The 288,358-nt window shown below is 39.7% G+C and overlaps 5 protein-coding genes and 1 long non-coding RNA gene across 7 annotated transcripts; 3 read left to right on the top strand and 3 right to left on the bottom strand.

The window, feature by feature from the left end:
* Positions 1 to 5,205: 5,205 nt before the first annotated feature.
* On the top strand, positions 5,206 to 72,904 carry LOC119722968 (zinc finger MYM-type protein 3-like). Its single transcript, XM_038193398.1, is given in 22 exon segments — positions 5,206 to 5,468; positions 12,313 to 13,589; positions 14,313 to 14,405; positions 16,750 to 16,881; positions 18,605 to 18,788; positions 25,981 to 26,054; positions 39,430 to 39,690; positions 40,509 to 40,736; positions 41,323 to 41,568; positions 47,387 to 47,599; positions 50,476 to 50,784; positions 51,336 to 51,435; positions 52,824 to 53,004; positions 55,537 to 55,718; positions 57,202 to 57,261; positions 58,793 to 59,014; positions 62,844 to 63,158; positions 63,419 to 63,559; positions 67,151 to 67,918; positions 68,080 to 68,215; positions 69,628 to 69,743; positions 69,746 to 72,904. Coding segments are annotated over 21 exon segments (5,283 nt in total). The 5' UTR covers positions 5,206 to 5,468; positions 12,313 to 12,341; the 3' UTR covers positions 69,820 to 72,904.
* Positions 70,988 to 71,533, bottom strand: LOC119723238. The gene has a single exon (XM_038193802.1). It carries the CDS (start codon positions 71,531 to 71,533, stop codon positions 70,988 to 70,990), a length of 546 nt encoding a protein of 181 aa, XP_038049730.1.
* Positions 72,905 to 85,895: 12,991 nt separating the features above from the next.
* On the bottom strand, positions 85,896 to 88,430 carry LOC119722967 (headcase protein homolog). The gene has a single exon (XM_038193397.1). It carries the CDS (start codon positions 88,090 to 88,092, stop codon positions 86,434 to 86,436), a length of 1,659 nt encoding a protein of 552 aa, XP_038049325.1. The 5' UTR covers positions 88,093 to 88,430; the 3' UTR covers positions 85,896 to 86,433.
* Positions 88,431 to 151,486: 63,056 nt separating this feature from the next.
* Positions 151,487 to 238,663, top strand: LOC119722966 (SET domain-containing protein 4-like). The gene is made up of 13 exons (XM_038193396.1): positions 151,487 to 151,535; positions 161,901 to 161,989; positions 175,241 to 175,649; positions 179,294 to 179,468; positions 181,330 to 181,507; positions 181,949 to 182,069; positions 195,479 to 195,596; positions 217,695 to 217,889; positions 218,487 to 218,624; positions 232,050 to 232,649; positions 235,050 to 235,296; positions 237,531 to 237,666; positions 237,924 to 238,663. The coding sequence occupies exons 3-8, from the start codon at positions 175,254 to 175,256 to the stop codon at positions 217,724 to 217,726; spliced, it is 1,020 nt and encodes a 339-aa protein (XP_038049324.1). The 5' UTR covers positions 151,487 to 151,535; positions 161,901 to 161,989; positions 175,241 to 175,253; the 3' UTR covers positions 217,727 to 217,889; positions 218,487 to 218,624; positions 232,050 to 232,649; positions 235,050 to 235,296; positions 237,531 to 237,666; positions 237,924 to 238,663.
* Positions 170,182 to 172,883, top strand: LOC119723237. Its single transcript, XM_038193801.1, has 2 exons — positions 170,182 to 172,079; positions 172,796 to 172,883. Exons 1-2 carry the CDS (start codon positions 170,182 to 170,184, stop codon positions 172,881 to 172,883), a joined length of 1,986 nt encoding a protein of 661 aa, XP_038049729.1.
* Positions 238,664 to 244,960: 6,297 nt separating the features above from the next.
* LOC119722964 lies at positions 244,961 to 280,969 on the bottom strand. 2 transcript variants are annotated; one of them, XR_005270504.1, is made up of 18 exons: positions 280,641 to 280,969; positions 279,357 to 279,608; positions 270,776 to 270,876; positions 270,521 to 270,658; positions 266,897 to 267,032; positions 266,556 to 266,612; positions 263,776 to 263,911; positions 263,438 to 263,494; positions 260,651 to 260,786; positions 260,309 to 260,365; positions 257,522 to 257,657; positions 257,186 to 257,242; positions 253,027 to 253,162; positions 252,688 to 252,744; positions 249,898 to 250,033; positions 249,559 to 249,615; positions 245,983 to 246,118; positions 244,961 to 245,696 (listed from the first exon to the last, which is right to left on the bottom strand). It is a non-coding gene; the product is annotated as an uncharacterized LOC119722964 (long non-coding RNA). The 2 variants fall into 2 exon arrangements; XR_005270503.1 differs by lacking the exon at positions 270,776 to 270,876 and having other exon boundaries at positions 280,641 to 280,964.
* Between the last annotated feature and the right edge of the window lie 7,389 nt (positions 280,970 to 288,358).

Here is a 288,358-nt window from a genome sequence, read left to right as displayed (position 1 = left end):
TGTGCGTGTTCGGAAGGGGCAGTTGAGAACTGCAGCTCGTGCAAATAACGCAAATTATTCAATGGTGTGAACGCACACTCGCAAGTTAAACGCACAAAATGTCGTCACCCCCCCCCCCCCCCCCGGGACTGATATTTTCCCCTACTGGACAATATAGTATCGTCCTACAACTGTAGCCCTGGCGTAGTTGTAGGGCGATACCATATTGTATTAGAGTTGCTCAGTCGACCGCCTACATACAGTGCAGTGATGGTTGCTCAGTTGACTACAAAATGCATGTGCCCGTGCCCGTGTATGCCACTCACGTACGAAGACATGGTGTGCAGTGCTATCGCCCTACAATGTGCCCGTCCTTTTTTTCATTGTTGCGTCAAATTAAGCACGCGCGCTCTTGCTCAAACATGACGTAAACAATTGAAAAGAACAGCAGTGCGCGCGGGTTCTAGGCTATATTCTGGCGCGTTTGCCTCCGAAAATACTGCTTTTTTGCAGCTTTTTCGAGAACCCCTAGTCCAAACCACTTCAAACTTGGCACTGCACATTCGGTTGTCCCGAGCAACGCACCCGCCGATTTTCAACTCCATACGGTGCCCGGTTCTGGAGATAATCGGCGGACAGACAGACAGACAGACGGACAGACGGACAGACAGACAGAGATTCCTTGAATTGTAGTATAGACTAGTGCAGTGCCCGTCTAAAATGTGCATGTTCGGGAAACGCAAATTGCTTTGCCGCTGATATAGGTTGCATACTTGCAGAGTTTTGGAGAACTGCTCGTGCAAACAACGCACGCGATTCAATGGTGTTATTTTCACAGGTTGAACGCACACTTACGTCAAAATGTTTGCCAAGTTTGAAGTTCGACCACCTACAATGGTCGCTCAGTCGACTGCAAAAATAATGTGCCCGTGTACATACGAAAACATGGCATGCACATGCGCGTGCCCGTCCTTTTTGCATTGTTTGCGTCATATTGAGCACGCGCGCTTTAGCTTAAACATGACGTAAACAATTGAAAAGAATGGCAGTGTGTGCGGGTGTTATGTTCTAAGCTATATACTGCCACGTTTGCCTCAGAAAATACTGCTTTTTGCAGCTTTTTCGAGAACCGCTGGTCCAAACAACTTCAAACTTTGCACTGCACATTCTGTTGTCCCGAAAAATATACCCGCTGATTTTCAACTTCATGCGGTGCCCGGTTCTGGAGATAATCGACGGACAGACAGACAGACAGAGATTCCTGGAATTATAGTAAGACTAGTGCAGTGCCCGTCTAAAATGTGCATGTTCGGGAAACGCAAATTGCTTTGCCGCTGGTATAGGTTGCATACTTGCAGAGTTTTGGAGAACTGCTCGTGCAAACAACGCACGCGATTCAATGGTGTTGTTTTCACAGGTTGAACGCACACTTACGTCCAAATTTTTGCCAAGTTTGAAGTTCGACCACCTACAATGGTCGCTCAGTCGACTGCAAAAATAATGTGCCCGTGTACATACGAAAACATGGTATGCAGTGCTATTCACCCATTGATCCATTATTCATAAATACCTCAGACAGTTTAGCTATTCCTATTGGTCGAGAGCCCGTTACGTGGCCGGTATTAAACGGATGATAAAGACATGGCTAGCTGGTCTTAAACACTTTTCCAGTGTCACAATAAAATGTGGACTCCTAAAAATCCAGTGCCTCTTACCGTTTCATTGGTTGAACGTTCACAATCCTCACGTAGGCATGCGCAACACTACAAGCGAGTCAGAATTTTATAGTTCTAAATTCAAAACGCAACGCCCCAGGTGCGTTCTGCGTGACATCGCGCAGAACATGTTACGCGCGCGTCAATCTCCATAAAAGGGTTGTTAACATCTTACTCGCCAGCTGAACACTCCATTATTTTGCTAGAGGGATGTTTCAAAAAGCATGAAGCGAACTTGTTGACAAAATCGGGATTTTTTGAACGAATTATTTGAAATTTTTTTACGGATAAGGTATTTATGAATGGGAATAAATATGTGCTCGGTCGGTATTTATCACTCGTTTAATACCGCTTAGAGTCTGGGTGCTGATAATTACCCTCGCCTCCGGCTCGGGTAATTATCAGCACCCAGACTCTAAGCGGTATTAAACGAGTGATAAAAACCTCCGGAGCACACATTTATTCCCTTAGTATTCACCCATACTGGACAGTGTATCGCCCTACAGTGCACGTGCGCGTGCCCGTCCTTTTTGCATTGTTTGCGTCATATTGAGCACGCGCGCTTTAGCTTAAACATGACGTAAACAATTGAAAAGAACGGCAGTGCGTGCGGGTGTTATGTTCTAAGCTATATACTGCCACGTTTGCCTCAGAAAATACTGCTGTTTGCAGCATTTTCGAGAACCGCTGGTCCAAACAACTTCAAACTTTGCACTGCACATTCTGTTGTCCCGAAAAATATACCCGCCGATTTTCAACTTCATACGGTGCCCGGTTCTGGAGATAATCGACGGACAGACAGACAGACAGAGATTCCTGGAATTATAGTAAGACTAGTGCAGGGCCAGTCGAAAATGTGCGTGTTCGGAAGGGGCAGTTGAGAACTGCAGCTCGTGCAAACAACGCACATTATTCAATGGTGTGAACGCACACTCGCAAGTTAAACTCACAAAATGTCGCCTCCCCCCTGGCACTGATATTTACCCCTACTGGACAATATGGTATCGCCCTACAACTGTAGGGCGTAGTTGTAGGGCGATACAATATTGTATTAGAGTTGCTCAGTCGACCGCCTATACATACAGTGTAGTGATGGTTGCTCAGTTGAGTACAAAATGCATGTGCCCGTGCATGCCACTCATGTATATGTACGTACGAAGACATGGTGTGCAGTGCTATCGCCCTACAATGTGCCCGTCATTTTTGCAGGGCCCGTCAAAAAATGCACCTGTTCGTTAGGGGCAATTTCAAAATGCTCATATCATGCAAACAACGCACACGATTCAATTGTGTTGTTTTCACAGGTTAAACTCACACTCATAGGTTGAGCGCACTTTGTACATGTCGCCAGGCTATCCCCGGCACTGATATTCACCCATACGCCCGTGCAGCTACTCACCTACGTGAGTAAGGTTGCTCAATCCACCGCCTACAAAAGTGGTTCAATCGACTGCAAAATGCATGTGCCCGTGCAGTCATCACGTACGGAAACATAATTATGGTATGCAGTGCTATTCACCCATACTGTACAATGGTATCGACTGCCTACATACAGTGCAGTGATGGTTGCTCAGTTGACGACAAAATGCATGTGCCCGTGCCCGTGCATGCCACTCACATACGAAGTCATGGTGTGCAGTGCTATCGCCCTACAATGTGCCCGTCCTTTTTCCATATCAAGCACGCGCGCTCTTGCTCAAACATGACGTAAACAATTGAAAAGAACATCAGTGCGCGGAGTTCTAGGCTATATTCTGGCGCGTTTGCCTCAGAAAATGCTGCTTTTTTGCAGGGCCAGTCGAAAATGTGCGTGTTCGGAAGGGGCAGTTGAGAACCGCAGCTCGTGCAAATAACGCACATTATTCAATGGTGTGAACGCACACTTGCAAGTTAAACGCACAAAATGTCGTCAACCCCCGGCACTGATATTTACCCCTACTGGACAATATGGTATCGCCCTACAACTGTAGGGCGTAGTTGTAGGGCGATACCATATTGTATTAGAGTTGCTCAGTCGACCGCCTACATACAGTGCAGTGATGGTTGCTCAGTTGACTACAAAATGCATGTGCCCGTGCCCGTGCCCGTGCATGCCACTCACGTACGAAGACATGGTGTGCAGTGCTATCGCCCTACAATGTTCCCGTCCTTTTTGCATTGTTGCGTCATATTGAGCAGGCGCGCTCTTGCTCAAACATGACGTAAACAATTGAAAAGAACAGCAGTGCGTGGTGTTCTAGGCTATATTCTGGCGCGCTAGGCTTCAGAAAATACTGCTTTTTTGCAGCTTTTTCGACAACCGCTCGTCCAAATCACTTCAAACTCGGCACTGCACATTCTGCTATCCGGAGCAATGCACCCGCCGATTTTCAACTCCATACGGTGCCCGGTTCTGGAGATAATCGGCGGACAGACAGACAGACAGACAGACGGACAGACAGACAGAGATTCCTTGAATTGTAGTATAGATATAACATGGTTTTTCGTTGCAGTATGCAACCTCAAAAAACATTTTTTTTTGAAAAACATGTCCAGTTCACCAAAAGAATCGTATTGCTCAACTTCACTAATTCTGTTCGTTTACAATACAGTGCAGCTATAAATACAGTAGTTTGTGTACAACATTCTTTTGTACAGGAGGCATCTTTATTGTCCATAAATATTTCTCTAGTTCGGCATCATTGAGCTAACGCGCCGTGCAACCATCTCTTCGTGTGTAGCTAGCTCGTTTGGGCGATGTTCGCGCGTGCGTACTACACACGTGCGACAGTTCCACGATTGCTTTGTAAAGCGCATGCGTAGTAGAATGTCGCACGGGTAACCCGTTAGTCTGGTTCCCAGACCAAAAGATTCTGACTATTCCTGTTCGCTCGTACCCCCCGCCCTGCAAACAGGACGCTGGGATACTCTGATGAATTCACGCTCTGATTGGTTGGATTTTGCGTGACCAGTGACCTGCGCGTCATCAAGGTCATGACTCTACATGGTTTGAAACGGCCGTTAAGACTGATTCATTACTCTTTTATTTAGTTTAGAGATGTTTTTTCTCGTTGAAAAAGCGTAATAACGTAGGAAATTCTGTAAAACTTATCTGTGTTGTAAATTTACAATTCCCGCTACTACTCACTCAGGCTCCGTTACGAATCACGAACGGTCGGATTGCATTATGCGACGTTCAAAAATTGTGTCCACATGGTCCGCAATGAAACAGAATCACATCCGGTATGGAATGCGCGCAATTCTATCGAAAGTTTCGGATAGCATTTGAGCACATTGTCTAAATGCGGTCTTGAACAGCTGCAGCCAGATGCTTTATACATAGGTCATAGGCCACTTCCTTGACAAGATTCTGTGAAGCTCATCAGAGTATCCCAGCGTCCTGTTTGCAGGGCGGGGGGTAGGGTACGGGTACGGGACACCCTGGGGACGAGGTTGATGCTGTTTTTACCACAGACACCGCATACAAAAAAAACGATACACAGGCACCAGACTATTCCTCATTTGCATACGTTTTCAAAAATCTTGCGCATGTAAATGCGCGTACTGCTCGACTCTCTGGGGACGAGGTTGGTCCAGAGGACAATGGAGGGGGACGGGGGAAACCGTCTACATATATAAACCTTCACGAGGAGCGCATGCGCGCGCGTGCAGAAGTCTTTTGAAACGTGCGCATTTCATGCATTTGGCCATTTGGCCATTTGGCCGGCTGCGCAAATAGTTGTTTGACTGTCGAGACTGTTTGAGGCCCTGGGACTGGGTTTCGTGCTTCGATTGGTAAGTTTTTACTTAGTTAAACTAGCAAGAAGAACTTAGTTTTCTAACACCATGTTTGTTTAATTATAAATGTGATGCCATGGCCAGTATTACAGTAACTGGTAATATTTTGAATGAAATAAATGAATTTGTGGCGAGAAACAATCATTTAAAGAACGTATTTTTCCACCCATGTTTTCACGAGCTGTGGATATTTCACCGTGAACCGGTCCCGGATTGTTTTCAGTATTGTACCGGCATGGCACTGAACATGCGCAGTGACTATTTTTTTCGGATTTTGAAATTTTTATTGGAAAGATTCCCATTCCATATCTGGCCATCACTAGTCGATGTACTCCTAGGCCTAGTCCGAGTAACTTGGACCCAACTTATCGCCTTTTTTAACATTTGGACATGGTCTGGCGATAGTAAGGTCCAAGCTAATACCGAGACCTAGACAACACAGTCCCAAAAACCAACATTTTCCAACAAAAAACATCAGATTTCACCTTCAAAACGGCCTCCAAAGTACTAGATATGTCACCTGAGGTACAAGTAGACATAGATAATTAAGATGGTTGTACTTAAGTTTACTTACGATCCGGAAAAAAGTGAAATTTTCCGTTCAATTCTGAAGACCCCCTCTGCCTAGGTTGTCGTTGTTGTGCTCACGTTCAAAACTGCATGATAATGGCGTCTGACCTCGACCTCATGCAAATGTCGTGACGGCGCGCTTGCGCATAATGCACTGCATGCACGGCAGATTCCCCTGTGCCGCGCCGACGACTGTTTCCTGATGTAGAGCGCCAGCCATGCGCCTGGCTAGCCAGCGCGACTCCTAGGCGTACCGCGAACTTACACAGCACTCTACATCAGGAAACAGTCGTCGGCGCGGCGCAGGGGAATCTGCCGTTGCATTATGCGCAAGCATAATTTCACTTTTTTCCGGATCGTAAGTAAACTTAAGTACAACCATCTTAATTATCTATGTCTACTTGTACCTCAGGTGACATATCTAGTACTTTGGAGGCCGTTTTGAAGGTGAAATCTGATGTTTTTTGTTGGAAAATGTTGGTTTTTGGGACTGTGTTGTCTAAGTCTCGGTATTAGCTTGGACCTTACTATCGCCAGACCATGTCCAAATGTTAAAAAAGGCGATAAGTTGGGTCCAAGTTACTCGGACTATCCTAGGCCTAGACCTAGCTTGAGTAACTCCAGCTGACATGCTCATAATTCATTCACATATAACGCTGGAGACATCCTGTTCGTTAGAATGTGGTAGCAAGAGACCCTAAAAAAATGGCCTCTCAAAAATTGTCAATTTTCACCTCTAACATGTCTAATAATCCTACTCCTAGAACTATTTACATACCTCATACATTCAGCAGTCATTCACGAAGCCTAAAGATCGACTTGAAACAGACCACCAAAAAAAACAAATGCGAAAAATGTTGATGATTTCGGTGGCTTGTCCGTAAAAAAAACGCCAGTTCCAACGGCTGTCGTCCATTTTGTTTTGTTAATTATGTAAATGTATGCATCTCGTGATGACATCGAAAAAATCTGCGTGCGCGATGTATGTGGGTACCGCGCCGCTTTCAGGCGCCGCAAGTGAGTTCAACTTTGGTCTGGTGCGTTGTCGCGGTAAGCAAGACAATGAGAATGCTTTCCTCGACAACGCACCAGACGAAAATTGAACTCACTTGCGGCGCCTGAAAGCGGTGTGGTACCCACATACATCGCGCACGCAGATTTTTTCAGCTGGAGTTACTCAAGCTAATGTAGATCCTACTCCTAGAAGTATGATGATGCTCCGCGGAGCATCATAGTTCTAGGAGTATGTAGACCCATGAACGTGGCTTGTTGTAAACTACGCCATGCTCTTGTACTATTTCGAACCTAGCGGAATCGTCCTTCCGTGACAAAAACTGAACACAACTTTACCGTGTGATAGTACTCACATATCAATGACAATATTATAATCAAGCTTTCTAGGAGTTACATGTTGAAATCTGCTTTTATGCCAAATCTTGCATTTGAACGAAATTCGAGGTAAAATCTGGCCCAGGAATTCCCAAGATCTCGACGTCCTGCAACCTCCTCCTGATGCATGTGATTTATTGGACTCACACCAACCTCATCCCTAGTGCTTACTTTATTTCCAAACTCGTTTCCATTATACGAAGCAGGAAGTGGAGACGAGGTTGGACTTTCCCCAACTGACGCATGCGCATTGTATTATACCGGCTTATTTCGTATGATTCGACCGCTGTTTCCTGTCGCAGCTAAAATAGACATTGTTTTAGACAAGTTTCCAGTCCTTTCCTCTCTCACCGCACGCAGGCGCACTGCTCGCCGCGACGCCAAAATAAGAGGAAATCTTATTTTTATTTTTCTGAACAAAGAACAAGGACCTACATGTACTTTACACCTTTGAACATTTAGTTCTTGTGCTTAAATTTATTCACAAAATAAATAAATAATAACACAAACAGGTGGATCTGGCTTTCAATTAAGTGAATTCATCAGATAAGAATATTCTTGTCTTTTCACTTTAGTATCCCAATTTTATTATAATTCAGTTAAAAAATGCAGTCATTACACTTTTCACCTCTTGTGTCATTTTATTGGCAAAATTTATTCGTTGCTCTTCATGCTCTAGCTAATACCTGCTACTAAAATCAGAAACAAATAAATAAATAAAAATGCCAGGCATGGAAAAGATCCTTGCTGATCTTGTTGGTGAACTGGGATATCAATTAAGTTCACCACAAAGAAATCCAGAGGTCTTCTTATGGACAGAAAGGATGTAGAAGCCGTCCTCCCCACAGGATCTAGGATGCGACATGAAACAGCCGTCAATCTGTCCAAGCAACAACCATAATCGTGTGCGTCACATGAAGCAGACGGGTAGCTCGGAGGGCTCCAATCATTTGGAACGCAAGTTACCCTGGGTACTTGTCCAGTTAACGTTAAATCTAGTTTCTACACGTTCGTATTTGTCTTCATTTTCTGTGAATTTTTTCTAAATGACACATCCTGAATATGCATGAAGGCAAATATAGAATTCTAGGTAAGTACTGAACCTGCATACGAAATAATGTATGGCGGATCGATTTCGCTAGGTTCGAAGTGACACAAGAGCGTGGCGTTGTATACAACGCCACGTTCACGGGTCTAAGAACTATGATGCTCCGCAGAGTGGAGCCTCATAGACACAGAGCCCCGCAAAATTGTTTGCAGCACAAAAAAACAATTAACTTAAGTACAAAAACGTCCATCAAAACAGAGACATTTCCCACAGAACCGGGTAATCCTTACTTTTAGGACCCCGTTCCTATATAGGAATGGAAAGACTCACCAAAACAGTTGACTAAATGACACTCAAAATTGACATTCTGATATTTCTTGACACATCTGAACAATTGGCAATGACACCTTTTTGAATATCAGCAGGGTTAATTTTGTGGAAAGAGGGCAGGGCTTTGATTTATAAGGGAAATTAAGGGGTAACAGGCGACGATGACAACCAGAAAAAAGAGTCAAAAACCAGAGTCAAAAACTAAGATGGTAAACGTGAAAGCTCGATGCAATGAAAGCTCGATGCTGATTGGCTGATAACAAATAAACATCTTATTTATTTTTTTTAGCAGCCAATCAGCATGGGGCTTACATTATGTAGGGCTTTCACTCGTGTTGTGAGAAGTACAACATGCACATCTGACTGCAAAAAAAGGTAGGAAAGTCAATTTTCTTTGAAAGTGCTTTCAAAATTACAACTAACATGAGTTTATATGAAGAAAAAAGACTGCTTTAGCCTGCAAAAGTCACTTTGGTAATGGACAGTCATCTGCAAAAGTAAGTTTTGAACAGAACTCGTAAAAAAATAGAGGTGTCCTAAAGATAAGGATTACCCAGAACTGCTGCACAGTTTGCCCCTAAACTTCGTACAATACCTCATGACATGGCTCGATCGATGATTTTCGGTTCGCTCGATCGGAGTGCGCCGCGGGGGGTACAGACAGTACTTGCACTTGTACACATACTATCATGCATACTATCATTCCGCTTGTACCGTACCCCCCGCGGCGCGCTCCGAGCAAACTGAAAATCATCGATCGATCATAATCTCTGCGTGCACGTTTCAAGTGTCAAGTAGCTCAGTGCGGAAAGGGCATATTATTCATCGTTTTGGCCTAAAAACTGACAGAATCCAGTGATGTTTGTTAGGCGCAACTAACGTGAGGTATTGTACTAATAGTTCAGGGGCAAACTGTGCAGCGGTTCTGTGGGAAATGTCTCTGTTTTGATGTGCGTTTTTGTACAAGTACTTCATTGGTGTTTCGTTCTGCAAACAATTTTGCGGGGTTCTGTGTCTATGAGGCTCTGCTCACGCGGAGCATCATAAGTCTAGGAGTGTAGTCGATGTTGATACCCTGAGGCTAGCCCAGGTTAGACGACGTCTTCATCATGTTCATTGCATTACGACTGATGTCCAGCCAGGGGCTAGTATTCTCAAAACTCAAACTTAAGAGATTAGCCTACTTAAGCCAGACTTTAATCTTAGCACCCTGCTAACTTGAGTGGGGCGCTTAATTTGGTATTCTGCTTCTGCTCATATACTGGCTGGACTCTATAACGAGTATGATAGCCAGGCCAGAAACACCAGGGCGAACCCCTTCTCTTAGCGATAAGTGTTACTGGGTTCTTTACGTGCATTATAGTTCTTTATTTATACAACACACGGGAGCTACGTCTTTACGTCCCATCTGAAGGACGAAGCAAGAATGGTTAAGTGCCTTGCTTAAGGGCACAAGTGTTTGCGCCCGGGCTCGAACCCATGTCACTGTTGCCTCTGAAACACCAGAGCATGAGTCCGGTGCTCTTAACCGCTAGGCCACAACACTCCACTATTCACGAAAGATCTAAGCACAATTCTGGACACAAGGAATATGTAAACTAAATTTCAGCTTCCTATGTCAGGTAAAAATGTGCAAAAAATGTGTTATAATATTTTTCGCTGTGGCAGGAGAGATTCATACCCTGGACTCCGTTACGTGTACATAACGGAGTCCAACCTGGGCCACCCTGAGGCCTGAGTCAGTGAGTGAGAGTAGGGAGTCCGGCGAATTTCAGTTTTTAAAGAAAGAAATCTCATGTTTTGTTAGCTTGAGTAACTCCAGCTCTAATGCTTATTGCATTAGAGCTGGAGGCACAACTACATTACAAGAAATGTGACACTTTTACATGTTATTTCGTGAAATAGATTTTTTATCATGTTTATCGTTTTTCATAAACGCACGTAATAGTGGCCGTGTGCCAGATATGGGGATACGTCGGTTCGTGAAACACTAAATTCACACTTTTCAAGTCGATTCTCCTTGGTGACGTCCTAGCACTTGTGAAGCGGCGTATCGTAAAAAGTCACTTCATGGTGAACGATTTCAGAATTTTAGAGATACACCGCAGAGTCTAATTAGTGTTTTTAGTTAATTAGAACTCAGATCAGAAGAAAAGTTTGTAAGGATGAGCATTTTGATGAAATAAGAACGTTTAAATGACAAAAACTAAATTTGGCCAAAAATCGAGATACGCCAGTTTGTGGTGCGACCGGTGAAATGTTCCACATGATTTTAGTTTTACCGTGCATGGCTATTAAAACTGCATTCATAAATACCTAAGACAGTTTATGCATTCCTATTGGTCTAGAGCCCGTCACGTGGCCGGTCTTAAACGGATGATAAAGACATGGCTAGCTGGTCCAGTGTCACATGAAATTTGGACTCCCATGAAATCCGGTGCCGTTTAACGTTTCATCGGTTGAACGTTCACATTCCTCACGTATGCATGCGCAATACTACCAGTGAATTAGTATTTCATGGTCCGAAATTCACACTACACCAGCCCAGCTGCGTTTTGCGCGACATCCCGCAGTACGTGCGATGCGTATGCCAATGTCCTTATAAGGTAACGAGTTGTGAAGGGGCATTCCATATTATAGTAAGAGGGGTGTTTCGCAAAACATGAAGTAAAACTGGTGAACAAAATGGTTGGCAATGTCTAGTTTTTGACTGGGTTTGATTTTTGGACCGAAAAGATTTGTTTTTTTGACCGAAAAGGTATTTATGAATGGGATCTGGATGGGTGATAATTACCCATCCAGACTCCCACCGGTCTTAAACAGAGTGTTATAATACCTCCCAAACACACATTTATTCCTTTATTAAAAATGTCCCAAGGGCTCAATGAAGTGGACTGGAAAGCGTTTCTTTAGATTTAGAGTAACAAGAAATAAACAAAGACTTTATAATGGACTCAGCTCACTGGACTTATAATCAAAACGAAACCAAACAAAAGATGTTCACCAAAGTAAAATATTCCTGTACTTGAAATCCATACTTGGACTCGTAATGCTGCATCTCAATTGTTCATAAAAAAATCATTTGGATGTGATACATCTGTACTTTCCAAATGCCCCTCAATCTTAACAGTAGTTAGTCAGTGTTGTAGTACTCGGTACTTGTACTCGAGTACTGTTTTTAGAGTACTCGTACTCGACTACTCGTACTTTCAACATGTTGAAATTGTACTCAAAATTGTATCACTTCATTAGGAAGCCCAAGGTCAGCATTTTAGCTGATAATATTTGTGCTAGAGCATCTTCATTGGACACATTTTCAAATTCTCCTTGTCACAACTTTTGATTTAATGACGTTATGATCCTGAAACCTCGCAAAGTCATTTGCGACTAGATATTTCAGTCAACAAATCTTAAAAGTGAACTGATCAGTTTGAATGATGGCATGGTTGTGAGAGAGTTCTGCCACTCTTTCACAATCTTAATAGATTATTTCTTGTTTTTTAGTTGCAGTGTCAAACCATGTGTCTTCCTCAATGGAGTCTTCAGAGCCAACTGCATTAGGGACGTCTGGGGAGCAGGACACTGATTTGACTACAAAAGTGGAAATGTCTGGGAAAGACTGTGTACCTATGGATGAAGGGGCAACATTGCCACCATCTGAGATTGAAGGAACTCTTTTAAAAGAGTGTGTGGAACAAGGAGGGCATATTATGAGTACACAAGAATCAGTACCAATAAACGTTGAAGGTAGCCCTGCCATTGTAAAGGAAATGGATATTCGTGCTGTCGAAACTGAAGAATCTATTGGCATGGTGAAACAAAGTGAAAAACTAGCAGAAAGTGAGCCACATGCAATATCGTATTCGGTCATATCAGAAGATAATCACGATCAAGAAAGCCAAAAAAGTTGCCAGAATGAGTTAACATCAGCTGTTTTTGAAGACTTGAGAGATGGGTTTCAATTTCAAGAGAATGATGGAAGCCTGTGCATTCAAGATGTTAATAACACTGACAACAAAGAGAGTGTAGAGTCTGAACACATAAATACCAATGAGGAAATTCAAGGCAATGATTCAACCACTAAAATGTCCAAGATCAACCATCAAGATGTTCAAGGTGACAACCATGAAGCAGATGATAGTTTAGGGTTGTTGCCGTCTACATGCACCTTAGATAAGATAAATGAAAGTCAGTTAACAAGGGACATTGTGTGGTCAAGCACTGTTAGAATGACTGATGAAGAATGTAATACTGATGGTAATCTTCCCCAAAATGCAAATGACGTTGAACAAGAAATAGACGGCACACAGGATAAAAACAAAAAAAGTGTGCCCCCAAAAGAACTAACAAAAGATGACATAAAAATTGCAAGTAAATCTGAAGAACTTGAAGAGAAAATGGAGACTTCTTTGGAAAATGTTGATCACAATGATACAGAAATAGAGAGAATTGAAGAGAAAAATGAGATTGGCGTAGGAATTACTCAATCTTTTGATGAAGGTGATGATGAAGGTGACAAATCTGGAGAGAACTTTAAGCTTGCAACACATGAAGCATCTGATGATAGTGAGAGTGGAACAAGTAAAGAACTAGCTGTGGATGATGTTTCTGGTTGTCATGATGTGGTCGCAAAGTCACCTATCTCAGAAGTGTCAGAGGAAGGCAAAATCACTTCCAAGGCTAGTTTAGCAGAGAAACGTGGCAAGATATCATCTAAAGGATTCAGCTTGGGTAACATAGTATCTCGACTACTCAAATTTCAGGTGGAATCCAAACAAGAGGTAAGATTTTTAATAATGTCTCTTATAGTAGGTCAATGAGAAACAAGACGTGAATGTGAATTATCTTGGTAAAGGGCAAAACTCTTCAATCATTAAGATGTATGTTTATCACCACTATACATGTACTATATGGACAAAAGTGTGTGTGTTCATGAGTTTATTTCGGGTGTTCATGACTTAATCAGCGAGGTGATGAAGGTGCCTCCCCTGCTAAGTGGGCAAAGCGGCAAAGCTGCCTCCCCCACGAAGAAGGCAAAGCAAAGCCTTGTCAAAGCCTTGTCCTTCATATTTGTACAAGATACGAGATCTTTACAGAAGAGACCAGTTTAACAGACTATATGTATTGGCCTACTCGCGGTTTGAAAGTTGATGACAACTGATAGGCCACGACAGCCTGTTAATAACTTGATCTGCACGAAAGTTAGAGAAATTTAAGAACACAGTTAAAAAAAAAAGAAGTGAAAACCACAAAATTGCTAAAGAATTTAAAAGAGCTGAATGTTGATGTCAAAAAATTAAATGTGGGACCTAGTTCCTTGAAGTCCACTTGAATATATATGCGAGGTGAGCTTCAAAATTACCAGTGACTATTCAAAGAATGCAGTGTTCACCTGAAACAGTCAGTGGGCCTCTTAAGAGCAGAATACCTTGTAATTTAAAACAATAAAAGTTAATAAATGGATATTTAATGCATTATTTTTTGTACCTTTTGAATGACAATAGGAAGGGGATGTCAGTGAGTTAAAGGAAACAGGGGAATCTGTTCCAGAAAAGACTCAGTCTAAGCGTAGTGAGCAGAAACAACAGGGCAAACAGGTGAGCAAGTGATAGGAAGAAAGAAGTGTGTGTAAAATCATGCGTGTGTTTGGACAATTTTAGACACTCACTTTTACCATGAATATCCAGAATTAGCTAACGTTTTAGCCAGAGTAAGAAAAATACTCCTCCCCTATATTTAGCTCCTCAAACTTTTTGTCACAAATCTTAGAAAATTTGCTTAGTTGCGTTCGGAAATGTTAAATCTGCTCAGTTTCTGTAACAGAAAAGCAGATGGCCACTTTTGAACCACCGTCACAAATCTTAGAAAATTTGCTTAGTTGCGTTCGGAAATGTTAAATCTGCTCAGTTTCTGTAACAGAAAAGCAGATGGCCACTTTTGAACCACCGTGACAAAATGTTCAATCTGCTTTTCTGGTAGCAGAAAAGCAGATGTCCCTTTTTGAACCACCAGTGAAGGGCAAAAAGTAAAACCTGCTTTTCTGACAGCAGAAAAGCAGAAAAGTAGACAAATGCACTTTAGCAAAACGTTCAATCTGCTTTTTGGTACCAGAAAAGTAGAAAAGACAAAGTGCGCTGGGCAGTAATGACTCATGAAAAAAGTTTTGCTATCTTTTTACACTTTTTGTGTGTGAGTATTTCAATGGTGGTTTCTTTTGGATTGGCCAGACAAAACTTCGAGGTAAGCGGAGGTACCAATGCGGGCATTTTGAGTCCAGGTATTCACGTACATAACATCCTATTCGTTTGACGGGAATGAAGCATGACTTTGAGTTTGGAGCTATCCAACTTAAAGCTAACTGTAGTTTACTGCACATGTACCACATGTGATTGACATGTACCGAACCGTAAGTCACAGCTTTTGAAGAGCTCTGATCACGGTGCATACTGTGCAAGGGAATACAATGTATGTCATCTCGTAATCAATTTGCACTAGTGCTGCAGCTGAACCGCCGAACCGAACTAAAAATAGCCGAACTTGGCCTTCTGAACCGAACCGAACCAAGAGTTCGGCAAGTATTTGTTGATAGCGCTAGGAATGCTAAAGCTTGCAAATGAAAAGGCAAAATTAAAGCGCACGGATGATTGAATTGACCGTATTGACAAGTCACCGCATTCAGTTAAGGAGAATACACGAGAAAGTGTGGATTCGTAATTTTTGCGCCTAGTGAATTCATAAATTAAGAATCCACACTTGCGAGTGTATTCTTCGACTTAAACCATTGCGTCAAAAGAAGTATTGGCATTAACAGTGAGTGGAGATGAAAAGACTTGGGATAAATGTTGCAACCTGACACCACTTCCGCGATTGTGTACAAAGTCTATGGAGAGTCAAGAATTTTTTTTAAGTATTTCCTAACAAAATTGGAAATATTTCTCAGTCCCAGATTCATGTCTATCATCATTTTTGCAATGAATGCCCTTCATTGAGATGATATATGGAGAAAAAAAGTGGCGTCAGGTTGCAACATTTGTCCCGGCTCCTTCCGTCGACAAACTGATAGTTCAGACGATGATTTCTTTCTGACTCGAAGTAGGTTTTGCAGTGACTGCGGAGAATCTGACAGGGAAGATGCATTGGTAATTTCGGAAGGAAATTTTCACGCATACGGTCCTATTAAGCTCATTATAGAGAACAATTGTCTGACGTGTTCAAAGTGTGGAAGATTCTTCGTTCCGAATCCACACTTTGTGACCAGTGTAACAGATTCGTAGTTCCGAATCCACACTTTTAACAATAGTGTGACGTCATAGCATGGTTTAATCTTCATTATTTGTGATGTTCTAGCTAGGCATACAATAGGATATCGGGTTGATACGCTTTGAAAAAATTGACGCACCTGCAATTCTCTCAATGAAAGGCTTGCTCTTTGGCCAGCGCGGCCGATTAAATATCTATGGCCCTGCCGTTTTCCAGCGTGATGTAGTTGGACCAAACCATTTGTGGTGAAGGGTGTGCTTTCCTCGGCACAATTTACCAGCATTTTCACCATGTCAAAATTACAAATAATATTTTTATGGAGTCAGAAACCATTCCCTTGTTCAGAATAAGTTCTTAATTGTCGCAATATATATTTTTTCGTAAAGAATTTATACGAAAAACGATGTAGTCTCCCAAAAGAGGGTGGAGCGCCCCTTTACAAAATTAGTGGATCCGTCCACAGAATGAGAATTTGATGAAAGTCGGAATCGAAAAGTTTTTTTTTTTTTTTATTGCAGCTATTTGTCAGCTTGTTGCAAAAAAATTGAACCGAACTTTGAGGATCAGTTGCTGCACTAATATGCAGACGCGCATACAGCACAACCACGAGCGACCTTCGAGTAATATTTTGTTGGTGAATGAATAATAGTTTCTGTGACTAATGTTTCATTGTACATGTAGATGAGAGCAGCAGCCCATGCAGCAATGATGATGTATAATGATGACGACTATAATGAAGAGGAGGAGGAAGAAGCCACTAAAGAGGATGACGTCCCTCAGCAACCTCAAGAAAGTCAATCAAAGGACATGACTGTATGTGTTCACAAATAACATCTTAATTTATTTTTCAAACAAGTTCCATTTAAGACTTAATTGGGCTTTTGTTCTTGCCATACTCCTTACATAGACTTACCCCTTGCTCTTGTAGTGCTTGTCTGTTGGATATGCCAATGCACTCCAGCAGAATTCTATTGGAGGATGTGTATCCAGAGGGATTCGGAGGGCCCTGAGGATCTCACCACTGAACACAGTCATAATACTTTGGTCTGTTTGGTACAATTGGGATGCCATGCCCCCCAAAAATTGCCTTTTGGCAAATGCTTTAGTTACGAAATGCTGTCATAAATTAAGCATCTGCATGCATTGTTGAGTGGTCAGGTACAACCCAACCACTGTTTAGAATTGTTCTGATAAATCTTCTTTGTTTGGTTCTTTCTTTCTTTTTTCCGGACAATAATTCTCCGCCGGTTTTCTCCTAAACGGTTTATGATATGAACTTGTAACTTTCAACATATATTGACCCTCATCCCAAGTGGTGTATATTATTCTGACGTCATGATGACGTCATCAGATGTGAAATTACAAGCCATTTTAGCTGAAAAAGTGACCAACTACTTCCATCTATAACTCTTGAACTAAATAATCAATGATGTTTGTATTCTGTAATCAGACAGACCATTCATTAATTGATAAAACTTTTTTTGACGCATACGAAGCTTAACCTTTACTTCCAGGTCTAGCCTGAAATAGAAACAAAGCAAAATTTATTCCGAACGGTTTACGGGATGATGATGATAAAACCTAGTGTGAACTTGTACCATGTTACAAAGATGTTATAAATTTTGTAATGTCATGACGTCGTCAAGTATCAAATTACAACCGATTTAAGGGCACAATTTGACTAAATAGTTTGAGGGATATCTCTTGAAATAAATAGACTATTGTGTTCATTTTTTCGTGAGGTTGTAGACAGTGCCTTGAGCAACATTTCTTATTCCCGGGCACAAAACCACTTCACCTTCACCTCCGGTGTTACCGAAAGTGCAACAGAAATTGAATCTAACTCGAAAACGGAAGCATTTTACTACAGACAAATACAGTATGAAAGTGCCAAGTGAGGTATGCCAAACACAAAAAAAACATACTTTGGACGTCATCCCCGAAAGGACGCCCTCTAGCGGCACATCAAAAAGAGTTTAACCTTTTCAAACTTTAAAACCCTCTATGAAAATTTTACCAAATTGCCCCTATATATTCTGTGAACAACCACAAATGAATTTGCAAGGTTTCATAATCATGACGTCATCAAACCAAAAGTTTCTGTAGGGAGAATTTGACAATGACCATATTGTGTTTAATTTAATTCCATCATTTGATCTCTGTCTCATGACTTTGTTTGTAGCCCAGATAATGACATCTGTTACACTTAATGTTGACCTTTTGCTTCTAAATACTGTGACGTCATCAAACCGGAAGTTGGGTGTTATTATTACATACACTTATAATTTCCATATTTCCATGTGTTATGTTTACTTCATGATAAAGGGGTATCCTCCTTGAACTAAGTTAGTATTCGCACCCCTATTTTGACTGATGACGTCATCAAACCGGAAATAACTTGTACGTGTACCTAAAATGTATACTGAAATGTATCATACACTAAAATAATCCCTCGCTGCACAGTTGTGTTTTCACCTGTAAAAGTATGAAATACATGTACTCTGAGTTAATTGAAACTATTTATTTGTAACATTAGGACTATGCCAGCAACACCATGGATGAACTGCTAGGTCTCTACGGATATGATCAACTGAAGAAGAATGAGTGTGATGGTCTTCAGCTTAGTAGCAGTCTGTCACAGAGCAAGATTCCAATCACAGGCAGTGTCACTGGTCTAAAACAAAACCAGAAACAGAATCAAACTCCCAAGCCATCTCAAGGTAATGATACCACAGTTTTATATAGGGATCAAACATGAAGTTTGAGGTTTTGTGCAACTTTTGCCGGAGCAGTACTCAGTTGCAGCCCGCAGTCTTAAATAACCTAATATTCGGTCAAACGCAGTTTCAAACTAGAGCTAATGTGCTTCCTGAAGCACAGATATCAGCCTAAATTGCTGTTTTAACGGTTTGTCTGAATACTAACTCGCACTGACCACAAGGTGACCATTGCTACATGTGGCTGAGATCGGCAAAAGAATGTAAGAGAAACAACTATGAACATTTGACATTAAGCCCGCCAAAACATTACATAAAATAGCCGCCAAGACAATACATGAAACAGTAGTTAATGCCTGTAGATTAATCCGCATAAACCATCAAAAATTAATCACAGCAATAGTGTAATTTATTGGCCTCCGTACTTTTAATCCGCGGCGGAGTATCTGGCCGAATACGCAGCTACCCAACCTCGTCCCCAGGGTGTCGAGCAGTACGCGCCCACCACTACCTGCTCTCTCACCCTGGTATTGGATCATTTGCATGTGCAAGATTTTTGAACACGTATGCAAATGAGGAATAGTCTGGTGCCTGCCTGTGCATTACATTAGCGTTTGTTTTTGTATGCGGTGTCTGGGGTAAAAACAGAACCAATTCACGCTGTGAGTTACGAAAACATGATTGTTTTTTAAGTTAAAATGTAATCTTATCCCGCCAAAATAGGCAGTATCACATTTCATATTAATATGAGCAATTTGGAAAGGAAAGGAGTATTTTTGAGAAGGCGTGGACGTTTTAAATTACAATGATTGTAAAAACACGTACTGCACGTTGAAAATAACAACACCAAGTACACGGTATAAATCCATTACTAGCCGATTGCAGCATCGAATCAGGATAAAGGAAGAAAGTTTGCTATCCAGGGCTTACTATTGGAAATGCGGTTGGAAATAAAGTAAGCACTGGGGACGATGTTGGCGGCTACCTTTACGCAGGTGGCACTGTCGCTAAAACAAACCGAAAGAATGCAGTATCCACACGCCACTTCAGCGGTTGTGTACAAAGTATATGGAGAGTGTGGCACTGTGCGTGCAATTGCCTGTCAACAACGTGGTCGGCCGCGCCCGCATGGATGACATCGTTGTTGAATGCCACACAACATCTGCAGTATCGTGCGCGGTCCCTTCCCAGAATTCCTATGTTTTTATATTGTTTTTACGTATGTTTAAAAAATGATAAACTTGAAATAACTCGACAACCAAATATGTCAGGAATATGAAATTTGAGAATTACAGATAAAAAAATACACTGAACAGGGCTGCAAAAATTTAGAATGTAAAACCGCTTTTTAATTTTTTTTCATAAAATGACCCCTACTGACCAGTAGTTGACCACTGGCCAAATTCTGTGAACAACTTTTGTGAGGCTAGGTCCAATGATATAACTGACCAAGTTTTACATTAATTGGGTCAAGACTCTGGGAGAAGAAGCATTTTGTAAATATTCATTAAATGACCACTACTGACCATTGGATGACCATTGGCCGGATTTTACGAACATGGCTAGGTAGGGCATATGTCAAGGTTTAATTTGAAATCGGCTAACTAGTTTAGGAGTTGCGGCAATTTCTTCATTGGTCACGTGACCATTTGCCCGAAGAAAGAAAGAAATAGGACGATCACAGTATATCAGCGTGCTTCGCACAGCTGATATAATAATAGGGTACTAAATTATTTTAAAATGGGCCACATGACAAATGGGAATGGTAAATTGTCTTAGAGAGACAGTAAATTGTCTTTAGAGAGAGTTTTTGGTTGTTGAGAATATTTTTGTTTAAAATAATATACATTGTAAAAACATTTGTTCAAATCTTGGTAAAAAAAAGAGAGAGTTATTACTGGTTGATTCCGTTTTTTTGCTAACTCATGAATTTTCAAAGTACATTTTCTACAAGTAAATCATTTTTCTTGGAAAGTAGACAAACCAAGCTTTCAGAAACAGTTTTCGCTTTTCTTCTACTGCACTTGGATTTGTTTTTATCCAGAAGTGAATTTTCGAGAAACAGAAGAAAACTTTTCCTCTATTTTGTGATGGAAGTTTGAGTTCCCCTCTGTTACAGTTCTTAAGCCCGGTTCATACTTCACGCGAAAGCGAAAGCGAAGCGAAATTCGTGACGTCAACAATACATTTGAAGCGCGTCTACCATTGTTGACGACATGAATTTCGCTTCGCACATGCTTTCACGTGAAGCATGAACCGGGCTTCAAGCTTCAAAGATTTTCTTTTTGGTTGACTATGAAGTCTCATGCCGTCCCTATCCATCACTATAGATTTTTAAACCAAAAGATGAAACATCACAGTCTTGCACCATTTTGAAAAAGCGACGTTGCCATTTCCTGTCTGTCACAAAAAAAATATGAAAAAGTTGTGTAATTTTTGCATGAAAAGATCTCTTTGGTTCAAACTTGAACTCCTATCTTTTATCAATATCAAGGTGACTTCACCTAGAAAGTAAAATAAAAAATTCTTTTGATGTATAGTTGATTTGATATTTCATCTCAAACTCTGTCCCGTCTGTCACATTTTACCCATTTGTTAAGCATTTTTGTCCCGTCTGTCACATTTTTTTCAGTCACCTCTAGGTTAAAAAAGTTGAACATAACATGTTTTGTAGATTCTTCTGGTTTTTAATATACTACATGTCCTTAAAAATAATAAACGCTTGTGCCTACATTTATTCAGCATCTAAAAATGTCACATTTTACCCATTTGTTATCTTTTTGTTCCGTCCGTCATATTTTTTCGATCACCTGTTAAAAAAAAGTTGATCATACATTTTTTTAAGACTCTTCTGGTTTTTAATATACTACATGTCCTCCTTAAAAATAAAAATGCTTGTTCCCACATTTATTCAGCATATAAAAATGTCACGTCACGACTGTCACAACATAAATGAGCCTGGTGTTTCCAGTTCTGTTTTGAATTACAAAGTAAAGTGTTCACTGATTATTGACATAAAAGTGATTAAAGGGAATGTACATCATTGGCTTTTGCTGTAATTTTCAGAAATGAACTATTTGGGGGGTTAGTTTAATAGATCAAATATTGTTGCACTGACATGTTTGACGTTTTGTGTTCGAAAATGCTGGAAAAACCAAGAAAAACAAAAATATTCAAGTAGTCTGGTTCCCTGACTCCACTAAAGATGAAATGGATAAAAAATACCGGAAAATTGTAAGGTAAGGGAACCAGTTAGCTGGCCTGTACCTGTTTATGAACATGGAACCAATAGCTAGCAAAACAAAATTTAGACTAAAAAAAATGGTAAATTTGGAACAGTAATTGAAAAATAGTTAGGTTTTTCCAACGGTGGTCGGCCGACCAGCGTTGGAAATGTATACAAATATACCATTTTCTTGAAAATGGCTTCACACCAGGTGCCATAATTTTACAGGATGCTTTAGCATGTCATTTACCAACATCTAGTAAGGTATTTCGTAACAACTTGGTAGTTTTATTTTTCGATATTGGCAAATGTTGTATTTTCCCTTTAACTTTAAAAGAAAAAATTAACGTTAAGTTTTCCAAAGGAACAGATAGCTTTTTCCAAAGAAAGTCATTTTCATGCTGATTTCACTTTGTCACCTTACAGCCACTGAATCCTCTAGTTTCATAAACTGTTTTTTAATTTGAAATATAGTGTTGACTCTGACTTTATACATAACTTACATGTACATGTAGATGGTTACACCTTACATACTGGTTGTGGCAGGCCTTAAAAAAAACAGGTAGTGTAAATCTGTCACGCCGGAATTGGCCTACTATAAAAGTGATTTTTTTTTATCCTCAACACTGTGACTAGAAAATTCACCATTTTGTAGACTTCAAGAAGTTTCAAGTGAAATTTATCCTTGATTCCTTTTGCGAGAGTCACATCAGCTGACGCCACCTGCCGTTTTTGGGGTTCACGGCTTAATACGTCCCCTGTGCAAACAAGGAATCGTTCACTCTACCTTCTCTGGTGATTATTAATCATCATATTACTGATGACCCAAGATCTACTTTTTGCTTTTATATACCTGACTTACCTGTGAAGAAATCATGCATGGCATATTGACGTGCATACGTACGCTAACTACATGTACTTGTATGGCATATTTCTGCTTTTGTGGGAATTTGGAATGGCCAAATAACCGAATATTAGAATATTCGAATGGAAGGTCGAATTTTCGAATAGTTTATTATTCGAATTGACTCGGGCCCTACTTGAAGACAATAATCATTATATCAATTGCCATTTAAGCTGCCATTTTGGATATCTAAATTTCCCCGAAAATGCCGAGTGGCGTCATGCAATTTTATGATCAGGCCATACAAAAAAATGGTGTGTTTACGGTAACCCGACCGACCTGGAATTTTTTCGGCCAAATTGCCGACCTCAAACATTTTATTGCCATTTTGAAGGTTGATAATTGAAAAATTTCAAACATTTCAAGTACTATTAATTATTTGCCAATAACAAAACCATTTTCCACACTTGAATCTGACCATGATTTGACACAAACATACCTGTGTTAAACATGCGAAAATCGCGACGATCTCAAAACTTGATTTCTCAAACTACGAAGTACGGTTATTTTTGCACAAACGCATCAGGGTGAACCGGTACGCCTAGCTGGCCGACGGACGGCATGATTCTCCCCACGTACAAACGTGCGTACTGCGTATCGGCCCGATACGCATGAATTGCGGCCAGCCCGATACGCCGTCAGAAACGCCGATCACATTTTTTTTTGCCCCTGATACGCACAATATAATTATCATACACGCCATTAAAATGTACAATTCGATCGTTACATACGCCATTATTTCATCTTGACATGCAAAATCTTGACCAAAATCCTGTTTTTCTGATGCATGTGTGATCAAATGCACATGATGACGTGTTCTGTCAACCACCAGCAGCACCCAGCTAACATACAGCATGGTACACTGGTTCCCTTCCCCAGCTAACGGAATCAATGCTATGATGAAGGACCGGAACCAGTGACTACCGCCTCTCTCCGGTCCATACATCGTATCATTCCATACAGCGTGATGATGTAGTGGGCCGAAGTTGGATCGTAAAAATATTACCAAACAAACATCGCTGGAGAAAGAGAATGTCTGCGAATTAATTCACAGAACGTGATCTTTACTTTCTGTGTATGTGTTTTCCATTAAAATGACGGGATTGCAAAGCTCGAACTTGTGGCGAAACATCGTAGCGTGTTTCTGCAGTAGTGCAAGATTTTCGGCCACGTGGGCAGTGAGCACGGCGCGATGTTCGGCCAACCAGGCGGAATGTTGGCGGTGCCAGCGGCCGTGATGTATGTTAAGCATAAAGTGGAATCACCGACCTCAAATATATTTTTAATTAGGTGAGACAAGTTTTAATCACTTTTGATAGCCAGTCTTGATAATTTTCGTGGCGCAAATGAAAATAATCCAGGCACAAAATAAACATGACTCCTTGCTCTATGATTACTACGAATGATGCTGCATTATAAATCAGCACCCCCAAAAAATTGGCGAAATAATTTTCCGACCTACTGACGCTATTTTGAAAGGCATGTAATCGGAAGCAAAAGTTATTTTTTTCTCCACCTTAATTTCTTAATTTGAAACTTACATGTAAATGTAATTCATACTTTTCTAGTTAGGAAGCAGTGAAACACAGGTTGTGAAATGTTAATTTTTTTTTAAGTTACCAATTTTTATTTTTTCTTTAATTACAAAAAAAATAGTGACCTACAAGATCTCCTCTGAATTTCAAGGACAAATCTTAAGATAAAGACCCCCAGATTTGCTCTAAAATACACCAGAGAGCTTCTAAAGTTCAAACATTTTCGGGTTGTTGAATCACAGCAAATCTTCCCCCACATGTTTGAAAAAATCCTGGGGAGAACCCTGGGCCGACAATACGAATTAATTTGGATTGAAATGTACCGATTGAATATCTTCAATGCTTGAATAGTGGTTTTGTACAATTTTTTTTGCGAAAGAACACGCATGGGCATGCAGAACTAAAATGAAAAATAAAAATTACAAAAATAAAATTATTTCCCTACCTACCTACCTGGATTTTTTTCAGGCCGTTACCGTAAACACACCATTTTTATGCCCCGCGGCGAAGCCGAAGGGGCATACTGTTTCCGCCTTGTCCTTCCGTGGGTGGGTGGGTGGGTGTGAGTTTGTCTTACATTCCCTATGTGGACTTGTGAACAAGAGATGTCCACATAATGCAGGTTGTGTTAACGTTATGTGGACTAAGCCGTGTCCACATAAGGTTTTGCCCTTTCTGGAAAACAGGTTTAGAGGCATTTTTGGGTTAGGTTTATCCGTAGCAGAATTAAGAGAAACACTATAGGGAATCATAGAAAAAAAATTGGGTTAAAAGAGTTTTCACAGTTTAAGTAAACTTATTTTTTGTACCGAGTTTTCTTAACTACACGAAAACAAAGGAATGTCCACACAAGGTATGTAACGTAAACCGGTGTGTGTGTGTCCGGACAAATCTTGTCAGCGCGATAACTTGAGAAATACTTTACATATGAACTTCAAATTTGGTTTGTGTATTGTTCTTGGTAATCCTAAGAACCCTTTTGCATTTGGGGCCGAAAGGTCAAGGGTCAAGGTCACAGTGACTAAAACAAAAGAAATTTTGTCAGCGCGATAACTTGAGAAATACTTTACATATGAACTTCAAATTTGGTTTGTGTATTGTTCTTGGTAATCCTAAGAAGCCTATTGCATTTGGGGCTGAAGGGTCAAGGTCACAGTGGCTAAAACAAAAGAAATTTTGTCAGCGCGATAACTTGAGAAATTCTTTACATGTGAACTTCAAATTTGGTTTGTGGATCATTCTTGGTAATCCAAATAGGCCTATCGCATTGGGGGTCGAAAGGTCAAGGGTCAAGGTCACAGTGGCTAAAACAATAAGAATCTTGTATTTATTCTGAGATCATAGGGATTAGGGATTAATTCATATAAAACCTACAGAAGACACTAATGCTGTAAATGAACGTTCCATGTGACCAAGGTACATGTAAGTTGATGTTAAAAGAGTGACGTTATGTCATGGGAACAGTCAGGGTTGCGGGGCATTTGTGTTTGTAAACACACCTGACTTGTTTTGTTCTTTTTTTTAATCCAGAGGATACTGGTTTGGTCATTTCTAATGTTACATCTATGGCACCTTCTCAAGACATTGTGGATGACACATTCCAGGTAAGCTGTGCTTAAAGCTACAGTCCATCATTTGTAATTTGTGCATTTTGTTCGTTTGAAGCAACAAAAGAGTTCAAAATCTAATGAAAGATACTAAGCAACTAACCTGATGAAGTTTCAGCTAATCTTCAGCTGTACATTCCGAGAAAAACAGCATTCTAAGATCTCAATTTCAAATCTAAAGTTACTGAATCATGTTTTGAATTGTTTTGAATTGCAGCTATACGCGACGTCGCGCACTGATCCGACGAATTACAACAACCGCGCGCGCGTGTGCGTCGTTCCAATACTTGTGCGCGCTGCGCTGAATAACAAAACGAACTACTAATTTGAATTTTCCTACGGTGCTTCTTAAGAATCACCGTTGGAAATACCTTCTTTCGTTGATTACTTCAAAATGACAGCTTCCCAGAAAGAATAATTTCACAGGGAGTTTAGTTCCCTTACTATCTTTCAACCAAGTTTGTTTTTCAACAATAATCACGCCAGTTACTTTTCGGATGGCTGCAAATGATGGACTATAGCTTTAAATTGAAATATAGTTGTTAAGTACTAATTGAAACCAAAAGGAATCTGCTGTATAAATGGGTGTTACAATCACAGTGAACATACATGTACAGTCCACTCTCATTAACCCTTACCCTACTAGACCCTCCAACGCATGCCAATATGTGCCTCAAGAAAATCTCCTATGTTTTTTGCATGGCCCTCCAATATCTGCCATGTCATTTCAAGGGTAACTGGACAGGCACTCCAATACATGCCACAGAGAACAATGAGAGTCCTCTGATAACAAAGTGAGTGCCCCCAGCTGGTCAGTATCAGGCACCCTCCAGGGCCTCCAACTCCTGCCAATTGGAGCCTTCACTGTTACATGTAAGACAAACTATCTGCCAATAAACTGCAGCTGGAGGGCATTGGCATAACCAACTGACATGCAGTAAACTACCCTCAGAGAGTAAGGGTTAATATGACCTCAGCTAGGTTAATATTTCAGTTAGGACCAGCATATTTCTCTAGTCCCAAGCTAAGCATGCACATTCCTATTTGGTTTAAATAGGACACCTGTGGGTTTACGTGGTTCTAGACAACAGCTCCAAACGAAGGGTCGTGGTGGTAACTGCATTGTTCGGAAGGCCAAACATTGAGGGAAATATAAATAAATAAGGAAAAATAAAAATTAGAAAATTTCTAAAAACATATCAACTATTGGATAGTCTTTCAGCTCTGATCCTGTGGTGGCTTTTGTTTTTTTAGGCTGTCCCAGTCAGTTGCCGTGTCACGCGTAGCTGCTCCATTTTCTTGTCCAGACAAATGACAGCAACGCGAGGCCAGCGAACGATGGCCGCAAGAAGGGCTTCAGAAAATTCGCAATTTTCATGGCAAACCACAACCAATCCAAACAAACAAAGCTGTCTCAGGTAGTTAAAGACCTACTAAATACATCTATCGAGATATTTTTTTTCTCCAAAAAATGATTTTGATGAATTTTGACGATATTATTTCACGGACAAATTGACTAAAAAATGTGCCATGAAATTTCCGTTTTTTCCCCGACAACGAAGAAAGTCTCCCAAATGTTAATGTACTCAAAGGAAAGAATGAACCTTCATCTACAAAAAATCTTGTGAACGTGATGTCGTTAATATCTTAAGAATTCGATGTTCACCTAATGTTTCCAACAACTTCCATTTTTCAGAATGCGAAAAGATTGTCGCCATTGCATGCATCGTAAGAGCATAGAGCATAGAACGCAAACATGGTATGACCTTGTGACCTCATACGCGCCGCCCGCCCACTGATTGGTCGAGCTTGAGATGGCCAGCTTAATATTCATGTCATTCATTGCACGTTCGCACGTGCTGTTCAAGCCGTTGGCCTACTTACGTTCGTTTACAAGCGTACATATGATTGCAAATCATGAAATCTCGCAAAAGTCTTCATTTTTCAACCGGCGATTTGGACCAAACATTAGAAGTCTCCTGCACGTGTTTCACATGAAAAAGAAGCGTATACTTTCCTCTATCTACTGAGCCTTGCCATTTCTTTTGGCCGTTTTTAAGAATCAAATGTACACCTAAAAACTATCGGCCCTCGCTTTTGTTGATATAAAATATGATTTTGTTTGACAAGCCGTAATAACACTTTATATTTGTCCAAAGCAGTTATTTTTGGTATCAAAATAAAGCACACGATTTCAACTTTCCAATTATTGATCCAATTTGGCCAAACAGTGCACGTATCCAAGTACTTTCCGTGTTTTTCTGTAGTCTCAAATAAATCTCGTAAAATCTTGCGTACGCTTTTGGGCCATGCGTGCTTGACCTCGGGACAAGAAACTGAGGTCAAACAGGGCTGTGTGCGTGACACGGCCACTGACTGGTCCTGGAAAAAAAGAAATCCTGTCATTATTTTTTGAGGGGGGGATATGAGATGTGCTTGGAGCATAAGTCTCTTTTTATGAATGAATGTAATGAATGAACAATTTCTTGAATGAAAGATGGAGCAACACACACAGACTTCGCTACATGTACGTTCAATGAAAGCGCAATGTACGTTTCAAAGAAAGCGCAATAAAAAAGCTATGATTTCTCATCGTGGGGAAAACTCTTGTCCGATCTACCGTAAAGCGTACACTTAACTTTGTTTACGAAAGCCCCCCAATACACCTGCATCATTTGCGTGGCTGTACATGTCGGCGCATGATACGCATACCCGCGGTTCCACACTGGTTCCGTACAGAGTTGGGTTGAAACACGTGCTTTCCCCCACGCACTGCATTCATCGATCTAAAAACACCCTTTTAAAAGAATCTGAACGGCCATTTAAAACCGCGCTCGGAACATTTGTTTCATTCATGTTTTTGTACGATTGGTCCATTGATTATTCATCGGTACCGACGTGCAAAGGGAAAGGACTCGCATGAATCATACGATGAGCCGTCCAGATAAAAATTGAGACAAGAAAATACTCCAAAAGAAAGCGTAATATCAAGCCATGATTTCTCATCGTGGGAAAAAACCCCGTACGATCACGTTACAAAAGCCCCCCTACGTCCGTCCTGCTGGGTCCACAAGCACACGTCGTTACACATGCTTTTCCCATGCACTGCATGGATCGAGCTGATTGGCCATCTAAAATGGTGCTCAAAACATTTCCCATTCATGTTTTAGTGTGATTGGTCCGTTCGTTATGAAGGTCGCGGCACCGAAAACTTCATACTACAGCCTCCACAATTGCGCATGCCTAACATGTGATGATTATTAGAATGACCAATTACGTGAGGAGTGCGATTATTTTTATAGGAGTCAGATTTTCACATGACACCGGCGAAGCACGAAGGAGTCGCTGGTGGCCGGTATAAATTGCATGAGCTTTTAATATTAAATCGCTCACAATGGATACCAACTGAAAAGCATACGTTCGCTAGGATCGTCGTGTGGTCGGCCTAGCCTAGGCCTCAGGCATCGGTCGACGATCTGCATTATATTTAGAGGACCTTGTCATGTCAATGACTTACAAATTCGAACAATACAATACCACAAAAAGTCAGCTTTTCATTTTTAATAATCTGTAAGTCTAATTATGTGAAACTGATTAACTGGTGGGCACACGCTGTATAAGACGGACCAGTCAAAAACCTGGCGGACCAGTCAAAAATCTAGCCAACTGGTCCGGCTGGATAGTCAAAATAAAAGTGCGTGACACGGCCACTGACTGATCCTGGAAAAAAAGAAATCCTGTCATTATTTTTTGAGGGGGGGATATGAGATGTGCTTGGAGCATAAGTCTCTTTTTATGAATGAATGTAATGAATGAACAATTTCTTGAATGAAAGATGGAGCAACACACACAGACTTCGCTACATGTACGTTCATTTTATTTCATTTATACTTCTGTCTGTATGGACAGGTTTGCCCTTAACTTTTTTTTTGACTATCCAGCCGGACCAGTTGGCTAGAATTTTGACTGGAATTTTGACTGCCAGCCACCAGCAACTCCTTCGTGCTTCGCCGGTGTCATGTGAAAATCTGACTCCTATAAAAATAATCGCACTCCTCACGTAATTGGTCATTCTAATAATCATCACATGTTAGGCATGCGCAATTGTGGAGGCTGTAGTATGAAGTTTTCGGTGCCGCGACCTTCATAACGAACGGACCAATCATACTAAAACATGAATGGGAAATGTTTTGAGCACCATTTTAGATGGCCAATCAGCTCGATCCATGCAGCGCGTGGGAAAAAGCACGTGTCACGACGTGTGCTTGTGGACCCAGCAGGACGGCGTAGGGGGCAGGGGGCTTCTGTAATGTGTGATCGTACGGGTTTTTTTCCCATGATGAGAAATCATGGCTTGATATTACGCTTTCTTTTGGAGTATTTTCTTGTCTCAATTTTTATCTGGACGGCTCATCGTATGATTCATGCGAGTCCCTTCCCTTTGCACGTCGGTACCGATGAATAATCAACGGACCAATCGTACAAAAACATGAATGAAACAAATGTTCCGAGCGCGGTTTTAAATGGCCGTTCAGATTCTTTTAAAAGGGTGTTTTTAGATCGATGAATGCAGTGCGTGGGGGAAAGCACGTGTTTCAACCCAACTCTGTACGGAACCAGTGTGGAACCGCGGGTATGCGTATCATGCGCCGACATGTACAGCCACGCAAATGATGCAGGTGTATTCGGGGGCTTTCGTAAACAAAGTTAAGTGTACGCTTTACGGTAGATCGGACAAGAGTTTTCCCCATGATGAGAAATCATAGCTTTTTTATTGCGCTTTCTTTGAAATATTTTTCTCTCTCAATTTCCCTGCATCGGACGGCTCAGCATCGCATGTGAATCCAGGCGAGTCCCTTCCCTTTGCACGTGCACCTCGCACCCATATAGCACGGAATCTTGCTCCATGACTGAAGCCTGTAAGTTTTGGCAGTCATAGATATGATTGACACGTTTTTTCTTGTTGCTGATATTCTTGAGAACTATGCTTTGGCAAAAATTACGCATGATGCTGTAGATTTCAAATGTCTCAAACAATCACATTGTTTGAACTTACCGTGAACACACTTTACACTCAAAGAAAACCGCAAACACGGCGGCGTTAGCTGAACTTCAAAGGCCTTTGTGGTATTCCAGCTGCTGAAATATCAGGTTTTCTAGTCGAGCTTAACAATTGCGTCTTATCTGTCAACAGTAATTGACAATGTAGACATGAAAGTGGATGCCTGGAACCACAAAGAATGGAATCAAACACGTCAAAGAGGTTGTTTGTCTTTCTGTTTGAATTAAAGGCTTTTGCGAAGATTCTGAACACTAAGGATGAATACCGCGGTATTGAAATTCCATACCGAGTTCACGGTTGCATAGAGCATTTTTGATCTGTTGTGCCCTTGCCGATTTTTTCGGCTGGCCAGCAAGACCACTTGGACTAGGTGTTCAGCTGGTCCGCCGGCAATTCAACTGGCATTTGGCCAGCGGACCACCGCTAAGGTCGAACCCTGCCATACAGAAACACAAGAATCTATTTTACAGTGAACAATTGTTTTTTACAATTTAAGAAAAACCAACAAATTTTTGAAACATTCTTAGAATTTAAATAAAATAATAAATTATTCCTAAATTTTTTAATGATTTGAACTAAGTGGTGATTCAACTCGACTTGATGTCCTAATGAGCAGACTTGAGTAAAATGACCTGACTCGAATTGAGTTCCTCATCAGCGGTACAGATGGGGCATGGGCATGAAGGCCTCCCATTAAATTAGTTAATTCCCCCCCCCCCCCCCCGGACTGGAAATTTGGCAAATGGAGAAATTAATGGCATTCTTATGTGTCAGTCCTATCTCTAAGTTACTGTGGTATAGACCGGTCAACGTGGCTACATAGCCATGGTTCCATATTCTCTGGACTTTTGTCACGTTCAAAATCCCGGTTGAATCCCTTCCACTTATAGTCCCGAAATTTAATAAGTACCGTACCGTACTGTTTGATCATACAAGTTTATCCAAGAACTTCCATGGGCATCTATAGCTAGGATCTGTCACTCCAAAGAAGTTCGAGGGAAAATGGAGCACATACGAATGTGTTTTGTTGAAATTTTTCGAAAGTCCAGAGTTATGAACAGAGCGTGGCTTTGTATATAACAACGTTTACGGGTCTACCATGGCTAATGATTAAAAAAACAACCGAATCCCAACCCTGTTTAAATATCAGTGACTCAAATGGACTGGAGCATTACACACGTTCTTAACCTTAGTTTTCTTGACTCGCCGTTTGTGTCACAATATTCCGTTACTCATAACAACTCACTCGAAAGAACATCTGCGAATGTCAGTACATCAATGGCCACTGCTTGTCCTCAACCTGTATTAAGAAAATGCAAAGCAGAAAAAAGTTGGCCTAATTAAGCTTATTTTTCTGTATACTTTATTTATAAAGGAAATATTCCCATACATTGTATCTGGCCATCACTTGTCACCCCTGTGCACAAACCATATGAGACTGGTCTAAAAATGTCTAAGTGTTTTTTCAGTGAATACTTCAACATTTTCCCTGCTAAATTTGACTTTTTAGGACATATCACTTTTTGATGGCTGATAGGTCACTGAAGGGAAAAATTAGTGATGGCCAGATATGGGAATCTTTCCTCTATAAAAATCAACAAAGCAAAATTTAAAAAAGCATTTGCGTAATTGTTTTGTGTGTGTGTGAAATGTCCAGTGGGGGCAATGGGCGAGGGGTAAGATTAATTTATGGGGGTATTAAGGGCCCCCACCCACGCCCCTCCCCCTTGGCAACGCCACTGGCAACAGCCACACTGTGCCAACGTAGCGCTAACGTCTATGCACGACCCTATGGCATGGCGCGTTGCATGCCTGTTTTATATTACACAGAACGAGAGTAAAATTATGTTTGCTACCGGGTAACTCACCCTCAACAGTATTGAGGGACGGAGGACCATTCTTCACCCTGAAACTGGACACTTCCGTTGGTTAATTTGCAGACTATCAGTTTGAGGCCCCTAAAAATCTCCTCGAAGTCGACAATGAAGTGTACGAAACCAAAAAATATACGCTGCCTTTTAGCACTGCCGCTAGCACAACACGAGCTTAAAAATGGCCGATTCAACCACGAATGTAATGCGCAGATCACACCCCACAACTACAGTGCAGCAAGAAATGAATATTCCTGATTCTTATATTATTATTCATTTTCTCTCATGAAGCCCCTTCCTAAATTATATATAATTACGTATCTTGTCCACCAACAATATCATGCACGCGTGCAACCGTATTTCGCGTTGGAAGCAGCGGTGACGCGATGTCACGCACTGAACTGATGAATAATAGCAACCAAGTGTGTGTTGTGTCAACGCTTGCCCGCACTCATTCACGGCTTTGCGAATTTCAACGGAAATTTCCAAAAATGCGTCTTTCAAAATGACAACATGCCAGAAAGAATAATTTCACAGGGAGTATACCATTACCATTTTTAAACCAATTATGTTTTTTCAACAATAATTTCGTCAGTTACTCTTTTGATAGCTGCAAATGATGTACTCTACCTTTAGGGAGATATTGTTTTCTGAAGAATTGCAAAATCAAATTTAAATAAACGAGTGGGTGTGGCCAGGCAATGCAGCCATGGTTTGTTACACCAGCACATGCCCATCGGAGCCGCACTAACGTGGTGTTTTCCCGAGATTTTTTTACATCTGGTCATATTCTCAATTGACCTATCGCTGTTTGCGAGTTAGCCACGCCCATAGACACATTTTGTACGTTAAGTTTTGTATTTCTCAGATTTTGTGCGTTCCGCATCCATATAATTGAACAATATTTCACAAGCTGCTTTGACACAATTCTACTGCGATAGGTTCATTGATTCAAGGCTTCAAGGTAAACATTTACGACCTCAGGATATACAACATTTTTCTTTTGCTTAATTTGAAGGATACAAAACATGTTATTTGGTAAAATACTTAGACCATAGCTCACAAGTCAAGTTTGGTTTGTCCTGGGGAAAAAACTTCATGCCATCGATGTTTTGGCAAACCCACTAACGTTAAGCAGATCTTGCGATGTAACGGCGACTTAGTAAAGTTAAAATGACGCCATAAAGATAATATCAAATGTCGCAATATATTTTTTCCACTTTTGAAAGTTGAACAAAGAAACTGACTGGAGTGGGGAAAGGGTGTTTTAAAATTATGCTTTTTAAGTGTTATTGTAAGTTTTAATTTTAAAGGTGGAGAGAAAGGTTGATAGTTTATGCCAAGTGTTTTGTGTTTGATTATTAGATATTTATGTGTTTACACTTGTACCAAAAATGGCGGACAACTGTCATGTGAGTAATCGTAATGCGAGTAACCAGCCTTTTCCTTTCTATCATCTCCATACATGTATATCTTTTTTTTTGTCCACATTGATACTTCAGTAGGGTAGTCATTCTGTTCAAGTACTCATTCAGTTATTGCATTTTCACTCTATTAGGAAATTACTACATTGAAACAAAGACAGTTTTTGGCATGTCCTCTTTGGGTAATGCGAGTAACCACATATTTCCAAAGAGTGCCATGTTCAAATGAGGGAATAGACAACTTAAATAGAGCCTAAAGTTGACCCCTGGTGGCATGCTTCTGGACCCCTCGAATGGGAAAATTAGCGTGTAAAGTCAAAAGTTTTTAAATTTATTTTTGGCATGTTGATTTCTTAAGAAAATCATCCTCGGTAAAGGCCTTTGTAAAATTGTTACAAGCATCTCAATTTATGGAAACTGAAAAATGGCATGACGTGAAAGAGAAAAAGTGTGCCAAAAATTGACCTCTCACTTCTGAAAATCTCAAATACATGTGGACTAGTAGAACTCGGAGCACTCATACAACGATGAAAATTTATGAAATAATTTTGTGGTGGACATTGGGTAAAAACTGAAACTAAAATGGGAGACATTTTTTTTAACAAACAAATCTAAAATGACCGTTGATATGGAATGTATTCAAGCAAGCCCGACTAAATCTAGAATCCATCGGATGTAGGTGGGTAAATCCTTGCATCGTTATCATTTTTGTTCTCACGCAAGTACCCGATGTGAAAACTAACGTGATCAAACAAGGAGACCTAGGTACAAAAATCCAGATGTGAAAAGTCGTAAGTAAAATTTGTTTTTACCCATCTCCAACTGATTTCACATTATTTTTTAGAAAGTCACGAACTCGCGATCTAAATTGAGTTTTTTGACATTTTACAACTTACAACATTTGTTGAAATTAGAAATCTGAGAAGATTGGAACTGAAAAGGGACCTGTTTGCTTTAATGACAAACACAATCAGCACTTATTGTCACAAAGCCCTTCATTGCTCAAGAAAAGTCCCGACAAGACAGATCGCAGTGTGTGTGCATGTGTTTCTTATTGAAGCGCGGTGTGCATGTGTTGCTTTCCGAAGCACATGCAGGGAATTTTTTAGTTCGCCAGCGATTCCGATACGATGTCAGTATCTCTCAACGCTGTTATCTATTATTACGGTATATTTTTTTGTATAAAAAAAGACAATGCCTATACTTTTATGCCCCATGGCGAAGCCAAAGGGGCATACTGTTCCCGCCTTGTCCTTCCGTGGGTGGGTGGATGTGTGTGTGTGAGTATGTAAACACCGGCAATCGTGGACGTACCGGTAGGACAAAAGAATGTGGGCGCAAACAATACGTCCACGATTGACCGAACGTCCACGATCTCAAATCGTGTACAAAACCAATGAGAGCTGTCGCTAAAAAGTTAGTACAAAGGAAAGAGGATTAGGGACAATGGGGCGTCCACGATTGCCAGCATTTACACACGTGGGTGGGTGGGTGTGTGTGTCCAGACAAATCTTGTCAGCGTGATAACTTGAGAAATACTTACATATGAACTTCAAATTTGGTTTGTGGATTGTTCTTGGTAATCCTAAGAAGCCTATTGCATTTGGGGCCGAAATGTCGAGGGTCAAGGTCACAGTGGCTAAAACAATAGAAATCTTGTATTTATTCTGAGATCATAGGGATTAATTCATATAAAACCTACAGAAAACACTAATGATGTCAATGAACGTTCCATGTGACCAAAGTACATGTACATGTAAGTTGATGTTAAAAGAGTGGTGTTAGGTCATGGGAACAGTCACGGTTGTGGGGCATTTGTGTTTGTAAACACCTGACTTGTTTTTGTATGAGAAATTACAGTGCCTGCTTCAAATTGTGTTGTACCGTGTTGAAATTGCAATCACTGATGTATTTTCTGTCGGATGCCAAACGTCACAATTTGTCTTGTCGCCGATCTGCTGACGGTTTTGTTAAAGCTTGCTTGGGATGGATTTTTATTTAAGCCAAAACTATCTAGAGCTGGCAAGATGCTGTATACCGGTATAAACATTTGAAACATAACATTAGGGCTGTCAGGGACAAGTTTTTACAGGTCAACATGCACTTGCTGTATACAAGTACGTGTGTAAATATATGCAAATTAGGTTTTTCGTAGACATGCTATCTTTAAAAAGTCATAACTTAAAAACTTTAAGAGCGCCCATCCTAATTTTTTTTAAAGATTGTTGCTAACATCATAAACTAACATTTGGAAAAAATTATGAAATTTAAAGCATACTGATTTTCGTAATTCAAGGTCAAAGGTCATTTCGTTACGCATTTTCTCTGCACTTCATGCTACAATTTTGTTTTTATTTTATGAAAATGGAGGCCATTCAAAGAGCTTTAATATGATGTACATGATGTACAACTTGGCTTTGTAGGCACTATAGATTTTGAGATACAAGTATTTAAAGTCCGGATGTCATGCTAATTAGTCAAAAGTTCGTTGACCCATATCTCAAAAACTAACGAGCCAATTTACAAAAAATCAGTTCTGGGGGTTTCTCATATAGGCCAATCATCACACCAAATACCGTTTCAATCTGTGAGGGTCGGGTCCAAAATCGTGTTGTATTGACACGGAATGACCCGCTAGCATTACACACGTGTCACCGCGACATCAAATTGCGAAGTAGCAGGCCTGGCGAAGTAGTTATCGCGTAGCGAATTTGTAAAAGCAACTGAGGTTTCTTTTGAAAAATCAGTGAATGTAAGTAAGAAAACAAATAAATACAAGCATTTTTTACGCAAAAGGGTTGTTGAGAGGTATTTTGTGTAGACAGAAATGACAATAAGATTTTTATTTATTCAAAACTTCAATCATTAATTTTTTTAATTTTTTTTTGGAATTGCCGATAACATTTTTAGGGTCGCGGCCTAAAAATAGGGTCGGTCGGGTAACCGTAAGCAGAATTTTTTTTTGGGGGGGGGGGGCCTTACACAATTTCTCGGTAAATAATTAAGGGCAAAAAAAGTGCAAATTATGCATGCAAAAAAGGGGAGAAACCTTTCATAGTCATTAACTACAGTTTAGCTGCGAGTTGCAATGTAATTTTTAATTTTACTAAGATTAAATATATTTACACTGATTTCAAATTTGAGTTCAATGTAAAATTTGTTCTACTCGTACTTAATATTGATTAACAAAAAAAATAATGACAAAATAAAGCATGGAGGAAGGATCGGAATAGGCATAGGCATAGTGCACACCAGAAACCATCTCTTTCCAAAATAAAATGAAAAAAATGGAGATCGAAATTGAAACATCAAAAGACAAAATGCGTACCTTAATAAAAACGCAAACCTTACAAAAAGAAAAGAATGATCGTTGATTTAAACTAAGTGAGGTGCAACAAGGTTTCATTTATCAGACATCCAACTTCAGATCCTGAGCTTGATGATTACGACGACACATAAGATGATTATGACGACACACATGATGAGGCAGAGCCATCAGCAAATGATCCAGACTCTACAACCAGCGACAGTGATTTCTAAATTCTAATGGAAAACCTTTTTTATTACTATTGCCAGTGTCTCCCTTTCGTAGTTTGAAAATCATTTATTTAACAAGACTTGTTACAAAGTTGTCATTAAATGAGCCTTACATGTTACAGTATACAAATATTAAGTGGATCAGCGTGGAATGGGAGGAATATTATCGCAAGGTAAAATCTGGACGTTTCCATTTCACGAGACGAAGCCGAGTGAACTGGAAAAGTCCAGATTTTACCGAGCGATAATATTCCTCCCATTTCACAATTTAAAGCCACTCAATATTTGTTTTATATAATTGACATATAGATCCTTGTCATTTGATATATTTGAACTTTTATTTCAATAGGAAATTGGTGAAAAATGTATTTCTCTTTTCCAAACCACCCCTTCACGAAAATGTTTGAACCCAACATTTTGGAACAATTGGAACAATATGCGCTACGCGCAACGCTGAACGTGCACACCAGCATGCATTTGCACACAAATACCGCATCATGATCCTAACTGTTGAATAGTATTTCCCATTCCCCATGGGCGAATGGGACTTTTTGAACCCCGGCGTGAATGGCAGTAATAAATAATGACACGTGATGTGAGTTCCACCAATCAAATGACAAGGATCTGTATGTCGGTTATATAATCAAAAATATCCAGTGGGCTAGTTAAAAAATCCTGCGGGCTAGTAAAACACTTGGTTAACTTGCCCGGTGGGCTAGTGAAAGAAAGCTCAAGGTCGAGGCCTGCTTGCATTATTTTTTCTTGTGGAAGGCCAAGATAAAATTCCAACGTGCATGTTTCTTGGTGTGATAATCATAATGACTGTAAGAAATCATTCAGTCAAAAAATATAGCAGGAGAAAAGGCAACCCCGTGTAAAATGCCTTTAGAAAAAGGGTCGCGGCGGGGTCCAGAAGCTCAAAGACAAAATTGTGTACTTTCAGGCTCTGTAAGATATGAAAGTTTGCATGGCAGTAGTGTAAACTAGTGAGGGTTTGTAGTAACAATCTCTTTTGAGAAGATGTGTGGTCCTGAAAAGAACAGGTTGGTGGTGAAACTCGATGTTCCGATCAGTATGCTCTGATTGTCTTTATGAAGTCATCGTCTTCATGAACACAGTCAGAGCATACTGATCAGAACGTTGAGTTTCACTACCAATCGGTTCTTTTCAGAACCACACATCTTCTCATAAGAGATTCTTCCACATAGTGTTACTGTAAACCTTCACTAATATACAACTTCTTTGTTGTCATTGGGAAAAAGTTTTGAATATTGGGTAAGTTTACATGTATGCTAAAGAGGAAAGAAGTACATTTAGTCCAACTACATGCAGTATGAAGATCACAGCACTCAGAATGTTTAAAGGATACAAAAAAGTGTAACGTGAATAACCTTGGAATCGCTTATATAGGCTACATGGTCATGATTTGGTGATTTTGTGATCGTGATATTGATAGCAAACTTCTGTGATTTGTGTAGGAGGCGTCTGAAAAGAAGACTACCTACTGTGCTGAGTGCAGTCTTGTTGTGGATGACACAATCATGTTAGTTGCTTCAAATCAAAGCTTCTGTTCTCAAGTCTGTCTTGACAATCACCAAGGTCGACAGACATTAGTGTGTGACTACTGCTGTGGTATGATCACTCAAGCAGCAACACAGAAGTTTGTGAGGGAGACACAAGAAGGACAGAAGCAGTTCTGTTCTCAACCCTGCTCTGAAGAGTTTTCCAAGAGAGTTAGGGTAAGAACTGAAATCATCCACAGTGGCGTAGCACGGTCATTTTGATTGGGGGGGGGTACACATTTTTCAAAAGGGCACTTGCACATTTGTGGTAAAATGTAAGCACGTTATTTTCCCAGACACTAGGTCTCCGTAAAATCAAAAAGCGAGGGGGGGGGGATGGTACCATCTGTCGGTGGGGGCGCTGCATTATTCACACTAACGGACAATATATGAGGCTATTCAGGGTGATATACGCATCAAATTAAAAACAAAAGGAACCCGAACGGCAGCTGCCACAACAAGGGCACCAATTCTTTTTGAAAAAGGGAACTTGTTCAGTAAAAAAAAAAAGGGGGGGCACTCCTACAAAACCATTGGGGGGGGGGGGGAGTAAGCGCTGGGCAAAAAGGGCATTTCAATGGGAAAAGAGCAGTCTTAAGAAAATATTTGGGGGTTGTTCTTTTATATTGCCATATTTAAACGTGGCATTGATAATGATGAAAACAATACAGCTTTTAAATTTAGTTTCTTTCAAAATTAAATATTTAATTTTATGTTGAAATAACTTTTAAGAGAACAAAAATAAAGTCCTTATTTCTATTTACTGACATATCTATTAGTTATATTTGTGCATATTATCTAACATTGGCATTTTTGTAAACGTATTCCACTAAAAGGTCATTTTCTTAGTCAAATACTGATCGGGGAGTTTTTATGCTATCATATTTAACAGCATATGATTTCATGCACAATAGCATTACTCCTAAATTTGTTAGGTCATCCAATACTCTTGTGCAATTACGTGTTCTTGAATCCACTTTTTTTGTCATTTTTAGAACTGTAACACTTGTGGTAAAGAGATCTCCAAGGCCTCTGAGGGTATTCTTGCTCCAGTTGGTTCAGGAGGCAAGTTTGTTGACTTCTGTAAGCAAGAATGTGTCGACAACTATGGAAAGAAGCCTTCAGTTGGTCAGCAGGTTGCAGGCAAACAGGATGGTGGTCAGCCCAAGTATTGGGCTCAAGACACATTCTTCATTTGTGCCATCTGCAGTAACTATGCCAAGGTACGGTATATGAAATGATCACAGCGCCTTCATAAAAAGTTATTGGTTATCATCAGAATTCAGAATAAGAAAACTTTTCCAAATTTGATATTGGCATTTTTCGGGGGGGGGAATGATTCATACATAATAATTGATCAATGTAACACAATCAATAAGCTAAAAATATTCAACCCATAATTGATCAAACACTCTGGATGGGTGGACATTATGGTTAGGCATACTCAGGGGTGGCACTTATGTTTGGAAGTAATCCCTTTAGCACATCCAAGCCTTATTGTCATCAAATTAGCTTTTAGTTTAGTTGTTCACTAAAAGACAATTTTATGCTGGTCTCAAAAGTCCTACCTCATGTCCGCTTTGTACTATTTCACTATTTCTGTTTAAATTAACATAATCCAACAGCAAAGTGTTAGTCTGATGAATCCAACTAATTATTACGGTTGCAACAAAAGGTGTTGCTCACAACGCAATCAGTAAAGTCCAATAGAAATAACCCACTGTTTGTGTTTTGTTATGTACAATACATTATGTCTGTTCACAGAGGTTAAGAACTTAATACTTGAAATTTAACTTTGTTTGTTTGTAGGCCAAGCATGTGATCAGTCTACAGGGCAAACTGAATGGGCTATGCTCCACTGACTGCTTCACAAAGTTCAAAGAAAAGAACCAGTTAGCATTCTCACTTTGCAGCCAATGTAGTGCTCTCTGCTCAAATCCGAAGATGATGAGAAGTATTGAGATAGAGGGCAAAATACACCGCTTTTGTAGCATGAGGTGTTTCAAGATGAAACTCAAACGTTCCATGAGCACAATAACGTGTGCTGCCTGCAAGGTACCATTACTCTTATATTTGTTTCGTTCTCATACATTTACATTATAATTTTTCTCTGGTATACATGAGCATGTAACTGATTTCTTTATGGCCTACTGGGTACTTGTAACTTGAATCGACTTACATGTATGCAGGCATGCAACTTTTCCCCAGAGCCACTGATTTCTCATTTTTTTACTTCTCATGAATGCCATGACAAATTGAAAAATACTGTACAAAGTTTGTGTTGTTTTGAATTTTTCCATTTTCCCCCTAAATTCCCATTTGCATGCCTGTGTACGTCATGGTCATGATATTCCCTAAACAAAGGAGTCATTTATCTTTATTGGCAATTCCAAGCAAATGCATCAAATTAAAGGGGAAAACATGACCTTTCATATGAGTGGTGTGCCAGTCAAATGGAATATGTCCACATAAAAAGTGTGGGTTTTTTATAAATTAAAAGTACGGTGGTTGTATTTTAGGTAGTCATTTTCTTTGGCAACTTATTTTTACGTGCAAAATGCAAGTGTTATTGTGAGGTTTTGTTTTAAAGGCAGAGAGATAGGTTCATATACATGTAGGTTGTTGCTGTTTCACTGTAAGGAGACTACTGAGTTAAAAGAGAGACGGCCCTTGGCACGTCCTTTCTGTGTACTGCAAGTAAGGACATTTCCAAAGAGTACCATTTTCAAATGAGTCAACATTTCAAATGTTGAATGTTTCTAAATAAATGTTGTCACTATTAGACTATCAGCTTCGTTCCAAAAATTATGGCATCTAGAGTTGGAAAATGTGTGATAGCTTTGCAGTTTGAGTGGTGGCAGTTTTTTGGGTGTTATCACTTTTCATTTGTTTTCTTTCAAAATGGCCGCCAATATGCTTGTTACCGAATGAATTATATGCAGTAACAAATATGTTTTGGCCACCATTTTTTTGTAAAAAAGTGATAGCACCCAAAAAGCTGCCACCGCCGCACTGCTATCACATATTTTCCAACTACAGGGGTGTATACCGTGCCAAAAATCACAATGAGCATTATTCTCCTCATTTGATACCGACCAAACCCCAGGCTGATGGCCTATATCTATACCATGGCAGTAACAACAACGTTTTTATGCCCCGCCGGCGAAGCCGAAGGGGCATACTGTTTCCGCCTTGTCCGTCCATGTGTGTGCGTGTGCATGTGTGTGAGTTTGTCTTACATTCACTATGTGGACTTGTGAACAAAAGATGTCCACATAATGCAGGTTGTGTTGACGTTATGTGGACTAAGCTGTGTCCACATAACGTTTCACCCTCTCTGGAAAACAGGTTTAGAGGCATTTTGGGGTTAGGTTTATCCATAGTAGAATGAAGAGAAACACTATAGGGAATCATAGAAAAAAAATTGGGTTGAAAGAGTTTTCACAGTTTAAGTAAAGTTATTTTTTGTACCGAGTTTTCTTAACTACACGAAAACAAAGGAATGTCCACACAGCGTATGTAAAACAAACGTGTATGTGTGTTTGTGTGCCTATTGCAGTACTATGTATGAGTTGTGCGTGCTTGCCTGTGTGCGTGTGCATTTGGTTCCACAGGGATATCTGGATTGTATGTCCATGTATACCTTGATACAATGAAGGTAGCTTGCTAGTATAACTTATAGAAAATGAATAAGTTTGGACCCCATAAGACAAAGGCCAGGATTAAAACAATAGGATTTTATTTATTTGATTTTGATTTTTTTTTTTTTTTTTACCAAACCAGTATACATGTGCAAATGTAATCACTCACTAAAATATTAGGTGGCCTGTTCACTGTTTAAACATGTTTTTGTATTTATCAGTGTGGCTTCTCCACCCTTTTTTTTTTTGGACAGTCATATTTTTAATTGAAACAACAGAAAAAGTTTTCTCAACAAACACATGTACATGTAACACTAAAACTTGAGACTTGCACCAAAGTACATGAACATGTATATGCAGCTCCGTGGGTTGTTCTTAGGATTTTGAGTCACTTTTGGACCCCATAGGCCAACTGTTCTCATTATTAAAAACCAAAGAAATGATGTCATGATGATAACTCAAGCTTATTCAAATAACCATATTTCCATGTAGGCCTTGTAAATGCTCAAAGGATTATGCTCAAAGGATTTGCCCTTGAGAAATGTCTTGCTTAAGACTGAAAATATGCAGTCAGTTTGCTTAAATCACATACAATGACTTCCAAACAGAAAAGCAAAAAACAACTAGAGGTTGTGGTTGGGTACAACCACAAAGCTGTTCCCAGTTTTGATTGTCTATTGGACCGTAAACAGAATGATTTAGGTCTAATGAATTTTTTAAAAAAATGTAATAATAAAATTTAAATCATTACTTTCAAAATTGCACTTCCGGTACAACCGGAAGTAGGGGTCACATGATCTCGACATTCGAGGAGGGCCATTTTCAGTCCAATATGAGTAGATGTGCAAAGAACTGTAATCATAACTTATTGTATTGTGGAGATATGGCGAACACAATATTGCCTCATTAAATATTCATGACGTCATAACATGAGAATAATAAACTGCACAGTAATAATAACGCAATATAATTATCTATAATATAGCTTTGTATTAATGTGAAGTTTCAACCCAATCAGATAAATAATTTATGAGATATGATATACCGGTAGGGGTTTAAAATTACCACTTACGTTAAAACCAGAAGGGAAGGTCACGTGACCTTGACATATCAATTTTCATCTATAACACTTCCCTTTCTGTATACCTACCAAATTTGAGATCAATCATTCAAATAGTTCAATAGTTATCAGGCTGTAAAAATTGAGTCTATCAATACACAAATTTGCTATGTACTTGTGAAAATAACCATTTTTGAAGATTCTGTTAGAAATCTGCCAAAAAAATCCATTCTGTCAAATTTTCTGTCAAACTTGTTTTTTACGAAAAATTCTGCCAAATTTAGCCGAAATTCGGCCAAAACGGTCGCCCTGTTTGTCGGTCTGCTCCCTCACGACCTCGTGCGTGTGTGGTGTATTGGAAGCGGGTGATGCTGAATCTGGTCAATGTATACATGCACACACTTGCGGCTTGCATTGGTTGAGTCGGCATTTTTTACTTTCTCTGCCGCAACTTGCGCAAGGGTATTTTTTGCCGACGCCGCGTCAACTGTGTGAACAATTTAACAAGCTGGAAACTTGGCACTGTTGAGGCAAATGTTTACGCTATCATTTAATGGGCAATTCAAGATTATATCTGTACGAATTGATTTGTTAGCAATTTTTGAAAAAGGAAAGGTCTTTTCAACGGAACTTCCGGTCTGATGACGTCATACGCCTAAAACTTCGCACACGTCTAAAGTGGGTCAAGGTCATAATATACACCAATATTTAGGCGATTCTGACAAACTTCGCAACAGACATCTATTCAAAATACATTTTTGAAAATGTGCATCCTGTCGCTAGAGGGCGCTCGAAGATTGCATGACGTTATCGGTAGATGATTTGAAGAATACTATCAGCCAAGAGACTAACACCGTTGAAAGCAAGTTCATATCTATTACCACTTTTAAAAAATAAGCCACTTCCAGTTTTGGCCTTTTTCGACCGGAAGCAAGGGTCACGTGATTGCACGCACACTGAATGAAATAAAGATCTCAACCTACTCTACCACTTGCCGGCAACAGAATGCTGCGGACGCGTATGGTTGATTTCTTATGCATTTTTAAATATTAAAAGTGTCACAATTTAATTGTCTATAAATAAACACCGGATGACGTCATCATGATGTCATCATTACACAATGTTGTTTGAATTAGAGTCTTTGCTTGGACAAAGAGTGGTGTAAATGAATTACTGGCAAAGAGTCGAAAATGCCCTTTGAAAATTTCTGTGTACAAAATCTATGGGAAATATTAAATATTCAAAATTCTATAATAAATCGCGTGATGACGTCAGCATGACGAAAAGTTTCGGCATACATCTTCAGATGATGGTTAATGACTACGCCAAGTTTAAAGTTGATCGGATTTAAAATAATTCCCAAATTGGCTTGTAGAATAAAAACGTGTACAGAACCTATGGGGAAAGTGGGGGGGGGGGGGGGGAATCAATTACTCAATTTTTACCTATAACACATCCCGGTCTACCTACATACCGAGTTACAACCCAAATCGGACTTACAGTTCTATAGATATAGGACTTCAAATTATGCACGTTTGTGATGACGTCACGTGACCCATGGTAATGTCATGATGACGTCACTCTTCGGCATACAACTCTGCCATAGGGACTATGCCTGTAGTAACTTTGAATGATGTATGACAAAGATTAATGCCAAAAGTGGCACTGAGAAAAAACGTGTACAAAGTCTATGGGATTTAGGCGACAAAAAGAAGAAGAAGAAGAGGAAAGAAAAAAAAATGAGAACAAAAAGAAAGGCTTTTTTGCAAATTTGTGAAAAAGCCAACTAGATGTGGTTGTAACTGAACAACCACAGAGCTGTTCCCAACTTGTTTTTGATTGTCTATTGGACAGTAGAAAATAGTGTAATGATTTTTTCAAAAATCTCTAACTTTTAAATTGAAATTGTAATCTTACATAATTGCACTTCCGGCAAAAATGGAAGTAAGGGTCACATGACCTTGACATACACATTTTCACTTTAAAACTTCCCTGTCTATATACTTAACAAGTTTGAGATCAATCGGTCAAATAGTTTTAAAGTTAAAGGACTATTAAGATTGCCTCATTATATATTCATGACGTCATAACATGAAAACATTAAGCTGATAATAATGCAACATATTTATCCTTTAATGTTGCTCAATGCTATTATAAGGTGTCAACCCAATCGAATTTATAATTCATTAGATATGCTAATTAGGGTATAAAATCAACACTTCCGGTAAGACCAAAAGTAGGGGTCACATGACCTCGACATACCAATTTTCATCTATAACACTTCCCTGTCTATATACCTGCCAGGTTTGAGATCAATCAGTCAAATACTTCTATAGTTATAAGACTGTGAAGATTGCCTCATTAAATATTCATGACGTCATAACATGACAATAATTAAGTGCACAGTAATATTAATGCAATATATTTATCTGTCAATATAGCTTTCTATTAATGTGAAGTTTCAACCCAATCAGATAAATAATTCATGAGATATGATATAGGGGTCCAAAATTACCACTTCCGGTAAAACCGGAAGTGAACGTCACGTGACCTTTAGATATCAATTTTCATCTATAACACTTCCCTGACTATATGCATACCAATTTTCAGACCAATCGGTCCAATTGTTTGATATTTATTAGACTGTAAAAAACGAACATTCAAATCGATGTCACATGACCCATAATGACGTCATGATGATGAAAAGTTTTGGCATACATCTTCAGATGACTATGCTGAGTTTAAAGTTGATCGGTTTTAAAATAATTCTCAAAGTGGCTTGTAGAATTAAAACGTGTACAAACCCTATGGGAAAAAGTGGAAAAAGAAAAAGAAGAAAAAGAAAAAAAAGGGAAAAGAAAAACTTAAGGAAACAAAAGCTGTTCCCAATTGAAATTAGGAACAGCTAAAAAGGGGAAAAAAAAACTTAAACAAAAAAGTAGCTGTTCCCAATTGAAATTGGGAACAGCTAAAAATTCATTATGGGATCATAGGCATCAATACATTACATATATAACCTAAAGAAAACAATAACGATGTCAATGAACGTTCCATGTGACCCAGGTAAGTTGATGTTAATAGAGTGGTGTTATGTCATGGAAATAGGCATGGTTGCGGGGCATTTGGGTTTTTTAACACTACTTTTCTTGTTTTAACTGTTTTCACTTTTCAGAAGCCTAATTGGGCACAGAGTATGATAGAGGAATGGAATGGAACAGAACTTGTGCGTTTCTTTTGTTCAACTGCATGTCTCAGCAAAAGAGATACCATCCCCTTTACATCTTCCCAGAATGCTGTGCCAACCAGTAAGCCCTTGATACAGCAACCTGCTGTCAAGACTCAGCCTCCATTTCTAAAACTGCAGAAGCCTCAACAAACACAACAGGTAACACTAAGCCAGTTCAGTATTCAAGTTGTGCACTTATAGTACTTCAAGGTTTGACAGTTTACACTTAAAGGGAATGTACAACATTTGCTTTAGCTGCAATTTTCAGAAATAAATGGGTTTGGAGGATTAGTGTGTTATTGCAAATATTGTTACACTGACTTGTTTCACGTCTCGGGTTCGTATATGCTTGAAAAACCAAGAAAGCCAATCATATTCTTGTAGTCTGGTTCCCTGACCCCACTTAAGATGAAACGGAGCAATTTATGGACTTTGGGGAATTGTAAGATCATAGAATCAGTCTAGCAGGCTTGTAGTCTTCACAGGTGTGTAATCAATTGCAAAGAAAATGCAGACGAACTAAATATGAAAAATTAGGAGCACTTTTTGAAAAAAAAAAAGTTTTCTCCAACGCTGGTCGGCCGACCAGCGTTGGAAAAATACAGTTTTTCTTGAAAATGCCAGCATACCAGGAGCCACAACTTTACAGGATGCTTGAGACTGTCATTCCCTAACAATCCAGTAAGATATTTCGTGATAACTTTGATCATTTCGTTTTTTGATGTTTGCAAATGTTGTATCTTCCCTTTAAAGATAAACAGAGCAGATAAATTCTCACATGTCTTTTGGGCAATTTTAATCGAACCTGTAATAACAAGATTTTCCATGCAGGTAAAAATGAGAAAGAAATATACTTTGCTCAAAATTTGGCAAACTCAAGATAATGGAAAACATGTGACCTATTTCAGAACTAGAGAATTACTTCAGTTTTGTTGGTAACCTGTATTATTTTGCACAAATACAGGTATGGATACCAATGTTTGGGCCTGTGGTGATAAAAAAAAAAGAGGTCAAGTTAAATATTAAATTTTACCAAAAGTGCACAGTATCTTGGTATTTATCCCAAAATGATATTATTCATGTCCAGTTGAGTCTAAAAAAATCAGATCAAGCATAACGACTAGAGGACAAGAGATCCACTTTTGTAGGTATTTTCACACTCGTGTGAATGTGTTTGTTTTTTTGCTTGTAAAAGACACCTAATAATACCATTATGTAATCGTCTACACCTAATTTTGCATGTGTTTGTGAGCAGAAAAATGGGTTTCAAGAAAAGCACATCAACACAAGTATCATCCAAATCATGGGTTTTCCATGTAAAGTATTTCCTAAAACAGTAAAATACATGGAGTCACAAAGTATAGTTAGAGACAATACATGTACCAAGAAACAGCATCTGCTGCATCATCTAGGCATATGTATCGTCATCCAGTTATCTACAACATCCGGTACGTAATGATAGTATCCAAAATACTTTGATAAGGGCGTACCTTTTTCAATTTTATGGTGAAAATTGACACTGTACTAATGAGGTCAGTATGGGGTCAAACCGCTCTCTTATACGGTAGATGGTCATTTGCCAGCAAATGTTCATATATACAAAGTCATGTTTTGTGCAGGGGACACAACAAAATAAAATGTTCGACAACTTTTAAAAATGTTTCCCCAATGTGGAAAATACGCAAAATCAAAGTCAGACCTCACATACATGTAAGTCTGGCGCTTTCAACTGAGAACAGTTGAAAATAGTGAGGGAAAAAAACAACTGGCATTTTCCATTGAAATGGTCGCTTAACATAATACTGTTGTTTTCTCTTGTTCCATTTATTTTTTTTATGTATGATCAATATTTTATTTGACAGCGTAATAATCATAATAGAATACATCAAACTTCTGCACGTGCTTTCATGGTTGCCAGAAAAAAAACATTGTTAGTAGAATGTGTATGGTCCCTTGTCAAAAGATTTATCGTCAAATTATCAGGGGTGAGATTTGTCCGGATTTTTCTGGAATTCCGGAATTTCTGTGAGACGATCCAGTGCTGTACTCGGTGTGTGTGTGTGTGGTGTCAGTTAATTCTGTTCACTGTGTACTGCGATAACTGCATGGTTCCTGCCGCGCCTGCAAAGGGCCAAAGAAGGCTAGGCATGATGGAAATGCGGTAACTAGGCTGTGGATGCATGGCCGTGGTGCGGTCAGATTAGACATCGTAAAAATGCCAAGAAAACACCAGTGGAGAAAAAACATTTTTGCAAGTAAATTCACAGAACTTGGTCTATCTTGTCTGTGAATGTATTTTCCGTGTTCACGAATTTAGTTCGAGGTCGTATCGTAAAAACGAGGTTCGACACCCGCCACACACATGCATCACGCACGCTATACCGTACAATGTACGGACAGTATTGGACAGTTTCCCGTCTTGACTAACGTTGTGCATAATATGTGCACGACCTGAATTTTCCATTATTTTTAAGAATTATCGACCGTAAATACTTAAACAATAATTAAGGTAAGCTTTAATCACTTTTTGTGGCTATTTGTTGTATAGCCTCTCGTAGTGCCATGGCAATAGTTATGGCTGAAATTCACATACATTTGTACCACATTCAATCAGCACACAAAAAATTGGCCCAAAAACAAAACAAAATCCGACCCACTGACCCTATTAAGGGTTCTGTTGCAATAAATGTTACATATCCCAAAGTAAGAACAGCTCTATTGGTGGCTTAGTTCCCCAAGCTCCTTCCTTTTAAAAAGCCAATAAAGACACCGCAAATCTTACTTAGGGTCGCTTTGGCCGCGGACGCGTGGATTTTTCGTTTTCCTCAAATCTCACCCCTGAATTATCATCAGTGTTAACAAAAAGTTTGGTCAAACACTCCTAAATTGTTTTGTTGTATACTTACTAGTTAAAGTTGGTGCACAGGGTGGTCACTAGCAACTATCCTAGAAACATAATCTGTGTATCTCAACCAATAATCTGGGCACCAAAAAGTCAAGAACAAAAAGCTTAAAGTTGTCTTTTCTTCCAACAGACCTCACAAGGTAGCAGTACACGTCCAACTTCAGCCAGTGGTAACAAGTGTGACCATTGTTCCAAGCAGCAACGTCCTCAATATCATCTGACTATGTCAGATAATAGCATTCGTAACTTCTGCACCTATGGCTGTGTGATTGCATTTCAAGCCCAGTTCAATGTGCCGCCTGTCACTCTACCACAGGAGACTTTACAGCTAACATGTAGTCAATGCCTCCAAGGGTTCTCCAACAAACCACTGCCTTTGGAATTTAAAGGTGTTGTCAATGTTTTCTGTGCACAAAATTGCTTGGACGAATTTAAGAGGGTATGTAATTAATTTTTTTTTATTGGCAATTGGGCACACTTGCCAAAAACAACCCCCGTTTTTGTTTTTATTTATATATTTGGTTCTTTTCTACTTTATTTCCTCCATAAAATTTGTACATGTTTTTATTCTGCACCCCACTTTTTGCACTTAATCCAATCATTTCAATTACAATGTTTAAACATGCATACACTTACAAGTCAAGATATGCCATAATGACATTTTCTTGTATCACGTGACATTAATTTAAAGGTGCATTTTGAGGGTCTCTTAAAAAGAGTTACTAGGCAGTTTATGTTGAAACTTTGTACGTCGAGATACATACATGTAGAGATACGTACGTAAAAAAGTTTTAAAAAAAGGATGACAGGACGGCATCAAAGTTAAGGTCTGATAGTTGTGAAAATTTGTGGTTACATGAATTCATTGAAAGATCAAGACATTCAGTGTAGGGTAATCTTAGTCTCCATTAATATGTTTCGGTCATTTTTTTTTGGTTCTATTTGTGTAAAATTGTCAATTTAACTAAATATTTCCACTGTTGTGCCCAGGTAAACTCTGTTGTTGTTGAGTGTGATTATTGCCATCTAGAGAAGATTCTACAGGAGTGCATTTACTTCTCAGGCCAGGCACGCAGCTTTTGTAGTGAAGGTTAGTCCCAGTCTTCAATTTAGCACAGATAAGGCACAGTTATACCTTATAACACTCAACCTATTGAAATCCACACTCTAAATTTGTTTTAAGTTTTATAGGGTTCAGACACCCAAACTCATTTTTTCTGGCAACCAATTTAACTTTGCACCAAGGCTTCAACAAATAAACTATTAGTTGATCAGCCTACTTTTTTGGCACAATTCTGAATGCTATAGGTATAGTAAAGTGACGCTTATTGACAACAGGTACATGCTACATGTCGACTGCACATTTAATCAATACATGCTGCACAGACCCCAGGACCGAGAAGGGGCACTGTCGCGAAGATTTTATGAGAGAGATCAATGCCACAAATGTCCTGGTGTCAATGATCCTAGACCAGTTACCTGCAATGATGTACATCATAGTTTTGATTTCTCATACAAAGTACTGGAACTGGTTTAATGTCAGTCAACAAATATTGAAGTGTCCCAGCTGAAATCATGCCACTGCAATCAACACCCCACTCATTGCAAAAGAAAAACCTAAAACCACTTGACCAGGGAAGCTGATGGGCTGGAGGGTCATTCTACATGTATGCCAACTATCCTACATTTTTGAGAAGTTGTCAGGTAACTGTCTCAGATTTGAATGAAAGGTTTTTTTAAAATAAATTTGTTTGGTTCTCATGAACGTGAATTTTAGCAGCCAACTCAAATTCAAGATGTGACCCCCTGAAATATGTGTTCCCACCTGTTTTTCACTTTTTCTATTGTTTGTTGCATTTTTGTCTTGTTTTTCTTACGACAAGTAATTTTTTGACAGACTAACATGGCACAAAGCATTCGTGGACTGTTTTTAGAAATAAGTCGTACTGGTCTAGATAATGGACTCTATGCACATATGCCCCCTCAAAGATTACTAAGACAAATTGCGGAGGGACGGCCATGAGGAAATCTTTAATGCATTGCCTTTGGAGCCTGATGCTCGGACAAAGATGCCAGTGTGCACAAATGGTGTGTTCCAGTGTGCGCAGATGGTGTGTCTCAGTGAGCGCATATGGTGTGTCCTGGTGTGCATGGATGGTGTGTCCCTCCCACTTGAGCTCCCCCTATGTTCATGCACGGAGACAATGTACACAAGTTGGGAGTGAAACGGCTTGTTTGATTGAGTGTGATATTACATTTACATGTACAGGTATTATGAAGATTCAATTTCAGGAATGAATCTTTTATATCACTCTTGATTGACATTGTTGCAAATGAATTATCTTGGAATGTGGCCAAGCAGAAGTATATGACTAAAGTATAAACCTGCAGGTATATCATGAGGATCAAAACTGGCATTCTGAGACCTCACTTTCACAGTTAAATCTAATCATAATCAATTATTTTGCTTGGTTTCAGGGTGCAAGTTACTATACAAACAACAGTTTGCACAGCGATTAGGGCTGCGCTGCACTGTGTGTGATTATTGTGCACAGACCTGTCGTAGTAGAGTGGAACGTATGTATGGTAACCACAAGAAGAAATTCTGCAGTATGGCCTGCAAGTCCCAGTATGATAAATGGCTGAGCAAGGGAGCAAAGTAAGACATCTCTTATCCAAATAACATTGAGACTAATTAAAATTTAATACCGGTATGATAAGCATCGTTTGTAATAGAAATAAAGTTTCTATGAACTCTATTTCTCTGTACATGTTTATAGCAATTATGTTTTAATGATCTACAAGTTGGAGGCTGTCAGGTTATTAATCTCCTACAATTTCCTGTGTATGCTATCAGCCTGACACATTACCTCACAAAAACTATCCATTGTCATCTATTCAATGGGGCACCCGTTGTTTGTTTTCAACATTTTTGTCTTGTTCAAACTCACCGCTTTTGCTATTAGGTAAACTTCACAAAAATTTCAGTACAGGGTGAGTTGGAATGATCTGGACCCAAATTATAGAAAACTTTAAAAATATGCAGTGTTGGAGGTCTCGAGGCCGGCCTCGGCCTTGAGGCCGGCCTCGAGGCTGATTTTCTCGGCCTCGGCCTTGGCCTCGGAGTGCAAGGCCTTGGCCTTGGCCTCGGAGCCTTCCGGCCTCGACGAATTGGTCGAGGCCGGCTCGAGGTCGCCAACTTTGATGTGTTTTCTATTTCAATTAATTTTATTTTTTTACTGTATTAAACCTTCGAGGATCTGCCACAGTGGGTTCCGTGAAACTAAAGCAGATACGCACGAATGAACGAACTGGTAATGCGTTGCATTGAACGTACTCACGTATCATATGCGGGGACAACATCGCATCCGGGATCAGAACAGCCAGTCACAGGGCACCTCGATTATTTATGCTGAGTAGGACATGTAACTGCCGCCGGGTCAGTATTACATTCTGCATACACAGTACAGTCCATAGACCAAGGGCTGTTGGATGTTCTACCCGGCATTAATAATCGAGGCGCCCTGTGACATGTGATTGGCTGTTCTGAATGATACTCGGATGCGATTTTGTCCCCACATAATTTATGATACGGCCATAGCGCAGGCGCTGCACGTATGTACGTTACTGAACTGGGTTATTTTTTTTGTACACACCCGGAGTTGCACCAAAACAATCTCTTTTTATCTTGTTCCACTTGATTCTTTTCTCTTTTTGCATGGATCCTCTGCTCATTGAGGATAAATCTACAGTCATAGGTGACTTTTTCTTTGTAATTTGAACGGAAATTGAAACATTGGCCCAAAAAAACCAAAAAACAACAAAAAAATGCCATCTAAGTCATGGGCTTCTTTCCAGTGCTCCTGGCAAATCTCCCTGGTCACGCCAATGACGTCATTAGCCAGTAACACTGGAAAGTTCAAGCTACACTCGTACGTCCATGAACGAGAGAACGTCACAAATGCAGTGAGCATTAGCCAAAGCGATAATGGCAGGGAACCAACCCGTTCTTCGCATGCATGCGTGCTCGTGCAATGCAAAGCCTGTCTATCCTGCACTTCAGCTTTCCACATGCGTGCATGATATCACTCAGTTCCTCAACATTCTCAGATCATCCGATTTTGGATGCAATGGCCACGAAGAATGTGAAGATCATGGCAAGAGGAAACACATGGCAAGCTGCACATTTTGTAAGCCAGGCACTCCAAAACTCAGTGAATTCAAATAAAAAGATTTTAAAAATCCAACAAAATATTAGCTTTGTTTGAGTGATTTATCTTTTATTACATGTTTTAATAGCTGGCCTCAGCCTTGGCCTTGACCTCAGAGGTTGTGGCTTCGACCTCGGCCTCAGCCTTGCGGTTGTGGCCTCGGCCTCGGAGGTTTTGGCCTTGGCCTCGTAGTTTGTGGCCTCGACTACAATACTGAAAATATGTAGCAATTATCATAACAAGTGCAAATGAGATACGTTATAGGCTGGTATTTGGACATAATTGATGAAAATTTCATGTATATCCATTGTACCATTTTGAAGAAAAGCGCTAGCAAAGAACACACACTATAAAACACTTTGACCATGGTACCATGGTTCAACAAATTTATTGAAACGCATACTGATGTGAAGCAGTTTAATAAATAAAAACCTAGTCATGGTGACTGACTCACTTGAAGTTATTGACACATTTAGAAAAGGCAAAACCAATTGTGTGTGCAGACTGGAAAATGAGCCACTTCAATGAAATGGCATTACTCCTCAACAAAGCCACTAATTTGAAAATTCGAAATTTAGAAGACAAGGTAATAACCATTCATATGAAACACTCGGTTTTGTTTTCTCAATATACTCTTTTTGCCACAAACAAAATGGTGAACTTGGGTCCAGATCATTCTGACTCACCCTGAAGTGTCAGTAAATGAGTTTTTAATTAAAAAAAAAAATGTTGTGCAGACCCCATAAAGATGTAAAACAAAAACAAAGGATATAAAGAATGCAAGCATAGTTCTATCATAATTTTGACCCCATTAGTCTAAAGACCATCAGAATGGCCCACAAACTGTTTTCAACATTAGTGATTGTGTCTTATTTGGACAATAAATAAATTCCTTAAGCAAATTCATCATTGGCTAATAAGTTTTTTTTGTACTATGTATTTTAGTATGCTAACAGGTTTGTCATCATGTTACATTGCAGATGTGATGGGTGTAAGTGTACTGGACGTAAGCTCGAAGAGAGCTTTGTATGGCGTGGTGAAATGAAGAGAGTTTGCAACCAGCACTGCCTCCTGTTGTTCTATACACAACAGAATATCCCAAATATGAACACACAAACACAGTCAACAATACCTGCCATTCAGCTCACTCAAGTTGCACCAAGTAAGTTTTTCCAGTAAATCATAAGAAATTAAACTGTTAGGTGTTGTAGGCATTCACATTATATCCTCCTCCTTTGCTTATATTGGATTTGAGCTTTGTCTGAGTAATGTTGGTTGTACTTCGTCTTTATCTTCAAGACTCGCCTTATTATCCCTTGTAATACGGTTTGCACAACCCTTTGCAGAAAATGGTACATTCCTTCATTCAGAAAAATGCATATGACCCCTAGCCTGAAGTGTATAAATCACCCATGAAACCACATGTTTCTCAGTATGGCTTCCATTGTATGTATACTGTCAGTACCTAGCTACACCGAGTTTGATTGTCTCTGCAAAACATCACTTCAATGTGTCATCAATATCAACCGAGAAAGGGAAAGTAGCAAGCTGAAGATGTGCCTTTCCCCTAAGAGACCTTCATCCGCGTTATCCTCGCTTTAGTTTGAACAAGTGCATAATTCTAAGCTCTAGTCCTGTCCAGGGCAAGTAATGCTACCTGAGGAAGATTAGGAATGCGTGCCTCCTCAACCAATTTCTGACACTGGTACAGGCGAGTCTTCTTCAGCAGGTGTAAAACTTGTCTTCAACCTCAGCAGGCTTAACACTGCAAGAAGGATCTTTACAAGCTACATCTATGATTTGAAGTATGCTGCTATAACAGCTCACACATCTGCAGCCTTGCACTACAACCTTGACATCATCTCCACTGCATATCAACGTGCGTGCTTCATAGTTAATAAGCAAAAGACTATAGTCTTGTGCCAGATGTCCTCTCACAATCCAACTACTGCTCCACCCATCACATTTAATGGCAATTTACTGGTATCTGTTGACAACTTCTCATACATGTACTTGGATCCTCCCTGTTTGCCACGTGTGATCTTGGCAGTAAGATCTAGAATAGAATTGAGTAAAAAGGCTACCATTCTTTTTGCTGTCTCAGTGTCCATGTTTTCTTCAACCGAGGTTTGACAGTCGCCACCATGATTAGGGTATACCAGGCTATGTGCATCTCCAAATTACTGTACGGATGAGACAGAGACCCTTGACTTTGGGCTTTAATCTTATCAATGGACGCACAGACAAAGTGACTTCCTCCAGAAGTGTAGGGAATAGAACAACATCATTTCTGTTGTAACGACGGACAAATGTAACTACCTGTCGTATAGCTGGAATTATATGTGTGTCTTGAGTACCTCGGATTCTCTTCAGCTTTCCACCCATCTTTGAATCCACCTTAGCCAATACATATCTTAGAAAGGCCACAAAGCACCATCTATTTATTACACACAGAATCCATAGCCTTGAATTTAACGTAACTCAGTTTCAGGCTTCTACACACTTTAAAAAGGGTGAAAGGGGTCAACAGCTACCGTGCATGTATTCTGTCATATTTAAATTGCATAAAAGGGTAAACACGCATGGCAGCTGCTATTATTTAATGTCCTTAGAGTAATGTGTTCTATTGATTGTTTTTTTGACAGAAACTACCACTCCTGTTATTACTAATGTGGTTTCACTAGCTCCTGGACAACAGCAGTCAAGTAAGCTTACTTATTACAACAGCTATTACATGTACATTCACAAGAAAACATTGTATGCACTGAAATTTGAACATGAGTTGATGTTGGATACAGGAAATTTTAGTTGGAGTTGTAGTCAAGTCCTGGCCAATCAATCACACGTCATCCAGTCTGAAGTCAAAGGAAAATCCGTTCAACTGAACTAGGGCATACATAGTCATCCCTTTGTCATTGTTCATCCTCCGTGACCTTACTTGAGATTTCCTTTGTGATATGACTTGTGATTGACTTGACTATAACCCTGATTTGAATTGTCTAATTATTGACCGTTAATTGAATTGTCAAATTCAAAGTCAATGGAAGGGTTGGTCAGCTTACAATACTGAGGAAAACTTACTAACAGATATTGACTGTTACTAGTGGTGCAGTGAAATAAGTCTCCTTTCACTGACAGGTTGATTGGATGATCATCAATCACTCTTTTTTTCTGTGTGATTTCTTCTTTGTTGTTTGTTGTTTTTGGAGTAATCAGGCTTAATCCCAAGCACTGTTGTCACAAAATCACAACATTGTCCCAACTATTTATTTATTTGTTTTTGGTCTTGACGATTGTTCTCTGCAACTTTTCTTGTAAATGGTGGAGTAAACTTAAAACTTGAAACAAACATCATTTGTGCATATTACTGTCACATGTTAAAATACAAGTCTGTTTTTGCTCAAAAAAACGACCATCTTCTGTCATTTAAAAACAAATAAACAAGCGCGTTCATAAATTATTGTTTCATTATTGTTTTATTTCTCTCAACATAAAATCATTAAATGTTCTTTAAAAAACATGTTAAAACAAAGGAGAAAAAACACATATAGACATCAAAATAGCTAAGAGATTACAAATATGAGGAAAGTATGTGAACAACAACTGTAATAATAACATCAAACATCAAAAGTCTAGGGATTAAAAGTGGAGAAAGAGCAAGTAAACCATTGTCCTCCCCAGCTGGTATCAAGAAGAACTTTTGACAGCTGTTTTAAAGGATTTACGAGGGCAACAATAAAATTAAGTTTTATTTATATCCAATGTCATAATCAAGGAGATGTGTAATCATTCTATCTTGTTAAATTCATATGTCTTCCATTGGGTAGTAAGAGTTGCCCAACTACCCAATGTCTGGCTTCTTGTGTTGGCACCACACCAAATATGGGCTGTGTGGGATCTAGTCTCTCAGTCCATTTTCAATATGTGCAATACACATGCAGGTGTCTCTCAATGTCCCAAGTATTTCCATAGGCCAGTCTTCAGTGAAGGACAAAACCCAGTAAAAAAAAGTCCAACTTTGCAAAAGGATGTTTCAGCTGTTGTTTCAAAATTGATGTTGGAGAAAGTTGCTGAACCGCCCTTTATACTGAAAGCACACTTACAGTCAAATGTATAACTTCAAAATACTAACCAATTCTTCTACATTTCTTTAGTATATGAAAAACTGTTGTAGAACACACATTTACAATGTCCATTTAATAACTGTACCGTTTTATTTTTATTTTTCTGTTTCAGATGTCTCTACTCAAAATGTGCCCTCCAATATTGTAAAAAAATGTCACAAACAAACTCAGATAACCACTGCACCTCCAAAAGTATTGCGTCCTCCACCCCCTCCAGTGCCCTTGCCTCCTGCTCCTAAGATGGTGAAGAACAAGATGACCCTTGTTAAACCATTCACTCAAACTAAATCTGTCTCCTGCAGGCCCCTTACATCTACCAAGGAAACCATGACTGGTAAGTATTGTGATGAGTGTTTCAACATTCCAAGGTAATGTTATTTTATTTTTTTTATACAATGCCTACAGCCATTTTTTTTTTAATTACTTGGATTACAGATCCACAGCTGAAAAAATTCGGAAATAAAAAAAAGTATATAAAAATCGTGGGCCAAAATTCCACAAGGTTTTGATTCACATTTTAAACGGCAATCCCAGTGTCTAGCCCAAAAAATTAGACAAAGGAATCACCATACATTTTCTACGTACTGCCTTGATCCATGCTCGTTGTTCGTGCACTGGTTTCCGTCACCAAAAATATCTTAAGCAGAAGGCGAACAGATGGAAACCAGCTGCACTAGAGAGTAGGCCACAATCGACCGATCAATGCTGATCAAATGTTTGTCTACAGATTTTGATGGATTTTAATGTAACTTGGATGGAGTGATCCTTGAGTGGGGTTCATCACAAATCTTCCAAAATGGAAGGTCAAGGGTCTTTTGAGGTCATTGTTTGAGGTAGACCGGGATGTGTTATAGGTAAAAATTGAGGTGACGTCATAATATCATTGTGTGATTTTGTATGAATTTTTTAACTATAAAGCCGTATCTCAAGGACTGAACATGCTAAATTCAAAATTCTTCTTGTAATAGGCTTGTAAGGTCATACATATTTGCACAAAAATATGAACAAATGTGTGATGTCATCATGATGTCATAAGAAATCTAAATATATGTTTTAAAGGTAATTTTCTTTTTGCAGATAAATGTTAAAAAAATTGAAATTTGTCTGGCGCCTCATGTTGTCAATACAGAAATTTTCTTACAGGTATTTCTTTCTATATGCAGAAAAGCCTGTGGTCTGTTCAATGAACAGACATAGTTCTAGTGTGGTGTTTTTTTACTGCTCGCTACCCAACCCAGGGACCAACAAAATGTGTTATCTAAGTTTAATAGAAAAAAAAAGGCCTAAATAAATCCCTCTCATTGGATCAGTGGATCGTTGATCACCTGTCATTGAATTATTTGTCCCAAAGCACGGTGGGGCAGCACCTCAAAAAAAAGAAGTTCTATTCCATGGTAAACAAGTTTCATTGCACGGTCACACTTTTGGCGATTCTGATTCCTTTTCTAAATTGCTATTTTTCTAGCAATACAAAATTATTCACTTTGGAATGAGACATTGACTGAAAATGCTCATGTTTAGTTATTTGGTGATTGGGCACAACCTGATCACCATTTTAGAAATGTTCGAATAATTCTTCTTTATTTATTTCTGTCTTTTTTGTTGTTTTTTGGACAATAATTCTCGGCGGGTTTTCTTCTCAACCGTTTATGGTATAAACTTGTAAGTTGTAGCTTTGAACCAACACCATCCCTGATCCAATTGATCCTGATGATGTCATCTCTTGAAAGGGCGCCCTCCAGCGGCACATCCAAAACAATTGAACTTGTTGGAATTTAATCATGTCATCAGACCAGAAGTTATTGTAGAGAGAACTTGAAAATGATCAGCTTTCTTTGTTTGTAAATTAAATTCCGTTGATCCGTGTTTAATGACCGTGTTCATAGCACAAATGATATCCAGTATAATGTTGACCTTGGGCTTCCAAAAGCTGTGATGTCATCAAAACGGAAGTAAGGTGTTATTAAATAATGAAAAGTTTGCGGAAGCTACCACCTTAGACTGATGGGTCTCCTATACCCTAGGTCCTCCCTCTACTGACACTGCAACCCTACTGTTCCACTACAGTGGGCACCTAGCTTGTTCTAGGATCCTGTCTACTTGGCATCCTCACAGGATGCAACTTCTCACTTCATTGACTTCGCCTTTTGCTACTTAAGTATTCACTTACTTAGAGTTTAGGCACTCTCCTGAAGACGGTCAGAGCATACTGACTGGAGACGGTCAAGTTTATACCTCTGGTTCTTTTCAGAACCATTCTCTTAGTTGAGAAATTATTCGCACATGGTGTTTCCGCAAACCTTTCATTATTTATAGATGTGCCGATTAAAAAACTAACGGAAATTTCCAAAAAAGTGTCGCTTGACTCATCTTTGGAAATTTCCTTCTTTCATTGTTTCCTTCAAATGACAGCATGCTAGAAAGAATAAGTTCACAGGGAGTTAAGTGCCATTACCATCGTTTTTTTTTCATCAATAATTTTGTCAGTTTTGTCAGTCAGTTGTAACTAGACTCATGTTTGTGGCCAAACACATGGCTGTTTCTGCATTTTGTTAATGTATAATGTACAAGTGAGTTAAAGACTGATAGTTACATGTATTACACATCGCAACGTACATGTAGGTACATACATGTACCAAGTTACAACACAATCGGACCTATAGTTCTGTTGATATAAGCCTTAGAAAAATGAACCTTTAATATGTTCATAAGGTCACTACAATTTTCATCTATAACACATCCCAGTCTAGGTACATACCAATTTTCAACCCAATCGGACCTGTCGTTCTGTAGATATAGGCCTTTAAAAATATGCACATTTAAAATGACGTCACATGCCATGTGATGACGTCACATGTCATGTGATGATGACATCACGATGTCACTTCAATTTTCATCTATAACACATCCCAGTCTAGGTATATACCAATTTTCAACCTAATCGGACCTGTTGTTCAGTAGATATAGGCCTTTAAAAATATGCACTTTTAACATGACGTCACATGTCATGTGATGACGTCACATGTCATGTGATGCATCTATAATGCACCCCGGTTTAGGTACATACCAACTTTCAACCCAATTGAACCTCTAGTTCTGGAGATATAGGCCTTTAAAATATGCATGTATAATGTGACGTCATGTGACTTGTGATGAAGTCATGATGACGTCAATGTTCGGCACACAGCGGCAGGTGCTGGTCTATTTAAAGTGTGCGCCACATATAAAGGCAATCGAAATCATTTTAGTGCCCCGAAGTGCCATGCACGATGAAAATGTAAACATATGCTCTGGGGAATGGCTGAAAAAGAAGAAGAAAAAAGAAAACTAGAGCTACGTCTGTTCGATGAACGGAACATAGGGCTTTTTCGCAGTATGATTTTTTAATAAATTTACTGCATGTTGTTTATGAGTACTTGTAATGAGGGATTTAACCAATAAAATTCCTCGATGTACTTGGCGTTTGGGGGAATTACTGTAGTTCTGAAGAGAAATGGCTCGTTGTGACGTGATCTTAATGTTTACCTTCTTTCAAGCTAACCAAATCTAATCCTTGTTTTCTGTGTATTATATTTCAGAATATGATCTTTAAGATTATTTGTACACCTACTACACATATCATTACATCATAGAACGTGATTTAAGTATTGACCTATATAAAAACTATAAAACCTATCATACTGGTATCCTGATGTTGACAAATATGACAAAGATGAGTGCCAAAAGTGGCGTGTAGAAAAATTGTGTACAAAGTCTATGGCATTTTTCCTGACAAAAAGAAGAAATTAAAAAAAAAAATCAGAACAAAAACAAAGGCTTTTTCACAAATTTGCAAAAAATGCCCCCCCCCCAAAAAAAAATCTAAACCGAAACAGCCCAAAAGAGCATTTTTGTTTTTGTTCAATCAATCAGCAATCAGAAATTGGAACCCAGAGTCATAGTGTCAGAAATTTGTTGATTTTCCAAAATTAGCCTGAAGGACCTGATGACTCTTGTTTTCAGTTTTGCAGGACCCAGATAAGAACAGTTCTAAGGCAATGTATGTTATAGTTTAGTGCACATTAGGAGAATACCCAGGCCTATTTGAGGTATTCGTGAAAAGTAATAATAAATGTTTTCATCAAATTTATGTGTCACAATTCATTGTCTGTTTATGCCAACAGATGAGCAGCATCCACTGATAATTCCAGTTCCTGTCCCCATATTTGTGCCTGTGCCAATGCACATGTACACAACCCCTGTGCCACATCCTGTTAGTTTGCCTGTACCTGTGCCTGTTCCTGTGTTTATACCTGTTGCCTATAACAATGCTGACCGTCTGCTGGCATCTATCAAAGAAATCAGTGAGAGGATTCCATCAGATCCATTAGAGGCAGAAATGCTGATGTTAGCAGATGCCATTGCAGGAGATGAGAGAAGTAAAGGTGGTCAGGAATCCAAACTAGTACCACTGGAAGCAAACAGCCTGCAAGCACTAGGTATAAATGAGAGTTCGTCACTTTGGTGTTATTTCAAGTGAAAGCCATTACTCAGTATGTGTCTGTTTCTATCTGTGAAAGAAACAAACGCATGGGGAAAAGTAGTTTTATAAAAATACAGCTGAATGCCATTGAATTCTGTTGTGAATAATGCATGTATAACTCGGTTGTGAACACCGATAGGGGGAACTACAGAGGTGTTGGAAAGGTCCTCACTCTTTCCTTTTAAAGTAACCTTGTAGCCTTGTTTTTCTCTGCAGGTGAAGGCGATGAGTTGGGAAGTCTGTCTTTGGAAGATACAGAGGATTCTGTACCTTCTCAGTTTGTAACTGACAATATCCTCAAGATGGCTGCTGATATTGCTGAGGTTCTTGAAGAAGACCCAAGCAATGACTTAGAAGGTCAGAATAAGATAATGTTTAATGTTATCACCACACCATGGAGTTCTGTATGTGACAAACGTGGTGTCTTAAAGATTAAACCATTGCTATGACATCACACTATTGTTAAAAGTGTGGATGCGGAACTACGAATCTGTTACACTGGTCACAAAGTGTCGATTCGGAACTACGATTCTCCGCCGTCGCTGCAAAAACAACTTTGAGTCCGAAAGAAATTGTCGTCTGAACTATCCATGTTGACGTAAGGAACCTACACAAAAAATTACTTGGTTGTACGGGTGCGGCGATACACATGCTAAACACACCACAATGCTTGATCACGTATAAGAGCCTCGAAAAACTCGCTTGTAAATTACCCTAAATGGCCACGACTCAACACGAGATATGCAAGTCTTTTCATCTCCACTCACTGGACTTTTAATGTTAATGACAATACTTCTTTTGACGCAATGGTGTAACAGGGGTGTGAAATCTCCGCTATTTACCGGATTTCAGCTTTTTGTTCAGCGTGTCACATTTTGTTTTCCGCTTTTTTTCCTACCGATGGTCCAGATTTTCCCCTGCTTTTTCCCCTGCGCATAAGCATCGATTTTATTTCCCTTTATTTTATTTCTCGTCGCCGCCGAATGCACGCGAAAAACACAGGCGATCTGCTCTCTACACGTAGCTGTAGTGGTGCGTGCAAGCGAGTTTTCAATGTACAATCACCTATGTACATGTACGTGTACTGTACAAGTGCCATATATGATACCAGGGTTACGATGCGATGTGCATGCATTTTTCAGCTCGAAGCCGCGTGTGTACAATGTGTTGTACACTACATGTAAAAGCATCCGGGGAACCAACAGTCATTGCGCTGTGATTGGCTGCAGATAAATATGAATATTCACACATGCGCCATGAAGTGCGTTAGGACTCTTTGCAGCCGTTCCTGTGTCTGTGTAAGTAGTGACACACAATGATCCCCACAATAACTCGCTGTAAACATCGAAAAGATCACTTTGCACACGTCTTGTTGAAAATAGAAAGCCTTGAAATAAGACTAGTAAACTGTCACCGCGCCGATAGAGGGCTTCATGCGGGGCAAAGTTCATGTGTGCATTGAATGTGTGCATTGCATGCATCATGTGTTCCACTGCATGCTGCTAACGTACGTTAGTGTGTCGTTTCGGACGTATTTTCCAACAACTTTTGACGTGGACATTATAAATTCTGCAAGATGTCAGTGCAACACAAATGCATAATTGTCCAAAGAGGTTTGGAGTTTGATACCGACATTGACAAGACCGATCCTCAAGTTACAAATCCATGGAAATGGATTTGGATGGAACACACCAACATGAAGTTTAACTTATTAAGAGCTACATTCATTGTAGATTTAAAGGAGGTTTATTTTTGTGAGGCGGGGCTTTGGTAGACTCGCACTACAAACCTCAATTTCAACACAGTTTTCACATACAAGTTGGCCATTTATGCAGTTTCAAGCCAATATGAAGGAAAAGTTCACTTAAAAACATGCATAAATTGCAACACATTTTCGACCAATAGTTGGCCCAGGAGGCTGTAAATGCACCACAGAGCATCTACATTTCAACATTTTCCCAGAGCCCTTGGGCGGGCCCCAGACCCCACACCGTAAGGGCTTCGTGCTCACAGGTTCCGGTATTTATAGGTTCAGCTATTTTCAGCTATTTTTTTTTAGAGCTCCACTCACACCCCTGTTTAAATCGAAGAATACACTCGCAAGTGTGGATTCTTAATTTATTAATCCACACCTTCTCGTGTATTCTCCTTAACTGAACATTTCATAAATTCTTATATTAGCTGTTAAGTTATCTTGATCTTCTAGGTTAACAAGGCTTAGGTAAAGAGAAATGAAACAATTTACCCTCGGAAATTTATACTGTAATGAGACAACATTGTGCATCACCCACTTTATCAGGAATAACTGCTTTGATCAACTGATCAATGGATGAATGCACATATGTGTAAGAAACTCGTTTAACTTATAGGGTTTAAATTATGGGATACCACCATTGAAGCCCTTTTCTTCCCTGGTTTTGTTTCCCTTTAATTTGGTTCTATTGAAATTGCAAACCCTTTAATTCCAATTTTGGGTACTGAGATTTATATGTACCAACCTGCCCGCTGTCCCTATTATTGGTCTTTGTTCCATTTACCCCACACCCCTGATAAGAAAACTACAGAGCTGCTTTGCAGATGAACACAAATACACGCAAGCTGCAGCTGCCAGATTTGCATAAGCATCTATTTATTTATTTATTTATTTATTTATTTATTTATTTATTTTTTTTTTACTTATTTATTTATGTATTTATTTATTACATTTCTTTACCCAGGGTGTGCCCAAACAGTTCAAAACTGGTTTCCATTGGGGCCCTGCATACAATAAAAAACTACATACATGTATACAAATGCAATACATTACAAGTACAATACAATGCAATACAATACAATACAATACACTACAATGGGATAAAAGCATCATTGGATTAATGCATAATAAATTGTTAAGCAAATACAATATATTGTAAAACTAATATAACTACAGTAAACTCTGGCCTTTATAAGCCGCCATTTCGCCTATGTCGGCGTGTTACTTTTAGTCCCATTTCCTCAAAACCACACAAATTCCTTTGTATAAGTCGGCATCATGCTCTGCGGTTTGCAAGAAGTGTCGAGTGAAAAGTCCCACACACTAACTGACATCTGTTTATCAATGGCACGGCCCATGATTGATGCATCGGCCAGCACATGTACACTAATCGCACGTGTACACTGTTTCATACACAGTCTGTACATTGTGTGCATTGTTCGCTTACACGAAGTACATGTCCATTCCGTACCATCAATACCAGTACCCCCTCTCGACTGCATGCATGCGCTCTGTGCATTTTGGGGGTCCCATTATTGTACCAGTACCATGCACACATTTAATTCGAGACTGTACACGTACGTACGTGCAGAATGTACACTACATGTACATGGACGTACAGTATGCAAGCGATCTGTATATCATACCACTGTTAACGCTAGCCGGCCGCGCCATCCTTGCTTCGTACGTACGTACATATACATGCATGACTTTCTGTGATCAATTCCACAGCCTGTTTGTGATGATAAACATTGAGGATACATTTGCTGGAATCAACCATGGATGTAGACATAAGCCAGGGTTAATCAAAGCCTTTGAAATTAAGCCATGAATCTTGTTTGCATGATCCAGATACAGATGCGCATTGGCCATTAATTCAATCTATTTTTTTCACTCTGTGATTCAATTTGTGTATTTGTGTAAGTCGGCAAAATGACAACTTGCAGCAGAAGCCGACATTCGCGTAAGTCGTCACAAATTCTCTGGTCCCGAGAGTGCCGTCTTAGCCGGAGTTTACTGTACATGTACAGTGTGAAACAACATGGTTAACAGGTTTTACTGTATGGTGAATTCAGTGTACACAAATAATTTGGATCTGATCTTATGAACACATACACAGAGAAAAGCCGCTTTATATATTGTTAAACAGTGATGTTTTATTTGTTTTCTTGGGACGGGCCTACTTTTGCATACAGATGATCTGAATTCACTTCAAGCTGTAGAAGAAGCAAAAATTGATTTGCCAACAAGAAGTACTCGTTCCAAATCAAGTAAAACAGCAGCTAGACGTGGACGCAGCCGTGGAAGCAAGCGCACTTGTGTTGAAGAAACTTCAGATACAGTAGAACCCCTGCCACAAGTGAAACGTAGCAAAGAAGAATCCCGTAATACTATTGGAGTTAATGCTTATCGTTACTTTGCCTTAAAGAAGAAACAAACTTTGACAGGAAAGGAGTTGAAGAGCTTTACATGGAGCCCCAACCTGTTGGAAGTAAGCTCAGAGGAACTGTCATACATTCTATGTTTGATGTGCAAAGAAGGAGAGCAGCCGGATGGAAAGAAATATTCGGCAGATATTCTACATCTCATCTTCCTGTCAATACAGCATCATCTCTCTGATAATGGGCGTCCTGAAAATGTCTTCACTGATCAGTTTTACCGTCGGTTTACTGATCTCCTGCATGACGAGATCAAAGAGTGGGTGGTTGATCAACATCCTGTTACTAATGTTATCTTGAACACATGCATCAATGAGGAGACATTGTGGAATGCCAAACAGCTTGGAGCTCATTCCCCTTACATCCTGCTGAGCACAATGATTTACTTCAATACCAAGCATTTCCAGCTCAAAACTCTTGCAAATCATAAGGCATTGGCATTCTGTCGTATCCAGAAACAAATCCGTAAAGTGGGTGCAACTCGATCAATGTTCCTGAGATACTATCCAGCAGACCGAAAAAAAGGTGTGTATGTCATTTACGCTGACAGTAATTAAAATACTCTGTTATGACTCGGTAACCATTATAGTGACCTTTTGAGGAAGTTGTCTGTTTTCTTTTGATATGTATAATGGGTTAAATTAAGTTGTCTAGATGCTGTCTTATAACTATTGTTTGTTTATTAGCACTGATAGAGCCAGCCGGAAAGAGGAAACGGGATCGGGATCCTGATGTAGAATGTACTCGACTGGAACAGCCTGAAAATACAGATAACCCTCTGCGGTGCCCTGTTAGGCTCTATGAATTCTACCTTTCAAAATGGTAAGAGTGTATATTTTACAATCATAAATTTATTGAAAATGTCTTACTGATAAAGAGGGAATCAAACATTTGTTTGTGAAACAGACGCACGGACAATTGCATAGGCTTCATCCCATTTGATGTGGATGCACCAAATAATATTGCTACGTAGTCGTTAACCTGACTGTCCACAAAATCTTAGTTAAATTGAAGGCCTGTGAAGCAAAAAAGACCAAAGCATATCTTGATCATACATTTCCTTTGGGATTGAGGATTGATATCCATTACAGCCGGTTTTTAAACAGTTTGTATTGTGACTGTAAGTGGGTGTATTTTCATTCAGTTATAGGAGTTGTGTCTTAATGTACACTTTTACAAACCTTGTTCAAGGGTGTTTTGTACAGTACATGTATCATGAAACTGATATGATATGATATGCCAAAAACCGAAATGTTTAAACTGTATATGAACATTTCATTTTGCTCTGTTCAAATACCATGCATAATTAAACTACCAGTGATTTGTGTTCACACGCGTAAAACGTTGTGCCGTTGCAGCAACATTTGGGGTTTTTTTTATCTTTCCTTACATCTGTAGTTCACCATGAGAAATTTTATTCCATCTAATTCTAATATTGTTTTTGAATATGCACTTGTATTCAGAATATTTGCACAGAAGACGTGTCCAAAAGTGTTGTGTGCAAGGGGTTAGCACTCTAGTACTGTAATACACATGTACAGTAACTTTATTGTTCTCACCAATAATAGCAGATAGAATACTGTCAGTTCACTGGGCTTGTGATCCCTTGCGCTATCAACTCCAGTACAAACTCCATATGCAATATCAGTGTTGTATTCGAGACCGGATAGACCGAGACCTGAAGTTGTGAGACCGAGACCGAGACCGACCTCTTCAAGGTGGACCGAGACCGAAATGGTCCGAGACCGAGACGGCAGATAATAAATAACAATAATCTAAATAAACACAAGACACTAATTACGGCTGAACAGTCTGTCCTTGAGATGATGATGTTGATGGGGATGTGAAAGAGGTAATTGAAAGCTAGGAGTCACTTGTACCTGCTTTTGTCATGCTAGTGCTCTTCATGTTTGATTCATACATTAAATTACAACATGGCAACAAAATTTGTTATTGTCACAATCAATTAAAAAAATTGGAAACAACCTAATTTAAAAAAGGGCAAAACATAATTTGAAGAAATCCATATATCGTTGCCACTTTTTTTAAAAATATTTTTTAAATTATTTTTTAACTATATACTTTAAAGTCTAAATCTGCTGAAGAAACTCTATCTTAGGAGTACGACAATTTTTACTAATTTTTTGCAATGTTGAAACTTGACAAAAGTAAACCCATGGTTTGTTGAGTACTTAGTATGAATTAAAGCCATACGTGTTGATTTTGTTTTATAGCCCCGACTCGGTGAGAAGCCACAATGAATTATTCTACCTTGTACCAGAGCGGTCCTGTGTCCCAGACAGTCCAGTGTGGTATTCAAGTGCACCGTTGGCAGAGCATGACATGAATAAGATATAACCCGCATGCTGATGGTGATGGATGTTCATGATTCATGGGCTGAAATGAATGAGGATGGAGATTACTAACAGGTATGAGATCCTAATGACAGATGTCATGCAGTGACAAGGAACAGCAGTAGAAGAGAATGTACATGTATTTCATGCTTTATTGACAAAAGTTGATTGTTATGTAAATAGTTTCTCTCCATGTGTTGCAGATAATTATCCACTGGTAGATTAGCTAGTTACCCACAATAAATATGTTTAACAAATCTTTGCAAACCATGTGAATTTTGGAAAGTGTTCTGAAGTGCATAAAGTGGAAAAATATATTAGTCCTGGGAGAACAGTGAATTTTCAAGTCAAGTAATTTTGAAGAAACAAAATTTCAAGTACATGTAATCAAGTACTCACGAATAGGTAATTAAATTCTCCCAAAAAAGGGAGAAAATGACAATTGCATGTGAGTCTATGTATGCATCCCAAGTAACAAAATATAAATAGTATCTAAGTCGCAATAAGTTCTTGCAGTTTTTAGGCTTTCTTACGGTGCAAGCTTTGGTTGCTTTTTGGTCAAAAAATAGAAAATCTGTTGAGAGTGGAATGCATCGCAGAGCCTGTCTAAATGTCAGCCAGAGCATTCAGCGAACTGAATCTTGCAGTGCTTAACAATATATCACAGTGCTTAAATATATCTTTTTCTAGACAAATCTATTCAAAACAATGAATGAAAGGTTTGCGGAAACACCATGTGCAAAAAAATTCTCAACTAAGAGAATGGTTCTGAAAAGAACCAGAGGTATAAACTCGACGTTCCGGTCAGTATGCTCTGACCGTCTTCAGGAGAGTGCCTAAACTCTAAGAAAGTAAACACGTAAGTAGCAAAAGCTAAATCGATGAAGTGTGAAGTTGCATCCTGTGTGGATGCCAAGTAGCTGGGATCCTAGTGCAAGCTTGGCGTGCCCACTGAAGTGGAACAGTAGGGCTGCAGTCTCAGTAGAGGGAGGACCTAGGGTAAAAGAGACCCATTAGTCTTAGGTGATAGCAGACAACTTAGGGTATAGGAGACCCATCAGTCTTGAGGAGTGGGAGCCAGATGTCGTTGAGGTGAAATCCGATGTCTTGCGGAACTGTGTTGTGCTTGCGGATCTCGATTGCTTCTCGTCTTGGATGCGTCTTGGATGCCAGAACTGGATCGGGGCGGTGAGTTCAGCCGCATCCCAATCAACTTTGTGGTCGTTGATGTGGGAATGTTTTACAATGGCCGATTTGTCAAAATCTCCTCGTCAACCACGTGCTCGGTGTTCCTTGAGCCTAGTGGGATGGTTCCAACCAGTTTCCCCGATGTAGACTTTGCTGTACTCACATGGAATGTGGTAGACTCCATGGAGGAGAAGTCCTGCTGGTCCTTGTGAGTGTGGAGGGTGCCTTGGAGCTTGTTGCCAGATGAGTGGTACACCGTGACACCGGCTTGTCGGAGGATGCGTTGGAGATGATGAGAGGCTGGACCTATGTACGGAAGAGTGACTGAGGGAGATGAGGAGACCCGTTGGTCAGGTTTGCTGATCTTGATGCGGTTGGGTTTGTAGCCGTTCCGTTGTAGTGACGCCTGGATGTGCTTGAGTTCACGCTTGAGGTTGTCTTGGTCGCAGACATCAAAGGCTCTCTGTACTAGGGTCCGGTTGACCAATGACTTGATGCTAGGGTGATGGAATGACCTTTGGTGGAGATAGCGGTCGGTGTGGGTTGGTTTCCTGTAGACGCTGTGTCCCAGGGTGCCATCCGCAAACCTTTCATTCATTAGTATCTCCACCATGCAAAGCTTCAAATCTTACTTGCTTATTCAAAACAAGTAGGAACTAGAAGCTAAATGTATTGTAAATGTTAACTTTGATTCCGTGTAACGTACAGAATCCATTTTTAAAATCAAAATCTTTCACAAACAATGAGGACATGAGGTACATGTAGTCTAGGAATATTGATGTATGGAACTCTCCCATAACTTTGCTGAAGGAATCAATGTTAACAAATGCAGTTTATGTTAATGCTTCGTGTCCTCAAAAACACAGCAGAACAACTGGTTTTTGTATAACTGTAAGTAAATTGTAATAGGGGTGTTTAATGGGTGTTTATATTGTCCCCTCCCCCTCTTAGTGGATGTCTGTTCCCCCCCCCCCACCCACCCCTCCTTTTAAATCTTAATTTGAAAAAGATTTTACTGCATTATTGAAATGATACCTTTAATTTGCCTTCAGGGCCCCTTTAAAAAATTAATGCACCCATAGGCGTCCCCCCCCCCCCCTCCACAAAAACTCTTTTAAAGGATGTTTGTGTGGATGTGTTATCCTTTTAAATGCTCTTTCCAATTTTGTAACATGCGGGCCAAGCAGCGTCTTATAGACCTACGGTACGTATACACACATACGGCTGGACTCACATGTACAAATATGTAGGTATGCGTAGGCCACAAAATGTCTCAGCCGCATCCAATGTTAACAACAAGGGGTTTTTTTTGGTTTTGTTTTTCCGTCTTCTCTTGGGAACGGTAAGACATAAGGTTAGTTTCCTTTCGACCAGACCTTTGAAATAGGATAAGTAAATAATCCAAAACATACAATCTTCTGGGATTTCAGGCCGTAATACCCCTTTAATTAAAACAACCAAAATAAAAAACTTTGAAAATATCTGCTGAGTGCATCAGATCTCTTAAGAAGTGCGTATCAATGGATACAAGAAATTCAAATGTGATCAACCAACATCTAGTTATTGGGATTTTTTTTTTACAGTTCCGTGGATACTTAATTTTTCCAAGTATGATATTGTTTATAAGTGTAAAAGCATTTGTAATTGTTATTGATCTTCTATGTATAGTATGCTTAGAATAAAACAAAAGGTGCTTTGTTGATGTACGGTAGGATTGTTGTAAGGATACAAAAATAATGTAGCCTGATATTACAACTGTTATTTCCACATTGTGTAACCTTGGTGATCAATATCTTGTGAATACATCTTGGTCTATGTCCAACAGTCAGCTGTATTAAATTGTAAAGTTTGAAGTTAACTCAATTCAGTACGTTCCAACTGCCCTTGTAGACTTATCCTATGTATACAAATTGAAAGGATTTGGCTACAAATTAAACATACTGTCATAATGTAGAACGGCTTCAACAGACATAGAAGTCAAAGTAATTGGTACACCATGACAACTTGCTGTGTGTAGTAAATTTATGTGTGTCACCATTTGTAGGCTTTCTAGGCTAATTTTAGGTGTGCTTTTTCCATTTAACAGACAGATATTTACACGATTGATTAAATCAAGTCTAAATAGTGTTTATGATCCAATATGTAGGTACATGTAGTGCTAACTTAGTTGTAGTTGTTCATTAACTATTCATTAATGATTCAATATGTTTTGTTTTACATTGTGCATAACACTGTTGTTTTCATGTATTTAATTGTTAGTCATAATTTTCAACAGATGCTGTCTCTCCGAATTGGCAGAAAATCTTTGGTTCATTAAGTTATTTACTTAGACCCTTTCATATTTCCAGTTTGATCTAAATCTCTCACTTTGTTCCATGCGTAATGTGTTTAATTGTCAGTACCCCGGTGGCGCAGGGGGGGGGGGGGGGGCTCATCCCCCCCCCCCAAGAAGTTGTCAAATTGTTGGTTTTTTTTTTTTTAACTGGTTTTTTTTTAGTCCCACGATTTGACCTTGGTGATATGGATGTGGCCCATTTTCGAGTAGTGAAATAGGGGTGTAAGTGGCGCCACCAACGTCAAAATAGTCTTTCCCCCCCCCACCCCCCCCCCCCCCCCCCCCCCCCCCCCCACCCCCGAAAAAAAAATCCAAATTTTTTTTTATGCTGCCAAAAATTTTGGGCAACGTTTTTTGAAAATAAATTGAGTTCCCCCCCAAGCCCAATCCTGGGTGTGCCACTGTACTACCCGAGTCGATAATACTAGCTAATAGCCATAAAGTTTGCAGATTTATTAAAAGTGCATCTTGTCAGTTTTCTCTTTTGGTTTTACTCACTGTTTGATACATTTGTGCCATTTCTCAGATTTGATTGTTTGTATCATGACTTGAGGGGTGGAGATAGTCATTGTGTGCCACCTGCCCTCAGTGCTGTAGGAGTTATCGGGTGACAGATTAGACAGGGTAAATCCTTTTTTAAAGAAATGCTGTGGTGCATCATGAGAACACACAAAAGATTTTAACTTCGTTCTCCAACCCAACCGGTATGTCACACAGAAAAGATATTATTTTGCTTTTACCCATTCTCGCTTGTGCCAGTGTAGTTTTATCAGACCTTCAAATGCATAAATTTAAAATTTGCCAAATTATGGTAACCCCGGAAGAAAGGATCATCCGACTCCATTTCTTTGGCAAAAAAAAATCGTTAAAGAATTTTGTTTGATTTTAAAATGTAAACACATGTATAAATTACTTCACAAGTTATGAATGACAGAAATTACCTTGAATAAATGTGATGAGATCCCAGATTTCTTCCATGTACATGATGTAGAAGAAAAGACACAAAGTATCAGCTCCCCCCCCCCCCAAAAAAAACGATCTAAAAAATGATTCAAGCATTCACAGAAGTATAACAACACAGGTTTTGATTTGATGACATTAAGCAGGGTTCGAAATTGGCGGTAGCCCGCATGCCAAATGCTAGTCAAAACAGCAGCGGGCTAGTCAAACTATTAAGTAGCCCGGCTGGCGAGTCCAAAAATTATTGGGATACGGCAAAGATGAAAGGGCAGGAATAAATAAATCATTAAATTCAGAAAGCAAGCCTGTATTAATTTGTGTATAGTTTTATCAACTGTTCAAAAGGGTTACATTATCAGATCTCTTTAGTAACAACACTGACAACTCAGAATAGATAAGAAATCACTTGGAAATGGGTAAAAACGAATTTTTCTTACACTACCTATTTTCGTTCCAAGGTCGCCCGTATGGATCGCGTCTGTTTTCACATCGCATACATGTACTTGCGTGAGAACGAAAATGATATCGACGCAAAAATTTACCTGCGTACATCCAATGGATTCTAGATTTATTAAGGATCGTTTGGATCACGTTTTAATACAGTTTTATAAACGAACACATTAGATTTATTTGTAAATGAAAATAAATCCTTCAAATTTATTCATAAAAATTTTCCGTTCCCAAAACCATTTGAGTCTCTTGTGTAAGGTTTTTTTACCCAATGACCGCCACAAAATTATTTCAAAAATTGTCATGCTTTAACGAGTGATCGAGTTCCACGATGTGAGAGGTCAAATTTTGACACGATATTTTTCCTTCACGTCATGCGAATTTTTAGTTTTCATAAAATTCCGAGGGTAATTTTATTAAGAAATCAATACAATGTATACCAAAACTAATTTCAAAAACTCTGACTTTTACGCATTAATTTTCCTTTTCGGGGGCTTTGCCCCTGAAGCGCACCACCAGGGGTCAACTTTCAGGCTGTAAACACGTTTTATATGTATGCACATTGTTGTTTATGAGACATTCTATAAAATAAAAAAAAATGCGGGCTAGCGAAAATGCCTGCGGGCTAGTTAAGAGCCTGTTTCAGTAGCCCTGGGGCCATATTCATGAAACCTTACTAACTTAACAGCCAACTAGGCCTTAGTAGGATACTAAAATGCCTAGTAGTCTACTATGGAGTTGACAACTAAATTGTAATTCATGAAACCTTACTAAGAACCTTAAAGTAGTTACATACTAGAGGATTTTAGTCGCATACCTGAATAACTGGAATTGGGTTCTCTTGGGTGGAATGGGCATGTATGGAATGTGATGACAACAGATACAATAGTGTGACAGGTGTATTAGGCTAATCCATGTCGAGCACTTGTGTGGATTAGCAAAATATATATATATATGGTACAGTGTACTGCACATAAGTGGATCAACATCAAATTCTCCAGCAATTGCATATAAAGCTATCAGACATGGCTACAAAAGGGGCAAGGAAGGCAAATTATTCTCAAGAAGAGAATCTCTTTATGGCAGTTAACAAGTATGAGGAATTAAAAAATATTATTCATGCTAAGCATAAGGATGCAAACACTAATAAAAAGAAAGATGCATGGGTAGCTATTCTCTTCTCAGCCAACACCTTGCCCGATTTCCATTTCCCACAGGTTGAAGGATCAATGGATGATTTCACAATTAGATTATCCAAATTAAACTAGAACGAGTCAAAAGAATGCCCGTCAAGTATGAGAAAGTAAAAAAGGCAACCTGAGGGGGGGAAACCACCTAAGGAGCCAAGTCCGACACGACAAAATAATGATAAACTAGTCACTTAGAGCCCTGGATCAACACTAACTTTAGTAAGAAACTTGGAATATAACTAATGCTAGTAATGTTTCATGAATACCATTAGTTACCAATTAGGCTTAGTAAGCAACTACATGCCTTTTTAGTAACCAACTAGGCTTAGTAAGGTTTCATGAATACGGCCCCTGCTGGATAGTGAACAAAAAGTTAAGGTCGAACCCTGCATTAAGCCTTTAGTATATTATAGTCTAAATATTTGAATAATTTCTTAGATCTTGGAAACAAAGCTTGAACTGTCATGTTCTATTTCATTAGTGCACTTTGTGTAACACTGGAAACCATTCATGTCATATGACTTGTTGCCCAAGGTATGGTGAGTAGGTGTAGATCCGAGTACATGTATTTTGTCAAGCTTCGACTTCAGATCACTGGTAATTTGGATTTGTTTTAGGTTTAGATTTCAGGCTACTTTTTGCATTTTAAATCATCTCACTTGCCACTTCTGTTAACTTTGAAATGGAGGTCAAGGAAATTTGCCAAGGCCCCAAATCAGTGGCATATTTAGTGAGGGGGCTGGCCATTTCCCCATTTTTTTTTTAAGAAATGAAAGTGCCATCACCTCATAGAAATGCAAACACTCCATTTAAAAAATAAAATAAAATCCCTTATTGCCCAATACAGCGCATCCCAAAATACCCAAAACAATTTTTTTTTGCAAGGCTCTGGCGTTGCCGCGAAATCACGTACCACCATTATTTTTATATCATTTTAAAGCTTGGCATCTTAACTTCATCCCTGGTATGTATTGGTTTGATTTTCGAAGGGTTTTGAAATTATTAAGGGAATAAATGTGTGCTCCGGAGGTTTTTATCACTCTGTTTAATACCACTTAGAGTCTGGGTGCTGATAATTACCCGAGCCGGAGGCGAGGGTAATTATCAGCACCCAGACTCTAAGTGGTATTAAACAGAGTGATAAATACCGACCGAGCACACATTTATTCCCATTCATAAATACCTTTTCGGTAAAAAAAGATCAAACAATTCGTTCAAAAAATCCTGATTTTGTTCAGCAAGTTCACTTCATGCTTTTTGAAACATCCCTGTAGCAAAATAATGGAATGTTAAGCTGGCGAGTAAGATGTAAACAACCCTTTTATGGAGATTGACGCGCGCGTAGCATGTTCTGCGCGACATGGACTCGATGTTGCGCAGAACGCACCTGGGGCGTTGCGTTTTGAATTTGAACTATAAAATTCTGACTCGCTGGTAGTGTTGCGCATGCCTACGTGAGGACTGTGAACGTTCAACCAATAAAACGGTAAGAGGCACTGGATTTTTAGGAGTCCACATTTTATTGTGACACTGGAAAAGTGTTTAAGACCAGCTAGCCATGTCTTTATCATCCGTTTAAAACCGGCCACGTGACGGGCTCTCGACCAATAGGAATAGCTAAACTGAGGTATTTATGAATTGAGTTTAATAAAGGCATGTCAAAAACAAACTCAACCAATTGCAAGGAAAATCAATTGTGCATTTGTTTCTAATGTGAAAATGTTTCATCATGTTCATGATGTGACGATCGCATTGCCTGTTACTTTCTGTTTCCTTTTCTTTTAGATTAAATAAATAACACCTTAAATAAATTAACAATATTGTTCTTCGTTTCAATTTAAATGTGTTTTTAATATAAATTAACTGTTTTTTTAGGTATTGGGCTATGAGCCCAACATCTTTTGTTATTGTAGGAATTTAGTTTCCATATTTTTATTCTCGCCATATTCGTTTCCAGAACTGTTTGTCAACATGATCAACTTCAATTTGAATACATGAATACACAACCTACTGAAGATGTGCAAAAAGGTAATGATGACATGATGACGCCATCCTGTATTAAATTACAAGCAATTAAAAAATGTCTAGATTTAATCTTTCAAAATCAATATAAAATCAACTGTGAGAGACCTGAACTTGATTTTTGTGGGAACTGATTGAATAATCAAGGACCTTCATTTTATCTTGTGTGTGCCAAATCACGTGACCCTTCCGGTCCAAACCAGAAGTGTCATATACATGTACTTGGAAAGTGGAAAGAGATGTAAACTTGCTTTTAACAATGTTTTCTCTGGCTAGGTTGTACTTTAGTAAAAAAAAAAAGTACCGGTAACGTCATTAAACGTTACAGTGCCCTATATATAGCAGCAGGTTGAAAAATGTTTCTGATGAATATATTGACGTGTGTGCGAAGTTTACTGAAATCACTTTATAATTGATGTAAGATATAATCAGCTTCATGCTAAGAACAAAGTGAGGGGGAGAAAGATTGATGACGTCAACCGACAGGAAGTTACAATGAAAAAAACTTTAAACCTTAGAAACAAAAGCTGAAAAATAAACTGCGAGAGATATAATCCAGATGTTTTAGTCAAATGGCACAGTTAACATAGCTCTCGAGCTTTCTGGTAATAACATCATGATGACGTCATCAAGTATCAGGTTACAAGCAGCCAAATATTTCTAGATTTAATCTTTGAAAATCAATATAAAATCAACAAATCATAAATTCAACTTTTTTCTTGCCATCAAACTGAACATAGCCCAACACAGTGTGTTTGTTCCAACAAACTCTAGTTTTTGTTATTTCAACAGCTTGTTGCCTCGAGTTTGCATCTGATATACCACATCAAGTTTCCTTGAAATCGATTGAGGTTGTTTTTGACATGGCTTTATTAAAACACGAATAACTTTCAAACTCTTTTAAATATCAAACCAATACCATGAATACTCACCAGTGATAAATTTAAGATTACAAGCTTTAAAATGGTTTATAAAAGTAATGGCGGTACAAGTTTTCTTGCCGACCCTAGAGTCTCACAAAAACAAAAGTTGCGGGTATTTTGGGATGTGCTGTAGTGTTGAATAACGTAACTGTTAAATCTTTTTAATATTTGTTTCATTGGGTGGGGTTGTGGAGCGAGAAGAGCCAAAAAAAAGGTAAAAATCAGCTCATGGTCCATATAATATATTTGAAAACATTTGGGACTGCGTTTTATGACTTCCCATAGGCTTTCAAAAAGTCCAACTTTAAAAACAAGCTGAGCATACTTTCGTATCTGTAGTTTTAGTTTACCTAACAAAGAAAAATGGTGGTGGATTATTATAAAAATCACGGCACAGGAGAGAATCAACAAACAACTCTACTCGCATATGACCCGAGCTGGGAATTGAACCCGGGCCACTGCAGTAAGAGGTAAGTGTTTTAAGCACTGCGCCAACCATGCCACCCTACATAAACCTGTCTGAAGCAATCAGAAAATGAAAGCCTACATTAATTTGACAGACACACCTTGCATTTCTAATCATTACAAAATATTTACATTTATTCACAGTAGAAATTTTATTACCACCTCAGTTACACTTCACATGGACATAAACACACTGAAACACACAATCTAGAGCTTTGCTGATAAAGTAGTTTGTGCACATCCTGGTAAAATACAGATCCTTAGATACATTTTGTGGTCATGAATTATATTGTTCAATTACATACACGTCAATTTTTGTTGCAAAATATACAAAAAAGAGAGGGCATGTACCTTGCGTAACTAATAGTAGTCACTATTTGGTTTTAGGTACAATAATCCACCAATACCTAAGCAAATATAAATGTAAACAGTACATCATGTACAATGAACTTAAACTCCACTTGCACTTTTGCAAAGTTCCTCAACAGAATGTTCACATTATATGAAATCCGAAAATCATTCACTGTCAGAAAATATCCAAAACTATCAACAGAGAACCTGCAGCCCTAATGTTGCATGGTTAATAAGCCAGTTCCATATCTCGATGAAGTAGTCCAGGTCAAAGGTCATTTGGAATAAAAATGATGATGTGATGTTACACGAATGCCCATTCTGCTCATCATTAACACGCCAGCGTCGTTCACCCGTTTCTCTGCGTGTTAATGCGCCTTCGATTAGCATTCCATTATCTCAAATGAGTTGTGACCCATATCATTGTGCACATGCACAGTTGAAATACTGAACTGGCTTAGTGTAGTCGCACAATGCGAGAATAAAATCAGTCTTAGGAAAAACCTGTCGAAAACTTCATACTCGGACTCTTTGACCATACAAGCAATTGATTGGTGCACAGGAAATATTCAGTAACTTTATAGTTTTAAAATAAAATGTCTTGTGGAAGTATGTTTTCCCAAAAAAATCCTGTTTTAAAAAAGGACAAAAAGGGCGAAATGATAATCCTATTTATACACACAATTTTATTAATCACATGCTTTGAGGAAAAAAATATTCATATTGAATATAACAGTATGTCAATATCAATGATGGCAAAGCATATGTTTACAAACTTTAACTTGTACATCAACTCCAAGTTCAGTTTCTTTCATGACTTTAATATGACATAGGCCTCTGACACATAACTTGTTCAGTTTGAAACATCAGGCAGCTTTAATTTTTAGATGTTAATTTCAGGTCAATCCAGTCAAAAAGCAATTTGCAGCAGTTTTATTCATTTCCATGACTTTAATAACTTGAAACCTTAAACAATTAATGACATTTGCAGTTTTTAATCAGGAAACATCAAATGCACAAGTACCTCTTCTATCACTATCAAAATAGTGAACCAATCTTTAAATGTGTAGACCAAATGCTGTACTCATCTGATGACAATTAACAATGTTGATTGCTGTGATGTGGGATGCCAATTTTAACACTATCAGTGGTGCATAGCACCAAAGCTGAAGCGGGGTGGGGGGGGGGGTGCTATGTGCCCTGAGGGGGTTAAAAACAACATATCCCACATTGCAGCAGTCGACAATTGTTTTTGTTATATCGGGCCACTGTGTCAAAAAGATAAATGGTTGTAACTTACTCTAGAAGAAATAAATTATATCACTACAATGAAACGTTGGATAAGTGCAGGCTTTCCTGCCAGACATGAGACTGAGCGGCTGAAGTTCTCAGTCGTGAGCACATGGGCAGGTTCTACACGCAATACGTGCATTAACATGCAGCGCATATGGAACCCAGTGTATCAATGCATTTTCACAGACTGGACATGTGGCCATTCTACACCCAAGGAAATTATAGTATCCAAGTACATGATAAAACGATTAAAACTATTATAATTTCAGTACGTACTTATGTAAGGTCTGCAAAAGTTAGTTGGAAACAACTTAATGTGAATAAATTAATGAATGGAAAGACGTAAACTAAGCCTTCATGTGGTACACCGGTACACCGTATAGCCCGCTTTCATTTTGCTCCATTGATATGAATGAGCATGACACTAACTGGTGTTTTTCACCAAATTAGAAGTGTTGTAAAGACAAAAGAGGCATCAGGCTTTTAAAAAAAAACTACAACAGCAGAATTCAAGAAAGCATGAAATATACATGTTACAGTTCTTTTTATTCCACTTACATGTATTTTTACAGACTGGGTCACAATTAATATTCTATTTAAGCCAGTCAGTGAAATTTTTAACTTGCATAATGTCAATTTACTACATGCCATCACTTCCAAACCCTTTCATCACTTTATGATCACTTAACACAATTTAAAGATGCAACTCATACACTTGGATACTTTTCAACGGTCTTCTACTTCAGATGTGTGTGTAATCATGTATGCATGCTGTATAATATACAAATATTGACTGATTAGAGTGGTGTGGTAAAACTAATTTCCTGAGGTGATCCATAGATTGCTGTGTTTTCTCCAGGCGTAGCCGAGGGAAATGGAGGCATCTTGTTTCACATGTCTAGGACACCACAAATTGAAGCAGTCAATGTTTGTTTTAAAACACCTCATCCTCAGATTCTGCTGAGTTTCAGAGACAACTGATTAATTTATCAAAAATCCAACGAAAATATACTTCTATTCCAATGTGAAGTTTGTTGGAAATTTTCAAACATAATGTTTTAACTCAACTCTGTGGGTGATGTGCATGCAGCAGGAACATGTGTGTGATTTAGAATAATGGCAATGCATGCCATGCAAAAGAGACCATGAAATTTGATAATCATGTAAGTGCCACACTGTTTCCACCACTTTGACCCATCAGAATCAATGATTCAAGTTTGCTTGAAGTTCAAATATACAAATACATGTTTATATGTACAACCCCTGAATACATCCCAGTCATCTGATTGATGCTTCATTGATGGCGTCATTAAATAATTGGTCCCAGCCCACAACCCGGCCGCACTGCAAAAATAGAAGTTCTATTCCACGGTCACACGACTAGTGGCTTGATCTGACCAATCAGATAATGAGGATTTATTCAAGTGTTGAATAAAACAAACTAACACAATTGTTCACATTCGTGCAATGGAAAGAATATTTTAATTCGGTGGCGGAAGGAACATTCCATACGTCACCTCATGAAACAATTCTTACCATTGCACTCATAAACATTCAAGTTGTATAATGTAGAGGTACTATAGCATGACCTCGTACATGTAACTCAATTAAAAACTAGTTCTCAATAATAATTGAGGGAAAATATTTATTGAAATAGTAACAAGCAAACTTGAAGACTGTAATATGATACATGAACTTTTACTGAGACCATTCACGCAGTAGATGCCCAACACAGGTCTTGGTTCAAGACTCAAGTGGATTGCATCGATCTGTTGCCAAGCCCAATTGTCCTTTCTCATACTTGTACAAAAATGGTGTACTCCGTCAACATCAAGGAATATATTCGAGAGACATAAGTTTCAAGTTATCATTAGCCTTGGAAATATTTCTGCAGACAATGTTACCAATAAGCAACTAATAGAATTTAAATGTATCGGGGTGCAAGGTCAAACAATAAATGTGCCATGTTTCAGCAGTTTCACAAGTAAGTTTTGAGAAATTCTCCTTGCAAATGAAAGCCACCTTTCTGTATGTTACTAATATGTAAACACTAGGAGTGTGCATTGGAACCAGGCAACCGGGTATCCGACAATGTCAGGAATCGGGGTCAGATAATGGATCGGGTACCCATATGAACCAACTTTACTTCTCAGATAATGAAAAAGAAAGGATATGAATGCCATTTGTGGAGATTTTTCAAAACGAAAACCGGGATATGGAAAACTAAAACAGATTTAACGTTTATGTGCATTTTAACATGCAACAGATGACACTCGTGAAAGTTGCAGGTTACACCATAAAGCAATAAAGCTCTTTACATAACTTCTGGGATGTTGATTTTGGGGTCTGGTTTCGTTTACGGGTACCCATGTTTTACTTCAACAGTCTACACTGTCGCAAGCCTAATTGGATTCATGTACGTACATGTAAATGTGTGCAGGTGTGAGGCCTGTAACAATGTACACATACATGTATTGGCACATGAAAACACAGTTTTGGACCTGTCTCTCAAAACTTAAAGCATGGTGCAATAGAGTGTGTAAGTTGACCGCAAAAACCTGCGACATTTTAAGAGAATACAGCACATCTGGTCACTGCCGCATGTGTAACATCCTATTTTTTTGCATTTATTGTACGTCCTGACTGGGCTCATCCAATCAAGGGCAATAAATGGGTATTTTGAAAGAAAAGAAAGCATTACAATATGGCAAATTGATGACTATTATAAAATTAAAATTGTTGACCTCAAATTCAGTTTAATCGATCACGCAGATACATGTAATTGGGTAAATTCAAACATGGGAGTCCGTGACTAGACTAGCTCATGTATGGTACTAAGACGTTCACAGAAAAAGTAAACGTGGACTGGCTAGACTTACACGCTCTGTTGGTCCAACTACAAAGTCGCAGCACGACGCCTAGTTGCAGTGCCACAACTAGTCACCAAGCAACAACTAGAAGACTCTTTTAAACATAAGGGTCACGCCGACCAAAAGTTGTCACTAGTGATGGCTAGTAGACTCACACTCGTCATAGAGTGCTACCAATTACACATGGCAATTCCATGAAAAAGTGGACATGGCTGAAAAATGGAAAAATTTTGAAATTTTCACAACTGCAAGCAAGTGTTATTGTGATCTTTGTTTTTAAGACATAGAGAAAGGTTAATATTTTATGAGATTGGGACTAGGGCCTATTTGTTTGATTATTAGTTTCTTATGTTTTAACTTGTACCAAGATGGTGGGCAAACTGTAACATGAGTTATCATAACCTAAGTTACCAGCATATATCCCTCTAGAGATTTTAGGATTGATTAATTTTTAATTATTGAAATTGACTTACAGTAAAACCTTAAACAAAATTCATAAATACCTAAGACCGTTTACGCATTCCTATTGGTTGAGAGTCCGTCACGTGGCCAGTCTTAAACGGATGATAAAGACATGACTAGCTGGTCTTAAACACTTTTCCAGTGTCACATGAAATTTGGACTCCCATGAAATCCGGTGCCTTTTACGTTTCATTGGTTGAACGTTCAAATTCCCCACGTATGCATGCACAATACTACCAGTGAAACATTATTTTCATATTCTGATATTCACACTACACCAGCCCAGCTGCGTTTTGCGCGACATCGCGCAGTACGTGCGACCATGGAGGTGGAATGCGCGACACGCACGCAATTGTGGAGGGGCATTCCATATTATAGTCAGAGGGGTGTTTCGTAAAACATGAAGTAAAATTGTTGAACAAAATGGTTCACAACGTCTAGTTTTTGACTTCTTTTGATATTGGACAGAAAAGATTTGTTTTTTGTTCGCCTCGGGTAATTATCACCCATCCAGACTCACACTCACAGTACACACCGGTTTTAAACAGAGTGTTATAATACCTCCGAAACACACATTTATCCCCTTAATATGACATCAGTGCATAGTATGAGGAAACTTTAAAATGCAGGGTATTCACATTTTCCCAGTGGCCATTGTTACACGATTTTCAAATGCTATCGTTACAGCATGGCAGTCGACCATATTCAACGTCAGCATCTTTGGCTGTTGAAAACTATTAAACGAAAAAAAGAAGAAAAAACGTGCGCAGCATGAGTTCGATCCTGGAAAATTTAACGTTGTTGTTGAATGTTTAACTAATCGAGCAACCGAAGCACTCTGGTTGGACAGGCAGTTATACATGTGATACATGTAGATTCACACTGGTGTTTTGCTAGTCCAAGTAACTAGGACTCTACGGATCGCAATTTAACATTTGGACATGGTCGCCCGACAGTAGAGTCCGAGATCGATGGCCCTATTGCGGTTACTAATAATTTTTTTGGACCATTTTCACTCGTACCCCTAATCAAAATCGTCAGATTTCACCCCCAAAACAGTCTTCAAACTGCCTTATGCGCCCCTGTAGGCTTCAGTGGGAAGTGAAAATACAAATGGTGGTGGTTAGTTTTACATACCTTTGGGAATAAAAGAGAAATTTCACCTTCAAATCGGGAAACATCCTTGTCACACATGCCTTGTTTGAGGCTGCCATTTTGAATTCACGAAAAATAGACTTGCGCATGGCTCTGGCTACACAGTTTCCTGGCGGGCATCACAGGGCACTGCCCTGTGATTGGTCAGGTGACCAATCAAAGTGCCCTGTGATTGGTCTATCTGATGCTTACCAGGAAACAGTGTAGCCAGAGCCATGCACAAATCAACTTTTCGTGAACTCAAAATGGCAGCCTCAAACGAGGCGTTTGTGACAAGGAGGTTTCCCGAATTGAAAGTGAAATTTCTCTTTTCTGCCCAAAGGTATGTAAACCTAACCACCACCATTTGTACTTTCACTTCCCACTGAAGCCTACAGGGGCGTACATTCCGTACAAGGCATGTTGAAGACTGTTTTGGTGGTGAAATATGACGATTTTGATTGGGGGTACGAGAGAAAATGGTCAAAGAAAATTATTAGTAACCGCAATAGGGCCATCGATCTCGGACTCTACCATCGCCTGACCATGTCAAAATGTTAAAAAAGCGATCCATATAGTCCAAGTTACTCAGACTAGTGTTTTGCAATGCCATAATGATAGCACAACTTTGAAACGCTACGCTATGCTGCAACGATAGCCACTACATGTAAATTAAATTGTTTGCCATGTCCTTTTCTTGTAACACGAGTTACCAATAAAATACTTATTGCCAAACCAACCGATGTTTATTTTGTTGGCTCTTTTTTGTAGTTTAGTGACTTCATTTCAACAGAGCTTCTGTGAGAAAAATCCACGCTAAATGCTTTGACTTTATAGAATAACAGCACCCCCGCTAAATGTTATGCAAATTACCATGGAATTGCCCACGTGACTTATGTGATCAGCGAGTCTGGATATCTACCAAAAGACAATACAGCTCGGAGGCATGCATGCTTGTCTACTTTTATGTCTGGTAATAATCTATTTCATATGGCCAACGATATATACCTGCATCATATGAAAATTTCAGACAATAATTCTTATCAACACGTGTTCACTTCCTGACAAAGAACCTCATAACTACTTAATGGTTTCACAAAATGAAAATCTGGAATACCGCAATGTGGGCATGGTATGTTCTGAGAGTAGTCACTAAAGAAATGAGTGCCACGAGTGGGGTCCGTAACTGGTTTTCCACACTGTTTGCAGCTTACACGCCCTGGACAACAAGGAGAAGCAGCAAAGATGTCATAGGAGTAGACTGTGCCAAGTTGGTGGTGGCTCCCATCCCAACGGGAGTTACAGATGCGACATACAATATGTTTGACTCCCTCCAGGCACTGCATGCATACCGCACCAAGGTATTGCACCCGACCATTCAGGACCAAGCGCAAGTTTACATCACTGTAGTTGAGAGGTGTTAAGTAGAATGTTCCATCAATTAGAGGGTAGCAATCAAAGACTGGCAAGCGGTTTTGACACATGGAACAGATCATGGTCGCAACTCCGTGCGCTGCAAGAGCACCAAGTACAAACCCTCTCACTTCATCACCATCTGGTCCCTGGTCACTATCCATCCTTATGTGATACGGGTTGCACTTTTGTGGAGGCAACAGTTTGACAAAAATTGAAAGATCCACGCGGTGTACAAATGGCACATTATGGCTTACATCAAATTTGCTTTGCCCTTTGTTTTGACAGTGTGTTTGCAGCAAATATAGACTATTGCTATTTTGTCCTAACTTTTCATTGTTTTTATTTTGTCCAGTACTTTCTTGAGACTGAGAATGATGTTGCCCTGGTAACAAACCCAAACCACCACCATGTCCACTTGGTGAATTTAGAATGTTATCACCTCCATCAGAGCAACTACTGTATTGTCTTGGTGGCGGCCATTCAAATTCATCATTCTTGTTCCCTTCAGATTGGCGCTTGCATCGCACATGCTGTTGGCTTGCATTTACTCCTTGTTGATGACTTGAAGACAATGAATGTGCACAACTGTGTGGTGACTGAGTAGGTGAAGAAACAGTGTCTGATTTCACCACTGGGCTATGTGGTGGGGTATGGTTTTCATTGGAAGAGGCCGATGCATGACGGTGACGACCATGCCCACTTGCTGTACTTCCTGAATGTGAGTTGCCAGGAAGAGTGGTGGCTTTACCAATGCTTGGTTTGTCACTAGATTTTTTACGTCTCCGCTGTTTACGAAGATTGCCCTCTTCACTTTCATTGACCACACGCTTTGGAGGAATCCAGTCAAGATCTTTTCGTAAATGGCCTTTTGCACATTGGCAAGAGCATGCTTTCCATGCTAAGTCGTACCCCTTTTTAGTCCATAGATTTTGACGCCTCTGTTTTTCAGACCAGCTGCGGGCCCGTCCAGATGACCGCAAATACGTTAGCACCTCTTCTTCCCATGTAAGAAAGCATGATTTGTGCATGAACTCACCGTGTGTACAGTCAGCATTGTTGCACACGACTTTTTCCACATCGTCTGGGTCCAGAACATTCACCATTTTGCCTACAGTACAACCAAATGGAACACAGCAAGGTAACAGACTACCGACAGAGTTTTCATCAGTACTGCCCTCTGCTTCTTGTTTTACATTTTCTCCTTCAGCATCGCTCCCATCATCAGCTACTTCAGCACGAAACCGTTCCGCCTTCAATTTTGCTCTCTCCTCCTTTGTAAACGGCATGATGCCATGAAACGTTTTCGCCTTTTTTCAGTAACTTTTAAATACACATTCAGCTTTTGTTGTCAACAGATAATAGTACTGAATTGCTCTTAATTCAAATTATCACGCAGTGGAGTGTGGTTTTCCACCCCTTTCGATTTTTGGCTGTAAACGTCCGGCCGTCGTTACGCGTTAAACGCACTCGTCAGCTAGCTCGGTACCTAGACCTGGCGTGGCACGGTGGCACGTACGTGGTGGGTCCATTCACGGACATGTACGTACGTACGTAGCGCATATTCCCAGGCCAGCTATCTTGCTAGCTCAGCCATCAAAATTCATACTACGACTGCGAGCTAGGCGTGGCATCAGCAGCTAGCTTAGACTTGACTCAAGTCGGAATTGATTTTCAGTCCGTATCTTCTTCTTCTTCTTCATTCATTCATTTTCATGATGACTTGATGAGTTGCCCAACTGTCCCTGTCGAGCATAGTGTTGGAAAGAGATGGACCACTCAGACCAGTTTCTAGCTCGATGGATGTTTTCAGGGTCATGTTGGGACGACCTTTTCGTCGAGGGGCTTCAGGATTCCAGAGGAGAACTTGACTAGCTGGCTCATTATGTCGATAAACGTGACCGGCTAGCCGAAGGCGACACTGTCTGATGGTGGTGGAGATAGGGGGAAGGGCACCATACAGAACAGAGTTAGGGAGATGTTGTTGCCAAGAAACATTCTGAACAGCCCGCAACATCCGTTTATTTCAACTGTGTTCAGATTTAAATAATTTAAAATATTAAAATCAAGCAGAATCTGTGGGTGAAGTGTTATAAAACAAATATTGAATGCTTTATCTCGTGGTGAAGTAAAACTAGCCTCCCTCGATGATCCATGGACCATTCTATTTTCCCTTGGCTTCGCCTCGGGAAAATAGAATGATCATGGATCACCTCGGGAGGCTAGTTTTACTACACCACTCGAAGCATTCAATATTTGTATACTGTTCATCGTCCACTATCGATCACTAGCGTCTTGGGCCAAGACTACGTATTCAGCCGCATTTTCAGCCGTGTATTCATGCAGAGGCCAATAATATATAGACTGGCAATGAGGTCGCTAGTGCACGTCTGTGCGCCCCCAGGCACTGTGAGTGACCAGAAGAGGGTCCTATTTCCCTACGTATATGTCCATGTGTTTTATAACTCACATCTGTCCAAAATATAAAATAAGAAAAGAAACCTTTTAGGGTTTTAGTATTCAAATGTTTTAATTCGACAGTTTACCCATAAGCAATTCAACTGTAAGCAAATCAACAATTAAAGGAACGCTTTTCGTTTCCCTAGATTTACATTAATTTTTGAGTTTGAGTTTTTAAGTGCGCTGTTACCAGTCAAACATTTTTGAGTATAGTCCCCATTGTCTTACTTATGGAGATCAGTGATAGTGCCCGATCAGGCACGCGCGCGCGATGTCTCGACGCGCGTCTAGTTTGACGCTGACGCTATAGTTTATGTGATAGACCCATAGATATAGATAAGTTCTATATCTATGGATAGACCACGGCACCACGCCGAGTGACGCTAATGAATATGCAAATATGCGCTTCGTCATTGTGTTGACGGTGTAGCATGAATTTCGGTTTTATGAAATACCAACCTCGTGCCCCGTGGGTACGATCTTGCTGCGCCATGTTGTTTCCCATCATGCCTTGCGCGATCGTAAACCCTGGAATTGTGTAATTTAAATGTGCTAAAATATGGCGCATTATAATTAGGCTGCAGTTTATCCGTTTTACGCGCCGACACCATCTTTAAAATGTTGAAAGTTGTGTTTTTGAAGAATCAATGCTTTCAAACATAAGGTTTGGACGTTGCGTTATTCAGCAAAGTTTTGTATCAAAGGTACGTACCCCTTTCATGCCTTTTGTCCCTTTGCAACCGCAGATACAGGTTTTTTTTTGCGAAAACGAGGCTGCCATAATCCATATCGTACAGGCATCGCGCAGTTTTGAATATTCGCACGTGACGTGACGTGCAAAGCACGCGAGCGCAATTATGGGCGCGCCCGGCGTGCAATCTTCGAAATGCCCGCGCAGTACGCTCTGAATAGCCAGTCAACATCGTTTACGTCATCATCACGGCCAGGGGTTAGTGTAAGGAACGAGCACGCGCCCCTGGAGTCGAGGCTGATTAAATACGGACTCTTGGTGGTATTGCGCATGTCATGCATAGATAATTAGGAGAGGGACCGGTCACGTGAGAGGGTTTAACCAATGAAAGGGAAAAGGAGTCCGATTTTCATGTGACATCGGTGTCATGCCAAAAACTGTCCGGTGCCAAATGGTGTATGTCCGATGAGTACAATGAGTCCGGTGTTAATAGTCCGAGCGCTGTCGTCATGCATTTGCAGCACGGATTTCATTCCGTTCCTACGATACTGTCTGTCAATTTTCTTGCAAAGTACTGCACAAAACGATGCAAAAAGTGAGAGAAACCGTTACTTAGCAGCCAGAGGAATAATTCGTACGTTGACCACTATCACGCTACTAGTCTACGCACGTACGCACGTGATCTGACACAGAAAACTTTTAGGTCACAGGTCACGCAAAATCTATCCAATCAGAGCGTTAATTCGTCAGCCCTTCCCAGCGTCCTGTTTGCAGGGCAGGGGGTATGACATGACATACCTGCATCCGAATCAACTGTCTATGAGCTAGGTTTAGGTCCACGCCCATCGAAAATACGCGGAGACGCGCTGACAATAGACCCGTAGACGACCCGAGTAAGCGCGAGAAGCCACGTGAGAGGTAAATCGAACGCTGTTGTGCTTGCACGATTAAGCGCGGGGGAAGTAATCGAACGCACTCAATGTGAGCAGATTCGCTGATTAATAGGCAAGACAACCGCCTCTAGTCTGAGTATCACCCGTTATCCACGGAGAGAGACTCCTGTATAACGTCTGATATGTCTAGAACATACGGTGGCCCACAACTGTCACGGCAAAAGCAAAAGCGCCACGGCAAGCGCAACAGCGCCGCGGCAAGCGCAACAGCGCCGCGGCAAGCGCAACAGCGCCACGGCAAGCGCAAAAGCGCCACGGCAAGCGCAAAAGCGCCACGGCAAAAGAAAAAGCGCCGCGGCAAAAGAAAAAGCGCCACGGCAAAACAAAAAGCGCCGCGGCAAGCGCAAAAGCGCCACGGCAAGCGCAAAAGCGCCACGGCAAGCGCAAAAGCGCCACGGCGAAAGCAAAAGCGCCACGGGTTTATTGGGAAGGGCGTAATCATACATGCCGCTACTACATCAAAAATAAAATGGGAAGGAGAATGGCCGCCACCAGGAATTCTTATTAAGCACAGAATTTAATTCTTTGAGAAGTGATTTTATGGCTGAGAAAATAGCAAGGCCAAGGAAAACCGGTCAGGAAATAAATCGTCGATATTAATTTGTTGTAGGATAATTATTATTCCAAGAGAGTTGCTGCCGTGAATCAGAGTTTATAAAGGAGTGGGACTCACTATCAGCACCATCAGGGCCGTTCCTCATTTCTTTACATTTCGTGGGATGCAAACAATTACGAGGACGGGAGGCTCTGTGAGCTGATGCATTTTTTGAAGAGTTTTTTTCCTTCCGACTAGCATGCAGAGAAGAGTTCCGTTAATTTGAGACTTAGTTCACCCATGGGCGTCGCGAGGGGGGCAAGGGGGCGCTCCCCCCCCCCGGAATAGCACACAAAAAAGGAAGGGGAAAAAAGAGAAAAAAAGAAAAAGAAAAAGAGGCGCGAAGTCATAGTAGTGTAAATTGAATGAGTTGGGGGGGGGGGCAAAATGTCCCTGCCCCCGTCTAAAACTGAGAAATCGAGAATTTGTTCAGAAATACAACAATTTTTTGGGAAAAATATGTTTTGCCCCCTCTAGAAAAAATCCTGGCGACGCCCATGAGTTCACCGGTGTGTATACCAGTGTAGGCACACAATTGAGCTGCCCAGAGTTTGGATATAGAATAAGAAAGAAAGAAATTAACTCAGAACCTAGAACTCATTGGCCCACCCACCCCCGGCTCAAGAAACCAACAAGCCGAACAAGACCTCATGATGCTTAGCGATAGCGATGATGAGTTGCCCTGTGGACAGTCTTCCACATCATCGCAGAATCAGCCTGCAGGGCAGAAAGAGGGCTTGTTTCCGGCATCAAAGAGTTCCGTATTCACTCGAAACAAAGCAAACGGCTCTTTTCAGAGCCACCAAATTTTCATAGAAGAGCTTAGAACTGTGCATCTCAACGATAACACTTCTCCTTTGTTTTGTGTCTCTCCCTTACCCCCCCCCCTTTTTAAAGTTAATTTATTTATTTCTTATTCTATATCCAAAGTCTTCGCCTGTGTTACGTTCCTTACATGAAATCCACGACCTAACCTCCTCTGTCGAAAGCGTTGCAACTGTCTAATAGAACGATCCATTTCTCGATTTGTGAGTTATCTTCAACTCAGTCGTGTTTATTGGGAAGGGGCGTAATCATACATGCCGCCACTACATCTAAAATTAAATGGAAAGGAGTATGGCCGCCACCATGAATTGAGAAGTGATTTTATGGCAGCCCTGCAGGAGAGCCTTAATCGACTTCCTAGATGTGTATGATATACTGAAAAAGAAAAAAAAAATAACTCATACACTCTGGGCAGCTCACTTGCGTGCCTACACTGGTATACACACCTGTGAAAAAAGGCTCAAATTAACGGAACTCTTCTCTGCATGCTAGTCGGAAGGGGAAAAAAATGTCTTCAAAAATGCATCAGCTCACAGAGCCTCCCGTCCTCGTAATTGTTTGCATCCCACGAAATGTAAAGAAATGAGGAACGGCCCTGATGGTGCTGATATAGCGAGTCCTACTTTCCCTCTCTATTATAAACTCTGATTCACGGCAGGAACTCTCTTGGAATAATCTTGGAATCATCCTACAACAAATTAATATCGACGATTTATCAGTCCCTGAACGTTGCTTCACTGACCGGTTTTCCTTGCTATTTTCTCAGCCATAAAATCACTTCTCAAAGAATTAAATTCTGTGCTTAATAAGAATTCCTGGTGGCGGCCATTCACTCCTTCCCATTTTATTTTTTGATGTATAGTAGCGGCATGTATGATTACGCCCCTTCCCAATAAACCCGTGGCGCTTTTGCTTTCGCCGTGACGCTTTTGCGCTTGCACGGTGGTGCTTTTGCGCTTGCCGTGGCGCTTTTGCGCTTGCAGCGGCGCTTTTTGTTTTGCCGTGACGCTTTTTCTTTTGCCGCGGCGCTTTTTGTTTTGCCGTGGCGCTTTTTATTTTGCCGCGGCGCTTTTTCTTTTGCCGTGGCGCTTTTGCGCTTGCCGTGGCGCTGTTGCGCTTGCCGTGGCGCTGTTGCGCTTGCCGCGGCGCTTTTGCGCTTGCCGCGGCGCTTTTACGCTTGCCGTGACAGTTGTGGGCCGCACCGTAAGAACATTATATTGCAAGCCGCGCGCCAGCCAATCGGAGTCGAAAAACTAAATAGTGACGTCCTATATCAAGACTAAATGGTTTGATTGATCAATTCGAATACAGTGTTTTGTAATGCAACAACAGCCGGGCGCATTGTCGCGTAGAGCGCGTGACACAGGGCTTTTTAATCCATTGTCTATGACGCGCAACAGTGAATGACCATTGACCGAAGACCCCATATAGAAAGCGCCCGCTGATTGGTCAAAATCTAGGTCAAGAGGCGGGGTCTTGCCTAATTAATCAGCAAAACTGCTCACATTATCATGGACCCATTCGCTATGGGTCTATTACATAGCTATGGGTCTATTACATAGTCTGACCACTAAAACCAATTTCAGCAAAAGATCATCTTTTAAAGTTTTGAGTTTGGAGTAGTTGAATCAGCTATACATGTATTCTGAGCAAATAGAATCATTATTGTAGGCTACAATTTTTATTCGGGGAAGAAAAAGTGTGGGGGACCAAACAATGTCCCCCGCTTTAAAATGTGGGTGGAGGGGGGGGGGGTCACCCGTCCCCCGTTGATTTACGCACATGATAATTATTTACCATGGCAACTGTCTGTAAATGTTCCCGTTGGTCTGTTAAATTGACATTTTGTGAGGCAGTCGCATTTGGAAAACGTAGTGAAAAGGTTACCGTAGTACACAGGCGTAGGCTGATTGTACAGTTTTGACAATAAATCATAATGCAATAAAACGTGATGGTGTCATTTGAAATGAAAATGTTGAGTGTTTCCGGTCCGATATCATGGAGGAAGGTCATAATGAAGTTTCAGTATTGGACTCTTCAACAAACGTAAACTTGAACTTCTTACAATTTGCCAGACTGTCTGCGAGGAAAAAGTCGATTCGACTTTTATTCAAGTTGGTTCAACCATCTATATCAGAGCAAGTTTTACTCGGCCTCCGAGAAAAGTTTGCTCCTGAAAGGATCCGAGACCGCGGTCTTCCGTGACATCAATATCGCTCCACGTCCGTGGAAAAATGTAGTCTTTCGCCGGATCGGCCAATTTTTCGTCGATTTTTTTGTGACTGCGTTAAAGATCGCGATATTTGAAGAAATGCATCGATCCTTCGTTGATTCCAAACAGGCCCCCGAAATTATAACGCGACACTGAATTATATGTGGCGGGCAGCGAACTCACAAAGCTCAGCCTTGGTGGAAGCGTGGAGCTGAATTATCACACGATGGAAGCAACAGAGCACTCTATACGTCACAGTGCTTGTGCTTCAAATAGCGAGCGCCGTAGACCCAACCTCGTTTCCAGGGTGTGGAGCATGCAGAACGCGTTGCCATCGACGGTTTTACGCAGACCCCGGAAGTACACAGTGTTAGACCTTCGATTGGTCAGACCGAGGTCACCCCACAACCGTTTGGTGAACACTTTTGCAGAACGGCCAAGTAGAACACGTAAACGGAACCCCTACGTTGAAGCCGCTGACCTCGCACAGTCTAGACTCGCAGAAAAGCCAGCACAGGGGGCGACCAGGCAGTCAACGTGAAAGCGCACACGACGGCAAATTCCTGCGCAAAACGCAGTCACGAAAAATCGACGAAACGGATCGCCGGTTCGTACGGGAAAATTAGGACGACCCGAAGTGTCCCACCCGGCGGAAGACACCCTCCACATTTTTCCACGGACGTGGAGCGATTTTGGCGCCGCGGGAGCCCGCGGTCTCGGATCCTTTTTCAGGAGCAAACATCGTCTCGGAGGCCGAGTAAAAATCTCTCCATTATGGCAGTGGATATTTTGCCGGAGACGGCAAACCTTTAGTAAACGTTAGTTTGCCGGATATGCACTGAACATGCGCAGTTACTGTTTTTTAACAACATTTTTCGGTGACAAATTTTAGTCTGGCTCCATGCCAATATTATTGTTGTAACCCCGTATTCATAAGATGGGATTCAGACCATTTTATAATTTCGGACTTTATTTCCCTTTAAAAAAAATCCTCCAGAGCCACAAATCTGAAAAAGAATATGTAATACTCTGCAATAAAATGTTTGAGACATGTTAAAATAATAAAAGAAGAATATTCTTATTTATTTGGGGATGGGAAAAAAACTTTAATTATAGCAGGGATCGGAATCGAACCCGAGTCATTCCGCTCACACCAAACGTGTTACACAATCTCGGTGGGAATAATTCAGTCCTATCTTAAAGAGTACAAGCGCCCTCTGTTGCCGGCAAACCTTTAGTAAACGTTAGTTTGCCGTCATTACCTCCGGCAAAATATCCACTATCATATATTATGGATACAAAGTACGAGCGAAATGCGCCTAGTACGGTACTAGCGCCCTCTATCTACGTGGCGGGCGCGGGCGAACTAAACCCATGAAACCCGGTCCGTATATGTATATCCGGATCCGTACTTCAATTCAGTACTACCGCACTACTACTAGGTCTACTACTAGATACTTTGCATGCAGCAGCACCTGCCACATGCCTGCCGCCGCCTGAAGGAAAGTTGTAGCAGACGTCTAGGCATGGGAAGAACACTTCGGAGACGAACTAAACGAAAGAGAGAAGATCATGGAGTGACCGCTGGTAACTTCTTATTTTGCTGTACTGCTGTAGTCATCATAACTTGGGAGTAGCTTGAGTAACTCCAGCTGACATGTTGATGATGTTCCATATTCATTCACAACATGTTGTCAGCTGGAGTTACTCAAGCTAGCTTGAGTACATGGAGTAACTCCAGCTCTAGGCCTAATGCTTATCGCATTTAGTGGAGCTGTTGTGCGCTTTCTTGAAAATCAATGGGAAGTTTTGTAATAACGGAGGACTGGGAACTAGTCTGGGAAGTGCTTTGTTTAGGCTAGACAAGTTACAAGTCCCTGTATGTAGGATAGGTTTCCATATTATCGCGGTACTTATCACGTTTCTCGTTCGGAATAGAGATTCCCCACTAACCTTCCCGAATTGTCCTGTCTTTTGTGTAGTATAACTCTTCCTTTTAAAATTGATATAAAAAAATTCCGACGGTGAAGTGGTTTATTCCGTGTACGATGCCTGTGAAAATAGACATGCTCGGAGTTTGCGAACGGAGGTGGACTCCCTATTATCGCGGTATGAGGGAAGTGGTTTTTATAATGATCTCAACTTTTTTATTCATAGTTAATGTTTGACCAAAACACCCCCTGAATAAAGTCTGATATTTTCCCTGTAAGATCAAGTTGATTAACCCTTACTCTCTGAGGGTAGTTTACTGCATGTCAGTTGGTTATGCCAATGCCCTCCAGCTGCAGTTAATTGGAGGATACTTTGATGTAGCAGTGAAGGCTCCAATTGGCAGGAGTTGGAGGCCCTGGAGGGTGCCTGATACTGACCAGCTGGGGGCACTTGATTGTTATCAGAGGACTCTCATTGTTCTCTGTGGCATGTATTGGAGTGCCTGTCCAGTTACCCTTGAAATGACATGGCAGATATTGGAGGGCCATGCAAAAAACATAGGAGATTTTCTTGAGGCACATATTGGCATGCGTTGGAGGGTCTAGTAGGGTAAGGGTTAAAGACTATTATATCTGCAGGATGATTTCTAAGACCATGACCTTCTCCCGAAAGGAGAACACAACTCACTGATGCAAGTCTACTGTTTGGCGATTGGGGGCGCCATTCACTTTACACGGTGTGCCGATTTATTTTTGTTAACGCGCTGTGCTTATTTTGATCCCGTAAAAGTTTTTACGATTTCGCGGTGCGAATATCGTCCTTCGACTTCATTTTACATTTGCAGCTGAAGAATAGGAACCAGGCAATGGAACTTTCATGGACAGAGCACCATTAAAGATTTATGTTAAAATATAGACGGTACCTTTTAGCAGACACGGTGAGGGAAAATTTGCAAGTTTTGGAAAACGTTATTATTTATTAAAATCGTTAAAAAGTCCCGAAAGACACAACATTTTTTAATCGTCCTTTTTATACAACTTGGCAAAAAGTCCTTAAATGACTGGTGAACTGGAAAACAATTGCCACTTGAAGGAGTTTTGGCAACGCAAAAAGAGAAATTTCCCATGCCGCGATAATAGGGATGCTGCGATAATAGGGAGTCCAACTATATCATATGCATGCCACGAAAAAAAAAAAACGATGTCCAGAAGCTGCCAAAATTGCTCTTTTGACTAGCCTAGATAGAATCCAGCTCTGCGGCGTAATGGTGGGGGTGTGAACATTAAATTGGTGGCAATTTAAATGGGAAATAGCATTAGCACTATGGAATGTCACAGTATTCATTCTCATTCTTCACATTTTTCATTCTTACTTTCCCCCCCCCCCCCCCGCTTTTATTATCCCAAAAATCAGAATTCTTTCCAATACACTATTATTATGTCTCTTATTTTTATCCCGCCCCCCCCCCCCCCCAATACGCGTATACTTTTCATATCCACTCTACTTTTCAGCGCCTTGCGTTGCAACAGTATAATTATTAAGAATCAGTGAACGAAGATGCAGCTAGACTTGCCAAGCACAGCAGGTGCTCGGTATCCACAAGACCGTTATCTTGTCGCGCATTCTTAAGAGTGTGCGCTCAATCTGGAAGAGTTATTTTTACATACGGAGGAAGTCCAGTATTTCAGCCACATTTATTGGGCTGGCCTACTGCATTCTTTCCTGAGTTGCTTTGGGACCGAGTTGACTCAAACCCTTTGAGTAGCCTATGAAAAATGGGAAAGAATTCAATACATGGACATCACTAATTTCTCCCTGCAGTGACCTATCAGCCATAATTTAATTTCAGCCGCACGAAAATTATATTATTTTGCAAATCTTTCATTATTTAGAGCCAGACTCCATCATTTGCAGCTATCCAAAAAAGTAACCGGCGTAATTATTGTTGAAAACAATACTGGTTGAAAGATAGTAAGGGGACTAAACTCCCTGTGAAATTATCCTTTCTGGCAAGCTCTAATTTTGAAGAAATTAACGAAAGAAGGCATTTCCAACGGTGCTTCTTAAGAAGCACCGTAGGAAAATTTAAATTAGTTGTTCATTTTGTTATTCGGCGCAGCGTGCACAAGCATTGGAACGACGCACAGGCGCGCGCAGTTGCTATAATTCGTCGGATCAGTCGCAACATCGCGTAAAGCTGCAATTCAAAACAATTCGAAACATGATTTAGCAACTTTTGATTTGAACGGAATATGAAGCTGAAGCTGAGCTGAAACTTCATCAAGTAAGTTGTTCAGTATCCTTCATTAGATTTTGAACACTTTTGTTGCTTCAAACGAACAAAATGCACTAATTACAAATGATGGACTATACAATGTAGCTTTAAAAAAAATACTATTTTCAATTACAAAAGACACCCCAAAACATAATTTAGTTGCATAAAAATGAGATGCTAAGGCATATTTCCACATAACATGGTGTGCATGTTTGACACCACGCTAGAGACCAAGGCCAGCAGACTGCAACCAGATGGATCGTCAATCCATCTGCATAGTGCAGTACAGTACACATCACGTGCATACGTACACATCACGTGCATACATGTATGTATGTTCTGTGTGCTGGTGTCATATGAAAATCCGACTCCTGTGAGAATCGGACTCATTTTCCCTGTTACTGGTTAATCCCTCGCTTGTGACCAGTCACTCTCCTAATTATCATACTTATGCATGCGCAATACTACCAACGAATCCATATTGCATGGAGTCAGATATTCACGCTACACCTGTATACGCAGCATTGGGTTTCCCCAATTCCATTTGGCACAAATTTCCCAAGTGCTGCTTCTATCGCTTGATTTGATTGGTCCTTTGATTGTGGCACACACTGAGTCAACCAATGGGAACTTTCATCTCAAATTCTACATGCATCTGCGTGTATGCATTGTTCTCAATTTTTTCATGATTGAGTTGAGTAGGCCTATTTGCAATCAATATTTTCACTTGATATTTTACAGATTTGCCTGAAACCGTTGCGTAAAATCCATCATTTTGTTCACTTTGTTCGTAGCACAGATAATGATATCTGGTACAATATTCTCCTTGGGCTTCCAAGTGCTGTGATGTCATCCAACTGAAAGTTAGCTGTTTTTTTAATACATTCACTTAAAAATTTATTATAATTTTCACCTTTTCAAAAGTTTTTGTTCACTTCAAGGTGAACTAAAACAGCATTCAGTTGCACATTTTACTGATGATGTCATCAAACCGGAAATTATGTGTAGGCCTTAGTGTACGTGTATGTGTACATGTACATAAAATGTATATTGAAATGTATCATATTCCTAAAGGTGCCTTTTTTTCTCGAAAGAAAACAAGAGAGCCTGAATAGAGCCTGAATAGAGCCTGAATAGAGCCTGAATTTCGCGATCCTTTTTCCGTTCTGGCAAAATGTTCACAAGTTAACAGGGCAATGTCCAGTGAAATAGTTGTCTGCCCAATTACCCTGCGTTTGTAACTCCACAAATGCAAATCTCTATAATTTAGCTGCGGGTAGCAGTTTAACAAATCATTGTGTCTCTCCGTTAGTTTGTTAGTTACATGTAGGTAGTTAGTTAGTAACAAACATTGACATTCTCTATTGCTCCTTCATATTTTGACTGATTTCAACCAAACTTTGTCAAAAGTATCAGTAGCCCAGCCCCAACATGTCACATGGCCAAACTGGGGTCAAAGGTCATCACTGGGTCACTGGAATCAAAACCTGATTTTTTTGCTCAAAACACTACTTCCAGGAATTGCATGGCACAACCACGTGACTCATGCTTTAACACGAATTTGTTGGCCTGCAGCTTCTGAGGTCTGATTAAGCTTGTTTTGTAATACCCCATGTTGGGCCACTGGTGCCATTCATTTGTGTAAAGGTTCTTGCTAAAATGTTTATATTGGGAGGGGGAGGGTGTCATGGCAGTGGATGGGGGGGTGGGGGGAATTGGGAGTTGCATACTCTGAAACGCGACCTTTCCTTGTAGTATCCCGCTGATTTATAGTTGTTCTGCTTTTTGTTTTATTTTCATGTTTTGAGATGAATTTGGCCAAAACCAAATAGATCCGTTCTCACAACTAATGAAGTGGATGGCAGAAAACGGATTTACTGGATCTTGTCTGCGACCTGCTTATTTCAAAGGTATTTATTTCTCTGGTATGATTCTAAGATTGGGGTAATTATAGACTTCAAGTCCTCACATTGGGATGCTTATCACCTTCAGGTTGTGCATAGCCTTCTGAACCTTTTAAGCCTAATATATCCCTCTTTTGCAAATTGTCAGTTCCCTTAACCCTAACTCCTGGGGCTCTTTTACTAGAAAGTATCCTGAATCTGCCAAAATCCACCAATTTTGTCATGCAAAAAATGCTGGTATCCTGAATCCATCAGAATCCCCCAGTGTAGATAATGGAGGTATCCTGAATCCACCAGAATCCACCAGCAAAAGTCTTGATGGATTCTGGCGGATTCAGGATACCATGGTGGCGTAAAAAAAATACAGCATGTTTTTCCATAGAGTCTTCAAAATCCATCACCTAAATTTCTGGTGGATTTTGACGGATTCAGGATACCACGCTCGCATGAAAATTATGATGTGTGTTGTTGCATAGGATCCATCAAAATACACCAATGCATGGCGACCCCAGCATGGAGTACAGAAGTGAATACGTCTTGCGCACAAAATTTGTGTGAAAGACATTAGCGCGTGTTTCAGCCTGTAAATCGGCAGTGCGTCCACATGCGTCCCATTCACTGTGCGATAAATCTCCGCCATTTGGTTGTCTCTCGTAGGCATGCAACAAATTAACGTAAAGTAATGGAGCTTTCCTCCAGCACGTGACCTAGCTCAATGCATGCGAAGCTAGAAATGCGCACCGAGTATTTACGCGATGCGCACACATAATTATTAGCGATGCACATGGTGCTCTTTTCGCGTAAACGGTGTTGCGTTCGTCACGTTTTCGCACATTATTTGTAACTTTCCTCCAGCACGTGACCCTACATGCAAGTCCACCCAGGACATATGTGTACATGTTTGTACAGTATGTGACAGACTTGGCAGGGCTAGTGCCAGCAGTATTTACTTGACCACAAACATTGCAAAAGAGTTAAACTGTTGAGATCCTGAATCCATCAAAGTCCCCCAATAGCTCAAAATGGAGGTATCCTGAATCCATCAAAATCCGCCAGTTCCGCTAGGCTTCGAATCCTGAGTCCATCAAAATCCCCCAGTTTGTTCAATATGGAGGTATCCTGAATCCGCCGAAATCCCCCGAAACAGGGGGGTGGATTTTGATGGATTTAGGTACGTTAGGATTAAATCAATATACATGAACAGACTTATGGCCAGCTAAGCCTTCTCCTATTATTTACGAGGTTACTGAGGTGTAAATTTGTGTAAATTTTGCCTAAATTAGGCCGAGGAAAATATTTTTTAGTTTCCGGTAGCCCGACTGTCCGTTAAAAAGACGTGCTGATGGACAAATTTTATCTGCATGGTTTATAGGAAATTGTTTTTCCTGGTTTGGACCGTCTTTATATTGATGCACCCCCGGCGAAGATGAAGGGGCACACTGTTTCTGCCTTGTCCGTCTTTGCGTGTGTCAGCATTGTGCCAATCTTGCCATCTTTGTGTGGACCTGAAAACAAAACAGGTCCACATGATCTGGTATATGGTACCCTGTGGAGACATGGGTATAATACAGAACAAAAGATTGTATACGTCTCCACAGGGCAATTCCTATAGGTGAATACGTCTTCACAAGGTTATCACGAAATATGGATTTTACTCAAAAACTAGGAATTTCCAAAGTTTGTTGATTCCAAAGTTTGTTTCATCAGCTTTGTTGCAAATTGAAGTATTTTATATAAGGGATATTAAGTCCAAATTTCAGCCAAGGAAATTTATTCTGGTTAAATAGGAGGATTTTCAAACTCAAATATTTTAGTACACGAGAACAAAGAAATGACTCCACAAGGGTACAAATTCCAGTATGTACGATGCAGATTGTGTGAACCTTCTGTGGACTTAGCCAGGTCCACGCAAGGTTTCCCCCTCTCTGGAAAGCAGGTTTAGAGGCATTTTTGGGTTTGGGTTATCCGTTGCAAAATGAAAAGGAACACTCAAGGAAATCATGATTTGGGTTGAAAGAGTGCAAGTGAACTGACTTTTTTCTCCGGTTTTTCTATACAACAAAACCAAAGGAATGTCCACAGTAGGTACTACGTGTAAAAAAAAGTCCTACTTTTGATCCTAAATAACTCTGTTTAGTGTTTACCAATGGAATTAAATCAAAATTTCAGATCATGTAAACAAGGCATGACAAATTTTATGGAGCGAGTTTCATCAGCTTTGTGCAAGAGTGTGAGATTCAAATGCCATACGAAAAAAAAATACTCACTTTCAGAATGATACATTCTTAGAGACGGTGGCAGAAGGTGCATACTGTGGCCGAAAGCTTCTGAAGAACTGCAGGATTACCCCTGATGTCATTGCACACCTCCTTGATTGTGTGTTGGGCCAAACTATTTAGGGTGATCCTGCATTCCTTCAAAAGTTTTCGGCCACAGCACGCGCCTTCCACCACCGTCTCTAAGCGCTGTATCAACATTGGAGGACGCCAAGTCAAAAGTGGCAGATTCTGAAAGTGAGTTTTTTTTTCATATGGCATTTAAAACTCACCCTCTTGTAAGCCTGTTCGGTATGACGATATTTCACGATATTTCAATTTGATTTTCATATCGGAAATCGTATTGATCTCATAAAAAAAAATCGGCACACCGTGGAATTCGATATGCCGAAAAATATTGCGATATTCTTTTGTAGTATCGCTTTTGTAACCATATAGTCAACCCCTTGAGTTTTAAAACTGTCGCTAAAGCGCTCCCATGAAAAACCGCAAACCACAAATTCACTGTTACCACATTGTACCGGGAGGTCTTACCTATTCAGGGGCAGAACCAACTGACTAACGTCACGTGTATTGGATTTTGCGTCTTCCACGTGGCAGTACAAACAACAGAATTTTACACCCCACATACCAAGTGCCGAAATTGTAATCACGTGCGTAGTTAACTGAAGGGAAACAAAGTCTCTGACACTTCGCAAAGAAAATACGGTGCCTGTTTTATTTTGACTGTGAAGTTGCACAGACAGACAAAACACCGCAAATACTTGAATTGTAGATTATGACGTTGAGAAGTGAATGTTTCGTTTCAGTGCGCGGCCAGAGGAGACACGCCGGGCTTGCAAATTTTCTTTTTCCAGCCCAAACGACATCCGCAAACGCACGTTAAGCGCCCTCTACGATACTTTTATGATACCTGCGCACCATATATTTATTAGTTTCCCTTAATTGAGGCGAGCAGTGCAACAGCTCAGTCAATAGAAATTTTGTATTTTACACCGCGAGGTTGCAGGTTCAATTCACGGTATTGCACGTGAATTTTTTTTTTTTTCATTTTCAAACCTGAGGCTTGGGAGGATTTTTTTAAAAAGGGAAATAAAGTCCGAATTTCATATATTTATATTTTTGATTTTCTTCTCATGTTTAAAAGTATAGGCCAAAACGCCATAGCGTATTGCGGATGTCGTTTGGGAGAAGAAAAAAAAAATCGCCGCGGGGGCGAACTAGATCAAATTTTCCTGCACGTATTTTCCTGACTCGTTCCGTCCCTTCCGTGGTTGTGCCCGGGCACTTACACTTGCTTAGTGCCAAAACTGTCCCAAACTTATGAAATCTGTTCATATTTTCAGCAACAAAAAACGTCGAAAACCAACTGTTCAGTCGTGCCTTTTATTTCGTTTACAGAACAGACATGACAGAAAATGCATTACAAGAAATTGGACTGATCCATTAATTTTTGTAAAGGGGTGCTTCACCCTCATTTTGGAGTTAACATCGTTTTTCGAAAAAAATCTTTAGAAAAAAAAATATTTTGTTAGTTTGTAACGATGAAGAACTTTTTCTGAACCAGGAAATATTTCGGACTCCATTAAAAAAAATATATGTAATTTTGAAAAGGTGGAAATACTGGTAAATGTTTTCAATGAAGCACCCTTGCCGCAAATGGTGTGGGCTGTACTATGAGTGCACGTGGGGATCAATGCTTCATTCTTTCCTCGCGATAGGATTTCTATTTGCACATTTTTATCCAACATTTCAAGGTAATTAAATTTTTTTTTCGATATTTGAATGTGGAATTTGTTTTCAACTTAAATTGGCAAAGTAAATGAGACTCTAGTCAAATAAAATTGACAATTTTGTTCAGGACATATTGGGGTTTTTTTCGCGGCAGTGGATCGTGACTTCGGTCGTGTTTTTGTTTGTTTGTTTTGTTTTGTTATTCCATTGTTCCATGAATGGAAAAATGACGTCATCACGATAATATCACGATATCCGATATTTTTTTCACGATATGCCGCTTTAAAAATGAATGGATATCGAACAGGCTTACCCTCATTGACCCTCTTGCATAAAGCTGATGAAACTCGCTCCATAAAATTTGCCATGCCTTGTTTACAGGACCTGAAATTTTGGTCTAATTCCATTGGTAAGCAACAGAGTTATTTAGGATAAAAAGAAGGATATTTTTTATTACACGTAGTACTGTAAGGTAGGCATGTGTGCGTGCATGCATCACACTTTGGTTTTGCAGAGATTACTCAAGTTGGACTTGATGTACATATATATACATGTCATGAACCTTGATACATGTAGGTACCGAAAGCTTGCTAGTGGAACCTTAAAGAAGCTTAAAGAAGCTTCTTTATAGAAATTCATGTACCGGTAGTTTTCCCACCATACCACACAAAACTATTTGGTGTTTTTTTTTGTGTCCTCATATACCTTGGTGTCCTCCATCTTTTTGCCTTGGTGTCCTCCATCATTTGCCTTTGTGCAATTTCCCATTCCTTGGTGCTCCTTGGTACGAACACTTGAGGCAATGCGGCAATAGAGGGCGCTGTTGTAGCTACCGTGGAAAATTTGCAAGAAAAAAAAAGGTTGACGCTCATGATCAAAATTGATTTTTTTTTTTTTGCCATATACAGTGATTTCTTTTTCCATGGATGTGGTACCTTTCAACCTTGAAAGTGCACTGGCTGTGCCGATACTATCGCTTTATTTTTAGCTTCGCATAATGCTTTAGGAAGTGTTTCGAAGTACGGTACATGTACCTCCACAAATTGAGGACTTTGTATTATCTGGGTGATTTTTTCTAACTTGTAGTTTGCTTTTTGTAAATTGTGTACTGTCAGTTGCTCACCAGGAAGCTGTACACTTTTAGCATACCGGTACATTTGTATTCCAAATTTGATAACCCATGTTTGACTTTATTTTAATTTCCTGACAATTGCTTTACTACTGAAATAACTATTTGCTAGAATTGCTTTCCTTTCCACCGTAAAACCAATCCACAACTCTCAATTTGAATGCCATCTGTTCGTTTGAGTGAATTGTACAGCATACATTCACAGGGTGTAAAGTACATACAAGGTATTTGTGGGGGCCAAAAATGCTGTGGGGACAGCAAAAAGTCCCTATAACTCGGTCCTTGTTTGCTTTAGAACAATAACAAACTTCCCCACGGACAAACACACGCACACGGAACACTTCGGATAAGACGTTTGTTTCTTGTACTTTTAGACTACTTCACTCATCTTACCTGTAGAGCCACTACATTTCTCTTACTGGCAGGTTCCATTCACTAAGAGTTCATACAACAGCGCCCCCTATAATGCTACCCATACTGCTATGTGTCACAAACGCCACCTGGGCTTCCTCTTTTGTTTTAGCGGCAGGACAGATAAAGACGTGTCTTATCTTTTTTTTCTCCTAAATTTCGGCAAGAGTTGTAATAATAAAGATAAGTAGTCACAGAATACCCTGTTGAGTCGTCTGGTAGTTTTTCGTGAAGTGAAAGTTAATTTAAAATGAGTAAACTATGTCGCTTCCGAAGGGCGTTGCTATGAGATCGTCTCCCTTCAGTGCATGGCTCACCGGACGAATACGTCTCGCCGTCCCGCCAGACTGGAGACCCTGCATGTCGGGCAGAGCATGGTTTGCCTACCCCGACCGATGCAGTGGGAACTGAACAGAAAGAGGGTAAACAGGGCAGAAGAAGATAAGATGGATATTCAGCACCTTTCTAACTTCGAGACAGAATGATGACTGGTGCAGAGAGACATGGTTCGTTTCCTCAACCTTCCAAAATGTGATGAGGCTCCTAAAGTCACGGCACATTCTAAAGTCATTCAAGCAACGTACGGGCACATGATCCAGTTTTCCCGACTACTCCTCTGGATCAATGTGTATAGAACACATCAAGGCCGTCATGGATGCCTACTGTAGAAGCGAAAACCTTACGATAAACAGGCTTCCAAATTCTTTCAGTTCCCAAGAGATGACTTTTTCATTATCATCTCAGAATTATTGCTTCACTGCCTGAGTGTATACACTATATGTATTGAAAAAATGTGAAATGAAATTTCATTTAGGATGAAACGGAATTTAGGATGTTTGAAAACGGATTTTGCACTTTTCTGAAACGGAAAATCATTGTCCCTACAGTGGATGTGATGACAGCAGCTTTTTACTGCCCCAACAACAGTCTGCATATTGTCCTCAAACAATTCGCAAGAATTTCAACACTTGACGTGATCCTGAAGAGTAACGTGTTGGATGCCTTATGGTACCAACTGAAGGGGCTCGTTAGCGCTTTGATGACCTCTCGCTGGCTTCACTTCTTGATTGTGACTTTACTTCAGAGTCCCGGTCATGGAACTCGCATATTCCTGCCAGCTGTTGGAGCTGAAAGCTGAAATCACCAACTGTTTCTGTCAGAGACTGTTTCGCTTCTCTGAACACGAATCTCTCATATTCGACATTTTGTCGTGGGGAGAAGTACCGGTAATTGTCAAGTTGCTCTTTTGCCAACTTGTAATCAGACCGAGTATCCGCAAGTGTCTTAAAAATGTCCATGACTTACTGGCTTGCATAGTGCAGTAGGAGTGCACGCTGTTGTTTATCATCAACAATGTTTAAGGCTTCAAAGATGTTTTCCAGCCAATGGTAGATGGCTTTGTATGTGGTTGAAAGTTCAGAAAAGATGGCCGATTAGAGCAGTTTATAGACGAAGACATGGTGACTAGTGCACCGCTGGCAGGCAATGACTTGTTTGCTGGCAAGTTTCAAGAGCTGATGGAGGTAGAGGCTAAATGCATAGAGGCCACTGACAAAATCAATATGCATAAGCCTGCTCCAAAACGCTTCAGGAGAGATCAAAAGTACAGAAAGGAAAACCTACTTTCCAGATCTGTGCTCATTGCCTTTCGGAACTCCCCTCGAGGCCGATTCCCATCCTCTTCAGAGAGACAGGTTCCGTGCTCACGACCTATGGTCAGACATTCAAACTGTTCCCCCCCCCCCCCTCCGAAACTCTGGCACAAGTGACATTTTTTATCTCCACCAGCCTCCTATTGTAGGACCAGTAGAAGGACATTAACCCTAACCCCCTAGGCCCTTGTTGCTTACAACCATCCTCAATCCTCCAAAATCCTCCAAAATATTCCAAAATTTTGCAACTCCGCCTAAATTTTTCAAAATTGTCAGACAGTCCTGCCTCAAAATGCATTCATCCTCAATCCTCCAAAATCCTCTTGTGCTTCAATCACCATTCATCCTCAATCCTCCAAAATCCTCATGTGCTTCAATCACCATTCATCCTCAATCCTCCAGAATCCTCATTTGATTCAATCACCATTCATCCTCAATCCTCTAGAATCCTCCAAAACCGCCAGGAGGATTTTGGAGGAGTGAGGTGGGTTAGGGTTAAAACAGTCAGGGTTGTCTCATCAAATTTACAAGTCCCCCTCCATCAGACAATTTTGTTCGCAAAATGCTGATCCCTCTCGATCCATCAAAACGAGAGGCATTGGAGATCATCTCACTTTGGACAAAAGAAGCAGTGCGTACGTTAACCTTTTTCCCAACACCCAAGACCGTCGTTTGGCAACCGGTACTAAATTTGAAACCCCTCAACAAATGTATTCGCCCAAAATAATTTCATATGGAAATGTTGCGGTAGCACTAGACTCCATTTCAGTTCACTCATGGGCAGCATCACCTGATCTACTGGGACACTTACCTTCACATACCAGTACATCCCAATCACTACAAATACATGTACCTCCGGTTTCACTACATGGGAACCACATTTGAGTTCACAGTTCTTCCCTTCGGGTTACCCACACCCCCATGAGTATTTAGGCAATAGGAGCAGCACTTTGCAGGCTGGGGATCACGGTGTTTATGTACCTGGACTACTGGCTTATCCTTAACCCCCAACACACTTTCTCCGGGCATCCTGCTAAATGCAACAAAATGCAATTTGGCTGAAATATTGACACTAAAAGTTAACGGAAAATGTAACCTCGGAAACCTGACAACCCTTAAATGACATACATGTAGCTACAGAACAGAAACAGAATCAGTGGTCAAAATCATATAGCAGAAAGGTCCATCCGTTAAGCTTAATCATAACCCAAAAGCAACTTGAAATTGCGTGCATAACAATATAGATAGGTGGAATAAAAAAGTACCAAAAAACAGTCCAATGAAAGGGGTAGGATTAAGCCCTTTCTTGGGTCTGAGATATATCCATATGCAGAAACACAGGAACTTTGGACCGAGACACAAGCAGTTCACATAGCCCATTTCTCACCAACAACTGGGTGGCTCAGGGGTGCGCACCTGCTGGGACAACTCAACACTCACCTTACTAGAAGTCTCTGGCATTACTTTGCCAGGGGCCAATCTACCAAAATCATCAACTCGTACACTGCCCTTTGACATTTGGCAAGCAGAATTACAAAACTAGACTTATGTTTGTGGACAAACATAGGGCTGTTTCGGTATTTTTTGTGACATGTGACATGTATAGTTTGAAGTACAAGTTCCATCCAGGAAAAATGTGTAGTTCTGTTGATAATAACTGGTGGCATATACATGTAATATGTGATTACACTCCCATAGGGCTTTGAATTATGACGTCACATGTGACGTCATGATGACGTCACAACAATTTTCATCTATAACTATATTTTTGTTTGTAAATAACAACTTAGCCATAGCATATATCGTTGAAAGCAAGTTCACATCTTTCACCAATTTTAAATTACAAGGCACTTCCGGTTTCAACCGGAAGGAAGGGTCACGTGATTTTGCACATAATATATAAAAATTAAGACCCTGGATTATTCTATCGATTCCTGCAAACGTCAAGTTCAGGTCTGTCACGGTTGAATTTATATTGATTTTCAAAGATCTATTCATCTTTAACGTGACATCACGTGACCCATGATGACGTAATCGTGACGTCACTACAATTTTCATCTATAACACATCCCGGTCTAGGTACATACAACTTTCAACCCAATCAGACCTGTAGTTCAGGAGATATAGGCCTTCAAAATATGTTTATTTTATATGACGTCATATGTCACGTGATGACGTAATCATGACGTCAAGTTAATTTTCATCTATAAGACATCCCGGTCTAGGTACATACCAACTTTCAACCCAATCGGACCTGCAGTTCTGGAGATATAGCCCAATCTGTCAGATCTAGCCGAATTCTGCTAGAAAATAGTCACCACAGAAAAATCGCATATAATGTTACGTCACGTGTGATGACGTCATAATGACGTGAATGTTCAGGGCACAACTTCAGATTGCTGGTCTAAGTGTGTGCCCGGTATAAAGTTAATTGGATTGATTTCAGTGCCTAAAGTGCCTTTCACTGTAAAAACGTGTACAAATGCTATGAGGAATGGCTGAAAACACAACGTGCAATGGGAAAACGCAGTGATGCCAGGTTTTTCCAGACAGCTTGGACCATACCTACAACGTGCAATGGCGAAACGCAGTTATGCTAGGTTTTTCTAAACAGCTTGGTCCATACCTACAACGTGCAATGGGAAAACGCGGTTATGCAGGGTGTTTCTTAACCATGTTACGTAACGTGACTCGTGATGACGTCATAATGACGTCAAATTAATTTGCATCTTTAAGGCATTCCGGTACATACCCAACTTTTAACCCAATCGGACCTGTAGTTCTGGAGATATAGCCCAATCTGTCAGATCTAGCCGAATTCTGCTAGAAAATGGTCACAACAGAAAAATCGCGTATAATGTGATGTCACGTGACTCGTGATGACGTCATGATGATGTCAATGTTCGGCACACAACTTCAGGTGCTGGTCTAAGTGTGTGCCAAGTATAAAGTCAATCGGATTGATTTTAGTGCCCAAAGTGCCGGTAACAAAAAAACGTGTACAAATGCTATGGGCAAAATGACTGAAAAAGAAAAAAAAACAACTAGAGATCTAGGGCCTATGTCTGTTTGCAACAGAACATAGGGCTTTTCTGCATTATGATTTTTTTTTATCAAAAATACGTCCCTGACTATGCATGAACATAAAATCTGTCAAACTTCGCCGAAAATCGGCTGAAACGGTCACTGTGGACAGGATTTGACCTCAGCAACACGTGCGCTGCAGGCTGACTGACATACGTGTACGATGTACATGTATGTGCGTATGTACAACGTACATGCATGTGCTATACACATTGTGGAAGTCCTGTGCATGTTTTACAGCTCTCTTCCGCAACTTGCGTAAGGGTATTTTTTGCCGACGTCGCGTCAACTGTGTGAACAATTTGACAAGCTGGGAACTTGGCACTGTTGAGGCAAATGTTTACGCTATCAATTCAAGATTATATCTGTATGAATTGATTTGTTAGCAATTTTTGAAAAAGAAAAGGTCTTTTCAACAGAACTTCCGGTCTGATGACGTCATATGCCTAAAACTTCGCACACGTCTTAAAGGGAATATACATCATTTGCTTTTGCTGTAATTTTCAGAAATGGATGGAATTGGGGGGTTGGAAATATATATCAAATATAGTTACACTGACTTTTTTGAGGTTTTTGGTTCGAAAATGCTATAAAAACCAAGAAAAACGATCATTTTCCTGTAGTCTGGTTCCCTGACTCCATATAAGAAGAAACAGGGCAGTTTACTTACATTGGGGAATTGTAAGGTCGGGGAACCAGTCTAGCTGGCTCGTACCCGTTCATAGGTTTGTAATCGATTGCAAACAAGTGCGATGGTCAATTGGGGCCAGTATTTGAAAAAAAAAAAGCCAGTTGTTTCCAACGCTGATCGGCCGATCAGCGTTGGAAATTGATACAAAAATACCACTTTTCTTGGAAATGACAGTATACCAGGTGCCATGATTTTACAGGATGCTTTACACTGTCATTCACTACAGTCCAGCAAGGTATTTCAAAATGATTTGGTAGTTTTATTTTTTGATGTTTGCAAATGTTGTATTTTCCCTTTAAGTGGGTCAAGATCATCATATACACCAATATTTAGGCGATTCCGACAAACTTCGCCACAGACATCTATTCAAAATACATTTTTCAAAATTTTCAACCTGTCGCTAGAGGGCGCTTGGAGATTACATGACATCATCGTTAGATGATTTGAAGAATACTATCAGCCAACAGACTAATACTGTTGAAAGCAAGTTCATATCTATTACCACTTTTAAATAATAAGCCACTTCCGGTTTTGGCCTTTTTCGACCGGAAGCAAGGGTCACGTGATTTCACGCACACTGAATGAAATAAAGACCTCAACCTACTCTACCACTTGCCGGCAACAGAATGCTGCGGGCGCGTACGGTTGATTTCTTATGCATTTTTAAATATTAAAAGTGTCACAATTTAATTGCCTATCAATAAACACAGGATGACGTCATCATGACGTCATCATTCCACAATGTTGTTTGAATTAGGGTCTTTGCTTGGACAAAGAGTGGTGTAAATGAATTTCTGGCAAAGAGTCGAAAAGGCCCTTTAAAGCCAAAATTATTTTTTAAATTTCTGTGTACAAAGTCTATGCGAAAAATTAAATATTCAAAAATCCTATAATAAATTAGTCGATGACGTCATCATGACGTCAATGTTCGGGACACATCTTTGCTATAGGGACTATGCTTATGCAAACTTTGAATGATGTATGACAAAGATTAATGCCAAAAGTGGTGGGCAGAAAAATCGTGTACAAAGTCTATGGGGTTTAGGCGACAAAAAGAAGGAAGAACTAGAGATCTATGTCTGTTTGCAACAGAACATAGGGCTTTTCGGCATTATGATGTTTTTGTTATCAATAATATGTCTCTGACTATGCATGAACATAAAATCTGTCAAAGTTAGCCGAAAATCGGCTAAAACGGTCACTATGATCAGGATTTGACCTCAGCAACACGTGCGCTGCAGGCTGACTGACATACGATGTATGTGCGTATGTACAACGTACGTGCATATATAGTGTACATGTACTGTACATTGTGAAGGTCCTGTGCATGTTTTAAAGCAGAGGTATATTGTCAACCTGAAGTTTTAAGCGTGCGCAGGCCATGTTCGAGTTCGCTTATTACCTCGAAGCTTTGAAATGTTATAGACCTACCCTTAAGTCGACAGTTAAAGTAAAAACAAATATAAAAACTGCCATGGTTGATTTTTCAGGAATTTTCAAATGAAAAAGGGTCTTTTTATTTTAACTTCCGGTCTGATGACGTCATACGCCTAAAACTTCTCACACGTCTTAAGGGGGTCAAGGTCATCATATACACCAATATTTAGGCGATTCCGACAAACTTCGCCACAGACATCTATTCAAAACACATTTTTGAAAATGTTCAAACTGTCGCTAGAGGGCGCTCGAAGATTGCATGACGTCATCGACAGATGATTTGAAGAATACTATTGGCCAAGAGACGAACACCGTTAAAAGCAAGTTCATATCTATTAGCACTTTCAAATGATAAGCCACTTCCGGTTTTGGCCTTTTTCGACCGGAAGCAAGGGTCACGTGATTTCACGCACACTGAATGAAATAAAGACCTCAACCTACTCTACCACTAGCCGGCAACAGAATGCTGCGGACGCGTACGGTTGATTTCTTATGCATTTTTAAATATTAAAAGTGTCACAATTTAATTGCCTATCAATAAACACAGGATGACGTCATCATTCCACAATGTTGTTTGAATTAGGGTCTTTGCTTGGACAAAGAGTGGTCTAAATGAATTTCTGGCAAAGAGTCGAAAAGGCCCTTTAAAGCCAAAATTATTGGCTTTTCCGCAAAGTTGCGGAAAAGCCTTTGTTTTTGTTCTCATTTTTTTTTTTTTTTTTTTTTTTGGCTTCTTCTTTTTGTCGCCTAAATCCCATAGACTTTGTGCACGTTTTTTCTCAATGCCACTTTTGGCATTAATCTTTGTCATACATCATTCAAAGTTAGCATAAGCATAGTCCCTATAGCAAAGATGTGTCCCGAAGATTGACGTCATGGTGACGTCATCGACTAATTTATTATAGATTTTTGAATATTTAATTTTTCCCATAGACTTTGTACACAGAAATTTAAAAAAAATTGTCGATTTGCAAAGGGCTTTTTTGACTCTTTGCCAGTAATTCATTTACAACCAATCTTTGTCTAAGCAAAGACCCTAATTTAAACAACATTGTGTAATAATGACGTCATGATGACGTCATCAGGTGTGTATTTATAGGCAATTAAATTGTGACACTTTTAATATTCAAAAATGCATAAGAAATCAACCGTACGCGTCCGCAGCATTTTGTTGCCGGCAAGTGGTAGAATAGGTTGATGTCTTTATTTCATTCAGTGTGCGTGAAATCACGTGACCCTTGCTTCCGGTCGAAAAAGGCCAAAACCGGAATTGGCTTATCATTTGAAAGTGGTAATAGATATAAACTAGCTTTTAACGATGTTAGTCTCTTGGCCAATAGTATTCTTCAAATCATCTACCGATGACGTCATGCAATCTTCGAGCGCCCTCTAGCGACAGGTTGAAAATTAGCAAAAATGTATTTTGAATAGATGTCTGTGGCGAAGTTTGTCAGAATCGCCTAAATATTGGTGTATATGATGACCTTGACCCACTTAAGACATGTGCGAAGTTTTAGGCAAATGACGTCATCAGACCGGAAGTTACAATAAAAAGACCCTTTTTCATTTGAAAATTCCTGAAAAATCAACCATGGCAGTTTTTATATTAGTTTTTACTTTAATTGTCGATTGAAGGGTAGGTCTAAAACATTTCTAAGTTTCGAGGCGATAAGCAAACTCGAACATACCCTACGCACGCTTAAAACTTCACGTTGACAATACCTCTGCTTCAAAACATGCACAGGACAGGACATCCACAGTGTACATGTACATGCACGTACGTTGTACATAGGCACATACTGTACATCGTATGTCAGTCAGCCTGCAGCGCACGTGTTGCTGAGGTCAAATCCTGTCCACAGTGACCGTTTTAGCCGATTTTCGGCTAACTTTGACAGATTTTATATTCATGCATGCGCATAGACAGGGACGTATTATAGCACTCTTGGCATTAATCTTTTTTCAGATATCATTGAAAGTTGGCATAAGCATAATCCCTATAGCCAAGACGTGTCCCGAAGAGTGACGTCATGGTGACGTCATCAAGTGATTTATTATGGATTTATGAATAATTAATTTTTCTCATAGACTTTGTACACAGCTTTCTCCACAAGTCTTTCCCTATACAACACTGATATATGTTACTGAGTAGTTCTGAACTTCGGCCGAGAATTACTATCAGAAGGAAAAAGAAATCGTATTTTTTTACGGTTGCCATTTGATTGAAAATATTCCCAAGAGTCAGAATATCAAGTAATATTTTCTAAAAATGTTTCAGTTTAAAGGCAAATCACGTATTTAAAGGTGCAGTTTCTCTGCTGTTGGATTTTTAACCCATTGACTTTGTACACGTTTTCAAGCCACCATTTTTATAACTTGGCGATCTGGAATCGTCATCAAAGTTACAGCCAAGGAAGACCCTCATACAAAAATTATGCCTAGACTATGACGTCACGATGACGTCATCACCTAATTTTTTTATTGAATTTTGAAAATTTACCTTCATATTGTGAAGTCTTATATCTACAGAAATGTAAGTCCGATTGGGTTGAAACTTGGTATGTGGCTATACCAGGATTGGTTATAGATTAAAAATTAGGTGACGTCATGATGACGTCATCCTGAGATTTTATATGAATATTTATTTGTTTGGACCTTTTAGCCATATCTCCCGAACGCAACATGCAAAATGCAAAATTCTTTTTTGCATTTGGTCTGTTATGTAATAGCTATTCGCACAAAACTCGAAAAATGTGTGACGTCATCATGACGTATTCAAAATCCGATTTTGCAAAACTCATATAAGGAAAGGTCTAATTGTCATGAAACTTGGTGGGTAGGTAGTTAATCATGCTAGTATGCAAAGTTCGAAGTGACGTCACGATGACGTCATCAACAAATTTAAAAATATTTGTCGATTTTCAAAGTGCGTTTTTGACTCTTTGCCAGTAATTTATTTTGATCACTCTTTGTCCAAGCAAAGACCTTGTGCACTCACACATACATCGTAATGCCGAGGTCAAATCCTGTCCACAGTGACCGTTTTAGCCGATTTTCGGCTAACTTTGACAGATTTTATGTTCATGCATATTCAGGGAATATTATTGATTAAAAAAAATCATAATGCGGAAGAGCCCTATGTTCTGTTGCAAACAGACATAGACCTCTAGTTTTTTTAATTTCTGTGTACAAAGTCTATGCGAAAAATTAAATATTCAAAAATCTATAATAAATTAGTCGATGACGTCACCATGACGTCAATGTTCGGGACACATCTTTGCTATAGGGACTATGCTTATGCAAACTTTGAATGATGTATGACAGAGATTAATGCCAAAAGTGGCACTGAGAAAAAACGTGTACAAAGTCTATGGGGTTTAGGCGACAAAAAGAAGGAAGAACTAGAGATCTATGTCTGTTTGCAACAGAACGTAGGGCTTTTCGGCATTATGATTTTTTTTTTATCAATAATACATCTCTGACTATGCATGAACATAAAATCTGTCAAAGTTAGCAAAAAAATCGGCTAAAACGGTCACTATGATCAGGATTTGACCTCAGCAACACGTGCGCTGCAGGCTGACTGACATACGATATATGTGCGTATGTACAACGTACGTGCATATATAGTGTACATGTACTGTACATTGTGGAAATCCTGTGCATGTTTTGTCAAAGTTAGCCGAAAATCGGCTAAAATGGTCACCGTGGTCAGGATTTGACCTCAGCAACACGTGCGCTGCAGGCTGACTGACATACGATGTATGTGCCTATGTACAACGTACGTGCATGTACATGTACAAAAATGTACATGTACATTGTGGACGTCCTGTCCTGTGCATGTTTTGAAGCAGAGGTATTGTCAACGTGAAGTTTTAAGCGTGCGCAGGGTATGTTCGAGTTGGCTTATCGCCTCGAAACTTTGAAATGTTTTAGACCTACCCTTCAATCAACAATTAAAGTAAAAACAAATATAAAAACTGCCATGGTTGATTTTGCAGGAATTTTCAAATGAAAAAGGGTCTTTTCATTATAACTTCCGGTCTGATGACGTCATTCGCCTAAAACTTCGTACACGTCTTAAGGTGGTCAAGGTCATTATATACACCAATATTTAGGCGATTCTGACAAACTTCGCCACAGACATCTATTCAAAATACATTTTTGCTAATTTTCATCTGTCGCTAGAGGGCGCTCGAAGATTGCATGACGTCATCGGTAGATGATTTGAAGAATACTATCGGCCAAGAGACTTAACACCGTTGAAAGCAAGTTCATTTCTATTACCACTTTCAAATAATAAGCCACTTCTGGTTTGGGCCTTTTTCGACCGGAAGCAAGGGTCACGTGATTGCACGCACACTGAATGAAATGAAGACCTCAACCTACTCTACCACTTGCCGGCAACAGAATGCTGCGGACATGTACAGTTGATTTCTTATGCATTTTTAAATATTAAAAGTGTCACAATTTAATTGCCTATAAATCAACACAGGATGACGTCATCATGACGTCATCATTACACAATATTGTTTGAATTAGGGTCTTTGCTTGGACAAAGAGTGGTGTAAATGAATAACTGGCAAAGAGTCGAAAATGCCCTTTGAAAAGCGACAATTTTTTTTAAATTTCTGTGTACAAAGTCTATGGGAAAAATTAAATATTCAAAAATCTATAATAAATTGATCGATGACGTCACCATGACGTCATTCTTCGGGACACATCTTTGCTATAGGGACTATGCTTATGCTAACTTTGAATGATGTATGACAAAGATTAATGCCAAATGTGGCACTGAGAAAAAACGTGCACAAAGTGAATGGACTTTGAAGTGGAACAAAAAGAACTAGAGCTGTATGTCTGTTTGCAAACAGAACACAGGGCTTTTTCGCCTTTTACAAATATTTGTTTCGTTTGTCCTTTTGCAGTCACTTTTCAGAGTGCTTCATGCAGTTAAAGGTTGTTGAAAACGCTTAAAATAATTCCTAAAGTATAATTTTATCAAATGAAGTCACTTGCCCTGCAATGACGTCATCCTTAAGACCCTTCTCAATGCACATTTTGTCATTGTGATTTTGGTTTGAACCAAGTTTAATGTCAATCCGATGAAAGAAAGTTTGCAATTAGTTGAAGCAGAATACAATTATAAATATCTAAAAAATAAAAAAAACCAAACGATGACGTCATCGTGACGTCACTTTAAACTTTGTATACTAGTACCATTATTTACCTACCCACTACGTTTCATGACAGTCAGACCTTTCCTTATATGTATTTTGAAAAATCGCATTTTTATGACGTCATAATGATGTCAGATATTTGTTTCAAAATTTTGTGCAAATACCTTTTACCTAACAGACCAAATACACAAAGAATTTTGAATTTTGCATGGTTACGTTCATGAGATATGGCTAAAAGGTCAAAAACTTCAAATATTCATATAAAATCTCCGGATAACGTCATCATGGCGTTACCTTATTTTTTTTACCTATAACACATCACGGTCTAGCCACATACCGAGTTTCAACCCAATCAGACTTACAGTTCTGTAGATATAGGACTTCATAATATGCACGTACATTTTCAAAAATCAATAAAAAAATTAGGTGATGACGTCATCATGACGTCATAGTCTTGGCATAATTTTTGTATGAGGGTCTTCCTTGGCTGTAACATTGATGACGATTCCAGATCGCCAAGTTATAGAAATGGTGGTTTGAAAACGGGTACAAAGTCAATGGGCTAACACGTGTACAAAGTTAACGGGCTAAAAAAAAACCCACTGCAGAAAAATTGCACCTTTAAATTTGTAATTTGCCTTTGAACTGAAACATTTTTATGAAATATTACTTGATATTCTGACCCTGAGGAATATGTTCATTCGAATGACAGCGCGAAAAAAAATACGATTTCTCTTTCCTTCTCATAGTAATTCTCGGCTGAAGTTCAGAACTACTCAGTAAGATATCAGTGTTGTATAGGAAAAGACTTGTGGAAAATACCACTGCAGAAAAACTGCACCTTTAAATACGTAACGTAGGGCTTTTCGGCATTATGATTTTTTATTATACGTTCCTGACTATGCGCATGCATGAACATAAAATCTGTCAAAGTTAGCCGAAAATCGGCTAAAACGGTCACTGTGATGTGGACAGGATTTGACCTCGGCAACACGTGCTCTGCAGGCTGACTGACATACAATGTACATGTATGTGCGTAACGTACATGTACGTGTATGTACATATAGACGTTCTGTGCATGTTTTAGAGCAGCGGTATTGTCAACCTGAAGTTTTAAGCGTGCGCAGGGCATGTCCGAGTTTGCTTATTGCCTCGAAGCTTTGAAATGTTTTAGACCTACCCTTAAATCGACAATTAAAGTAAAAACTAACATAAAAACTGCCATGGTTGATTTTTCAGGAATTTTCAAATGAACAAGGGTCTTTTTATTATAACTTCCGGTCTGATGACGTGATTCGCCTTAAACTTCGCACACGTCTTAAGTGGGTCAAGGTCATTATATACACCAATATTTAGGCGATTCCGACAAACTTCGCCACAGACATCTATTCAAAATACATTTTTGAAAATTTTCAACCTGTCACTAGAGGGCGCTCGAAGATTGCATGACGTCATCGGTAGATGATTTGAAGAAAACTTTCAGCCAAGAGACTAACACCGTTAAAAGCAAGTTCATATCTATTAGCACTTTCAAATAATAAGCCACTTCCGGTTTTGGCCTTTTTCGACCGGAAGCAAGGGTCACGTGATTTCACCCACACTGAATGAAATAAAGACCTCAACCTACTCTACCACTTGCCGGCAACAGAATGCTGCGGACGCGTACGGTTGATTTCTTATGCATTTTTAAATCTTAAAAGTGTCACAATTTAATTGCCTATCAATACACACCGGATGACGTCATCATGACGTCATCATTACACAATGTTGTTTGAATTAGGGTCTTTGCTTGGACAAAGATTGGTGCAAATGAATTACTGGCAAAGAGTCAAAAATGCCCTTTGAAAATCGACAATTTTTTCTAAATTTCTGTGTACAAAGTCTATGGGAAAAATTAAATATTCAAAAATCTATAATAAATCACTGCATGACGTCACCATGACGTCAATCTTCGGGACACATCTTTGCTATAGGGACTATGCCTGTGGTAACTTTCAATGATGTATGACAAAGATTAATGCCAAAAGTGGCACTGAGAAAAAACGTGTACAAAGTCTATGGGATTTTGTCGACAAAAAGAAATAATAAACTAGAACTATGTGGTTGTGAGTGAACAACCACAGAGCTGTTCCCAACATGTTTTTGATTGTCTATTGCACAGTACAAAATGATTCAATGATTTGTTCTAAACAAATTTTACTCTTAAATTGAAATTATAATATGAATCGGTGATGGTCTTGTTCGGGACACATTTTCCGAAGAGAAGCTGGTTGGGTTCTGAAAACATAAAATTAAAAATATATTTTTGGGAACAGGTCTGTTTGTACGAGATATAGACATATAAGTAGAGATCTATGTCTGTTTGCAACAGAAGATGCGGCTTTTCCGCATTATGATTTGTTTTTATCAATAATACGTGCCTGACTATGCATGAACATAAAGTCTGTCAAAGCTAGCCGAAAATCGGCTAAAACGGTCACTGTGGACAGGATTTGACCTCAGCAACACGTGCGCTGCGCGCGGGCTGACTGACATACGATATGAACAACGTACGTGCATGTACATGTACATGTACATTGTGGACGTCCTGTGCATGTTTTAAAGCAGAGGTATTGTCAACCTGAAGTTTTAAGCGTGCGCAGGGCATGTCCGAGTTTGCTTATTGCCTCGAAGCTTTGAACTGTTTTAGACCTACCCTTCAATAGACAATTAAAGTAAAAACTAATATAAAAACTGCCATGGTTGATTTTTCAGGAATTTTCTAAGGAAAAAGGGTCTTTTCATTATAACTTCCGGTCTGATGACGTCATACACCTAAAACTTCGCACACGTCTTAAGTGGATCAAGGTCATCATATACACCAATATTTAGGCAATTCCGACAAACTTCGCCCCAGACATCTATTCAAAATACATTTTTGCAAATGTTCAACCTGTCGCTAGAGGGCGCTCGAAGATTGCATGACGTCAACGGTAAATGATTTGAAGAATACTTTTAGCCAAGAGACTAACACCGTTAAAAGCAAGTTCATATCTATTACCACTTTTGAATAATAAGCCACTTCCGGTTTTGGCCTTTTTCGACCGGAAGCAAGGGTCACGTGATTTCACGCACACTGAATGAAATAAAGACCTCAACCTACTCTACCACTTGCCGGCAACAAAATGCTGCGGACGCGTACGGTTGATTTCTTATGCATTTTTAAATATTAAAAGTGTCACAATTTAATTGCCTATAAATAAACACCGGATGACGTCATCATGACGTCATCATTACACAATGTTGTTTGAATAAGGGTCTTTGCTTGGACAAAGATTGGTGTAAATGAATTACTGGCAAAGAGTTGGAAATGCCCTCTGAAAATTGACATTTTTAAAAAAAATTCTGTGTACAAAGTCTATGGGAAAAATTAAATATTCAAAATTCTATAATAAATCAGGTGATGACGTCAGCATGACGAAAAGTTTCGGCACACATCTTCAGATGATGCTTAATAACTATGCTGAGTTTAAAGTTGATCGGATTTAAAATAATTGCCAAAGTGGCTTGTAGAATAAAAACGTGTACAAAACCTATGGGAAAAGCGGAAAAAAAAAAAAAAAAAAAAAAAAAAAAGAAAAAAAGGAAAACTAGAAAAATTGTGGTTGTGAACAACCACAGAGCTGTTCCCAATATTGATTATCTGTTGGACCCATAGACAAACCGCATTATGATTTGTTTTTATCAATAATACGTCCCTGACTATGCATGAACATAAAATCTGTCAAAGTAAGCCGGAAATCGGCTAAAACGGTCACTGTGGACAGGATTTGACCTAAGCGACACGTGCGCTGTGCGCAGGCTGACTGACATACGATATGTACAACGTACGTGCATGTACATGTACATGTACTGTACATTGTGGACGTCCTGTGCATATTTCAAAGCAGAGGTATTGTCAATCCGAAGTTTTAAGCGTGCGCAGGGCATGTCCGAGTTTGCTTATTGCCTCAGAGCTTTCAAATGTTTTAGACCTACCCTTCAATCGACAATTAAAGTAAAAACTAATATAAAAACTGCCATGGTTGATTTTTCAGGAATTTTCTGAGGAAAAAGGGTCTTTTCATTATAACTTCCGGTCTGATGACGTCATACACCTTAAACTTCGCACAAGTCTTAAGTGGGTCAAGGTCATCATACACACCAATATTTAGGTGATTCCGACAAACTTCGCCACAGACATCTATTCGAAATACATTTTTAAAAATTTTCAACCTGTCGCTAGAGGGCGCTCGAAGATTGCATGACGTCATCGGTAAATGATTTGAAGAATACTATCAGCCAAGAGACTAACACCGTTGAAAGCAAGTTCATATCTATTACCACTTTTAAATAATAAGCCACTTCCGGTTTTGGCCTTTTTCGACCGGAAGCAAGGGTCACGTGATTTCACGCACACTGAATGAAATAAAGACTTGAACCTACTCTACCACTTGCCGGCAACAGAATGCTGCGGACGCGTACGGTTGATTTCTTATGCATTTTTAAATATTAAAAGTGTTACTATTCAATTGCCTATAAATAAACACCGGATGACGTCATCATGACGTCATCATTACACAACGTTGTTTGAATCAGGGTCTTTGCTTGGACAAAGATTGGTGTAAATGAATTACTGGCAACGAGTCGAAAATGCCCTCTGAAAATTGACATTTTTAAAAAAAATTCTGTGTACAAAGTCTATGGGAAAAATTAAATATTCAAAATTCCATAATAAATCACGTGGTGACGTCAGCATGACGAAAAGTTTCGGCACACATCCTCAGATGATGATTAATAACTATACTGAGTTTAAAGTTGATCGGATTTAAAATAATTGCCAAAGTGGCTTGTAGAATAAAAACGTGTACAAAACCTATGGGGAAAGCGGAAAAAGAAAAAAAAAAAAAACTAGAGGTCTATGTCTGTTTGCAACAGAACATAGGGCTTTTCCGCATTATGATTTTTTTTAATCAATAATATGCCCTGAATATTCATGAACATAAAATCTGTCAAAAGAATTTTGCATTTTGCATGTTGCGTTCGGGAGATATAGCTAAAAGGTCCGAACAAATAAATATTCATATAAAATCTCAGGATGACGTCATCATGACGTCACCTCATTTTTAATCTATAACACATCCTGGTATAGCCACATACCAAGTTTCAACCCAATCGGACTTACATTTCTGTAGATATAAGACTTCACAATATGTACGTAAATTTTCAAAAATCAATAAATAATTAGGTGATGACGTCATCGTGACGTCATAGTATAGGCAGAATTTTTGTATGAGGGTCTTCCTTGGCTGTAACTTTGATGACGATTCCAGATCGCCAAGTTATAAAAATGGTGCCTTGAAAACGTGTACAAAGTCAATGGGTTAAAAATCCAACAGCAGAAAAACTGCACCTTTAAATACGTGATTTGCCTTTAAACTGAAACCTTTTTATCAAATATTACTTGATATTCTGACTCTTGGGAATATTTTCAATCAAATGACAGGCGTAAAAAAATACGATTTCTTTTTCCTTCTCATAGTAATTCTCAGCCGAAGTTCAGAACTACTCAGTAAGATATATCAGTGTTGTATAGGAAAAGACTTGTGGAGAAAGCTGTGTACAAAGTCTATGCGAAAAATTAATTATTCATGAATCCATAATAAATCATTTGATGATGACGTCATCATGATGTCATAGTCTTGGCATAATTTTTGTATGAGGGTCTTTCTTGGCTGTAACTTTGATGACGATTCCAGATCGCCAAAATATGAAAATGGTGGCTTGAAAACGTGTACAAAGTCAATAGGTTAAAAATCCCACAGCAGAAAAACTGCACCTTTAAATGCGTGATTTTCCTTTAAACTGAAACATTTTTATAAAATATTACTTGCTATTCTAACTCTTGGGAATATTTTCAATCAAATGAAAGGCGTAAAAAAAATATAATTTCTTTTTCCTTCTCATAGTAATTCTCAGCCGAAGTTCAGAACTACTCAGTAAGATATATCAGTGTTGTATAGGGAAAGACTTGTGGAGAAAGCTGTGTACAAAGTCTATGAGAAAAATTAATTATTCATAAATCCATAATAAATCACTTGATGGCGTCACCATGACGTCACTCTTGGGGACACGTCTTGGCTATAGGGACTATGCTTATGCAAACTTTCAATGATATCTGAAAAAGATTAATGCCAAGAGTGCTATAATACGTCCCTGTCTATGCGCATGCATGAACATAAAATCTGTCAAAGTTAGCCGAAAATCTGCTAAAACGGTCACTGTGGACAGGATTTGACCTTAGCAACACGTGCGCTGCAGGCTGACTGACATACGATGTATGTGCCTATGTACAACGTACGTGCATGTACATATACATGTACATTGTGGACGTTCTGTCCTGTGCATGTTTTGAAGCAGAGGTATTGTCAACGTGAAGTTTTAAGCGTGCGCAGGGTATGTTCGAGTTTGCTTATCGCCTCGAAACATTGAAATGTTTTAGACCTACTCTTCAATCGACAATTAAAGTAAAAACAAATATAAAAACTGCCATGGTTGATTTTTCAGGAATTTTCAAATGAAAAAGGTCTTTTTATTGTAACTTCCGGTCTGATGACGTCATTTGCCTAAAACTTCGCACACGTCTTAAGTGGGTCAAGGTCATCATATACACCAATATTTAGGCGATTACGACAAACTTCGCCACAGACATCTATTCAAAATACTTTTTTGCTAATTTTCAACCTGTCGCTAGAGGGCGCTCGAAGATTGCATGACGTCATCGGTAAATGATTTGAAGAATATTGTCAGCCAAGAGACTAACACCGTTAAAAGCAAGTTCATATCTGTTACCACTTTTAAATGATAAGCCACTTCCGGTTTGGGCCTTTTTCGACCGGAAGCAAGGGTCACGTGATTTCACGCACACTGAATGAAATAAAAACCTCAACCTATTCTACCACTTGCCAGCAACAAAATGCTGCGGACGCGTACGGTTGATTTCTTATGCATTTTTGAATATTAAAAGTGTCACAATTTAATTGCCTATAAATACACAACTGATGACGTCATCATGACGTCATCATTACACAATGTTGTTTAAATTAGGGTCTTTGCTTAGACAAAGACTGGTGTAAATGAATTACTGGCAAAGAGTCAAAAATGCCCTTTGCAAATAGACAATTTTTTTTAAAATTTCTGTGTACAAAGTCTATGGGAAAAATTAAATATTCAAAAATCTATAATAAATTAGTCGATGACGTCACCATGACGTCAATCTTTGGGACACATCTTTGCTATAGGGACTATGCTTATGCTAACTTTGAATGATGTATGACAAAGATTAATGCCAAAAGTGGCGATGAGAAAAAACGTGCACAAAGTCTATGGGATTTAGGCGACAAAAAGAAGAAGCCAAAAAAAAAAAAAAAAAAAATGAGAACAAAAACAAAGGCTTTTCCGCAACTTTGCGGAAAAGCCAAAAAAAAAAGGAAAAAAAAAAACTTTAACGAAAACAATAGCTGTTCCCAATTGAAATTGGGAACAGCTAAAAAAAAACTTTAACGAAAACAAGAGCTGTTCCCAATTGAAATTGGGAACAGCTAAAAACTAGAACTATGTGGTTGTGAGTGAACAACCACAGAGCTGTTCCCAACATGTTTTTGATTGTCTATTGCACAGTACAAAATGATTCAATGATGTGTTCTAAACAAATTTTACTATTAAATTGAAATTATAATATGAATCGGTGATGGTCTTGTTCGGGACACATTTTCCGAAGAGAAGCTGGTTGGGTTCTGAAAACATAAAATTGAAAATATATTTTTGGGAACAGGTCTGTTTGTACGAGATATAGACATATAAGTAGAGATCTATGTCTGTTTGCAACAGAAGATAGGGCTTTTCCGCATTATGATTTGTTTTTATCAATAATACGTCCCTGACTATGCATGAACATAAAATCTGTCAAAGCTAGCCGGAAATCGGCTAAAACGGTCACTGTGGACAGGATTTGACCTCAGCAACACGTGCGCTGTGCGCGGGCTGACTGACATACGATATGTACAACGTACGTGCATGTACATGAACATGTACATTGTGGACGTCCTGTGCATGTTTTCAAGCAGAGGTATTGTCAACCTGAAGTTTTAAGCGTGCGCAGGGCATGTCCGAGTTTGCTTATTGCCTCGAAGCTTTGAAATGCTATAGACCTACCCTTAAGTCGACAGTTAAAGTAAAAACAAATATAAAAACTGCCATGGTTGATTTTGCAGGAATTTTCAAAGGAAAAAGGATCTTTTTATTATAACTTCCGGTCTGATGACGTCATACGCCTAAAACTTCTCACACGTCTTAAGGGGGTCAAGGTCATCATATACACCAATATTTAGGCGATTCCGACAAACTTCGCCACAGACATCTATTCAAAACACATTTTTGAAAATGTTCAAACTGTCGCTAGAGGGCGCTCGAAGATTGCATGACGTCATCGACAGATGATTTGAAGAATACTATTGGCCAAGAGACTAACACCGTTAAAAGCAAGTTCATATCTATTAGCACTTTCAAATGATAAGCCACTTCCGGTTTTGGCCTTTTTCGACCGGAAGCAAGGGTCAAGTGATTTCACGCACACTGAATGAAATAAAGACCTCAACCTACTCTACCACTTGCCGGCAACAGAATGCTGCGGACGCATACGGTTGATTTCTTATGCATTTTTAAATATTAAAAGTGTCACAATTTAATTGCCTATAAATCAACACGGGATGACGTCATCATGACGTCATCATTCCACAATGTTGTTTGAATTAGGGTCTTTGCTTGGACAAAGAGTGGTGCAAATGAATTACTGGCAAAGAGTCAAAAATGCCCTTTGAAAATCGACAATTTTTTCTAAATTCCTGTGTACAAAGTCTATGGGAAAAATTAAATATTCAAAAATCTATAATAAATCACTGCATGAAGTCACCATGACGTCAATCTTCGGGACACATCTTTGCTATAGGGACTATGCCTGTGGTAACTTTCAATGATGTATGACAAAGATTAATGCCAAAAGTGGCACTGAGAAAAAACGTGTACAAAGTCTATGGGATTTTGTCGACAAAAAGAAATAATAAAAAACTAGAACTATGTGGTTGTGAGTGAACAACCACAGAGCTGTTCCCAACATGTTTTTGATTGTCTATTGCACAGTACAAAATGATTCAATGATGTGTTCTAAACAAATTTTACTATTAAATTGAAATTATAATATGAATCGGTGATGGTCTTGTTCGGGACACATTTTCCGAAGAGAAGCTGGTTGGGTTCTGAAAACATAAAATTGAAATATATTTTTGGGAACAGGTCTGTTTGTACGAGATATAGACATATAAGTAGAGATCTATGTCTGTTTGCAACAGAAGATAGGGCTTTTCCGCATTATGATTTGTTTTTATCAATAATACGTCCCTGACTATGCATGAACATAAAATCTGTCAAAGCTAGCCGGAAATCGGCTAAAACGGTCACTGTGGACAGGATTTGACCTCAGCAACACGTGCGCTGTGCGCGGGCTGACTGACATACGATATGTACAACGTACGTGCATGTACATGTACATGTACATTGTGGACGTCCTGTGCATGTTTTCAAGCAGAGGTATTGTCAACCTGAAGTTTTAAGCGTGCGCAGGGCATGTCCGAGTTTGCTTATTGCCTCGAAGCTTTGAAATGCTATAGACCTACCCTTAAGTCGACAGTTAAAGTAAAAACAAATATAAAAACTGCCATGGTTGATTTTGCAGGAATTTTCAAAGGAAAAAGGATCTTTTTATTATAACTTCCGGTCTGATGACGTCATACGCCTAAAACTTCTCACACGTCTTAAGGGGGTCAAGGTCATCATATACACCAATATTTAGGCGATTCCGACAAACTTCGCCACAGACATCTATTCAAAACACATTTTTGAAAATGTTCAAACTGTCGCTAGAGGGCGCTCGAAGATTGCATGACGTCATCGACAGATGATTTGAAGAATACTATTGGCCAAGAGACTAACACCGTTAAAAGCAAGTTCATATCTATTACCACTTTCAAATGATAAGCCACTTCCGGTTTTGGCCTTTTTCGACCGGAAGCAAGGGTCACGTGATTTCACGCACACTGAATGAAATAAAGACCTCAACCTACTCTACCACTTGCCGGCAACAGAATGCTGCGGACGCGTACGGTTGATTTCTTATGCATTTTTAAATATTAAAAGTGTCACAATTTAATTGCCTATAAATCAACACGGGATGACGTCATCATGACGTCATCATTCCACAATGTTGTTTGAATTAGGGTCTTTGCTTGGACAAAGAGTGGTGTAAATGAATTACTGGCAAAGAGTCGAAAATGCCCTTTGAAAAGCGACAATTTTTTTAAAATTTCTGTGTACAAAGTCTATGCGAAAAATTAAATATTCAAAAATCTATAATAAATTAGTCGATGACGTCACCATGACGTCAATGTTCGGGACACATCTTTGCTATAGGGACTATGCTTATGCAAACTTTGAATGATGTATGACAAAGATTACTGCCAAAAGTGGCGTGTAGAAAAAACGTGCACAAAGTCTATGGGGTTTTGGCGACAAAAAGAAGAAGGAAACTAGAGGTCTATGTCTGTTTGCAACAGAACATAGGGCTTTTCCGCATTATGATTTTTTTTTCATCAATAATATGCCCTGAATATTCATGAACATAAAATCTGTCAAAAGAATTTTGCATTTTGCATGTTGCGTTCGGGAGATATGGCTAAAAGGTCCAAACAAATATATATTCATATAAAATCTCAGGATGACGTCATCATGACGTCACCTCATTTTTAATCTATAACACATCCTGGTATAGCCACATACCAAGTTTCAACCCAATCGGACTTACATTTCTGTAGATATAAGACTTCACAATATGTACGTAAATTTTCAAAATCAATAAAAAATTAGGTGATGACGTCATCGTGACGTCATAGTCTAGGCAGAATTTTAGTATGAGGGTCTTCCTTGGCTGTAACTTTGATGACGATTCCAGATCGCCAAGTTATAAAAATGGTGGCTTGAAAACGTGTACAAATTTAAAAATCCAACAGCAGAAAAACTGCACCTTTAAATACGTGATTTGCCTTTAAACTGAAACATTTTTATCAAATATTACTTGATATTCTGACTCTTGGGAATATTTTTAATCAAATGACAGGCGTAAAAAAAATATGATTTCTTTTTCCTTCTCATAGTAATTCTCAGCCGAAGTTCAGAACTACTCAGTAAGATATATCAGTGTTGTATAGGAAAAGACTTGTGGAGAAAGCTGTGTACAAAGTCTATGAGAAAAATTAATTATTCATGAATCCATAATAAATCATTTGATGATGACGTCATCATGACGTCACTCTTCGGGACACATCTTGGCTATAGGGACTATGCTTATGCCAACTTTCAATGATGTCTGACAAAGATTAATGCCAAAAGTGATATAATACGTCCCTGTCTATGCGCATGCATGAACATAAAATCTGTCAAAGTTAGCCGAAAATCGGCTAAAACGGTCACTGTGGACAGGATTTGACCTCAGCAACACGTGCCCTGCAGGCTGACTGACATACGATGTATGTGCCTATGTACAACGTACGTGCATGTGCATGTACATGTACATGTACATTGTGGACGTCCTGTCCTGTGCATGTTTTGAAGCAGAGGTATTGTCAACGTGAAGTTTTAAGCGTGCGCAGGGTATGTTCGAGTTCGCTTATCGCCTCGAAACTTTTCAAATGTTTTAGACCTACCCTTCAATCAACAATTAAAGTAAAAACAAATATAAAAACTGCCATGGTTGATTTTGCAGGAATTTTCAAATGAAAAAGGGTCTTTTCATTATAACTTCCGGTCTGATGACGTCATTTGCCTAAAACTTCGCACACGTCTTAAGTGGGTCAAGGTCATCATATACACCAATATTTAGGCGATTCCGACAAACTTCGCCACAGACATCTATTCAAAATACATTTTTGCTAATTTTCAACCTGTTGCTAGAGGGCGCTCGAAGATTGCATGACGTCATCGGTAGATGATTTGAAGAATTCTATCAGCCAAGAGACTAACACCGTTAAAAGCAAGTTCATTTCTATTACCATTTTCAAATAATAAGCCACTGCCGGTTTGGGCCTTTTTCGACCGGAAGCAAGGGTCACGTGATTGCACGCACACTGAATGAAATGAAGACCTTAACCTGCTCTACCACTTGCCGGCAACAGAATGCTGCGGACGCGTACGGTTGATTTCTTATGCATTTTTAAATATTAAAAGTGTCACAATTTAATTGCCTATAAATAAACACAGGATGACGTCATCATGACGTCATCATTCCACAATGTTGTTTGAATTAGGGTCTTTGCTTGGACAAAGATTGGTGTAAATGAATTACTGGCAAAGAGTCAAAAATGCCCTTGGAAAATCGACAATTATTTTTTAATTTCTGTGTACAAAGTCTATGGGAAAAATTAAATATTCAAAAATCTATAATAAATTAGTCGATGACGTCACCATGACGTCAATCTTCGGGACACATCTTTGCTATAGGGGCTATGCTTATGCTAACTTTGAATGATGTATGGCAAAGATTAATGCCAAAAGTGGCGTGTAGAATAAACGTGTACAAAGTCTATGGGGTTTTGGGAAAAGAAGAAGAAGAAGAAGAAGAAGAAGAAGAAGAAAGAAAAAAAATCAGAACAAAAAGGAAGGCTTTTCCGCAACAATGCGGAAAAGCCAAAAAAACTAGAGCTGTATGTCTGTTTGCAAACAGAACACAGGGCTTTTTCGCATTTTACAAATGTTTGTTTTGTTGGTTCTTTTGCAGTCACTTCATGCAGTTAAAGGTTGTTCAAATTGCTTAGAATAATTCCTAAAATGTAATTTTATCACATGACGTCATCTTTAAAACCCTTCTCAATGCACATTTTGTCATTGTGGTCTTGGTTTGAACCAAGTTTAATGTCAATACGATAAAAGAAAGTGTGCAATTTTTGGAAGCAGAATAAAATTCTAAATATTTAACAAATCATAAAAAACGATGACGTCATCGTGACGTCACTTCGGACTTTGCATACTAGTACGATTATCTACCTAACCATCAAGTTTCATGACAATTGGACCTTTCCTTATATGAGTTTTAAAAAAAAAAATCGCATTTTGATGACGTCATGATGACGTCACACATTTTTCAAGTTTTGTGCGAATACCTATTACCTTACAGACCAAATGCAAAAAAGAATTTTGCATTTTGCATGTTGCGTTCGGGAGATATGGCTAAAAGGTCCAAAAAATCAAATATTCATATAAAATCTCAGGATGACGTCATCATGACGTCACCTCATCTTTAACCTATAACACATCCTGGTATAGCCACATACCAAGTTTCAACCCAATCGAACTTACATTTCTGTAGATATAAGACTTCACAATATGCACGTAAATTTTCAAAAATCAATAACAAATTAGGTGATGACGTCATCGTGACGTCATAGTCTTGGCATAATTTTGTATGAGGGTCTTCCTTGGCTGTAACTTTGATGACGATTCCAGATCTCCAAGTTATAAAAATGGTGGCTTGAAAACGTGTACAAAGTCAATGGGTTAAAAATCCCACAGCAGAAAAACTGCACCTTTAAATACGTGATTTGCCTTTGAACTGAAACATTTTTATAAAATATTACTTGCTATTCTAACTCTTGGGAATATTTTCAATCGAATGACAGGGGTAAAAAAATACGATTTCTTTTTCTTTCTCATAGTAATTCTCGGCCGAAGTTCAGAACTACTCAGTAAGATATATCAGTGTTGTATAGGGAAAGACTTGTGGAGAAAGCTGTGTACAAAGTCTATGAGAAAAATTAATCATTCATAAATCCATAATAAATCCCTTAATGACGTCACCATGACGTCACTCTTCAGGACACATCTTGGCTATAGGGACTATGCTTATGCCAACTTTCAATGATGTCTGACAAAGATTAATGCCAAAAGTGCTATAATACGTCCCTGTCTATGCGCATGCATGAACATAAAATCTGTCAAAGTTAGCCGAAAATCGGCTAAAACGGTCACTGTGCACAGAATTTGACCTCAGCAACACGTGCGCTGCAGGCTGACTGACATACGATGTATGTGCCTATGAACAACGTACGTGCATGTACTGTACATACATTGTGGACGTCGTGTGCATGTTTTGAAGCAGAGGTATTGTCAACCTGAAGTTTTAAGCGTGCGCAGGGTATGTTCGAGTTCGCTAATCGCCTCGCAACTTTCAAATGTTTTAGACCTACCCTTCAATGGACAATTAAAGTAAAAACAAATATAAAAACTGCCATGGTTGATTTTTCAGGAATTTTCAAAGGAAAAAGAGTCTTTTCATTATAACTTCCGATCTGATGACGTCATACGCCTAAAACTTCGCACACGTCTTAAGTGGGTCAAGGTCATCATATACACCAATATTTAGGCGATTCCGACAAACTTTGCCACAGACATCTATTCAAAATACATTTTTGCAAATTTTCAAGCTGTCGCTAGAGGGCGCTCGAAGATTGCATGACGTCATCGGTAGATGATTTGAAGAATACTATCAGCCAAGAGACTAACACAGTTAAAAGCAAGTTCATATCTATTACCACTTTTAAATAATAAGCCACTTCCGGTTTTGGCCTTTTTCGACCGGAAGCAAGGGTCACGTGATTTCACGCACACTGAATGAAATAAAGACCTGAACCTACTCTACCATTTGCCGGCAACAGAATGCTGTGGACGCGTACGGTTGATTTCTTATGCATTTTTAAATATTAAAAGTGTCACAATTTAATTGCCTATAAATACACACCGGATGACGTCATCATGACGTCATCATTATACAATGTTGTTTGAATTAGGGTATTTGCTTGGACAAATAGTGGTGTAAATGAATTACTGGCAAACAGTCGAAAATGCCTTTGAAAATCGACAATTTTTTTTAAATTTCTGTGTACAAAGTCTATGGGAAAAATTAAATATTTAAAAATCTATAATAAATTAGTCGATGATGTCACCATGACGTCAATCTTCGGGACACATCTTTGCTATAGGGACTTTGCTTATGCCAACTTTGAATGATGTATGACAAAGATTAATGCCAAAAGTGGAGGCCAGAAAAAACGTGCACAAAGTCTATGGGGTTTAGGCGACAAAAAGAAGAAAGAAGATGATGAAAAAAAAAAAATGAGAACAAAAAGAAAGGCTTTTTCGCAAATTTTGCGAAAAAGCCAAAAAAAAAAATGAGAACAAAAACAAAGGCTTCTCCGCACTATGCGGAAGAGCCAAAAAAAAACCAGAACAAAAAGAAAGGCTTTTCCGCAACTTTGCGGAAAAGCCAAAAAACCAGAACAAAAACATAGGCTTTTCCGCAACTTTGCGGAAACCCCCTCCCCCCCAAAAAAAACAGAACAAAAACAAAGGCTTTTCCGCAACTTTGCGGAAAAGCCAAAAAAAAAACTAGAAATGTGTTTGTGGACAAACACTGAGCTGTTTCGACCTTTTTTTTAATGACTGCCGTAAAGGAGTTTCATACAGGTCGAATGAACATGTACATGCGTATTCTATACAAAAAGTGTCTATTCTATGTAAAAAAACGAACCATTTTTTCATGACGTCATGATGACGGCACACATTTTTGAAATTTTCTGTATCTATCTACGACCTAACAAACCTTTTGCAAAAAAGAATTTCGAATTTACCACGTTCCATTGATGAAATATGAGTAAAAGGTCCAAAAATTGAATAATTCATATAAAAATACAAATGTACATGATAACGTCATCGTGACGTCACTGCAATTTTTGTCTATTACACTTCCTGGAATATCTGCATACCGACATTGAACCCAATCGGACATCAGGTTCTCTGATGTCGATTGGTCGAAAATTTGAAGAAAATATTAAAATTTGAAAAATTCATAAAAAATCAGATGATGACGTCATGATGACGTCACTTCAGATTTTGAATGCTTTTATCTATACTTTTATCTATACCTACCTACCCACCAAGTTTCATAACGATCGGACATACCCTTATATGTGAATCAAAAAATCACGTTTTTGATGACGTCATGATGACGTCATGATGACGTCACACATTTTACGAAATTTTGCAAAAATTCTGTTTGCAACAGAAGATAGGGCTTTTCCGCATTATGATTTGTTTTTATCAATAATACGTCCCTGACTATGCACAACATAAAATCTGTCAAAGTTAGCCGGAAATCGGCTAAAATGGTCACTGTGGACAGGATTTGACCTCAGCAACACGTGCGCTGTGCGCGGGCTGATTGACATACGATATGTACAACGTACGTGCATGTACATGAACATGTACATTGTGGACGTCCTGTGCATGTTTTAAAGCAGAGTTATTGTCAACCTGAAGTTTTAAGCGTGCGCAGGGCATGTCCGAGTTTGCTTATTGCCTCGAAGCTTTGAAATGTTTTAGACCTACCCTTAAATAGACAATTAAAGTAAAAACTAATATAAAAACTGCCATGGTTGATTTTTCAGGAATTTTTTTAAAGAAAAAGGGTTTTTTCATTATAACTTCCGGTCTGATGACGTCATACACCTTAAACTTCTCACACGTCTTAAGTGGGTCAAGGTCATTATATACACCAATATTTAGGCGATTCCGACAAACTTTGCCACAGACATCTATTCAAAATACATTTTTGCAAATTTTCAAGCTGTCGCTAGAGGGCGCTCGAAGATTGCATGACGTCATCGGTAGATGATTTGAAGAATACTATCAGCCAAGAGACTAACACAGTTAAAAGCAAGTTCATATCTATTACCACTTTTAAATAATAAGCCACTTCCGGTTTTGGACTTTTTCGACCGGAAGCAAGGGTCACTTGATTTTACGCACACTGAATGAAATAAAGACCTCAACCTACTTACTCTACCGCTTGCCGGCAACGGAATGCTGCGGACGCGTACGGTTGATTTCTTATGCATTTTTAAATATTAAAATTGTCACAATTTAATTGCCTATAAATAAACACCGGATGACGTCATCATGACGTCATCATTACACAATGAATTACTGGCAAAGTGTTGAAAATGCCCTCTGAAAATCACCATGACGAAAAGTTTCGGCGCACATCTTCAGATGTTGGTCTAAGTGTGTGCCAGGTTTGAAGTCGATCGGATTTGAAAAAAAGCCAAAATTGACTTGTAGAACGAAAACACATGTTATCCTATGAGAAAAAAAGTTTGAAAAATAAAAGAGAAAAAAAACTAGAGGTCTATGTCTGTTTGCATCAGAACATAAGGGCTTTTCCGCATTATGTTTTTTTTTTAAATTGAGGTCATGTTTTTCTGTTTTGTGCAAAACTGTGTACATTTACGTTTTGTCTAACATACCTCATTCAAAAGGAAATTTGATTGTGGCATATTGCATTTGTGAGATACGGCAAAAGTCATATATAAAATATATATATAATCACAAGATGACGTCATGATGACGTCAGCTCAACATTTATTTGTAACACATCCCGGCCTGCCCCCATACCAAGTTCCAACTCAATCTAAATTACTGTTGATGAGATATAGGGGCTTAAAATATACAAACGATGACGTCACATGTCTAATGATGACGTCATTGTAACAATACTTGGCAGTGCTCATTATTTTATTGTGGTTTTAGTCTGTACCAAGTTTGAAAACAATCGGATTAATGAAAGTGTTAAATTTTGTAAGCAGAATAAAATTGGCAATATTAACCCTAACTCCCTAGGCCTTTTTGCTAGGATGTAGCCTCAATCCTGCAAAATCCTCCAATTGGCCTCATGGAAAAATAGCATATAACCTCAATCCTGCAAATTCCTCCGCTATTTCTTGAATATGGTCCATGGAGGGGTGACCACTGCCTGAATCCTGCAAAATCCTCCGGCTACGACTGTCAATAGGCTGAGGCAGAGGCAGTGACATCCTGGAGCAGTGCGGAGGATGTCAAGTATAATCAAGGACTAAATTTATGCACGGCTGAGCATAAACAACACAAGGTCCGGCCCAAGACCTTGACACAGTGCGTACTCCGAAATCAGCAACCCACTTTTGCCATGTAACCTCAATCCTGCAAATTCCTCCAATTTGCAAAAAGGATTTTGGAGGATTCAGGGCGGTTAGGGTTAAAAAAAATTGTAAAAAAATCTACTGATGACGTCATCGTGACGTCATTTAAGATGTTATGTACTAGTGTTATTATCTACCCACCCACCAAGTTTCATGACGATCGAACATTATCTTATATGTGTTTCAAAAAAGCGCATGTTTGATGACGTCATCATGACGTCACACATTTTTCAAAATTTTGTACATATACCTATTGCCTAACGAACCTAATACAAAAAGAATTTTAAATTTAACATATTGGGTTCGTGATATATGGCTTAAAGGTCCAAAACTTCAAAAATCTATATAAAATCACACGATGACGTCATGATGACGTCACCTCAATATTTATTTGTAACACATCCCGGCCTACCCACATACCAAGTTTCAACCCAATCTGACGTACTGTTCATGAGATATAGGGGCTTAAAATATACAAGTTAACGATGACGTCACATGTCTAATGATGACGTCATCGTAACAATACTTGGCAGTGCTCATTATTTTATTGTGGTTTTAGTCTGTACCAAGTTTTAAAAAAATCGGATTAATAAAAGTGTTAAATTTTGTAAGCAGAATAAAATTGGCACTATTAAAAAAATCTTTAAAAATCGACCGATTTCGTCATCGTGACGTCATTCAAGATTTTGTGTACTAGTGTTATTATCTACCCACCCACCAAGTTTCAAGACGATCGGACATTCCCTTATATGTGTATCAAAAAATCGCATTTTTGCTGACGTCATTATGACGTCACACATTTTTCCAAATTTTGTGCATTTATCTATTGCCCAGCGAACCTAATACAAAAAGAATTTTGAATGTATCATATTGCGTTAGTGAGATATGGCTTAAAGGTCCAAAACTTCAAAAATCGATATAAAATCACACGATGACATCATGATGACGTCACCTCAATTTTCGTCTATAACACATCCCGATCTACCTACATACCGAGTTTCAATTCAATCGGACTGACAGATCTGTAGATATTGGACTTTGTAATATGCACATGAATGATGACGTCACGTGACCCATGATGACGTCATCATGCCGTCGCTCGTCCGCACACATCTATGCTGTATGGACTATGTCTATGCAAACTTTGAACGATATGCAACAAAGTTTAAGGGCAAAAGTGGCGTGTAGAATAAACGTGTACAAAGTCTATGGGGTTTTGGGAAAAGAAGAAGAAGAAGAAAGAAAAAAAATCAGAACAAAAAGAAAGGTTTTTCCGCAACAATGCGGAAAAGCCAAAAATAACAGAAACAACAGCTAAAAAAGAAAGAAAAAGTGAGCAGGATATTCAGCAGGGTTTTCGTGTTATTAACTATTTGTCAGCAACCCGACCTTCCCATATTATACACATATAGACTGGCAATGAGGTCACTAGTGCACGTCTATGTGCCCCGAGGGACTGTAAGTTACCAGAAGAGGGTCAGAGGGAAATAGGACCCTCTTTCTGGTCACTCACAGACGTGATCTAGCATGTCTAGGGAACGAATTTGCCAGTCCATATGTGTTTTATAACTCTCCTCTGTCCAAAATATAAAATAAGAAAAGAATCCTTTCAGGGTTTTGTTATTGAACTGTTTTAATTCAACAATTAACTCATAAGCATTCAACTGTGTGCAATTCAACAATTACAGGAACGCTTTTAGAAAAATAAAGTTAATTTATTTAATTCATGACTGTAGCCGAACAAGTGGCTCAGCACTGAATGATTATGCAACGATCAACAAAGAACACTTCGCAACTATTGATGAAGCCGTGAACTTAGCGGGTCCAAATTATTTCATGGCCAAACTAGATCTAAAAGTGCTTATTGGTCAGTCCCTATTCATCCAGATGATCATTAATTCACTGGCCTTAATGCCTCACATGGAGGTTAAATCCATCAATATGTGACCTGACTGTTCATATGTCTCTCCCCTCCCTGCTGTCTATTCTCCCCTCCCCTCCCCTCCCCTGAGTAACGGTTAAAATTGCTATTACCTTTTTTCCAGGGCGTTGCCAATAAATTATTGATTATCAACCCTGCTATGGAAACATGCATTCTGAGCCATGCTGTTACTAGGGTCAAAATTGGTCAAGTGACCCATTGGTGTGTTAAAAGTACACCAGGGGAAGTGGAAGGAAACTTTGGCAGTTTGTGGCCTTTTAAACAGCAGGGGAGTTAATGTTTTCAAGTTGATGTGCCTATAATAATAATAGTGTATTGTCATACCATAATAAAAACATGTACGGTGGCTATATTCAAATTTAATATCAACTACCCACAATCTACATTTGTATACTTGTTTGGGGAATACTTTTTGGAGGATTCTCTCTTTTTTCTCACACACCGGTATGTACATGCACATGTACAATGTACATGTAGTTAGAATTGAGACTCTAGTGTAAGTGGTTTGGCCTTGTTGAATTTCTAAATTCGATTTGGTCTGGCTGAGTAGCCTTAGAATAAATGGTTCTCCATTGAACCTAAAGGTGCCGGGGGGGGGGGGCAGAATCCTTGCGCATCTTTTGATACCAAAACCATAAAAATCGGACAATGGGTTGCCGCGCAGCGAAAAATTTTGCACCGCTATGCGCCGTGAAAACTAAATTTCCCCATGTATACAAGAGTACACAGAGCAGAATGACCATTTATGCATATGAATAATTAATTAGCCATAATTCCAAAACCTTTGACCTATAGTCATGAAATTTCTTGGGTATGTTCATGATAAGTTGTTCTATGCATGTACCGAGATGCAAACATTTTCGTCACTCGATCGCCCCCCCCCCCCCCCATAGTCGGAGTGAAATAAATAAATTACTTTGACACAGACTTCTGAGTTACGAGTACATAATTTCCATATAGGCCAAATGGATTCAGTTATGAAGTCCAAATGTGAACCCGGAAAATACTACTACCAGTACCTCAATATTATCCGCAATCAAACTATAAAGCTAGGAAACAGTCTTTGAAATGACAACATTCCAAATTTGTCATTGTACACCTAAATCAGCAATGAACAGTTTTGTCTCCATCTGCAAATTCGTGCACAAATCATCCATTAAAAGGAAACAAGATAAATAAACATATAGTCCATGGGCCAGAGGCCAAAATTTGACTTATTGGTACCACCTGAGGTGGCAAAATCTAAATACATTTTTTTGCAAGGTCTACATGTATGTCTAAGAATGATAAATTGATGTGATAGCAATCCCAGGGTGGTAGCTTAGTGGTAGTAAATGCCCACTTTTTAAGCCTAGTCAGAATGAGCTTACTACATAAATCCTTAGCACTTGGGTTGGGATATGGTTGTACAATTCGCAATTACACCATTATGCTTAGTTGTATAATGATGAAACTTAGTCAAATTATTGGTTTGCTATAGGTTTTTAAAATGACGTCACGTAAAAATATATATTGCCTCTAGGGGGTGCTGTTCGTAGATGTATATAATGTGCTCATATATATTTTTAGATGGCTAAACATTATTTTAAACATTAATCTTTTGTTTGTGTCCCCTGTGAACCAAACCAAACTTAATTAATGGTTTAAAAGTGTTGGTTTAGGTCTGTTTTAACTATTTAGATAGTAACATTTTAAAAAATTGTCAGTATAGCACCTGCCTGAGTAACATAATCTGCCTGTATATCATACATATACATGTAGTATTCATATTAGCGTCATGTGTACATGTAGGTTGTTATCACCTGTCTCAAATATGCTTTCTGAGACATAGATAGAAAACTGGTGGAGTCGGGCTCATGCTGAGCAGAGAGGAACAGAAAACATAAACATCTTCCTGCAGTCATCACCTTCATTGACTTCCGCAAGGCGTTTGACACTATCCACCGGGTCAAAATGATGAACATCCTCACCGCCTACGGGATCCCCAGTAAGTTAGTGCAAATCATTGGGGTGACCTATGCTAACACCCGGGCCAGGGTCACATCAATGGGTGGTGTCAGAGAGAGCTTTGACATCCTGACAGGAGTGCTTCAGGGTGACAGCTTGGCCCCTTTTCTCTTCATCATTGTACTCGACTACGCCCTGAGGAAGGCCATCAACGGTAGAGAAGAGGAGTTGGATTTCACCATAGTGCCCCGCAAGAGCCGGCGAGTGTCTCCTGTGATGATCACTGACATGGACTTTGCGGATGACTTTGTGGATGACTTTGCGCACTGGTCTCAAATACAGTGGAGCAGGCTCGAGCCCTTTTGTGATCAGTTGAGGATAGTTTGAATGTTGGCCTAAAGCTGAACACAAAGAAGACTGGTCAAGGTGCTCGCCTATAACATCAGTAGTACAGCTGTCTGCACAATGGATGGTACATCTCTCAAGGTTGAATCTGACTACAAGTACCTTGGAGCTTGGACCAGCTCCAGTGAGGGAGGGGGGGGAGATTCCACCCCCCCCCTAAGATCTAGACTATCGAGTGACGAAACATTATACATGCATAGAACAACTCCTTATAAACATAGCCAAGAAATTTCATGACTACATGTATAGGTCAAAGGGTTTTGGAATTATGGCTAATTAATTATTCATATGCACGAATGTTAATTCTGCTCTGTGTACACTACGTATATGGGGAAATTCAGTTTTCACGGTGCATAGCGCCGACAAAATTTTTACAGGGCGGCTACCCGTGGTCTGATTTTAATGTTTTTGGTATCAAAAGATGCGCAAGGCTCGAGGCTAAAAAGTCATAACAGCTCGGGTCGCGAAAAAACTGTTTTCAAGGCTATCGTGGAAAAAGTCAAGCCGAGGGGGGGGGGGGATTCTGCTCCCAGCCCAAATTTTAGGGTTGAGTCAGAATACCGTAACATTACACCCTCCCCCCCCCCCCCCCCCCCCCCCCCCCCCCCCCGGAAACAAAATTTATAGTAACAATCAACATGCACTACTGGCATAGGCTTCAGTCACCAACTGCCTGTCTGTGTTTCATTGCCATAATCACCTGCAATAACGGCGTAATTAATATTATGCCAACCCATATGCTAAGGGATACTGTACATTATAATGCAGTATTAAGTTATAATGTAACTTAAAGGGAATATACAACATTTGCAAACATCGAAAAATAAAACTACCAAGTTTTTAAGAAATACCTTACTAGGATGTTGGTAAATGAGAGTCTAAAGCATCCTGTAAAATTATGGCACCTGGTGTGAAGTCATTTTCAAGAAAATGGTATTTTTGTATACATTTCCAACGGTGGTCGGCCGACCACCGTTGGAAAAATCTAACTATATTTCATCTACTGCTCCAAATTTACCTTTTTTTCAGTCCAAATTTTGATTGGTATTGGTTACATGTTCATGAACGGGTGCAGGCCAGCTAGACTGGTTTCCTTACCTTACAATTTTCTGGCAACTATAAATTGATCCATTTCATCTTTAGTGGAGTCAAGGAAACCAGACTACTTGAACAATTTTGTTTTTCTTGGTTTTTCCAGCATTTTTGAACATGAAACTTCAAACATGTCAGTGTAACAATATTTGATATATTATACTAACCCCTCAAATACTCCATTTCTGAAAATTACAGCAAAAGCCAATGATGTACATTCCCTTTAATGGCAAAACACAAACTAAGAAAAACAGAGACTAAGCTACTCATTTGGAGATGCTTTCACATGTTTTTGTACTTAGGTCGATCCTACAAAGCATTTGGCACCCTTAATGTTTTGCCACCTCAGGTGGTACCAATATCTGGTCTGGCCCATGCACTATAAGCCCTACCCAGGTCAATACAAAATAGAGAAAAAAATATATTTATTTCCCGATTGAAAATACATATTTTTAGTGGTCGGGCACAACCCGACCACTGTCTAGAATTGTTCCGATTAATCTTTCTTTCTTTCTTTCTTTCTTTTTTTTTCCGGACAATACCGGTACTTCTCCGCGGGTTTACTCCTAAACCGTTCAAGATATAAACTTGTAACTTCGAACACAGATCGACCCTGATCCCGAGTAGTGCATATTGTCCTGACGTCATGATGACGTCATCAGGTATCAAATTACAAGCAATTTAGTGTTTCTATTTTTTAATCATTACAAATCGATATACATGTAAAATCAACTGTGAGAGACCGGAACTTGTTTTTAACAGCAGTCAATAGAATAATACTGGGTCTTCAATTTACTTCGTGGGTGTCAAATCATACGACCCTTACTTCCGGTCGAACCGGTTGAACCCAGAAGTGCCTTGTAATTTAAAAATGGTAAAAGATATGAACGTACTTTTAACGATGTTAGTCTTCGGCAAGAAAGTACTGTTCGAAAATGTAACCGATGACGTCATGAAATATTAGAGCGCCCTCTAGCGGCAGGTTGAAAAATGTCCAAAATGCATTTTGAATAGATGTCTGTGGCGAGGTTTGCTGTAATCTTTTGAAAATTGGTATATATGATGACCTTCATGCAAACAACACATGAGTGAAGCTTGAAGCCGATGACGTCATCAGACCGGAAGTTACAACGAAAAGACTTTTTATTCTTCAAAAATCGCTAGAAAATCAATCGTGAGAGATTTAATCTTAAATTGTCCATAAATGATAGATTAAACATTGGCGTCAATTGTGCCAGGCGTGTGGCTTGTCAAATTGTTCACACACGTGACCCACTGCCGACAAAAATACCCTAACGGTAGTCCGTCGCTCAAAAATTCAATGAAAGCGTAGAGCTGGGTGTGCGTGAGTACACTGCATGTACAGGACATTGTACATGTACATGTGCATTCAGTGCAGATCCATTATTTCATCATCGTCATGCTTGTTGGAATGTGGCTTAACACGTGGCGCGTAGTCTTGTGCTCAAGACGCTTGGTCTTCTATAACAAATCCCATAGACTTTGTGCACGATTTTTCTCGTCAGCATTTTAGTCATAAAACACACTCATTATGACATTGAAAATTAATGCTAACAGCCCATAACCAATCAAACTCCAACAGTAGGTTAGTGTTTAAATCTGTTGGGATAGGTACAGTTCCCTTAAACTGATGGTCTTTTACACTGGGGTTGGCATACCTCCAGAAACTAAGTCCAACAGTGTGTGTGTACAATTTCCTATTTGGGTGTTGGAATTTGCCTGAATGGGTATGGTTCCTAGTAAATTAGGCTGGGGAGTTAGTTAACATAGTCAAAGAACATATAGCAAAGATCGTTGGCGAAGATGGATGCAATGATGACGTCATCATGTGATTTATTATGAAATTGTGAATAGGCCTATTTATTTAAGCCCATTGACTTTGTACACAGTTTTTCCACTTTGTGCCCTTCTTTTTCAAGGGACCTTTTTGGCCACTTTTCAATGGGGCATCTTCATCAAAGTAACACCAAGCAAAGACGGAATGCTAAGATTGTGTTCACCCACGTGACCCGCCGCCGACAAAAATACCCTTATAGTAGTCCGTCGCTCAAAAATTCAATGAAAGCTTAGCGCGTCGCCGTTTGGCCACGGCATAGGGCGCACACGCCCGCTGAACGTAGCCTGGCTTTTCGTTTGCTTTTCGCGGGCGTACATGTACATGTCCAGTTATTAGTATGCAGACTCTGAGAAAGTCTGAGGAGAAGTACTGTTGTCACGCGTGTACGACTAAAATAGATCGCTGCGCGTGTCTTCGTCTTGAAAAAGGCAAGACAGAAAAGCGCGCATGCGCAGTTAATGTGTCATAACCGGGGTTAAGCTTGTACACTGCATGCACACTGTGATTTGGAAAGTAGAATGTGTGCACTTACGCTGTTCGTGGCGCGGCCCGGAGAGGCATCCTCGTACGAATTCTGAGCGGCGATTTGGCGAATATAAATGTTTGTTTCTGTTTATAATTTACTTTCGGATAGTAAGTATTATTTCGGGTTTTTTTTTCAGGCAAATGGTATTGGGAGTTCATGCTGAAAACAGCTTACCATTTAAAATGGCTCCAGTTATGATCGGACACATGAATACATGCAAATCAATGAACATGCATCCTCTCCGAATAACATCAGTATTCACTACCCATATTCACTTTTTCTACGTTTAAAAAGAATAAATACATACTGACATTGATCACTACCTAAAAGAAACATTTTAAACAAAATGATTAATTTTATCAGACAGTTTAAATTTCGTTATCGTTTGTACATGTTCTTACATAAAAAAAATATTCATAACTTAACTGGACAGTGTTTCATAAAATAGTTGTCTACCCGACCACTCTGCGTTTGTAACAACAAATGCGAAGCTCTAGTTTAAATCTATTTTTTTCCATTGTATTTCGCCACCCCCCAAAATAGGAAAAAAATAAAATAGTGAAAAAATATCTTCTTAAAAAAGTAGAGGTAAAATAGGTTGCTACATGTATTTAAAAAAAATAGCATGCAATTTTTAATACAAAATGGTGTCTGTCCAAACAATGGTTTTAACTTGATATGTGGACAGTACATGTTACACATGTCCATACATGTGGACAATAAGCATCTTTAGCAGTCCTCAAACATACATGAAGTGAGCAAACAATATGACTGCATAAATATGGAATAATTGAAAATAAAAGTCTATTACCATGGACAATAATCATGCTGTGACAAAACAGTGTCCAAACACTTAACATAGGCCCCTACCGGTTCATGTACACATACCATTGAGTTATTAAAGAGGTTGTGGAATGCTCGAAGACATTTCCGTCATTTTTCGGGTATATGTAGCCTAAGGTGTGATGAAATAAAAACGACTATTGTTTCTGTCATAAAATGAGTACAAAAGGTATTTTTGAGAGCTGTTTTTCAAGTCCTGTCATGCCTGTTTCGACCCGAATGTGCACTTTGTGTAAAAGCCGTCGTTGCGGGCAGCAAACAAAAAACAGTAAATCGTGATGTAATAAACAGGACTCCCGATGCAGAGTAGCATACACGAGTCCTGTTTATTACGTCACGATTTACTGTGTTTTGTTTGCTGCCCGCAACGACGACTTTTACACAAATTGCACGTTCGGGTCGAAACAGGACCTGAAAAATAGCTCACAAAAGTACCCTTTGTACTCATTTCATGACAGAAACAATAGTCGTTTTTATTTCATCACACCTTAGGCTACATATACCCAAAAAATGACGGAAATGTCTTCGAGCATTCCACAACCTCTTTAAAACAGTTTGGTTCAACATGCTAGGGCTGTGCGTGCTTTTTCAGCAAAATACAGCTTAAATAGGTACGTGAATGTTACTCATAATTGTCCTGGAAAATCTACTAACCATGTGGTGTACTTGTCACTCCATTACAGTGATTTGGATGCATTTTAACCCAAGATATTTGCCCACATTGCACACATCTTTACTGCAGCTGTGGTTCACAAACGGCTCTCAGAATGCAACTGACAAAATTCAAATTTGCCACACACACACAGGATGTTTGTCTGGTATGCAAATTAAGTGCTTGGCCTTCAGATTGTGTTATACTGAGCATACATGTACATGTATGTCCACAAATTGGAAATAAATAGTCCGTTGATTTCAGATATTATTCTAAGTCCCACAAAATAGGAAATAAATAGTCCACGATGGTTCTCATAACATGTCTAAGTGTCCAGAAAATAGACAAAAAATAGCCCGTGGACCACACAAAAATGTCGAAGTCTCCAAAAATAGTCAAAATAGCATTCAGTTTTAAAAATAGAAATAAAATAGAGTGGCAACAAGAAAAATAAGGAAGAAAGAGTGCATCAGCATCTACATGTTCCTGTACTTATTTTGATGTAATAGAAATAAAATATATTTTTTTCCTTATTTCTAGGAGAAAATACAGGTAGCTTAAAGATGTACTTTAAATAAGAAAAACATAGGTTTTGACAGAGATTTTCTAAGAGGGTATATTCACATTGTAAGCGTCTGCACCAAACAATGAGGGCGCTATTTACCGAGCATGAATTACCATAAAAAAAATCGGAAATCGCCTTACAAAATTACCAGTATTCCAATTCCACACTTAATTAACAATAATACAGACTTATCCACAGTAGGATTGTCATGTTAAGTTTACATCACTTAAACACAGCTATAGTTGGGGGAGATTATGACAGTTTTCTGACACCATGGGTTTTCCTACCAAAACTACAATGTCGCCATTTGACAAGACTATAAGATTACAACTCCTAAAATAACACTGAAAAGCTAATATTCTGCTTCAACCAAGATATAATGTTCCTTAGTTTTTCGGGATTAACATGTTTAAAATAATATGACATATTACACTTAAAATATATGAAAAACTGTTGAAAGTTTACCTGTTAAACGGTGGTCGAAGCACGACCGGTGACGGGGACGGGAGATTAACATAGCCCGTCTCTGCCACACGGGGGTGCCCTTTGGACTCACCGTGCAGTACTCAATTGGCTGAAGTCAAAATAATGTTGTAAGAGTTGTTCCTCGAGGACTACAGCTACAACGATCTACAAAGGAAAACTAACACAATAATCTTAGTGTCACAACACAATTAAATGATCATAGATCCTGAATCCCTACATAAGTTTGTATTGTTTAATGTGGCATGCAATGGGTTTATATTGTTAAGATAAGTGAGATCAGCTTCATTCTGATCAAGCCGCAGCAGTACTGACGTCAACAATTTTCTTCCCAACTAGCCTTAGAATAAATGGTTCTCCATTAATGTACCGGTACCCAAAATAGCTTGACTTTTTGTCTCCTTATTTTATGGGGTTCATTAAACTACTCCAGGTAGCCTTTACCCAGGATAGTTGTCTGACCACAAATCTAAGGATGCTATCCACTGGTTAAAAAACATACAGACCAAAACCTCAACATTTCAAAGTTACAACACTGATTGTGAACATGGCCATGTATTTGTATATTTATAAACTTTTTTGCGTATTGGTAAAAATGGACCATGCTAACTCATCTTTTACGTTTGATCATACATATAGCTTGTTCCCATGCAAAACAGAAAGAGGGTTTTAAATATTCTTTACATATGACTGGTTGCATTGTATTTATAATGGTGCATCTTTACTACACATGTGCACATTCTAGATATTTGTGACAAAGGGAATAAATATGTGCTTGGCCAGTTTTAAACAAGTCTGTTTAAGACTGGTTTGGGGAATGGACGCCGATAATGGCCCGAGCTGAAAGTGAGGGACATTATCGACGCAGTCTTAAACAGACTGTCCAAGCACAAAATGATTCCCATTCATAAATACCATAAATACAAGTCAAAAACTAGACTTATGTTTGTGGACAAACACAGGGCTGTTTCGAAAACTTTTTTTGTGTCGTGACATGTAAAGTTGCAAGTATAAGTTCCATCCAGGAAGGATGTGTAGTTCTGTTTATAATAGATGTTGGAATATCATGTTATTACATTCTCATGGCTTTGAATTATGATGTCACATGTCACGTGATGGCATCATAATGACGTCACATCAATGTTCATCTATAACTATAATTTATTTCGTACAGAACAACTTAGCCAGAGCATGGTACATTTGTTGAAAGCAAGTTTACATCTTTCACCAATTTTAAACTACAAGGCACTTCTGGTTTCAACCGGAAGGAAGGGTCACGTGATTTTGCACGTAATATTAAAAATGAAGACCCTGGATTATTCTATCAACTGCCGCCAAAGTTATGTTCAGGTCTTTCACAGTTGATTTTATATTGATTTCCAAAGATTAAATCTATTAATCTTTAGCGTGACGTCACGTGACCATTGATGATGTCATCGTGACGTTTCTTCATTTTTCGTCTATAACACGTCCCGGTCTAGGTGCATACCAACTTTGGATCCAATCTGACCTGTAGTTCTGTAGTTCTAGATAGACCTTCAAATTATGCACATTAAATGTGACGTCACGTGACACGTAATGAAGACATGATGACGTAAATGTTCGGGGCACAACTGCAGGTTCTGGTCTAAGTGTGCGCCGAGTATAAAGGCAATCGGATTGATTTTAGTGGCCAAAGTGCCCTGGACAAAAAAAACGTGTACAAAATATGGGCAAAATGACTGAAAAAGAAAAAACTAGAGGTTCGCGTTTGTTGTTACAAACGCAGAGTGGTCGGGTAGACAACCATTTCATTAGACATTGTCCAATTAAGTTATGAATATGTTTATGTCAGAAAAAAAAGGACCAAGAACTTCAACATTTCCAGTACCAATTATTTTGTATAAAAAGAATGCGTTTTTTAAGGTATAATAAATTTCAGTAAACAGTTAGCAACACGTACAAGTTATTTTCTGGTTTAATGGCGTCATCAGTCAAAAAAGGGAAGGGAGGACACTTGTTTATTATTTAGTAAAAATAACGCATGGAAATATGGAAATTAAGTGTATGTAATAATAACAGATAACTTCCGGTTTGATGACGTCACAGTATTTGGAAGCAAAAGGTCAATATTAAGTGTAACAGATGTCATTTTTTGGGGGGCAAAAAAGTCATGAGACGGGGATCAAACGATGGATTTAAATTCAAAATAAAATGATCATTGTTGAATTCTCCCTACAGTAACATCCGGTCTGATGATGTCATGATTATGAAACCTTGCAAATTCATTTGTGGTTGCATAAGGGGATATATAGGGGCAATATATCATAAAAATTTGATTGAGGGTTGTAACATTTTTAAAGATTAAACGGTTTTCGATGTGCCGCTAGAGGGCGCCCTTTAGTGGAATGACGTCAAAATTATGTTTTTGTGATTGGCATTCCTCATTTAACTCTTCCATAACATATTTGTCTGTAGTAAAACGCTTCCGTTTAAAGAGTTAGATTCAGTTTCTGTTGCACTTCCGGTAACACCGGAAGTAAAGGTCAAGCAGTTTTGTGCCCGGAAATAAGAAATGTTGCTCAAGGCACTGTCTACAACCTCACGAAAAAAACGAACACGATACTCTATTTAGTTTAATAGATATAGGTCAAAGTATTTTGTCAAATTGTGCAATCAAATCGCTTGTAATTTGATCCCTGATGACGTCATAATGACGTAACAACATTTATAACATCTTCGTAACATGGTACAAGTTCACACTAGGTTTTATGATCATACCGTAAACCGTTTGGAAGAAATTGTGCTTTGTTTCGATTTCAGGCTAATGTCTTCATTTTGAATTCACCTAACTTTGACCTTCCGAGTTTATGTACACGACAAAAAATGTTTATCAATTCATAGTCTATCTGATTACAAGGTTGGAGCATAATTGATCATTTTGTTGAAGAGTTATAGATGAAAGAAGATCGTCATTTTTTCAACGAAAATCGCGTGTAATTTGACACCCGATGACGTCATCATGACGTCATCATGACGTCATTGTAATATGCACTACTCGGAATGAGGGTCAATATATGTTACAAGTTACAAGTTCATATCATATACTGTTTAGGAGAAAATCCGCAGAAACGTGCTATACGAAAAGAAAAAAAAAGAAAGAAAGAAGGAAAGATTAATCGCAACAAATCCAAAGAGTGGTCGGGTTGTACCCGACCACTCAAAAATCCTAACGAAAACAAAGTCTGTTTCGGCAAGTTGCCTAAACAGCCAATTATCAATTGAAGTTTACTTCACGTTTAATAAAATAAATACATGTAAGTGTGACGCCATATGCCTTCCTACATAAAATTGTCCTCAAACAATGACAACAGCGTCTGAAACAAACAGGATACAAAATAATACCAACAGATAAACGTTAATCAACAAATGATGTACTGTAGTTCTCTAGAAACACCCCTCTAGTTATGGTATGCCTCTCGCAAGTCCAAAAAACTCCTTATCAGTCCTTCATTTAAGGAAAATCCAGCAGAGCTATAAATCGCTCTCCTCCAAATCTCTGAGGAGAGCAAATCGCTCTCCTTAAAATCCATGGATAAACAGCGGTGAAACGACGGGTTAACATTGTTGTTTTTTTTGGTTTTGAATATCAGGATTTATTCAAAGGGCTGCATTATTTTTAGTTTTTGCATAATAATATGTTCAAGTGGCTGTATTTCTTTCGTTTTGTGTACACGTAAGACAAGGCAAAATTTATCAAATAAAAAGAAACTAAATGGAGATGAATAAAAGGTTTGACTACTGCTTACGCTTTCAATATTTAATACAGTTGTCAGTAGGTTCATTACTTATTTACCGGTATACTTAGAAAATGGAGTTATAAATGGCACATAAAGCAACTGAATATTTGTTTTTAGATTCGTTGAAATTATATGCAAGTTTTCTGCCTGAACTATTTTTGTTGAACCATGAAAGCTATACAAAAAAGGGCTGCAAAAAGTGACAAAAACTTGCCTTAATTATTATCGAAAATATTTGCGTCGATAATCTTAAAAATAATGGAAAATGCAGGTCGTGTATACCATTATACACAACGCTAGTCACGAAGGGAACTGGCTAACAATGTCCGCACATGGCGTCGTGTGAGCATACGTGATGCACTGTGTGTGGTGGGCGATGAACCTTGTTTTACAGTAGGAGATTTTGGGGAAACACACTGCATTATATCACTTCATATACCAGTAGTACTTCCTTGAAATAAATTCATGAACACGAGAAATACATACATACATGTAGACAAGAGAGATCAAGTTCTGTGTATTAGCGTGCAAAGATCTGTTTGATGAGCCCTTGCTTGGATTTATTTTTTGCGCTCCTTCGAGACAGTCGAGAAGCGCAGTAGGAGCGCCTGCGCGATCGTACTCCTTTAAACATGTTAAAATGAAGGACTGCCTTATATACAGGGCAATGCTGGTGTAGTGTGAATTTAGGACTCTTGAAATACTGACTCATTGGTAGCATTGTGCATGCCTAAGTGAAAATTGCGAACGTTCAAACAATAATAGGGACCAGATTTCACAGGAGTCCAAATTCATGTGACACCAGAAAAGTGTTTAAAACCAGCCAGCCGGTATTTTATCAACCGTTAAAGACCAGCCACGTGATGGGCTCTCAACCAATAGGAATTGGTAAACTGTCTTACATGTAGGTACTTAATAAATGATTCTTTGAAACCACATGAAAAACTTTAATCCTTTTCTCAAATCACAGGTACTGGAAGAGGACTTAAAGCAACTGTTAACATTCAGGTAGGACCAAGATTTAAACAACTTTTCTTATGAAGCTGTATTCCTCATCAATGCTTATCACTACAAAGGAATAAAAAATATTCTTTTTACATGTACCTTAAATTAGGTTTTTGACAGTTTATGCAATTTTACTAACTATGTAGGCAAGCAGATACATGTATACCATATATGGCGATGTAATTGTTTTGCAACAAAACTGGAAAAAATCATGTATGTCCTTAAAGAGTGCATGTAATGTAATTTTTTCAAAATTAGTAAGGGGCTGAGCTTAAGTTTGGTGAATGGCTTGACCTTCCTCCAACTGTTGCCTTTAACCCATTGCCATGATGTGGTTCCACCCAGTACGTGTGGTCTAGCGGTGGAGCACAGGATTCATGATCGTGAGGTTGTGGGTTCGAGCCCAGCAGTGGCCACGCGTGTTGTGCCCTTGAGTAAGGCGCTTTACCTCAATTACTCCTCTCAACCCAGGTGTTAAATGGGTACGGCATTATTCAATGCTGGGAAGGTAACAGACTCGCTGTGGAGGTGTGGCACTCCCCCACAGCAGCATATGAGTCTGGCCCAATTGCTAAAGGAAGAGAGATGGGCACTCCATTCCTGACAACACAGGTTTGTCCCCTTTTCAGAGTTGTAATGACTCGAGTCAATGACTGGACTCGAGTCCGACTCGAGTCACAATTTTTGGTGACTCGACTCGACTCGAGTCCCTAAGGGCAAATGACTCGACTCGACTCGACTCAAGTCACTGCGAGCAAATGACTCGACTCGACTCAAACCCCTCATCAGAATGACTCGACTCGACTCGATGAAGGCTAATGAGACTCGAGTCCCAAAAATAAAAGCAAAACTTTGCGAAAAATATTATTTTGCAATGACTTACGGCGGTGCCGGTTTTTGTTCATGTCACGTTAGAATGTTCGCGAATAATGTTTACATTATACATACGTGGTTTGATCAGTGTCCCCATTAGTTGAATGACGATCAGCTGGCACCCCCTTTTTATTTTCATTAAGAGACAAATGTGGTGTCACCATTTGTAGTAGCCCGAATGTAAAATTTAAAAAGCCAAAAAATGACTTTCTCTCTTGTGTTAATTTATTGTATAGGCTGAAATATTTGTGACTCGAATTGACTCGAGCTAAATACTTGACTCGACTCGACTACACACTGTGACTCGACTCGACTCGACTCGACCCGACTCGATCTTCTTGACGTAATGACTTGACTCGACTTACTTCTTTAAAATAACTCGACTCGACTCGAGTCACAAAAATCAGTGACTCGTTACAACTCTGCCCCTTTTACCCTTTACCCTTACCCAGTGAAATGTTTAGGGAGCTTCTCATAAAGGTCAAAATGCGTTTTGACCGGATCCAACACAGTTTGACCGATCGTTAGTTACGAGCAAAACATCAAGCTCTTCCACCTACTTTACATATCAATGCCTAACAAATGGCCCCATTGTTATTGAAATACGTTCATAACGCATTGACCGCGGTCATGTATACGGTGAACGTAGTCGGCTGCACAGAGCCATAACTGCCGACTGCGGCCACAGTGTTTACATTCCTTTGATGTCTGGAGACGTCTGCATTTTGACTGGATGATTTTTGACTTGCCGACTCTTGCAGAACTTCAACGCCGGTGTAAAATAACGGGTAGATTTGAACTCAGAAATTATGTTTCACAAGTAAATTAAAATACTAAATTTATATTGATTGTTGAATGAAACAATATCTTGCTTGAACGCTGTCGTGTTTATTTACCAAATTCCCTGGAGTTTGCTTAAATACCATTTCAGATTTAATACGGTCGGCAGCATAGTCAGACGAATTTCACTGTCCACATATAAAAGAACGTGCAACGGTTTGGAAAATCAGCGTACAGTAGATGTATGTACAAATGTATTGGTACAGACACGCTGGTACCCACTGTGATGTGTGTATCGATGTCGAGTAGCTGTACTGTTATTTTATCGCTGCACACGTGTGCAGAACGTGGCCATTTCTCATGTGGGGTACCGGGTATTCCCCGTAGTTTTGAAACCACGTGTCACTCGCTGTTGATTGTGGAAGGGGAGAAGTTTCTGTCGTTTCTTCTGCGTTAATTACACATGGTTGGCAAAAGTACTGCCATGATCCCATGACAGAACATAATAAATCAGAGGGTGATTGTTCCCTTTCCCCACCAAAATAAGTATCGTTCATTTTTTCTGAAATGGAAATCGCCCATTGTTTGTATGGGGAAAAAAAGAGTAGTATAATAATGTTTTGAAGCCCGATATACACTTTACTTTCCAAAATGTGTCGGCCTTTACGCATATTGTGGCCCATGCACATCATGTATTCTGATTTCCAGTGTGTGCCAATGTTTCCAATGATCATTTAGTGATGCAACATATTTTCAAATAAACTGCAAGCAAATAAAATAAACGTTTATACATGTAGTTTGAAGTTAACAAAAATTAAATTATTACTCCTCAAAATAATGACCGAAAACAATTACAAAAACGGTGTACGCAACCATGGTGCACTTTATTACATATTTGTTTGGTGACCGGCTGTGGGGAAAAAAAGCTTATACTGCAAGGTTGACAGAAGACATCTTGTCTAGAAGTTCTTGTCATGAAACCTGCCTGTCAACCAATCATCATGCATTTATACTGCCAAGTGGATCGACAAGTCCCGCCCAGATGTTCTTCATGAGAGCTCCTACCGGTAGCTATCCTGGTCGACGTTTAATACAAAACCAAAATAGAGTCCAATCATGTTGCTCAATGTCATCACAGAATCTCTATTGGCTGTGGTCCATTTTATCTATAAAGATATACATGTACATTGTATTTGTTGTTGGTCGGCTGTCAATCTTTGTCTCTAAACGTCTTTTTGAGTAAGAATATATTATTTGCAAATAGTGGGTGAACGTTATTCCACCATTGTATTTAAATGTGCATCAACTCGTATAATTTACCTCAAGAACCCCACACACGTTCTAAATAAATTTGATCTAAATTTGATGTGAATATTGTTTATTTTTCTTAGAGTCTGACGACAAATATTTAAACCACCCAGTATTTTATGTAGCACTGCAATATTCCCGAATACATTTATTTTCTGGGAGTAGCCCGCCTCTATTTGTAGATTCTTTCATGGACACAAAGTAAATTCTGATACGATGTACATTGGGTTCTCTCAGTTATGAAACATCTTGTGTTTGAAACCTCTGCATTTTATTTCCAAACATTTACTCTTTTCCATTAGACTTACGTAATGGTCTCATTTTTGATGTAGCTAATAAATTTATACAGGACCGCTTGCAAACTCTGCCTGGCTTTTCCCATAGGAGTTATTCCATGCATGCAAAAAACAACTTTGAAATTCCCCATCCGACTCGAACTATATTCATACGAGGCGAAAAGATCGATTGTTTACCAGGGTTTTGACCGTAGTAATTCCTTTTTGACTCATGTTTTGAAGAAAAAAAGCCAGGGATTTTTAATTGAATGGTGAGGCAGTTCTGGTCCTTTGAGAAAGACAGTGATCCAGATCAAATCGATACATTTTGTTTATGTGCAGCGTGATGTGCAATGTATCAGTTTCATTGATAGGAAAAAACAATCTCATTATGCAGTAACCAAAGCTACCATGATGCTAAATTTTGTGCAAAACTTTTGTTACCAGTGCTCAAAGACTGTTAAAGAAAACATTTACCAAACCATAGTCCAACCACTTTTGGAGTATGCCTCTTCCGCTTGGAACCCAGGAACCAAGAAAAACAGGGACATTCTTCAAAAAGTCCAACAAAGAGCAGCCAGGTTTGTGTGTGGCGACTTTAGAGCCAAATCCAGTGAGACCAAGATGCTCACTGACCTCAATTGGGATCCCATCGGAACCAGGCGACAGATGCAACGACTAGTTACACTCCACAAAATCTTAACCAGGACATCGACATTGACGCCAACTTATACCTCAGACAGAAAACTATCAGATCCAGGAGAACCCACAACAAGCAGTTTGAAGTCCACCATCATACATCTACCACCTTTATCCAGTCTTTTTTTCCTGAAGCCATTTTTCTTTGGAATGCCCAACCACATCAAACTGTCAACATCACTTCCTCTGCAGCCTTCAAAAGCTCCATCCAAAACCAACAAAAACATCACAGCCCCCGCTAGACATCCACTCTCCTCAACTTGCAGTTTAGTCCCTGGTGGACCGTTTAGGAGTTTGATCTACAATGTACAAGGTACAAGGTAAAAGTGTAGGGGCCGGACTAAAAGACACAATCCCACGATAAGCCACACCCACAAAGAAATTGGCTGCTTTACTGCATTTCGCAATGATCACATATCCATGGTACATTGAATGGAGACCAGTGTTGGAACTAACATGTGCATCATATCAGTTTCATTGATGGGAAAAGTGTAGGGGCCGGACTAAAATACACAATCCCAGGATTAGCCACACCCCACAACATGCACAAAGAAATTGGCTGGTATACTGCACTTTGTATTAAATAATCACGTATCCATGGTGCACATAGTTTTGTTGATAGGGAAAAGAAAGGGGCTGAACTACAAGTCACAATCCCGGAATATTTAAGACACACCCACAAAGATACTGGCTGGTATACTGCATGCTGTATAATGTCGCACACCCATGTACATTAAAATGGAGACCAGCATTGGAACTAACACATGCATCATAATAATGATCAGTTTCGATGATGGAAACGGGTAGGGGCCGAACTAAAAGACGTCATCCCAAGATATGCATGTAATAAGACACACCCACAAAGATATTGGCTGGAGTACTGCACTTCATATTGATCACAGATCCGTACGTGGTTCAATAAATGGATGCTTTACACGTACAACGCAACGGGCTGCCGAGGAAAAAGAATAAAAATGAAGTGAAGCAGACCAAGATATTCGTATCATCGCACTCGCAAAGCTAAAGTCAATGGATTTGATACACGTCATAATAAGAACCAGTTCTGACAAGGTATGTTTTTTACACGCACAAAAAAAGTTCATTGTAAGATAAGTTTTGATGTAAAATTTGCTATTATTTTTACATGTCGATATACATGTATAAGCCCATCCTAACTCACATTTGCAAACCTCCGTGGTTCGTGACATCCTTCAACCATTGACAATAACAATCAACCCGGTCAACGCGTTCTGGACGGATAATAATGCATAATTCATGACTTCATTAACATAACAACTGCGCACTTTCCATGCTGCCTCATTAATTTGCTTTCGCATGAGTGATTTCGCTGCAGTGAAAACGCGTTTTGTACGGTCGTTAGCAACTTGGAAAGAACACGGCAACCGGAACGGTCAAAACATGGCGATCTTTATGAGAAGCAGCCTTATGTAGTGTTGTGTGGCATGATTATTTGATACATTTCTAAAAGCTTGGTTTTCGTTTTTTGCCTTGCGCTGTATCAATCGTTTTCTTTCAAAAATACAACAAACGAAACAAAATTTGACCACGATTTGTTATTAGTTTACCACATAATTTAAAGAAAATGTGATTGTGTGACAGCACTGCATAGCCAAATTTCATTATTGAATGGCTTCCCCGCTTACCAGACCTCACACCATGTGACTTCTTTTTGTGGGGTCATCTGAAGAGTAAGGTGTTCGTCACCCCACCGCAGAGCATTCAAGATCTGAGAGACAGAATTCACCTGGAAGTGGATTCTTTGAGGGAGGATCCTGCTGCTGTAAGGCGAGCAGTTAATGCCATGCAGAGAAGGTGCGCGCTTTGCTTGGAGAGAGGAGGTGGACACGTGGAGGGACGTGAAGCGTGAGGGGGAAGCCATTCAAGAAACAAGAATCCGTGTATTCATAGTATTTATTTTCCTTCAGATCTTGTGTTCTTTGTCTTAAATATTCTAAGGCACAGTGTGTCAATTTGGGGTTTTTTTACTTGAAAAGTTTTTGATTATGTTTGAAAACGAGAAATTCATGACAAACAATAAAATTCAGTTTTGAAACCAACCCGACTTATTTTTTTGGTTTCTTTTAATGCACTCGAGGAGTCTTCTTGAATACTTATTCTCATGCACACCATGCCTATTTAATATGTTTGACATAAAAGTGAACCAATTTTGCATCAAAATCACATGACAATGGCGCTCAGTGATGCATGACCCTGGAAATGTAAACAAGATATCATTGAAAAGCATAAAAATTATGCTTTCAGATGATACCAGTTTTATAGCCAGTAAACATTTAGTCTGTCCGTACTCGTTCTTCAAAGTTGGGTTTCCTTTTTATTGAAACACCATGTATATACACAGTTATCTTAGATTATTGGTAACTCGCGGCCAGCCTGCCTGGGTCAGTCCTTTGGTTAGGTCGCCCTACTGGCCCTTCTCTTGACTGCCCTGTTTCTAACGACATGGTGATTTGTGTCTCTTCTGGATTCCACTCCATGCCTTTACCAATGGGGGTCGCAAGTATGGAAGAGGGCAGCCTACTTGCCCATGGCTGTGAGGCCAGCACCCTCCAGCCATTGGATTTCTAAACCCGCTACAGACTCTACAGCTATACTTCGACAATCTCAACGACCTACGCCTGGGCAGTGTTTTCGCACCAATGACGGGCCATGGGTAAATCCGAAAGAACCCCATGGTCCTGACTTTTCCAGACATGCCCGTAACTCTTTCAAGCAGCTTAAATTAGCAGGTTGGAATGTAAGAACCATGTCCAATTCTGGTTCTTCTACTCAGCAGGCACCAGAACGCCGTTCCGCTCTAGTAGCAGCTGAGCTACATGTAATTCGTCTGAACATTGATATTGCCTGCCTCAGTGAATGCCGTATTCCCGGCGAAGGAGAGTTCACTGACAGCAATTACACTTTCTTCTATTCAGGAAGGAACATTGATCTCCCCAAACTAGAGGGAGTCCCCATTGTTCTGAAAAGCTGTCTCTATCCATCTGTAGTCAGCTGGACAGGAATAAACAAGGAGATTGTTGGACTCGCAAGACTGGTTTGATGAAAATAACGATGCGATTGCTATCCTATTGAAGCAAAAGCATGACAAATTTCAGTCACTCCTTCGAAACGACAACATCACAACGTTATGCCCAGGCCAGGAGCATATGTTAACAGGAACTCTGCCGTCTACAAAATCAATGTTGGCTGGCCTGTGCCAAAGAAATAGATCAGCATGCACAAAGGCACGACCCAAAGAGCTTCTTCGAAGCAGTCAAATTTGGCTCTCAGTGCCGTTCTACAGGCATACTTCCTATTAACAACGTGGACGGCAACCGCGTCTACAACAAGGATTCCATAGTAAACTGCTGGAGAGAGCACTTCAGTGCGCTGCTAAACCAGCCCTGCACTACAGATCCATCAGTTCTGGAAGACATCCCCTAAGAGGACTCCCAAACTGAGCCCAAGGCTGAACCCTCCACAGCCGAAGTAGCCAAGGCTTTGAAACAACTTGCCCAAAACAAAGCCCCAGGTCCGGACTGTATTCCTGCAGAAGTTCTAACAGTAGGAGGTTGCCCTTCGCTGAAGGAGCTCCACAAACTACTCCTGTCAATTTGGAAAGAAGAGAGAGAGTTCCGCAAGAGTTCAAGGACGGCAACATCATGGCCCTCTTTAAGAAAGGCTGCCGCTTTACCCGTGGAAACTACAGAGGTATTACCCTTCTTGCCATCACCGGGAAACTCTATGCTCGAGTCATTCTCAACAGGATCTGTTCCCAGATCCAGCACTTCCTCCCAGAATTACAGTGCAGTTTCCGTAGCAGCCGCTCTACCATTGACATGATGTTTGTCATACGTCAGCTACTTGAAAAATGCCATGAGCAACACTACAAGCTTCTTCTGGTTTTCATAGTCCTTGTCAAAGCCTTTGACTCAGTAAACCGAGACTTGGTATCCATGGGTATACTAGGCCATCCTTCTGAAGATTGGTATCCCAACCAAAGTAGTGAACATCATAAAAAGGTATGAGGGGCCGTGTATCAATCTGCAACGAGCTCTCCGACCCCTGTGAGGTGAACTCCGGCCTAAGACAAGGATGCATCTTAGTGCCATCCCTCTTTGTCTTGTTCTTCTCATTTGTGTTGCGACATGCCCACAAGTCTATGCCCAATTTGGGCATCAATCTTCGTTTCAAGCTCGAGGGCAAATTATTCCACCTGTGTCGACTTAAAACTAAATCAACCAAGACAACCAGGCTAGATGACTTCCTCTATGTGGACGACGCTGCCATTGCAACCTCAACAGGTGACTCCCTCCAGATTGCAGTTTCATCTCTCAATACATCATGCAAGGACTGGGGGCTCTCCATTAGCAAGACCAAGACAGAGGTGATGCACCTGTTATGCGATGAACCACCCCCGATCCAACTTGATGACTTCGTCCCAAAGATCTCTCATGAGTTTACATACCTTGGGGCATCCTATCAGACACTGCCAGCTTGGAATCGGAAATTAGAAGAAGAAGAATCTCACGTGCGGCTGCCACCTTCAACTCCCTAAATTCAAGATGCTGGAGGAGACAGGGCTTAACCACCTCAACCAAGGTTACAGTCTAAAAGGCCATAGATGGCCATGGGCGTCGCCAGGATTTTTTCTAGAGGGGGGCAAAAAAAATTTTGCCAAAAAATGCTTGTATTTCTTAACAAATTCTCGATTTATCAGATTTAGAGGGGGGCAGGGACATTTTGCCCCCCCCCCCCCAACTCATTAAATTTACACCACTTTGTCTTCGCGCCTCTTTTTTTTTTCTTTTTCTTTCTTTCTTTTTTCTTCCTTTTTTTTTTTTTTTTTTTTTTGCTTTTCCAGAGGGGGGCAAGTGCCCCCCCTTGCCCCCCCCTCGCGACACCCATGTAGATGGCAGCGAAACCTGGGCTACTTTGACCTCCTACATGTATATCCACCGGTTGGAGATGTTCCATCAACACTCCCTACGGCAAAATGTGGGTATCAAGTGGTGGCACTGCATCACCAACACAGATGTCCCCCTGCATGCAGGCGGCACAACCATTCAGACCATGGTGCGTAACAGCCGACTGAGATGGCTAGGCCATGCATGTAGGATGAGTATCCCCAAGCAGGTCCTATTTGGAGAGCTAACCCAAGGAATCAGAAGCGTGGAAAGACCAAAAAAGCAATGGAAGGACTGTGTGAAGGGTACTCCCACAGTTTATCATTTCATTTCATGCAGCAATTTATAGATCTGAAAATAGATAATTAAATATTACATCAAGATGACGTCACCATATCACATGATGTACATTTCAATGTCCAAAATGCAGGTTAATACAGAATCAGATTAACCTTCCGATGTGCCACTGTACTATTTTTCATAGTCGTTTCGCTGTAAAAAAGCAATTACTTTTTCATCCTGTGTTAAAAAAAACTCATATTACATGTTTTACTAGTTCAAAGCAAGCCAAATAACATGGTAAGTGCCGCTTGAACCCTGGTTGCGAACCGGTGACCCAGCTTTTTGCAAAGCAAAGTGCTGCCCCAAGAGTCTCCCATCACTTTGTATATATAAAGGGGCCTTTGAGGTCTGGGTTTTACCGCCAGACCTACCCAAGCAATCAATAGACATCGATGGCCAAATAAACAATCGACATGCTAGGATCGGAATAATTATATTCAGACACTATGGGAAAGTACTGTGTTGACATATAAAGCCATAAAACCGAACAGCATTGGGGTTATTACACGAAATACAAGCGACTACGAAAAATAGTACGGACGCACGTTCGTGTAAAAACAGTACAAGTGGCACATCGGAAGGTTAAAAAAGTTGGTAATGGTACAGACTGTGTCACGTTATTGTGAAATTTGAAGTGACATCATGTCATTTTTGGTCCATTTTTTATTATTTGCATTTTGAAAATTCTTATCAAGATAATATAGACAATGATTAATGCTCATATCTCAATTTCTTTTGTAATAGCATTCCTAATGCATACAGATCAGTACAGAATTGAGTACAAATTGTGACTTAGAGACGTCCTAAAAATGTATCTTTATTATGTCATTAAAAAACATAATGCAAAGTCAAATTAAAATAAAAACTTAGTGAGTGTAATAAATATATTTGTGTAAATTGACATACATGTGATGACTCAGTATACTGGCAACTTTTTTTAAATGTTTGATTTTTATTTGTTTCCCCTAGGATATCTATCGGTATGGATCAACATCCTGGCATTTTCTTTTTAATAATGTTTTGTGAAACAAATCAACTAAAAAAGAAAATGGATAAACCAGAACAATTTTAGTAGGTTATCGGGTTGAGCCCTATCGACCTACTAGTATTTGTCAGTGAACTTGAATTGTTTTATTTTTGTTTCCAAAATTGATCTTTGAATGCAGCCAGGTGATACATTATTGTGTATACCCAGTCAACTGTTGATTACTGCAACTTCTGTGCTACAAAGTGAGCTTGGACCATTAATAAGGAGGTGTGTATATTTGTCTTTACTTTCACAGAGCATCAGGATCAGTGCTAAATTTATGTTGTGCACAACGATGTAAAACAGACACAATTTTTCAGTATGAAGAAAGTAAACCCCCCCCCCCCAAAAAAAATAAACTTTTGTTATATTTGTGTGAAATTGCTTGCTTTATCAGCATGTCAACTAAAGCAAATTTACATTGTTTAATTATTTGGAAGAGGTTTTACCCCCAAAAATTACAAATACAAACTTGAAAACTAGATGGCTGTTTCTGCATTTTATGATTGCATGTTTATGCCATGTTGTAGACTGATAGTCAGGTGGCATATGGTCGGAATCGTGACCGACTGGTCCAAAGCACCAAACTTGGCAGATAGATTCTTATAGACCTAGAGAAGATATTTAGAAGGGTGACACCTGAAATTCTTTTGGGAAGGGTGCCTAATTTGCATAAATCGTTAATCCCTGCCGTGTAATATATTTATTCCCATATTTGGGTATACTTTTATTTGTTAATTTTTTTGAAAAGTGTATTTTGGTGATTCTACTTGCATATTCTTACTTCAATAACATTTTGTAAAACATATAAGTGACTGAATAATTAGGAGGACATAGTAAAGAACCAAAATTGCTACTATTTTACCCTAAAGTTACGCGCATTTACCTTTTCCTCAGATATCATCAACTAGTCTCACCAAACGTGGGTATTGATGAGCTTCAAATTCACAAAGTTACTTACTGGCATAGTTACTTTAACAAAAATAAGTGGGAAATCATGTGAAAATTGATAACATCTTGATGTTTAGCCAAAAAGACCAAAAAAAGGGAGAAAATGTGGTATCCGTAAATTGGGCTAGTACGGGAAGGGTAACGTGGGGACTTGAAGAAGTTCAACGAAATCCCCCCAAATAAGAGATCATTGTTGTTTACAATAATTTTGTTTAGGCCAAAACGTTTTCTCAACAATAATGTTGGGAATTTCCTTGAACTTGTTCCAGTCTCCCATGTTGGGCAACCCTTCACCTATTTGTTAGCCTAATTTATGGACACCTCGTTTTTTCCCAGTTTTTGTTTTCTGGGCTAAATATCACAATGTTATCATTGTTCACATGATTTTGCATAAGGTTTTAATAGGGTAACTGTACTAGTAAGCTACTTGGTAAATTTGAAGTTCATCAATGCTGATGTTTGGCAAGACTAATTGATGATATCTGGAGACAAGGTAAATGCGCGCAATTTTAGGGCATAATAGTAGCCATTTTGGATCGTTACTATGTCCTCATAATTATTCAGTCACTTATATGCTTTGGAAAATGTCATTTAACCCTTACCCTACTAGACCCTCCAACGCATGCCATTATGTGCCTCAAGAAAATCTCCTATGTTTTTTGCACGGCCCTCCAATATCTGCCATGTCATTTCAAGGGTAACTGGACAGGCACTCCAATACATGCCACAGAGAACAATGAGAGTCCTCTGAAAACAAAGTGAGTGCCCCCAGCTGGTCAGTATCAGGCACCCTCCAGGGCCTCCAACTCCTGCCAATTGGAGCCTTCACTGTTAAGACAAACTATCTGCCAATAAACTGCAGCTGGAGGGCATTGGCATAACCAACTGACATGCAGTAAACTACCCTCAGAGAGTAAGGGTTAAATTAAGTAAAGAAATGTAAGTAGAATCCCTAAAATACATATTTCAAAAAAATAAAAAAATAGAAATATACCCAAATATGGGAATAAATATATTACACGACCGGGATTAACGATTTATGCAAATTAGGCACCCTTCCCAAAAGAATTTTTAGGTGTCACCCCTTCTAAATATCTTCTCTAGGGCTATAAGAATCTATCTGCCAAGTTTGATGCTTTGGACCAGTCGGTCACGATCTTGACGAAAATTAGATCTAAGCCACCTGACTATGATATGTGCAGGGGAAAGTTTCAGAGTGATCAGATGTGTAGTGCTGAAGATGGCACCCCTAATGCCCCTAGAACTGTATATGATATGCCAATGTTTGCCATAATTTCTTCTCAGTGTTACAGTTGAGTACTTTTTGCTGACTACCGAGTACTGCCGAGTACCTAGGTTGCTGAGTATGAGTACGAGTATGAGTACATGTGCTTCCGAGTACAAGAACAGGTCTCCGAGTACGAGTACTTGAATGCCTGAGTACGAGTACGAGTACTTCCGAGTACGAGTACTTGTATTGTATTTCCGAATACGACACGTGCTTGAACTTAAAATTAAGCCTAACATTATGTGTTCTGTTAATCACTTGTGATAAAAACTAGGGTTCGTCTTTGTAAGCTTTTTCAATTATTGAAATTATTATTATTTTTTATGCCCCGCGGCGAAGCCGAAGGGGCATACTGTTTCCGCCTTGTCCTTCCGTGGGTGGGTGGGTGGGTGGGTGGGTGGGGTGGGTGTGTGGGTGAGTTTGTCTTGCATTCCCTATGTGGACTTGTGAACAAAAGATGTCCACATAATGCAGGTTGTTTTGCCCTTTCTGGAAAACAGGTTTAGAGGCATTTTTGGGTTAGGTTTATATGTAGCAGAATGAAGAAACACTATAGGGAATCATAGGAAAAAAAATTGGGTTAAAAGAGTTTCCACAGTTTAAGTAAAGTTATTATTTGTACCGAGTTTTCTTAACTACACGAAAACAAAGGAATGTCCACACAAGGTATGTAACGTAAACCGGTGTGTGTGGGTGTATGTGTGTGTGTGTCCGGACAAATCTTGTCAGCGCGATAACTTGAGAAATACTTAACATATGAACTTCAAATTTGGTTTGTGTATTGTTCTTGGTAATCCTAAGAACCCTTTTGCATTTGGGGCCGAAAGGTCAAGGGTCAAGGTCACAGTGACTAAAACAAAAGAAATTTTGTCAGCGCGATAACTTGAGAAATACTTAACATATGAACTTCAAATTTGGTTTGTGTATTGTTCTTGGTAATCCTAAGAACCCTTTTGCATTTGGGGCCGAAAGGTCAAGGGTCAAGGTCACAGTGACTAAAACAAAAGAAATTTTGTCAGCGCGATAACTTGAGAAATACTTTACATATGAACTTCAAATTTGGTTTGTGTATTGTTCTTGGTAATCCTAAGAAGCCTATTGCATTTGGGGCCGAAAGGTCAAGGGTCAAGGTCACAGTGGCTAAAACAAAAGAAATTTTGTCAGCGCGATAACTTGAGAAATACTTAACATATGAACTTCAAATTTGGTTTGTGTATTGTTCTTGGTAATCCTAAGAACCCTTTTGCATTTGGGGCCGAAAGGTCAAGGGTCAAGGTCACAGTGACTAAAACAAAAGAAATTTTGTCAGCGCGATAACTTGAGAAATACTTTACATATGAACTTCAAATTTGGTTCGTGTATTCTTGGTAATCCTAAGAACCCTTTTGCATTTGGGGCCGAAAGGTCAAGGGTCAAGGTCACAGTGACTAAAACAAAAGAAATTTTGTCAGCGCGATAACTTGAGAAATACTTTACATATGAACTTCAAATTTGGTTTGTGTATTGTTCTTGGTAATCCTAAGAAGCCTATTGCATTTGGGGCCGAAAGGTCAAGGGTCAAGGTCACAGTGGCTAAAACAAAAGAAATGTCAGCGCGATAACTTGAGAAATTCTTTACATGTGAACTTCGAATTTGGTTTGTGGATCGTTCTTGGTAATCCTAAGAGGCGTATCGCATTGGGAGTGGAAAGGTCAAGGGTCAAGGTCACAGTGGCTAAAACAATAGAAATCGTGTATTTATTCTGAGATCATAGGGATTAGGGATTAATTCATATAAAACCTACAGAAGACACTAATGCTGTCAATGAACGTTCCATGTGACCAAGGTACATGTAAGTTGATGTTAAAAGAGTGGTGTTATGTCATGGAAACAGTCACGGTTGCGGGGCATTTGTGTTTGTAAACACACCTGACTTGTTATTATTAACTTAAAAGAATCCCTCCAGAGAAACAATCATCACCAATTGCTACGAAAAGTCAAAGTTCAATTACACATGGAGACACTTAAACCCGGAAGTAATATTAGCGCCCTCTCTTGCCCGATTCCAGCAAATGCAAAACGAAAGCATTTGCTTGAAGAAAATGTCAATTGGCACGAATGTGCACTATAGTTAACTGAAATAATTACACTTTCAAAGAAGACCTTCAGAAACAATAATACCCAACTGCTCTAAAAAGTCAACTACAAAAAGTAAAGTTCCACATCTAAGGATCAGGAGTCACTAAAATCCAGAAGTAATACATGTATTGGCTCCCTCTCTTGCCCGATTCCAGCAAATGCAAAATGAAAGCAAAATGTCACTTGGCACGATTTGTGCGAGTGACCTACTTGCCTGATTCTTCTCAGCGATTCTTCTCAGCGATGATGCCTTTTCCTCGGGATTCAGGTCCTGAAATATTAAACAATATTCCCTTAAAGGTATTTTATTTATTTCATTTATTCATCACCATCAGTTAAATATTTAATATACATTAATAACGGACGTTCATACCAACAAATGACCATCTTTTCATGTCTTCGGACGTGCGTTACACGATTAAAACACGCGCGCACAATGTACCGTACCTTGTGCACAACGAATGGGGAAAACTGCGCTCCGGTTTTAGCGAGGTTCCGGCTATAACGACAGTATTGTGAAAGTCCATCGGACCTCGTTATAACGGGAGTCGACTATACCTATTGCCTAACAAACCTAATACAAAAAGAATTTCGAATTTAACATATTGGGTTCGTGAGATATGGTTTAAAGTTCCAAAACCTCAAAAATCTATATAAAATCACACGATGATGTCATGATGACATCACCTCAATATTTATTTGTAACACATCCCGACCTACTCCGGTACCAAGTTTCAACCCAATCTGACTTACTGTTCCTGAGATATAGGGGCTTAAAATATACTAGTTAACGATGACGTCACATGTCTAATGATGACGTCATCGTAACAATACTTGACAGTGCTCATTATTTTATTGTGGTTTTCATCTGTACCAAGTATGAAAACAATCGGATTAATAAAAGTGTAAAATTTTGTAAGTAGAATAAAATTGGCAATATTAAAAAAATTGTAAAAAATCTACCGATGACGTCATCGTGGCGTCATTCAAGATTTTGTGAACTAGTGTTATTATCTACCCACCCTCCAAGTTTCATGACAATCGGATATTCCCTTATATGTGTTCCATTTTCATGACGTCACATTTTTCAAAATTGTGTACATATCCCTGTTGCCTAACAAACCTAATACAAAAAGAATTTCGAATTTAACATATTGGGTTCGTGAGATATGGCTTAAAGGTCCAAAACTTCAAAAATCTATATAAAATCACACAATGACGTCATGATGACGTCACCTCAATTTTCGTCTATAACACATCCCGGTCTACCTACCGTACATACTGAGTTTCAACCCAATCGGACTTACGGTTCTCTAGATATAGGGTCTTCAAGTTTGCACAAAGAAGATGATGTCACGTGACCCATGATGACGTCATCGTGACGTCACTCTTCGGGACACAATGTCACAATAGGGTCTTTACATGGGACAAGTTTCATTAGAATACAAGTTTTTTTTAGGTCCAAGATGCCGCGGTGAATAAACGTGTACAAAGTCTATGGGATTTGGGATAGGAACAAGAGGGGAAAAAAGAAGAAAAACTAGAGCTGTATATCTGTTTGAAAACAGAACACAGGGCTTTTTCGCATTTTACAAATGTTTATGTTTTGTTGGTCCTTTTGCAGTCACTTGTTAGAGTGCTTCATGCAATTGTTCAAAATGCTTAGAATAATTCCGAAAATATAATTTCATCACATGACGCCACATGCCCTGCGATGACGTCATCTTGACAATACTTGTCAATGCACATTTTGTCATTGTGGTCTGGGTTGTACCAAGTCAATCCGATGAAAGAAAGTGTTAAATTTTGGAGGCAGAATAAAATTGCAAATATTAGAAAAATCATAAAAAATGAACCGATGACGTCATCGTGACCGATCCCGGTCTCAAATCAGAGAAGACATCGCTCAAAAATGCATCGCAATTGCGGATCAACCTCTCAGGTTATTTTCTTTCGCGGGGATCCCTCTCTCTTTCATCACATGACTACGGCACTTATTTACATTACAAATACTTTCTAAGACACACACGCAAAAAACCCCAAAAGTTTCTATGGCTTTATTCATCAACTTATAAATATTCATATACATGGTTCGCTGAATCTTTCAGCGTACAGGCTATATACAATTGTATGCGCACGTAGGTATTGTTATCTACGTACGCCGTTATACACAAACACTGAAAGTGGAAACGCAAGAAAAACCAACGAATAGCCATACTTACCTGACCTTGCGCGACGGAAAAGGAAAGGAAAGTAAAAGTAAGAAAAGGAATTACTTGAAAATAAGGGGAAAAAGATAGAATTTGGCATCAACTGTGACAGACTCGAGAAATGTGACTCGGAGTCGGACTTGGACTCAATGTTTCGTGACTCGAATACAAGTCTGGCTTATACGCCGAGCCTTGAAGAATAAAAATAGGATTCACATGTGTATTTAATGTACTGGTACAAGAAGAGATGTGCTGCTGAAATGAATTATCAATTAAGAAAGTCATTAACAAACCGAAACCACGTCCCACATAAAGGTACCGAGCGGTAAAAAGTACGGTGAAAGTTGTCTTTGACGCTTGCGACCAGCCGTACGTGATACTAGTGCAGCATGCGATATGCCATGCAGCATGCTTTCCCCCAGCGGACCACATCATTTGTGGTAATAAAGGGGTGTACCTTCTTGGGAACAATAATGACCAATATTTCCGCTGTTATAAAAAAAAGAAAAAAGAAGACTAAAATTTGTATGGTGTGCGAAACATTTTTATGCCCCGCGGCGAAGCCGAAGGGGCATACTGTTTCCGCCTTGTCCTTCCGTGGGTGGGTATGGGTGTGTGTGTGTGTTCCTGTATTGTATTACGCTTGAGGACAGACAACAACAGGAGCACAAAGGGGCCATTCATCCTCGAACGACGGTGCCTATTGTCCTCGAATGTCGGTTTGTGCACTAAGTCTATGGGAAGGTTTAGATCAGGGAACAAAGGAAAACACAAAGCCAATCCTCAGAAGCATAGCAAAAAACGACTGTGTGGGGGTGTGTGTGTGTGTCCGGACAAATCTTGTCAGCTCGATAACTTGAGAAAAACTTAACATATGAAATTCAAATTTGGTTTGTGGATTGTCCTTGGCAATCCTAAGAAGCCTATTGCATTTGGGGCCAAAAGTTCATGGGTCAAGGTCACAGTGGCTAAAACAAAAGAAATTTTTTTAGTGCGATAACTTGAGAAATACTTTACATGTGAACTTCAAATTTGGTTTGTGGATCATTCTTGGTAATCCAAAGAGGCCTATCGCATTGGGGGTCGAAAGGTCAAGGGTCAAGGTCACAGTGGCTAAAACAATAAAAATCTTGTATTTATTCTGAGATCATAGGGATTAGGGATTAATTTATATAAAACCTATAGAAGACACTAATGCTGTCAATGAACGTTCCATGTGACCAAGGTACATAAGTTGATGTTAAAAGAGTGGTGTTATGTCATGGGAACAGTCACGGTTGCGGGGCATTTGTGTTTGTAAACACACCTGACTTGTTTTATTCGATAATCAGTTGTTCAACATAACAATATATAGTTCAACTGACGGTGTGCGCCTTGAGGCAGCCCCACATTTTGGTCTCTTGAAAAGTCACATTTTCTACCACTGCGTCAATTCTTGATGACTCCAAGATTGCACATCAGGTGTGTGTTGGGTTCCTGTCCATTCCTGTCAAACTGTTGTCATCAGTATGGAACTCTGTAATGTGACATTTGATGTTGCTTTTCGACAGCTATATGCCACTGGTCTCTAACCATGATTCACGCACGGTGTAAGTGTCTTTTGTTATTGACAATTGCTACTACATTGTCCCTATCAACCATGTACACGGGGAAAGGGCTGCAGTATACCAAGGATGAACTGATAACCATCCAAGTCAAAATGACCAACCCAAGATCTAAACTCCCCACCAAAGTGTTCGATAACATTAGATCGCTTGGTATCACTAAAAGGCACCATCAACATAGGGGTTGCCGGGGAGGAAAACGAAAAGAAGGGGATACGACCAAACACCTTGACAAGAATGCCCTAACTATGACACACCTCGGCCTGATAAACTGTCAATCTGCTTGTAATAAGTCAGATTTGATTATAGATCACATTCGTGACTATAGCATTGACATCCTAGCTCTAACAGAAACATGGTTTCGTGCTGAACAAGATCGGAACACCGCTAGTATAACTCCCGAGGGATATAAGCTGGTACATATCCCCAGAAAAGGGCGTCGAGGTGGTGGTGTCGGACTAGTCTACAAGTCTAGCTTGACGGCGTCTGTTGTCAAGCAGTGTAGCCATCCACCGCCATCTTCCTTTGAATCTATGGAAGTTGACATTCATAACCATGACAACAAGCACTTCCGAATCATTGTGTTGTACCGTCCACCACACAGCTCATTAACTACGTTCATGGATGAGTTCGCCTCCCTTCTTGATCGGTATGCGTTGTTCACTGGGCAGCTTATTATACTAGGAGACTTCAATATCCACTGGAACAATGACGCCACCACCAGCACCCCTTCAGCTAATGACCGGCGTTTTGGTAACCTCCTCACACAGTTCAACATGCAACAATTGGTAACCACTGGAACTCACACATCTGGTCACACAATAGACTTTGTGATCACGCGACAGTTCGACACCCTCGTACAATCTGTTGACACATCGGACTTTGTGTCTGACCATTGTGCTGTCCATTGCCGGTTGGACTTGCGTAAACCAAGATATGTGAGGCACAAAATCACGTATCGGAAGATCACTGCGATAGACCCCACTAAATTTAAGGATGACATTGCCACATCTCCGCTCATCACATGCCCTGCAGATACGCCAGACACCTTAGTCGACCAGTACAACTCTGTACTCTGTAAACTGCTTGACTCTCACGCTCCCCCCAAAACCTGCAAAATTGTAGATAAACCAAAAATTCCTTGGTACAACAATGACATCGCAGAGGCCAAACGCAAGCGTCGTCAACTTGAACGACGCTGGCGAAAATCCAAGTTACAGATACACCGTGAGATGTTCCAATCGCAGAGAGATCTGGTAAAATCCAAATACAGGTATTACCAGACGAATTACTACTCAGAGAAAATCCAAGGCTGTGATGGTGACCAACGTGCCCTTTTTCAGGTCATAAACCATCTTCTGCACAAGAAAACATCACCCATACTCCCATCATTTTCTTCACCCTATGAGATGGCTACCCATTTTTCTGACTTTTTCGACAGCAAGATCTCCAAGATCAGAAATGACTTAGCAGAAATGGATCCCGGCATTAATCCTGCGCAGGCAGATCTTGAATTTTGCCAATCTCCCCTCTTATCCTTAGCACCTGCATCAGACACGGAAGTGATGAAGATCGTCAAGAGTGCACCGACGAAGACCTGCCCTCTTGACCCAATACCGACATCGTTGGTAAAGGATCACATCAACGTGTTGCTTCACCCTTTAACACTGATCATCAACAAGTCACTCGCCACAGGTCACTTCCCGACATGCTTCAAGACAGCTCTCATCACACCCGTCATCAAGAAGAAATCACTGGACTCTAATGATCTAAAGAACTATCGTCCAATTTCAAATTTGCCTTTTATGTCGAAGGTTGTTGAGAGAGTAGTTGCAGCCAGGTTGAATGCACATCTCATTCAACATAACCTGCGGGACAACCTCCAATCAGCGTACACTAAGTTCCATAGTGTTGAGACAGCACTTGTCAAAGTTCACAACGACATAATGCTCGCTGTTGACAACAAAAGGGTTGTTCTCCTGGTTCTGCTAGATCTCTCAGCAGCCTTCGACACCGTTGACCATAAAATCCTGCTACATAGGTTACAGTATCACTTTGGGGTACAGGGATCTGCACTTTCATGGTTCAGATCATACCTCCAAGATCGATCTCAGGCTGTCAACATATCAGGAGAGTTGTCTGATCGGTCAGTTCTCCGACATGGGGTTCCGCAAGGGTCCGTATTAGGACCTCTGCTGTTCACATTATACATATCTCCTTTAGGGCGCATTGCAAGACGTCATGGCCTACACCCTCATTTTTATGCAGATGACACACAACTCTTTGCCACCTTCTGTCCAAGTTCTCCTGGTGATGACACTATTACACACCGTATTCTTGAAACATCCCTGAAAGACATCCAACAGTGGATGACAGCCAATCTCCTCAAATTCAACGCAGTTAAAACACAGTACCTTGTCATATGTTCTCAGCACATCAGACACAAAGTCAACATCTCTGACATACGCATAGGAGATACACATATCGCTCCTTGCTCTGAAGCCCGCAATCTTGGTGTCATTTTTGACAAGTCAATGAACCTTGAACGACATGTCTCTTCTATTTGTCAGTCCTCTTACATACATCTACGACGTATAGCAGCAGTAAGAAACTCACTTACATTCTCTGCCGCAGAACAACTCATCCATGCCTTCATATCATCCAAATTGGATTTTTGCAATAGCCTACTTGTAGGTCTACCACAACATACGATAAAACGTCTCCAACTTGTCCAGAACTCTGCCGCTCGCACACTCACAAGAACGAAATCATCTTCCCACATAACACCCATCTTGCGCAAACTTCATTGGCTACCAATCCAGTACCGCATCCATTACAAAGTTCTCCTTCTTACTTTTAAAGCTCTTCATGGTTTAGCCCCACTGTATCTGAAGGAAATGGTTCAACATCGTCAACTGAGACCAGGTCTGAGGTCGTCGTCATCCAATAAACTGTTTGTCCCGAAGACTCGTTTGGCGACCTACGGAGACCGTGCATTTTCCAGCTCTGCACCGCGTCTCTGGAACTCGTTATCAGACGAGTTAAGGGCAATACACCAATTATCTCTCTTCACACGCCAACTAAAGACCCACCTCTTCAATCAGTTTCTTTCTCACACATGATGACCTCTACCTTCACACACACTGACTTTTCACTGACCGGCGCCTTTGAATGACTATTTTTGTCAGATACTGTGCGCCTTACAAATGCTTTGTTATTATTATTATTTTGTTTCCTTGAAATGTATTCAAGAAACGATATAAAACTCAAAACAGGGACTAAATCACCCCTTACCAAATTAATGGATTCGTCCATTAAAATGTCAGCATCGTTTTGACTATTTTTGAAGGAAGTTACGATCGAAACTTGAATTTTTAACGTTACTACTTGTTAGTAATCGCAACAATTTGATAAGTTTTGTTATAAAAACGGACCTGTTTATTCTTAAGACAAAACAAATCAGCATCTGTTGCCACATAGCAAGATTTGTAGCGCTTCAGTCAGACAACACACGGTGGGTTGCATACTCTCTCATGTACTGCAGGAAAATGTTGTCATTCACCGGCGCGGTGCAGGCTGCCAGGCCATGCACTAACTTTAAGGCCGGGTACCGGACGGGGCAGCCCGCAGCAATTCCCGTTGTTTATTTCTCATCATCAATTTCCATATTTGTTTGTAAGAGTATTGATTGTAAACGATTTGATATAACTTTTGTGGCCCTTTTTATAGCTTCTGTAGTGTAAATGGAACTGGTTCAGAGCACTTTGACTAGAATTTGGAGGCCTTACAAAATTGAAACCACTGCGGTCCGTGCGGCTTATACGCCAGTGCGGCTCATACGCTGACTTCAAATCTTAATTTGCAGATTTTTGCATGCTGCGGCTTATTCTCTGCACGGCTTATATTCCCAAAAATTACGGTATGCATATTTCCCTAGACAGGCATATATTTACGCTAAGAGTTTACACAATAGCACTCTCTGGTGTCCTACCCATAGTGCCCCGCGCTCTTCCTCTTTTCTCTGCAGGTCGGGTAGGACGTGCATAAAATACGCTCTGTATTTCTCAGCAATTTTCTGCTACCATTATCGCTTAAGAGAAGATTTTGATTAAAGAACTAGTAGTAGAGTTTGTCTTATTGAGTGTTTATCTCATAGTTATAAAGCGTTTTGAGAGAACTGACCCAGTCACAACCGGGGGAACACTGAGGTCAAAGGTCATGTGGGGGTCATTAGAGGTCATTGTTCAAATATGCTTCAATTGTTTCTTTGTCTACATAATTTCATTGATTTGAATGTAACTTGGATGGAATGATCCTTGGGTGGGGGTTTGTCACAACTCTTTCGAAATTGGAAGTCATCTAGGGGTCATTTGAGGTCGTTGTTTAAAAACACACAAAATTGACTTTTTAAGAACATAACATATACGGATCGATCACAGAAAAAAGGCAACACTCGATCCGCAGATCACTTGTTTATTTTCTGTTCTTTTTTTTTAATGGTTAATCTAATTACTTTTGAGAACAAATTACATCCAAAGATAATCATTCCCGCTTCCACCATTTTCTTTCACAAACCCTCAAGTTCATGGCCCACAAAATGCATTGAAAATGCAAATGCTGTCGATATCAGAAATTGCAATAATCAATATATCAGAAATCTAATATCAAGAATATTTGATGTATCAATTATCCATTTATTTAAACAGTTTAAGACCATAAAGACGACATTGTATTTAAAAAAAGAAGGGACACTTGATATCAAGGAAAACTGAATGAATAATAGGCACATATTCACGGGTTGGAGAAAGAGTGCACTTTCTAGTCAAAATATTCAAGATAAAAATTCACTTTTGGCACCGAGATTTAAAGAACGAACAAACAAAAAATTCCTATGACTTTTTGCAAGTTAAAGATGGGAGATAAAAAAAATATTTTTATTATTAATATATTTACGGGAAACGGTACCTTTGGGAGACATTCCCATAGACTGTCAATAAAACAGAAACTTTAATTACCCCTAACTTAACCTTAGCCTACCCTCACCAAACTTTGTAAAATTTGGGTCTATTGGTTAGTGACTGAAAACCAAGGACGGCCACAGAGTTGAAAGGTGAGGGAAAGGATAACTGGGCAAACCCTATGCCCCAAACAAATGAAAGAGTTTTTTTTTATAAAGCACTTTCATGAGGGGGGGATATTCTGGAACAGACCTCAGTGTACGTGTAATTACTTTTGTATGAACATTTGTGTGGGGTTTTTGCCTTTTATGGAACAGGAGTGTACCTGGATTTTTTTTTTCTTTCCCAGACAAAGAAATCCAATGACATCACACCAGATGCTTACAGTCTACCTACTCTTTGAGGCTTGTAAAGGTGTCGGCTCATTCTGGTTTCCATACATAGCTGTCCTTCCCCAAATGTTTGGTACACCACCATTCTTCAACGAAAGAGAGTTGCAGTTACTACCAAAAGACACATGCACTCATGCAAAGGCTCAGATTGAAAATGTTTCATCTGCCTTTAAAGAACTGTCAGCATTCTTTGAACTGCTAAGAGGGACGTACCCATCAATGAGCAGTAGACTCTCATTTGAAAGATTTAGATGGGCGTGGTTTGCTGTCAACACAAGATGTGTTTATATGAAGCAGGAGAACCAGCAGGGTAACTGTGCTCTAGCTCCATACATTGATCTACTCAATCACTCACCCGAAGCTGAGGTAATAACTTAACATTTCTTTAATCTGTTTTTGCTTTCCCCCTTCTTTAATCTGTTACTGCTTTTCCCCTTAAAAGTGGAAAAGCTTTGTTTTTGTTCTGATTTTTTTTCCGTTTGTTTTTTTCTTCTTGTTCTAACCCAAATCCCATAGATTTTGTACATGTTTTATTCCCCGCGGCATTTTGGATCTAAAACAAACTCGCATTCTCATTAAACTAACCCTATGTAAAGATCCCATGTAGTGAGCTTGTGTCCCCAAGAGTGACATCATGATGACGTCATCATGGGTTATGTGACGTCAACTTAAAAGGGCATATTTAAAAGTCTCATCTAAAGAACTATTGAATTTACAGTATCTAAGCACACAGGGGCCGCCTGATAGTCCAAAGGTTCTTTAGTCTGAAGGTTCGATAGTCCAAATGCACAAAATTTCCATAAGAGGGGGTTTGTTAGTCAGAAAATGACATACATGTAAGGTTCGTTAATCCGAACACTTGATGCAATAGTCCGAAGGTTCATTAATCCTAAGGTTCATTTATCCAAAGGTTCGGTAGTCCGAATTTAAAATAAGGTTAATCAGTCCAAAGGTTGAAATATCCAAAATGAAAATAAGGTTCAATAGTCCGAAGGTTCATTGTTCATTCATTCATTGTTCATTTTACATCTTTCAAGAAGCACAACAAATTACACTTATATAAAAAGACTATAAGGTCCGATAGTCCAAAGCGACAATAAGGTCCGATAGTCCGAAGTGTCAGACTGATGAACCTTATTGTTGATTCGGACTATGGAACCTTATTGCCAATTTGGACTATCGAACCCTACCGTATATTTGGATTATCGAACCTGATCATCTTTACGGACTAGCGGACCTTATTGTCGATTTGGACTATCGCACCCTATTGTCTATTTGGACTATATCGAGCCTTCGGATTAAAGGGAATATACATCATTTGCTTTTGCTGTAATTTTCAGAAATGGATGGAATTGTCAGGTTGGAAATATATAGAAAATATAGTTACACTGACTTTTTTGAGGTTTGGGGTTCAAAAATCCTATAAAAACCAAGAAAAACAATCATTTTCCTGTAGTCTGGTTCCCTGACTCCATATAAGAAGAAACAGAGCAGTTTACATACATTGGGGAATTGTAAGGTCAGGGAACCAGTCTAGCTGGCTTGTACCCGTTCATAGGTGTGTAATCGATTGCAAACAAGTGCGATGGTCAATTGGGGCCAGTATTTGAAAAAAGCCATTTTTTTTCCCAACGCTGGTCGGCCGACCAGCGTTGGAAATTGATACAAAAATACCACTTTTCTTGAAAATGACAGTACACCAGGTGCCATGATTTTACAGGATGCTTTACACTGTCATTCGCTAACAGTCCAGCAAGGTATTTCAAAATGATTTGGTAGTTTTATTTTTTGAGTTTGCAAATGTTGTGTTTTCCCTTAAATTAACCTTATTGTATCTTCGGACTAATGCAGTCCTTCATTTAAAGAAAATCCAGGAGAGCTATAAATCGCTCTCCTTAAGATCCACGGATAAACAGCGGTGAAACGACCGGTTAACATTGTTTTGTTTTGTTTTGAATATCAGGATTTATTCAAGGGGCTGCATTATTTTTAGTTGTTGCATAATAATATGTTCAAGTGGCGTTACTTCTTTTGTTTTTGTAAGACAAGGTAAAATATATTTAAAAAAAAAACAACCAGATGGAGATTAATAAAAGGTTTGACTGCTGTTTACGCTTTATTTTTTTATGCCCGCGGCGAAGCCGAAGGTGCATACTGTTTCCGCCTTGTCCTTCTGTGGTTGAGTTTGTCTTACATTCCCTATGTGGACTTCCGAACAAAAGATGTCCACATAATGTAGGTTGTGTTAACGTTATGTGGACTAAGCCGTGTCCACTTAACGTTTTGCCTTTTCTGGAAAACAGGTTTAGAGGCATTTTTGGGTTAGGTTTATCCCTAGCAGAATGAAGAGAAACACTATGGGGTATCATAGAAAAAAAATTGGGTTAAAAGAGTTTTCACAGTTTAAGTAAAGTTATTTTTTGTACCGAGTTTTCTTAACTACACGAAAACAAAGGAGTGTCCACACAAGGTATGTAACGTAAACCGGTGTGTGGGGGTGTATGTGTGTGTGTGTCCGGACAAATCTTGTCAGCGCGATAACTTGAGAAATACTTAACATATGAACTTCAAATTTGGTTTGTGTATTGTTCTTGGTAATCCTAAGAACCGTTTTGCATTTGGGGCCGAAAGGTCAAGGGTCAAGGTCACAGTGACTAAAACAAAAGAAATTTTGTCAGCGCGATAACTTGAGAAATACTTTACATATAATCTTCAAATTTGGTTTGTGTATTGTTCTTGGTAATCCTAAGAAGCCTATTGCATTTGGGGCTGAAAGGTCAATGGTCAAGGTCACAGTGGCTGAAACAATAGAAATTTTGTCAGCGCGATAACTTGAGAAATACTTTACATATGAACTTCAAATTTGGTTTGTGTATTGTTCTTGGTAATCCTAAGAAGCCTATTGCATTTGGGGCCACAGTGGCTGAAACAATAGAAATTTTGTCAGCGCGATAACTTGAGATAAAAATTAATGGAAAATGCAGGTCGAGTATACCATATGCATAATGCTAGTCATGACGAGAAACTGGCTAACAATGTCCGAACTTCGTTTGGTATGAGCGTGCATGATGCACTGTGGGTGGTGGGGGAAAGAACCTCATCTTATGGTAGGAGATTTCAGTGAAACACGCTGCATCGTTTCACTTTATATACCAGTAGTACTTCCTCGAAAAAAAATTCATTAACACGGGAAATACATACACGGACAAGAGCGATCAAGTTCTGTGAATTAACTTGCAAAGATCGTCTTTCTCCATCAATGTTTTCTTGGCATATTTACGATGTCTATTCCATCCGTCCCGAATGCTAAACACTTTACTGCAGTGCATTGCACCGCGCGCGACTTGTGCATTTCCATCATGCCTTTTTTGGCCCTTTGTGCGCGGCGCGGCGGGAACCAGTCACTGCTGCACTAGAGCACGTACGTGCCCACGTGTTTTCATACATGATGCAGATATTGCATGTAGTATACAGCTGGCCATTTGTACACGCATATGAACTTTGAAGGTATGTACGAGCTCGGTATTCGTTCATTTATAGCAAAATCCGGCTGAATAAACGTGAGTTTGGGCATTAATACAAACAAATAATACGTGTAGCTAAAGACTTAAAATCCTTGGCGTTTTTATCACTTCTTATTTTTAAACTGCCCGTGTTTGATGAGCCCTCTTTTGGATTTTTGAGGAGCGCTATTTTCGGCGCTCCTTCGAGACGGTCGAGGAGCGCAGTAGGAGCACCTGCGCGATCGCTCTCCTTAAAAATTAGGGACTGCTAATGGTCCCTTCGAACTATCGAACCTTCGGACTATCAAACCTTAGGACTATTGAACCTCGGACTATTGAACCTCGGACTATTGAACCTCGGACTATTGAACCTTCAGACTATTGAACCTTCAGACTATTGAACCTTCAGACTTTTGGGCTGTTACCGATATAAAAATGTAAATCGTTCACCAGGGACGGTACATGATCTTTCCCATTGATCATTATACTTGTAACTTTTTACTGTAGACAGAAGCTGGGTTTGATTCTTCCCTGGACTGCTATGTGGTTAAAACAGAAACAGGCTGCAAGAAATGGCAACAAGCTTTCATATGCTATGGACCACACGGGAATGATAAATTGCTACTAGAGTATGGCTTTGTTGTACCAAAAAGCCGCAACAGCTCCCTTCAGTTTGAAATAGGTTTGTTAATTTAAAGACGGAGTATATAATATATAAAATGTTTTGAGCTAACTTCATAGTTTCATTTGAATAAGCAAGGTTCACAAGAGAAATGAAGTTTGCATCGATAGATTTGAGGTTGAACAGCAAATACATCATTATTCAGCAAACTACTTTGGCAGTAAGCATACAAGCTAAATGTCTTGAAGCAAAACCTTTCATGCCAGAAAGGGACAACATATAAGATTTGAAAATAGCTGTCCAAAAGCTGTACATACATTGTTAAGGCTTTCAATTGGTGTGTTGATAACCATATAATGATGATCTCACAGTCAAATATATAATAAATATATATTTAGTATATTCGGTGATTGGCCATAAGCTGGTTATAAAATTGGTTTTCAAAGAGGTAATTTCTATGATCTGCATGTTTCATTATATCATTACTTATAAGAATGCCCCCTTGTGACAATTAGGCATATTAAAAATCCATATGTTCACTAAATACAGGGTGAGTAAAAAAAAAAGCGGAACCCAAACCCCAAAATTTATATTTCATATTTAAAAAGATATGTAGCACCAAAAATAATAATATTGGGAAAGCCAATTTCATAAGCTACGTTTAGATGAAAAAAATTCTAAAATCTGTCAATCCGTTCAAAGAGTATCACCATTTAAACACAATGACCCTAAACCCTGTCTCGTCCAAAAAATGCGATTTCAACAATCGTCGCCACAATTGTCTTCAAACATCACCAGCGATGAAATCTTAGTTTAAACGTTAACAATATGCAACAAAGTCCTTTTGAAGGCCCATCTTTTAAAAAAGTAGATTTTATAAATCATATTGTTTGCCTTACTAGGGTTGTTAATCAAAATATTGTGTACTACAGTTGGTGACAGTTGTTGAATCAAGTATTCTGTGTCATTTTCTTTGTTGTTCAAACAGTCAAAACACAAAATAACCTGTATGGTTATAAAATTACAGTCTTTTTGAGTGTGCCTTTTCACATTATTCAGAGTTTCATTTGCAGTTTTGCAAAATGCAAACTGAGAGAAAATCAGAAGACACCACAAAAAAAACTCACAAAATGGCTGAAACACTTGACTTATTTCCAAAATATGTACACCAAATTTCATTATGATGGGCCCACAGTTTTCAAGTTATTCTATTGTAGGTGAAGCCTCTCCATTTCCATTAAACAAGTTGAAAAGAATGTCCTTTGTTGAACACTTGTTTAAACATGCATTAAAACTAAAAGTAGGCCATCAGCCTTGTCCAAAATTTTGGCAACCAGTATCAAATAAGGGGAATAATCGTCATAGCGATTTTTGGCAAGGTATACACCTCCAGAGTTGGAAAATATGTGATAGCATTGCAGCGGTGGCAGCTTTTTGGGTGTTACCACATGCTTGTTATAAAATGCTTGTTATCACTCTAGGGGCGGTATACCTTGCGCATGCGCACTATAATCATTTATGCCCTGATTCGATACTGACCAAACCCCCAGGCTGATGGCCTAAATGAGATTTTGTAATGACCTCTAAAATAAGCTTAGTGGACTTTTTGTGTGGAGACCAAAAAAAAGCGTTTTTGAAAAACTTTGCATTTGGGCATAACTGCAGGGGTTCTCTCACAAGTGCTAAATCTGTCCTGTCCTTAAAAATTGTCCTTTCCTGAAAAAGAGAGAATATATTTTCAGTAGAAAAGTTGTGACTATTTTCGGTTGGGCATAAACTATACTATATTTTTCATAACAGGCATCGACAAATTAAAACCATAAATGAATGCAAGAAACAAATTTAACAATAGAAATAGCGTAGTTAGAATAAAAAGTTATATTTGTTAATGTTGCTCATTCATGCACACTTTTTTGAACAGATGATGTTATTTGTTGTATGGATGATGTCTTGGAAACTGAAAGCGGCATTCTCCTGCGTAGAAAGCATCAGATCCTGGAAGAAAGCAACCTTCTATGCAACCTGTCTTGTGGATGGGATGGTTTATCGTGGCATCTTGAAATAGCAATTAAGATACTGTGTATGGATTCCAAAGAAATGTGAGTTTTTAAAACATATTTATGTGTTCCAACCTTTAAACTCGTCAAATTTCTAGTGCACTAACCTTAGTCCTTTCCTAGTAGACTGGATATTCAGTTTCATTCAGTGCCCAAATTGACATGTCCACCTACATGTACATGTTTTCCCACCATAAATCTTGGTCTCTGTGCATTGTAAAGATTGATGAAGTGCTTGCAGTCATCCTTAACAACACAGGGGGACATTGTGTATGTGTGTGCTCGGGTTGGTACAACATTGTGGGGAAGTTTTTATAGTCAGGAAAATTTTGACTGAGTTGTTGACAAAAGATAGTGTTTTGTGCGTGTGTTGTCCCAATTGATCATCAGTTGCAATTGAAAATAGCTATTTATTCTATGCTTAATATCAAAACTTATTTAACTTTAATAAAGGAAATTTGTTTATGTTTTATTTTGTGACAGAGAAAATTGGAAGAGGGTCTATTCGTCAGAAAGTGTGTCTTCCAATTGTGAAAGCAAAGTAAAACAACTGGCTACTAGGTTTCTAACAACTCGACTACATGAGGAACAAAGAGTCATACAGGTATTTTTCTATTTTATTGTGTTTTTTTTGTAGTGGAGTAGCCTCAAAGGATTTCAATTGAGCTCTGTTGTAGGTAAAGAGTTCCCATTACACTGTCATTCTGAGTCGCTGCGTTTTGTGACTTGAGTCAAGTCACATTCTTGCTTGAGTCACTGACATTTTAATACCATCTTTTAATGACATCACTAACATTGACTGTGCTATCAGCAAGTCTTTTGGGTGATAGGGCTCAGCCCAATCACCATTTTAACATTGTGCAAGTTTTTCATCTTTCTTTCTATGTGTATTTTGTTTCCTTGGCAATAATTCTCCACCACTTTTGGTGAATGGTATCAACTTAAAACTTGAAATGTGCATCAACCCTGATTCAGAAGTGTAGAACAGTGACGTCATGGCGATATCATCGAGCATAAAATCACAAGTTTGCGATCTTCAAATAAAAATTACTATGTTCCTTTATTTATTATTAATTCATGTCTTTTATTCATAAATCATTAATCAACAACAACAACAAAATGACATGGAGGAAACTCAGAACATCATGAACATGAAATATGAATCAAAAGAAACAGTCTAAATGTCAATGAAGCAAGGAACTAGAAATTAATGTTGAAGCAGAAAAAGACAAAAAAATGTGGTCTGCAGGATAGACAAATTAATTAATTAACAATTTAGCATAACAAGAAAAGCATAAGCCAGGGAATAATGCTTGGCTAGGTCAAGGGAATATTGTTGAGTGGGATGAGCGATAAGAAAGGATACTTTAATCCTGAGAATCAATCCATTCAGGGCTGTAGTTTGAGTCGAAAATAACTAAGGATGAGGTCAGTGCTGTTTTGTACAGGTGAATGGTGAGTTGTCTTATTTCGGTTTTTGTCATCAGATTGAGTAGAGAGCGGATATGTGTTTTGTTGTTTTCGTCGATGAAGCCTCTACTTCCTATTTCCAAGGAGATGCGTTTGGAGTTGAAGCCTATCTCAGGCAAATCTCGTGTTATATTTTTGCATTTTGTACTCATGGCTTTTAGTTGTTAATTCAACTATGGTGATGTCTTTGTTATGTTCGTCTGTTATGACAATGTCTGGCTTAAGTGTGGTTGGTAGTATGGATGGCGGGATGGTATTGCCCCCAGGACGCGGCTTTTTTTTTTTTTTTACCAGACTTTTTTGCTTCAAATGTCGGCTGATGACTGCAAATGGTGCCCAACTAAACTTAGTGCAAATATATGGGAGTCAAGAGAGGCCACACAAAGCTTATTCTCGATCATAACCCCATCTAAAAAGACGTTAAAATTGTGCAGCAGCAGGATTCCAGTCAAACCAGTGAGTTTGGCGGTTTTGAGACATCATCTTTCATTGAAAAAAAACCTTTTTCATTTTGCCGACGCGCATGGCTACGGCGACGCGCGCGCATACCAGAAACCGGAGACTTTTTGGGGGGGGGGGGCTAATATCCTTTTTTTTTACAAGACGGGCCTTCAAAAGGACTTCGTTGAACATTTTTAACTTTTCACGCTTCTTCGCTACGCTCATCTGCGTGAAAAGTAGTTTGGCTGTAATGCCCAACATCTGAGACACAATGACAACAAGGGACAAAGGAATTCTGTTGTGATATTTATTGAAAGCATGGGAAGAGCCAGTGTGACGTTGAACTGAATCCTGTGCATCGTAGCATTGTTACATGTGGGAAATTGCTAACAAGATAACAGTGCGAGAGGCTGTACTGATTATGCGATTTGTCTGTGGTAATTAATTAAACATGAACATTGGATTAATTTTCGTGTTTTAAATGCACATTGTAAACTTTGTAGTTAATTACTGAATGGAAATTTATTAATAATAAATAATATTAAATTATTATGCCCGTGTTTAAATTTACACACATTAAATTCTTATACTTCTCACAATTATAAGTGAATTCTTATTTTCTCATAACGAATTCTTCTAATTACAAAATAAATGTTATTTAAAGAAAAAACATCACACGCATCCTGAATTGGCATTAGTTATTTATTTTTTCTTTCGTTCTGAATGGTCCTTCAGACCCTTCAGGCTTCGCCCGGTATTTTCTTCTTTTTTTTCTTCTTTTTTGTAGTGGTCCTTCAGACCCTTTAGGCTTCGCCCGTTTTTTGTAGTTGTTGTTGACTTTACTTGCTGGCGAGTATTTTTCCAACACTCATTCTCTGATTTACACTATATTTTACATATCTATTCTTAGACACAGTTGTCTTCCACCTGCCATGGTTCATGATAACTTCTTCAGATATACCTCTTTGTGCGAGGTGTGTGGTACCTCCTGATCTTAAACTATGAAGACCGTAAGAACTGGGATTGGTCACACCTATCTCTTTTAGGGCACTGAAAAAGATTTCTCTGCAACGAGAGTAACTGAGTGGTTTGTTCACAAGACACTTATACGATTTAGTACTTAAGTGGAAAGTCAAGGGAGTGAATATAAATTTATCTTGGCCTATGTGAATATTACAACCTGATAAGTATCTTAGTAAAATGTTTATTGCAGAGAAAGGGTCTTCTACATAGGGGAGATATGTTGAGGTGCCGTCTCTGAAGATATCAGTCTTCGATCGAGGAATGAAAATTTTGATGCCTTTGTTCTCTGGAAGTAAACTAATGTGGCTAACTTTGATTTGGGCCATTTCATCATATTTGAACATTAATACAAATGATAAGGATACAAAACAAGCTGTTCTAATTTTTATCAAGTTGCTTCCTGGTTGGGAAAATTTGGCGGCAATTTCCTGAACCTGACTGTGTGTTATTGGATCTTTCTGGTTTGGTGGTTTGTGAAGCTGACGCCTTCCACCCAAGATAACATTCTGAACTATTGGGGAATCTACTGGGTTGGGAGATGCATTAACCATGGAGTGTTCCCTATTAATTGCAGCTGCAGTGGTGATTATGGTACTGTCGGTGTTTGATCTTGTTAATACATGTGAAAGAAAACAAGTAATAATTTTGTCGTTTATAGGTAAGCTATCATTGCGTTTGTTTTCTTTAAGCCATTTGAAGAACTCCCTGCATTTGTAAAAATAACTGATAATTGTTCCTTCCGCTTTAGATGAAATTGCCTCGTAGAAAACCTCTTTGGAAACAATATTCGGGAATTCTGTCCAAAAACTGTTCCTGAGAATGTTCTGTGATATGGGAAACAATAAAACACTAGATTATTCAAAGACCAATTTTACTGCTAAGACTTGAGATGAGAATTTTTGAGATCCCAGAAGAGAATTCTTGTTACGGCCTAATATCAGGGAATTTTTGCCTTCTATGATGATGGCGTCTGCGACCCAGGGAAGGTAGCAGGACCATAGTAATGGCCAAAATGCTGACGAAGGCCAATATGGAACCACGAGAGTCCCTTTCGCTTTGCTTACAAACATGTGTTGAAGAACGCAAGGTACGAGGACAACTGGGGGAACTAATAAGCAAGTTTCACGTGACCAGTCTTGGGTAAAGGCATCCACCCCAGATGTCCCAGGATTCCAAAACCTAGAAAAGAACTTAGGTAGTTTGGCGTTGTAGAAACAAGCGAAGCAATCAACAGTGTAAGGACCCCATTTCTGAGTTAGTATATGAAATAATTCATCTGAGATCGACCAATCATCCGTGTCTACTAATTTGCTCAAAAAATCTGCTTGTTCATTCAGAGTTCTCGGTATCCAATCTACCTCTAGTCTGATCTTATTATCCAAACAAAGTTGGAATATGTCTACAGCTATCATCTGTAATTCAGTTTTCATGCTACTACCATGCGCTACTATTTTGGCGGCTGCTTGGTTGTCCGTGAAGATTTTGACTTCAGAGTTTGATATGATAGGAAGGAACGATTCTATCGCGAATTTGATTGTGCTTATCTCTCTCCACGTTGAACTTTGCCTGGCTTCATTCTCTGTCCAGTTCTTATGAGCCGTGTGCGTTTTGTTGCAGATGATAGCACCAGAGCCAGAGGAACTGGCATCACAGCAGACTACGTTATTGAACTTTGAAGAGCTAAATAAGCTAAATAAGTGTGTTTGCAGAACATGCGTGATCTTTTCAAAACTGTAACTCTGATCTACAAAATGCATCAAGAATTATTACATCATTTTCATCATCTGATTCCGCAATTTTGATTTGACAATGTCTAGTCATAAGTCTGGTGAGGCTCCCACAAATCGGACTGAAAGATATTATCTGACCGACAGCTGAATGTAAACTGCGAAGAACTACACAGCTTAGTGACAGGATGATGTTGATTGAGTTGAGAAGTTTGTCTATTCTTCTTTTGACGACTTGAAGAGTTCCTAAAGAAGTGTTCCAAGTCATGCCTAGCCACTGAATTGATGTTTGGGGTCCCAGTTTGTTTTCTCCACATTATAAACCAAACCTGATCTATGTAGGTCGGCCTTAATGTGCTTTGAAATTTCTCTAGCTGTAGTCAAATGAGAGTTTTCCCATTTTGGAACTACATGTATGATTAATCCGTCGTCTAGGTACAAGATTACAAGGATCCCAGAGGATCGCCAATGAGTGACCAATGTTTTCATAGTTTTCGTGAAGATGGAAGGAGCCGTAGTAAGGCCAAAAGGCAGAACTGAAAACTCAAAGTATCTTGTGATGTTATCGATAGAAAAGGAGAATCCTAGATACTTCTGAGATTCATTCGCAATTTCGAGATGGTGGTACCCAGATTTTAAGTCAAAGCCAAACATTAGAGCATCTTTTGACAAGTAGCATACGGCTGTTTTCCAGTCTTCCATTTTGAAGTGCTTTTTGTTGACATATTTGTTTAGTTTGTGCAAGTCGAGAATAAGTCTCTTCTTTCCAGAGGATTGAACAGCTACAGAAAGTGGGCTGGTGATATATGACGGCTCAGATTTTTCTACGATTCTACCCGAGGACAAAAGGTCTGAAATGGATTTCTGAACGAATTCCCGTTCACGTACGGCTGACATGTTATTCTTACTGTACATGGGTGGTGGGGGTTGAATAAAAGGGATTATATATCCTTGTTCTATTATAGACATGATCATATTTTATGCTCCTATATTGCGCCAAAATTCTTTATGTCTCCTTAACCTTTGACATTCATGTTATCAGAACTTTGGTATAGATTATACAGTCGATACTTACAATCTACCTTTATCCATCTGGAAATTTTAGTTGCAGAGTCCTCAGATTTAAGTGTGGTTCCTCAGCCTTGACTTTGTTTTGTGTCGATGTCGACGGGTCTGGGAGCAGTTGAGGCGGGTATGCTTGGGTTGGTGGTGGAGTGCCAGCTTGTGCTGCTGTATCTGGGGAACGGAAGCTGCCACATCGGCCAGTTTCTGGAGTGGGGATCTGTGTACCCGATGGCCGGGTTGGTTCTGGCTCTTGCTTTGAATCTAGATGACATGATGTTGGACCATTTGCACTGTCTGGACCAGTGTCCTGGTTTCCTGCAAGTGAAGCAGATGTCAGAATTTGACATGCCTGAAAAGAAATAATGATTGAGAAAAGAGACAGCCATGTTCCCTCATATTTTGTCGAGGGGGTGTAAGCTTATCTATCATTATACTGGAGGGTAGGGTGGGCGGGATATGCAAGACGAGCAGAATCTGTGTAGGATTCAGTAGTGCACACTTGGCTTGAATGGTGATGATGGAGGGAGGTGCGGTTTAAATACTCGTTAATGCAAGAGTGATTTGCATGGGAAGGACAGTTACAATTCAAGTTATGTGAAGAATTCTGAGCACGATGGTTTGCCTTCTGTTGTTCAAACTATTCAAACTCTATTTAAACTGAGGTTTTATCGCTGGTGATGTTTGAAGACAGTTGTGACGTTGATTCTTGAAATCGCATTTTTTGACACTTTCTTGATTTTACGGATGCCAAGTGTCCGGAGAAGAAAATGTGTCTACCTTTCAGATTTTTTCCCTACCGATATGAACCCCCCCCCCCCCCCCCCCCCCCCGCAAAAAACTCCTGGATCCGCCCCTGGTACGGTTCGAACCCATGCACCTTCGTACATGAGTCAAACACCGTAACCACTGGACCATGTCACTGTACATACTTGTTTTCTACATGTTTTAGGGTCATTGCTTTTAAATGTTGATATTCTTTGATCAGATTGAGCAATTTCAGTAATGTTTATGCCCCGCGGCGAAGCCGAAGGGGCATACTGTTTCCGCCTTGTCCTTCTGTGGGTGGGTGGGTGGGTGGGTGAGTGGGTGTGTGTGAGCTTGTCTTACATACGCAGTGTGAACTTCCGAACAAAAGACGTCCACATAATGTAGGTAGCAGCGACGAAGTGTGGACTTGCCCACGTCCACACAGTGTTTCCCCATTTCTGGAAAACAGGTTTAGAGGCATTTTTGGGTTAGGTTTATCGGTAGCAGAATGAAGAGAAACACTAAAGGGAATCATTGAAAAAAAATTGGGTTGTAAGAGTTTTCACAGTTTGAGAAAAATGAGTTTTTCCACTGGTGTTCCTTAACTACACGAAAAGAAAGGAAAGTCCACACTAGGTATGTGAAACAAGTCTGTGTGTGTGTGTGTGTGTGGGGGGGGGTGAGCTTGTCTTACATACGCAGTGTGGACTTCCGAACAAAAGACGTCCACATAATGTAGGTAGCACCGACGTTGTGTGGACTTGCCCACGTCCACACAGTGTTTCCCCATTTCTGGAAAACAGGTTTAGAGGCATTTTTGGGTTAGGTTTATCCGTAGCAGAATGAAGAGAAACACTAAAGGGAATCATAGAAAAAAAATTGGGTTGAAAGAGTTTTCACAGTTTGAGAAAAATGAGTTTTTTCACTGGTTTTTCTTAACTACACGAAAGCAATGGAAAGTCCACACTAGTCATGTGAAACAAGTGTGGGTGTGGGTGTGTGTGTGTGTCCGGACGAATCTTGTCAGTGCGATAACTTGAGAAATACTTAACATATGAACTTAAAATTTGGTTTGTGTATTGTTCTTGGTAATCCTAAGAACACTTTTGCATTTGGGGCCGAAAGGTCAAGGGTCAAGGTCACAGTGGCTGAAACAATAGAAATTTATGTCAGCGCGATAACTTGAGAAATACTTTACATATGAACTTCAAATTTGGTTTGTGTATTGTTCTTGGTAATCCTAAGAAGCCTATTGCATTTGGGGCCGAAAGGTCAAGGGTCAACGTCACAGTGGCTGAAACAATAGAAATGTTGTCAGCGCGATAACGTTAGAAATACTTAACATATGAACTTCAAATTTGGTTTGTGTATTGTTCTTGGTAATCCTAAGAAGCCTATTGCATTTGGGGCCAAAAGGTCAAGGGTCAAGGTCACAGTGGCTAAAACAAAAGGAATTTTGTCAGTGCGATAACTTGAGAAATACTTTACATGTGAACTTCAAATTTGGTTTGTGGATCGTTCTTGGTAATCCAAATAGGCCTATTGCATTGGGGGTTGATAGGTCAATGGTCAAGGTCACAGTGGCTAAAACAATAGAAATCTTGTATTTATTCTGAGATCAAAGGGATTAGGGATTAATTCATATAAAACCTACAGAAGACACTAATGCTGTCAATGAAAGTTCCATGTGACCAATGTACATAAGTTGATGTTAAAAGAGCGGTGTTATGTCATGGGAGCAGTCACGGTTGCGGGGCATTTGTGTTTGTAAACACACCTGACTTGTTCATCTAAAAGTAGCTTATGAAATTGGCTTTTCAGTCAGAATTATGTTTAGTGCTAAATATTGGTAGTTGCTCTTATCGCAAACTTTTTGCCGATCTCGATGGTAAACACGCTCCTTGGGGCAACAAGATGGCCTTGTTTAGCAAGGTATTTGATTTTTAGATCCCATGTACATGTATAAGCAATTTCCTTTGCTACGGATGATTTGATGACTTTTTTGAGTTTGTGCAGACGTTTTCCCTGGCTATTGTCTGTGGCCGGTATTTCTTTCAGAATTAATTGAAGTACGCTTTCTGAATAGGCAGTAATGGAACATTTTCCAGACCGGGATGATTTGTGGTGTAGTTTGGAGTCTAGACATTTGTTAACCATACTGTCTCCTTTGATTCTTGTGGAGTCATGAGCAGGACATGACATTCTATGTACAAGAACGTGAGTGATTAAATCCCTAACCCAGAGTTGGAATGGAGGAGGGAATTGGTAGTACTTGAGAGGTGCTTATTTTCTTGGCAGTCCTCCCCATTTTTTTCAGGTACTTGTCGATGTTTTGATTGAGTGTGTTAGATCAGTTTTATGTCATCTTTTTTTCCAACTTTTACTCGGGAGGTAACACACTGAGTATACAGTGTTTAAACGTCGGTGAAGGGCAAAACCTAATTTGATTTAAGAGAGTAGCTACAATACACCTTTAGTTTGTACTTAATCGCGGATTTTAGATTCATCTGTTCTTTTAAGATAAGAAATAATTTTCTGTTCAATGTGGAGCATTGTGTTGCATGCTTTTCCACTGAATGTTATTATCGACCCGGAAAATGAGTGGGGTTCATCTTTAATTGTTGGGATCAGAAAATCATTGATTTTGGGTGATTTTTGACTATAGGCTTGTAGTGTTGCAAAGTACCCCAGGTTCCCTGGTTCTAACCGGTTCCAATATGGGAACCGGAACCGCGAGTCCAATCTTTTCAAGAACCGGGTATGCTCGGTTCCGGCTCCACAAGAATCGGATCTAGATTAAATTACCTAATCTCTGTGCACAAAACCCAGAGCCAAGAATCGCTACATGTAGCGATTGAATTCCTATGTATAGGAATTCAATCGAGTGAAGGCGTGGGACATTCACTTTGGCTTGTCAAAACAGTGGTGGAGAAAACCACACAGACTCCCTTAATTATGTCACGGAGAGTTGGAGACAAACCGCTGACACAATTTACATGTAATTAGGGCTGCAGTCGATGTGATTTAAGGTGCGACGCCATCTTTAAAATGTTGAAAGCTATGTTTTTGAAGAATCAATCCTTTCAAACATGAGGTTTCAGCGTCACATTATTTAGCAATGATTTGTATTAAATGTACGTACCTCTTGCGTCCCTTTACAACCGAAGATACATGTACAGGTTTTTGAGGGCGAAAAACAAGGCTGCCATAATCCATGCCGTACAGGCATCGTGCGTGTTGAAAAAAAAATAATGTACGTACGTGACTTGACTTTATGACTATTTCTTGTAGACTTTACATTAGAAATCCACCAACACAACTACTCTTCTGTTTCAGAAGTTACTGAACTTAATCTAGATTTGTACATGTATGAAGTAAGGTAAAGGTAAAGGTCCCATAGCCAATACTGGTTGTAGGGGCAGTGGGATGTTACAGGTCCACTGTGTCTTGGGCGCGGCATATGAGTGGCGGTGCCCAGTCCTCTCCTCTCCCCGTCTTACCTTCCCTGAACGAATCAGGTACCCATTTTACTCTTGGGTCGTCAGAGAGAGTTTTCCAGTTTTTGGTCCAAATGGGATTCGAACTGCCAACCTTACACTCCGTAGCTCCACGCTCTTACCGCTCGGTTACAAGGCCCCTCTAAAGTACCAATGTATAAGGGTCATTCCACCGGGTTGGGACACAGTGCATGTTACATCTATATATTTGGTCATATTCTTAAAAGTATCAATGCATTCTAAACAATTGCGCAACATAATATTTGTCTTAGGGTGTTTCAATACTTGAGAAAGTTTGAAATCATTTGAATGTACTTTGAAAAAAATATGAGCAAAAATGTATTATTCGGACGTAACATGGACACTGTGTCATTGTTACATCCAAATATTCTTTGTTTGCCGTTTTTTACACATATATGTAAAATATTACCCAAACTGACATTGCATATATATAACAGGACACCTAATGCACCAAGAAAAACTTTTGTTTTGGTATTGTCAGGGTTCAAATGTAACAGAAACGATACCTTAATGTTGACGTAACAGTGTCCAAATCACCCAATGGAAGTGTGACATTTGGGGTTGGACACGGTGTCCATGTTACATCCACAACCAAGCTATCATTTCTGCTCCATTTGATACCTGACTACCATAACAAAAGCTTTTCTTAGTGTGTTGCATGTAGTGTAATAAGTACATAAAGTGAATTCGGGTAAAGTTTTACAGAAATTTAAAAAAAATTGGTACAAATAAAATATTTGGATGTAACATGGACACAGTGTCAATGTTACATCTGAATGACATTTTTGCTCATATTTTTGGCAATATACATTCAAATGATTTGAAACTTTCTGCACCAGTGGAACACCCAACAACCAATATTATGTAGAGCAACTACAAGCAAGGCATTCATACTTTTCATAATATGGTCATATGTCACACATTGTCATAGCTGCCAACTGTTACTAATTTTTCGTAATTATTACGAATTGTTTGTTAAATTACGAAAATACGATTTGCCACTAAAACATTACGAATTTCCCATTTTCTACCTAATGAAAAAAAAAATACTTGTAAAGTATCGTTTTTGACCGAAAACTTCTGGCGAAATGTCGCGATAATGGATGGACTGGTGACAAGTCTAATAAGAATGCAGTCAAGCACCTGATAGACATCAATGCAGTGTGCGCAGTGGAGTACTTGAGGGCCAGACTAAAACTATTTTTCAATGGTGTGTCATTTGTGTGCATCTCGTGGATGTGTGGTTGTGTGTACTGTATGTGAGTACTTTTCAGTGACGATCGTGAGCACATTTGGTCGCTTTTTGCCGGGTTGAGACCCATCAGTGCAACAATTTAATCATGGAATTTAATAAGAGTATGGTTGGAATAATTGGTTTTACAGTTTGAGTTTGTCACAACGTCCAGAAAAGATAAATCAGCATGCGTTTGCAAGGTATGTTGGCGGGATATTTCTATTGCATACGGTCATGACGGTGGCCCTAAATCATTGTGTGTAAAAAAACATTGATACGAACTCGAAACTCCACATCGATAGCATGCATCTCCAAAAAAATATACGCATATTTTATTATTGTTATTATTTATTTGACTCCAACAAACAAATACAGACATTAAAAAAAATTAATTAATTTAAAAAAAAAAAAAAAAAAAAAAAAAATTAAATTATCTTTTGGCCTACATTACATTATTATTCACAAGAAGAAGGGTATGCACATGTATGTGTACATGTAAACCATGTACCTGTACTCGATGTTGGTAAAGCTTTTGATAAAAGGAGCAGTTGAAAATGACCGCGCGGGTTGATTACTAATTGGGATTTTGAAATGTTGGCAGCTATGCATTGTGTCCCAACCCGGTGGAATGACCCATAAAGTACAAAGCCAGAAAAAGCAAAACTCTACCATCTGATTTCAAGAAAACTGTCTCATGAGAATTTGTGGACTCTGAGTTGTGCTAACAAGTTCAGAGACCCTATGAAGACCAAATCTTGAATGCTCAGCAGTTGTATTTTTAGGCTAAGGTGAATATTCCAGGAATACAGTTTGATGAGATGAGTGAAGTGCAACAGTGCGGAGAATTCCTTAAGAGTACATCAGCAGTGACTGTTCGGGGTTTGCAACAGCTCCATGCTTTGTACCCGCACTCAGTACAGCGGACTCACATCCAGGTGAAATTCATTTCGAAGGAACAAACTTCAAAGTCTGTGAGAGTCATTAAATTTCAAGAAGCGCGGCGAATGCAGTCTTGAATGAGTAAAGGCCCTGTCACACTGTCTGCGATCTTATATGCGCTCTCACTGCATCCTTGAAAAATAGCTGGGGCGCAACAACAACTACTAAATCGCAGCGACAACTACATAGGTCGCCAGATGGGCGCCAGAGGGTCTTAATGGTCTTCGATGAGCGCAAAGGTCTTTGAACATGCTCAAAACAATCGCAACACCTCTGCGCTCTGGCCAGGGCGCCCTAATGACGCAACTCGGGCGCTGTGCGAGCGTGAATCGTGCGACATTGAAGTGGCATTGAGGCAGCTTAGGTGCAAGGCAGTCGATTTAGTCTCCATGAGAAAGTAACTCGACTGCGATGAACTTGTTGGATAATTTTTGAAACTGGACTATGTATTGACCGTTTGGTCGTGGTATTTATACAGCGCAAGTGACGTCACATGAGCGTATTTTGGTTGTACAGAGAGCGCGACGAGAGCTACTAGGACGTATCAACAGCGAGCAGAGCGTAGTGCGGGCGCAGTGACAGCGCAGCGGCAGCGACTAGATCGAGTAATTGAGCTTGACAGGGGCGCATAGAGAGCGAGTTGAGCGCATCGTAAGCGCGGGAAGAGCACAGTATGCGCGTAGCTTGAGCTTCTTTGAGACAGGAAATTGTTGTTTTCTTGCGTCCTTGCTGCGATTTTTAAACTTATGAAAAAAAAATTGGTCACCGTCAGGTCTCCTATGAGAGCGCATATAATGTGACAGGCCCTTAAAGTATTTTTGATTGCGATATTGAGTATAATCTTTAAGCAACCTTGACTCCTCGATCCTGATTAGTCTATCCATTGCAACAACAGTGTGATATTTATATAATCAGGGGTGTGAAATCCCTGCTATTTAGCGGATTTCCGCTTTTTTGTTCAGCGTGCCACATTTTGTTTTCCATTTTAGTTTTAGATTTTAGTAACGTTTGAAACAGAAGAGTAAGTTGTGATAGGTGGATTTTTAATGTTGACTCATTTGTAACCTACCAACTGTACAAAAAATAGTTGGAAGACCCAATTTTTTTTTAAAATTGTGAATTCTGATAGACGAAGACAATCTCTCTATCAAGTCGTTTTCATTTCGATGATTTTCTTAAGGATACATTATTCCAAAAATTGGGTCAAAGGTCACGGTAACATATTAAAGGTCATGGTGACCTACTTTTCACAAAATTTCATTTTGAACATGCAATTCTCATTATTTTTAGATCAGATTTGCATATATTTGATGAAACTTGACATGGTTATGACATATTTGTACCAAAGCGGTCAATTTTTTGTACTTTCTGCCCTGACCACATTTTTACATTACTAGCGCGTTGTCGTAAAAGTTGGTACCTTGATCCTGTCTTAACTTATTCTTTAAAATGGGGCTTGCGGTCGCTGCCGAATTTAACTGAGCGTGATGGGGAGTGATAAATAACCGTCTGATATTTTCTACACAAACCCCAGGTGTAGGGTTTTGCATAGAAATTTCTAGATACCAACCTTCACGACATTGTGTTTGTAATGTAGGTCTTTTGCCTTTATTTAGTCTCCCATTCTGTAATGATTAGCTATTCTTTAGACTTGGTACTCTCTCTAAAACAGAATTCGAGTTGATGCACAACATTCACATCGCTCTTGTTAGATTTTATTGACTTCATTGTAACATCATTTAAAAATTGTAATCAAGTTCAGTCAGACTAAAGAAGAATTGCATTTAACTATTTGTTCAATATTTTTTGATGATGATGTTGGGCTGTGTTCTTGCTTTTTATGTTACAGAATATTTTGGACACATTTCCAACAGCTATGGGAAATAAGCACCTCTCAATGATTCATGATCTCCGGCAAGAGAAAAAAAATATGCTTGAATTTACCTTAAAGAGACTGATCCCGGAAGGTAATCACTGATGAAATGTGCAAGTCCAACAGCTGATTTCACGGGACCACACAATGGCATAACGTCCCTTTACGCCACATTTCATTGTGGTAGATGCACAACATTCCTATTGCTCAGTGCCTAAGTCTGCGACTGATGCAACAAATTCTTGCGTAACTTATGCAGTCATTTTGGGCAATAAATTCTTGCTTAACTTATGCAGTCATTTTGGGTGGCGTAAGTTATGGTGCACCAACTGAATGGACTGTTTTACTATTATTGTTTTGCAATGTATATGAATTGCTATTTTACCCCTGACTGAAACAGATGTCATCAAATCTGTTATCATGTGTAGCATAAACAATACACATGGTATTCCGTGAAATCAGCTGCAGTATTTGTATTTCATTGCTAGCAAATAAAATCCCCAAATTAAATGAGCTTTACAGAAGTGAAGTTTGGTTGAGATTATATGGAGTGATTGTGAGATTGCATTGACCGCACCTTGAGATTTTAAGTTGGTTACTGAAAACGTGTTAACGAGTCAAGCAAGAAACCAACATTTGTTACTTTATTACCCTCCTGAAGGAATTGAGTCAAGGAAAGACAACAATTAAAGGGAGGGAACGTAATCCTTCCATGTGAGACCAAGCTATTAACAAATATTCATAAATACCTCAGACAGTTTAGCTATTCCTATTGGTCGAGAGCCCGTCACGTGGCCGGTATTAAACGGATGATAAAGACATGGCTAGCTGGTCTTAAACACTTGTCCAGTGTCACAATAAAATGTGGACTCCTAAAAATCCAGTGCCTCTTACCGTTTCATTGGTTGAACGTTCACAATCCTCACGTAGGCATGCGCAACACTACAAGCGAGTCAGAATTTTATAGTTCTAAATTCAAAACGCAACGCCCCAGGTGCGTTCTGCGTGACATCGCGCAGAACATGTTACGCGCGCGTCAATCTCCATAAAAGGGTTGTTTACATCTTACTCGCCAGCTGAACACTCCATTATTTTGCTAGAGGGATGTTTAAAAAAGCATGAAGTGAACTTGTTGAACAAAATCGGGATTTTTTGAACGAATTATTTGATATTTTTTTACGGATAAGGTATTTATGAATGGGAATAAATATGTGCTCGGTCGGTATTTATCACTCTGTTTAATACTGCTTAGAGTCTGGGTGCTGATAATTACCCTCGCCTCCGGCTCGGGTAATTATCAGCACCCAGACTCTAAGCGGTATTAAACGAGTGATAAAAACCTCCGGAGCACACATTTATTCCCTTATTGTAAATAACAAAGAAAATTGAATATTGATTTTAATAAGTATATTATGATTTTGTTTGTTAGGATTAATAGACGTAATAAAGTATTATTTTCAGTACATTGACTAGATTATTAGTGGTGGGCAATCGTTGTTATTCAGACAAAAACACATGGAAAATATAAGGTGTCATTTACATGACATCAAAATAAAAAGTTTACAAAAGCCTTCGTAGCTTTACAACTACGTCTTCTGGATTCATTTGAACAATTTATTTACATGAACTGGAATGAACATTTGTCTCTTATGACAGTGTCTTGTTTACAACAGTTTAAATTAGTTTGCAGTCATCAGTGAATGATGAATTCTGATTATATCATTATAGCAATTAAGTTTACTGGTAATTTTCAATCGGTGACCAAGGGGTGTGCATTTAATATAGGTCGTCAATTGCTTCGGCCACGCTTAAAAGTGTGGCTTGGGAAAACCGCAGTAGATGCTACGTCACGCACGCATGCAAATCCCCAAGACTATAACATTGTACTCCAATACATAGCAAAATTCAACAAATTACAAAAGATTTACAATGTAAAATCAGGCAAGCCTGAATAATCATGTGATGATGTTATGCCAACATGGTCTGAGAAATCATTTTAACGACATTCCTGTAAAATGTGCACGTAACATTTACGATTTTTTAATGTAATAATGTTATGGCGATATGGTATTGGTGATGTTATGATTGTGTGTCCATTTCGTTCCCTAATTAACCCCTTGCACCTCTAATTGTAAATATGTACAATTTTTTTTTTCATGCCAGTTCAGAAACCCTGACTCGGTTGATTTACCCTGTCTATGGAGCTAATCTATTTATTTGGGTAGGAGCCAATCACGACACAGTGTTTGAGGAAATTAATTATCAGTGGATCTCAACATCCTTGACAGGTTATAAACCACAACCATATCTGAAGTCACAAAAATTAGTTCACTTTAGACTTTATAGTACTGATCTGAACATCAGTACTAAAAAGGTTTGCTTCAATTAGCGCAAGTTAAGGTTTGATAATTAAAGGTTTTGCAGATTGTTATCCTCCCTTCAGTACCTGCTGACAAAAATGAAAGAGTCTTCTAAGTTTGATTACCTTGATTGGTCAAGTTGTTGCTGCAAATAATGCTTACTGATGATGTTACATATAACTATGCATTGATGCGTAAATGCATACACCCTAGATAAATAGAATTTAAACAATGTATACCTTAGGCTTGGGCGAATCAAAGCCGGAATCGAATAGATCAGAATCGGAATCGCGATTCCACCTTTTGAGGAATCAATTCTCTGATGTAGCCGATTCCAGTTCCCCGAGCGTCGATTCCAGACCATCGCAGCCAACTCAAACGCGCCTTCAGAGAAAATATGATTCTTTAACAAAACGGACCCTTTACAGTTTTAAACGTATGCAGTGCATCAAAGACAAACTGATAGCACAACTCTGTTATTAAGCCGTCCTCTAACAAAAAGCTTTAAGCTCCACGGCATATTAAATATCACAAAGTGAGCAATTTTATTTGTGTAATACAAAGCTTAAAGGCAGCCGGCGCCGTGCTGGAATGACATTTTTGTCAACGTGGCTGCGCCTGCCTGCCGCCACACATTTTCTCACGAAATGATATTTTTTCCTTTGACGTAAACATTTCATTTGTCTGTGCAAATTAGGTTTCCTGTCATCACAGGAATTTTTCACAGTGACTGGAAACGGTATGCAGCTCCCGAAAATTTGAATAGGTTTTGTAAAATCCATAACAAAAATGAGTTTGTCTCGAATGATTTTGTCCTTCCCCATCAAAAACCAATACAGTCCTGCACTAACGTTGTTCTGAAACAACCGGCAAGTGGCAATAAATCGCGGGCTATTTTCGAAAAAAAATCCCTGGATTATATATTGGAAATATGAACTGCAAAGTTCCACATGCACACGAGGTGAAAAATCATTCCTATAAAAGCATTTCATACCTAAAAACTGCTGTGAATCAATCACCAGACGAGCGTAAGCGAGGGGAAAATCTTGGGTGCCCAGGTACTGTGGAGCTGTCACGTGTTTTGACAATCAAGCTGTATTTCTAATCTCGGGGAATTCCCTTTGTAGATGAGCACGTGCTGAGGGCCCGTGTATACTGTCATTTGATTGGCAAGTTGGTCTCATTTTCCTATTTCCACGACCCCATCACATGATGTTTTTATGTGCACATCGTGCCGCAAGGGGCGTGGTTTGATTTTGTACATTTTGTTTGTGCGATCGCAATTCACGAATGATGCTATGACTGAAACAATCTTGTAAAATAATCGGACTGGTGGATTAGCAAAAGAGCGGGAAAAATAAATTAGAATATTCCTGTAAATTTCGTAGGTACATGTATGTATAGGGATTCATTGGCAATGTCCCAACTTCTGAAGCTACATCCAAAAGTCCAAAATTTGCATCGACATCAAATGTTTCCAGGGTCCGTACGCGAATGAGAACTGCGTAGTAGAAAATTGTGTTTTTGTGAATGGCATGAAGTGGCTGGTACTTGCCAAACAATCGCTAATGTAGTGGTAAATCGTTAACCAGCGATCCATGCCGTGGTTACGTAACCATCAAAAATGAAATCACATGGAGAAGTTCTATCGGTAGGTACGATTATTACACTGCCAAATAAAATGTTGATCATTCATAAAAAAATATGGAACTCAGAGAAAACAACCATATTACAATGTATGTTTAGCGACCATTTCGATAGAAAATGCCGGTTTTTAGGGTGCTTTCCACACTATTTTCAACTGTTTTGGTTGATAGCGCTGAACTTAGGTGAGCTCTGATATTGATCTTGCGTGTTTCCCGCAAGGCGAACAAATTAAAAAACATTTATTTTATTGTGTTCCCTGCCCAAAACGTGACTTTCATTTTGTATTTAAATGACTATAAGAGAGCAATTACACCCATAATGACCTTGCTTTTTGTGGTTTTTATTGTAATGTTTTTGTTTGTTTTGTTTGGTTTTTCTGATTTTTTTATTCTGTTTGATTTTTTCTTGTTTGATTGTTTTTTGGATATTATTTTTTTGCAAAAATTATGGAATCCATTCCAAATGGAATCGCGATTCCCAGACGGAATCGGAATCGATTCCAAACATGCTGGATTCGCCAAAGCCTAGTATACGCCCAAAGAATCCGAATTCTTTGAGACGTTCCTTACGGAATATCTGAATTGATGGCATGGATTGAAAAATCGATCCCAACCGAAGAATAAAAGGCGCTGAGCCCATGAATTCCGTGTCGCCATTATTCTAGCACTTCAATGGGCGACAGTGTCAAGTACATCACTGACCTTCGACCAGCCATGGAACCGCACACATATAGCAAAATCACGACAGGAGATACATCGGAATTACTGCTGAATGGTTTTTCAAACTTTGTTTGCTCAGTTGGCGGTGTTGGCACTATAACAAGGTCAAATTCTCCCTCAACTTTAGTCCAAAGATGGGAATCAGACTGATAATTGAGCTGGGCTATGTCCATTCACCTGTTGGATTCATTACAAGGCTCGGACTTGGATGTCAACCTCACTCTATCCGTCTTAAAGCAATCAGTCCAGCTCAGGTCACTACCGTAGCTGGGAGGCCGTTGGGGCACTTTGATGAGTTTACCAGTCTCCTCCATCTTACCTTACACACTTCCACAATGTTTTTCTGTCCATCACCGAACGTTCCAGGTCGCTCTTGGTCTGCCTTATGTCATCATCTGCCCTCTACACTTCTATGATGATGTGCGGGACAGCTTCTGGTCTACGGGTTACATGCATGACCAAACCTTTGAAGCTTCAGATCATAAAAAGTTGCATACATGTCATCCCTTCCGTTGTTCCATTTTTAACAGTTTTGGTTGTCCCAGACATTGCAAAGGACAAGTTTGACAGACACGACCGACACGGGGAACCAATCACAGAAAGCTCCCTTAACCGATCCTGTACAGAACTCTTGTTCTGTACAGATGCAGCATCTCGCATGGGCCTGCAAAACAACTCCATTCGTGCTTCTTTTATCGGAATACATGGATACTGCATGTGATTCTAGTTCCAGTGTTTCCCCTGCAATAGCTGCGAATGCTTTTCATTATCCAGGGGATTGATTACGCTTTATCCTAGATCTCTAATCTTGCGACAGTCTGTAAGACGTTCAAATGTACTGGATACGATCTTCTTCGCATGAAGGCCCTTCTGTTATGGAGCACTGACTTGCTTGCGGATCAGTTCAAGACTATGACAAGGCCAAAGTCAAACGGCTGAAGGCTAAAAGTCACAATCTAGGATTCCAGCTACTTTTAAATAAGTCCAGAAGGGTTTTAGAAAACCCTTGCCCACCTTTTGGACACCAAAGTTCTACCCAAAAAATCACAGTGGCTCCCAAATCGCCAGCAACTCCCGGACATAGATTTCGCTAGCCAACTTCAAGAGGTCGCGGCATAAGGTTTCAACTTCAGGTTTCATGCCAGCGTTCTTCCTTACACCTAAGAAGAACAGGGCTTCTTCAAAGTAATTCGCTCATGGTGAATATTCCTCACTCTTCCATTTGGTCTATCCACATCACCAAGGATCTCCACCAGAGCAACCAAGACCCTGGCGATAATGCTTCGAAGGGCGAATGATATTCCTCTACCTAGATGATTGGTTTGTCGTAGGCAGGCCCGAAAAAGAGGTTCTTCAGTCGTTTCAAGTAACCATCAACAAGGTTGGGGTTTCTGATTAACATCGACCTGATAACGGGGATAGATTCCCCTTATAGATATGCAATTGTACAGGAGCGCACCACACCTGTCAGCTCAATCGGCACCAGCATTGGCCTGGCCACGACTTTCGACACATTCAACATCATCTGTCAAGTGCGTCCGCAGTAAGATTCAACTAAGGCATTGTAGAGCAACCTGAGTCGGGGCTCTCACCTCCTCTCGATCCAACTTTTGTTGGGTTTCCAACATCAATGTTCTGGATCTCCTAGCAGTTTGCAAAGCTTTTACACATCATCAACGGAGGTTGTTATGGTTCAATCAGACAACGCGGCCATTAGTGGCCTACTTAAATCCCATTTGTGCTTCCAGACTAAGAAGCTACTCTATTGGTGCATAAATCACAACACAACTCTTTTGGCATGTCACAATACAGGGTGAGTTGAATCTTACTGCGGACGCAGGGAATTTCTTTCCAACATAATGACACCCAAAAGTTGTCCAACATATTAGATCTCTATTTGCTTCATTAGTGAACATCCAATCAACTTGACCCAACAGTCTTGATTCTCTCGTGGGTACATACAGGAGAAATCCTGCTCATGCTCATAGTACCGTTTTGATATTTCTTTTGCTACATTTTGAGCATTATAAAGTAGACAAATGTGAACACGCATAATTATATAGGTGAAAAAAAGGTGCTTTTTTTATAGGTTCCAAAAAAGGCACTAAATTGAATCAATTTCAATTTTTCAGGGGTCGATTTTTGCATTGTTCCCTTTATTTTGGACATTCTACTGTTTTTACTACTCAAAGTTGGTAATTTGTTCAATTTAGGACTTTTAACCAAATTGTGTGGAAAATCGGCTATTTTCAAAACTTCTAAAGCTTTAACCAATTTTCACAATTTAAAACTGCTAATGTTAAGATATTAGCATTTTTAGGTACTTTCAACAAAACTTTAAACCAATGAGATCCAACATTGATGTTTCCATATATAGTCCTATAAGATTAGTGAAATCGGTCTTAGCTGAAATCGATCTTAGAGCGGGGAACTCGTCTTAAAGGGACGATACAATATTTGCAAACTTCGAAAACCCGAAATGATAAAATTATCACATTATGACAGTCTAAAGCATCCTGTAAAATCGTGGCTCCTGGAAAAATCCTGGAAAAATCGTGGCTCCTGGAAAAATTGTATTCGTTGATAAAAAATGGCTTTTTTCCCCCCAAAATCCAAATTTTTCATATTTAGTTATTCTGCATTTCTTTGCAATTGATTACAACCTGTGAGAGGGAACTAGGCCTGCTAGACTGATTCTCTGACCTTACAATTTCTCAAAGTTTATAAATTGCTTCGTTTCATCTTACGTCATCTTACGTAGGAACCAGATTACAAGAACATGATTGCTTTTCTTGGTTATTCCAGCATCTACCAGCCCAAAACATAAAAAAGTGGGTTTAACAACATTTGAATAACATACATGTACTAATCCTCCAAATCCATTAATTTCTGAAAATTGCAGCAAACACAAATGTTAAGTCCTAATATGAATCGCAAGATAAGACGAGTTTTGTGAAATCGGCCCGAGGGACACAAAATTTGCTTAAGCACAAAAAAAAACCTTGCTTAATATAATCAGGTTACCGGCCCAAATGCCATGCAATGTACATTGCTTATGACTGTCATTAATAGCTGTTGTTTACTTAGCATGACAGTCACATGGAGTTTGGCTGGTTAATTGATTTTACTAGTGAGACAGCCCCAATCCAAAGTTGAACCATCCGGATCCGGATCACTACACCTCAGTCCTGATATATTGCCAACAGCAGGCTATTCTGAAGAAGCTGTCGTCTTGGCTGCCTGTGGCAACTGACTAGAGTGGAGTGGTACATGGATCCCCCCTTTGCATCTCTAACCACTGAATGAGGAAACTTCCTCCAAAGAAGTCTCAAGGCAGCCTGTTGTCGCACCAATTAAACAGTTCGGTGAGTTACGCGCATGTTGATTATACAAATTGATTCCTTATTTGTGGTTCGGTGATGAGTCCCACTCCCACCTCCAATTATAGTCGCCTGTCGATAACTAAACACTATATGGGGGGGGGGGGGGGCTTCATGACATTCCTGTAAAAATGTGCGTGTACCAGTATGAAGTTGGGTCCAATTTGATCAACAGATATATCGGGTAGTTGGGAAGGGCCTTAAAATTGAACACCCCCTGGAACAGACACAATAAACATAAAGAATAATAAACAGACACAATAAAGGAAGACGGGAAAACTACCTATTTGAATTGCATTGATAAGACTCGTTCAGATGTCCTGAAAGTTGCACACGTCGTTGCAGCTGACAAAGCCTTTGGAATACTGTACTGTAGAAATTACAGTTTAAGAGGTCTCAGAAAAATCCTGGAGGGATATTCGGGATAAGCCCACAAAATCAGTTAGAGACTTAAAAACTAGAGCAGGAATTTCAACCTGGGTCACAGCGGTTGAAAGCTAAGAAACCTGACCATCTTTGAGCCCAGGCTTGTCATGGTATGTTCCTTCTGGATGCAAGGGGCAGGCAATTGTGTGGCAGTTGCTAGTTCATCTCTCCATGCGTCATCCAGCCAGAATGGAGGTTTATATATGTTGTATTGCATAACGGTGGAAATGCTGCAGACTTTATTCTGTGCTGAGGATTCCGAAAACTGGGGCTCATTGCTCCAAGAAACGTTTAGAAACCAGATTTGTCGAGTGCAAAATGGTGTTGTGTTGCAGTACCAGCAAGAAAATCAAGACTGGTGGGCAGGTGCAGTTGAAATTGTCGCACGCTTACCGCAGCACCATGGGACTGGACTAAACTGGACTGGCCATATTAGGACAGCCGTCAGGAACAGTACGATACACGTGTGTGCATTGTGAATCCATTCACTTGGACAGAAGTTTTCTCTGTTTGAGCAGGTCTATTTCTGCCAGTAGACCAGTAGTTCTGTAGATATAGGCCTTCAAAATATGCTCTTTCAATATGACGTCACATGTCACGTGATGACGTCACTTCAATTTTCATCTATAACACATCCCGGTCTAGGTACGTAGCAAGTTTCAAGCCAATCAGGCCTGTAGTTATGTAGATATAGGCCTTCAAAATATGCTCTTTCAATATGACGTCACATGTCACGTGATGACGTCATTGTGACGTCACTTCAATTTTCATCTATAACACATCCCGGTCTAGGTACGTAGCAAGTTTCAACCCAATCAGGCCTGTAGTTATGTAGATATAGGCCTTCAAAATATGCTCTTTCAATATGACGTCACATGTCACGTGATGATGTCATTGTGACGTCACTTCAATTTTCATCTATAACACATTCCGGTCTAGGTACGTAGCAAGTTTCAACCCAATCAGACCTGTAGTTATGGAGATATAGGCCTTCAAATTATGCACCTATATTGTGACGTCATAGGTCACGTGATGACGTCATCTTGACGTCAATGTTCGGCACACATCTTCAGATGCTGTTCTAAATGTGTGCCAAGTATGAAGTCAATCGGATTGATTTTAGTGCCCAAAGTGCCTTTCATGATGAAAACGTGTACAAATGCTATGGGGAATGGCGGAAAAAGAAGGGAAAACGAGAGCTGTTTGTCTGTTTGAAAACAGAACACAGGGCTTTTTCGCATTTTACAAATGTTTGTTTTGTTGGTCCCTTTGCAGTCACTTTTTAGAGTGCGTCATGCAGTTAAAGGTTGTTCAAAATGCTTAGAATAATTCCTAAAATATAATTTCATCACATGACGTCACATGCCCTGCAATGACGTCCCAGACAATTATATTATCAATAACACGTCCCAGACAATGCATGTACAATGTCTCAAAGTAAACGGTACAAGAATTTTCTAATGTGAATGTGGACATTTGCATTAAGCATAAATACGGATTAGGCACTTAAACTCCTTTTACAAATGGAAAAATAAAACTTGAAAATAAAGTTAAAGGGAATATACATCATTTGCTTTTGCTGTAATTTTCAGAAATGGATGGAATTGGGGGGTTGGAAATATACAGCAAATATAGTTACACTGACTTTTTGGAGGTTTTGGGTTCGAAAATGCTATAAAAACCAAGAAAAACGATCATTTTCCTGTAGTCTGGTTCCCTGACTCCATATAAGAAGAAACAGAGCAGTTTACATACATTGGGGAATTGTAAGGTCAGGGAACCAGTCTAGCTGGCTCGTACCCGTTCATAGGTTTGTAATCGATTGCAAACAAGTGCAATGGTCAATTCGGGCCAGTATTTGAAAAAAAAGCCAGTTGTTTCCAACGCTGATCGGCCGATCAGCGTTGGAAATTGATACAAAAATACCACTTTTCTTGAAAATGACAGTATAACAGGTGCCATAATTTTACAGGATGCTTTAGACTGTCATTTACCAACATCCTGTTAAGGTATTTCGCAAAAACTTGGTAGTTTTATTTTTCGATGTTTGCAAATGTTGTATATTCCCTTTAATTGTGACACAAAGATGCATATTCAAGGTTTACATTGAAAACATCACCTTTAAATAAGTGTTCAGACAGACATACGCATGAATAATGGAAGTAGCCCAAGAAAACATTAGAGAAATTCCCCCGAGAAGTGTTCCCAATGATACAACCATTGCCAAACCTACATGCCTCGATGTTTTGCACGTCAAGAAATCGTCAAGATGCCCCTTGCTCAAACGTTTTAAACAAGTATAAAAAAAAATCATCAGTGAAAAAGAAATGCTCTTAGCCCTTGTCATTGTTTTGTTACATTTCATTGTTTTGTTACATCTTGTATCCCTTAATATAAGTTCATTTTTTTACATTATACATGTACATTTTACAGTCACCAAGTTTTTGAAAAAAATTAACCTCAAAGGAAATTAGGAAAATATAAAGAAAATCTTATTATTTTGAATGACCAAACGATGAAAGTTATTGCCCATAAAAGAAAAAGAAACAAAAAGCATGGTTATAAGCACACAGACGTTCTCTAATTTGAATGCGTCAATCATCAAAAGATTTCAAAGACTTAATTTAAGAATGTTGCAAAATATCGAGTGCACCAAAATGAACATTCGGAGCAACATTTTGGGTGCCTAAAAATTGGAATTGAATGTCCCAAAATGAAAAAGAAACTCCAATTCGAACACGTGTAAAATCACTCAAAATTGAATGGCTGATAATGGAAATGATTAGAAAAATTCGGAAAGTGGCCAGGAAAATCTATTTAAATACGTTGATCGAAAGACAAGTTTAATTTAATATTATTTATTGATATATTCATATACTTGTTAAATATTTGTGTCTTTTTTAAATTTTGTTTCGCCGTACATTATCATCACATTTTAATTTGTATTAATTTTACTCTGGAATAAGTTTTCAAAAATTTGCCATAAAAAAATTCCACTAGTGTAGAGCGTGAATCGAAAAGGACTGACTAGGAATATTCAGATCTCCTGCTTGGACCATGCTTCGAGGAACCTAATTCTCAAAATGTGTCCAAGAAGCCTTGTATTCGTTCGTAGTAGCTTCGCCGTCCTTTGCAAACATCAAGAGCGACAGTAATGTGTGTCAGCCTGAAGTGCAGAGGGATGGGTCGCAGAGAGATGTTCCAACAAGAAAAGATCTCTGTCAGAAAAGAAATCAAAACAACCCCAAATTGAACAAATTACGCCTGTTTAAGCAAACATAATATTACACTAAAGATGAATGTTTTACTGGAATTTGTTTTGATACCTGACGTTTAATCCAAAATTGTGTAAAGAATTATGGAGAGAATTATGTCCCCGTAATAAGATTTGCTCCATCCATTGAAGAGAATGGTATCGTCCAACTATTATAAAAATGGTAATGTTTCCAAGAGAGTATGTGGGTCATTCCATAAATAAGTCATAGATGCAATAAGGGGTCCAAAGTGTGACATGTTTGGGTGCAAAATATTTTCTTTAACCTTTGCAGTTAAAATTTGTAGGACTGTTTGATCTGAGTAATTTAAACAAATATTGAATTTTCAGACTTGATTTTCTTTTGACATGACAAAAAAAACATAGTTTCACGTGTAACATGGACACCGTTTCTGTTTCACTTGAATTGGTGACTTATTTGTGCCATATTTCTGTTTGTTTTCGTCACAAATGTCTAAAATTCATATATTATTGTAAAGCAGTAAAGATACTTGTGTCTGTTATGTCTGTTTTCAATGACAAGGCTTAAGAAATATAGCGCAAATAAGTTGCTATTTTCTCGTGTAAGAGGGGAAACCCTGGTGTCCCCCCCCCAAAAAAAAATGTCCGTTAACAGTGAAGCAAAATACCTTTTTGTGCCATATAACTGTAAGCGTTCTTTGCCAATTTTCTAAATTCTATCAATTTCATTAGCTAATAAATTACACTTATTGTATAACATTCAGACATTTCAGATGGATATACTGCACAAAATAGTGATTATTTCAATATTTAGAGGTTGGTGTCACCAGTTCACATGAAGCCAGTAATTTTATGTACCATATAATCTGAAGTATTTCATTCAAAATGTCTCAATTCCTTTTAGTATGTATGTGGTATGAACCAGTTACTTTATGAATTAAATGAATTCAAACTTTCCCTTGTGTAAATCACGTTAACGGGGACACCAAATTTGCTGTCCCTGTTACACATGAAACAATGTTTTCCATCATGTGTGAAGAAGATAAATTGTAATTTTACGATTCCTGTTTTGAGTGAATTCTTGGATCTCAAAAAAATCCAAGGTATTTTTGATGAGAAATGAAAATGTCGACGTGTTGACACCCAGATTCTTTTAAGGATCGTCATATTTGAACTTAAAGAAAAACAAGCAATGTGATGCATTATTGTTATGTTAACATAACAGAGATTTGATCAGGATCAAACACTGCAGGAAGAAAAATGCTGCTGGTTTCCGTCCCACTTCAAAGGTAGGAGTGTCAGTGTGGCAGCATCACCAACAATGAATGCTTGAAGCACCTCTAAATTAAAGGAGATATGGCATGCACATTCCTCATTACATAACCCTGTGTGAGCGCTGCAAAAAGCCACCAAAGCATATCCGGTTGTTAGTGTGATGTCATCTCAACTTAATCATGTGTACTTCACATGGTGTAGCATAGCACAAATGAAACCGGAACTCAACTTGAGTGTTTAGCCAATGGGCGCTAGTAATTGTGTGTGCGCGCATGCGTATGACGTTTTTACTAACAAACCGGATATAGTTAAAACAAAACAACAAGAAATTCCTTTTTTCATCTTGCCTTTAAGCAGCCAGGTGGTTGCGAAGGCTGATTTCTAAAGGTTACGTAATACTTTATTTCGAATGAAACAACATGCACACAGACAAGTTGATGTTCTCTGGCGAATTCTTTGAAAATAAATTTCTCCCGTTTGGAAGCCCGTGTCTTTTAGTGGACCAGCCAAAGTGGAATATTACACTTTGGTCAGCATTTTTGGGTAATAGCAGGCAACCATGTCAGATCAGTCAGTCAAAGAATGGAGAAGAAAATGTAGGTGCATGCCACCCTTAACTTTGACCCAAATATACCTAATTTGCATAAATTGTTAATTCCTACCATGTAATATAGGTTTTACCAGCTATTTTTAAAAAAAAATTTCATTCAAATTCACAAACTCTAACATTCAATTTCGTCTGAGAAAAAAATTCACACGCTTTTACCAAAGCGATTTAGTCATTTACCATTCAATTTCAAAGTTCGGTCACGTCGCCACCTTTAAACACACCCACAGTGTCAAGAATATTCCTCATTACAGATCAAATTCGTCTAAGCTGTTGCCAAATGGCAGCATTCAGATGTTAAATTCGTCTTTTGCCAATCAATTTAAAACTGTCGTTAAGTAAAGTAAATTAGTCTGGCGTGTTTATATTTACCAAAATTAACGATGGCATCCACCCTGTTTGTTATGGTTCAAGGAATTGATCTAGCATGGATGCCAGCTAATACCAAAAAAATGCCCTGAAATTATTCTCTAGAGAACTTTCCACATTTGGCTGGCCTACTATTTATGCAACTTTCAGGGTTTGTTTCCCTTATAATGATGCAACTGTGAATATGAAGCTACCGTAGGACTGTTGTAAATTTTGGCAATCATTGGCTTACATGGCTGTAATAAGCATTGCATTGACTGTGTGGACCTCTAAACAAAGGAATGTTATATTACAGGGACAAACGAAAAGACAATGGCTTTTCCTCGGGAGTTATGTAAAACACGAACCTAGTGTGTGTGCATTTGTTTATGGTGCACGTGCAACATCATAAGTGAATCGAGGACAGGAACCAAATCAAGGTCGTCCTCGATTACAAAACGTGTACAAAGGGCTGCTGCAAAAAAGTTAGTAGTACAAACAAAGGAAAAGGGAAAAGAAACAAAAGAAAATTCTCGATTTACACCATAAACAAACGTGTCTGAGTGGGTGTGTCCAGCATCCCCCCCCCCCTTGGTAAATGAAGGGTTGACAGACAGGACAGAGAAATTGCACAACCCTGTTTAGAAATAAATATAATTAAATTTTAAATAGTTTGCATTACAATGATGATGAATTAGCTTATGTAAAATAAATGTAAATGTTGGGGAAAAAAATCAATGAAAATAATAAACGGGTAGCACTGCAATGCCTGTCGGTGGCAAACCCATTGTTGTAAACACAAGTTATGCACCTATCAAATGTTCCCTTTTTGGTCCGATTTTGGTCACTCAAATTACATTGTTAACATTGGCGTACTAATGGAAAGGCAATCACTAGTGCGCCCCACGTATGTAAGTCGGGGCATGGTCGGGGATTGTCACTTAACTTAACGGGTGGGGATTTTGTCACTTCAAAAGGTGTGAGAAACAATAGACAGGCGCATTAGAGTGACGTGGAGGTTATTGAGAACGTTTATTTTGTTATTTTCAAAACAGGGAAATGATCAGGCGATTGAAAGAGCAAAACCATAAATTGTTTTCAGGCTTGGATTGTACAGCCGTCACAAGACACAATACCAAACCGTCTCCACCAAACAACGGACATAGAAATAAGTGGCATATTTTATGTATTTAGACACGCTTAATTCACAATCACAATTGCTCACATCGCATGTCATCATGTCGATACGTGTGTAGTTGACTAGCCGCCATTGTTGTTGATCAGCTGGCAGCAACTTCGTACCCATGGTCTGCTATCATTCGTTCAACTTCAACCATCGTACGAACATTTGAGGCGGTGCAGCAATACAGGGCGCTGTTGTAGGTGGCGTGCTGACCAGAGACCGACTACATTTGCATATATTTTTTGGCCTAACTTTTATTGGCGAGCTGCGAAGCAGATGCGAGCCTATGTAATACCAATTTCCGTCCGTCTGTCCGGGCGTTCTGACCATACCACCCTTGTGGGGTGATGTTCCTTTCAGGACACATCACCCCACTTTTTACACAATAGAAAAACATCACCCCAGAAGGGAATCTTTAGAAAAAGGGATAATGGGAACACAATGCTATCACCCCACAATTCCGTCCAGCTAGACCGTCCGTCCGTCCGCGTTCAGATAAAAATGTTGAAGTTTTTGGTTCTAGTTAACTTGGGGACAAAAATTAAATGCAGTTGTTATGTATCATCTCTAGGCCTATAACTTCAGTTAGGTTCATATCATTGCAGTAAATTTTATGATTTTATTGAGGAACTTTAATTCAAGGAAATGTTAAAGTTTTTAATTGTTACATGTACATGTATACTGGTATAACATGTACATGCGTGTATACCGGTGGGGGAGGGTGGGGGAGGGGGAGGGGGCAGGTTGGGGATGGGATAAGGTTTTGGGATGGGGTAAGGTTTGGGGGAGGTGGTGATGGTGCTGTGTCTACCGGTACATGTACATGTATACCCATTCTTGTTCTGCATTTGTGGCGACTACACAAGAGTTTTCCCATGGTAATACAAGTATGGGGAGCAGAAGACACTGTTGGGGCTGCACAAATCCACAACTGGGTCCTAATTACCCTAACAATGAAAAACTCCCCCATAATACAGTGACGGCTAACCTATATACCATGTATTATTAGGTAATCTGTTGACTTTTTATGTTGACATTTAAAAACTGACCCTACACCTAGGCATATCAACAAGAATCCTGATCCCCTTCCATCATACCCATCCTCAACCCTACCTTCAGCCTCCCTTCCTGCCTTGGACAGCGAGCCATGGCGGCTTCGCCGTTCTAGTTTTATATTGAAATTACATGTACTTCGGAGTCAATCGGAGTCAACTTTAATAAATTGAGACGCCATTTCATTCTAAAATTAGGACTAAATGGTTTGATTGGTCAATTCGAATGCAGTGTTTTGTAATACAACAGCCGGCACATATCATGCAACATGATACAGAGCGGGTGACACAGGTTTTTTTATCCATTGTCTATGACACGCAACAGGCGAATGACCGAAGACCGGATATAGAAAATGCCTGCTGATTGGTCAAAATCTAGAGGTCAAGAGGCGGTTGTCTTGCCAAATTAATCAGTGAAACTGCTAATATATCTTAGACCATGGCATTTGCCATGGTCTATTACATAGACTTCACTATATACGGTGTACACGTACATACATGTATGCATGGGTCCAACATCACATTCCCCCCCACCTCCTTTCTGCGCCTTTCATATATTCTAAGCCGCTTCCATATTGTAAAAAACAAATAGCCACTCCTACAAAAGTGCACATAGTTTGTTCGGACCTGCAAGTAGTAATATTTGTAACCTCTTCAATTCAGAAGACACGTACTGGACACAATAGTGGCATTGTTATTAATTGCGGCTTACATTTATGTAGTCTGAGTATCACCCATTATCCATGGAGCCAAGTCTCCTGTATAACGTCTGATATGTCTAAACATGTAGATATCGGCAACGGAGGAGATATCGGCAACCTTCTCGTGGTCTTCTCTGTAATCCTGAACTTGTTTCTGGAGACCAATGCCGATGACACGAAACCAAACAAAACGTAGGATGGGAACCCAGGTCCGCGGCCCTGAGCGGGCAGCAGCAGTCATCAAAGGCGAGGGTGCCGCGATACTGCAGTTGAACGTCGAGGGTCTCACCACCGCTAAACTTACCATCATTGAACAGCTTGCATATACCAACAAAGCCTCTGTAATTTTGCTGCAAGAAACACACTGTGAAACGACGGAGAACTAACAATTCCCGAATTCACACTAGCTGCACACATCTTGAACAAACACCACGGCCTGGCCACCTTTGTCAGACAGGACACAGAGTGGTCCCTGGAGGCACAGTCCGCGGATGACTCCGAACTGGAATGGCTGGCCGTGAAGGCTCAGGATGTAACTATCATTAACGTGTATAAGCCACCCCCAACACGCCTGACCAAAGCATCCCTACCAGCGGTCACTCACCCCTGCATCTGCGCTGGGGATTTCAACTGCCACCACACTGAATGGGGTTACTCCAGATCCAACAATGACGGAACTTGTTGATGGTGGGGACGTGAACATTACCAACCCCTTCACCACAGAAGAACTGGTCGAAGCACTGAAGTCAATGAAGGCGGGTAAGGCCCCAGGACCAGACGATATCCACCCAGAGTTCCTCTTACATGCAGGAGATACTGCAACTGAGTGGTTACGTCGGTACTTGTCTACCTCGATGGAAAGATGCAAAATCCCCAAAATCTGGCGCAAGGCAACTGTCATCGCCCTCCCGAAACCTAACAAGCCCAGGAACGACCCTAAAAACTACAGGCCTATTTCACTCCTGTGTAGTCCATACAAGCTGCTTGAAAGGCTGATTCACGGACGCATCAATCCCATCATTGATCCCCAGCTGCCCCGCAAAGGACGATCCACTGTGGATCAGGTAACCCTGCTCACTCAGGACATCGAGGATTGCTTTGAGGCCAAAGAGACAGCTGGCGCTGTACTCATAGACCTGACCGCCGCGTATGACACTGTATGGCACCGTGGGTTGACTTTAAAACTTCTACGGATGCTGCCAGACAGACAGATGGTACACTTTATTGTGGAGCTGATCTCAAACCGCAGCTTCGTGCTCAAGACCAGCGACGGGCAACAAAGCAGACCACGCCGGCTCAAAAATGGTGTTCCACAGGGATCCGTCCTGGCTCCAATGCTGTTCAACGTGTACATCCATGACCTCCCTGATACAATCTCTAAGAAGTACGAATATGCCGACGACCTGGCCATCCTGACAACACACAGAGAGCGGAAGATGATTGAAAGCACCCTGAGCCAGGACATGAGCACCTTGGCCCTATACCTGAGACAGTGGCGGCTGAAGCTGAGTGAGGGTAAGACAGTCTCTACAGCATTCCATCTGAACAACAAGGAAGCAAAACGTGAGCTAGATGTGTACATCAACAAGAGGCGCTTGGACTTCCAGACAACAACCACATATCTTGGTGTCAAGCTGGATCGGACACTCTCCTACCGACAACATCTTGCCGGACTCTGAGACAAGGTCATGGCACGCAGTGCTCTCATCCGTAAACTCGTGGGCACAGGATGGGGAGCAAGTCCATCAACACTCCGCACCTCTGCCCTGGCACTTGTATACGCGCCGGCTGAGTATTGTGCACCAGCATGGAGTAGGAGCAGACACACCAGCCTGGTAGATGTGAGCCTTAACTGCACCCTGCGCACAATCACTGGATGCTTACAACCTACACCATTGGAGCAGCTCCCTGTGCTTGCAGGCATCCCACCAGCTGAGCTCCGTAGGCAAGGCAGCAAGCATGGCGCTGGCCCGACGCGCCATGGATCCATATCACCTCCTCCACCAAGCTATCAGCAGGGAACAGACACAACCCAGACTCAAATCCCGCGCAACAGGTGAATGACCAAAGACCTGATATAGAAAGGGCCCGCTGATTGGTCAAAATCTAGAGGTCGAGATGCGGTTGTCTTGCATATCAACAGTAAATGTACACCAACCTCCCAATATGGAGGACGAAAAGTGGCCATCTGCTTTTCTGCTATCAGAAAAGCAGAAAAGCAGATTGTACATTTTTGTAAGACTTTTCTTCTTTTCTGTTATCTGAAAAGCAGATTAAACATTTTGTATAAATGCATTTTTCTACATTTCTGCTTTTCTGCTACCTGAATAGCAGATTTTACTTTTCCTTCTTTTCCTGAAAGGAAAAAAGCAGATGGCCACTTTTCGACCACCTACGTAAAATCTGCTTTTCAGGTGGCAGAAAAGCAGAAAAATGCATTGTCACAAAACGTTCAATCTGCTATTCTGCTTTTCTGATAGCAGAAAAGCAGATGGCCTCTTTTCGTCCTCCATACTCCCAAACAGGTGATTTTGATCAATACTAGCATTAAAAGATTGATGCTTTAATTATCTAGGAGTGTCAAAGGTAATTTTGTACATACTGATAGATTGATTTCAGAATAAAATCACCAAATCATGTTATAGCTGCAATCTCAACACTAAATGTGTGAAGGAACTACCTATAATTTGCACATGCAGTACCAACTTGTAGTTTACCACTTTTTTAACCTAAATAAATAAATACCTTGAGTTTATGCTAGTAGTTTTGTTCTGTCTTCTAAACTGCAACTTGGAGAAAAAAATATTTCTAAAATTATCTAAATGTAGGAGATTGCCAGGTACCACCTACAATGATAGTCACACAGAGCTTCCTTTTCTCATCACTCATATTGAAAGCAATGAACGGTTGACCTGCAATTCACGACTTTACTTTTTTTTCCATCGTTGTTGAGGATTACAATACCAAAAGGAATACAATACCAAAATACCGAAACAGCTATGTGTTTGTCCACAAACAGAAATCTAGTTTTGTTTTTTTGTTTGTTTAATGTTCACCGTCTACTGCCGCCTACACAGACACATCATCCAGGACGGTCTATGTATCGTGAGTGATCTTCAAAACAAAATATCGACACCTTACTTACACAGCAAGCGTACCAGTTGCAGAAAAGCCAAACAACATTCGCTTAACTTTGCAGCATGGAATGTGCGAACACCTATACAAAGAACTGCACTCATTGGCAGAGAGCTTGCCAAATACAGCATTGACATAGCCAGCACTTAGTGAAACTCGTTTTGCCAAGCAAGGTCATCTAAAGAAAATTGGCGCTGGTTACCCCTTTTTCTGGAGTGGTCGTCACAGCGATAAACATCATATGCAGCTGGTGTTGGTTTAGACGGGAAAATCCATAGTTGATAGTCTCGAAAGTAAAGCAACATCATGCTACCTGACTAGCGTGTAAATGCACCTATCATGGCAAACCAGGATGATGTCATGCTCTATGATGATCTGGAAGTAATCTTCCAGTTCGCATGACAGACAAACTCTTCATTCTCGGTGACTTCAATGCTCGAGTTTGCTCTGACCATCATACATGGCAGGGCCTAATATGGGAACCATGGTATAGGTACAAGGGCGGATTAATTTTTGGGGGGCCAAAAAATTTTTGGACCCCCAGAAAAGTGGGTCAAAAAAATGCAGTGTGGGGTTCGGGGCCCGCTTAAAGGGCCCCAAAAAATTTTGGATTCTAGATGCTCTGTGGTGCGATCTGAGGCAATTTCTGACCACTTTAACCAATGTTTTTTTTTTGAGGAAAAGATGGTGGTGTACTCATTGCCTGCCTTTATTGCGATGTCACCTAAAAAAAAAAAAAAATTGGTCTCGTTTTGGGGGGCCATGGCCCCCTTTGGCCCCCCCTGGATCCGCCCTTGTATAGGTACATGCTTTAATGAACCACATAAAATAAGGAGACAAACAGTCAAGCTGTTTTGGGTACATTGATGGAGAACCATTTATTCTAAGGCTACTAGGCCAGACCAAATTGAATTTAGAAATTCTACAAGGCCAAACCACATACACTATAGAGTCTATATTGTAACTGCATCTAAGAAATAAAAGAGAAATCCTCATGAATGAGATACAAAATTAGACAGTAAAAAGAAAACTTTAGGCAAACTATTACATAATCTAATTAAAGGAGAGGGAGGGTGGGAAGAAAATTGTTGAAGTCAGTGCTGCTGCAGCTTGAATCAGAATGAAGCTGATTGCACTTGCCTTCACCGTATAAACCCATTTCATGACACATAGAGACAATACTAATTATATAACTGGTTGCTATGCAAAACCATGTTTCCATGACTCATGAGGGAGAGTACTTGGAACCAGGATGTGGGGGACCTCCCATGTGGGGGCCATTGACCAACACTGACCATGAGTTGTGGCAAGTGTGTGTTGTGCATCAAATGTATACTGTCTCCTGTAGTTCAATAAAACAAAAATCATCCTTGATTTTTTCCTTTAATGAACCACATAAAATAAGGAGACAAACAGTCAAGCTGTTTTGGGTACATTAATGGAGAACCATTTATTCTAAGGCTACTAGGCCAGACCAAATTGAATTAAGAAATTCTACAAGGCCAAACCATATACACTATAGAGTCTATATTGTAACTACATCTAAGAAATAAAAGAGAAATCCTCCAAAAAGTGTTTCCCAAACAACTAGATTGTGGGTAGTTGACAATATATTAAAAACAAAAAAATAACTTGCTGGTAGGACGATTTACATTTACATGTAGTATAGGTACAATTTTTATAGTACTTGAAAACATCTATTAAGTTCTTGGCAAAGCTTTTGAAAACAGCTGTGTCATTTGTAACTTTTGCTCAGGGGAGAGGGTAATATATGCTTGGAATACCTGTCTCTCTGCCTTAAAAAAGAAAGAAAGAAAACTCACAATAAAACTTGCATATTGCATATAAAAACAAAGTGCCAAAATGACTACGTAAAATTAGCCGCCTCCTCTCCCCACCCCAAACAAAAACAGCGTGTGGTTCCATTCTTCAGCCATGTTATACATTCTCATGTAAATGGTTAGACCAAGGCCTGACCATCTTGTGAACACTATTTCAATTTTTTTTCAATGTTCTACTACACTCAGCATCCCTATATTTGATTTTTACACTTGTTTAGATTCAAAAACAAAATGTTACTGCAAAAATTATGATGTCTCTGTTTTATACTTCTTACACACTTAGGCTTAAAGCTGACTGTAGTGAAACTCTGTTGAGCAAAGAGAAAGCATGTGGCACTATATGGGAAGGAGGTACATGTACATCGCCACAACCACACCACACTTCTACTCACCAACAGCATACACATATGTATGGGAGCCTCTCCCGGCTGCCGTTTGTGAGAAGAAGAAGTGCACATCTGGAGATGAGACCTTTCAGGTGAGGGATTATTTGTTTAGTTTTTGCAAGTTATTGATTCTATTGAATAGTTGGGGAGATTTGGACTTGACAAGTGTTGTGAGGGTAGAAGGTTTTATTTGCAGATCAGTACCATTTCCATGATTTTCAGTGAAAGGGACTGATGCAGTAGTATTTTAGACACAACCAGTTTGCACAAATTGCAAAGGGCAGGGCATGTTTCTATTTTATTTATTTTTATTTTATTTCTTTCTGGTAATGAAACCAAGGATTCCTCAAAAGTGCCCTAGGCACTGTAGCCTGAAAGCCTGACAAAACCTGTAGAGAGTAGACAATGAGAAAATATTACAGTTTTAGAGGTGGGAGGAAAAGCTCAGAAGAATATTTGGGAAAAACCCACGGAATCAGGTAGGGGCTGAAAACCCAATCCACATATTGGCCCGGGCGTGATTCGAACCCGGGTCACAGCGGTGGAAGGCGAGGAAAGTACCGCTTCGCCAACCTGATTCCCCAATCTGCTGAATATCAATGAAACGTCAATGAAGCCTAACTTCAACTATCCTGCACATCCAGGCACATCAGTCTTATGTGTTTCTTGATCCATCTCATATTATCAAGCTCACCAAGGAACCTCCTGCACAAGTTTAAGGCAGTGAAGTGGCCTGACCAAGGAGTCATCCAGTGGGAAATGGTGGAGCGTCTTAACAACCTTCAAGCAACTCAACAACTTCAACTGGCTAACAAAGTCACCAAGAGGTGAGTTGATTATGCAAGTATTTCTTATGCACACACAATTTGAGAAAGCTGTATATCGGTAAGGAAATTGTTTTGTTTATAAAAAGTATATAAGGTTGCTTCTAAAAATAAGCGAGTGCAATTAGTTATTTATGTTCCCCATTTGGTGAAAAAAAAGGTTAAAAGCCTAGTGTGCACTTCCTATACCAGTGTTTTAGATTTTAGAATGAAAATAATGCAGTAGCGAAAAACACCTACTTTAGCAGTCCAAGAAAATGGAGACAATGACTTAGATTTGTCCTTAAAAAGCCCGTCTATCGATATGGCATACTTAAAGTTTCCTTAAAGGAGTGATAATCCAGGCTTGCAGTAACAAAAATCTGAAAATTATATTTGTCAAATTCACCAATTTATTTTATAATTAGTTGTATGGTATTTTTATTCATTTTTTTTTTACCTGACCCACTTAGCAATGGCAAGCAAAAATCTTAATAAGTCATTAATCGGCAAATAAATGTAATCAATGTTCCAACTAATGATTATCTGATTGGTATAAGTGAAGTGACCTAACTGGGCCTGTTGGACAAGCTTCAGCAGGTTTTGATGGTCATCATGGCGGCCGCAGGTACAAGCTTTTGGTATGCGACCTTGTCTTGCAAACCCATCCGCAGAAGCCATGTTCCTTCCTCCAAAGAGACGCATTTGGAAACTGCATAAGCCTGAAGTCCGTGTGGAATAGGAGAGGTCAGTCAGTTTTTGCTGTTGCAACGAACTTGAACAAATGGTGGAGGAGCCTACACCCTATGCAACCAGCGCTGATGGGTCTGCTTGATGGCTCCTTGTTGGACATTGTTTTTGTTGGCTCCTTGTTTCCAACTCGCTGTTTTCCTCTAAATCGGTGTCGAGCGAACCTGATCGGCATCTTCCAAACTGGTGATGATCCTGCATCCCCGCACTCTCTCGACTACGTCAGCTTCAATCCAAAAGTGTTGGAGAAAAAAACTCCTTAATCTGGACATCACCAAAGCAACCTGGTCAAGGCAAAATACAAAAAAAAATCACAACATACAAAAAAAACTCACAAAGTAACTATATCATAACAAATCTTCCTCCTTACCCTTACATCAAAATAGAACCACTTTTGAAAATTCATCTTTATTATATGTTTAGGCCCTTACAATACAACATTTTTGTTTTCCCTTAACAAAGTCTTGGGAGGCACTAACGAGTCCTAAATTTTTTACGACTGTAGACCCTTTTGTATCTTAAAGTTAGGTTAAGTTTTTGAAGAAAATGTATAACTTCTACGTGCTTTCATGGATTTTGATAAAACTTAGATGCGGTGACTCTTGGGTGGAAAGACACAATTCTTCATCAGATTAACTGAGGTCAAGGGTCATGTAAAGGTCATTAGAGGTTATTGCTCAATTATGCTTCAAATGTTTCTTTGTCCACAGAATTTGATGGATTTCAATGGAATTTGGATGGAGTGATCCTTGGGTAGGAGTTCATCACAACTCTTCCGAAATTGGAGGTCAAAGGTCATGTGGGGCTCATTTGAGGTCTTTGTTTAAAAATGCACAAAATTCGAGTTTTTAAGAACTCAAAACATCTCTAGGGATTGACCGCAGAAAAAAGCGACACATGTGATTTGCGGATCACTTGTATATCTGATTAGACAATCTTGGGCAACTTAATACTCATTGTGCAGTATCGCTCCAAAAAAATGGTGATTTTTCATATTTTTTCCTGTTTGCTTTTAGTAATAACATGCTGTTAATAATAACAAATTTAGGAAGAATTTCTTAACCTAGCACATTTTTACTACCAAAATCATAGTTCCCACTTCCCCATGCCACAAATTCAGATCTTGTGTGCCATTTGCATAACGGGAACAAATGAAAACAAATTGCAAGTTCACAATTTGTAAACGAAACAGACTGCCTTTTCGCAGCCTCCTCTGCTCTAAGGGGTATTATTTGGGGTACAATTTTGTAGGTAAAATCATTGTCATTTTGGCAAATTCATGTATATTGCCAGAATAAATCTGAGTCTATACAAATATTGAATGCTTCGAGTGGTGTAGTAAAACTAGCCTCCCGAGGTGATCCATGGACATTCTATTTTCCCGAGGCGAAGCCAAGGGAAAATAGAAAGGTCCATGGATCACCGAGGGAGGCTAGTTTTACTTCACCACGAGATAAAGCATTCAATATTTGTTTTATAACACTTCACCCACAGATTCTGCTTGATTTTAATATTTTACATTATTTAAATCTGAACACAGTTGAAATAAACTTCAATTTCAATACAAAATTGGTGGAAAATGTATTTCTCTCTTAAAAACTAACCCTTCACGAAATGTTTGAACCCAAGTCTGGGGCGCGCTCTCTTTGGAATAATACGCGCTACGCACAACGCGCAACGCGCGCACCAGCATGCATTTGCACACAAATACCGCGCCGTGGAAATAGTACTTTGGTTGCTAATGGTATAGTACTTTGGTTGCTATGCGCATAGTACTTTTGGCCGTGCACAGAAAGATAGCAAAATTAGAAAGTAACATGTGACTCGCTCTCGGCCAATCAAGACACAGAATCTGTGGGTGAGGTGTTATAATATGTAATAGACCATGGCGAATGTCTATCACATCTGAACAGATTCGCTGATTAATTAGGTTAGGGTGGCATGGTTGGCTTGTGCGTAAAGCGCTCGCCTCTCACCAAGGTGACCACGGTTCGAATCCTGGTCGCGGATCACATGTGAGTAGAGTTGTGCGTTGGTTCTTTCCTGTGCCACGAGGGTTTTTGTCCGGGCCCTCTGGTTTTCCTCCCGGAAAGAAAAATCAAACACTTTCGATCTCTGGCTGTGCTCTGTGGTCATATATGGGTCGATGTGGCCGGCAGCCATAGGCGCCTTTACGTGCCAGCGGCCCGACCACGTTGTAGCCGCGTCCTTCGCAATTCAGCAAACCAGCTGCGAGTAAGGATGATTATTATTATAAATTATTATTATAATTGTGCAAGACAACTGCACATTAAAACTCTCGATAATGGGTTTAAAAAACACCTGTGACACGCGTTCTGTATCGTGTTATGCAATATGCGCCCGGCTGTTGTTGTAAAACAGTGTATTCGAATTGACCAATCAAACCATTATTCCTGATTTGCTTGAATGAAATGGCCTCTCGATTTAGTGAAGTCGACTCCGATTTAGTAAAGTCGACTCCGATTGGCTGGCGCGCGACTTGCATATATCTGCATGTCTTGACATATAAGACTTTATACAGGACTGGGCTCCGTTGATAAACGAGTGATACTCAGACTATACATAGTGCTGCAATTTACTGAACAAAATAGCTTCTTCTTTTTTTTGTTATTTTCAAGACAGGGAAGTGATCAGGCGATTTAGAGAGCACATTATTATTCTTAATTTTTTATTGAAATACATGTTATTGAAAACAAGGATCACTCCAGTGAAAACGCCAGTGAAATCAGGATCTATATGATGGAATGAATTTCACTCTGTCTTGGCCCTTCATGTATTTATGGTCAGATTGAGTAAATTTCCTGATCAAATTTGGTGTCTTTTCCAATTTGTTTTCGGTGGTCAACACGGCCGCCCTTCTGCGGTGTGTCAATTTTTGCCATGGCAAGCGATTTGAAAGCATCTGTACTAATACATTTCAGGGTTTTCTTTAGCATAAATGGAAATGTGCACTTGTTCATGTCCCCCGCCTATTTTAACCAGGTTCGTACAGATTTTAACCCTATCAGGCGGTTACTTTGGGAGTCTTTTCATGACTGAAGGGGTAGATTACAGCACATTGTGACCCCACATACATTTTCATATGCTTTGACCGATTTTTCCACTGTCCGGTTAGTGTGACATCATCGCAATTCAACCGTGCGTACTTCACACGGTGTTCTATGGGTGTAGCATAGCACGAATGGAACCGTAAGTTAACGCACCTCGAGCGTGTATTGTAACGAACCGGAATTGGCAGGAATATTGGTTGACCATTATTCTAATAATATGACTTTCTTGATGTTTCTATTATGTTTGCCAATCCTGTTAAAACAATATTTTGGGCATAATTTCTGTATTTTCCATGTAAATGGTGTTAAATTTGGTACAAGCATTATTGGAGTACACATTCATCCCAATCGCGTAATTGTTTGCCTCTATTGTCACTGCTAGAGGGACTAATATGGTTTATATAACCAACATACAGATCCTTGTCATTTGATTGGTGGAACTCACATCACGTGACATTCGTTATTACCATAGAGCTATATTAAATTAATATAGCTCTATGGTTATTACTCACATTCACGCCGGGGCTCAAAAAGTCCCATTCGCCCATGGGGAAATGGGAAATACTATTGAACAGTTAGGATTGATGCTTGTTCCATGACGCGGTATTTGTGTGCAAATGCCACAGATATAGAATAAAATTCTTTATATAACCGACATACATATCCTTGTCATTTGTTTGGTGGAACTGACATCACGTGACCTTCGTTATTACTCCCATTCATGCCGGGTCTCTAAAAGTACTATCAGCCCATGGGGAATGGGAAATACTCATAGGTATAGAATAAAATGACTAGATCGGCAGCGCGTTCATACGCGCCATAGAGTGTGCACAACTTTTCTCGTTCACGCATGGACGCTCTACGTGCAGTAGTGCGTGGGGCAAAACGTGCGTTACGCGAACCTACATTCCCATAGGTTTGTTCGCAAACTTGCATTTGTATGTCCGTAAAAGTAACATTTTTTACCAGTATTTATTATGTATCCAACAAAATTCAATATGCATTTTCAAGCTGAATAGTCACCTCGAAGTTTGCTTCATTTTCACCTCGTATTTATTTTTCATTTCAAAATAGTAGTGCGCGTTGCTAAAAATCTCCAAATAAATGTCAGCTTAGGTGATAAAATGTGTATAAAGACATTGTTTACAAACAACAATGAAAAGGAAAACGTAGAATGTAAAAACTGCTTTAAATTACTGTTGAATTATTAAGAAAATTGTGAAATGTTTCAATGGATTATTTTAGATATTTGTGTTACAATTATTATCTTTTTGGGACGAGAAAAATTTACTTGGATTGCATTATATATGTCTGACCTTTTAATGACAATAACATTGCCCTTGAAAACAGTTTTAGGAAAGAAATTAAATTACACTCCCGTAATGTTCCGGACTTCTGAATAATGTAATTAACTCCTCAAGTTTATTAACATTGTTCTCTACTTTTGGTACCCATTTAGTTCAACATTGTGAGATTCTTGCGCCTTCTTGAAGATGTTCAGATGCTGGATACGCCACTAGAGGTCCAGAGGAAAATAACACAAATATATATGTTCTAATTTTTTAAAAACAAGTTAGTGAATTGAAGGGCTGGGGAGGGGCGTCCCCGGCCCCCCAGTATCCAACAGTACAAAACTGCATTACGGTGTATGACATACCCTGAGGAGGGACGATGTAGGAAAAAAAATGTTCTGGGTGTTGTCCCTTAAGAGCTGCCGTGAATTTAAATTAAAGGACAGCACAACTACGGAAATAAGACGTTCAAAATGATCATTGTTCTGTTTGTTGATGAAGAAAATAACACTCAAACAGCAGGATGCAAGGGTTTTTAAGCAACGCGCACCAGCATTTTAAAACGGGAAATAAATACGAGAAATAAAATGGACCAAACTTCGAAATGAACATGCAGCTTGATAACCCATTTTGAATTTTGTTGAAGAAATAACCACTTCAGGTCAAAAATATCACTTTTGCGGACATAAACATATGTCTTTCCATACAAACCTACGGGAAAAAAGGTGCACGTAACGCAACTTTTGCCCCACGCGCAAAAAAATGGCACCGCCCATGGCAGAACGCGCGTCTGTACACACTTGCCGATCTAGTCTTTTTTATTCTATATTTATACAACACCTGAATTAATCCCCGTCATCCGATTGGTGGATCGTTGATCACATGCCATTGAATTATTCATACCAACGCGCGCGCGGCGCGCAGCGCATAGTGCAATGGAAGTTATATTGCACGGTAAATAGAACTTCCATTGCACGTCGTCACTGCTGCTGGTGGTGGCGCTGTTTTTAATCGAGATAATTTGAAGATGATTGTTGTCAACCTGTTGAACAGTTTGCATTAATATAAATATGATGAACTTATACAACACCTGAATAAATCCCCGTCATCTGATTGGTGGATCGTTGATCACATATCATTGAATTATTCGTACCAACGCACGGCGCGCGCTTGGCGCGCAGCGCACAGTGCAATGGAAGTTCTATTGCACGGTGAATAGAACTTCCATTGCATGGTGTCACAGCTGCTGGTAGTGGCGCTGTTTTAAATCGAGATAAATTGAATATGATTGTTCCCAACCATTGCACTCACAAACATTCATTATTTGTATATTGTCGAACTTTTAAACAGTTTTTAACCTGAATAAATTGGCTATTAAAAGTCAACCAATCAGATGACAAGGATTTATTCAGGCGTTATATAAAACAAATAATGAATGTTTCACATTTCTGCAATGGAAAGAATAATTTCATTCGGTGACAGATGAAGTGTTCCATTCCACTCGGCTTCGCCTCATGAAATGGTACGTTTCATCTGTCACCTCATGAAATTATTCTTACCATTGCACTCACAAACATGCATTATTTGTATATTATGGAAATACTATTGAACATTTAGGATCATTCTTGTTCCAAGACGCGGTATTTGTGTGCAAAGGCATGCTGGTGTGCACGCGTTCAGCGTTGCGCGTAACGCGTATTGTTCCAAAGAGCCAGCGCTACAGAGTGGGGTTTCAACATTTTCATGAAGGGGTGGTTTTGGAAGAGAGAAATAACATTTACATTTCCCATCAATTTTGTAGTGAAATAAAAGTTCAAATATATCAAATGAAAAGGATCTATATGTCAGTTATATGAAACAAATATTGAGTGGCTTTAAATCGTGAAATGGGAGGATTATTATCGCTCGGTAAAATCTGGACTTTTCCAGTTCACTCAGCCTCGCCTCGTGAAATGGAAAGTCCAGATTTTACCGAGCGATAATATTCCTCCCATTTCACGATTTAAAGCCACACAATATTTGTATAATATCTATAGCAAATGCATGCTGGTGTGCGCGTTCAGCGTTGCGCATATTGCTCCAACGAGCCTGCGCTACAGAGTTGGGTTCAAACAGTTTCGCGAAAGGGGTGGTTTGGAGGAGAGAAACACATTTTCCACCAATTTTGTATTGAAATAAAAGATCAAGTATATCAAATGACAAGGATTTATATGTCAGTAATATAAAACAAATTTGAATGGCTTTAAATTGTGAAATGGGAGGAATATTTTCGCTCGGTAAAATCTGGACTTTTCCAGTTCACTCGGCTTCGCCTCAATATTATTCCAAATATTGGTTGTTGGTTTGTTTTTCAACCCAAATTGGCACAACTGAAGTAAATATGTGTAATTACAGTGATAATCTTTAAATGCGCTGCAACTGTTTCATGTGATAACTATCAGAAAAGGTACCTAAAAAAAAGGTACAGATTGAGAGTTGCAACATTTATATGGGCTTTTCGCCAATGGTCGCCATGTGTTAGATACTGAGCATTGCATTGTTGTTAATCAGGTTGCAGTGAATTTTAGTCTAAATATAATAATTGATAGGTTTTGGAAATGGAAATATTTCTGATTTAAAGTTATTAGAACCGATGCTTTTTAATTTCGTTCTATTTCGCCCTGTTCAACCGAACAAAATATCATTTATTGGCTGTTTCGGCACTTTTACCAAAACAGCCTTTGTTTTCGTTAAGATTTTTCTTTTTTCTTTTTGAGTGGTCGGGCACAACCCGACCACTCTCTATTATTTTTACGATTAATCTTTCTCTTTTTTCCGTACAGCACGTTTCCGAGGGTTTTCTCCTAAACGGTTTATGATATGAACTTGTAACATTCAATATATTGACCCTCATTCTTAGTGGTGCATATTACTCTAACGTCATTATGACGTCATCGGGTGTCAAATTACAAGCGATTTTCGTTAAAAAAATGACGATCTTCTGTCACCTATAACTCTTGAACAAAATGATCAATCATGTTCCAACCTTGTAATCAGACCATTATTTGATAAACATTTTATGTCCCGTACGTGAACTAGCTTGACCTTGTCTTCCGGTTCTACCAGACGGTCAAATTTAGGTGAATTCAAAATGTAGACATTAGCCTGAAATCAAAACAAAGCACCGTTTCTTCCAAACGGTTTACGGTATGATCCTAAAACCTAGTGTGAACTTGTACCATGTTACGAAGATGTTATAAATTTTGTTACGTCATCATGACGTCATCAGGTATCAAATTACAAGTGATCCAAGGGCAAATTTTGACAAAATAGAGAATCGTGTTCTTTTTTTCCTGAGGTTGAAGACTATGCCGTGAGAAACATTTCTTGTTCCCGGACACAAAACCGCTTGACCTTCACTTCCGGTGTTACCGGAAGTGCAATAAAAACCGAATATAACTCAAAAGCGGAATCATTTTAATACACACATATAAATTATGAAAGTGTTTAGTGAGGAATGCCAGACAAAAACGCAGTGTGATGACGTCATCTTTCGAAAGGGCGCCCCCAAGCGACACATAAAACAGTGTTTTGCTTTCTTTAAAGTGAAAACCATCCATTCAAATTTTATCAAAATCGCCCCTTGATATTCTTTGAATAACCACAAATAACTTGGCAAGGTTTCAAATTCATGACGTCATCGGACCGGAAATTACTTCTATGAGAATATGAAAACGACCCGCATTTTAAGTCTATTTTATACCATTCGATCCATGTCGAATATCTTCGTAGCCCAAATAACGATATCCATTACAATGTTCACTTTTTGCATGCTTTCAAATACTGTGACGTTATCAAACCGGAAGTTAGATGTTATGAACACATACTCTTACATTTTTCATATTTTCATACGTTTTTTAACTTCTGTACAATGAACATGTATCCACTCTGAACTAAATCAGTATTCACTTCCCTTTTTTGAATAATGATGTCATCAAGCCAGAAATAACTTAAATGTGTACATATAATGTTTACTGAATTTTATCACAAAATAACTGATTGTACTGTAAAGGATTTAATTTTTGATCCTTTGTTCTTACAAAAAATATTCATAACTTAACTCGGCAGTGTTTAATGAAAAAAATTGCCCGCCCGACCACTCTGCGTTTGTAACAACAAACGCGAACCTCTAATTCTTTCTTTCTTTCTTTTTTTTTTTCCGGACAATACTTCTCCGCAAGTTTTCTTTTAAACGGTATATGGTATGAGCTTGTAACTTAGAGTCTATCGACCCTCATCCGAAGTGGTGCATATTACTCTGACGTCATGATTACGTCATCAGGTGTCAAATTACAAGCGATTTTCGTTGAAATAATGACAATATTATTTCACCTATAACTCTCGAACTAAACATTCAATGATGTTTGTATTCTGTAATCAGATAGACCATTAATTGCTTAACATCTTTTGTTGTGTACGTGAACTCGCTTGACCTTTACTTCCGGGTCTACCGGAAGGTCAAAAATAGGTGAATTCAAAATGAAGACGTAAGCCTGAAATAAAAACAAAGCAAATTTCTTCCGAACCGTTTACGGTATGATCACAAAACCTTGTGTGAACTTGTACCATGTTACGAAGATGTTACAAATTTTGTTACGGCATCATGACGTCATCAGGTATCAAATTACAAGCGATTTGAGGGCAAATTTTGACAAAATAGTTTGCGTTATATCTTTTGAACTAAATGGAGTATCGTGTTCGTTTTTTTCGTGAGGTTGTCGACTATGCCATGAGAAACATTTCTTGTTCCCTGACACAAAACCGCTCGACCTTTATTTCCGGTGTTACCGGAAGTGCAATAAAAAACGAATATAACTCAAAAGCGGAAGCATTTTACTATAGACATATATATTATGCAAGTGTTTAGTAAGAAATGCAAGTCCCAAAGAACAGTGTGATGACGTCATCATCATAAAATAGTGGCACATGAAATAGTGTTTGTTTTCTTTAATCTGAAGACCATCGGTTCAAAGATTACCAAATCGCTCCTTGATATTCTTTGATTAACCACAGATGACTTGGCAAGGTTTCAAATTCATGACGACATCAGAGTTACGTCTATGAGAATTTGAAAACGATCATATTTTGAATTGAATTCTATCATTTGATCCATGTCGTATATCTTCGTTGCTCAAATAACGATATCCATAACAATGTTAACCTTTTGCTTCCAAATACTAGTGACGTAATGAAACCGGAAATTAGATGTTATAAATGCATACAATTATATTTTCCATATTTCCATACGTTATTCAACTTCACAATAAACATTTATCCACTCCGAACTAAGTCAGTATTCACTTCCTTAATAATGACGTCATCAAGCTAGAAATAACTCGTATGTGTACATAAAATGTTTATGGAAATGTATCACACCGTTAAAGATGCATTTTTAAACAAAATAATTTATTGTGATGGAAAGGATTTAATTTCGTGATCTTTTCTTTTCTTCTTTTTCAGCCATTCCCCATAGCATTTGTACACGTTTTTACAGTGGAAGGCACTTTGGGCACTAAAATTAATCCGATTGACTTTATACTCGGCACACACTTAGACCAGCATCTGAAGATGTGCCCCGAACATTGACGTCATCATGACGTCATCACGAGTCACGTGACGTCACATAATATGCAATTTTTCTATTGTGACCATTTTCTAGCAGAATTCGGCTAGATCTGACAGATAGGGCTATTTCTAGAACTACAGGTCCGATTGGGTTGAAAGTTGGTATGTACCTATACCGGGAAGTTTTATAGATGAAAAATGAAGTGACGTCACGATGACGTCATATTGAAAGAGCATATTTTGAAGGCATATATCTACAGAACTGCAGGTCTGATTGGGTTGAAACTTGGTATGTACCTAAACCGGGATGCGTTATAGATGAACATTTAAGTGACGTCACGATGACGTAATCACGTGACATGTGACGTCATATTAAATGTGGATATTTTAATGGCCAATATCTGCAGAACTACAGGTCTGATTGGGTTGAAACTTGGTATGTACGTATTAGATTCGATAGGCCATAGATATATGCACCAAATTTCGATAAATGTGTGACGTCATAAAAAGTCCTTCATGACAGTTCTTGATAAAACTGTTGCCGAAACAGCTATGCGATTGTCCACAATTACAGGTCTAGTTCTGTTTAAAACACATTAGCGTTGGTCAAGGCGCTAGTTGTTATTCATCCGGCCGTAACGCGGTAACCGATATCTTCGCTAGCGCTATGCATGCAGTGCATTTAAAATACAGCGCGAACAGCGACCTCACGCGGCTACTATTTTTATGCAAATCAGTTGGACTCAATCTTGCTAGAAATCCAGCGTAAAATAAAGAAAAACATAAGCTATTGCCGACGATTGAACAAAGGCGCTAGATTGGGTCCAACTGATTTGCATAGAAATGGTGGCCGCGTGAGGTCGCTGTTCGAGCTGTATTTACAATGCACCGCATGCATAGCGCTAGCGAGGATATCGTTTACCGCGCCTACGGCCGGGATGAATAACAACTAGCGCCTTGACCAAGGCTAACAACACATGCAATGTAATTTTAAAAGCAACTTCCAGTATATGTACGATGTACATGCATTTATATGTATGTTTGTGTCCAGCATCCAAATTTGTATCCTTGTGGGGTAATTTCTTTGTTCTCGTGTACTAAAGTTTTCGAGTTTGAAAGTGTACTTTCAAAATGCTCCTATTTTAAACAGAATGAATTTCTTTGGCTGAAATTTGGACTTGATATCCCTTACATAAAATACTTCAATGTGCGACTGATCAACACACCTTGGAAATTCCTATTTTTTTAGTAAAGTCCATACATCTATTTCGTGATAACATTGTGGAGTATGCACATATAGAAACTGCCCTGTGGAGACGTATACAACAATATTTTGTTTCCATATTGTGCACACGTCTCCAGAGGGGTACCGTGTAACAGATCACACAAACACCCACCCATTCATGTTTTACATAACGCTCGAGGACTTGGCTATTGTCTTTTCGTTCGTCCCTGTAATATAACATTCTTTTGTTGAGAGGCTTACACATAAATGCAATGCTTGTTACAGCAATGTGAGCCAGTGGTTGGCTTCATAATCCATTCACAGTTGCTTATTATAGGGGGAAGCAAACCCTGAAAGTTGCATAAATAGCAGGCCAGCCAAATGTGAAAAAGCTCTCTAGAAAATAATTTCACGGCATTTTTTTGTATAGGTTTTCCCGGCCAATTTCCTAAAATGTTCACTCACCCTCTAAAAATCGGTCATTCATTTTTGTCTGAATTTGAGAATCACTCTGAACACGCGGTTTCATTTTCGGTACCAGATCATTCGATTCCATTTCAGTTCAATCAAAGAAGTTGATGATCAGCACCTTACGTTTATGTCCATTTGGATTCGTTTACAAGACTTCTTTTTCGATTTTAGAGGGCGATTTCAAACATTCAACATTCTAGTTCACTTTCAGCTTAATGCCATCGGCACCTGATATAATTAGGATTTTCTTTTTCATTAACCGTCAAATGAGCTGTACCTGAAATCAATTTAGAAAATGTATGCTTGCGTAAATGAATGCACAGGTAACGTAATTGGCCATCTGTTTCTCAAAACCGAATGCACGGACAATGAAAACGATTGAACCTTCGTTGCATTGCAATGGGATTAAAGACGTGCATTCAAATTCAGATGAAAATGAATGACCGATTTTCAGAAGTGAATGAACATTAACTTGCATCCATGCTTGCATTAATCGTTAATACCTGCCGTGTGATAATTATACTCTCCCTCATATTTGGGTATCCTGTCAACAATGATAACGTTGTAATATTTAGTCCATCAAACCAAAACGGGGAAAACGAGGTGTCTGTTAATTGGCCTAAATAGTGAAGGGTTGCCTAACGAGGGAGACTTTAAAAAGTTAGAGGAAACACCCCAAATTATTGGAAAGAAAATTAATGGGGAGAAAACATTTTGACATTGACATAATTATTGAAAGCGATATGTTGAGAAATACAGGATTTTTGGGAGGGAAATATGTTTTGTCCCCCCTCTAGAAAAAAATCCTGGCGACGCCAATGTTTCCAGCTCTTGCATGAAACTTTATTTAGCTCCACTGCGCATGTCTGTCATCACGCGAGGAGCCAGGCGCGAGTAAGCTCGGGGAAGTAATCGAACGCACTCAATGGTACGCAAAAATTTAAATTAAGATGACGTCACGCTAACAACCGGCTTTTTGCAGCGCTCAAACAGGGTTACGTAATGAGGAATGTGCATGCCATCTCTTTAAATTTAGAGGTGCTTCAAGCATTCGTTGTCGGTGATGCTGCCACACCGGACTACAAACCACTCAAAACAGCTTCTGCCTACACGTCATGTCAGAGGACGATACACAGCGGCAATCAAGAAATCTTGCAAGCCATCCAAGGCTCCAACAACGTCTATCGACGCACGAGTCGAATCCTTCTGCAAGAAGAGACTCACTGACACTCCTACCTTCGAAGTGGGACGGAAACCAGCAGCATTTTTCTTCCTGCAGTGTTTGATCCTGATCTAATCTTCTCTGCAGTCCTGAATCCTCCGATTTCATTATGATTTTGCACACCCCCTAGGGAGTTGGGGTTCAGTTGAAAACATTTGACTGACGATACAAAAACAGCCTCAAAGACACTATAAAAGCCATCGAAGAGTAATAATCGGCATTGTCGACAGGTTTGAACAAGTCACCTCGTCTCGAAGCTATGACACCCCGTCTTCGAGGAGTTTGTGACGGATACGCTGTCTTTGGATTCCGGCCATGGGAAAAGAATCAAGAAAGCCGAAAAAGCCGTGCGCTTCGAGGCACAATCTAGGTGTCCAACACGTCAACAGTTTCGGGAAAAAAATACCGTACCTAGTAAGTCACTTTTTTTCAATCGCCAAAAAGTTATTTTCTATGGTTCTTTCTGCTATTTTCCCTACTCTACCTCCTTCAATCTTCTGATTCCTCCATGCTTTACCCGCCAGGATTCGAACCCACAATCTTCTTATTTAATCACGCTAGCCTTTCCCGCCACACCAGTCGAACGATCGTCGACAGTAAGGGACTATAAACTGTATTTAAAGTATAAAGTTATAACTAAATATTCATGAAAATTTATTGTTCATGATGACGTTTGCTCTATCATTGGGTACGGGTAGTGATGACACGTCATGCGCATCGCGCACTGCATAAATTAATAACCAATTCCACAAGTTGTCGCCAAGACTGTTGTGGCCAATTTACTGGATCCCATCCCCTCCGTAAATAAAAGGCCACACTTCCAACCATGTACCAAAACATGTAGAACTTTGTCCAATTTTGATTTTCACATTTAGGCGTAGTTTGTAGTTTATTTTTGCTTAAAAAAAGCATACTCGTCACCCTCCTTATAGGCTAATCAAGAAAGTGCTGCTTTTTGAGATGTCTATTTTTGTGAAATTTCCCGATTCGTTTGCACACGTGTGCGTAAAAAATTTCAACATGAAACTTTACGAAAATTAGACATCTGAAAACGGCAGCACTTTTTGAATAGCATATAAAGAGGGTGAGTATGCGTCTGAAGCAAAAATAAACTACAAACTACGCCTAAATATGAAAATCAAAATTTGACAAATTCTACATGGTTTTGTACCATGTTGGAAAGTGTGGCCTTTATTTACGGAGGTAGTCCAGTAAATTGGCCTTATTTATGGGGCTACAAGCCTGTCTGCTGCCGAACTGATGTGGGCCTCCAAAGTGTGCTCTAAAAACACATTTTTCCTATATGTCTTCACATTTCCTTCCCTTTCTGGATTCGTCTTAGGTGAAATCACAAGGTGAGGTGAACATTGAAGTTTTAACTGGCAGATAACTGACGTACTTAGTATGGCATTCATTGCCATTTTCGTTTCTCATAAAACATACCTTAGATTTTTTGGAGATCCAAGAATATTCCACTACGAAAATCTACATGGTTCGCGTCTGACCGTTCTTCTTTGAAAACTACATTCAACCAAAAATCTATTATATCGTAATCTTTCCATCCATCGCTAGCATCACCGGTCCTATCATGTCCATGACAGTTAGGCTATAGGCCCAGTAACGCCTCTCATGAAACGTGGTCGGACTCCATAATTTTGTCCAGGTCGCACAATCAAAGAACTGATTTTTTTGGCAATCAAACCTTTTTTTGGGGGGGGGGAATCAAAACTTGACGCTCGCAACAAATTTTCCATTAAACATGCACCATACCGCAGTTCAACATGGCGATAGTTTTAAGCCTTTTTCAAAATCCTGCTGCAAATTGAGCGACAAGTGCGCACACAAAAAGAGTAGGTAATCGACCGTTTTCCAGGCCAAAGCAATTCTAAGGTTCAAAAATATAATGCTACATTTTAGTGTAACAGTGACGTCTGTCGCAAATGAACCGCTATCATTCCTAGATTGATTGGCTTTTTTGTGTGTGTGTCTTCAATGCGTTCAGACGTCATTCATTTCAACAGAAAATTAATTCACTTAGCCCATCGTGTATCTAGTTCTAAGAATAGATCATTAAATTCCTGTAGATGACGCTTACAAGGCGTTTCGTTGTGACCATGGCTAAATCACGAATTTATTTTTTTCCCAAATAACTTAATTACATGTCGAACAGTTTTAATTGGGGAGCAATTTTCTTGCCATGGCCTATAGCGGTTAAGAGCACCGCACCGGACGCATGCTCTGCAGAGGCAGCAGAGTGTTGCACTTTTTGCCCTTAAGCAAGGCACTTAATAATAATTACTTCGTCCTTCGGCTGTGACGTAAAGCTGTAGGTCCCGTGCGTACATTTAATGCACGTAAAAGAAGAGAAGGGGTTTGTTCCGGTGTTTCTGGCATCCTTGTTAATACTCCCCTGCAAGAATCCCTAGGGGAAAAAAAACAAGTACCAATTAGATCACACCACCTTACGTAACAATATAGCGCCTTGCTTAATTACTGATTTGATCTCTAATTCGTCTATAGTTTTGACGATCAGCGTTGATTTCCTACCCGATGAAATTGTTTCATTTGTCAGAAAATGCTTTGCATTATACTTGTATTACGTCCCCTGTAATACGGTTTGCTCCACCCTTCGAAGAGTTCGGTTGCACGAGAGGTTTCCTTCCTCAACCCTGTCTTGGATTTATACAGATCATAGAATGATACTTAACTGAATATAATTTCGAATGACGGAAACCAACAGGTTTTTATTATTTTGTGTAATATTTGGGATTATTATTAATGTACCTCTCATTTTGCACTTTTCCTATCTCCCAGTTGTTTCTTCAACAAGTCCGCTGGTTTAAGTCTGTGACGACCTCTGCCGGCATTGGCGCTTCCTCTTACAATTCCATACCAAGAGCATCCACGGTCAGCATCACCACGATCTGGTGTGCCCATCGGTCATCAACTGGGCTTCGGAAGATACGTTCACCAAGTTCTACAAAAGCAACATTTTGCATGGCATCCAACTGAAGTTATTGACGTTGGCGAACTGACGAAATGTATTTCAAATTATATAAAGGTACTTTACTCAAGTATAATGTGAATGACATGAGTTCATTGGAGTAGAGAATAGTCTGTTGGAGCACCTCACTTTTTTTGGGGGGGGAGCAGGATTTTGTTATAGTTGAAATCTGATAGAAACGGGTGGTCACACTGATGCTATCCTACAAGCGTTTTGACACGTTGATTAAATTGATTAAAATTGTGTTGTTATTTTGCTTTTTTGGGTGGTACTCTTTTACAATGAGAGATAAGAGCCAAGCTTCATCAGAAAAGAACAGGCCAACATCACATAAAAAGCTCCAGAGTGCACCACTAGGAGAAGAATGCATACCGAAGACAAAAAAGCTAAAAGCAAAATTCAGAAACCTTGATCTTACCGGGAACTATGTCATACTTTAAGTAATAACTGAAACAAAATAGCCAGCAATTTACTAAAAATTTGCCAACAAAAATTGCATAGCAGATGATTTTATTGTTTAGGTTTTCCCTGTAAATTTCCTGAAATGTTCATACACTTATGAACATTTATTTTCGTCTGAATTTTTGACGTCTTCGATTTCATTTCAATTCAACGAAAGTTCCATTGTTTTCATTGTACGTAAATTCGGTTTTGAGAAACGGCCAATGTTTTCATTGTACATAAATTCGGTTTTGAGAAACGGCCAATTACGTTACCTGTGCATATTTACGCAAGCAAACTTTTTGTAAATTGATTTCATTTACAGCTAATTTGATTTTGAAACCCCTAGTTTCAAAACAATAAATTCACTCTTAGTTTAATGCGTGCCGATGGCATTATACTAAGAGAATTGTTTGAAATCTAAAAGTTTCCTGCACGTGTTTCACGTGAAAATGAAGCGTGCATATATATTTACTACTTTTGTCTACTTTTAAAGAAATCGAATTTACACCTAAAGATTTTCGGCCCCACTTTTGTTGCTAATAAAGTAGGATTTCAACTTTTCACTAACCTAGCCATCTTGGCCAAACAGTGCATGTATCAAGGTACTCGAGTTTCTTATGTTTTTGTTGTCTCAAATACAGTCTCGTAAAATCTCGCGTAGGCTTTTTGACCATACGTGCGTGACCTCCGGACAAGAAACTGAGGTCACGCGGCCAATGACTGTTCAGGGTGATTCGCCAATTTAAACAAAAATTAATGACAGATTTTCAGATGTGAATGAAAATTTTAGGAAATAGGCCAGGGAAACCTATAATAAATATCAAGCATTGTAACTTTTCCTCAGATCAGCTGATTTCCTCTTTTTATTCCCATTTCTGTCATTCAAAATAGAAAAACAATGTACATAAGTCTTCTGAATTGTGGAATTTCCTCTTTTCTTTGTGAATGTACAGTTAGGCAATTCTCCGTGGGAGAGGAAACAAAATAAATATTTACATATTAAACCTTTTTTGTATTTTTTCCAGATCTCAATTAAATGGGGAATTCAGTTCAAAAAACGAAATTGAAAAAAAAAAAATTGTGTATGTATTACTTTCTGAATTATAGGGAAAAGGTTTGATTTATTTTATAATGTTACAAGTTACTTACATTACTCAAGGTCATTAAAAAAAATCTTTACATATAAATATATATATATAAATATACATATAAATTCAGAATATTCTGAACTTATAGTTACATAAGTTGTACAAAAAAGCAATAAATAACATCAAGCTTATATAAAACTGGAATGGGTTTACCATTCACACAAATAATAACAAGAATTTCCTAACTGTACATTCACATTCAGAAAGAGAATATTCTGAATTTATTGCATGTTTATAGCTCTACAGAGATGTATCGAGCACTGTGAATTGTGATAGAAGACGATTTCATTGGATATATATAAATATATATATATTTAGTTATATATAGTTATATATATAATATATATATATAATATATATATATGTACATGACATATTGAATAGAAGATTTGCATGTAGCCTTGGACAAGAACTTTAAATACTAAATTACTTAGTTAAATTATTTTACTTTTCTTTTTCTTTTTTACATGTACTATTTAAAAAATGCTAATAGTTGTTTGGATGCTTGAAGGGAATATACAACATTTTCAAACATCGAAAATTAAAACTACCAAGTTTTTACGAATTACGGTGAGAGTCGCTAAGATGCGTGGTAAGACTCGTTTAAACGGCACGATGAGAGTCGTTAAAGCAGAAAAATATGAAAATATGCTGAAACAGTTTCCTTTACAACATTGTATCTGACATACATTCCCACAGTTGCTGCAAAGCTTTGACTTCCAGCATAGCTTCCAGTGACTCTACTTTGACACAGAACTGAAATGGCAAAGTTTCTGCGATGATACTGTCTTTTACGATGAGGTTGTGGCATCTTCGTAGTGGTTTCTCACATTCGGTAAAAATTCAATTTGTTTTTTACTAGCTCGTTCCTTGGGTTTTAAAACTTTGTGAGCTTTTCGGGGGGGGGGCACTAAATGCAAATTATGTGATTTTTTTTGGCAATTCAAAATTTGAAATGGGGGGGGGGCCACCGGGGGAAGGGGAGCACAAGAAGGAAGCATGAACATCCACTGGGGCGCACGTCAAAAGATAATAAATAGCAGAAAATTGTGGTTAAATAATTGATAATTGCCTGTTTTTTCCTTTTCCCAGCTATAACGCCCATGTTAGCTGTCAGTGCCAGTAGCAGCCTCAGTGGCAACTTTGAAGTACTGTGCATCGTCTTTTTATTCGTGAAGAGTCGCTGGGAGACACATTGGCGTGTGCATCGGAACGGGGACCTGAACAGTGATGTTTATATCCAATATCTGTATATTATGGAATTATGTACCGTACTCAAATTAACATTACAAATTACTTAATGATGCTTGCACAAGTTCTACTTTGCACCGTACAGCTATAAAGGCCTTCAGATAGCTTCCGGGCCTGAATTTTATGGTTGGGCTTGGATAACCCTGTTTTCATTCAATAGGATATCCGTTTTCAGTCAATGTACATTAAACCATGCAGACTTTGTTGGCAGCAAAAAAAATCCAGCTGCACTAAGAGACTGAACTCTGAAAATGTTGGGAATTATTTGGTCGAGAATTATTCAATCTAAGTTATCCTTTTTCTGGAATCATAAACATCTTAAAAACTTTACATTACTTAATTAATGTGCACAAGCACAAGCATGCCCTCTTTTCCAACAATTTTTATTTTTTTAAAATTCTTGTTATTATTTGTGTGAATGGTAAACCCATTCCAGTTTTATAGTAAGCTTGATGTTATTTGATTGCTTTTTTGTACAACTTATGTAACTGATTGAAGTTCACATTCTCAATTGTCCCCTAAAAAATGCTGAATCCATCTTTGAATTATTTATTAAATGCCTGACTTATTTGGCTAACAAAAACATTTTGAAAATCTCCCTTGATGAATTATTGAAGTCAGTCTTTGTTTCGGATATTTTATTTTGGATATTTTAAAATATGAACTGTGTTGATTACAATATGAAAAAGTGTCCTTTAGGCCAAAAAAAAAATAAGTCGGTCTCTGGTCAGCGCGCGCGTCGATTGAGGAGGTGCGGAAATAGAGGGCGCTGTTGCAGCTGCAACAGCGCCCTCTATTTCCGCACCTCCTCAATTTTTTTTTTACCAAAGAGCACCAAGGAATGGGAAATTGGGAAATTATGGAGGACACCAATGTACACGAGGACACCAAAAAAGCAAAATAGACCCACCTTGTCTGTACAATCCAAGCTTGAAAAAAAAAAAAAAAAAAAAAAAAAACCCGAAGCAAGGCGCTGAGAGTCGTTTAAGCAACGCGTTGAGAGTCGTTAATGCAAACACGGTGTGAGTCGTTAGGCAACTTGGTGAGAGTCGCTCAGCAACGCGGTGACACGTTTAAACGGCTGGATGAGAGTCGTCTAAACGGCAAGATGAGAGAGAGAGACGTTTAAACGGTGCTGTGGGAGACGTTAAAGCAACGCGGCGTTAACACGCGAGTCCTAAGCGGCGTGGTATGTGTCGTTTAAACGGCACGATGAGATTCTTAAGCAACACGGTGAGAGTCGCTAAGCAACGCCGTGAGATTCGTCTAAATGGCTCGGTGAGAGTCGTCTTAACGGCACGATTAGGGACGTTTATCGGTGCGGTGAGAGCCGTTTATACGGCCCGGTGAGATTCGTTTAAGCAACGCTGTGAGAGTCGTTTAAACGGCGCATTTAGAGTCGTTGAGCAACGCGGTGTGAGTCGTTAAGAAATGCAGTGAGAGTCGCTTAGCCACACGGTGAGAGTAGTTTAAACGGCCTGATGGAAGTTGTTAAGAAAGACACTGAGAGTCGTTAAGCCGCGTGGTAAGAGTCGCTGAGCGACGTGGTTAAGAGTCCTTTATACGGCACGAAAAGAGTCGTTAAAGCAACGCGTTGAGAGTCGTTCAAGCAACGCGGTGAGAGTAGTTTAAACGGCCCGATGGAAGTTGTTAAGTAACGCAGTGAGAGTCGTTAAGCGGCGTTGGTAAGAGTCGCTGAGCGGCGTGGGCAAGAGTCCTTTATTACAGCACGATAAGAGTCGTTAAAGCAACGCGTTGAAAGTCGTTAAAGCAACGCGTTGAGTCGATTAAACGGCGCGGCGAGAGTCGTCTTAACGGCACGATGAGAGACTTTTAAACGGTGCGGCGAGTCGTTTAAACGGCCGGGTGAGAGTCGTTAAGCAACGCGGTGAGAGTAGTTTAAACGGCTCGATGGAAGTTGTTCAGTAAAGAGTCCTTTATACGGTACGATAAGAGTCGTTAAAGCAACGCGTTTAGAGTCGTTTAAACCGGCGTGGTGAGAGTCGTTAAGCAACGCGGTGAGAGTTGTTTAAAAGGCGCGGTGAGAGTCGTTCAGCAACGCGGTGCGAGTCGTTCAGCAACGCGGTGAGAGTCGTTAAAGCAACGCGCTGAGAGTCGTTCAGCAACGCGGTGATAGTCGTTAAAGCAACGCGCTGAGAGTCGTTAAAGTAATGCATTGAGTCGTTTAAACGGCGCGGTGAGAGTCGTCTGAACGGAACGATGAGAGACGTTTAAACGGTGCGGCGAGTCGTTTAAACGGCCTTGTGAGAGTCGTTCAGCAACGCGGTGAGAGTCGTTAAAGCAACGCGCTGAGAGCTGTTATAAAGCAACGCGTTGAGAGTCGTTAATGCAACGCGTTGTGAGTCGTTAGGCAACGCGGTGGGAGTCGCTCAGCAACGAGGTGACACGTTAAAACGGCGCGCTGAGAGTCGTTAAGGTAATGCGTTGAGAGTCGTTAAAGCAACGCGTTGAGTCGTTTAAACGGCGCGGTGAGAGTCGTCTGAACGGAACGATGAGAGACATTTAAACGGTGCGGCGAGTCGTTTAAACGGCCTTGTGAGAGTCGTTCAGCAACGCGGTGAGAGTCGTTAAAGCAACGCGCTGAGAGTTGTTAAAGCAACGCGTTGAGAGTCGTTAATGCAACGCGTTGTGAGTCGTTAGGCAACGCGGTGGGAGTCGCTCAGCAACGAGGTGACACGTTAAAACGGTGCGCTGAGAGTCGTTAAAGTAATGCGTTGAGAGTCGTTAAAGCAACGCGGCGAGTCGTTTAAACGGCCTTGTGAGGTCGTTCAGCAACGCGGTGAGAGTCGTTAAAGCAACGCGCTGAGAGTTGTTAAAGCAACGCGTTGAGAGTCGTTAATGCAACGCGTTGTGAGTCGTTAGGCAACGCGGTGGGAGTCGCTCAGCAACGAGGTGACACGTTAAAACGGCGCGCTGAGAGTCGTTAAAGTAATGCGTTGAGTCGTTTAAACGGCGCGGTGAGAGTCGTCTGAACGGAACGATGAGAGACGTTTAAACGGTGCGGCGAGTCGTTTAAACGGCCTTGTGAGAGTCGTTCAGCAACGCGCTGAGAGTTGTTAAAGCAACGCGTTGAGAGTCGTTAATGCAACGCGTTGTGAGTCGTTAGGCAACGCGGTGGGAGTCGCTCAGCAACGAGGTGACACGTTAAAACGGCGCGCTGAGAGTCGTTAAAGTAATGCGTTGAGAGTCGTTAAAGCAACGCGTTGAGTCGTTTAAACGGCGCGGTGAGAGTCGTCTGAACGGAACGATGAGAGACATTTAAACGGTGCGGCGAGTCGTTTAAACGGCCTTGTGAGAGTCGTTAAAGCAACGCGCTGAGAGTTGTTAAAGCAACGCGTTGAGAGTCGTTAATGCAACGCGTTGTGAGTCGTTAGGCAACGCGGTGGGAGTCGCTCAGCAACGAGGTGACACGTTAAAACGGCGCGCTGAGAGTCGTTAAAGTAATGCGTTGAGAGTCGTTAAAGCAACGCGTTGAGTCGTTTAAACGGCGCGGTGAGAGTCGTCTGAACGGAACGATGAGAGACGTTTAAACGGTGCTGCGAGTCGTTTAAACGGCCTTGTGAGAGTCGTTTAGCAACGCGGTGAGAGTCGTTAAAGCAACGCGTTGTGAGTCGTTTAAACGGCGCGGTGAGAGTCGTCTGAACGGAACGATGAGAGACGTTTAAACGGTGCGGCGAGTCGTTTAAACGGCCTTGTGAGAGTCGTTCAGCAACGCGGTGAGAGTCGTTAAAGCAACGCGCTGAGAGTTGTTAAAGCAACGCGTTGAGAGTCGTTAATGCAACGCGTTGTGAGTCGTTAGGCAACGCGGTGGGAGTCGCTCAGCAACGAGGTGACACGTTAAAACGGCGGGATGAGAGTCGTCATAACGGCAAGATAAGAGACGCAACGCGGTGAGAGTCGTTCAGGAACGAGTCGTTAACAGGAGAGTCCTAAGCGGCGTGGTTAAGAGTCGTTTAAACGGCACGATGAGAGTCGTTCAGCAACGCGGTTAGAGTCGTTAGAGCAATGCGTTAAGAGTCGTTAAAGCAACGTCGCGGTGAGAGTCGTCTTATAACGGCACGATGAGAGACGTTTTAACGGTGCGGCGAGTCGTTTAAACGGCCTAGTGCGAGTCGTTGAGCAACGCAGTGAGAGTCGTTTAAAAGGCGCGGTGAGAGTCGTTGAGCAACGCTCTCATCTTGCCGTTAAGACGACTCTCATCCCGCCGTTTTAACGTGTCACCTCATTGCTGAGCGACTCCCACCACGTTGCCTAACGACTCACAACGCGTTGCATTAACCACTCTCACCGCGTTGCTGAAACGACTCTCACCAGGCCGTTTAAACGACTCGCCGCACCGTTTAAACGTCTCTCAATCGTGCCGTTAAGACGACTCTCACCGCGCCGTTTAAACGACTTAACGCGTTGCTTTAACGACTCTCAACGCATTGCTTTAACAACTCTCAGCGCGTTGCTTTAACGACTCTCACCGCGTTGCTGAACGACTCTCGCCAGGCCGTTTAAACGTCTCTCAATCGTGCCGTTAAGACGACTCTCACCGCGACGTTGCTTTAACGACTCTTAACGCATTGCTTTAAAAACTCTCAGCGCGTTGCTTTAACGACTCTCACCGCGTTTCTGAACGACTCTCACCGCGTTGCTCAACGACCCTCAGCACGCCTTTTAAACGACTCAACGCGTTGCTTCAAAAACTCTCAGCGCGTTGCTTTAACGACTCTCACCGCGTTGCTGAACGACTCTCGCCAGGCCGTTTAAACGTCTCTCAATCGTGCCGTTAAGACGACTCTCACCGCGACGTTGCTTTAACGACTCTTAATGCATTGCTTTAAAAACTCTCAGCGCGTTGCTTTAACGACTCTCACCGCGTTCCTAAACGACTCGCACCGCGTTGCTCAACGACTCTCAGCGCGCCTTTTAAACGACTCAACGCGTTGCTTTAAAAACTCTCAGCGCGTTGCTTTAACGACTCTCACCGCGTTGCTGAACGACTCGCACCGCGTTGCTCAACGACTCTCACCGCGCCTTTTAAACGACTCAACGCGTTGCTTTAACGACTCTTAACGCATTGCTTTAAAAACTCTCAGCGCGTTGCTTTAACGACTCTCACCGCGTTTCTGAACGATTCTCAGCGCCTTGCTTTAACGACTCTCACCGCGTTGCTTAACGACTCGCACCGCGTTGCTCAACGACTCTCAGCGCGCCTTTTAAACGACTCTCACTGCGATGCTCAACGACTCGCACCGGGCCGTTTAAGAGTTTCTCAATGTGGCGTTAAGACGACTCTTACCACGTTCCTTAACGACTCTCACCGCGTTGCTAAACGACTCGCCGCACCGTTTAAAAGTCTCTCATCGTGCCGTTAAGACGACTCTCGCCGCGCCGTTTAAACGACTCAAAGCGTTGCTTTAACGACTCTTATCGTGCTGTATAAAGGACTCTTGCCCACGCCACTCAGCGACTCTTACCAACGCTGCTTAACGACTCTCACTGCGTTACTTAACAACTTCCATCGGGCCGTTTAAACTACTCTCACCGCGTTGCTTGAACGACTCTCAACGTGTTGCTTTAACGACTCTTATCGTGCCGTATAAAGGACTCTTAACCACGTCGCTCAGCGACTCTTACCACGCGGTTTAACGACTCTCAGTGTCTTTCTTAACAACTTCCATCGGGCCGTTTAAACTACTCTCACCGTGTGGCTAAGCGACTCTCACTGCGTTTCTTAACGACTCACACCGCGTTGCTCAACGACTCTAAATGCGCCATTTAAACGACTCTCACAGCGTTGCTTAAACGAATCTCACCGGGCCGTTTAAACGACTCTCACCGCGCCGATAAACGTCCCTAATCGTGCCGTTAAGACGACTCTCACCGAGCCATTTAGACGAATCTCACGGCGTTGCTTAGCGACTCTCACCGTGTTGCTTAAGAATCTCATCGTGCCGTTTAAACGACACATACCACGCCGCTTAGGACTGCGTGTTAACGCCGCGTTGCTTTAACGTCTCTCACAGCACCGTTTAAACGTCTCTCTTTCTATCATCTTGCCGTTTAGACGACTCTCATCCAGCCGTTTAAACGTGTCACCGCGTTGCTGAGCGACTCTCACCAAGTTGCCTAGCGACTCACACCGTGTTTGCATTAACGACTCTCAACGCGTTGCTTAAACGACTCTCAGCGCCTTGCTTCGGGTTTTTTTTTTTTTTTTTTTTTTTTTTTTTTTTTTTTTTCAAGCTTGGATTGTACAGACAAGGTGGGTCTATTTTGCTTTTTTGGTGTCCTCGTGTACATTGGTGTCCTCCATAATTTCCCAATTTCCCATTCCTTGGTGCTCTTTGGTAAAAAAAAAAATTGAGGAGGTGCGGAAATAGAGGGCGCTGTTGCAGCTGCAACAGCGCCCTCTATTTCCGCACCTCCTCAATTTTTTGCGGAACAATTTGGAAAAAAAAATCGATGCGCAGGATAAAATCGACGCGCGCGCTGACCAGAGACCGACTTATTTTTTTTTGGCCTATAGGACACTTTTTCATATTGTAATCAACACGGTTCATATTTTAAAATATCCAAAATAATAAACAAAGAGGCTTGTTTGATGAATGATAAATCAAGATGCTCGTTTTGTTTACAAGCTCGTATATCCAGGCTTGTGTTAACGGGGTGTGGGTATATAATACTAAGCAAGTTGCAAATTTTGCATAACCGACCCCAATTTTTCAGCAAGTAAAATATTTTAAAAGCGGGGGGGGGGGGGGGGGGGAGGTAACAATTTTGAAATGATGAAACTGTTACAGGATAAAGGATACAAGCTTGAAACAAAGACTGACTTCAATAATTCATCAAGGGAGATTTTCAAACTGTCTATTTGTTAGCCAAATAAGTCAGGCATTTAATAAATAATTCAAAGATGGATTCAACATTTTTTAGGGGACAATTGAGAATGTGAAATTCAATCAGTTACATAAGTTGTACAAAAAAGCAATCAAATAACATCAAGCTTACTATAAAACTGGAATGGGTTTACCATTCACACAAATAATAACAAGAATTTAAAAAAAATAAAAATTGTTGGAAAAGCGGGCATGCTTGTGCACATTAAGTAATGTAAAGTTTTTAAGATGTTTATGCTTCCAGAAAAAAGGATAACTTAGATTGAATAATTCTCGACCAAATAATTCCCAATATTTTCAGAGTTCAGTCTCTTAAGTGTAGCTGGATTTTTTTTGCTGCCAACAAAATCTGCATGGTTTAATGTACATTGACTGAAAACGGATATCCTATTGAATGAAAGCAGGGTTATCCAAGCCTAACCATAAAATTCAGGCCCGGAAGCTATCTGAAGGCCTTTATAGCTGTACGGTGCAAAGTAGAACTTGTGCAAGCATCATTAAGTAATTTGTAATGTTAATTTGAGTACGGTACATAATTCCATAATATACAGATACTGGATATAAACATCACTGTTCAGGTTCCCGTTCCGATGCACACGCCAATGTGTCTCCCAGCGACTCTTCACGAATAAAAAGACGATGCACAGTACTTCAAAGTTGCCACTGAGGCTGCTCCTGGCACTGACAGCTAACATGGGCGTTATAGCTGGGAAAAGGAAAAAACAGGCAATTATCAATTATTTAATTATTTAACCACAATTTTCTGCTATTTATTATCTTTTGGAAGGGGATATGGGGGCACGTGCGCCCTAGTGGATGTTCATGCTCCTTCTTGTGCTCCCCTTCCCCCGGTGCCCCCCCCCCCCATGTCAAATATTGAATTGCCCAAAAAAAATCACATAATTTGCATTTAGTGCCCCCCCCCCCCCGAAAAGCTCACAAAGTTTTAAAACCCAAGGAACGAGCTAGTAAAAAACAAATTGAATTCTTACCGAATGTGAGAAACCACTACGAAGATGCCACAACCTCATCGTAAAAGACAGTATCATCGCAGAAACTTTGCCATTTCAGTTCTGTGTCAAAGTAGAGTCACTGGAAGCTATGCTGGAAGCCAAAGCTTTGCAGCAACTGTGGGAATGAATGTCAGAGACAATGTTGTAAAGGAAACTGTTCCACCATATTTTCATATTTTTCTAAAACACTGCTATTTAATTGTCATGCATTGGTGAAGTGTGTTGTTTTGCTTTAACGACTCTCAACGCGTTGCTTTAACGACTCTCATCGTGCCGTTTAAACGAGTCTTACCACGCATCTTAGCGACTCTCACCGCGTTGCTTAACGACTCGCACCGCGTTGCTTTAACGACTCTCAACCCAGCAATGGAACTGATTTTACTCCCCATATTGCGTATTAAATTTCAAAAAAAGGAAAACAAACTTAACAAATACGCTCTAGGCAGCTGGTTGAAAATACAATGTTTTCAAAAAGATTCATCAGCTGAATGATCGAGGAACGGCCCGGTTGATGCTGATAGCAAATCCCATCTTCCTCCCCTTGATAACCCTAATTCACGGCGGCAACTTTCTTGGAATACTTTGGAATTTTCCAACAATTTATTAGTATCAACAATTTATTAGTATCGCACAAATCCGGTTCTTCCTTGCTATTTTCTTAGCAAAAAAAAAAATTCTTTTGAAGAAAACACAAGTCTGTGAAAAACTATATTTACGGCACCTTTGCGTGACTAAAGTGAAGGAGATTTGCGCCGAGTCAACCTCACCCTATTGGTTTTAATCATCTGCAACCAGAGGAGAGACAGGGTCAAGACGTCGGTTCAATTGAAGTGGCTGGCCTGTGCAAGTAACTAGTAAGCCCGTATCAAACACTTGACGTCTCCAAGTAACTCGTGTTGTCTGAAAGCTCTCATCCCAAGATGTACACTTCTTATTCAGATAGTAGAAAAGCATGTTGTGAAAAACCCAGCAGAGCATGGATGTTTGCTACCCAAGAACGCAGTGTACTCACAAACGGCAGCCGGAAGAGGCTTCCCGTACATATGTGTGGGCTGTTGGTGAGTAGAAGTTGCGGTGTGGTTGGTTGAAGCTAATTTTACTTTATTTTGGCACTTTGTTTTTATATGCAAAATGCAAGTTTTATTGTGAGTTTTCTTCTTCTTTTTTTTAAGGCAAAGAGACAGGTTTATATTTCATGCCAACAGAGTTTGCTTTAGGTTGTTTTTTCCATTTACAATTCAAATTTTACCGGACCAAGCAGACATGAATTATCTATATCCCTATTTTGAGATTCATTTAGAGAATGACCTCCCCTTTGGTGCTGTCTATTAAAAGCGGCCATCTCCCCATCACCCGGTCATTTCACGTAGCTGAGACTTGGTCCTCACACTGTTAAAAAATTGTCATGTTGATGAGGGTCCATATTTCAGGATATGCATGCGAATGCTACCCTGTCAATTCACTGTGTTGTTATTCATCTTCATTGCAATACAACTGCACTGAAGCACAGGGTATGAACTACTGCTACCATACAGAAACAAATTACAACAATTTGTTTGAATAATTTTAACAGATGGAGAAAGCCGAAATTTCGTTTACATATTCCTCGAGTCCAGAATTACAAAGATGTTTGGTTTAGAATAACTAAAGAGTAAATTTGCCTATTGGCGATGTGTTTACAGGAAATAAATCGCAGATCCAGGCTTTCGTCGTAAACATCTTTCAGTTCTTCCTCATTTCTACTGCTTTTTGTGCTCTCTCCTCAAAACAATGAAATGACCAGAAAATTCTTGTGTCGTCGGCATACATCAGGACCTGACACAACTGCACCTCCTTCCCGATATGGTTGATGTAAGCCAGAAACAGAGTTGGGCCCACAGATTGATCCCTGTGGCTAGCTCAGGACCGCCTCGCTTCAGGTAAAGACGATAGCTGGGACGAGGTCAGGCCCAGGTTGCTTTGGTGATGTCCAGTTTAAGGAGTTTGGTTCCAACCATTTTGGATAGAAGCTGACGTAGTCAAGGGGGAGTGCGGGGATGCAGGATCATCATCAGTTTGGAAGATGCCGATCAGGTTCGCTCGACACCGATTTAGAGGAAAACAGCGAGTTTAAAAAAGGAGCCAACAACAACAACGTCCAACAAGGAGCCATCAAGCAGACCCATCAGCGCTGGTTGCATAGGGTGTAGGCTCCTCCACCATTTGTTCAAAGACCGTTGCAACAGCAAAAACAAAGCCTTCCTCCCTGCGACATTGTTTCCTTTTGTAAGTGGGAGCCATCCTTCAAAATGAACATTGAGGTCACCCAGCACTTGCATTAAGTAAGCGGGTGAATGTCACGAAATCGGTTTGTCTTCAGAAGACAGTAAAACAAAAGCAGGTGTCTGTCGATCTTTACCTTCAACCAGATGTATTCCATTATAATGGATACAAAGCTCAAGAGCTTTGTACGAACAAGCAATTATCATCAAGTGTCATGCCTTTCTTCCCTGAACCTCAATGACTTACACAGAATGAATGTGCAATCATGATTTACAAGTCATGGTTGATAAACTATGGAAACTGGATCCTGGTTTGCAACGTACACCATGATGATTAACCCCTAAGCAATCTAGTCTCCGGTGTGCTATTCCAATAATAATATGGCTATCCCAGTGGGGGTCAACCTATATTCCATGACACTGTAAACATTGCTGGTTATACTACATTATCCACCTTATTCCACCACCACCTTTGGTCCAACCACAGACAGCATCACATGCATTCAGCAAACAGGATTTGATGTCATTCCAGGTAGAATCGGTATCAACATCAGCATCAACCAGTAAGTGTGCAAACGTACAAAAGGACCTAATAGACATCTTGACTGACCTCTCCTACTCCACACGGACTTCAGGCTTATGCAGTTTCCAAATGCGTCTCTTTTGCAGGATGGAACGTGGCTTCTGTGGTTTGCAAAGCCAAGCTCGCACACCAGATTGACCAGAAGCTTAAACCTGCGGCCGCCATGATGACAATCAAAACCTGCTGAAGCTTGTCTAACATGCCCAGTTAGGTCACTTCACTTATACCAATCAGATATTCATTAGTTGGAACATTGATGACATTCATTTGCCGATTAATGACTTATTCAGATTATTGCTTGTCATAGCTAAGTGGGTCATGTAAAAAAAAATGAATACAAAAGCAATACAAGTATTTATAAAAATATTGGTGAATTTGACAAATATAATGTTCAGATTTTGTTTACTGAAAGCCTTGGATTATCACTCCTTTAAGCAAACTTAAAGTAAGCCATATCGATAGACAGGCTTTTTAAGGACAAATCTAAGTAATTGTCTCCATTGCACGGCCCAAGTTTTCTCGGACTGCTAAAAGTAGGTGTTTTCCCCTCCTGTATTATTTTCATCTAAAATCTAAAGCACTGAAATGGGAAGTGCATACTAGGCTGTTAACCTTTTTTTCACCAAACTAGGGAACATAAATAACTGGTTGCACTTGCTTATTTTTAAAAGCAACCTTATGTACTTTTGATAAACAAAACAATTTCCTTACCGATAAAGTTGCCACTGAGGCTGCTCCTGGCACTGACAGCTAACATGGGCGTTATAGCTGGGAAAAGAAAAAAAACAGGCAATTATCCAATTATTAAACCACAATTTTCTGCTATTTATTATCTTTTGGAAGGGGATATGGGGGCACGTGCGCCCCAGTGGATGTTCATGCTCCTTCTTGTGCTCCCCTTCCCCCGGTGCCCCCCCCCCTCCCATTTCAAATATTGAATTGCCCCCAAAAAAATCACATAAGTTGCCTTTAGTGCCCCCCCCCTCCGAAAAGCTTACAAAGTTTTAAAACCCAAGGAACGAGCTAGTAAAAAACAAATTGAATTCTTACCGAATGTGAGAAACCACTACGAAGATGCCACAACCTCATCGTAAAAGACAGTATCATCGCAGAAACTTTGCCATTTCAGTTCTGTGTCAAAGTAGAGTCACTGGAAGCTATGCTAGAAGCCAAAGCTTTGCAGCAACTGTGGGAATGAATGTCAGAGACAATGTTGTAAAGGAAACTGTTTCAGCATATTTTTATATTTTTCTAAAACACTGCTATTAAGTGGCATGCATTGGTGAAGTGTGTTGTTTTGCTTTAACGACTCTCAACGCGTTGCTTTAACGACTCTCATCGTGCCGTTTAAACGAGTCTTACCACGCATCTTAGCGACTCTCACCGCGTTGCTTAACGACTCGCACCGCGTTGCTTTAACGACTCTCAACCCAGCAATGGAACTGATTTTACTCCCCATATGCGTATTAAATTTCAAAAAAAGGAAAACAAACTTAACAAATACGCTCTAGGCAGCTGGTTGAAAATACAATGTTTTCAAAAAGATTCATCAGCTGAATGATCGAGGAACGGCCCGGTTGATGCTGATAGCAAATCCCATCTTCCTCCCCTTGATAACCCTAATTCACGGCGGCAACTTTCTTGGAATACTTTGGAATTTTCCAACAATTTATTAGTATCAACAATTTATTAGTATCGCACAAATCCGGTTCTTCCTTGCTATTTTCTTAGCAAAAAACAAATTCTTTTGAAGAAAACACAAGTCTGTGAAAAACTATATTTACGGCACCTTTGCGTGACTAAAGTGAAGGAGATTTGCGCCGAGTCAACCTCACCCTATTGGCTTTAATCATCTGCGACCAGAGGAGAGACAGGGTCAAGACGTCGGTTCAATTGAAGTGGCTGGCCTGTGCAAGTAACTAGTAAGCCCGTATTAAACACTTGACGTCTCCAAGTAACTCGTGTTGTCTGAAAGCTCTCATCCCAAGATGTACACTTCTTATTCAGATAGTAGAAAAGCATGTTGTGAAAAACCCAGCAGAGCATGGATGTTTGCTACCCAAGAACGCAGTGTACTCACAAACGGCAGCCGGAAGAGGCTTCCCGTACATATGTGTGGGCTGTTGGTGAGTAGAAGTTGCGGTGTGGTTGGTTGAAGCTAATTTTACTTTATTTTGGCACTTTGTTTTTATATGCAAAATGCAAGTTTTATTGTGAGTTTTCTTCTTCTTTTTTTTTTAAGGCAAAGAGACAGGTTTATATTTCATGCCAACAGAGTTTGCTTTAGGTTGTTTTTTTCCATTTACATTTCAAATTTTACCGGACCAAGCAGTCATGAATTATCTATATCCCTATTTTGAGATTCATTTAAAGAATGACCTCCCCTTTGGTGCTGTCCATTAAAAGCGGCCATCTCCCCATCACCCGGTCATTTCACGTAGCTGAGACTTGGTCCTCACACTGTTAAAAAATTGTCATGTTGATGAGGGTCCATATTTCAGGATATGCATGCGAATGCTACCCTGTCAATTCACTGTGTTGTTATTCATCTTCATTGCAATACAACTGCACTGAAGCACAGGGTATGAACTACTGCTACCATACAGAAACAAGCGGGTGAATGTCACGAAATCGGTTTGTCTTCAGCAGACAGTAAAACAAAAGGAGGTGTCCGTCGATCTTTACCTTCAACCAGATGTATTCCATTATAATGGATACAAAGCTCAAGAGCTTTGTACGAACAAGTAATTATCATCAAGTGTCATGCCTTTCTTCCCTGAACCTCAAAGAATTACACAGAATGAATGTGCAATCATGATTTACAAGTCATGGTTGATAAACTATGGAAACTGGATCCTGGTTTGCAACGTACACCATGATGATTAACACCTAAGCAATCTAGTCTCCGGTGTGCTATTCCAATAATAATATGGCTATCCCAGTGGGGGTCAACCTATATTCCATGACACTGTAAACATTGCTGGTTATACTACATTATCCACCTTATTCCACCACCACCTTTGGTCCAACCACAGACAGCATCACATGCATTCAGCAAACAGGATTTGATGTCATTCCAGGTAGAATCGGTATCAACATCAGCATCAACCACTAAGTGTGCAAACGTACAAAAGGACCTAATAGACACCTTGACTGACCTCTCCTATTCCACACGGACTTCAGGCTTATGCAGTTTCCAAATGCGTCTCTTTTGGAGGATGGAACGTGGCTTCTGTGGTTTGCAAAGCCAAGCTCGCACACCAGATTGACCAAAAGCTTAAACCTGCGGCCGCCATGATGACCATCAAAACCTGCTGAAGCTTGTCCAACATGCCCAGTTAGGTCACTTCACTTTACCAATCAGATATTCATTAGTTGGAACATTGATGACATTCATTTGCCGATTAATGACTTATTCAGATTATTGCTTGTCATAGCTAAGTGGGTCATGTAAAAAAAAATGAATACAAAAGCAATACAAGTATTTATAAAAATATTGGTGAATTTGACAAATATAATGTTCAGATTTTGTTTACTGAAAGCCTTGGATTATCACTCCTTTAAACAAACTTAAAGTAAGCCATATCGATAGACAGGCTTTTTAAGGTCAAATCTAAGTAATTGTCTCCATTGCACGGCCCAAGTTTTCTTGGACTGCTAAAGTAGGTGTTTTCCCCTCCTGTATTATTTTCATCTAAAATCTAAAGCACTGAAATAGGAAGTGCATACTAGGCTTTTAACCTTTTTTTCACCAAACTAGGGAACATAAATAACTGGTTGCACTTGCTTATTTTTAAAAGCAACCTTATGTACTTTTGATAAACAAAACAATTTCCTTACCGATAAAGTTGCCACTGAGGCTGCTCCTGGCACTGACAGCTAACATGGGCGTTATAGCTGGGAAAAGAAAAAAAACAGGCAATTATCCAATTATTAAACCACAATTTTCTGCTATTTATTATCTTTTGGAAGGGGATATGGGGGCACGTGCGCCCCAGTGGATGTTCATGCTCCTTCTTGTGCTCCCCTTCCCCCGGTGCCCCCCCCCCCTCCCATTTCAAATATTGAATTGCCCCCCAAAAAATCACATAAGTTGCCTTTAGTGCCCCCCCCTCGGAAAAGCTTACAAAGTTTTAAAACCCAAGGAACGAGCTAGTAAAAAACAAATTGAATTCTTACCGAATGTGAGAAACCACTACGAAGATGCCACAACCTCATCGTAAAAGACAGTATCATCGCAGAAACTTTGCCATTTCAGTTCTGTGTCAAAGTAGAGTCACTGGAAGCTATGCTAGAAGCCAAAGCTTTGCAGCAACTGTGGGAATGAATGTCAGAGACAATGTTGTAAAGGAAACTGTTTCAGCATATTTTTATATTTTTCTAAAACACTGCTATTAAGTGGCATGCATTGGTGAAGTGTGTTGTTTTGCTTTAACGACTCTCAACGCGTTGCTTTAACGACTCTCATCGTGCCGTTTAAACGAGTCTTACCACGCATCTTAGCGACTCTCACCGCGTTGCTTAACGACTCGCACCGCGTTGCTTTAACGACTCTCAACCCAGCAATGGAACTGATTTTACTCCCCATATGCGTATTAAATTTCAAAAAAAGGAAAACAAACTTAACAAATACGCTCTAGGCAGCTGGTTGAAAATACAATGTTTTCAAAAAGATTCATCAGCTGAATGATCGAGGAACGGCCCGGTTGATGCTGATAGCAAATCCCATCTTCCTCCCCTTGATAACCCTAATTCACGGCGGCAACTTTCTTGGAATACTTTGGAATTTTCCAACAATTTATTAGTATCAACAATTTATTAGTATCGCACAAATCCGGTTCTTCCTTGCTATTTTCTTAGCAAAAAAAAAATTCTTTTGAAGAAAACACAAGTCTGTGAAAAACTATATTTACGGCACCTTTGCGTGACTAAAGTGAAGGAGATTTGCGCCGAGTCAACCTCACCCTATTGGTTTTAATCATCTGCAACCAGAGGAGAGACAGGGTCAAGACGTCGGTTCAATTGAAGTGGCTGGCCTGTGCAAGTAACTAGTAAGCCCGTATCAAACACTTGACGTCTCCAAGTAACTCGTGTTGTCTGAAAGCTCTCATCCCAAGATGTACACTTCTTATTCAGATAGTAGAAAAGCATGTTGTGAAAAACCCAGCAGAGCATGGAATGTTTGCTACCCAAGAACGCAGTGTACTCACAAACGGCAGCCGGAAGAGGCTTCCCGTACATATGTGTGGGCTGTTGGTGAGTAGAAGTTGCGGTGTGGTTGGTTGAAGCTAATTTTACTTTATTTTGGCACTTTGTTTTTATATGCACTTTGTTTTTTATCGCTTATTTTCATGCTTTCAACTACATGTACCAGTATCAATATCATTTCAAATAATGTGCAATAGTAATTTTTATTTTCGCTCTCAGAGTGGGCTGGTATAGAGGCAGCATTGGTTGGTCGTGGGAGAGGTCTTTTTGACTAACTTTTTTTTACTAAAGTAGTGTCTCTCTCGTCTGATTGAAGTTGTTTTGGCTAGTTTATTTTGAAAGTGTTCCTTTGGGATGCAGTTTATCAGTTTTAACTATTTTAACTAAGTGATCTTGACACTTGTGCGGACTGGTGTGCTCCGTCCCGGCTTAATTGTCCATGGAATTGATTCCATTCATGGGATGATTGGGTCGGGATGGAGTGCAGTGAGTTTGCGCGGGTGTCGAGACAGCGCTGGTTCGCCTGCGCTTTGGTGCATTTTAGTCTTTTACTTTTCTTAAATGTTTTAAATATATATTGAATGTTATCTCTTCATTTTTTTTTTAAATATTGTAATAATTGTTGCAATTCAGTTTTTTTGCTGTGATGACAATTTTTAATAAACCTTTTATGAAATGAAATGAAATGAAATGAAATATGCAAAATGCAAGTTTTATTGTGAGTTTTCTTCTTCTTTTTTTTAAGGCAAAGAGACAGGTTTATATTTCATGCCAACAGAGTTTGCTTTAGGTTGTTTTTTCCATTTACAATTCAAATTTTACCGGACCAAGCAGACATGAATTATCTATATCCCTATTTTGAGATTCATTTAGAGAATGACCTCCCCTTTGGTGCTGTCTATTAAAAGCGGCCATCTCCCCATCACCCGGTCATTTCACGTAGCTGAGACTTGGTCCTCACACTGTTAAAAAATTGTCATGTTGATGAGGGTCCATATTTCAGGATATGCATGCGAATGCTACCCTGTCAATTCACTGTGTTGTTATTCATCTTCATTGCAATACAACTGCACTGAAGCACAGGGTATGAACTACTGCTACCATACAGAAACAAATTACAACAATTTGTTTGAATAATTTTAACAGATGGAGAAAGCCGAAATTTCGTTTACATATTCCTCGAGTCCAGAATTACAAAGATGTTTGGTTTAGAATAACTAAAGAGTAAATTTGCCTATTGGCGATGTGTTTACAGGAAATAAATCGCAGATCCAGGCTTTCGTCGTAAACATCTTTCAGTTCTTCCTCATTTCTACTGCTTTTTGTGCTCTCTCCTCAAAACAATGAAATGACCAGAAAATTCTTGTGTCGTCGGCATACATCAGGACCTGACACAACTGCACCTCCTTCCCGATATGGTTGATGTAAGCCAGAAACAGAGTTGGGCCCACAGATTGATCCCTGTGGCTAGCTCAGGACCGCATCGCTTCAGGTAAAGACGATAGCTGGGACGAGGTCAGGCCCAGGTTGCTTTGGTGATGTCCAGTTTAAGGATTTTGGTTCCAACCATTTTGGATAGAAGCTGACGTAGTCAAGGGGGAGTGCGGGGATGCAGGATCATCATCAGTTTGGAAGATGCCGATCAGGTTCGCTCGACACCGATTTAGAGGAAAACAGCGAGTTTAAAAAAGGAGCCAACAACAACAACGTCCAACAAGGAGCCATCAAGCAGACCCATCAGCGCTGGTTGCATAGGGTGTAGGCTCCTCCACCATTTGTTCAAAGACCGTTGCAACAGCAAAAACAAAGCCTTCCTCCCTGCGACATTGTTTCCTTTTGTGTGTGGGAGCCATCCTTCAAAATGCACATTGAGGTCACCCAGCACTTGCATTAAGTAAGCGGGTGAATGTCACGAAATCGGTTTGTCTTCAGAAGACAGTAAAACAAAAGCAGGTGTCTGTCGATCTTTACCTTCAACCAGATGTATTCCATTATAATGGATACAAAGCTCAAGAGCTTTGTACGAACAAGCAATTATATCATCAAGTGTCATGCCTTTCTTCCCTTGAACCTCAAAGACTTACACAGAATGAATGTGCAATCATGATTTACAAGTCATGGTTGATAAACTATGGAAACTGGATCCTGGTTTGCAACGTACACCATGATGATTAACCCCTAAGCAATCTAGTCTCCGGTGTGCTATTCCAATAATAATATGGCTATCCCAGTGGGGGTCAACCTATATTCCATGACACTGTAAACATTGCTGGTTATACTACATTATCCACCTTATTCCACCACCACCTTTGGTCCAACCACAGACAGCATCACATGCATTCAGCAAACAGGATTTGATGTCATTCCAGGTAGAATCGGTATCAACATCAGCATCAACCAGTAAGTGTGCAAACGTACAAAAGGACCTAATAGACATCTTGACTGACCTCTCCTACTCCACACGGACTTCAGGCTTATGCAGTTTCCAAATGCGTCTCTTTTGCAGGATGGAACGTGGCTTCTGTGGTTTGCAAAGCCAAGCTCGCACACCAGATTGACCAGAAGCTTAAACCTGCGGCCGCCATGATGACAATCAAAACCTGCTGAAGCTTGTCTAACATGCCCAGTTAGGTCACTTCACTTATACCAATCAGATATTCATTAGTTGGAACATTGATGACATTCATTTGCCGATTAATGACTTATTCAGATTATTGCTTGTCATAGCTAAGTGGGTCATGTAAAAAAAAATGAATACAAAAGCAATACAAGTATTTATAAAAATATTGGTGAATTTGACAAATATAATGTTCAGATTTTGTTTACTGAAAGCCTTGGATTATCACTCCTTTAAGCAAACTTAAAGTAAGCCATATCGATAGACAGGCTTTTTAAGGTCAAATCTAAGTAATTGTCTCCATTGCACGGCCCAAGTTTTCTTGGACTGCTAAAGTTGGTGTTTTCCCCTCCTGTATTATTTTCATCTAAAATCTAAAGCACTGAAATAGGAAGTGCATACTAGGCTTTTAACCTTTTTTTCACCAAACTAGGGAACATAAATAACTGGTTGCACTTGCTTATTTTTAAAAGCAACCTTATGTACTTTTGATAAACAAAACAATTTCCTTACCGATAAAGTTGCCACTGAGGCTGCTCCTGGCACTGACAGCTAACATGGGCGTTATAGCTGGGAAAAGAAAAAAAACAGGCAATTATCCAATTATTAAACCACAATTTTCTGCTATTTATTATCTTTTGGAAGGGGATATGGGGGCACGTGCGCCCCAGTGGATGTTCATGCTCCTTCTTGTGCTCCCCTTCCCCGGTGCCCCCCCCCTCCCATTTCAAATATTGAATTGCCCCCCAAAAAATCACATAAGTTGCCTTTAGTGCCCCCCCCTCCGAAAAGCTTACAAAGTTTTAAAACCCAAGGAACGAGCTAGTAAAAAACAAATTGAATTCTTACCGAATGTGAGAAACCACTACGAAGATGCCACAACCTCATCGTAAAAGACAGTATCATCGCAGAAACTTTGCCATTTCAGTTCTGTGTCAAAGTAGAGTCACTGGAAGCTATGCTAGAAGCCAAAGCTTTGCAGCAACTGTGGGAATGAATGTCAGAGACAATGTTGTAAAGGAAACTGTTTCAGCATATTTTCATATTTTTCTAAAACACTGCTATTAAGTGGCATGCATTGGTGAAGTGTGTTGTTTTGCTTTAACGACTCTCAACGCGTTGCTTTAACGACTCTCATCGTGCCGTTTAAACGAGTCTTACCACGCATCTTAGCGACTCTCACCGCGTTGCTTAAAGACTCGCACCGCGTTGCTTTAACGACTCTCAACCCAGCAATGGAACTGATTTTACTCCCCATATGCGTATTAAATTTCAAAAAAAGGAAACAAACTTAACAAATACGCTGTAGGCAGCTGGTTGAAAATACAATGTTTTCAAAAAGATTCATCAGCTGAATGATCGAGGAACGGCCCGGTTGATGCTGATAGCAAATCCCATCTTCCTCCCCTTGATAACCCTAATTCACGGCGGCAACTTTCTTGGAATACTTTGGAATTTTCCAACAATTTATTAGTATCAACAATTTATTAGTATCGCACAAATCCGGTTCTTCCTTGCTATTTTCTTAGCAAAAAAAAAAATTCTTTTGAAGAAAACACAAGTCTGTGAAAAACTATATTTACGGCACCTTTGCGTGACTAAAGTGAAGGAGATTTGCGCCGAGTCAACCTCACCCTATTGGTTTTAATCATCTGCAACCAGAGGAGAGACAGGGTCAAGACGTCGGTTCAATTGAAGTGGCTGGCCTGTGCAAGTTACTAGTAAGCCCGTATCAAACACTTGACGTCTCCAAGTAACTCGTGTTGTCTGAAAGCTCTCATCCCAAGATGTACACTTCTTATTCAGATAGTAGAAAAGCATGTTGTGAAAAACCCAGCAGAGCATGGATGTTTGCTACCCAAGAACGCAGTGTACTCACAAACGGCAGCCGGAAGAGGCTTCCCGTACATATGTGTGGGCTGTTGGTGAGTAGAAGTTGCGGTGTGGTTGGTTGAAGCTAATTTTACTTTATTTTGGCACTTTGTTTTTATATGCAAAATGCAAGTTTTATTGTGAGTTTTCTTCTTCTTTTTTTTAAGGCAAAGAGACAGGTTTATATTTCATGCCAACAGAGTTTGCTTTAGGTTGTTTTTTCCATTTACAATTCAAATTTTACCGGACCAAGCAGACATGAATTATCTATATCCCTATTTTGAGATTCATTTAGAGAATGACCTCCCCTTTGGTGCTGTCTATTAAAAGCGGCCATCTCCCCATCACCCGGTCATTTCACGTAGCTGAGACTTGGTCCTCACACTGTTAAAAAATTGTCATGTTGATGAGGGTCCATATTTCAGGATATGCATGCGAATGCTACCCTGTCAATTCACTGTGTTGTTATTCATCTTCATTGCAATACAACTGCACTGAAGCACAGGGTATGAACTACTGCTACCATACAGAAACAAGCGGGTGAATGTCACGAAATCGGTTTGTCTTCAGCAGACAGTAAAACAAAAGGAGGTGTCCGTCGATCTTTACCTTCAACCAGATGTATTCCATTATAATGGATACAAAGCTCAAGAGCTTTGTACGAACAAGTAATTATCATCAAGTGTCATGCCTTTCTTCCCTGAACCTCAAAGAATTACACAGAATGAATGTGCAATCATGATTTACAAGTCATGGTTGATAAACTATGGAAACTGGATCCTGGTTTGCAACGTACACCATGATGATTAACACCTAAGCAATCTAGTCTCCGGTGTGCTATTCCAATAATAATATGGCTATCCCAGTGGGGGTCAACCTATATTCCATGACACTGTAAACATTGCTGGTTATACTACATTATCCACCTTATTCCACCACCACCTTTGGTCCAACCACAGACAGCATCACATGCATTCAGCAAACAGGATTTGATGTCATTCCAGGTAGAATCGGTATCAACATCAGCATCAACCACTAAGTGTGCAAACGTACAAAAGGACCTAATAGACACCTTGACTGACCTCTCCTATTCCACACGGACTTCAGGCTTATGCAGTTTCCAAATGCGTCTCTTTTGGAGGATGGAACGTGGCTTCTGTGGTTTGCAAAGCCAAGCTCGCACACCAGATTGACCAAAAGCTTAAACCTGCGGCCGCCATGATGACCATCAAAACCTGCTGAAGCTTGTCCAACATGCCCAGTTAGGTCACTTCACTTTACCAATCAGATATTCATTAGTTGGAACATTGATGACATTCATTTGCCGATTAATGACTTATTCAGATTATTGCTTGTCATAGCTAAGTGGGTCATGTAAAAAAAAATGAATACAAAAGCAATACAAGTATTTATAAAAATATTGGTGAATTTGACAAATATAATGTTCAGATTTTGTTTACTGAAAGCCTTGGATTATCACTCCTTTAAACAAACTTAAAGTAAGCCATATCGATAGACAGGCTTTTTAAGGTCAAATCTAAGTAATTGTCTCCATTGCACGGCCCAAGTTTTCTTGGACTGCTAAAGTAGGTGTTTTCCCCTCCTGTATTATTTTCATCTAAAATCTAAAGCACTGAAATAGGAAGTGCATACTAGGCTTTTAACCTTTTTTTCACCAAACTAGGGAACATAAATAACTGGTTGCACTTGCTTATTTTTAAAAGCAACCTTATGTACTTTTGATAAACAAAACAATTTCCTTACCGATAAAGTTGCCACTGAGGCTGCTCCTGGCACTGACAGCTAACATGGGCGTTATAGCTGGGAAAAGAAAAAAAAACAGGCAATTATCCAATTATTAAACCACAATTTTCTGCTATTTATTATCTTTTGGAAGGGGATATGGGGGCACGTGCGCCCCAGTGGATGTTCATGCTCCTTCTTGTGCTCCCCTTCCCCCGGTGCCCCCCCCCCCCTCCCATTTCAAATATTGAATTGCCCCCCAAAAAATCACATAAGTTGCCTTTAGTGCCCCCCCCCTCCGAAAAGCTTACAAAGTTTTAAAACCCAAGGAACGAGCTAGTAAAAAACAAATTGAATTCTTACCGAATGTGAGAAACCACTACGAAGATGCCACAACCTCATCGTAAAAGACAGTATCATCGCAGAAACTTTGCCATTTCAGTTCTGTGTCAAAGTAGAGTCACTGGAAGCTATGCTAGAAGCCAAAGCTTTGCAGCAACTGTGGGAATGAATGTCAGAGACAATGTTGTAAAGGAAACTGTTTCAGCATATTTTCATATTTTTCTAAAACACTGCTATTAAGTGGCATGCATTGGTGAAGTGTGTTGTTTTGCTTTAACGACTCTCAACGCGTTGCTTTAACGACTCTCATCGTGCCGTTTAAACGAGTCTTACCACGCATCTTAGCGACTCTCACCGCGTTGCTTAAAGACTCGCACCGCGTTGCTTTAACGACTCTCAACCCAGCAATGGAACTGATTTTACTCCCCATATGCGTATTAAATTTCAAAAAAAGGAAACAAACTTAACAAATACGCTCTAGGCAGCTGGTTGAAAATACAATGTTTTCAAAAAGATTCATCAGCTGAATGATCGAGGAACGGCCCGGTTGATGCTGATAGCAAATCCCATCTTCCTCCCCTTGATAACCCTAATTCACGGCGGCAACTTTCTTGGAATACTTTGGAATTTTCCAACAATTTATTAGTATCAACAATTTATTAGTATCGCACAAATCCGGTTCTTCCTTGCTATTTTCTTAGCAAAAAAAAAAATTCTTTTGAAGAAAACACAAGTCTGTGAAAAACTATATTTACGGCACCTTTGCGTGACTAAAGTGAAGGAGATTTGCGCCGAGTCAACCTCACCCTATTGGTTTTAATCATCTGCAACCAGAGGAGAGACAGGGTCAAGACGTCGGTTCAATTGAAGTGGCTGGCCTGTGCAAGTTACTAGTAAGCCCGTATCAAACACTTGACGTCTCCAAGTAACTCGTGTTGTCTGAAAGCTCTCATCCCAAGATGTACACTTCTTATTCAGATAGTAGAAAAGCATGTTGTGAAAAACCCAGCAGAGCATGGATGTTTGCTACCCAAGAACGCAGTGTACTCACAAACGGCAGCCGGAAGAGGCTTCCCGTACATATGTGTGGGCTGTTGGTGAGTAGAAGTTGCGGTGTGGTTGGTTGAAGCTAATTTTACTTTATTTTGGCACTTTGTTTTTATATGCAAAATGCAAGTTTTATTGTGAGTTTTCTTCTTCTTTTTTTTAAGGCAAAGAGACAGGTTTATATTTCATGCCAACAGAGTTTGCTTTAGGTTGTTTTTTCCATTTACAATTCAAATTTTACCGGACCAAGCAGACATGAATTATCTATATCCCTATTTTGAGATTCATTTAGAGAATGACCTCCCCTTTGGTGCTGTCTATTAAAAGCGGCCATCTCCCCATCACCCGGTCATTTCACGTAGCTGAGACTTGGTCCTCACACTGTTAAAAAATTGTCATGTTGATGAGGGTCCATATTTCAGGATATGCATGCGAATGCTACCCTGTCAATTCACTGTGTTGTTATTCATCTTCATTGCAATACAACTGCACTGAAGCACAGGGTATGAACTACTGCTACCATACAGAAACAAGCGGGTGAATGTCACGAAATCGGTTTGTCTTCAGCAGACAGTAAAACAAAAGGAGGTGTCCGTCGATCTTTACCTTCAACCAGATGTATTCCATTATAATGGATACAAAGCTCAAGAGCTTTGTACGAACAAGTAATTATCATCAAGTGTCATGCCTTTCTTCCCTGAACCTCAAAGAATTACACAGAATGAATGTGCAATCATGATTTACAAGTCATGGTTGATAAACTATGGAAACTGGATCCTGGTTTGCAACGTACACCATGATGATTAACACCTAAGCAATCTAGTCTCCGGTGTGCTATTCCAATAATAATATGGCTATCCCAGTGGGGGTCAACCTATATTCCATGACACTGTAAACATTGCTGGTTATACTACATTATCCACCTTATTCCACCACCACCTTTGGTCCAACCACAGACAGCATCACATGCATTCAGCAAACAGGATTTGATGTCATTCCAGGTAGAATCGGTATCAACATCAGCATCAACCACTAAGTGTGCAAACGTACAAAAGGACCTAATAGACACCTTGACTGACCTCTCCTATTCCACACGGACTTCAGGCTTATGCAGTTTCCAAATGCGTCTCTTTTGGAGGATGGAACGTGGCTTCTGTGGTTTGCAAAGCCAAGCTCGCACACCAGATTGACCAAAAGCTTAAACCTGCGGCCGCCATGATGACCATCAAAACCTGCTGAAGCTTGTCCAACATGCCCAGTTAGGTCACTTCACTTTACCAATCAGATATTCATTAGTTGGAACATTGATGACATTCATTTGCCGATTAATGACTTATTCAGATTATTGCTTGTCATAGCTAAGTGGGTCATGTAAAAAAAAATGAATACAAAAGCAATACAAGTATTTATAAAAATATTGGTGAATTTGACAAATATAATGTTCAGATTTTGTTTACTGAAAGCCTTGGATTATCACTCCTTTAAACAAACTTAAAGTAAGCCATATCGATAGACAGGCTTTTTAAGGTCAAATCTAAGTAATTGTCTCCATTGCACGGCCCAAGTTTTCTTGGACTGCTAAAGTAGGTGTTTTCCCCTCCTGTATTATTTTCATCTAAAATCTAAAGCACTGAAATAGGAAGTGCATACTAGGCTTTTAACCTTTTTTTCACCAAACTAGGGAACATAAATAACTGGTTGCACTTGCTTATTTTTAAAAGCAACCTTATGTACTTTTGATAAACAAAACAATTTCCTTACCGATAAAGTTGCCACTGAGGCTGCTCCTGGCACTGACAGCTAACATGGGCGTTATAGCTGGGAAAAGAAAAAAAAACAGGCAATTATCCAATTATTAAACCACAATTTTCTGCTATTTATTATCTTTTGGAAGGGGATATGGGGGCACGTGCGCCCCAGTGGATGTTCATGCTCCTTCTTGTGCTCCCCTTCCCCCGGTGCCCCCCCCTCCCATTTCAAATATTGAATTGCCCCCAAAAAATCACATAAGTTGCCTTTAGTGCCCCCCCCCCTCCGAAAAGCTTACAAAGTTTTAAAACCCAAGGAACGAGCTAGTAAAAAACAAATTGAATTCTTACCGAATGTGAGAAACCACTACGAAGATGCCACAACCTCATCGTAAAAGACAGTATCATCGCAGAAACTTTGCCATTTCAGTTCTGTGTCAAAGTAGAGTCACTGGAAGCTATGCTAGAAGCCAAAGCTTTGCAGCAACTGTGGGAATGAATGTCAGAGACAATGTTGTAAAGGAAACTGTTTCAGCATATTTTCATATTTTTCTAAAACACTGCTATTAAGTGGCATGCATTGGTGAAGTGTGTTGTTTTGCTTTAACGACTCTCAACGCGTTGCTTTAACGACTCTCATCGTGCCGTTTAAACGAGTCTTACCACGCATCTTAGCGACTCTCACCGCGTTGCTTAACGACTCGCACCGCGTTGCTTTAACGACTCTCAACCCAGCAATGGAACTGATTTTACTCCCCATATGCGTATTAAATTTCAAAAAAAGGAAAACAAACTTAACAAATACGCTCTAGGCAGCTGGTTGAAAATACAATGTTTTCAAAAAGATTCATCAGCTGAATGATCGAGGAACGGCCCGGTTGATGCTGATAGCAAATCCCATCTTCCTCCCCTTGATAACCCTAATTCACGGCGGCAACTTTCTTGGAATACTTTGGAATTTTCTAACAATTTATTAGTATCAACAATTTATTAGTATCGCACAAATCCGGTTCTTCCTTGCTATTTTCTTAGCAAAAAACAAATTCTTTTGAAGAAAACACAAGTCTGTGAAAAACTATATTTACGGCACCTTTGCGTGACTAAAGTGAAGGAGATTTGCGCCGAGTCAACCTCACCCTATTGGCTTTAATCATCTGCGACCAGAGGAGAGACAGGGTCAAGACGTCGGTTCAATTGAAGTGGCTGGCCTGTGCAAGTAACTAGTAAGCCCGTATTAAACACTTGACGTCTCCAAGTAACTCGTGTTGTCTGAAAGCTCTCATCCCAAGATGTACACTTCTTATTCAGATAGTAGAAAAGCATGTTGTGAAAAACCCAGCAGAGCATGGATGTTTGCTACCCAAGAACGCAGTGTACTCACAAACGGCAGCCGGAAGAGTACATATGTGTGGGCTGTTGGTGAGTAGAAGTTGCGGTGTGGTTGGTTGAAGCTAATTTTACTTTATTTTGGCACTTTGTTTTTATATGCAAAATGCAAGTTTTATTGTGAGTTTTCTTCTTCTTTTTTTTTAAGGCAAAGAGACAGGTTTATATTTCATGCCAACAGAGTTTGCTTTAGGTTGTTTTTTCCATTTACATTTCAAATTTTACCGGACCAAGCAGTCATGAATTATCTATATCCCTATTTTGAGATTCATTTAAAGAATGACCTCCCCTTTGGTGCTGTCCATTAAAAGCGGCCATCTCCCCATCACCCGGTCATTTCACGTAGCTGAGACTTGGTCCTCACACTGTTAAAAAATTGTCATGTTGATGAGGGTCCATATTTCAGGATATGCATGCGAATGCTACCCTGTCAATTCACTGTGTTGTTATTCATCTTCATTGCAATACAACTGCACTGAAGCACAGGGTATGAACTACTGCTACCATACAGAAACAAGCGGGTGAATGTCACGAAATCGGTTTGTCTTCAGCAGACAGTAAAACAAAAGGAGGTGTCCGTCGATCTTTACCTTCAACCAGATGTATTCCATTATAATGGATACAAAGCTCAAGAGCTTTGTACGAACAAGTAATTATCATCAAGTGTCATGCCTTTCTTCCCTGAACCTCAAAGAATTACACAGAATGAATGTGCAATCATGATTTACAAGTCATGGTTGATAAACTATGGAAACTGGATCCTGGTTTGCAACGTACACCATGATGATTAACACCTAAGCAATCTAGTCTCCGGTGTGCTATTCCAATAATAATATGGCTATCCCAGTGGGGGTCAACCTATATTCCATGACACTGTAAACATTGCTGGTTATACTACATTATCCACCTTATTCCACCACCACCTTTGGTCCAACCACAGACAGCATCACATGCATTCAGCAAACAGGATTTGATGTCATTCCAGGTAGAATCGGTATCAACATCAGCATCAACCACTAAGTGTGCAAACGTACAAAAGGACCTAATAGACACCTTGACTGACCTCTCCTATTCCACACGGACTTCAGGCTTATGCAGTTTCCAAATGCGTCTCTTTTGGAGGATGGAACGTGGCTTCTGTGGTTTGCAAAGCCAAGCTCGCACACCAGATTGACCAAAAGCTTAAACCTGCGGCCGCCATGATGACCATCAAAACCTGCTGAAGCTTGTCCAACATGCCCAGTTAGGTCACTTCACTTTACCAATCAGATATTCATTAGTTGGAACATTGATGACATTCATTTGCCGATTAATGACTTATTCAGATTATTGCTTGTCATAGCTAAGTGGGTCATGTAAAAAAAAATGAATACAAAAGCAATACAAGTATTTATAAAAATATTGGTGAATTTGACAAATATAATGTTCAGATTTTGTTTACTGAAAGCCTTGGATTATCACTCCTTTAAACAAACTTAAAGTAAGCCATATCGATAGACAGGCTTTTTAAGGTCAAATCTAAGTAATTGTCTCCATTGCACGGCCCAAGTTTTCTTGGACTGCTAAAGTAGGTGTTTTCCCCTCCTGTATTATTTTCATCTAAAATCTAAAGCACTGAAATAGGAAGTGCATACTAGGCTTTTAACCTTTTTTTCACCAAACTAGGGAACATAAATAACTGGTTGCACTTGCTTATTTTTAAAAGCAACCTTATGTACTTTTGATAAACAAAACAATTTCCTTACCGATAAAGTTGCCACTGAGGCTGCTCCTGGCACTGACAGCTAACATGGGCGTTATAGCTGGGAAAAGAAAAAAAACAGGCAATTATCCAATTATTGAACCACAATTTTCTGCTATTTATTATCTTTTGGAAGGGGATATGGGGGCACGTGCGCCCCAGTGGATGTTCATGCTCCTTCTTGTGCTCCCCTTCCCCCGGTGCCCCCCCCCCTCCCATTTCAAATATTGAATTGCCCCCCAAAAAATCACATAAGTTGCCTTTAGTGCCCCCCCCCCCTCCGAAAAGCTTACAAAGTTTTAAAACCCAAGGAACGAGCTAGTAAAAAACAAATTGAATTCTTACCGAATGTGAGAAACCACTACGAAGATGCCACAACCTCATCGTAAAAGACAGTATCATCGCAGAAACTTTGCCATTTCAGTTCTGTGTCAAAGTAGAGTCACTGGAAGCTATGCTAGAAGCCAAAGCTTTGCAGCAACTGTGGGAATGAATGTCAGAGACAATGTTGTAAAGGAAACTGTTTCAGCATATTTTCATATTTTTCTAAAACACTGCTATTAAGTGGCATGCATTGGTGAAGTGTGTTGTTTTGCTTTAACGACTCTCAACGCGTTGCTTTAACGACTCTCATCGTGCCGTTTAAACGAGTCTTACCACGCATCTTAGCGACTCTCACCGCGTTGCTTAACGACTCGCACCGCGTTGCTTTAACGACTCTCAACCCAGCAATGGAACTGATTTTACTCCCCATATGCGTATTAAATTTCAAAAAAAGGAAAACAAACTTAACAAATACGCTCTAGGCAGCTGGTTGAAAATACAATGTTTTCAAAAAGATTCATCAGCTGAATGATCGAGGAACGGCCCGGTTGATGCTGATAGCAAATCCCATCTTCCTCCCCTTGATAACCCTAATTCACGGCGGCAACTTTCTTGGAATACTTTGGAATTTTCCAACAATTTATTAGTATCAACAATTTATTAGTATCGCACAAATCCGGTTCTTCCTTGCTATTTTCTTAGCAAAAAAAAAATTCTTTTTAAGAAAACACAAGTCTGTGAAAAACTATATTTACGGCACCTTTGCGTGACTAAAGTGAAGGAGATTTGCGCCGAGTCAACCTCACCCTATTGGTTTTAATCATCTGCGACCAGAGGAGAGACAGGGTCAAGACGTCGGTTCAATTGAAGTGGCTGGCCTGTGCAAGTAACTAGTAAGCCCGTATCAAACACTTGACGTCTCCAAGTAACTCGTGTTGTCTGAAAGCTCTCATCCCAAGATGTACACTTCTTATTCAGATAGTAGAAAAGCATGTTGTGAAAAACCCAGCAGAGCATGGATGTTTGCTACCCAAGAACGCAGTGTACTCACAAACGGCAGCCGGAAGAGGCTTCCCGTACATATGTGTGGGCTGTTGGTGAGTAGAAGTTGCGGTGTGGTTGGTTGAAGCTAATTTTACTTTATTTTGGCACTTTGTTTTTATATGCAAAATGCAAGTTTTATTGTGAGTTTTCTTCTTCTTTTTTTTAAGGCAAAGAGACAGGTTTATATTTCATGCCAACAGAGTTTGCTTTAGGTTGTTTTTCCATTTACAATTCAAATTTTACCGGACCAAGCAGACATGAATTATCTATATCCCTATTTTGAGATTCATTTAGAGAATGACCTCCCCTTTGGTGCTGTCTATTAAAAGCGGCCATCTCCCCATCACCCGGTCATTTCACGTAGCTGAGACTTGGTCCTCACACTGTTAAAAAATTGTCATGTTGATGAGGGTCCATATTTCAGGATATGCATGCGAATGCTACCCTGTCAATTCACTGTGTTGTTATTCATCTTCATTGCAATACAACTGCACTGAAGCACAGGGTATGAACTACTGCTACCATACAGAAACAAATTACAACAATTTGTTTGAATAATTTTAACAGATGGAGAAAGCCGAAATTTCGTTTACATATTCCTCGAGTCCAGAATTACAAAGATGTTTGGTTTAGAATAACTAAAGAGTAAATTTGCCTATTGGCGATGTGTTTACAGGAAATAAATCGCAGATCCAGGCTTTCGTCGTAAACATCTTTCAGTTCTTCCTCATTTCTACTGCTTTTTGTGCTCTCTCCTCAAAACAATGAAATGACCAGAAAATTCTTGTGTCGTCGGCATACATCAGGACCTGACACAACTGCACCTCCTTCCCGATATGGTTGATGTAAGCCAGAAACAGAGTTGGGCCCACAGATTGATCCCTGTGGCTAGCTCAGGACCGCATCGCTTCAGGTAAAGACGATAGCTGGGACGAGGTCAGGCCCAGGTTGCTTTGGTGATGTCCAGTTTAAGGAGTTTGGTTCCAACCATTTTGGATAGAAGCTGACGTAGTCAAGGGGGAGTGCGGGGATGCAGGATCATCATCAGTTTGGAAGATGCCGATCAGGTTCGCTCGACACCGATTTAGAGGAAAACAGCGAGTTTAAAAAAGGAGCCAACAACAACAACGTTCAACAAGGAGCCATCAAGCAGACCCATCAGCGCTGGTTGCATAGGGTGTAGGCTCCTCCACCATTTGTTCAAAGACCGTTGCAACAGCAAAAACAAAGCCTTCCTCCCTGCGACATTGTTTCCTTTTGTGTGTGGGAGCCATCCTTCAAAATGCACATTGAGGTCACCCAGCACTTGCATTAAGTAAGCGGGTGAATGTCACGAAATCGGTTTGTCTTCAGCAGACAGTAAAACAAAAGCAGGTGTCCGTCGATCTTTACCTTCAACCAGATGTATTCCATTATAATGGATACAAAGCTCAAGAGCTTTGTACGAACAAGCAATTATCATCAAGTGTCATGCCTTTCTTCCCTGAACCTCAAAGAATTACACAGAATGAATGTGCAATCATGATTTACAAGTCATGGTTGATAAACTATGGAAACTGGATCCTGGTTTGCAACGTACACCATGATGATTAACACCTAAGCAATCTAGTCTCCGGTGTGCTATTCCAATAATAATATGGCTATCCCAGTGGGGGTCAACCTATATTCCATGACACTGTAAACATTGCTGGTTATACTACATTATCCACCTTATTCCACCACCACCTTTGGTCCAACCACAGACAGCATCACATGCATTCAGCAAACAGGATTTGATGTCATTCCAGGTAGAATCGGTATCAACATCAGCATCAACCACTAAGTGTGCAAACGTACAAAAGGACCTAATAGACACCTTGACTGACCTCTCCTATTCCACACGGACTTCAGGCTTATGCAGTTTCCAAATGCGTCTCTTTTGCAGGATGGAACGTGGCTTCTGTGGTTTGCAAAGCCAAGCTCGCACACCAGATTGACCAGAAGCTTAAACCTGCGGCCGCCATGATGACAATCAAAACCTGCTGAAGCTTGTCTAACATGCCCAGTTAGGTCACTTCACTTATACCAATCAGATATTCATTAGTTAGAACATTGATTTGCAGATTAATGACTTATTCAGATTATTGCTTGTCATAGCTAAGTGGGTCATGTAAAAAAAAAATGAATACAAAAGCTATACAAATATTTATAAAAATATTGGTGAATTTGACAAATATAATGTTTCAGATTTTGTTTACTGAAAGCCGTGGATTATCACTCCTTTAAGCAAACTTAAAGTAAGCCATATCGATAGACAGGCTTTTTAAGGACAAATCTAAGTAATTGTCTCCCATTGCACGGCCCAAGTTTTCTTGGACTGCTAAAGTAGGTGTTTTCCCCTCCTGTATTATTTTCATCTAAAATCTAAAGCACTGAAATGGGAAGTGCATACTAGGCTTTTAACCTTTTTTTTCACCAAACTAGGGAACATAAATAACTGGTTGCACTTGCTTATTTTTAAAAGCAACATTATGTACTTTTGATAAACAAAACAATTTCCTTACCGATATACAGCTTTCTCAAATTGTGTGTGCATAAGAAATACTTGCATAATCAACTCACCTCTTGGTGACTTTGTTAGCCAGTTGAAGTTGTTGAGTTGCTTGAAGGTTGTTAAGACGCTCCACCATTTCCCACTGGATGACTCCTTGGTCAGGCCACTTCACTGCAATAAACTTGTGCAGGAGGTTCCTTGGTGAGCTTGATAATATGAGATGGATCAAGAAACACATAAGACTGATGTGCCTGGATGTGCAGGATGGTTGAAGTTAGGCTGAAGTTGATCCTTATTGAAACTTGCACTAATGACATAGCTACCTCTTCACTGTCTTCTTCAGACAAGATACCCAAGTCAACATATCTGAATGCTTGCTTTCGACCTCGATCATATTCTACATGTTGATTACAGTAGCAGCAACCTATAAAAACAACAGCAGATATCGTGAAAGTGGATCGTGTGGATTATTTATTGAATACTAAGATGGCTTCATTGACGTTTCATTGATATTCAGCAGATTGGGGAATCAGGTTGGCGTAGCGGTACTTTTCTCGCCTTCCACCGCTGTGACCCTGGTTATACTACATTATCCACCTTATTACACCACCACCTTTGGTCCAACCACAGACAGCATCACATGCATTCAGCAAACAGGATTTGATGTCATTCCAGGTAGAATCGGTATCAACATCAGCATCAACCACTAAGTGTGCAAACGTACAAAAGGACCTAATAGACACCTTGACTGGCGTAGCGGTACTTTTCTCGCCTTCCACCGCTGTGACCCGGGTTCGAATCACACCTGGGCCAATATGTGGATTGGGTTTTCAGTCCCTACCTGATTCTGTGGGTTTTCCCCAAATATTCCTCTGTGCTTTTCCTCCCACCTCTAAAACTGTAATATTTTCTCATTGTCTACTCTCTACAGGTTTCGTCAGGCTTTCAGGCTACAGTGCCTAGGGCACTTTTGAGGAATCCTTGGTTTCATTACCAGAAAGAAATAAAATAAAAATAAATAAAATAGCAACATGCCCTGCCCTTTGCAATTTGTGCAAACCTATTGTGTTTAAAATACTACTGCATCAGTCCCTTTCACTGAAAATCCTGGAAATGGTACTGATCTGCAAATAAAACCTTCTACCCTCACAACACTTGTCAAGTCCAAATCTCCCCAACTATTCAATAGAATCAATAACCTGCAAAAACTAAACAAATAATCCCTCAAGTGAAACGTCTCATCTCCAGATGTACACTTTTGAACATTGAAATAGAACATTGAAAACAAAATTGAAATAGTGTTCACCATAAAAGATGGTCAAGCCTTGTTGCATTACAATAAAAGCCAATTTTGCACACACACAAAATGATTCATAACATTGTTTTCCTGAGCCAATTCCGTTCTTATAAGCAATTGCATGAGAATGTATAACATGTATGCTTGAAGGGGGAGGCTAATTTTACATAGTCATTTTGTAGTTGTTTCTGTTTAAGCCTGGTGGTTAGTGGTCTGGTTCGCAGCTGTTACATAACTAGTGTTGGGCTGTCCTGTTCAAAAACAACATGAAGCAATTCATCGTTAGAAAAAATACACTGAACTGCTGAAGGGTAGTGATGATGGTGCATACCATTTTTTTTGGAAGGGGAAGTGTGCAGAAATCAACAGTAAATGTACCGAGTAGCAAACCTCCCACACAGGTTATTTTGATCAATACTATTCTTAGCAGTTAAAAGATTGATGCTTTAATTATCTAGGAGTGTCAAAGGTAATTTTGTACATACTGATAGATTGATTTCAGAATAAAGTCACCAAATCATGTTATAGCTGAAATCTCAACACTAAATGTGTGAAGAAACTACCTATAATTTGCACATGCAGTACCAACTTGTAGTTTACCACTATTTTTTTTAACCTAAATAAATAAATACCTTGAGTTTATGCTAGTAGTTTTGTTTTTAGGAATTCTCAAGGTGTGTTGATCAGTCGCAAATTGAAGTATTTTATGTAAGGGATATCAATTTCGAACTTCAGCCAAGGAAATTAGTTCTGGTTAAAAAGGGAGCACTTTCAAACTCGAAAACTTAAGTACACAAGAACAAAGAAATTACTCCACAAGGATACAAATTCCAGAATGTGTGTCTTGGCGGTTTGACTATTTTCGGTTTGTATGGTCCTTTTTGTGGCTATGTGTCTTCTGTCTAGTGAGTGTTTATTCAGGTGATTGTTTGTACTTGTAGTTTATACTTCTGGGTATGTTTAATCTTTCATGTTGTGAAATATGTGTGTGTTTTGTTTATCTCTAATTTAATGTTTGTGTATACATATAATATATATATATTTATATATTTTATATCAATGTTTAACGTTTCCTTTGCCAGCATGAGGGCTAGCAAGTCTAAGGACTATAGTGATTCTTAAGACAAGATAAGTTTGCGGTAGCACCATGTAAATAAATCTCTTTTGTGAGTATATGTGGTTCTGAAAAGAACAGGAGGGACTCAACGTTTCGAATAGTATGCTCTGCCCGTCGTCAGGAGAATGAGGGATTCCAACGATGATGCGATGTACGTTATAAGGATGGGTGCGGTGAGGCGTAATAAGGATGCAAACTAGTGAAGCTCAAAATCGGTGAAGCTGAGAAGGATGCAAGTCAACTGAGGGATGCTGGATGATCACTGGAGCATGTCAGTACACAGTGAGGGGGCAAAGGGGAAGGAGCTAAGGGTATAGGTGACCCATAGGCGATAACTGAGCTGTCCTAGGGTATAGGAGACCCATCGGACTTGGACTTGAGGATGGGGCGCCAGATGTCGCTGATGTAGAAACCGATGTCTTGTGGAACAGTATTGTGCTTGATGATCTCGATGGCTTCTCTGATGCGTCGGGGTACCAGCGGTCGATGCTAGTGAGTGCATCAAGAACTCCAACCAGTTTGCAGCATTCATCCAAGACCTCACCCTCCAGCCGGATGACATCATGGTCAGCTTTGATGTCGTCTCCCTCCAACATTCCCACCTCAGACGCCTGCACTGTCGCCAAGGACAGACTTCAAGCAGACACCACTCTCCAAGACCGCACCGACCTCACCCCTGACCAGCTTCAAGACCTGCTCCTCACATGTGTCAACTCATCCAGCCTTAGATGGCGGGACAAATTCTTTGAACAGTCGGCTGAAACCTCCATGGGATCTCCTATATCCCCGGTTCAGGCTTGGATCTCCTATATCCCCAGTTCAGGCTGACTTGGAAGAACTTGAACAGACCGCCATCGCAACAGCAGATCACCAACCCAAGGTTTGGCTCCGGTACGTGGACGACATCTTTGTCATCTGGTAACACGGGCAAGACAACCTCCAGCTTTTCTTGCAACACCTCAACAAGCTTCACAGCAGCATCCAGTTCACCATGGAACAAGAAAGAGATGACAACATCTTATTTCTTGACGTTGAGGTGTCCAGATAGCCCACCCACAGCTCAGCAACTCTTTTCACCACCCAAGGATCAAGTTCTCCGTCAACCGAGTCCTCGTCTGCGACGAGGAACAACTCCCTCAAGAACTCCATCACATCACCACAGCACTGCAGTGCAACGGATACCAGCCCAGCCAAGTCAAGACACAAGACCCAAGAACCATTCCCGCCCGTAGGGTCTCCTGTACCCAAAGCCAACTAGTTAGGGCCCCTAGTTCCATCATCCTTGCCTACTTAGGCACCACTTCTCATGACATCCAACGCATCCTCCACAAGCATGGAATTCCAGTCTTCCACAAAGCCGCTCTGAAGATGCAAAACCTGCTGACTTCACACAAGGATCGGTGTGACCCAGAATGCAGACCAGGGGTGTACAAAATTCCATGTCAATGTGGCAAAGTGTATATTGGCGAGACTGGCAGGGACCTCCCCCCCCCCCCCCCAGACTCAATGAACACAAAGCCCATGGCAGGAAGGGGGACTTCGAGAAATCTTCCATCGTCAAACACTCCCACACCGAGGACCACCAGATCAACTGGAGCCAAGCAGAACTACTCACTAGCATCGACCGCTCGTGCCCCCAATGCATCAGAGAAAACATCGAGATCGTCAAGCACAACACTGTTCCACAAGACATCGGTTTCTACATCAGCGACATCTGGCGCCCAATCCTCAAGTCCAAGTCCGATGGGTCTCCTATACCCTAGGACAACTCAGTTATCGCCTATGGGTCACCTATACCCTTAGCTCCTTCCCCTTTGCCCCCTCACTGTGTACTGACATGCTCCAGTGATCATCCAGCATCCCTCAGTTGACTTGCATCCTTCTCAGCTTCACCGGTTTCGAGCTTCACTAGTTTGCATCCTTATCACGCCTCACCGCACCCATCCTTATAACGTACATAACATCATAGATGGAATCCTCATTCTCCTGACGACGGGCAGAGCATACTGTTCGAAACGTTGAGTCCCTCCTGTTCTTTTCAGAATCACATACTCACAAAAGATATTTATTCACATGGTCCTACCGCAAACTTATCTTGTCTTAGTATCTTTCCACCATGCAAACCCTTCAAAACTCATAGTGATTCGTGTTGCTTTTACCAGCCCTTGCCCATGCGGGTTTAGGTTTGTCCTGTTATTTTTTTGTTCTTGTATCACTTATGTCCCTTCTAAGTAGTGTTTGTACCTAATTTTATTCTTTTTTCTCTCTCTGTTATTGCTTTATATTTGTTGTTTTTACAATAATAATAATAATGATTCATGAAGATTCATAGTACATGTAAAAACATATAGAAGTTGGGGATATGGGTTAACCATGTATCAGTCCATCAAGCATAATTCCCCCTGTTTCTTTCATTGGAGAAGACAGATCATAATGACTTAATTACAGTTACAGAAAATAAAAGAAGTGGGTGATGACTATAGGGAAAGAAGGAAAAGTTCCTGTCGATTTTTTAATTTTCCTATTAAATTTAGAAAAAGTAATTAAAATATTGGTCATGCAGGATGCAGAAATATAGTGAACGCATCAGCACAAACATAACGTGAGGCCTAATTTTGGCTGAGAAAAAGAACTTTTTTATAATCTCAAATTTCTTTCATTTGTGAAAAGGTTTTCATTTACAGTGATTCATGGAAATTATGACCCCCATTACAGTTATTATGATAACTAGAGGTTCGGGTTTGTTGTTACAAACGCAGAGTGGTTGGGTAGACAACTATTTCAATAGACATTGTCCAGTTAAGTTATCATGTCAGAAAAAAGGATCGAGAACTTTATCATTTCCAGTACCAATTATTTTGTACAAAAAGAATGCGTCTTTTAGGATACATGTATGATCAATTTCAGTAAACATTTAGGAACATGTACAAGTTATTTTCGGTTTGATGATGTCATCAGTCAAAAAAGGGAAGAGAGGACACTTGATAATCTTTAAGTAAAAATAACGCATGGAAATATCGAAATTAAGTGTTGGTAATAATAACAACCAACTTCCGGTTTGATGACGTCATAGTATTTGGAAGTAAAAGGACAATATTAAGTGTAACAGATGTCATATTTTGGGGCAATAAAGTCATGAGACAGGGATCATAACGATGGATTGAAATTAAAAATAAAATGATTATAGTTGAATTCTTTCTACAGTAACTTCTGGTCTGATGACGTCATGATTATGAAACCTTGCAAATTCATTTGTGGTTAAAAGATAAAAACTGTTTTGAAGTGTCGCTAGAGGGCGCCCTTTAGTTGGATGATGTCAAAATTATGTTTTCGTGTTTTGCATTCCTCACTTAACTCTTCCATAATGTATTTGTCTGTAGAAAAATGTTTCCATTTTAGAGTGAAATTCAATTTCTCTTGCACTTCTGGTAACACCGGAAGTGAAGGTCAAGCAGTTTTGTGCCCGGGAATAAGAAATGTTGCTCAAGGCATCGTCTACAACTGCACGAAAAAAATAAACACGATACTCTATTTAGTTCAAGAGATATAGGTCAAAATATTTTGTCAAATCGTGCCATCAAATCGCTTGTTATTTGATACCTGATGATGTTATGATGACGTAACAAAATTATAACATCTTCGTAACATGGTACAAGTTCACATGAGGTTTTATGATAATCCTGTAAACCGTTCGAAAAAAAATTTGCTTTGTTCATTTCAGACTAATTTCTTCATTTTTATTTCACCTAACTTTGACCTTCTGGTAGACCCGAAGTAAAGGTCAAGCAACTACACGTACGCGACAAAAAAAAATAAAATATCAACTAGAGTTTCGCGTTTGTTGTTACAAACGCAGAGTGGTCGGGTAGACAACTATTTTATGAAACACGGTCCAGGTAATGGGAACATGTAATAGGATTTATCTAACTTAAATATACATTTAAAACAACTTTCTTGCCATGTAACTATGAAGTTTCCACCTCCGTTGTAGCAGTAAAAGAGAGAAATGTCAACATTTAAGTTTTTATGCTCATGAAAATTTCCATACGAGCCAAAGCGTGATGTCATTCAAGCCAGAACCGTATAGTGTCTCCATAGCTTTATGTATACAAATATATGTCAAAGTTTTCTTTATTTTCTTGGAGTATATTCCACTTTTTATTGTTTATCATGTAAAACAGCTTATTTGGACAATCATAGTGGCAAATATTTCTTCAAAAAATTTTTGTGGGTAATTTTGAAGGACTAATTTTTGTACTGTTCATAACGCACCTTTGGCAAGGAGTACCTTGTGTGACAAACGCAAAATAGCGCCCTCTTATATGTTGATGAAAGGATTTCCTAATAATTGAAAAATTACCACTTTCTTGTCACTTCCAATGAAAACAAGTATTAAGATCTTGTATGTATTGTTGCAACACATAGTAATGTGAATGAAAACAAGATGAGCTGAACTTCCACTGCATGTTTCCTTTAAGTTATAAATATTTGTATGTAAGAACAAAGGATTTCGAAATAAAATCATTTCCAGTAAAATCAATTATTTTTATCTTCAAGTAAAAAAATACATCTTTAACGGTGTGATCAATTTCAGTAAGCATTCTATGTACACATGTATGCAAGTTATTTCTTGGTTGATGATGTCATTATTCAAAAACTGAAAGAGATGTTCATTTTAAAGTAAAATAACGCATGTATTCATAACACCCACCTTCCGGTTAGATGACAACACAGTATTTGGAAGCAAATGTGAACATTGTAATGGATATCTTTTTTGGGGCTAAGATCGACATGGATCAATTGACAGAATTACATTTAAAATATGTTCGTTTTCAAATTCTCAAAGAAGTAACTTCCGGTCTGATGACGTCATGAATTGGAAACCTTGCCAAGTTATATGTGGTTAATCAAAGAATATCGAGGGACTATTTGGTAAAATTTGAACGGATGGTTTTCAAATTAAAGAAAGCTCACGCTATTTTATGTCCCGCTAGGGGGCGCCCTTTCGAAAAATGACGTCATCACACTGTTTTATTTGTCTGACATTCCTCACTAAACACTTTCCTAATTTGATGTGTGTAGTAAAATGCTTCCGCTTTTGAGTTATGTTCGTTTTTTATTGCACTTCCAGTAACACCGGAAGTGAAGGTCATGTGGTTTTGTGTCCGGGATTACGAAATGTTTCTCACGGCATAGTCTACAACCTCACGAAAAAAACAAACACGATACTCTATTTAGTTTAAAAGATATAACGCAAACTATTTTGTCAAAAGTTGCCCTTAAATCGCTTGTAATTTGATACCTGATGACGTCATGATGACGTAACAAATTTACAACATCTTCGTTACATGGTACAAGTTTACACAAGGTTTAATGATCTTACCGTAAATCGTTTGGAAGAATTGTTGCTTTGTTTTGATTTCAGGCTAAAATCTTTGTTTTGAATTGACCTAACTGTAACCTTCCGGTAGACCCGGAAGTAAAGGTCAAGCGAGTTAACGTACGTGACAAAAAAAAGTTCATCTATTAATGGTCTATCTGATTACAAGGTTGGAAAACAATTGATCGTTTTGTTCAAGAGTTATAGGTGAAAGAATATCATCATTTTTTCAACGAAAATTGCTTGTAATTTGACACCCAATGACGTCATCATGACGTCAGAGTAATATGCACCACTAGGGATGAGGGCCGATATATGTTGAAAGTTACAAGTTCATACCATATACCGTTTAGGAGAAAACCCGGGGAAACGTGCCGTACGGAAAAAAAATTAAGAGTAATTGTAAAAATAATAGAGAGTGGTCGGGTTGTGCCCGACCACTCAATTAATGGTCTATTCGATTACAGAATACAAACATCATTGATTACTTTGTTCAAGAGTTATAGGTAAAAATAATTTGTCACTTTTTCAGCTAAAATCGCTTGTAATTTGACACCCGATGACGTCATAATGACGTCAGAGTAATATGCACCACTTAGGATGAGGGTCGATATATATCAAACGTTACAAGTTCATATCATAAACTGTTTAGGAGAAAACCCGCGGAAACGTGTTGTACGGAAAAAAGAAAGATTAATCGTAACAACTCCAAGAGTGGTCGGGTTGTGCCCGACCACTCAATAACCACACTTGAATACTATTTGCATTAAAAACACTGACAATTATTTGAGAAAAAGAGCTGTAGAAATGGGTGCACTTGATGGAAGCATACATATAGGACCATTGATGTTTAGCATGGATTAAAAAAAATAATTGTATAATCCTTACCCAAAATAGACAAAATTGCGAGTAACACTGTGTGGAAAGAAATCTCTTCTTGGAATAAGTGTGGTTCTGAAAAGAACTGGTTGGTTGAGTGTAGAACTCGACATTACGGACAGTGTGCTCCGTCCGTCCTCAGAAGAGATTTCTTTCCACATGGTGTTACCCGCAATTAGTCTATTGTATGTCATCCGCCATGCAAAGCTTCAAGTCATATTTAATCCTTACCTAGTGAGTATTCTGTTGGGCAACAGATAAATGTTCCTCTTCTTCTGAAGTGTTTTAAGGCTTCGAGCACATTCTGGTCTTACTTCACATAGGAATCTCTCTTTGGTTGCTGTCAAGTACCTAAATCCGTATATGCCCAAGGGCTGATTTGGGTACAATCCTCTGACGAACTTGTCCAGTTCCACTGTAAAATAATGTCGCCATTTCTGTCTTGTAATTCTCAGGGCCCTGCCCATACACCTGCACAAGCACCTACATGAATGAAAAGAAACAGAATCATATATTCCAGACATGAAATGAAATAAAGTGCTGATTTCATTTCTTCACTTACTTCATGTACATAATACTATCCCTCACTCATGGGGGCAGAATGATCGACTGTCACTTTGAAATGAGACAATCCAACCATAGAGAAAAAGAACCATCTGTTCAATTTGGAAATAAAAATGCATCTTTTGGGGTTTGATCTATTTGACTTCCATCTCTTTTGGAGGGGCAAAACTTGCAAAATATGCATGCTCCAAGTTGAAGTTGGAATTGGCCCTGGCACCAACAAATATTAGAGTTATCATCAGAATCCCAAGCATAGCTTCGTGTTAGCTACATGTATACATGTATGCAACAGCTACTACACTGCAGTTTAATGGCAATATACAACATTTGCAAACATCGAAAAATACAACTACCAAGTTTTTACGAAATACCTAACTAGGATGTTGGTAAATGACAGTCTAAAGCATCCTGTAAAATTATGGCACCTGGTGTCAAGTCATTTTCAAGAAAATTTTTTTTTTGTATACATTTCCAACGGTAGTCGGCCGACCACCGTTGGAAAAACCTAACTATTTTTCAACTACTGCTCCAAATTTTTTTTTTCCAGTCCAAATTTTGTTTGCTTTTGGTTACATGTTCATGAACGGCTGCAGGTAAGCTAGACTGGTTCCCTAATACCTTACAATTTTCCGACAACTATAAATTGATCCATTTTATCTTTAGTGGAGTCAGGGAACCAGACTACTTAAACATTTTTTGTTTTTCTTGGTTTTTCAAGCATTTTCAAAACACAAAACTTCAATCATGTCAGTTAAACAATATTTGATCTATTATACTAACCCCTCAAATAGTTCATTTCTGAAAATTACAGCAAAAGCCAATGATGTACATTCCCTTTAACATTTAAGTTTCATGCAAAAGAATAGTCTGAAATTAACAGAAACAAAACACAGATCCATGTCACAAAAAACAACTCCTTATTATGTGGCAAATGTCATCTTTACAACTTACAAAAAGCTTGCCATTCTCCTGTGCTGCACCATCTTACCAATTTAACTGAAATTGAAAAGAAAAATGCAGGAATGGCTGAAAAGGTCCAATAGAAGGACACCCATAACTTTACCATCACAACAAAGTACAATTTCCCATATGGGTAATCGCTAGTCTAACAAGCTAGTGGACTACATCTGTACCTTCGCCCTATCATTCTGAAATTACTTCTGTAACCTTATGAACAGTATCATTTTGTAAAAAAATGCAGTTTAGAGATTTAGTGTCGCGGTGATAGCGGTGATAGCCATTATATTATTTTCGTGTTCGGTTTTGTTGTTTTCATAATGTTTTACCCCTAAATTCCCCCCCCCCAAAAAATAATCCCAAAACATGCCGTCTATCCACAACATATTTTGGTTTTAAATATCGTATAATGCCTCACCTAAAAAGTGGATTTTCATTCTCTTATATTAGAACAGGGCCCACAACTACACAATGCACAACTGTGATAGCCTAACCTATTCTTAGTCTTTTGATTTATGAACAATTAGCAAGACTTCTTTACAACATTGAAGTCGAGACAATTTTGAGTAAAATAGGTTAGAAACCTTTGTTACAAGCCCCACATAATTAGACTTATAGTAGGCCTATACACATACTAGGCCTAAAATGTATGTTGTCAAAACGTTACATAGTATCAGTGTTGTAGTCGAGTCACCAACATCGAGTCCAGTTTGCAAATCCCAAGTCACAAGCCTCGAGTCCAAGTCTCGAGACACAAGCCTTGAGTCCGAGTCCGAGTCTCGAGTCACAAGCCTCGAGAACGAGTCACAAGTCACTTTTTCTTAGTTGTTCACCAAACAAATCAAATTTTAAATATTTTTCAATCATCCATTGTCTTTTAAGTAAATCCTCATGTATATAGTTTACCTTGTGTTGTGAACATGTTGTTTAGACCCAAAATGTGTTTTCCTTTTAATTCCCATCCCTAAAATACCTCTTCCATGCCATTCCCTGCATGTTTTATCACCCAAACATTATTCCTCAATGATCCTTTCCCAACCCTATCCCGTGCGCGGTCCCTGGATACGATTATCCGCGGTGCCGTGTTTTGTCTATGGAGTAAAAAAGAATGATATGTTCGTTGCACAAATACGCAACGATGTTTTTTCTTTTGATGAAAATACGTGACTCGAGTCACGAGTCACCAAGCTCGAGTCCGAGTCATCATTTTCCAATGTGACTCGAGCCGAGTCCAAATCACGAAAAATGCAACCTCGTCCCCAGGGTGTCGAGCAGTACGCACCCACCACTACCTGCTCTCTCACCCTGGTATTGGATCATTTGCATGTGCAAGATTTTTGAACACGTATGCAAATGAGGAACAGTCTGGTGCCTGGATATGCGATACACTTAGCGTTTGTTTTTGTATGCGGTGTCTGGGGTAAAAACAGAGTCAATTCGTAGCAGCGCGAGCACGGCGCGAGTTACGAAAACAAAATTTTTGAAATCAAACTGTAACGATCTTATCGAGACAACATGCAGTATCATATTTCATATTAATATGAACAAATTGGAAAGGAAATTAGTATTTTCGAGAAGGCGTGGACGAATGATCGCAAAAACACATACTGCACGTTGTGAATAATAGCACCAAGTACACGATAAAAATCCATACTAGCCAATTGCGGTATCCAATCAGGATACAGGAAGAAAGTTTCCTATCCAGGGTTTACTATTGGAAACGCGGTTGATATAAAGTAAGCACTGGGGATGAGGTTGCGAAAAATGTGACTTGAGTCTGACTCAAGTCCGAGTCCTGGACTCGAGTCCTACAACAATGCATAGTTTACATAAGTGCATGTTTGTTTTATGACTAAGTTTCACTAAGGGAATAAAAGTGTGCTCGAGAGGTTTTTATCACTCTGCTTAAGACCGCTTAGAGTCTGGGTGCTGATAATTACCCGAGCCCAAAATGCACGGTAGGCCGACTAGCTAGGACTGTGCCTTTAGCTACTCTACTGCATCTGGTGATTCACATGCCCGATTTTGAACAATCTGTTAACACAATGGAAGAAGGCCTACATACCTTGGCGCTGATCGCGAGACCCACAACACTCGACAGATGTTGTTGGTTGCCTAAAAAGGTGCCAGACGTCCTCCAAAATATTCTTCCGGGATTGCACCTTCCAGGGCTGCCTCCACCCATGAAACTATATCTGCCATTGTCTTATTTTGCACCAACTTCAAGTTGCACACTCTAGCATGAAACACGACCGAGTTCTGGAATTCTGCAGTATTGTTAAGACTGCAAGGATTACATTAGTTATCCTGAGAGTGCAAGTGGAACACTGAATAATGTAAGATGTCTGTGTTCCACAAGCCAGGAGGCCAAAGGCCGGGTCGTATGTGGGATGCAGACATTCTTTATATTTCATGTTCCAGGAGCATGAGTGGAATAACAAATTTATACTCAAGCAATCTTGACACACAGTATAGAACATGCTTTTCAGCAGTTTACCTATTACACGTGCAGCAGGAATGGCGCGCATCTTGGAATAGTGTGATACACGGAGTGCTGTATGGACTGTGGTTTATGGGATAATGCCACGCTGTTGTTGCCATGGATTGACCTGGATAACTAAACAAAATCCTTGGAATGGTTGATTATTCTAGCCCATATCATAAGTCCGACACCTCATACGTCCGACGCCTCGGACTTATGAGGCATCCGACTTATAGGTCCGACGCCTAATAAGTCCGATGCCTCATAAGTCCAACAATGGACAAATGCTGTTTTGGATTTATGAGGCATCGGAGCTATGAAGCGTCAGACTTATGTGGCATCGGACCTATGAGGCGGAATAAATAAATTTTATGCCTCATAAGTCCGAAATTTCGGACTTATGATGCATTGGATCTATGAGGCGTCAGGCTTGAGCGGACCCCAAATATTGATTGCATTATTATGTACCATTTTATGCAACAACATCCCCAACATACCACTTTTAATGCCTGTCCTCAGTGACAACGCTGTTCATGCATCAGACAGCTTAACTCGCCACTTATTCAGTTGAGTTGGAAAAGGATATTGGCCCTTGTTTTGAAATGAATGGTGCGAAGCCATCAGTGTCTGGAGATGCAAATAAGGTATCAATGGAAAGCGAACTAACTACCCTTTAAGATTGAACCTTATTGATAGTGTTAAGGCTCATTATGTTTACATATTACCTTTTTGATCATCCATTTTCGATACACCCTGTAAAGTGTGACTTTAAATTTAAGCATCAAATGGGCAATTCTACGGTTACTCACATTTCGTTTTTGATGTACTTTTGAGTTTCCTTGGGCTGTAATTACCTTACTGAAAAGGTTTAATAACTGTTATCCCCATGGTAGCTAGAGTAGACCTAGACTTACCTAAGCACCAAAGATGACATCCAGAAAAATGTGTTATGTATGATAAACAAGACGCACAAAATCGGTTACTCATGTTACATTTTCGGACGTGCATAAAAAGCTAACATGCTTTATTCAAAAAGTGTCCTAATACAGGCAACCTGTGGAAATATCTTTTAAATGGATAAAAGACCATACAATTGGGAACACATAATAAGAGTAAAAGAAATCTTCTAGAATCTTTCATTTTTTTGCAATCCACAAAAAACATGGTTACTCATGTTACGGTTACTCACGTTACATTTTGTCTAACCCATCTCAGAATTTTATGGCATGATTTTTAGACTAAATTATCATAGTCAGTATGTTTCTACCCAATTAGGCATCAGAACTACTAAAAACTCTGACTTAAATTTTCATTTTGAATCGCCAATGGCAAGTACTCCGAGATAGAGGTTTTCATCAAGGAGGGCGCTGCACTAGTGGTGACCAGTGGTTTTGGTCAGCTCTACAAATTGTATATATTTCCTTCTATTTTTACTGTGTTTGCTGTGTTTTACGTCGTCATTTGTATTTGGGAATAGTGCAAGAATCATTCAGATGATTTACAATGAACATGGACGTGTGTAGAGTGCTGTTTTTGACTGTAATAATTGTGTGCTGCGACGTCTTTGTCTGGATCTGTGTATGGACATGGAGAACAACATGGCTACCGGCATTCTTATACGTGTGAGTACCTGCTTAGTCTTCAGGGTTCTGTTGGCCCGCCGGATTCACAGAACATTGATTTTCCCATGGAAATGCTGCCAACTGCCACCCAGAAAACTGACAAGAAGAATTATGACAGAAAGAGAAAGAGAGGAAAGAGAGGGGGTGTAAGGAGGAAACTGAAGAAACTAAAACAGATTGGTAGAATGCCCCTCCCCACCATTCTCATGTTGAACGTTCGTTCACTTCGCTCTAAAATGGATGAGCTTCAGGCATCCACGAAGTACATGCATGAATATAGAGACTCCTGCCTTCTGGCATTCACTGAGACATGGTTAGACAACCTACAGAGTAAAGATTTGCATATTGATGGCTTTGGATCTCCCATTCGCCTTGACAGAGACAAAACAATCACTGGGAAAAGACAAGGGGGAGGAGTGTGTTTCTACATCAATGAGAAATGGTGTAACACAGTTATTGTACGTGAAAAAAGTGTGCACCCCTGACATCGAATTGTTATCCATTTCACTGCGTCCATTTTATATTCCAAGGGAATTTACGCAACTTTTCTATATCGTTGTATATGTTCACCCATGTGCAGACGCAACGCGTGCCGCAGAAGTTATTGCTAATCACATCCACGAGCTTGATTTGAAATCACCAGACGCACCAAAGCTTATTTTGGGAGATTTCAACAAATGTCGACTGGATAAAACACTGAAAAATTATCAGCAATATGTCACATGCCCCACACGTCTGAATAAAACTCTCGATTTGTGCTACAGCCCTTGGATCAGCGGATCACAACAGCGTACTTCTAGCCCCAGTTTACAAGCCTGTGTTTCAGCTTTGTGAATGGTAAAATCTGTGAAGCATTGGACTGAGGATAGCATTCTTTGCTTGCAAGGGTGCTTTGAATGCACTGAATGGGAAGTATTCCAGAACGGCTGTTCTACTTTAAAGCAGCTATAGTCCATCATTTGTAATTAGTGCATTTTGTTCGTTTGAAGCAACAAAAGTGTTCAAAATCTAATGAAGGATACTGAACAACTTACTTGTTGAAGTTTCAGCTCAGCTTCAGCTTCATATTCCGAGAAAAACAGCATTCTAGGATCTCAATTTAAAATCAAAAGTTGCTAAATCATGTTTTGAATTGTAGCTTTACGCGACGTCGTGCACTGATCCGACGAATTATAGCAACCGCGCACGCCTGTGCATCGTTCCAATGCTTGTGCGCACTGCGCCGAATAACAAAACGAACAACTAATTTAAATTTTCCTACGGTGCTTCTTAAGAAGCACTGTTGGAAATGCCTTCTTTCGTTGATTTCTTCAAAATGAGAGCTTGCCAGAAAGGATAATTTCACAGGGAGTTTAGTCCCCTTACTATCTTTCAACCAGTATGTTTTTCAACAATAATTACGCCGGTTACTTTTTTGGATAGCTGCAAATGATGGACTTGGGCTTTAAATGAACTCGTGGATGTCATTACTTCTTACATTCGATTTTGTGTCAACTCGGTGATTCCAACCAGACAAATCACAGTATTTCCGAACAATAAACCTTGGGTTACGAAGGACTTGAAAGGTGTGCTGAATAAAAAAAAAGAACTTTCTACCAAGGAACAATCAAAGAAAGAAAGCAAGTAAACAAAGAGGTAAAAGCAGCCGCTTTACCTCTTTGTTTACTTGCTTTCTTTCTTTGATCTGTTTTGCTTGTCTTACAGCCTTAAGGCGAGCAAAACAGACATATTAAAACAAGATAGAGTCTAAATTTGCTGGCGGAAATTTTCGGACTGCATGGCAAGGTCTTAAGTCGATGGCCAGACTAAATACAACACCTGATCTACACAACCGATCATGGATTCAACTACAGGGTGTTAGTGACGATGCTTTGCCAAATGATATGAACAAGTTTTTCGCTCGCTTCGACAAGTTTAACTTTTCTACGGATACTGCCAACCTAAAATCGTCATTGTCTTTATGTACCAACATTGTTATTGACCATGAGACTGTATCCAGATATTTGAAAGCAACCAAAGTCAACAAAAGCCCTGGTCCCGATGGCATTTGCGGTAGAACTCTTCGATATTGTGCTGATCAGCTTAGTGGTGTCTTTAGACACCTCTTCCAGACGTCTGTAGACACTGCTACTGTTCCCACCGTTTGGAAAACATCGACAATCATCCCCATACCGAAAAAAGCCAAGCCAATGGATCTTAATGACTTTCGACCGGATGCACTTACTTCACTGGCAATGAAAACTCTAGAGAAAATTATAAAGTCTCTTATACTGTCTGTTACTGCGCAAAAGTTAGATCCACTTCAATTTGCTTACAGGCAGTGCCATAGCCATTGATCTATATGACACCATGGGCGTCAATCCTGGGGGGACAGAGGGACTGGTCCCCCCCCCCCCTTCCACACTTTTTGAAGGTTGGGGGACACAATATCAAATGTCCCCCCCCCCCAGATTTTTGAACTTGTGTCTCATTTACAGGGCCCTATTATGCACTACAATGTATCTTTTGCTTAGAAAATATAGGTTAAAGTGGTCAGAAATTGCCTCAGATAGCACCACAGAGCATTTAGAATCCAAAATTTTTTGGGGCCCTTAAGCGGGCCCCGAACCCCATGCCTATAGCTCAGAATTCTGGTAGCTGAAAACCATGTTTGAGTTTCTTCCATTGGGACGCCGTCTAGGATGCCCTCCATGTAAAACCAACAGAAGGAAGTTCTCATTCATCCCAGTGGCTATTAAACTTATAAACAACTGATAATTATTTGTGTGTTTTTATGTTCATCATTTTATTTGTCATTTTGATATGCAACCATTAATCAGGGGGTATCAGTATCATTATCATTAATCGAGCTGTCATTACTCCAGTGGCTATTAGACCATTAGGTCCATCATTTTAAATTGGACATTTTTTAAGTACACATTTTTTCATCATGTGTACATTAAGCGTCTAAAGATATTATGTTTTTAGATGAGATGAGTTTTTACACCAATTTTAATTGAGATAAGGACATGTTGTTTGTGATTGATGTATTTATATTTACTTGACTTGTAATTTACTAAGTGTCTTTAATGAGCTGTCCAACCATATGTAATTGCCTTTTTAAGGATAAATAAAGTATTTTGAATTGAATTGAATTGAATCTGACATTATTCTGAAACTATTACAGTGCATACTGATCCCCTATCAGGAATGTGTCTTTTCCTCGTAAGTCCAGCTGTAATTTATTTTAATTTTTTTTAAACAAAATATGCTGAGCCATCAGAACAGATAGATACAAACCTGTCATGTTCCGAGAGTCGGCTAAAACTTAATGTATGTCACTATAGCACAGAATATAGGGTCCATGGAAAGGCCACACTGTTAAAGACCATGATGTGGAGGGTGGGTTTACGGTACCATTGTACTGGGTAGCTTAGTGTGAAGTGTTTACATGTAACCCAAATTTAACTTCTGTTCCCAATAAACGTTTTAACTTCAATGTAGGGACGTACATGTGTCTTCCTTATAACATTCAATAACATAAAAACGTGATAAAATACTTGACTTGGATTCAATTAAAAAAATCTAGTCTCAAAGACCATTCTGCACCACAAACAGCATAAAATATG

The sequence above is a fragment of the Patiria miniata genome, unplaced genomic scaffold (assembly GCF_015706575.1).
Source record: "Patiria miniata isolate m_02_andy unplaced genomic scaffold, ASM1570657v1 HiC_scaffold_16, whole genome shotgun sequence".
Taxonomy (NCBI): domain Eukaryota; kingdom Metazoa; phylum Echinodermata; class Asteroidea; order Valvatida; family Asterinidae; genus Patiria; species Patiria miniata.
This window is presented reverse-complemented; position numbering and strand designations above follow the sequence as displayed.

What these genes read in the sequence shown, in the direction of transcription:
- LOC119722967 (XM_038193397.1), bottom strand. Translation starts at nt 88,092, where the DNA reads ATGCCGTTTACAAAGGAGGAGAGAGCAAAATTGAAGGCGGAACGGTTT.
- LOC119723238 (XM_038193802.1), bottom strand. Translation starts at nt 71,533, where the DNA reads ATGAATGAAAGGTTTGCGGATGGCACCCTGGGACACAGCGTCTACAGG.
- LOC119723237 (XM_038193801.1), top strand. Translation starts at nt 170,182, where the DNA reads ATGACACACCTCGGCCTGATAAACTGTCAATCTGCTTGTAATAAGTCA. An exon ending in TCAGGAGAGTTGTCTGATCG is followed by an intron (nt 172,080 to 172,795) that starts GTCAGTTCTCCG and finishes TTACTTTTAAAG; the next exon opens with CTCTTCATGGTTTAGCCCCA.
- LOC119722966 (XM_038193396.1), top strand. Translation starts at nt 175,254, where the DNA reads ATGACATCACACCAGATGCTTACAGTCTACCTACTCTTTGAGGCTTGT. An exon ending in ATCACTCACCCGAAGCTGAG is followed by an intron (nt 175,650 to 179,293) that starts GTAATAACTTAA and finishes TTTTTACTGTAG; the next exon opens with ACAGAAGCTGGGTTTGATTC. An exon ending in AGGAACAAAGAGTCATACAG is followed by an intron (nt 182,070 to 195,478) that starts GTATTTTTCTAT and finishes TTTATGTTACAG; the next exon opens with AATATTTTGGACACATTTCC.